A 232,239-nucleotide genomic window follows, 5' to 3' on the forward strand; every position below is an offset into this window, starting at 1 on the left:
AAGAGCGATAGCACGGGCAGTCTCAGGGTGGTCACCAGTGAGCATGTGAACGCTGATGCCGGCCTCATGGCACTGACGGACAGAAGGCGCAGACTCGGGGCGAGGGGGATCGTACAGGCCGATAAGGCCACGGAAGACAAGGTCAGTCTCGAAAAGACCTCGGTCCAGTTCAGCTTCGTTGTCGATAACGTGGCGAATATCAGTTCGGCTGGCGAGGGCGAGAACTCGGAGTCCAAGTCGGGCAAGAGCCTCCATGTTTCTGAGAATATCTTGCTCAACATCTGGCGTGAGGTGCTTGATCTCATCACCGACAGCATAGCGGGGGCAAGAGGAAAGGACTCGCTCAACAGCGCCCTTGGTGAAGACCCATTGCTTCTGCGACTGATCATGTTCGAAAATGACAGACATCTTCTTCACGTCAGAGTCGAACGGGAACTCGGCAACCTCGTGCCATTGAGGCTTCTCTCCTGTAGCGAGGCGGAGACGGTTCCAGTTAAATCGCGAGGCAAAGACTTGGATGGCAATCTCAGTGGGGTCGCCACGGCCATGCCATTCGCCTTGAACCTGATGGACAGTGGCGAGGTTAGCCAGAGAAGCAACGTTCAAGTATTCCTGGAGTGTGGGATCCCTGGCAACGACCTCCTCGGGATTGATGGGGGTGCCTTCGGCGTCACTAAGCTGGAAGTCGATGTCCTTGGGCTGAGCATCCTGGAGACCAAGTTGTCCCTGGGTGGGGTTGAAGGGCTCGCTAGTAGCGCCGACTGAATAGGTACCACGGCCAGGAATCCATGCCTTCTTGACGATCATGGTGCCCTGGGTAAGGGTACCGGTCTTGTCAGAGCAGATGTCTAATACGAGTGTTAGTAACAGGTTCGACTCGGGATGGAGGACCACGACGGGACATACTAGTGACTCCACCAAGGGCCTCGAGACTCTTGAGGTTGCGGACTATGACGTTCCTCTGGACCATGCGTTTCGTGCCAGCGGCCATGGTAATAGTAAGAACGACAATCAGAGAAGCCGGGATCATGGATAAGCCAGTGGCTACAGCGTAGATGATGACCTCCCGCTTAGTGTTGAACTCGTTGGAACCGAGGACAATAATGGCACAGGCAATAGCAGTTCCCAAAAGAAGAAGGGCCAGCTTGGACAGTTTGCGCTGGAGGGGGGTTCCAACGTTGACGCCGAGGAAACGGCCAACAGCATCAGAAAAGGTCAAGGTCCAAGCCTGCATCCAGCGACCAGTCGAGGCAGTTCCATCTTCGCGGCGCTTGGGCTCACGACGACGAGAGGACTTGCCACGGAGAGCAACAGCGATCTGGCCGATTTCGGTGTAGATACCAGTAGCGAAGACGATACCACGAGCACGACCCTTGGTGACAGTCGACGAGCTATAGGCGACGTTGAGGCGGTCACCAGGGCCGGTATCATCAGGGAAAATGGACGCCGTCTCCTTTCGGACAGGGAGAGACTCTCCAGTGAGGAGAGCTTCGTTGGTCTCGAAGTTGACAGCTTCAATAAGGCGGGTATCAGCAGGGATGGTATCGCCCGTCTTGAGCTCGACCAAGTCACCAGGGACAATCTCAGCAGTCACGATAACCTGATTATTCCCATCGCGCACGGCATGAGCTGTGGGGGAACTTAGCGAGCGGAGGGAGTCCATGGTCTTGGCAGCTTGGAACTCCTGGAAGAAACCCACGACGATGTTGAGCATGATGACTGCAGCAACAACGCCGCCTTCAATCCAAGACTGGATTCCAAAGGAAGCCGCCATGGCGAGGATGAGCACCTACAAATCAGCGAATCAGTAAATCTCCCTCCGAGGCTCACAATCAAGGACAACGTGGGCAAAGTCGCTGTGAGATTCCTTGGAAGGGCCATGGAATGGTGGACATCTCACTAGAGTCAAAGCGTTGGCAATCTGACCGATGAAGATCTTGATGGGCTGGACACCCTGCTGCTCGTCGAACTCGTTGCGGCCGCACTCCTTAAGACGTCTCTCGGCTTCGGCCGTCCTCAAGCCGTCGACGGTATGACACTGAAGCTGCTCGGCGACTTGTTCGAAGGTGAGGGCGTGGGCGGGCGCCGTCATGGGCGTGTTGGATTGCCCGGAGACATGAGGCGCCTCCTCGATCAACTGCTGGCTCATGGCGATTGGGAGTATTTCATCCGGCGCGGTAGGAGGACGATTAGATGGGACAAGAGGTTGTTTTTTCGAGGGCTCTAGTTCTGTGCTGTTCTTGCTTGGGAAGGTGGCAAGATAGCCGAGAGGAAATACGTGGACAGAAGGAATAGGCTAGAAAGTCACTGCACTGAGGGTCTTTGACTGGTGAAGAAATTTGAAGAGTAAGAGAAGAGAGAGAAACAAGAGCCAGAAGGACGACAGAAGATCATGTCCCTTTTATCATGGACCCAACACAAGGACACACAGCGGAGTTAGTCCCGTACACGTAACTTTCCCTTTCAACCTATCCTGAGGTGCGTGCCGTCTGCCTCCCGATCCAACCCCACTTCCCCCCCTCCGCCAAGAGGGAGAGCACATGAAAAAGCAGCGTCCAGGGAATCAGGATGGAGAATTGGCTGGACATAAGATGCTCGCGTGTCGACTAGCCGTCCCGCACCGTGGCTTTGGGCCTGGTAGGCCCTGGCGAGGACTTTGATAACTGTCTTAGCAGGTGTCCTGGGAAAGAGAAGAGAGGAGCAAAGAAACTAGTCCGGTATGGGCGGAGGCTGGCGTGGCGTTTGCTGAGAGTTCCGATATGCTCCCGAGTTTTCATATTCTATTTCCGTAAAAAGCACACATGATAGGTCACCTTATGGAACATTAGCTTGAGGAACCTTCATGACATTGCCCAAGAAACAGTCATGGAACATTACCTGGTAAGGCATCCCCCGCACATTGACACAGCTGGTGTTTGCAAGTCCATCTCGTCGGCGCCCTCGACCTCGGGCCAATACTGATGGGCTTGATCTGTAGCGAGCGGAAGAGTCCCACCACCCCCTCCCCCCCGCGGGGGATCGAGGAACGCTTTTTACTCACATCTATATTTAGGAGTTTTTGAGGCTCCTTGTGTGGAGCCCCGTCGATGGAAGAAAAAGCGCAGATCTCTCGGGATCTATCGTTTTCACGCAATTACTGTTTGACATGAGTTGCAGCCCCGATGTCAAAGCGCCGTGATATTCTGCTGACGTATCATGTTTCGGATCTGGGCGGGCCTGGGGGTATTCCCTCTCCAGGGTAGTAGCGCGGAGACAGTAAAAACAATGGCCGCAGGAGAAGCCAAGGGTTTTTTTTTTTAATCTTGTGGACATTTTTATGCTTAAAAATATTATAGATTCCGAATCTGAGACTTGGAGTGATCCGGTTGGTCCTCAAAGTCCCGGCCTCCACACAACCTGACCCTGGACAAGTCGACAAGGATCTGCGTTTCTCCTGTCCATTCAAGGTTCCCAATGCAGCTTCGACCCTACAACTCGAGACACGGACGGAACCTGTCTCGAGGCTATTCACAGCCGCGGCAACACGCGCTAAAACAGACGGTCCATAATTCGTTACCCCGTTCCTTCTGATATCCATGGCGAATAAGTGAAATGGTTGCGAGATTGAGAGACTGTGAAAGCACCATGTCCGACACGCCTTTTTATGCTTATTTTAAACGCCCGAAAACGGCCAGTTGTGTACTCCAGACGAGGCTCCCGTCGGATAGACACGCGACCGATTTCCATTTCCATAACCCTCCAGCAGAATTCCAAATAGCGTCTCCCTGACTCGAGTCTCCACCTCTAATTGTGATCGCCAAGATAACTCCTCATCAACCCCCGACGCCAAGACAACCGCCACCAGCGATGGCGCCGTTGTCAAGAGTTTCACCCACCTCGCCCAGACACCGACTCTGCTCTGCATCCTCCTTATCGAGGACCGAGAGACTCAAGAGGAGTGCTGGCGAGAGACGTGTTGTCATCGCTTGAATCGCCAGCGGAATCACCGAGCGTGTCATGGACGTGGATCTTTTTCTAGCCTCTCTCTTTTTGTTCTGTTTCCTTTTTTTTAGGCCCTATTTATGAAGACTGTTGTTCCTTGCCGTTTCGGAGCCATTAGCTCTCCCCTAGTTCGTCTGGCGCTGGCTAAAATATCCCTTATCTCGGTTGATGCAGATGCCTTTAAAGATGAACGGATAGCCCCCGGAGAATGACTTAGCTTCCTTTCCATCTCTTTTTGTTTTCATAGGCTGGACCTCTATTATATTTTTTTTTTTTCTCTTTTCTTTTCCTTTTCCCCTTTTCTATTTTTTTCTCTTTTCTCCCTTTTCCTCTGTCCATCTTATTATTTCGAGGCACACGGTGACATCGCCAAGATGCCTGTCCTGAACCTTAGCGAGCTGAACATCGTGCTCAGCGTCTTGGGTCCGTACCTTGGCGCCCATCCATCTCTTGGCTCTTGCCGCTAAGGCCTTTGCTTACATGTTTGTATCTAGGCGCCTTCACGATTCTCTATGGCATCATCTCGGTCAAGATCAAGCAGGCTTGGTATCTTGGTGAAGCCCGTCAGTACCCCACATCCCCATTCCAGTCCTTTCGTCCTCTGCCTTCACATCACTACAGTATCTAACACCTCCTAGTCCCCGCCGTCTTCATTGGCGTCATCCTTGGACCTTTAGCAGCCAAATTTATCGAGAGCGAGAAATGGGGCTCTGCCGAACCAGGCCAGACTAACGCCATCACTCTGGTTTGTCCCCAGCCATCCCACGCAGCTTATCTACAAGACGCTACGAGCAAATACTGATCCCAAAGAACTAGGGCGTCGCTCGGGTTATGATTGGCGTTCAGCTCGTCATCGCAGGCTACCAACTCCCAGCCAAATATGGTCTCGCACGGTGGAAAGAAATGGCACTTTGTCTTCTCCCCATCATGACCGTCATGTGGCTCTGTACAACAGCCTGTATCATGCTCACGATTCCCAAGTTAACACTCCTGGCCGCTCTCGTCATCGGCTCCTGCGTCACCTGCACCGATCCCATCCTCTCACAGGCCATCGCCAAAGGCCCTTTCGCCGATAAATATGTCGCTCGTCCACTACGCGAGATCATCTCTGCCGAAGCGGGTGCCAACGACGGTTTCGGTTTCCCGTTTTTGATGCTTGCTACATACTTGATTCAGCACGCAGAGATCCCTGGTGCTGGTGCCAAGGCTGGAGCTGCAGGTGAAGCTGGTCATTCCGTTGCTCATACTTTGATGGCTCGTGCTGGTGAGGTTGGACGTCTGGGTGGTGGAGTTGGAGTGGCTCTCACAGAATGGTTCGTTGAGACGTGGCTGTATACCATTGTCTTGTCCATTGCATATGGTGCCGTTGTTGGGTATGGATCTTGCAAGGCTGTTCGCCTTGCTCTGAGATGGTAAGTGATCTCTACAACGCCGCAACATCATATCAACACCTGCAGTATTCATTGTCTGCCATTTTCCACCTTGTTCTAATCCTATCTTATACAGGAAGTGGATCGATAACGAGTCTTACGTCCTCTTTCCCACAGCCCTGGGCCTGTTCATCGTCGGAACCTGCGGAGCTCTCGGCACTGACGACCTTTTGGCCTGCTTCGTCGCTGGCTGCGCCTTGAACTGGGACGGCCACTACCTCCGCGAGACTGAACTCCGTCACGACGAAGTTAATTCATGTGTTGACGTCCTTCTCAATTTCGGCGGATTCATGTACATCGGTGCTATTCTGCCTTGGTCAGACTTCAACGACCCTACTGGCACTGGCATCACATGGGGTCGTCTTCTAGGTCTTGGACTCCTCGTTCTCATCTTCCGCCGATTACCTGCCATTTTTGCCTTTTATAAGCTGATGCCTGGTGTTTGCACAAACTGGAAAGAGGCACTCTTCATGGGTTATTTCGGACCCATCGGCGCTGGCGCCGTTTTCTATGTTGAGCACGCCAGACATTTGTTTCCGCATGATGGTGAGGGTGATGAGGAGGAGACCAACCTTGTTCGAGCTATGGGGCCGACAGTTTACTGGCTCGTGCTGTTTTCCATCATTGTCCACGGTCTATCGATCCCTGCACTCAACGTCTTTTATCACTACACCGGCAAGGCGCCTATCAAGGAGGATGCTGTTGAGCTGAGGCGCATTTCGATGCAGGTTGCCACCCCTGCCAATGCGGTGGCTGGCGATAAGGATACTTTTATTGCGTACAACCGCTTTAGTCGCCATGTCGATGCCAATGCTGTTGGCTTGCCGGTTAGCAGGTCTGCTAATGAGGATCATGAGTTTTCTGATGATGAGGATCTTGGCAAGGGGCGCCAATCTCCGAAGAAGAAGGGTGGTTTGAGATTTGTCTAAGAATGGAGACTGGTATGTAGGTTAGTCAGTATGGGTCTTTGCCCTAACCTCTCCTCTCGTTTTAGTTCCACAAGGACACATGGCCTGTTACGTTATATATCATGTCACTCGTTTACACAGCTTGCCCTTTCGTGACTTTCTCGTGATGGAAACTGTAAGTTCGAAAAAAAAAAAAAAAAAAAAAAAAAAAACGATGACAGCAAGCTTTAAGGACAAGTCTGACTTCAAAAGAGGTATTCTCCGATACTTATTTACGTATAGAGATAAGAGAGCCCTATCACACTTTTGGGGCTCATGAGTTACCAGTAGAGAGCACCAGAGTAACGCGCAACCTTAATATTTCTCGAGGTAGATAAGCATGCCGAAGTTTGCTTTACATGCCTCAGTTCTAAGACACTTGTAATGATTGAACTTGGTAAGCAATTATGTCTAAAAGTTTGACAAGGCCGCATTAAACAAAGCACATGCGACGACTCGAAACTACCCGGCGGGTTGATAAAAGTGGTTTTGCCCCTCCCCCCCTTCTGTTTCTAAGAGGGGGTGCCGTAACCTCTAACCGCGTACAAACCATAACCACATAACGTAACCTTCGTATAAACTGCGATAGGCAATTTTGGTTGTATGAAGATAAAGGTTATATGATTCAATTGCTGTAATCTCATATACTTCTCAATAGCAAATTCGTTCAAATTGAACTGCAAACTATCGTGTTGTGTTGTTACTTTTTTGAACGGTCAGTCCGACCCCGCGACCTCGGCGCAGGCAAAATAACCCAATCCACCTCTACATAACCTTCATCTTCTTCATCAGAATAATGATTCGGCCCACGCTCGTAGCCCCATCCATTCTGAGGCATCACGGATATTTCAATCTCTTCCTCTACATCAATTGTCACGCCAAATGGCATCATTGAGTGATTAGAAGGGCCGCCTCTGGTAGCTACCACCTGGGGGCACGTACTGATCTCAATATCATCCTCATCGGAGCCCGAGGTCCCTGGCAAAGAAGGTAACTTTCGTGTTGAGTCTACCGAGATGAAATCATCGGCGATATCGGTTTGAACATATATAACTTCAGCCTCGTTAGCCTCGCCGGGGCGAGAGTTTTCTCCGACCCATTTCTCGAGGTTAGGAATAGCTTCAAGGTGTGATTTTGGTACCATTGTAATCATCAAGAATCGATTTTCCTTATTAGCTACCTCCCGTCGTCGTAGCTGGCGTTGTTGCTCCTCAATTGTATTTGGATCAGTGAAGGTTTTGTGGATTTCCTCCCACCGAGTTGCCTCTAGAGCTTCTCGTGACGCCTTCGCTTTGGCAGCTGCTCTTCCTCGTAATTTCGGTCTATTATCTTCTTTGAGGAGGGCTTCCTCGCGAAGCTGCTTGAACCATGCTTCCTGGTCTTTTGCCTGCCTTTTGTTAGTTATCTGCAATTCCTGTTGAGCTCGATCTGACACCATCTCACGCAACTGCCGGATTGTATAAGCACCTCCATCGGGGTTACGAATCTGGCGTGCCTCCAGTTCGAGCTTTTCCTTCTGTAATTTTACAATATCCTTCTGCGCCAATTTGGCGATAATTGCATAGTCTAAAAAAGACTCTGCATCTTCTAAGGTAGCTCTCGTTGGACTGCTGAGAATTTGAAGCTCATCTCGTATCGAATTGAACTGTTTTTTGGCTGTTATTGGAGTAACAGGATGAATAAGGTTGGGAATTAAAGATTCGGTTTGCTCATGAGCTGCTCGTCGTAGTGGTTCCAAAACAACTTCCCGGTCAATTAGCTAAAAACCTGACTTTTCCCAGCCAATATATATATATAACAAGCTCTCAAGGCAACTTTTTATAGACAATTCGACATACCGAGGAACTGAAATCTCGATAATTGAAGGCCGCCGCCTCCAGTGAAGTCGTATAAAGCACTTCTTTGTGCGCGCTTGAGATGCTGATAGACCCCCATATCAAGAGGCTAAAGGAGATGAGTTGTATGACTAAGGAGTTAATAAGGGATAATATCGAACATTATATAATACCAAATAAATTGGGGATCCTTATGAGCTGAGAAACTATCTACAAGAAGCATTCTCTTTATTGGGAGATTTCTTTGGATTTTTTTTGGAGGCCTGGAAGGCGATCTCTTGTGACCAAGTTTCCCTTGTGATCTCGGGGCCGTACCCAAACCACCCCTCAATCGTGAAGTCATCAAAATCGCTGCTTTTTGCGAAGGAGTGCATATTGAAGTGTTGTAGCCTGCTCTAGCTTGCATTGGCATGTATGTACTCAGCTGATGTAATACCCTGTCATCACCAACAAGCCAAGATCTTGGCAAAACCTTGGCAGCCAAAAATGCCTCAAGTATTCTGCTGCCTACCAGTCAATTCCTCGAACCCATGGCCAACAAAAAGAATTTCGCTATTACTTTGCCAGTTTTTTTTTTTTTTTCATTTTTTTTTTTTTAACATGATCTGAGGTGCCGGAAGCGGAACTCTTGCTAGCCATCTGGTATCACTATATCGGTGATTCGTCTTCCCACAGTCCCGTTATTGTGTAAGAATGGCATTAGCACTTTAGCTTGATTTCGCCAAGAGAAGCCTGGCATCATAAATGACTCTCAGCACATAAAGGCTACGCCCGCACTTTCGGCGCCAATCTTGGTGGAGATGCCACACGAACGACCGAAGTATCTACCTCAATAATATTGCCACAGGTCAGAACAGGAGAGTAACAAGACAGTAATTTCCACCTAAACCTATCCTTCTTGCAACCGGGGAATCTGGGGACTCGCTCGATATACTTTCGATTTAAACAGTCTACACTTGAGTTTGGCTTTCTCGAGACGACAATTCTTGCGTTCGTGGCCTGCAGACAAATGCGAATCTCACTACCGCCGCATCATATTCGCAGCCATCCCCAGGCTTGTTGTGGGCGGCTATCCTGAGAGCACTTACGGTCCACTCTGCTGTAACGAGAGGGGTAAGCCTTAATTATGGAATCGTTGAGAAACATCGCCAAGCTGAGGCGACTGCAGCACAATGCGACTGCTACTACTAATTTAGAGGTCGAAGGTAGCACTGTGCAGCCCTCGAACTCCTCTGCAGAGCCGGCACCTGATACTCGAAAAGCAGTATCAACTGACATGAACGCGGATGAAGCGCCTCTGATTCCAAATTTAACCAATTTCGATGGCAGCAACACTGCGCCGCTGCAGCGGTTCATCGCACTGCAAGAAGGGCATGGGCACCGTATTGAACAAAAACTGCGCAAAAGGTCGCTATTTGATCGATGGAGGAAAATACTGAGCAAGAAGCAGCCGCAGGAGGATAATAAGGGACCTATATTGTCGGCAAAGTACGGCAGGTGCCAGGAAGTGGTTGGATATGGCGCATCTGGCATCGTCCATGTTTCGCGCAAGAAAAAGGAGAATGGAATTGGCGAAGAACTATACGCGGTGAAGGAGCTCCAGCGTCGGTCGCGGGAGACGGAGGATGAGTACATCAGGCGCTTAACCGCTGAGTTCTGCGTCCTCAGCGAGCTACGCCATCCAAATGTGATCCGCACGCTCGAGCTACTGACAGATGAGAAGGGGAACTACTGCCAGGTGATAGAATACTGCGAAGGTGGCGACCTATTCACGCTAGTGTACTCGGCAGGGAAGTTAGAGGTAGAGGAGGCGGACTGCTTCTTTAAGCAGTTGATGCGCGGCATCGAGTACTTGCACGAGATGGGTGTAGCGCACCGCGATCTCAAGCCAGAAAATCTGCTGCTTACCAGGCACGGCAGCCTCAAGATCAGTGATTTCGGCAACAGCGACTGCTTTCGCATGGCTTGGGAGAATGACGTCCATCTTATGTCCGGGTTATGCGGTTCAGGACCATATATCGCTCCAGAAGTGTATACAGATCAGGAATACGATGGCCGAGCAGTCGATGTCTGGGCTTGCGGTGTCATTTATATTGTCATGCGCACGGGGAGTTACCTCTGGCATCAGGCCAGAAAGGATCAGGATGAGATATATGCACACTATCTCAAGGATCGTCGTCAAGAGGAAGGTTTCAGTCCAATTGAGTCGTTAAACCCAGTAAGTTCCGTTCCCGTGTGCTTGGCTTTTCACGATTAAACTATTGACTAACGAGGCAATTAGTCAAACTGCCGGGATATTATTTACTGCATGCTAGATCCGAATCCGCTTCGCCGTATCACGGCATCACAAGTCCTGCGGTCGCAATGGGGTCAAAACATACAACTTTGTCAGGCGGCCTTCTAGCGCTGGCATAATTGAAAAGTGGCGTCACCTACATCTAAGCCCGCAACAAGCTAGAAAGGTTAGAAAGAGACTCAGCTACACATCGTTGTCATATCATCATACGCTATGGCTATATGCATATCTCTTGTCTTAGGAGTAGATAGCTAGGATGCTCAAAATAATCAGGGTAGTTCGCGACTGTCTTGAAGCCAGGTTAACGGTGGTCGAAACGCAAGGGAACTGGTCTGTCCCTCGACAATGAACGTTGGGACATATCCGGCTTTCTAAGTGACAGCTTCTAAGCTCGACCCGCTCGACGTACAATTTAGCTGATAACCGATCATTGGGAGCGTACTCTCTAGTTATATACGGCTCAGCCCTCAAACTCCACTATCTCCTAAGATGTCGGAAACGGCCGAGGCGATGCGTCGTCATCAAGCGGTGTTATCTCCTTGCCATAAGGGTATAGTTTTTAGCGCTAACATGGTATATTTCACGGTCAAAAACACTCGCTAGCCTTGCAAAGTCTGATCTCCGGCCCCCATTCGGATCTCGATACATGCGATGCCGTAAGCCGGCTGGATGGATTGGGGTCCAAGAGGCAATATATGGTATTTCGACTGTGTAACTAGACAAGATGTAAATTTCAGCTCCTAGAATGCGACCGTAATATTGACGGACCAGAGAAGTTACTCGGGGCAACGATTCGATTGGGCCAAAGCCCTCCTGCTGCCGGCGTTCCATAAGGTATCGTGCGTAAGATCTTCCTCAGGAGCGATGTATGGACCCGAGCCTCGGATTCCGGAAACCGTATGAACCTCTTTGTCCCAACCAAGGCGGACACATTCACTATGGCCAAAGTCGCTGATTTTGAGAATGCCGTCGCCAGTAAAAAGAAGGTTCTCACACTTGAGTTCAAGATGCGCAACCCCTATCTCATGGATATTCAGCACCGCGCATCAATTGTTTGATATTGCAGTCCGCGTCCTGCCACTTCAACGTGCCCACCATGCGCATCAAGTTATGCAAGTCACCACCAGAGCAGCACTCCATCACCTCGCAGTAGTCACCCTTTGTGTCCATGAGCAATTCGAGTGTGCATATTACATTCGGAAGCGCGCTTAAAACACAAAACTCTGCGGTCGACCGTCTTATGCACATATGTTCTGTCTCCTTCGGCTGTCGCTGGACATTCTTGACTGCATATAGTTCTGCGCCCGCTCCATTATCCTTTTTCCTGCACGAGACGAACGCGATACTGAACTTCGTACGGCCCGCTACTTCCCAGCACTTGCCGCACCTCTCTACCAGTGTTGCCGCGCCAGCCTTGCTTCTCGGACGTAAGCTGTGCTGTGATATGTTTATTAGAGTTCCACTGACTCGATACCAGCAACGGCATGCGCGCCTACCGTCGCCGTATGCTCGAAGGTTGCTCTGAGTCCTTGATGTGAGTCTCTTCGTGTGGTTGGAGCCTAAATGGTACTCATGACCACCTTGTGGTTCTGGCAGGACAGTAAGTTCCTGTAGCGGCATCTTCCAACCACCCGCAGACGAAATCACAGGCCACCTGTTCGAGTCTTATCGACAGTAAAGCGGTCCGAATACGTTGTAACTGCTGGTGGCGAAAGTAGGTTGCTTTTCTTAATGCAGAATTGACTGCCAACCAGATTTTTTCTCCCAGGTAAATGAGTCTAAACAAGACAAGGAAGGGATTCAGGCGAACGGGCTGATACAGCACTACGTTGCTAGGAATTTCTGCCAAGAGCTTCGCCAAGATGACCCCGCTTCTAGTATGGCCTCAACTCTTGATTTCGCTGCCGAGGACTCCGATAACTTGGCCTTGGCTTCAAAACGGTGGGAGTCTTTGTTATTATGATACTGTATCCATATAGGTTACCCATGCTAAGCTCCCTTTTTACATATCTAACGCACATTGGTGCCTCCAAGCGATAACTAGTAACAAAGAGAAGTCAATGACAGTAGTCAATAGCTGCTTCGCACGGTCATTATTACGCCTTGTCCCCAAGGTGTGACAGATTAGCATTGCCTTGGGGCGCGGGTCGAGAGATCTTAACGAGTGGAAGATGACAGCGCCAAGTAACCCGCCAAGGCGTCCAGAACCAGCAGCCCCGCTTTTCAGAGGACAATGATTACATTGCACGCAAGGTGTCGCACTTAGCGTGCTTAAAGGGTTAGAGTGAATATGATGAGCAGCAGCAAATGTGTTGATTGATGTCTTAAGTTGTCTCTTGTGCGGGGTATTCCATCCCGCAGAGTTACTTAAAGCATATAGCTAGATTACTAATGCCTACCCTGCGACACAAGGTCTATCGGCGTGAAGGTAGCGAGTGACAACTCTCCCCTGTAAAAATTCTTTCTTGGCACGCACTGTTAGTGCACTGTTAGGAGCGGGATTTTCTACGGGCTACTCGGCCACACAATACTGCGGGGACGCCATCGGCTCCCTAACAGCAGTTTTCAGAGAAGGAATTTTGGAGAGTTCACCTTCTCTGACAACACCTTTGTCGGATCTAATGGCGGCACCTCAGAACCAGAACGCCTTAGATATCGGAGGACGGTGCCCGTGGCATCGGTAGCGACATCCTCCCGATCAACGACGCCGATTGCGATGGGTTTTTCCCCTTTGAAGGCAAGCCGCACCGCCGGCCTCTGATTCCTTCCCAAGGTTTTTCCCTGCCGCCACGACAGTCGACTACGAGCTACAACTTGGTTACTGGAGATTGTGGACTGCGTCAGCAGATGTAGTGATGCGTGAGAGAATTCTGGTCGGTGGAAAAAGCTCGACAGTAGATTGCCCCCGAACCCGCTGACGGGTGACGGGCTTGAGAAATACAGCACCTTTTGTGCCATTGGTATGCTGGATGGTGAAGGAAGCGGGGTTTCCCTGTACCTAGCTAGCTCAGCACGTCTTTTGCTCCAGTAGGAGATCTGGCTTCGTTACAGCCACCCAGACGAAAAATATACAAACAAACAAACAAACAAACAAACAAAGGTAGCGAGTGAGGGGTCGTTGTCGCGTGCTAGGAAGCGTATGTCATCTGATGTAGAGAGCTGTCACCTGTAGGTCCCCCGTCTAACATTGAAATGCTGCGAGGCGCCTGAAGTGGTTTATTACTTTTTCCCAGAGCTGGACTTATGTCGGGCGTTTTGATGGGTTCTATTACTTATGCGCCTAGCTCGTGGATTGCTGATGGACTGGTCCAAGGCGACTGCAATTGAGCGTCTTGCAAGGGTAGAATTGATTTTAACATAAAAAGATTTAACAACTACTAGTTTCGTCGTCTCATTCCCTTCCTGTCAAGATTGAGTATCACTCTATGCTATTTTTATACTAAATTTGTTTTATAGTTTTTTACCCTGTAGTTAGACTGTAAAACTTATGATGCCTTAATATGTTGGCATAGATCTGGATTCGGTGCATAATAAACAATATTTAGATGTCATAACTGGTTGATGCCCAAGTTGGTCTGAACATCAAAAGCCATAAAGCGACTTGCTAGCTCAGCGTCTGTAATGTTGGGGCTCGGTTTCGTAACTATAATCCTTTTTTAGCTATGATCTGACTTCCTTGTCCTCGCTTTTCTTTGTATTGTGATCGGCTAACCAGCATGTAAAACCTACAAAGATTACACCGTCGGCCTAACTGCCAGCTACCACCTGTGTTATAAACAGTGTGGGTGATCGGTTTCCTTTTTCACCCTTTAGATTTCCGGATGCATTATGGTTCGTATTACTCACTATTGCTGAGCTACGTAACTTTACCAAAATCTACATCTCATCAAAGGCACATCCCATACTTACCTATCCGCAAGGACTTTACCTATTCTATAAATCTTCAATTCTCCGTCCCAGGATGCCTCTATGGCAGGCCACAAGAAGGAGCTGGCATAATGCTCAGAATATGTTGGTCTGCTTGCATCTCATCGGCCGAACGCGACTTACTGAGCCACCTTCTCTCCCGCACTGGCTCCTGTCTCTTCATCCTGGCTGCCGGTACCCATGTTGTAGTAGCGTCCAAAAACACGAGTCTCCAAATCCGCAACGTTACCAGACACCTTACGAGCCTGGCGGCGGAAGTAGACTCGCTTAAGCCATTTCCAAAATTCGATCCCCATAAAGAAGACCACCGCCGCGATAAAAACAATGCCCCACTCCCATGAGATCGGCGCGTGCTTGAAAACGACAGTGTTCAGTCCGGGGATATAGATGATAGGAAACATTGTAACAAAGCCCGCGACAATAGCCCAGAATAGGAAGGAGTTGCGCCAGACGTCATGCATCCACTGAGTAAAGTATCGCTTGCTCTTGGGCTGCATACGGAAGAATGATCGCCGCATGTTGATCATTTCCCAAGCCAGGAATAGCGCAAACCACGTGAGGCAGGCAAAGGTGGTCGAACGGGCTCTGAAAATAACTTTACAGTCCTCACTATAACTGTTGTTACAGTTCTCACCGATATCATCGGCGCCACGACCAAAGCCGTAGAGGACCAGAACAAATGAGGCTAGGCATAGGGCTGCCATCCAGAGGCCATAGACTACCATATCAAGGAGTAGCTCTGGGGTAAAAACGCCTTGTTTCAACTATTGCGATGTTAGCAAAGTGCATACATAGAATATCAAGAACGAATACTCACATTCTGGGGTGGGCGCTGCATGATATCAGGTGCCGCAATCTCAAAGCCAAGGCCCATATCTGGCATACCGGAAGTGATCATGATAATCCACAGAATTTCGACTGGGGCCAAGGGAAAAACAGACAATCCATTGCGATCCTTGAAGGCTAGCCCAATAAGGAGAGTGCACGCCTGGGCGATATTCTCCGCAAGAACATGGAGAATAAACTTTTGGATATTATCAAACATGCGTCGACCTTCTTCCACAGCATTCAGAATCGATGCGAAGTTATCATCCATGAGGACGATGTCGGAAGCCTCTTTGGCTACATCTGATCCGGCCAAGCCCATCGCGATACCAACATCGGACCGCTTTAGACTTGGCGAGTCGTTGACGCCATCACCAGTCATAGCAACGAAAGCTTTACGGCGGTGCAGGGCCTCAATCATGCGTACCTTCGTTTGGGGAGCGCACCGTGCAACAACAAGCGGCAGTAGAGGAAGATTGTCGACCTCAGCATCAGTTAACTTGTCAAATTCAGATGCGGCCATGACCATGGATTTGGCAACGTCCTTGGGGATCTGCGAAATCTTCTCAGGCAGAATGCCAACCTCCAGGGCAATAGCTCGGGCAGTTTCGGGATGGTCACCAGTAAGCATATGAACACTGATTCCGGCCTGGTGGCACATCTTGACCGACGATGCGGACTCAGGACGAGGAGGGTCATAAAGACCAATCAATCCTCGAAAGATGAGATCATTCTCAAACTGGGATCGGTCCAGATCGGCTTCGTTATCGGTGACGTGGGGAATATCAGTGCGGCTAGCCAGGGCAAGAACTCTCAGACCTAAGCGAGCGAGTGATTCCATATTGCGAAGGACGTCCTCTTTGACATCATCTCCCAGTTCTCGGATCTCATCGCCAACAGCATAAACAGGGCATGAGGTCAAGACACGCTCAACAGCACCCTTAGTAAAGACCCATTGCTTCTGAGATTCACTATCCTCGAAGATCACGGACATCTTCTTAACATCAGAGTCAAATGGAAACTCGGCAACTTCGCGCCAGCGAGGCTTCTCACCACTTGCAAGTTGACATCGGTTCCAGTTGAATCGTGAGGCGAAAACCTGAATAGCAATTTCGGTAGGATCACCACGACCATGCCATTCACCCTCAACTTGGTGGACAGTGGCGAGATTGGCTAACGAGGCGATGTTGAGGTAGGCTTGAAGGGCACCGTCTTGGGCCGCGAGCTGCTCAGGATTGATGACGGCACCTTCAGAGTCCTCAGCTTGGAAGTCGATATCCTTAGGCTGAGTTTCTTGGAGGCCTAGGTCACCCATGGTAGGGTTGAAGGGCTCGTTGGTGGCACCGATGGAGTATGTGCCTCGTCCAGGAACCCACGCCTTCTTGACGATCATGGTGCCTTGGGTCAAGGTGCCTGTCTTGTCTGAACAAATGTCTTGGGCTGTTAGTAGAGTGGCAGGAAGGTCACCTTGGATGACTTACTGGTTACCGCGCCTAGGGCTTCGAGGCTCTTCAGATTGCGCACGATTACATGTCTCTGAACCATACGCTTAGTGCCGGCGGCCATGGTGATAGTGAGCACAACGATAAGAGAAGCAGGAATCATGGAGAGACCGGTTGCAACAGCATAGATGATGACCTCCTTCTTAGTGTTGAACTCGTTGGCTCCCAGAACAATAATAGCGCAGACGATAGCCACTCCCAACAGCAAGATGGCCAGCTTGGCGAGCTTGCGTTGAAGGGGCGTCCCAACGTTGACACCCAGAAAGCGCCCAACAGCATCGGAGAAGGTCAGAGTCCAGGCTTGCATCCAACGGCCCGCCGAGGCCTTTCCCTCAGCATCTCTCTTGGGCTCGCGGCGGCGGGAGGACTTGCCACGAAGGGCAACAGCGATTTGGCCGATCTCAGTGTAAGTTCCGGTAGCAAAAACAATTCCACGAGCTCGTCCTTTAGTAACTGTTGAGGAGCTATAAGCAACATTGAGACGGTCGCCAGGGCCGGTGTCATCAGGGAACGTAGTGTTGATTTCCTTTCGAACGGGCAGTGACTCTCCGGTGAGCAATGCTTCGTTGGTCTCAAAATTGACAGCCTCAACGAGGCGGATATCAGCAGGGATAGTGTCACCTGTTTTCAACTCCACCATATCACCAGGTACGATCTCTGCTGTAACCACAACCTCGTTGTTTCCATTGCGGACAGCATGGGCGGTAGGCGAACTAAGTGAGCGGAGAGAGTCCATGGTCTTTGCCGCTTTAAATTCTTGAAGAAATCCAACAACGATGTTCAGGAGGATAACGGCAGCAATTACGCCACCCTCAATCCACGACTGGATGCCGAGTGATGCTGCCATAGCGAGAATAAGCACCTAATTCACCCCATCACCAAATCAGCGACTCTACCATTGCCTAAAAAAACCTTCAACTCGACATGAATGGTGTCATGCGTTCAAGTCAAAGGGGGGGTAATGGGACATCTCACTAGAGTCAAAGCATTGGCAACCTGGCCTAGAAGAATCTTGAGAGGCTGGACGCCCTCTTGTTCGCCGAACTCATTCGAGCCATACTGGCTGAGGCGTCTCTTCGCTTCTTCGGTGGTCAATCCATCCTCGAGATTGGCATTGAGTTCCTCGGCGACTTGTCGAAACGAGAGGGCATGTGCCGGCGCCGACATGGGCGAATTGGCCTGACCCGAGACGTGGGCAGGTTCTTCACCTGGTTTTTGATTCATTGTGAAGGTCTCAATTTCTGTAAAGATGACAGAGCTGTTAGAGAGAAAAATGAGAACCGCAACCGGAGGAAGCAAGGGCTGTAAATAAACCCAGAGTATATGCGGGGGTTGTCAGGGGCTAACTCCTGCGTGACGTAAGTGGCGACAGTGACGGCGAGGGAGGAATTTGGACCAGGTGCTAGGCGAGTTTGGTTCGGTTCATGGTTAGGTGTTGAACTGGAAGTTGTTCTTGGCGGCTTGGCAGTAAATAGTCGGGTTTGAAGAGATGGTTGGTGAAATTACACATGACGACGCACAGGCCGCACGCTATTATTAAGAACTCGTCATTGGTCACAGTCTATCCAAAGCATCCACCAGCGGCCATGCCAAGCCCGCCCAGACGTACACCGCCGCCATATTGTCGCCAAGCAGTGGGGAATACAGTATAGAGTATCATCGCAGAGTTTTCCTTGCTCCGTGCGCATACACTACGCTTCGCCAAGAGCTCTGGTGGGTAAGTGGCTTAACAAATTTTTTGCAGGTGCAGAGCGAGGATCCTTGTCTAGATTGGATTACGTATGGCCAAGAGATGCCTTGCCATGCCAGCCAGACTGTAGCGGCCTCCTTATGCTTATTCTATAGTATTGGTTAGACTCAATTCTTTACAACGTAACGTTATTATTACGGCGATATAATCTGAACGAAGATACAAGCTCAACCTTGGCGTGCGAGAGAGAAGAGAAAGGGCTTTTAAAGTCGCAGCGGGGATGCTAAGCGAGAGTCCCTGGCTTGATGCCCTTTTACTCTTATCTTCTTTTTATCTTTTTCTTGTAGCAAGACCTAACTCGACCCTCCCATAACCCTTGCAAGGTCGGCTCCTTTCAATCTTTACCTAACCGAACAATCTAGCCTTTTGTGGTTGAGAATTACAGTAATGATAGAGTAACCAATCAGTAGCAGCGGGAGAATTATTAACAGATGACAGTGTTCAAAGTTAAAGACAAAAGTATGTTGAATTATTTTCCTTCCCTTATTTTTCTCTAGGCGAACTGCCTTACCTTGTCTAGTATCCACCATCCCATATGTTGTTCAGCGATGGCTAGACTATCAAACATCAACCCTGGGTCTGGCCCGTGACTTAACTCCTTCAAAGGTTTTCAAGCAGCTGGTCTTGCTCCCCATCGAAATGGGGCCGCTATATCCTGAGCGCAACCAAAGGATAGCAGCCTGGGCCCACGCGGCTGCTGTAGCAAGTGATCCTCCTGCGCCCACAAACCCCGAAGCACGCAACCTGCATGATCAGGAAAATGCCCAGCGCATCGAACTCCAAGATCTACATTGTGAGGGCAAGCAGGTATGTACACTTTGTCCTGAGTACATGGTGGCGTGTCCCATAAATCTCGTTCTGACTGGTAAATCACGTGGGGAAAAGACCTACAGCAGTCTTGTTTTGCTCTGGCTCGCCTGGCAGAGTACTGGCGTCGTGTATGGCTACATCGGCACGAGCCCCCTCTACGTCTTCAGCTCGACGTTTGCCCAGCAGCCAACATGGCATGATCTAGTTGGCGCCCTGTCCATCATCATTTGGTCACTCACAATTATCGTTACCATCAAGTACTGCTTCATCGTGCTCTCGGCCAATGATGGCGGCCAAGGCGGCACGTTTGCTGTCTATACCCTACTCGCTCGACATGCTAGCATTGTGCGGACGGATCCTAATGGCCCTAGAAGCCTCATTGACGGCCTTGACCGCAGAACAGATACCGAGTTGTCTCGTGCGGGGAGATGCTTGCGAAACTTCATCGAAACAAGTAGAGGTGCAAAGATAGGCTTGAAGCTCATTGGAATAATGGGGGTGTCGATGACCTTGGCCGATAGTGTCCTGGCCCCAGCTCAGTCCGTCCTCGGTGCAGTACAAGGTATCCAGGTGGTGAGTCCTGAGCTCGGCAGGCCTGCCATTGTCGGCGTCACTTGCAGTATACTTATTCTACTCTTCCTACTGCAGCCTCTCGGTACATCCAAGATTGGCACTTTCTTCGCGCCCATTGTCCTGATCTGGCTCCTCTTTAACCTTGGTGTCGGGATTTATAACCTTATAGAATACGACCACACCGTACTCAAAGCATTTAGCCCATATTTTGCCTTTGCTTACTTGTATGGCTCAAGTGGCTGGAAGTCCCTTAGCGGTCTCCTTCTCGCAATCACCGGCGTTGAGTCACTCTTTGCTGCTCTCGGAGCCTTCGGCAAGCGTGCCATTCAACTATCTTGGTTGCTTATCGCCTATCCAAGCTTGCTTCTAGCCTATGCTGGCCAGGCAGCCTATATCTCTTTCGACGAGACTGGGATAGCCTTTACGAATCCATTCTTCTATACTGTCCCAAGACCAACACTTTATTTTAGTGTTGTAATTGCTGTTTTGGCTGCAATTGTAGCCAGCCAGGCTATGATTACGAGTTCATTCCAGCTCATCTCGCAACTGATAAGACTAAGTTATTTTCCGCACATCAAGATTATATATACGAGCCGCCGCTTTCGTGGTCATGTTTATATGCCCTTTGCGAATTGGTTGTTAATGATTGGTACCGTGGTAGTCACAGCCATTTATAACAATGTAAGTATCTCATACCATTCTATCAAATAGTGCAATTCTAACATGCAGCAATGCAAGACAACTAGCCTTGGCTATGCATATGGCACTTGCGCCATAACCGTTTGTTTTCTCACAACATGCATGGTTTCGCTTGTTGCGCTTATCATATGGCGTGTTCATCTGCTGGTTGTATTGCTGATCTTCCTCGTTTTCATCTTGCTTGATGGTGTTTACCTAAGTGCAGCGTTAAGTAAGGTGCCACAAGGAGCTTGGTTGGCTCTAGTTTTATCTTTCTTACTCTCTGCTTTGTTATCGTTATGGAGATGGGGCAAAGAGCAACAATGGGCGGCAGAATGTCAGGATCGAATAACCCCCCCCGAACGCCCCATATCCCAGAACTCGTCCCATAATACCTCAAGGGCTAGTTCCAGAGATATCCGCGACAACAGCTCAGCATGCCAACTTGCCTACGACAACATCCTTTTCGCCCCAGGCCTAGGGATTTTCTTCGACAAAGTTGGTGGTCCCAGTGACCATATTCCGGAGGTTTTTACACACTTTGTCCACAAATTCCGTACTAGGCCTCAAGTCGTCATTTTCTTTCATATGCGATCACTTTCGCAGCCTACTATCCCGGCCGACCAACGATTCGTCATCGCCCGTGTTAATTCTAACATCCCGTCCTGCTACCATATTGTTCTGCGGCATGGTTATATGGACGATGTTCTTACATCCAACCTTACCCGTATAGTTATTGGAGAGCTTATGGTGTTTATCATGAGAGATTCCTTTGAACCTAGCGAAGACGAGTTACCCTCAGACATACGACAAGAGCTTGAATCACTTCGTGCTGCGGAAGATACTCAGACGGTATACCTAATCGGCAAACAAATTCTGCGAGTTCAAAAGAAGGATGGTAATTGCATTAAATGTCTTATGCGCCGTGGGGCTTTGGGAGTCTATTTATGGATTCGAGAAAATTTCAATGGAAGGTTGGCTAACCTGGATATCGATCCCGAGAGCCTCGTCGAGGTGGGATTCATAAAAGAGATCTGAAATCATAACGTTTCTTCCCCAAATAACATTAGATAGGAGGGACCGGGTGAGGATTACGTCATTGTCTATTGGAAATCAGCCGTCAAATGCTCTGCGTACTTTCACTCTACAACTGATGATCGGATGCCGGACTCATTTTAACACTTCATATCCAGTCCTCCTATCTCAAATCTGATCAAATAGGCCCGAAGGTTTTCCAGAGCATGTTTCAAAGCCCACTAACTTGGATTTGAAGCTATTCCTTCGTTGGCAAGACCCGAACGTTGGGGTGGATTCAGATGTTGAACAACCCGATTCATTCAGGCCCGAAGAGTAGTTTGTGGTCACAAATCCTGTAGCTCTTGGACTCTCTGTTCGACTGCGACTTTACATGATTGTTGTCGAAGGGGGTAGGAGATGTAACTGATATACCATATCTAACTCAGTATTTCGCCATGAATTGGTGCAGTGCACATGTTTCTTTATTGAAGAGCTAAGACAGTTTTCCTCTTTAAAAAAACTTCACAAGTATTAATCGACTTTCCGGAGGACCAAATCTATGATCTATGCTCAACTGAGCGGATCACTCTTCTAGATTGTTCTGTCTTATTGCACAGCACTTTGTAAAGTTACTCCCTTGATTATTCGCCTTGGCTTGTAGGTAGCCCCCAGTTTATGCAGAAATGCTAAGCCACGTGCCGAGAAACTAGTCAACAATACCCACTAACCACTTTCATGAGCCCTGCCGTGCGCCAAAATTAGGAGAAAAACGCTTATAAATATCACTCACAGCACTCCCAATGTGTTTCGTCGCAAATTTTGCCTGGTACTATTTACTCTCTCAGATATTTGCAGTCAACAGCAGCCCACCCCCGCTTTAAAATACTAGTTCTGCTACATAATTTGTTTTTTACAATGGGAAAACCTTTCATAAATTTTTTTACTCTGCATTGTGGGTTTTGACCAAACTCTGTAAAGCGCTGCATGCAAGCTCCTGCGAGCTAATTACGATTTTTAGATGTTTACATTCTTGCCGCCGGCCTAGTCGCTTTCACAGTGATAGCGCCCTATGGTAACATCGATGTTATAGATGCCTTGTTCTTCGGCATCAGTGCATGTACTGAGTCAGGCCTGAATCCGGTTGATGTCAAAGACTTGAAGACTTACCAACAACTTGTCATCTACATCATTCCCACCATCAGCCATATGGCTGTTATTAACATTGTGGTTGTCGTCGTCCGTCTCCACTGGTTTGAACGGCGTCTCGAGCAAGTTGGTACTGCTATCATCGCCCATGACATATGGTTGACGATGCTGATGCACGCATAGCACCGCACCTGATCCGCTCGAAAGCCCGTTCCGCACAAATAAAAAATCCCAGTGTACCAGCCACTCATGACTGTCTTCATATTGGTCAACTGGGTTCCACAACCGCAGATCCTTCTCTGCCCTCCCGATCTTCCACGACGGAGCCAAGAGAATCCTTGAGAGATGACCAATGCGATGACCTTGTGCCAGAACAACATGCAGATGTAGAGCAGGGTCGTCGTATCGCTTTTAGCCACACGCTTCCTGACCATCGGACGGACGCCACAACCATATACGCTCCGCCCCTCAGGGGCCGTCATCGCAGTAAGACACTTACTCACCCAACCGAACCCAAAGTAACATTGTTTAGAGCGCTCGTTTTCCAGAACCCGACAAAGCCGACCTGAATCTACCGGACATCTGGAAAATGATACGGCACTCATGTCAATACCTCATGATACCTTATCAGCCACTCGAGTTGGTACAAGAGAGGAAACAAACTCAAGGTCTGCCGCACGAATGACTACCAGAGCAAGTCCAGACTCTCGCCCGCGCGTTCGTGATCACTTTGGTCTAGAGCATACCGCGTCGATAGAGCGTGTCACATCGTCTGTCTTTGTTTTAGGCCAGACACGAAGCCGTAGTCGAGGTTTGAACAGAGGCCGCCGTGACGCCTCTCGACCTCGAGCACCCTACACTCATGTATCAGATCTACCTCAGCTGTCTTCCCGAGTCACTATTGGGAGGAACTCGCAATTTCATGGACTGACTGTGGAAGAACGAGAAACCCTGGGAGGCATGGAGTACCGCAGCCTAAAGCTGCTCTTTTGGATTTCTATGGGTAAGTCGTATAGCTCGCTAGTCGATGCTTCCTCATGACCCATGACCTTCGCAGTGAGGAACCGAACCTGACTCGTTGCAAGGATACTTCTTGGCTCTGCATATCCTAGGAGTTATCTGTCTCATACCATGGATTCAGCATGCCCCTGCCAAGTATACCGACTACCTCGACGAGGTCGGTCAGAATAAGATATGGTGGTGAGTTTCTACCCTATGGCCGTACTTGATTCTATGTTATCCTTCTGACTTCCTGATATAAGGGCCTTCTATTCCGCACAAACCATGGCGAACAATCTCGGTTTCACTTTAACACCGGATTCCATGGCCCACTTCCGCGATGCTACGTTCCCTATGATAATCATGACTTTCCTTGCTTACGCCGGATATAACTTCTATCCCATCTTTTTACGACTTATCATCTGGACGTTTTACAAGCTTGTGCCTAAGAACTCGGCCCTACGAGGACCACTAGCATTCCTTCTTGAACACCCACGCAGATGCTGTATGCTCCTGTTCCCAAGTCGCCCAACCTGGATCCTGCTTGGCATACTTCTATTCATCAACTTCTTTGATGTACTGCTACTCATCGTCTTGGATCTTGACAACCCGTCCGTCACGGAACTACCTCTCGCCCGGCGGATCTTAGCTGCTATTTTCCAAGCTGCTTCATCGCGCCATACAGGAACGTCTACTTTTGATCTTTCGAAACTCAACCCAGCAGCACAATTCAGCTTGTTGGTGATGATGTACATCTCTGTTTACCCCATTGCTTTGACCATTCGTGCCTCCAATACGTACGAAGAACGCTCTCTAGGGACCTATGCTCCTGAACAAGTGAATCCGGACGAGAGTACAGGGCGAAAGTACCTTGTTTCGCACATGCGAAATCAGCTAAGTTTCGACCTGTGGTATATCTTTTTGGGGATCTTTCTTATATGTATAGCTGAGTCGGAAAAGATCATGGATACCTCACAGCCTGTTAGTACCGAACCTATTTGTTTGTTGTACATCCTGTCTGAGAATTGCAAACTGATCAGTTCGATAGGAGTTTTCTGTTTTTCCTGTATTTTTCGAAGTTACCTCTGCATAGTAAGTACTTTGACTTGGCTCATCTTTTCAAGGTCTAAATTCATGTCTCAGCTGTAACGTCGGCTTAAGTCTTGGTCACCCGGCTGTTCAGACATCTTTCTCTGGCACATTCTCTGTTTACGGCAAGCTTGTCATATGCGCTATGATGATTCGAGGTCGTCATCGCGGCTTGCCGTATGAGATTGACCGCGCCATTGAGTTACCAAGCGAACGTCTGGTAGATGATGAAGACGAACGAGGTCCCTCACGCAGACCCTTACTGCTTAGTGACGCTGGCAGTCAAGCAGGGTAATGGAGATTTCTGTTCCTATCATATATGGAAACTGTTGAATACTGGTGAAGATAAGACCGGCTAACCGGAAGACCGAGCTACCGGTTGGAGAGCTGTCTCAGCACTGTAACAACCCCTCAGATAGGTCATTACTAAACAGATAGAAATGGGGTTCTAACCCAACCATAACAAAAGGGGGGGGGGGAATTGACAACATATTTTCATCCCAATATTTGACGCTTCCCTTCTTCAAGCTTTAGTACAATACAACCATTGAACTGTTAGACATTACGTGTATTCGGTTCATTGATGTGAATTGGTGTGTATTCATGTTGTGTTCTGTTGAAATCTACCCCTTAGAGGTTTTACCATTTCGGCTGTAATCTTAATGTATCCCTGCTTGCACGTGAGGCCCCAGCACCTGTTCAACACACCCCCCCAGACTGGCCATCGTGGTTCAGTCTGTGCAGTCCGTATTCCTATTGTCAGGTTGGCCATCCTTCCGATCCCTTATTCGGCTTTTCCTCCATCGAGATGTTCCTCTGTTCTGACAAAGTCATCCGCAGTGAGTTCCTTGGTCCTTCTCTCTTGAATCCTGTCCTTGATATCCACTAGGCCAACCTGTGTGACGAACTTCTGGAACTGCTGAGCGGGTAATGCCTTCGTGAGGCCGTCCGCAATCATCTCGGTGGTGGGAGTATGCCGGACCGAGATCCGGTTAGCGAGTGCTTCCTGGCGTAGCCAGTGGTTATGGATGTCGACGTGTCGAAGTTTGGTCTGCAGGAGCGCCACGTCGGCATTAATAAGCCGAATGGTCTGCGCGTTATCGCACTGAATAGTAATTCTTGAGTTATCGAGAGTTACGCCGAGCTCGGTGATTAATCTGGAGATGAACATGGACTCCTTCGCAGCCTGCGCAAGTGCCAGCAACTCCGCCTCTGTTGTAGAGGTAGTCACGGTGTCCTGCTTGTTGGCGCGCCATCCAATAATCCCTCCAAATAGCTTCATCACGTAGGCTTGCGAGCTCTTCCGATCGATTGTGTTGTCGGCAAAGGAAGCGTCACTGTACACATCAAACGTGTCTGTTCCGCCGAGTTGTAGCGCGAGTGCCCTGGTGTTTTGCAGATACCGGAATAGGTGGTCCAAGGCCTCATGGTGATCGTCGCTCGGGTTCATGTTGAATCGACAAAGTCGAGAAACAGCAAAGGCAATATCGGGTCGAGTGATTACTGCCAGGTAGAGCACTGATCCGGTCTTGCGTTGATACTGCTGTATTGACGCTGTTGATGCGCGCTCTTCGTTCGGAAGAAGTTCTTTCGTGGTCATTGGAGTGAGGGAAGGCTTTCCCCCTTGAATCCTAAAATGACTAGTGATCTTATCCACGAATGACGATTGCGACAGCCAAATCAGACGTTGGTTTCGTTCGCGAATAATCTCAATTCCAAGAAACCACTGTAGCGTATCTCCTCCAGAGAGTTGGTATTTTTCTCGAAGCTTGCCTATTGTCCATTCGACCGATTTTTGATTGGTCTTCTCGTAGGCAACAATGAGGTCGTCCACATAGAAGAATATCAATATTCCTCCTTTCGAGAGACAGCATGGCTCATGAGGTACAGACTTGAACCCAATGTTCGTAAGGGTGGTGGTTAGTTCTTTTTGCCAAAGTAGTGGTGACTGGCGCAAGCCGTATAGTGCTTTCTGAAGTTTGAGAACCAGGCCAGGCTTTCGGTAGCCTCCGGGCATCCGCATGTAGACGTCCTGCTTCAGTTCAGCATTGACAAAGGCGTTGACGACATCATACTGGAGAAGTTCTAAATCAAAGCGAGCAGCTATAGCCATGAGTGTTCGGAAAGATCTGCCGGCAAGTGTGGATGCATAGGTATCCTCGTGTGTCGACTTGACCTGTTGATCGCCTCGTACAACGAGCCGGGCCTTGCACTTGGTGAACCATCCGTGCTTGTCGAACTTGTACACATAAACCCACATGCAGTCCAGGAGTTCCTTGCCTGCGGCTTCTTCTCTCTGAACCTCACGCCAGGAGCGCATTTCTTTATGGCTTTCAAGATGAGTCTTTTCTGCCTCGCGGAATAGGTCACCTAGTGGATGGTTCTTGAGGTCTTTATGCCTTTTTGGCAATATTGGCATGTCTCGTCGGTGTATTCGGCGTTGGCCGTCACCTAAATCTGTCAGCTTTGCAGATTGTGTTTTGCGATTGGGAGAATCCATCAGCTTAGTAGATTCCCCTCGACTTCCCGTAAACTGAGGTTCTCCGCTATCAGGGTGGCAGCTGGCCGAGCTCGCCTGCTTCTCGAGCTTCCGCTTACTCACCACCTTGCCATTCCAGGTCCCTTTCACAGATGCGAGTCGACCGGCATTAAATGCGGCCTCCCAGTAACTGCTCGGAGTTGAAATGACACGAGGGGCTCCATTTGCGCCGTCTCGTCCCGGGGAAGTGCCAGCGCTAGGTGGGACATGCACCATCTTCGCAGCTCGTAACTGAGGGGGGTTTTCCCCCTCCTTCCTCACGGGAGGTTCTCTGATAGTAGCGACCAGAAGGGCAGCAGGCCGTAGAGGGCAAGTCTCCGGGGTCAGGTAGGGAGTGAATCGAGCGGTCGTGTAGGGGTGATCAGTCCCGTCAGGCTCTTCTCGATTGCGATCTCCTACGACTAGTGTCCTGCCAGTCTCACCCTGCGTAATCGTGGGATCACGTTCAAACCCTCTATGTGGATAACTTGCAGCCTCCCGCTCAAACGCTAGTCCTTCAGGCAAGGCGCTTAATTCCTCGTCTTCTTCTTGGGTAGAAGCATCCAGATTTATGCTAGATCCCTGTGGGACCTCAGCATCAGTGAGATGCTGAATAAGTTCTTCTTCGTTTAGTTCTTTTAAATCATCCTTGAGGTGTTGCACATCCCCAGAGAACGTCTCCTTCTCGTTGAAGATCACGTCTCTAGTGGAGATGACCTTGTTGGTCAACGGATTCCAGACCCTGTAGATGTTTGTCGAGTTATACCCGACCAGGTATCCTATCCACCCTCGGGGATTGAGTCGTTGTCGCCGATTCTTCTTTTTCAAAGCATCGGTCGTCATCGCAAAGGCTTTACAGCCATACACGCGTAGGTGTGTTTGATCGGGCTTACGCTCCGTGACAACCACGCCGTCCCTAAAGGCAAAGTAAGTGTAGAAACGCTCATATGGCGTCTTCCAATTGTAGATATACTTGGGTGTCCTATTGTATAGGTATACGGCAGCACGCCAGATCTCAACCCAAAGGAACGAAGGCAGCTTTGCTCCGATTCTCATCGCGCGAGCTTTCTCCTTGATCACACCCCCCGAGCGCTCTGCGCCGCCATTTTGACTTTGGGCATATGGCGCGGAGGGCTCTAGGCGCATCCCGTTTTTGATACTGAGGAAGTCACTTACCTGGTGACTATCCGGGATCTCGTTATCACACTCGATGACTTCGGGTCTACACTGGAGTTGTCGCTCTAGTGTTCTAAGTAGATGCTCAAGTGCACCGATAAGCGTTGGTGCAGTTCGATCGGGAAGATAATAGTCCCAGATATAGCCAGAGTAACGGTCGGTAACCAGCATAGCTGAAGTGTAGCCTGGATCCCCACTCATGTCGTGGAAATCAATAGTGAGTCGGATTCCAGCCTTCTCGGGTGGAACTCGTCTTTGTCGACGGACTTGGCGCTTCACCTTCGCCATTCCACAAGCATCACACTCAACCGTGGAGATCCCTCTGATCTTCACCCCCCGAGATTGGCCCACGAGGTGCTTGAGTGCTTCAGGCCCTGGGTGTCCAAGTCGAAGGTGCCAAAAGGTTTCGTCTCCACTGCGAGGAGGGCGTTTAGTCCACGAATCATACTGTTTCCGTTTGGCTAGGAATGCCGCTGCCGTTGTTGATTTGTCGATATACTCCAGTACGTACTGGTCGAAATGATCCGTCAATGTGCAGAGGATTGAATCATCTTTCCTGCGGATTTGGTTGCTGTTCCCTTTGGTATCCCAGTAGTAGCCCCTTTTCCGCAACTGGCGGTATGACACAATATTGCACGCAAAGTTTATGCAATGAGCTACATCTTGCAATCTGAGAAGAGAGGGTCCTTGAGGTCCTCGAACGCGAATATCCACGTTCCCGTACCCGTGAATGGCCACTGGTGACTCCCCTGCGTAGACGAAGTCTCCAGACGGCGCCGGTCGGTAGTTGAGGAACCTGCATACTTCATTGAAGATATGGATTGTCGATCCAGAGTCAAGGATGGCAGAATGTCTGAGAGGGTAGGGGGCACAGTTGAAGGCTGCGATAAAGTTGTGCATCACTAGGTAGCTTGCCTTGACGTGTGCCATACCCCGCCCAAGTCACTCGTCCTGAGTGGTTCTGTCTCTACTTTTGGACAATCGTTTGACTTCCTCCACCAAACCAGTATCGTTCTTGAGACGGTCGTTTATTAATCGTTGTATCGCTTGGTTGGGCTCCCATCCTTCGGCTTTCTGGGCTGGGAATAAGTACCAGCAGCCTCTCCAGTCATGGAAACCCAAACATCCTCGACAAGTAGGGCCGTCCGGGTTCGGATTGACGGTCGTCTCTGCTCGTTTTCGTTTTGTTGATACTCCTCTTCCGCCGCCTCGTGCTCTACGCCCACGGCCTTGGCCTCGCGTATCTCGATGTGCATAGGATGTTTCGTCCGTCGCCCAATCTGAGGCGTCTCCTTGGACTTCAATAGTGTCATTATCGCGGTCTGTGATTTCAGGTCTGTCGTTCCTGGATGCAGCGCCGTATGTGGCTGCGAATGCGCCTCTCTTGATTCCTGACGGCCTTCCGCTAGCGTTGGCCATTTTGGCTTCGTATCGAATGTCGGCAGCGACCTCTCGATAGTTGAGGGAATTGTTGAGGATTTGAGGGCGTCGGTGTTGTCGGAAAGTAGATGCCCAGCTGGGGAGGACGTGATACATTGCTCGGTTCAGGTCTTCCGCCCAGCATTGCGCGTCGAGGGCATCGGGGACTTTCTTGCTGATCGCTTCGGCCATGGTCGTCTCCCACTCCGTGACCCACTCGTTGAGTTTGTTGATCTTCGGGGCTGTATGTACGGCTTTGTGGTACTTGTCGCGCGCTTCGGGTCGAAGGCGTTCGTTGTATACCACTCCAGATCTTCGTAGCTCCTGATACCACTTGTCTAATCGGTCTCCCGTGACGCAGGATGTTTTCTGATACGTGGCCGAGACCGTCTTGAGGACAAACTCGACCAGCTTCTGCTCCTGTTTCTTCGTCTCTCTATACGCCGTTTCTTTCAGAGAGTAGATCCTGATATCATGCTCGTATTCCGCTCTTCCTTCAGACGTCAACTCTCCGATTCGCCGGGGCGGTACGTAATCTGAGCTGGGCGTCATTGTGCCACTATCGGGATCGTCCGGATCTGCTTGTCTGGGGTAGTCTCGGATTTCTGGAAGTTCTGGTCGCTGAGGCCATCGGATACGATCGGTTGGATCAATATACTGCCACAGGTCGTAGGCGTGCGCCAGTTTCTTGAATTCGTTGGACCAGGAGTCCCAATCCTCCGGAGACGCGTAGCTAATGGTCCTCTCGGCGTGTTTGGCCGACATGGTGATAGAATGAACCGAAAGTCGTATGCATTTGGGTGCGCGGGTCGCTGAGATGCAATTGAGACTCTTAATTGTTAGACATTACGTGTATTCGGTTCATTGATGTGAATTGGTGTGTATTCATGTTGTGTTCTGTTGAAATCTACCCCTTAGAGGTTTTACCATTTCGGCTGTAATCTTAATGTATCCCTGCTTGCACGTGAGGCCCCAGCACCTGTTCAACATGAACCTACCTAGCTTTCAAAATCCAGTTACCACTGTAACAAATTCCTTTTGCGTACTATTCTTTTTCTTGTTTTTATAATATTATAATCTAGATTTTTCTTTAAATCTTTAAAAAAAAAAACAATATTATAGACGATTTCAAGTTATAACGTGGTTGATAAGCGAGTGTCCCAGACAAGTGAGTGTCCCAGTCTTATTTCTACCTTAAATTCATATTTTAAAAAACTCTTTAAAAATCCAAACTAAGCCTAAAATAGCTATAATTTTAATAGCTTATATATAAGTCTTAAAATAAGCTATATTAAGTTTCTTATATATTAAGAAAATATCCTATATAGCTATAAATTTTAAAGTTTATTTACACTGTAAAATACACTGTATTTTAAGGTTTTCTATATAAAATAAAATAGACCGCCCGTTTTTGAAAAATATTATTTAATACAATTAGCTATACTATTATAAAAAATATTTTTACAGACTTTTAGCTATTTTATTTAAGCTTCAAAAGTACTATGGGGTAGGTTATTTCTAGGTGCACAGTATACTGGGACACTCACTTGTCTGGGACACTCGCTTATCAACCACGTTATAACTTATAGAAAACTACTTCTTATTAATATTTTAGACTTAACGTAGTTGATAAGCGATCTGTGACGAATGTGGTTTCAAACAGGGAAACTAGTCCGTACTAGGTTTATGTTTGCAGATGGCGTAGGGCGTTAATACTGAGCGAGTTGGTTGTCACGTCTCTTAATGATCAAATAATGCGTGTTAGGCTTATTGATGTAAAGAAGTCTTATTGATAGCTAGTGAGCTAAGTCTATGAAAGTGCTAATGAATGTGTTCTATATACTAATGTCCTGGGTGTTGGGACGCTGCCTCAGGGGGACGCGGTCGTCCTTGGGACGCATCGCTCCATGGGACGACGGCGTCCTTATAATGGTCGTCCCGCATGACTTGTTCCATGATTGGTGATTTGTTGGATGAAATTGTGGGGTACACGTGACGTAACCGCGGGGGTCGTAACACGATCCGACCAGACAAGTGATCCGACCAACTTAACCTACACCTTAAAAGCTGAATTTTAAAAGGTTATAAAAGCTTTAAATTTAGCTTAAAATGACTATAATCTTAATAGCCTATATATAAGTCCTAAATTAAACTATATTAATTTTTCTAGACTTTTAAAAAAATTCTATAGAGCTGTAAACTTTAAAGTCTATTTACACTGTAAAATACACTGTATTTTAAGGTTTTTTATATTAAATAAAATAGCTAAAAATCTTAAAAAATTACTTTTTAATAAAGCTAACTATACTATTATATAAGCTATTTTTACTAGATTTTTAGCTATTTTATTTAAGGTTGAAATTACTATAGGGTAAGCTATTTTTAGCTGTACAGTGTTTTGGTCGGATCACTTGTCTGGTCGGATCGCTTATCAACTACGTTACATAGCAGTTTCTAAAAAAATTTAAGGTTTAGCTTTTAACATGCACAGTATAACTGTGCCACTCGCTTATCACATACGTTACATACTAAACTAAGGCTTTCTTCCCTTATTGCCAATAGATACTACCACAACAAAGAAGCAAATGGCCCATCAGTCTGAGACGACACCATACCAAATCAGACCCATGACGGCTCCCGTACCAATTGCCACAGGCGGGCTCACCCGAAACCAATAGCCACCGACATAGCTTGTGGCCGTCACAACGACCCACCAAGGATCCACAGCCAGGCTGGTGCCCTGCTGGAAACCTTCATCGATATGGCCGATCTGCCAAAGACGATATACCGCAGTGTAGATGAGGCCAACGGCAGCCGCATTGACTCCTCTGAGAGACGACTTGACCCATCTCCACCCGCGTATCGCACTCCAGACACCCATAGTCCCGTGCACCGTGAGTAGTCCGGGAACAAAGATTCCTAGGAATCCGAGGATTGCACCGGCAGCGGAATTATATCCACCATTGATGGCAGTCAGGCTGCCAAGATAAACCGCGAAGTTAAAGTTGGGTCCTGGGAATGCTTGGATGAGGGCGAGTCCGATAAGGAAATCTCGAGGGCTAACCCAGTTCTCGGCGACAACATATTCCCGGAGAAGCGGGATCACGACGGGCCCACCGCCAAAAATGATAGTACCAGCGAGGTACATATTGGCGAAGAGACTGTATAGACGTGATTTATGGGGTAGCGTACCGCGTAGAACCATAACGACGATGAAAGAGAGCAGGAAGAGGACTATAAGCAGTACCCCGAACTTCCAGCTGATGTTGAGACGTCGCTCCTGAGGGACTATCCGAGACTGATCTTCGGCCGTCGATGCTTCCTGCTCAGTAAGCGGGAGGGTGCCATTTCCATCGATTCTCTGGCTCGACCGCTCGCCGTCTTTGCCGCGGCCGGACGGTCCAGCACCTGCGTTGTATTCCTCGTGACCATTGCTTGCGGTGGCTTGCTGTTGGGTTTGCATCTCGACACCTTCTTCTGATGTATTCTGAGAATGCTTGGCCTTTTTCTGGAAACTCACAGTGATGACTTTAATAGGGCCATGGAGCCAGCGGAAGTCATAGATAACCGTCGCGACGCCAGCCAGAAACATCAACAACGGAAAATACCAGAGCGCATTGTACATCATGCCGGCTGAGGCCCCGAGAAAAACTAGAATGCGGGTCATCTTGTCAGTGATGGCCTTCTCAGATAACTGGACGGCCGCGAGAACGATAATGCCGACGGTAGCAGCGTTGAGACCGGAAAGGAGAGCATAGACGGCTCGAGGAAGAGATTCGCCAATGTTAGAGACTCCGATGGAAAGTCCATACATCCCCAGAGCCCCTGGAAGACTAATTGCAACCAATTTATTAGCTTTGCACTGCAGGATCGGACGACTGAAACATACCTCCAGAGGAGGAAGCCAAAGAGAGCAGGGAGGAAGCCGTCGTGGAGAAGGTTGATGCAGTAATGCATCTTAGTGCTGCCAGGGCCTGAGAATGCTTGGCAGACACTGAACAGCTCTTGGTACTGGACAACGTCAGCAACAAAGCTTCTCTGTCAGCTGAAATAAATTCCTACCATTTGCTCATCGATCCATGAAAGCTTAGCGACAAATTTGTCATGAAACTACCGTAGAATATCGTTAGCCATCGGCTCTGTATTGCCTTCGATCCATCCAGTCTAGCCGATCTAGCATCGGGTTTGGCTCGTGAGAAGAGGAGAGAACGGTTCAGGGGCAGTAGGTGCCACTCACGATCTTGAAGTGGACCGGCGGGCCTCCAAAAGAAGTGAAACCCAGATACCAATTCTCCCGAATGATGTTCCAGAACCGTTCACCAAGGTTGGCTGTATTGAGTCTTGCCGATCGCTGGATCGCGATCTTTCTGTGGCCCATCACAGCTAGACGAAGTGTAAGAGCTTATCTCCTTACTGGCTCGCTTCCAATGCGGCGGACACCTCCAGTGCTTCGCAGTAAGGAGATAAAAATCGGTAGAGGGAAGCAGATGAACCGATGGAGAGAACGTGTGTTTGGTCAAGGAGTAATGGATGGCCTTTTTTGTAAACGTAGAGCTTACACAGTAATGGACCATTTGAAGGAAACTCATTTTAGAGGTTCTTGGCGCCAGCCAATGGCACATGGTCCTATGCAGCACGTGGGTGCTGGATGAGAATCATATTTTCTTGGCGATCACGGTCTGACTCACCTGCGCTACCAATCAACATATTACCTTAATTAAGAACATAGGGACGACCAGGAGCTCTGAGGGCCGAAGGCAATGGATACTCTCATATAGACATGGCCAGGACTGTCATACCCAGGCCATGATTGGCCAATGGTCAGAGTTTCATGGCTTTTTTGGGGCTCTGTCATCCCCGCGAGGTGATTGGTCACTCAGCCTTGCAGGGGACTGTCAGGGCAAGGCTGCGATTGGCTCAAGCGGGTTTTAAGAGTTCTACACTGAGTTCCATCCCCGCTCTTCTCACCAGGAAAGTGTTGAACAGGTGCTGGGTTGTCACATGCAAGCAGGGGTCATTTAAGATTGCACACGTAAACAGTAAAGCCTCCAAGGGGCAGAATTTGACACATGTCAGAAAGGCATCCTGCGCCAGAGGCTCGGAGATTAGCTTCTAAGACCTCCGAGAGAATCAAACGACTGGTCGTGATCACCTCAGTGAATGACCCATTCAGCCTTCGGCAGTGCGAGACCGTTTGCCGAAGAGTGGGACCTTGCTTCACTGGCTAGATGCAGTTTCTTGCATTAGCTTTACGCTTGGCAGAACATACCATATCGACTTGAAAGATTCGGATTCCCCTATCTCCTGAGTGCGTGAAGCCCTCCAAGGCGTACCCCGCCCCAGTGTTATGCCTTTAACAGCTAGCGCCCTTCATAGAGGACCTCAGGGGGCGTGACTGTTAAGGTCCTACCATACGTCTACTTAAACCTTGGGCGAAAGATAGGCGAGAGTGAGGTATCGCTTTTAACGAGAACTCTGATTGGCCTGATACCCTTGTCGTGACCGCATTGGAGGGCTTCACGCACTCAGGAGATGGGTCAGAGGAACCCATTACATACCTTTTGATTGGAAAGTTTTATGGGGTATCTAGGCCCACTAGGAAATCCGAATCAATTGGGTCGATACGGTTCCCAAATCCACGAACCAGCTGGTGACGTAACAGTGCAGATCATCGTTGGCCAAGTTTGGTCCTTATAACCGGGATCTTGTCATGGCTGTGATCAGATTGGGCGCTTTAGAGTCATACGGTGAGATTGAGAGTGCACTAGCGGCGATATCCTGGTGTGGCGAGCTCGCGGGAGATGTTGAGGCTCGCTTTCACACGTGCTGCCAGGGACAGATACGCCGCCAGACGCCAGCGAAGCGTTGCCAGGTCGACTCTTTTTGCACCGGGCATATAGCTTCGCCCAGGACCTGCCTACGACGTGTCGAAAGCGACATGCAGGGCTGCCACTACATGTGACCATGGCAGAGCCTCCAATTCCACGCTCCCGCGTGGATAACCTCAACGTGGATATAGACCTCTTGGGTAGAGACACTCTCAGCTGCGTGCGACCGGCCGACAAACTGGAAGGGCGAGTTCACGTAACGGCAAAACATCCTCTGCATTTCACCAGGGCTGAAGTTTATCTCCAAGGTTAGCCCAGTGCGTCCATTCAGCTGCGTTCTTCTACCGCCAACAACTTGATTGGGAGGATTCCGCAGTGCTTGTTCTTCTTCTTCTTCTTCTTCTTTTCTTTCTTGCCCTTGCCTGGTTCTCGGTAACCATTCTCACCATTTCCTTCTGTTAGTCCTACAGATGATGTAACTTCATGCAGTAGAACTGATATAGTGCAGTTCTTAGCCGTTGCATGTCGTCCTTCCATTCCGCAAGACCTCAGTTCTGAGGTATGGACCTCTGAGTATATATACAGCATTCCTTTCCTCTTTATCATGCCGGATGGGTCCGAGTTTGCTCAGCTTGCACGCTATACGTTTCCTCCATCCTTTAACTCTCGGAATGCTTACTTCTACTCCTGGAGCCCGATACCCATCCCGGACATATCGATATCATATTGTCTTCAAATTGTTCTGACATACATTTTGCATAAGCCCACAACAACGAACTCGCTGATGACCGTTGTAATGAGCAAGCCGATTGAGTTCCTGCCGTACCATGAAGTCCCGCCCCCAATCGATACCCAAAGTTTCCCTAGCGACTTCACACTTCGCGTACGCCGACCACTATGGAAGACCATTCTCTATGGCCGCCTGGGACTTGTCACTATATCCACGAAGGAGCCACCGCCACTCGCGTATTCATCAGATCAAGCCCCGGTTTCGACTAAATGCGAATTTGACATCACTATCGACTGCGACTTCGCGGCCATTCGCCGACTACGATACACTATTGTCGTAGTCCAACCCGTCATCTGCGCAAAGACCTACTATTCCTCCGAAGAGTTACCATGCATGCCTTCCCAGAATCTTTCCACGGATCATAGTTCCCTCCATATTTACAGGGACTTTCAAAGGCTAGATTGCCAAACATTCCGGAATTTTCAGTGGACTTTCTCGAACCTAAAATCGGCCGCAGATGAAACTGCAGATTATCTAGGTGAAAGTGCACCCCCCTCGTATGACGAAGACGCCTCAGTTCGCCGAGATTCAAATGTATCCTCGAGAAGCAGTGGAGTGTCGCGTCATTTGTTAGACACACCATCATCCGAGAGGAAGTACGCTTGTAGATTGCAGACTTCGATCTGTGTGCCGATAACTCCATCGCGAAGGCTACAGGCTACCTTCTCTAGCCATCTTGTGGCCCCCGCTTACTCAGTACTTTTCAACATCTCTTTCGGTGGCGCGTACGCGAGTAAGATGGGCACAGGCTGGCGGTCCATTCCATTTCCATCCACGCAGCCTCTTGTAGAATGGATGGACGTCGAAATGGAATTGCGTGGACGCTATAAAGGGACAGTACATGTGATCCTCCCACCCGTTGTCTCCCGGGCCTCTGCAAAGCTCATTTCAGCTAACAGATCAGTTCCTGGCACCTTGACATCTTCAAGGAGCTTCTCCGTGCTCTTAATATAGCCTCCGCAATGCCATGATCTCACCATCTGTGGCATCCCAATCGTACTAGCGCCCAGCCTGGCATGATCGTCTCGAACCATTCGACCGCATGTTAAGAAGAGCCTCTCAACATCAACAGACATAGGAAGGATAGAGAGCATATCGAGAGCCATTTATAATAGACGTGGATATTCTTCCCGTCTCTTATACCAATGGCTAATAGGATATGGGATATTCTGGTTAGACTTATGGATGTCATGGAACCAATCGCTGTATTCGTCGCCAACAGCATATATAGAACTGCTAGCCGCGTCCTCGGCTTGCAACAAGGTAGTCATCGATGAAGGTGGTTGTAATAGAGTCGGGGCCTGACGAGATTCTTTACGATACTCGTCAAAGGGATTCCGATATATGCGCCGCCAGTGATCTTGTTGGATTGGACTGGACTGGATTTCGATGTCGGATCCAGTCCAGTCCAATGCACAGGGCTGGGGGCTCCAGGACCGCCAATGCAAATCCAATTCTCCAAATGGATTAGGAGTATTTTGCGAAAAGAGTCGCCGCGAGATTTACTGCGGAATCGATCCCTGTTCAATGATGTTGCGGTACCTATGTATTTGGCATCAATTACACTGGTTACCGCAAGCCATCCTGAGTGGTATTGTCCTCATCCAGAAAACCCTCTTGCTCAACGGTCTGAAGGTCCTTATTACCCATTCTAATTTCAGATCCCTCCCCGCCGTGCCGAGTCCCCTGCAGATCAGGATCCCCTTCTAGTCTCTGTTGTTTATATTGCGCAGTAGTGCTGGGTGAAAATATATATTTTATGAAACTTAATTGTTCATTGTTGAGATGAGAGTTCTTCTCGGGTTTATATCTCTAATTGATTTCATCTAGGACTTTCAGACTAACAGTCTGAATCCTGAAGATAAGGGGGATTCCCGGATTTTCCAACAGTCTCCCGATGTTGATATCCTCAAAAGTATTCTGTGCAGGTGGGCCGAACCAGGATCAGAGGCACTCGCTGGCTTCAATGATATCTATATTAAGCCTCGATCGCCGGTCGGAAAGCAGTATCTTGGCGCTGCTGAATAGCCGCTCGCACTCATCTGACATTGATGGAACGGCCAGGACATCCAGAGCCATACGGGCTAGATCCGGCTGCGTATAGTAGCGATCGTTCCAGTAACGGATAGCGTCAAAGGTTTCGTCCTCACCAAGCCGGATAACATTTGTTTCAAGGAACTGATCGAGCAAGTCGACGGCTGGAGGGTCGGTTGCCAGGGCCTCGTGACGAAGCTTCAGTCGTTTATGGCTCTTGACCGCCACAAAAGCCTTCTCCTTTCTAACCAGAGCAGGCAAAGTTGGGCAGAACGAAGCGGAAACTGACGTATGCTTTGTACAATGTCTTCCCCGATACTCTTCTAGCCAGAGCCCCCTAACAAGCTTCGTAACGCTCGGGATCCATGACTTCTTTTCTTCATCTGTCCAAGTCTCGATGTACCACTGGTTTTTGAGAGTCGGATTCAGCGCAATAGCGGCATAATATGCTGGTGTCTCATCCGCTTTCTTGAAGTACTCCTCCGCCTTACGCCAGGAAGCTTCCGCTGAAGCGGCAAGAAATGCGAAGTCATCAGCTTCAGCAGCAACAGTTCCTCGACTGGTGTTCCTTCGAACAGCCTCCTTGTGGAGTTCTTCGAATTTAATCTTGGCCTGCTGGATCTCATTTAGTAGCCAGTCAAGTGTCTGAAAGTGATCCGCTAGTGTTGAAAGCCTGCCTTCCGTAGAGAGGGTTCCGTCATAGAACGTCTCCAGCTGATCATTAAGGTGTGCAAGCTCGTCCCACTGCTTCTCAGACAGGCGGTCTTCGGTGAGGCTTTTCTGGCTCTGGCCAGCCTCATACTGGTTACAGAAGACTTGAATTCGCTCCTTGACGTTAAGAGCTCTACCGATCAAGGTGAAGTATGAATTCCAGCGTGTCTGCTGGCTTTGGATAAGCTTGGCTAATTATTAGTTCTGACTATGGGTTTATGGAGGGCGTAAACTCACCTCTAAGCCATCAAACTCAGACAGTTCTCCCCCACAAACAATTGATCTGAAAAACTGGCGGCGCTGAGGACTGGCTCGGATGTATTTGATGATATTGTGAAGCCTTCCGATGGCGCCGCGCTTCCGCCAGAGCTCCCGGATTCGCTTCATATCACCTTCCCTGTACGCAGCGTCTAGATCTTTGCAGACTTCGGCGTCCTTTCCGATAAGGAAAGCCTACGCGCAGAGATTCACAATGTGCCCGAAGCACCGGAGGCGTCTGCGTTTTCGCTGCTTATCTAACATCCTTGGGTAGACAGCGCGCAGTACAAAGTCAACGCAAACATCGTTGGCCGATGCGTTATCGGACATGAAATAGCCAACTCGGTCAGTAATCTTATAATCTTTGATGACCTACAACAAGACATCGGCGATGTTCTCCCCTGAGTGTTCCCCTTCCACTTCGCGTAGCGCCAAGACAGCAGTTCGACGCAGCCCAGATTTGTCGATGAAATGTGCTGCTACTCCAAGCACTGCGAGGTAGTTCGGCGACGTCCACAGATCAAAGGACAGCGAAATGGAATTCCGACTGTCAAGCATATCCTGCCGCAGTCTCTCCTTCCTCACCTCGAACATATTCATCACCCACTGGCGAATGGTCGATGCTGCCTTTGGAAGGAGATCAGCTAAGGGTGGGAATAGATAGAAGAGGAGGTCGCGAAAGGAGTCATTCTCGATCTAGAAGAAGGCGATATGGCAACAGACTAGCCAGCGGACTAGGAGTTCCCTGAACCAATCTAAGCGGCGGGAGAAGATGATCGATTTCATGTCCTGGTAATCGGATATCGAGGGCTGGCTCGAGTCCACCGAGTCTCCTCGAAAGGACTTAAGTTCTCCAGTAGTCTTGTCGATATGATGTTTCAGGTGGAGATGATCAAGTGCCGTAGAATTGCCGTTTGAGACTGCTGGAAGTTCTTGTTGACGACGCTGTTTCTCGCAGAGGTAGCAGTACCATACCCGCTTCCGATCTCTCTTTGACTGTAGATCCTCACCGTATAGCCAGATCACCGACGTGCGTTTCTTTGTTGATCTAGGGCCTCTTGCGATCACAGAACAGCGAGTATATTGCTCGCCCTGAAGCTTGAACTCATCTGGCTCGATCATGGCATCCTGATCTCGACTACCGGTATTGTTGATCGATTCTGGAGCGAGAACAACATTGTCTGACTCTGAAGACCTATTAGAAGAACGAGAGAAGAAGTGGGTGATTGTTGGTACGGCCATTCTGGGACGTCAATTACCTTGTTGGTCAAATGGTAAAGGGCATGTTATCGGGTTCGTGCTGCTGCTTATTATATAGGCAAATGGACGTCTCACCTTTGCGCTGCATTACTGACTTGGTTTGCTGATAGGACTTGACAGGTTTAGCATCGTGGAGACTAATCAACACCACGCGGAACAATATGCCTGAAATAAAAAGTGGAGTTCAGGCTCGCTTCTTTCCTAATTAGGAATGATCTATTGGCGCTCCAGGAGGCTCCAGACCTCTCGATTACGGTGGGCGATAGGGGGGACTGTTGCAAAACTCCTGGTCATTTCCATTTGGGTTTAGGGGCTTTACTTCTTAGTCATCTGAGTACATTGGGGTCGTCGGGAAAATGTACTGCGGACTAGCTGCGGGCTCGCGCTGTAGCCTTTAGCTCTCCAGCTAGTTGAATTTGCCTACAGTATCAACACATCAGCTGAATGGTTGTCGCAGAGTAGGCATGATCTTCACGGCTTCACGAAACGACTATGTCAGTAATCTGGCACTACGGTTTAAGTAAATCTGCGGAATGGAAATACTCTACACAAGAAAGTCTCGATAATGATTAATCAACCTACGACTGCTACTCGTTATTAATGGCCTGATCTTCTGTCCCTCAAAGCACATACCTAATGCGACACTGGTAGACAAGCGCCACAGCGCAAACACCTACATATTATCATGAACACAATCTGAGTCGAATTTTTGTAAATACACTCGCCGCCTAAGCTTTGATTTGTACTCCATGATTACAGCTCATCCTGTTTCAGACATCGCGAAACTCCGACTGGCCATTCCTCTTCCACTCGCAATAAAAAGCAGCCTGGCGAGCCTATGGTGGAAACCCCGGGAATCCCCCTTCCCTTCAGGATTCAGACTTTAGTCTGAAAGTCCTAGAATTAAAGTTCAAAGTCCGAGATGAAATTATCTAGAGATATAAACCGAGAAAAGCTTTCATTTCAATAAGCAACAATCTAGTTTAACAAATATATATGTCTCACTCAGCACTACAGCGCAATATAAACAACAGCCCATGGTGGTTAACGCGGCAATTCCGTTTCTGGTCAGCAGTGGTTTAACGCAGTAACCGCCTACTCAAAAGAGCTTAGCGACTTCATACACCTCGGAGAAGGCGATAATGTTCTTGCACGTCGAGGGCAAGGATCACGACCGCCGTGAATAACTTCATGGTTGGAATGAACCCCAAAACACAGGCAGAATGCTGTCTAGAAGATCAGCAGACTGAGCATACGTAATTGTAAGAGACCGACTCTCGTCGCTCCTGTGGATAGAAAACCAGGCGCTCATTTAATCTTGAGCTGCCCATCCGTGCATGTCATACCTGCATGAGACCGCATCTTGCTTCAAATTAATTAAAATGCATTCTGCTGGTTTGGTGCGGCCAGACCTGCGTATTTGGATATGATATATCGATATCAACTGTGCTATCTGGATATATCGATACTGATATATATCGATATCGATATAACGTGGTTGATAAGCATGCCGACCGGACAAGTATGCCGACCAAAAATCCCTCATCCTACATCATTTCCATCTGATCAGATACTTCTCAACCACCCATTATGTCACAACCTTCAAATGAAGCTAGAATTCTTCTTGCCCTTCAGGCCCTTCAAAATAACCCAAAATTACGTCTCCGACGCGCTGCTACTATATATAAGGTTGGATATAGTACCCTCCGTGACCGAAGGAATGGCATTCAATCGCGAAGCGATTGGGTCCCAAAGTCACGGAAACTATCTGATCTAGAAGAACAGATAATAGTTCAATTCCTCCTTGACCTAGATTCCCGAGGATTTCCTGCGCGACTGCGTTTTGTGGAAGAAATAGCCAATTCTCTGCTCGCTGGCCGCGATGCATCACCTGTTGGCAAGCGCTGGGCTCATAACTTCGTCAAGCGGCAACCAGAGCTAAAGACGCGTTTATTTCGGAGATATGACTACCAGAGAGCCAAATGCGAAGATCCGACTATTATTCGTGGCTGGTTTAGGCTTGTACAGAATACAATTGCAAAGTACGGTATCCGATCAGATGATATCTGGAACTTTGATGAGACTGGCTTTATGATGGGCCTTATAATGGCCGGAATGGCAGTTACAGGCTCGGAAAGGCAAGGAAGACCAAAATCAGTGCAGCCTGGAAATCGTGAATGGATTGCAGTAATCCAGGCGATTAATGCAGAAGGTCAATCGATCGCGCCATTCATCATTGGTGCGGGCCAATACCACCTTGCCAACTGGTACCGAGAAAGCAACCTCCCGGCCGACTGGGTTATCGCAACGAGCCAAAATGGTTGGACAAATAATGAGCTGGGTCTTGAGTGGCTAAAGCACTTTGATCGATCTACAACTAAACGATCAAATGCTCGGTATCGTCTTCTGATCCTTGATGGTCACGAAAGCCACCACTCTACCGACTTTGAGAAATATTGCAAGGAGAACAAGATTATCACGCTCTGTATGCCTGCTCATGCATCCCATCTACTCCAGCCTCTCGATATTGGGTGCTTTGCAGTACTGAAAAAGGCTTATGGTCAAGAAATAGAGCATCTGATCAGATGCTCTATAACCCATATTTCCAAGACTGAGTTCTTCCCGGCCTTTTATGCCGCCTTTAAAGCTACTTTTACAGAAAGCAATATCCGGGGGGGTTTTAGAGGAGCTGGACTTGCTCCTCTTGACCCAGAAACCGTGATCTCAAAGCTTGATGTGCAGCTACGAACCCCAACGCCTCCCGGGGAGGTCAGCCAACCATCAACCCCATGGGTTTCAAAGACTCCTAAGACAGCAACAGAGGCTCAATCTCAGTCTGAATACCTGGAAAGACGAATCAGAAGACATAAAAGCAGCTCCCCAGAGTCAATTATAGAGGCTTTAAAGTCAAATACTAAAGCAACAAGGGCAATTATGCATGAGGTTGTCTTATTGAGAAATGAGGTGCGAAATCTTCGAGATGCAAATGAGATACTAAGCCGGCGCCGGAGGGCAAAAAGGACTAGACTACAGAAAGGAGGGGCAATGACTGTACAGGAAGCATCGCAAGTAATTGATCAGATGGATGTTGATGCGCAGGTAGTGGCCGAATCATCTAGAAATGGTGCTCGAGGAAGGTCGGATCGACCGGGTGGTCGGCGATGTGGTGTATGCGGCAAGGCCGGGCATAATGCAAGAACCTGTCAGGTAGTAATTGAGACATCTAGGGAAGAGTATAGTAAGTAGTTTTACTTGATTAGATGGTTTGTGGTGTTTTTAAATGGATTTAAAAGTTTAAGGCTGAAATTTTTGGTCGGCATACTTGTCTGGTCGGCATGCTTATCAACCACGTTAACTCTCTGCCTCTTAAATGGATATCCAGATTGATGTCCACCTAAATACCGCTCTCTGATTGGCTGAAAAGATCTTATCAACTGATTAGATGATGAAAAGGTTTCTCTCAATTTCATCAGCACCACCATCTCAGTACTCGTTCAAACGGCCCTAGGTATTCTAGCACAATTAGCTTATCCAGGTGATTTATCGACCATGACATCATCTCAGACCACCGCCGCCTCTACGCCCTCGATTTCGGACCAGCCCATTACTGGGACGTCTCTGGACTTTTTCCTCTTCTTCAACGCAACGTATCCTGATGAAGACACCCAGAACACCACCGGTGGGTCACGTACGCGCAAATCTAGGGGCATGGTGATGTATCGATGTCTCCATTACCCTGCCGATAAGCCCTGGACGAATCGGACGCGGGACAACGCATGGCATCATGCCCGGCGGTGCCATGCCGATATTATCTCTTCCCTCGATCGCACGCTCATTGGGGGCAGTTCTGATGTTCTAGATGATGAAAGGGAAGTCAAACGTCCTCGGATTGATGCTTTCTTTCCCTCTCGTTACTCGGATGGTGGCTACATCGAGATCAAAGGAAAACATATCCGCGGTTATCCTGCATGGCAATTGATATCCTCTCAATCCCTCCTGAATCATCTGACCTTGAGTCTCACTTCTCATCGGCGCGGCGTACGCTATCATGGGATAGAGAGAGCATGACCTGTGAGAACCTTCAAGGTTGAGTGTGTGGGCAACTGGATGCGCGAGGGTATTATTGTGCCCAGGTCTCACGGCGGCAGGGGCGTTATTTCGAGCGTTGCTGTTGAATTTAGCGTTGAAACAGAGGCAGAGGACTTTCTAGATTAGGGCAATTTCTTGTTCTTTCCTCTAGCCTGCAAGAATTATATGTGGTTTATCTGGATATCAACCTTGCTAAAGTGGCTATGTGGCTGTATGGATATCTACCTGGATATATCGATATCCAGATAATTTCTCCCACTTATCTGGATATCGATATGAGGGCCAGAATTTCGGTGGATATCGATATACGCAGGTCTGGGTGCGGCCTCGTGGTTATGACAGGATCTTGCCGCGACGCTAGAAATCGAGAAATTCAAGCTGGCTGAGGTACAGAGTGCAATGTACTGCGGGGCGAAGTGAATATGCCGCTAACCCAATTTAGCACACTTGCAGTGATTTCAGGGGTTTTGCAACAGTCACCTCTATAGCCTGCCATACTCGATCCAGTCCAGTCCAAATTTCTGAAACTGTGAATCCAGTCCATCCAAATCCACTCCAATGCTAGTCCAGTCCAACAAGATCACTGATATTATCGGCGGCTGGACGAGACGCCCATCTACTATACGGCTATGGCACTCCATCCAGCTTATCGTTGGGACTGGTTTGATGAAACGTGGGCTCATAAGCCTAGTTGGGTTGAAAAGGCAAGAGAGATGGTTGTCCGATTACGCTCATCTCGAGGTTAGAACCAGCAGCAGCAGAGGCGACGACGATCCACCGGCAAAAAGACTTCGGTTTTTCAACCCCTTCGAGAAGAACAGTCGTGTGCCGAACTCACTGCCAGCCCACGCAGCAGCTATTGTTGGTGACGAGTACCAAGCGTGGCAGACGGATCGTGACGCAGCGACGGCAACGTTCGTGATCCAATTGGTTACTGGATCACTAAGCAAAGCAGATATCCTCGGTTATCCAGGATGGCCTTGGACTTCCTGACGATTCAGCCGATATCAGCCGAGTGTGAGAGGTTATTTTCAGCTGCTGGCAAGATAGTCTCGGGGTTGCGTATGAACCTGGATGCTAAGATCATCGCCATATGTCAGGTTTACGCTCTTGGTACCGTGCTGGCCTTATCAAGGATCTGGATCCATTGCTTAAGTCACACCTTGAAAGTAAGCCTGATGCCGGTTATGGGACTCTAAGCGACGGCGAGCTGGCGCTTGCTGAGACAAAATGGCTATTGGAGGGTGAGGATAGCGCCAGCGAGGTTAACGATTCATCACAGGAGCAACAGGCTAAAGAGTTAGTGTCAACCTCTGAAAGTGAGGGTGAATAGGCACCCACGAGGTTGTGAATAGCCTCAAAATTCCACTTATAAATCCCCTATAAATCCACGTATGTATATCCATTCCACTCCGGTCGAATATGTGTTACATCCACTATGTAATTGCCTAAAAAATCGTACATCCACTCTATTTGGTCCAAAGTGGAGTGGATGTAGTGGTTCCGACCCTTGCTGTGCTCGAAGATGGTGAATGGCACATCGCTATCAATGACGAACCCAACGCTTAGTTCTTATATGGTTTTTATTTTCGCTTTTAATATGACGCTCTGTTCAAGCCGGCGCCTTTTAGGTTTTGCACTAGAATAAATATCAATGGCACTTTCATCACCAGGACTTGGCTCACTAGACTGGCTGGCTGGGGTGATCCGGTGAGCTCTATGTAGGTCGGTCAGCTGCTGGGTATCTTATGAACAATATTGAACGGGATAAGTACATGCTTTCGGAGATGATCTGCTGCGGAAGACGTGGCTTGCACCGAGAAGAACTCCGCTGCGCCTTTCATGTCACATCGATTGCAGCACCAGACATGACCTATCTGTTGATCCTGATAGTTCAGTTCCATAAGGAAGGTCCTGTGCGACCTAATCCAGCTCTTCCTGCCCTTTGCACCTTTTCGAGCCAGCGAATCCTCTTGAACGAAGCGACGGTTCTTCCAGGTAATCTTGGGCAGATCCTCAATAGTCGGGTTAGGAGGTAAAGCTGCAACGGCTACCTCTTCTAACTGCTTGGCAACCGTCTTAGGCTGAGATAATCGTAAGAAGACGGAAGAGGGAGGTATAAGGCAAGGCGTCAACGTTGCTGGCAGAAAGCCAGCTGGCGATGGGGAGAGCGGCGAATTCGACATTTTGCTAATGAAATAAAAAAAAAAAAAAAAAAAAAAAAAAAAAAAAAGCATATATAGAAGGGGCCGTTTTGGTGGCGCGACATGGTTAGGAAACGCGTTCCAGGTTGCATACGCGTAGTAAGGCTACGCGATAGAACACGATAGTAGATACTTGGTTTTGGGGCTGACCCACCGCTATTAGAAAGTAGACCTCCATCTATAACTATCTGGTGTAGGGTAGTGGTCCAGGAAGAGGTGAATTTTTGCCTCGATATTAGACGATCGCATGATGCATTTGTAATAGTTATATCAATTATTTCAACTTTCGAAATGCATGAATTGATTTGATTGAAAGGAAGAATTCGACAATTTGATTGATTTGATTGGGGTGATTGATTGATTGATTGAGTTGACATATGACGAGCGCTGCTGCTGGCAGGAGATGTTGTTCAGATTGGTGAACACATCGCCAGCCAAAATGAGGAACCCGATAAATGCCTCTTCCTAGGCCAGATCAGGGCAAGGTCCGAAAAGGAGGCGGCCTGGTGGGTGTGACGCCACTTTTCTATTGGCGGACGGTATATAATATGAGGAGGGCTATGCCGCCCTCATCTTCCCCCCCCCCCAAAAGCTTTTTCTTTTCCCTCATCCTACCTACTTACGCACAGGCTGGCTATCTGCCCCTCCTTTTTATTTTTATTTTTTTTATCAACAAACCGACGCGCTGCGCCTTTTTATCTGCTCGCAACATGTGGCGTCCGCCTATCAACTTTTTGACCCTGCATTGTGATGCTACCCACTGCCCCACACAGACATTGTGGATTGACAGGCTAATGGCATCTTTGGCTAGATGCATGGATCATATCGATGAGTTTACTGGCGCTGCCCATTCTCGCACCCTACGGCAACATCAGTGTGACTGATGCCTATTTTTTCGGCGCCAGTGCATCGACTGAGTCTGGTCTGAATACGTACGTGGACCTTTGCGTTCTTGGGTCGTCGCCCCTCCACTGACCCTCTACCATACAGCGTTGACGTGAAAGATCTCAAAACCTACCAGCAGCTCTACATATATTTTATCCCCATCATCACAAACCTGGGCTTCATCAACATCGGCGTCGTTATCGTCCGTCTATATTGGTTCAAGAAACATCTGAAGCGCCGCGGTAGGAATTCCGTTCATCCGGTGCTGTGGAGATGGCTGACAACACATGGCAATAGCTCCTCAGTTGTTCAGCCCCAGACGACGAGACGCATCCGGTGAGAATGTCGAAGATGGTAAAATTGTGGAAGAGAAGGCCCAGAATGATTTACCTGCCGTGACGGCTCCTAGCAACAACCTGGAGCAGCATGCGACCACAGACACTCCTGTCCCACGCACTACCACCATCACTTTTGACCCTTCCATAGATCAACGTAGAGACAGTGCGACGCTCTACATCCCCGGTCCGCAGGATCGGGACCGAGGTTTGTTGCTTGCCAGAGGTTATTTGCCCGCTGTCGATGCTGACCAAAAAAACAAGGACATCCCATCATTGCCAAAACGGGAAACGAGCACTATGACTCTGACAACAGCGACGATGGCATGCCCCCCAATCCTTTCCTGGAGACTTGGAGTACATACTAACGTTTGAAAGTAGACCGTATTACTCCTGTTCCTACTGCTGCCTCTGGCGAGCCTAGTTCATCCATGCGACGACGCCTGCCTCGCCGCATTAGTACCGGTGACGGCCTCCAGATGACAGCCACGCGATCCATGGATCGCGTCGCTGGTATTGCCTCATCGCTGCTCATGATGGGATCTGAGACGACGCGTCCCCGGCGTCAATCATCCTCCTCTGTCTCTCAGCAGCAACCCGCCCTCAACGACCGTCCGTTTTTGTCGCGTCAAGCCACCATTGGGCGAAACTCTGAGTTCCAAAACCTCACATCACATGATAGGGAATTGTTAGGTGGCATTGAGTACCGCAGCCTGAAGCTCTTGCTCAAGATTGTGACAGGTTGGTCCCCACCAGTTCTGACATGGGAGTTTGTTAACTGGCAGGGAAGCCTACTTCTTCGGTGTTCACTTATTCGGTGCTATTTGTCTTCTGGGCTGGATTCAGACTGCCAATCCCAAGTACAGAGAGTACCTGCAGTCAACTGGACAAGATAAGAACTGGTGGTGAGCAGGAAATCACGCACTGTGTCAGGTCTTGAATGTGTGTTGACCATTGCTTTTAGGGCATTCTATTCCGCGCAGACCATGGTTGACAACCTCGGCTTCACCTTGACACCCGACTCTATGATCTCTTTCCGGGATGCCAAGTGGCCCATGATTCTTATGAGCTTCCTTGCCTTTGCTGGAAACACCCTCTACCCGGTCTTCCTGCGCTTGATCATCTGGACTATGTCCAAGCTCCTGCCCAAGCATTCCTCAACACAAGAGCCCTTGGGTTTCCTTCTCAACTACCCGCGCAGATGCTACACCCTTCTCTTTCCTAGCAAGCCCACCTGGATCCTCTTTGGTATCATTTTCTCTCTCAACTTCATAGATGTGTTGCTTATCATCATCCTCGATCTCGACAATCCCGAAGTAGCATCTCTTCCCCTAGACTCCCGCATCCCAGCTGCCATATTCCAGGCCGCATCGGCTCGTCATACAGGCACTGCCACATTTAACCTAGCAAATGTCAATCCGGGAGTGCAATTGAGTTTACTAGTTATGATGTACATTGCTGTCTTCCCGATCGCTCTTAGCATCCGTCTCTCTAATACGTATGAGGAGAAATCGCTAGGAATTTGGGAGCCAGAAGGCTCTCTCAATGAGCGAAATGGCAAATCATATTTGATGCAGCACATAAAGAATCAGCTTGGTTTTGATTTGTGGTATATCTTTCTAGGGACGTTTTGCATTTGCGTCGCCGAAGCTACTCGAATTGCTGATGTGAAAGATCCGGTAGGCATCAGCAGCCCTTGGCAGGTTCTTTTCGACTCGATCTCCTAACTATTTGCAGGCCTTCACCATCTTTTCAATCCTTTTCGAAGTCACTTCAGCTTAGTAAGCACCTCCAATTTCCAGGCCTCTCGCTCCGTATGCTTATAACCTTCTAGTGGCAATGTCGGCCTCAGTCTTGGCTATCCGACAGTTAGCACCTCTCTGTGTGGCAAGTTTGGGACTTTTGGCAAAGTTGTTATCTGTTTGACTATGATTAGAGGACGCCACCGTGGACTGCCGTACGCCCTCGATCGCGCCGTCATGTTACCAGATGAACACCTTCTAGAGACTCCTGCAGACAGCACTGAGTGATTTTCGGTCAAAACGGGGATGTGGTTCTGATTTCGCGTTGTGTAGGGGAAGGATTTTATCACTGGAAATGTGCCTCGTTGGTTAGAATGAGCTGGGCACGATCCTGTTGTACTTCATTATTTAGACCCATTGATATGTCCTCTCCTACCCGCCACTTGTTGTCTTGATCAACATTCTTCACAAGTGTAGCTCTGACATAGCACTCAAGACTAGACAAGTTATTTCCTGTAGAACCCCTTACTAGAGTTATCTTTATGGGAGAATGACAAAAAGCTCATTGTACATGCGATGTCGGCGTTCGCATGATGCGCTTCCCGGCCCATGACATATTCCGATCCGCAGACGGTATAATATTGACCCGGTATCCTGTTCCAATCAAAGAGATTGGCACCGGAAACCCCTCAGCCAAAACCGTTTCATATCACCGCAACACGCCGTATTTTTCTACTCCCATACCTCCCAAAGACCAGCTCGTGCATATTTCTTTTCATTGCTCTTGGCTGGGCGTGCTTTTTTCTCTACTTTTTCCCCTTATCTAAGCATGTTCTTGCCTCCAGACATTTTCGTGAGGGCAGATGCTGAAGAGCACCGCTATGCGCCCCACAAGCCTCCCTTGGTGGCAATCATCCTAAGCATCCTTGCGGCTGTGATTATGATGCTCACGCCTTTCTTGTATAGCAAGATAGCCCTCAGGCGATGCTTCCCCACACGTACGACCCATCCGCCTCGTAGGACGATTTTGTGTCTCACTCCGGAGGCGCTCGAGCTGATGCCCATCACCAAATATCGGACGTCGCTTCAAGGCAATCACGAGCGGGCTTCGCAGAAAGGCACGAACAGCCTCATCACGTCATCTGACAGATGTCAGGAATGCTCCATCTGCGCAGAGGACTTCTTGGAAGATGTCGGTATCCGTTCGCTGCCTTGTGGCCACCGCTTCCATCCCGAATGTATCGATCCGTGGCTCCTGGAGCGCTCCGTCACATGCCCAATGTGGTGAGTCTGCCTCAAAACTGAGACTTTTTAACAACATCTAATTTCTTCTAGCCGAGTCAGTACTATTACCGGCCTTTTAATGGCCCCTAAAATGCCCGCCCGGCCTCGTCGGGTCCTATCCATCACTGAATTCTGGACACAGCGACGCACCAGATCAAGAGTTAAGTTAGCACTCGCGTCCATCTCTCGATACAGCCTAACGCAGTTGATAGGCTTCCGGGGATCTCCCTGCCTTTACTACCGTCTCAACCATTCAATCCGGCGGGCCGGGAACCGCGATCCAGCCACGCCCTTTTCGCCGCTATCAAACTCCGATGCCGACAGTTGCAGAAATCCTAGAGCAGGTGGGCCCTGCTCCGAGGTGATGGGTGGTGTTGTTAAAACAGAAAAATGGAGGGGAGAGGAACTAATGACAGAATTGGGATGGGGCAGTGGGTTAGGCTCTTGGAAATGTAGGGAGCAGATTTGTCAGTCGAACAAATTCAAGTTTCTGTTTCAATATTGTTAAGTAAATGATTTGAGTGAGGAAGTTATGGAGCTCGAAGGTTCTGAGGTCAGTGCTACGAGCGAATTTGTGGGATCGACAAGCGAATTCGAAGGCGAGTGGTAGCCAATCTTTTCACTGTTCAGTATGAGCATCAATCCGGAATGTTTCGGAGACTAAAGTTTTTGACAAGACAGAATGGGCGGAATGCCTGCTGTTGCTTCTGATGCTTATGGTTGATGTCGTCAATGAACATCTGTGCCTGCCATCTTGCCTGGTCGAGTGTAGAGAAAGTTATTTCTCCCCGTCAGCATCGCCGACGCGGCGGTCAGCGGAACGGTAACTCTACGCAGCAATAGCTACATTCGTCAGGTATTGCACATGCTACTCTCATCTCAAGGGACAATATGCACATGCGTTGCCTGAAGCTAGGTATGAAACCATGCTCAGACTTGTATCTTTCCATGATCTCAAAAATTTCGGAAAGGCCTCAGGTCAGTAAGGCATAGCAAAATAACAATTCCACTTTCACTCAAAACCACCATGATTCTCTACCTAACGGTCTTGACCCGGTTTGAGCCTTGACTCCGGGCGCATATTGCCCGATGTACATCAGCGATGTACCTGACAGCTATACTACCAAAGACACGAACATACAGACAAAACAACAAAGAAAAGGGGATAGGGGGTTCACTACCACAATTACCTGTTGCACATGATCTAGTAGGCGACGAAAGTGAATTTTCCTCTCATCAGTAAACTCCTAGAGTTCTTTGACAAACCCCACCTCAACCACTATGTCGGCGTCGATGTCAAGATCAGCAAGCTTGGTGCGGGAGATTTCTCAGATCCAAAGAAAAATCCAAAGAAGCCATGTTCGGGGATAGGTTTGAGGAGACGAGACTCGCATGTTTGACCGATCAATCTTCATCGTCCCCTTGCCAAAAACGTACACTGTACCCGAGTTGTGCGAGGATCGTAGAATGTCCAACTCCGCAGTCGTCACGTCATCGCATCGACCCCTTGCAATTGCTAGCTCAATTTGCTGAACAACGTCGTGAGCGAGACCTGGGTATAGAACGTTATCCTTGTAGCCATGGCGTAACGTGACGGCGTGGCATGAATTGATCTCGGTTACGCGTGTGATGATATAGCGATCAGCCAAGGAGACTATGGGCACCGAAAGCGGACGCATGCTGTGTTGGACAATCCGGGAATCCCCCTTCCCTTCAGGATTCAGACTAACAGTCTGAAAGTCCTAGATGACATCATTTAGAGATATAAACCCAAGAAGAAATCTCATCTCAAAATGAACAATCAAGTTTCATAAAATATATTTTCACCCAGCACTACTGCGCAATATAAACAACATGTTGAAGAGTACAACAACTGCCGGTCGTCCAGCAAATTTGATAACAAATTGGGCGAAGGAGGGGGGAAGTAACTCTGTATTTCCAGACTTATCGACTATACATGCGTATTGTAGTGTTGTTATATGAGTACAACTGTTGTATAGTTGTACAACACTGCTTTTGTTGAAGCTGTACAACACTACCGGACTTCCCAAACAACTGTTGTACAACAATAAGGCGCTACATCTAATTGGTCAAGTTGGTAGCGTTAGCTGATCCGATATTGATTTTATCGTATAGGTACACCAGAAACGTGACGTGTCACGATGACCTTGTTACGTCGTGAAGCTATCCGCCACCGGCTGAGTAGTAAGCGACCTCACTGATGGCTATGGCCCGTGGCACATTTATGGCTCTTAGACGCCCACCGTTAGCAGACAGACATATAAGTCCATCTTCTCTTTACTCCTCGGATAAGCTCTGTCACGGCCAAGGATAACTGTCGTGAATAGTTTCACGGACAGCACGAACGCCACATCACAACTAGCGCAAGCCGCAAGGCAGCATACGGCTGCCTAAAGACCGTCAATGCTGCTTATGACGAAACATAGTTACAAGAAGCCAGCTCCTAGTCCCTCATTAGATAGAAATTAAGGGGTTTCTTCGACTTGATATTTTCCACATGCGAGTGATGACTTTTTCAATCAATGCTATGACCGAGCTGCCCTGTCTCTATTGTTTTGATTCTGCGAATCTCACTGCAAATCTTAGACGCTTTAGGCACCATCAGGGTGCCATATGCTTAAGCACTTAGTCCTAGAATCTCGACTATGGCTAGCTCATCGCCTATCAATTCAACATCTGCTCAATTAACAGCCATCGAGCGGCTGGGCTGGGACTTCCACAGCTTCTTCCGTGTTGAGTATCCTGAGAAGAACAAGACTCAAATTGGAAGGGTTCGGAAGTCTTATGGTCGAAGGGAATACGTCTGTCTTCACTGCTCAACTCGCTGGAGCAACGGATACACGAGTAATGCCATAAACCATGCTCAAAATCGACACCGGCAACTTATCCAGGCTAATGAGGCATCTCAAAACTCACAGCAATCGACGCAGCCATCCATAGACTCATATATAACATTCCAACCATCCGACAGTGCTCTTCGGAATGTCTTCAATGCTCAACGGTATATTGAGGTAATCGTGGAACTCCTCACGCGGCGTCGGGTCCCATTCTCTTCAGTTACTTGGGATGAGATGAAGAGTCTTGCCCTGGCATGCAATCCTGCCATTGAAGACTGCCTGATTACGTCCCGTGATCAGGCTATGAAGATCATAAATGCCAACTATGGGCTATATGCTTCCCAGCTTAGAGATCTCATTCAGGGTTCTCAATCGATGATCCACATCTCAACTGACCTCTGGACATCACCGCATCGCCATGCCATGCTAGCAGTGTGTGCCCAATGGGTTAATTATAACTACGCACTTCGAAAGGCGCTCTTAGGACTGCCAGAATGTCCATTCAGCCATAGTGGTGAGGCCCAGGCAGCCTTGATTGTGGAAGTCCTACGCAACTTCGATATATTGAGAGTAGGCTACCACACAGGGGACAATGCAACTTCAAATAATAAGTGTTTGGAAGCACTATCAGAGAAATTGAAGGCAGAGCTCCAGGTATGCTTGTCCCCTAGCTAGTTGGATCCTATCTGGCATAGAGAGGATCGATTTCAACCCCAAGGGGTGTCGAATCCGGTGCATTGGTCATATCATTAACCTCTCCTTGCAATCCTTCCTTCTTGCTCCATCTAAGGAGGCTCTCACAGCAGCCCTCAATGCTACTATTAGTGATGAGAGTGTGGATATGGTCGACCACTTTGCCACCACACTAGCAGAAACCATATCACAAGAGGAAGAGCCTGTACTGCAAGGTAAAAGACCCAAATCGACAGCTAAGGCCAGTCAGAAGACTGGCATTGATGAGGACTATACTGGGTGGCAAGGCATTCAGGCTGGCGATCCATTCCACGTCCACCGTCCACGTATCCACGGCGTGGAAATGGATGGTCCGTGCATCCATTTCCATCCATTCCATGGAGCTGGCCGTTACATAATCCATCCATCCACGACAGGGTTCCGTGGAATGGATAGGTGGAAATGGAAGCAGGGGTATGGACTGGTAGGGGGTTCCCTAGCCTAGTCCCCAAAATACCCTGTAATTCAGGGTAGACCAACTTGGTCATGGTCGGTAGAGATCTCAAGTACCTATATACCAGGCATTTTCACATACAAATTAAGGTATCTTTAAACAGAACATAACAGCCATGGGGTCGTGGACATTTCGCGTCACGGTGCCGCGTTCAAGCGTCTCTATGCAACTGCATTCTTGCAACTGCATTTTGTACCGCGTAGAATGGCTGGGAGCCCAATTATCAGCTCTATGGTGCTCGAGCCGCCAGACCAAGAGGATAAGAAGAACTCGTGGGACCTCTTCCCTTGGAAAGACTTCCCTGGCTACACGCAATCCCAACGCTGTGCGTCTACATCGTCATGGATATGGCAATTCGGCTACGATATCGAGAAGAGCGATGACGATACAAAGCGGCGATGGGTTTGCAAGGTCTGTGTTGACAGTCGCAGGCCAAACCCTCATTCGGCGGCCTCGAGCGGTACGCAGAACGCGGAGATCCATCTTTGGAATGACCACAAGGTCTGTGACCCTTCCGGAAGACGGAAGCCGCCTAGCAAAGCAAAGGAGAAGACACCATCGAGGAATATCGCCGAGATGATGAAATTGAATACCCGTGACGCGCGAGAGCAGCAGATTGCAAACCAGATCATTGGCCGTTTTGATCGGCTAGACTTCCAGCGTTTGGTAGTCTCGTGGATCATCAACAGCAACTCTTCTTTCCGACAAAGTGAAGATCCATACCTCCGCGCCGCTTTCGAATATCTCAATCCACTCGTGAAGACAACCGAAGCGCATATTACCCACAATACCGTCCGCAGGCGTATTCTTCAGGTGTACGAGGAAAACAAGGCTGAGATCAAGCGAGTATTAGCGACAGCTCCAGGGTTACTTCATATTGCGTTCGATGGTTGGAGGTCCAATAATCGCCACGCTTTGTATGGAATCTGTTGCTACTTTCTCAACACCCTTGGCCAGCCAGGAAAGCTTGTGCTTGGCCTTCCTGAACTTGTCGACCGCCATTCTGGTGACAATATCGCCACCCACGTGGTCGAGGTCCTTCGAAGCTACGGCATAACCCACAAGGTAGGATATTTCACACTCGATAACGCCAGCAATAACGACACGGCGATGGAAGAAATTGGGAAGGCGCTCGGTTTCGAGGGTAAAACTCGGCGATTGCGCTGCTTTGGCCATATCCTCAATCTCGCCGTTAAAGCACTTCTTTTTGGCCATAATTCCGAGGCCTTCGAGGATGATATCCAAGGGAACGAGACCCTTGACGCGAAGGCCCACGAGCTATGGAGACGGAAAGGACCAGTTGGGAAACTTCATAACCTCATCTTCTGGATCCACCGCTCAGACTCGCTTACCAATCTCCTCCGGTCTCTTCAGCTTACGGCGTACAGCGAGTCTGACGATCCGGTGGTTCGAGCGAAGAAACCTCTAGATGTTATCATTGATGTGGTTACCCGTTGGCTTTCCACTCTTTATATGATTCGGCGTGCCCTTCTCCTGAAGGACTTCCTCGAGGACCTTTGGTATGAGCAGAAGAGCGAGTGGGAGGGGTTAGTATTGAGGGGAAAGAAGTCAAGCAGCGAGGTGCCGCTCTGCCTCAGGGACGAGAACAAACTCGAAGAGAAGGACTGGGCTATTATTTCCTTATTTAACGAGGTCCTTCAACACTTCGAGCACGTCTTGATTACTCTCGAAGGCGACGGTCAGCAGCGCAAGCGGAAGGAAGGATACATTGGGGCATATGGGTGTCCGTGGGATACCCTGCTTGGCTATGAATATCTCCTTGGCAAAATGGAGGTATATAAGGCTGCTGCCCATCGATATCCCGATCCCGAGCACTTCAAGGTTAACATTAACCTCTGTTGGAAAAAGCTTGACAAGTACTACTCGCGGCTTGACGAGACGCCGGTTTATTATGCCGCCATTGCACTTCACCCAGCGTATCGTTGGGGATATTTCGAGGACGTGTGGGCAGACCGCCTAGACTGGATCCAAACTGCAAAGTCCCTTGTAGAAGAACTATACCGGTCTCACTACGAGCCGCGAATTATCTCTCGAGATCGAGAACGCGGCGAGCCGGTCACGAAGAAGCGGCGCATATATCGGAATCCCTTTGACGAGTATCGTGAAGATTCTCGTCAGGCCCCGACTCTATTACAGCCACCTTCATCGATGACTACCTTGTTGCAAGCCGAGGACGCGGCGAGCAGTTCTACACATGCTGTTGGCGACGAATACAGCGATTGGTTCCGTGACGTCCACAAGTCCGACCAGAATATCCTAGATCCTATTAGCTATTGGTATGAGAGACGGGAAGAGTATCCACGTCTGTCACAAATGGCTCTCGATGTGCTCTCTGTCCTTCCTATGTCTGCTGATGTTGAGAGGCTCTTCTCAACATGCGGTCGAATGGTTCGAGACGATCGTGCCAGGCTGGATGCTAGTACGATCGGGATGACACAGACGGTGAGATCATGGCATTGCGGAGGCTATATTAAGAGCACGGAGAAGCTCCTTGAGGATGTAAAGGTGCCAGGGACTGATCTGTTAGCTGAAATGAGCTTTGCGGAGGCCCGGGGTGCAACGGGTGGGAGGATCACGTGTACTGTCCCTTTATAGCGTCCACGCATTTCCATTTCCACGTCCATCCATTCCACGGGCCCACTCTTAGCGTCCATTTCCATCCATTCCATCCAAGGTGGGCCTACATGGACGTCCATCCATTCTACAAGAGGCTGCGTGGATGGAAATGGAATGGACCGCCAGCCTGCGCATAATCGACCACCTGAGGAGTGTTCCAGGTCAAATTCATATTGCATTCGATGGCTGGCGTTCAAGGAATCGGCATGCTCTGTATGGGATTGTCTGCTTTTATGTTGACAAAAATGGAATCCCGTCGAAGTTGGTCCTTGGCCTACCAGAGTTGAAGAATTGCCATTCGGGGGGAAATATTGCAGCCCAGATCCTCGAGATCTTGGAGAGCTATGAGATACTCGATAGGGTGGGGTACATCACGCTTGACAACGCCGGGAATATGGATACAGCAATGGAGGACATTGCGGAGGCGCTGGGATTCGATCCGAAGAAACGGAGAGTGCGATGCTTCGGCCATGTGCTCAACTTGGTGGTGAAAGCCCTGTTGTTTGGGTATAAAGCTGAGGCTTTTGAAGCAGAAATTGATGGAGAATCTGTTTCTGGCGCTGCCCAGCATGAGATCTGGCGAAAGAAAGGTCCCATTGGGAAGCTCCATAACCTGGTCCATTGGATCCATCGGTCTGACAAGTTGATCTATCGTCTCCGTGCGCTGCAGGAAGAATTTTTTCAGCATTCTGACAACCCGAAGATTCGAGCAAGGAAGCCTGTCGACGTTGTTCGCGATAACCAGACGCGGTGGTTGTCGACCCTGTATATGATGCGACGCGGTCTCTTGTTGCGTCCTTTTCTGGAGGACCTAGTTGAGAAGGTCACGCTTGAATTCAACAAGGAATGCCGCAACGGGGCTAGACGGAGGGAAGAGATACCGCTCTGTCTCCGGGAGGAGAGTCTTCTTGGGGAGAAGGACTGGAAAGTAATTGAGTTGATGGACAAGGTGCTGCTTGATTTCGAGGAGGCACTCCGGATGCTTGAAGGAGATGCTCAGAGCCGGGTACGTAAAGGTGGCCGTATTGAGGCATATGGCAATATGTGGGATGTTGCTTCAACGTATGAATTTCTGATGGAACGTCTGGAGGAGTGGAAAGCAGCAGCAGAGAATTACCCGGATCCTGAGCACTTCAGGATAAACATCAACCTGGGGTGGGATAAGTTGAACGAGTACTATACGAAACTGGACGAGACGCCAGCTTACTATGCTTCCGCCATTCTAAATCCGGCCTCACGTTGGGGATATTTCGAGAATACGTGGACCGACAAAGCACAGCTGCCATGGCTTCAGGAGGCAAAAGAATGGTGAAGACTCTGTGGGAGGAAGAGTATAAATCACTACCGAATGTTTCGAATTCAGATGAGGAACCTCCATTCAAGCGTTTAAAGGCAATGAGTGCTCTCGAAAGACACCGAGCACACAGAACTTCGTCTCTAGCAGGCAGATGTCCTTTGGATAGGTCAGTGAACGCAGACCATGATGAATATGACCACTGGCTGTCGAGTCCGGACGTTAAGAGCGACCCTCTTGTCACGGATCCCATCCAATATTGGTGGGAGAGACGGAAAGATTACCCTCGACTGTCGCGAATGGCTCTTGACCTGCTTTCGGTACCGCCTATGTCGGCAGAGTGCGAGCGTTTGTTTAGTGTTGCTGGGCAAATGGTCTCACCGCTGCGGACTCGACTGGAGGCTAGCACGATAGGGATGACACAGACGCTAAGGTCATGGGTGCGGAATGGCCTAATCGACGCGGTGGATACGTTGGTTGACGTATCAGATGAGGTTGGGAGTAGCATTATATGGGAGACAGAGGAAGATGGCCGAGACGATGGCGAATAACGTGTTGGGCATCTCGGGGGGCGTATGAGGTTCAACATGTTCAATTCAACGCCACCAATTCAATTTGCAGATGCGGTGGTTCAACTCCACGGGCCAAATGCTGAGTAAGCTGTCAACGCAACGCCACGCGAGGGCGAAATTGATGGAATTGAATTGATCGCCAGCCTGCCCTGATCCATGATATCGAAGAGGCGTTTGCTCGAAAAAAGGTGGCCACCCTGGTCACAATGGACATCCAAGGCGCATTCGATACCGTCTCGCGCAACAGATTGGTGCTGCGATTGCGTGAACAAGGATGGCCTGACCATCTCGCTAGATGGGCTGGATCCTTCATCAGTGGCCGATCGGCCCGTGTCAGATATCAAGACACCCTCACACCCTCCTCTCCTCTCCAATATGGCCTCCCTCAGGCGTCGCCAGTATCGCCGATTCTTTTCCTACTCTACACAGAGCCCATCTACCGACTCGGCAACCCCCAAGGCCGCTTCGGCTATGCAGATGACATAGCTATCCTGTCCATAGGTGACACAGGAGACGAAACTACGGCTATGGCTTCCGGGGCCATCGATGAGATGGTGTGCTGGGGCGCGACAAACGGTGTCTCCTTCGACTCGAAGAAGACTGAAGTCATGAACTTCTCTCGTAGCAAACTCATGACCGCCCCGGCGGTACGTCACGGCGATATCGAGAAACATCCCGAGTTAGCCCTACGTTGGCTAGGAATCTGCTTGATAGCAGGCTATCGTTCCGAGTCCATGCTGAAAACTGGGCGACAAAAGCCCAAGCTGTGGTCTACCATCTACGAGGACTTACCAACACGAAACACGGCCCGCTGCCGGCCGCCGTACGAAGCGCCGTCAGGGCATGTGTCGAGCCCGTGCTACTCTATGGCGCCGAGGCCTGGTACCCGGGCACAACCAGGCCGCAATGGAGTCAGCCTACCAAAGACCTATCGTCAATCAACCAGCATCTCATACAGAGAATGACCAAGGCCATGAACCAGTCTATGAGAGCTATACTTCCCGTCTGGAAGACAACACCTATTGCTGCTCCCCACCGAGAAAGTGGGATACCGCCAGTCGCGCAACTCCTCGAAGCACGGCGACTGCGATTCTCTGCGCGGCTCAAATCGCTTGATGAGGCCCACCCTCTGGCGAGTCGAACGCGCCCGCCCAGCCAACCTGCTTACCACGACCTCATCAAGCGAAGATATCAAGCACAGGTAGAGTGCAGCTTCAGAACACGTCTTCGACGCACAGATGAGCTCCTTGCGCCGTGCGCGCGACCGAAACTCGTCCAGCGACGCTTCCATCAAGAGCCTTTGCCTCCGCTTCAGATGGCGTCAAAAGACAAATCGGCTGATGCCTTTTCCCATTGGGTCGAGTCACTCGACCCCCTCACCTTGGTTGTATACTCGGATGGCTCTCTGTCCTCGGAAGGGGCTGCCAGCTATGGCTTCACCATTCATCAGGACAAGGTCCCAATCTTTGACGGATCGGGTCGCCTTGGACCCGCTGAGGCTTTCGATGCTGAAGCTACCGGGGCGTTAGAGGGCCTGAAGGCTGCCCTAAACCTGCGAGAATTAGCAACACAGAACATTTACATATGCCTAGACAACCTGGCAGCTGCCACGTGCTTACGAGGCACACCCTCTGGCTCCTTTCAAGACGTCTTTCTCGAGTTCCAGGCTCTGGCGACATCGCATGGTGCCATCCAGGTTCGTTGGGTACCAGGACACTCCGACATCCCCTGGCAGCGAACAGGCCGACAAGCTGGCAAAAGCGGCATCATCGCTCCCTGAGCCCGAAGGTGCTAAGCCGACGCTAGCTTACGTACGGAGGATCGAAAGACAAAAACTGAAAGAAGTATTCGAAGCATGGTGGTCAGCCACCGCTCCTGAGCAGTACAAGAGACTAAATCTCATGGCGACCACAGGCTGCCCGTCAGAGCTCATAAGGCCACAATCCGTACCCCGCCCCACCCTATCCCTGTCATCATAGCAGTACGAGCAGGGTACCAGTAGCTTTAATTTCCAACTTTTCACAGCCAAACTATTGTTGAAAAAACTGGGAATCCCCCTTATCTTCAGGATTCAGACTATTAGTCTGAAAGTCCTAGATTTAAAGTTCAAAGTCCTAGATGAAATCAACTAGAGATATAAACCCGAGAAGAACTCTCGTCTCAACAATGAATAACCAAGTTTTACAAAAAAATTTCACCCAGCACTACTGTGCAATATAAACAACAGTTCGTCTGATTTTTGTCCCTCTGGTGTAATCATCGTTATGTCATGCAAGGTTGAACAAATTGATGAATAGTAATTATTTATAAATCCTTTGTCAATGAGCTAATTCTTATTAATGAAGTATGCGCCAGCATGTACCCATGCAGTACCCACCTGCCGTACGTACCCACCTACCGTACACCAAAAAAGATTTTCCCCATACAAAATGCCCAATTTCACTTATAGAGTATGTTATCAAAATGAAAGATATTTTAATAAGAAAATGTCTATTACATTAAGAATTGCATAGAATTTAATATTTCCACTTTGCTTCCACAGCGACGCTTGCGGTGTGGTCGCACGGAACTAATATAAAATGTCTCAAAATGCCTCCCTTATCAACCAGCCTCCTCGAAGCTTCATCCAACCTTTTCTCTTCCCCATCTTTCCTTGGTCACCTCAAACATGCCTCAATCATCTTATACGGAGGACGATGTTATCCAGGCCATACTAGATGTCACAGAAAATGGCCTCTCCCAGAACCAGGCCGCCCAGAAGAACGGCGTGCCTCCGACCACTCTCTCTGACCGATTAAGAGGCCTACCGTCAAAATCCGAGGTCACCCAGCCTGCTCAGCTGCTATCCAAGTCGGAGGAGTCCAGATTGGTTACCTGGATACTTCGACAAGAGGCCTTGGGCTATACTCCTTCTCACAGTCAAGTTCGCGCCACCGTTGCTGCCCTCTTGAGACAGCAAGGACGGGAAAGGCCTATCGGTGTACACTGGCTAGCTAGGTTCATTAAACGCCATGACGATATCAAGACGAAGGTGGGGAAACGCCAGGAAACTGCAAGGTCCAATTCCTTTACCCCAATGGCCGTCAATTGGTACTTTGATATCCGGGAGAGCGAATATGGCTGGATCAAACCGGAGAACACGGTTAATGTTGACGAGGGCGGTATCATGGCTGGATTTGGTGAGTATTGATCATTTTTGCTACCAAACTCACTAATCCACTGAAAAATATAGGCTTGGATTCCTTGGTCATTGGCAGTAGCGATCCTAGGAGGAAGGCCTTCCTCAAGGGCTCGCAGTCCCGCACTTGGACTACCTTTATCGAAGCCGTCACCGCAGATGGTCATCTTCTGAAGCCGGGGATTATTTTCAAAGGTAAAGAGCTTCAGCAACAGTGGTTTATCGACGAGCTCCGGGGGATCGCCGACTGGTATTATATCACGTCCGACAATGGCTGGACGGACAACCATATCGCAGTCGAGTGGCTCAAGGAGGTCTATCTGCCTCAAACGCAACCGGCGGATGAGTCTGATGCAAGGCTCATCATATTAGATGGCCATGGAAGCCATGTATCTGTGAGTATCTACCTGTTCTAGATCAGAAATGCCGCTGACGGCGCTGACTGAAAATCCAGGATGAGTAGATGGCTACGTGCTTTTTGAACAACGTATATTGCTGTTACCTGCCTGCACACTGCTCTCATGGGCTGCAGCCGCTGGATAATGGCGTCTTCAATGTATCCAAGGCTGCCTACCGAAAAGAACTGCAGAAACTCGCCAGCCTGACCGATTCTGCGCCGGTAGACAAGGTCAACTTCATCAAGGCCTATGCCAAGGCCAGGGAAGTGGGTATGACGAAGAAAAATATACTCTCAGGCTGGAGAGTGACTGGAAACTGGCCGATTTCACGGCGGAAAGCGCTCATACATCCTGAGATTCAGCCGGACAAGAAGGAAGCAACGCCCGGGTCGGACGGCCACCGAGACGGGCAAGTCGACTCTGATAATACGCCAAAGACCAGCCGCCACATCCGAGATATGGGGAAGAACAAGAGCCCATCAACAAGAAGGCGCTATTCTGTGATATCGAAAGGGTTTGAAGCTCAAGAGTCAAAGATCGCCTCTCTGAGCACCAGAATAGCCAGTCTGGAGGAGGAAGTTGGCCGGTTGAGCAGAGGCAAGAAGAGGAAGGCGATACCGAATCCCTATAAAAGATTCATGACATTGGCAGAAGCTCTGGTAACTGGTGAGACTATTTCCAAGGCAAACGAAGCAATTGAAGAGGCGGATGCTGTTGAGGAAGTGATCGAGGTAGGAGGGATGGAAGAAGTTGAGAGTTCAAATTCGGAGGAGGAAGAATTAGGTGAGGTACGCACACGCGCAGGGCGTGAAGTCAAAATACCGCGAAAATATTAAAATCTACTTTATTCTAAAACTAAATTCGAAAATCATTTGACGGGTTTTATTTTTGGTGAATTTTCAACATATGGTTGAAAAATAGTATTCTGTATGGGGGAATTTTTTTTTTGCTGTACGGTAGGTGGGTACGTACGGCAGGTGGGTACTGCATGGGTAAGCATGCCTACTGCGGAGGCAGTATGTCCTAGGACGTATCTCAGTAGCATCAGCCATCCAAGTATTGGGTACCTTGTTTAAACTCATCGTGCTGGTGGCAAATAAATGGCAGTTTTGAAATAGGCAAAGGACTCCTAGAATAAAAAGACTGCGAGAACAAAAAAGAAAACTACAACCGGATGGGCTACAGTACCGATGCATCCATTTGGTGACAACACGAACAACTTGAGACTGCATGTTGGATCCTTTCATCCCATAATCCATCCCGATGGATTGCCCATAATGGAAGGTCGAGGGAAACGTCCGAAACGGGCCACGTTTGGTCAGTCTTGGGCAATCCTGGTGAAATTACAGAGGTCGACTACTGATGCTTGGCCCGCTCTTCATCATACTGAGATCGCTATAGTATTATTTTGGACCTTTTCATACAACATAAATATCACCCACGCTCTCATGAGGTAGAACTCTCGTGACATAAGAAACGTCAGTCTGAGAATGGGTCGGTTGGGAGAGTTACCAGTCGAGACCCTACACAACATCACATCTGTTCTTCCATTTCGTGGTGGCAATTACTACACCGGCGTCACTCTTACACAGGCGTCGTTTTTATGGCCTCTGATTGGCCCATCCCTTTTTGTTAGTGCATTTAGATTCTGCCACCACCGCTCGTTGTACCTCTAGCTTAGCTCCCCACCGCGACGATCGACGCGCCCCATGAAGCTCTTCACCAGCTAGCTACTACATTAATTACCTCTTTGCTGCGTGTAGTGTTAGAGAAGTGGCATGCAAGATGGTGTTACACAGGCAGCCACCTCAAGGGACGATGTCTCACGATGATACCAGAATTGTCTGAACAGCATTACAGATCTGTTGCAGGATCGGCAGGTCTCATATCTTGGCCTTTCCTCTTCAGATATTGAGACGAGGAGGGAGAACGAAGAACAAGAAGGACACAACACATCTACAGATCAGTCAGAGACATGCTCATGATCCTAAATCAATCATTCACGGTTCTCCACACTCGATATGCACTTCTCCATCTTCTGATCATCCACTCCATCATTATATGAGCACGCGTGTCTGACATGTAGAGCCTACTTAGAATGGTTTTTCTCGAAAGATACGGTATTTGTTAAGGTCAAAGTGCTGGGGGTGTCCTGTGTTGGGCCCCTGCTGAGACCAACCCTCGAACACAGGCTGTATCAGATATCGCCAACGGCCTCATCTTTAAACCATCTGCATCGCAAAGCAGGACTTTCGTTTCTGCTGAAATGAGACCCTTCTTTCCTTCTTTCACCGTCAAAACAAGTACCCTTTTAATCATATTCTCACCGTGCATGCGACACACCCTATCGCGATCCAGACCGTCATGTCCCAGCCCGAGTATCCATCTAGCTCCCTAAGCAACCAACGACAACGAAGCTATCAATTCCGTCCTCGAAAACGACAGCGGCAGGACCAATCTGATAGTTCAAGACCACCTTCGTCTAATAGCACAGGGACGAGCATTGGCCGACACTATGGCGTCGGAGACGATGAGGCACTCTATAATCTCTTCGCCTCGTATCCAGAGACGTTCACGACTGCTCCACGGCCCCATGGGTCGCGCGCGCTGAACGAGCCACCATGGGGGCTACGATTCGATCAAGAGATTCACCTTTCGAACGATTTCCCAACCCAAGGAGGACGACAGCAGCGAGTAAGAATACCTATAACAGGCCCGGAAATCGACAACTGAGTTCCTGCTCTCCACTGCAACCAGCACAAGAGCAATCGTCTCCAACAAGGCCCCAGTTTCAGTCCGCCCTCAGGCTAGTGCGCGAGGTTATTGGGACAGACAGGCGACTGACCTTCGAGCTCGTCCGGTCATACGAACAAGTCCGCCAATGGCGTGAGAGATGGGGGTACTCGCCGCTCAGTTCAGATGCACTCGAATCACCCCCGCCCTACTCGCCTCCCCAAGACAGGCACTCTCCAGCTATAACCTCGCCACCCTTGCCTGACCGCTCGTCATCGCCTGTCCCTGACGCGATTCCGAACCCACCTATCCCAGGCGACCCAGCGCCGTCAGCCGAAGTCCTGTTCGAGTGGGTGAATACTTTCGCAAAGGCTAATGGCTTCGGTATTGTTCGACGAAATGCCCATTCATACAAGGGCCGGAGGATCCGGTACACTTTCCAATGCGATCGATTCGGAGAACCAGCGCCTAGTCAAGGCGCAGGTCTTCGACGACGGAAGTCTCGAAAGTGTGGATGTAAATGGATGGTTGTTGCCGAAGCGTTAGAGGAGGGGAAGTGGCTCTTACGACAACACTCGAACCTCGAACACAGCCAGCATAACCACAGCCGCAGCATCGGGCCATCTGCTCATCCCTCCCATCGGAGACTCACCGAGCCTATCAGGACAACGGTCGAATCGACAAGCCGCCGGGTCGGAATTCGGGCCCGTGACGTACGTGCTATCGTCCAGGAGCAGCATCTCGAGTCATCCTTTACACGAAAAGACATCTATAACGCCAGGTCTAGTATCAACCGAGACAAGCTGGACGGCCACACTCCTACTGCAGCCCTGATCAAGCTGCTTGACGAGATGAAGATTCCCTATCTCGTTAAGTGGGGGGGCGATGAGCCAAACCATCTTGTTGGCCTTGTCTGGGCCTTTCCTTACTGCCTCCAGATGTGGAAGCGGTTCCCCGAGGTCATCAGCTTCGACAACACATATAACACCAACCGCTTCAAGCTTCCCTTATTCCAAGCAACGGGGCAGACATGGCTTGGCTCTGTCTATAACGCTGCATTCGGTCTGATAGATAACGAGAGGAGAGAAGGGTTCCAATTTCTCTCCGGGAGCATTCGGCAGCTAGCAGAGCAGCACTCCATCCGGCAACCGGATGTGATCGTCACCGATTTCGACGGCCAGATGAAAGCCGCATTGAACGACCAGTTCCCTGATGTACAGCAGTAGCTGTGTATCCACCACATCAATTCGAACGTCCTGCTCAAGTCAAAGCAGAAGTGGGTTAGGGCCCGCAGCACCAGCAAAAGTAGCAGTCCTGATACCAGCGACAGAGAGGCAACTACCCCGCAGCCACAGGCTCAACTAAGCCCCCAAGGCCGAGAGTTGGTTCATACGCCAATAACCGAGGCTATCCCTCATAACTATCGAGGAGTTCTCATCATGTGGAAGCTCGTCTTATTTGCTGAGACCGAGGAGGCCCACGAGGAGGCATGGGCAAACCTCTGTAAGGAGTTTGACGACCAGCGAGCTATCTTGCGGTATCTCCATGGAACCTACATGCCCGTCAGGGCCCAATGGGCCCGCTGTTTCATCCGGAAGTATCGCAATTTCGGCGTCCGCGTCACATCTGGGACAGAAGCAAGCAATAACAACATCAAGAGCTATCTTCTGAATGGTATGAGCAATCTCTATCGCCTGTTTGAGGCTATGCAGGACATGATGAAGGACCAAGAGCGAGATTTCAACGATGCCTGCGCAGCGGATGAGGTACTTACCGCACGAGAGTATATGGGGTCCAGCTCGGAGTATCTTGGCGAACTCCGGATAGCGCTCTCTTCGAAGGGTCTCGGACTGACCACGAAACAATACCGGCTGGCAAAGAAAGCAATGCCGACAGGAAAGAATCCGTTTCCTGACCCTCTCGGGGATTGCGGCGAGGAATGCTCGGTTTCGACCGAGCTTGGTATCCCCTGTTGCCACAAGATATACTCAAAGCTGGTGAGTGGCATGCCTTTCACTAGGTGGGAGGTCCATCCGCGGTGGCGACTACGAGAGCCATCCTCTCAAGATCCATACCGACGAATCCTCGACCCTAGGATCGCAACTGCTCTCCGTGGCAGACCTAAGAACACCACACAGGCCGTTCCAGCGCGGCTAGCAATCGAGGCAAGCTGTCAAACTGATAGCCGGCCGGCCAGAAAACCAGCAAGCCAGGCAACAGGGCGCAGACGAGGTCGACCACCAGGACGTCTTAATAGGCCAACGCTAGCCAGGCTTCCACTGGAATCGAGCCAACAAGTTAGCAGCCAGGCTAGTTTTGTTTATATTGCGCAGTAGTGCTGGGTGAATATATATATATTTATGGAACTTAGTTATTTATTATTGAGATGAGAGCTCTTCTCAGGTTTATATCTCTAGATAGTTTCATCTAGGACTTTGAACTTTAAATCTAGGACTTTCAGACTAATAGTCTGAATCCTGAAGATAAGGGGGATTCCCAGATTTTCCAACAGCTAGTAGCCAGGCCAGTACCTCATCCCAGCGCCAAACGCGCAGCCGGTCAGCTGTTCTTGGAGGTGGACGAACTACAGGAGTGCGTGCCAGCGGACGGAAGACGCAACCTAGCATTCGTAGGCGAAGGAGTCAGTGGGAGCTGCTTGACAGCGACGAGGAGGTACTTCCTTCGATAGTAGTTAGAGGATAGCGAGATAGATAGCTGCCCTCCAGGGCATACTTGAATTGGTCTGGTTCTGCAGTGAAAATTAGACCTTGTTGTGATGTTCGCTTTAGAACTGGTTGACCCGATTGGTTTATCAAAAGCGAGGACTTGTTAAGGGAGCTGCCTTCACCGCCTTTGCGCGGATGTACCTGTGGGTCGATGGAAAAAAGAGCGAATCAGAGGCCATAAAAACGACGCCTGTGTAAGAGTGACGCCGGTGTAGCCATTCTGTCACGCCGGTGTAGTAATTGCCTTGAAAATTATACCAAGACTAGAAAGGTTTACCGCTACATGACTAAGTGATAACTTTGCAGCAAATATTGCTACTCAAATGAGATGGTACTCGTGCATCAACTGCCCAATCTGTGACCTTTCCAACTTGTTGACAAAGAATTTGCGAATACGCTCTGGCAACCACGTAGCCAACTCCTTGCCATCCCTCAAATGACACATGGCATCCAGTAAAACTCTCACATCATACGTTGAACCAAATACCTCCGGAACACCACGGTCGACTCCAGTAAGCTGGTATACAGACTCCATGCCTGTACGAACCGAATACTCGGTAGTAAAGATAGTGTCGCGCGTAGTCTCAGCGAATTGGCCAATGAAGGCAAAGTTCTCAGCCCCAGCTGGGACAATATCTGGACGGTCACCTGCTTGTCGCGGCATGAAAAGCGATGTGACGTAGGGCATCATGACTGGTACGCATTTAGCGCCCTGGACTGCAAGATCAGGGATATCGCTCTCTGGAACTCCTAGATGATATAGCCATTCCTGCGTGATCTCTTCACCAGTGCAGTCCTGCATCGGCTTCTTGACGTAGTCGCCGTCTTTCTCAACAAGAAGACCATAGACCCAAACAACAATCTGGTCCTCGGGCTGGTTCTTGAAGTGAGGCTGACGATTAACCGTCCAGTTCATGATCCAGCTGGAGTCACGAGCTGTAACGATGCCTCCAGTTACGACTTTGCCGCTGAAGGGATCTCGTTTGCAGATTTGCTGGATGTACTCGGGGATTCGCTTGTCCAAAGTGGTCACTGTTGCTGACATCCATTTTGTGGCAGAGATGTTATCGCAGAAAACTCCAGGGCGACCGAATAAGGGGTCTTTGGCTGCGATTCGACGCCACAAATCCCATGCGGGAGCTGGACCGTCGTCAAGTTTAGCTGGGGTTTGGTGATCACCAGAAGCAGAGTTTTCAGTCAACGAGCCAATCGTCATGAAAACAAGATCGTTTGATCCAAGACTTTGGTAACCCTTCTCTCCATCCTTAACCCAGTGAATGAAAGTCGCAGTCTTCTTGTCCTTTTCTATGTCAAAGTCAACGTCCTGGACCTTAGTATTGTACTGAAAAGTCACGCCCTGGTCCTCGAGCCACTTTTTCAGAGGCAGAATAAGAGACTCGTACTCGTTGTACTTGGTGAACTTGAGGGTTGAAAAGTCAGGCATGCCTTTAATGTGGTTGACAAAGCGGTGGAGATACAGCTTCATCTCTAGTGCCGAGTGCCAAGTCTGAAAGGCAAACATGGTCTGCCAGTACAGCCAAAAGTTACTCTTGAAGAAGGCTTGACTGAAAACTTGATCAATCCGCTTGTTCTCGACTTCGGCTCTCGTGGCGAGAAAGAGTTTCATAATCTCCAACTGGGCCTTCTCACTGAGTGTGAAGAGCTTCCCGGTCCCTGCGTCCTGGCCTTGCTTGATAGTAGCCCGCTGGAGTGAATTGTTCGGATCACGTTTATTAAGCCAGTAGAACTCATCAAGAACACTGGCTCCCTGTTCCTCGATCGAGGGAACAGAACGGAACAGATCCCAAAGACACTCGAAATGAGAGTCCATCTCGCGACCGCCTCGGATGACGAACCCTTTCTCGGGCTCCTTGATGCCATCCAAGGCGCCGCCTGGAATCTTGAGTTCTTCAAGGATAGTGATGTTCTTGCCTGGCATCTGAGCATCGCGCACGAGGAATGCGGCGGTGGAAAGACCGGCTAGGCCAGAGCCAACGATCCATGCCTTCTTGGCCTCGATGCTCTCGGGTTTGAGTGGTCGAGCAAAGGCTTCATAGTTGCCTTTGCTATAATACATGAAGGATAAAAGTATTTGAGAAAGTTTGGGTATTGAATTGAGGTGTGACTTGTATCTGAAGTATTCTACGAAAACCTGATTTATTGTCGGCGGCCATCTCAATGAATTTATGCTAACTGTCATGCCTCCTGACGCAAGCAAGCAATTTTGTTGGTGTGATCAGATCATTGTCAAGTTCGTAGGTAATCATTAGCGCCCAGGCTTTCGTACTGAAAATCGAAGATCACATGCAAATAGCTTCCGTCAGTGGGTCAACTTGAGGCTTTTCAAGATATCATGACTATGTCACAGCGCCTAAAGTGACAAGTTAAGCTAAGCTGATTGTCAAAATGGGGAGATTAATGATATTGCTCGTTTTTCCTGAAATTACCATGCCATCGTGATGTGTTACAAGACTTGTCGAAGTTTTAGACTTTGAACTAGTCTTATAGTAGCGTGATCCTGACAGCTAGTGTTTAACTCCAACACTTCGGCTTACTCCGCTTTCAGTTTGAACAGCCTGAACCACAAAACCACGTTGCGTGCTGCCAGCTTATCAAGTATAAACACAATTGCACGTCGTCTCATTTTCGACTCACTATGATCATAAATTAGCAGATACAGCTCCCTCTAGCATGATCATCCAATTACGGTATATGACGAAGGCTTGCTTACTAGCTGAGCGCCCTGCCCCTCTTCAAGATATTCGTCATCGATCATCAGCGGCGGTAGACAAATTTCATCATGCATAAGCACATTGTTCCCCCCAAAGAGGGAAGACATCCGCCTACGGCTAGTTAGTCAGCCGTATGAGATCAAGACAGAATGGAAACCTTTGCATAGCTAAGCATAGATGCCAGACTCGTCTCCTTATCTCTGTTTGTAGTCGATTTGTTTAGGCATGGTCAGCTTGATGCAAGCCTACTGTCTGTGCAACCTGCATAGCCACTGCCAAAATGTTGTAGTACCGGTGGGGGTGCTTGGTAAAACTAAGATAATTTTTTTTAAGACCAGCTACTGAACTGCCTCTTGTCAGACATTACGTGTATTCGGTCCATTGATCCAGATTGGTATATTCATTTTGTATTATGTTCAAGTTCTGCCCCTTAGAGGTTTTACCATTTCGGCTGTAATCTTAAAAGTATCCCTGCTTGCACGTGACACCCAGTGCCTGTTCAACACCTCTATGCTTGGAATGTCCAGTGAATCCAGTAGTATGATGACACGAGCGCATTCGTAAAACATTTTAGTGGTTTGTAGTACGAGATTTGGCTCGACTTCTGAACTAGTGACGCAACCTAAAGCGAATACAATATTGATAGTTGCTTCAAAAACTGCATCTAGTACTTGAGCTCTGGAGGACAGGTTCCAAAACTGAAGGTACCTCTTTCTAACGGTCAGCATATTAAGAACGGGAAACATGGGGTATATCGTTCTCCCATAGCAGCCGGTGAAGTCATCTGCAACTTCTTTGCAAGGGAGGGTAACTTGAGACAGATTTGTGTTGTCAGATGGTCTGATATGGTTATGCAGGTTGTATGAGTGAGGCTGGCGATTGCTCTGCTCTATCGGGGATGTTTGCGTGACAGATGAGATGAATCTTGTCGTTGGGTTATCCGCATAAGTTAATGACTTCGGAGGTTCATATTCGTTCATAGAGGGAGAAGTACTTGTCGGAACTTGTGATTGACCTTAGTGAGTAGAATAAGATTCAGTCCAGTCAAGACTGCGACACAAATACTAACGATGTTATACATGCAATTGTTTTGCCTTCCGGCCTTTCTACCCTCACCTCAAGCTGTGCAATCTTGAACACAACGTCAATGGAAATCGGCATATTGGGCTCATTGTACCAGCATGTCACATGTTTTGCTCGACAGGGCGAACATATTGGGGGCTGCAACTGTTAGGTAATGGAATTTTTAATGTCATCAAAGGTGCGTATAGGAAAGAACTCCAAAAACTGGCTAGTTTGACCGATTCTGCGCCGGTTGACAAAGTCAACTTTTTTCAGGCATACGCGAAAGCCAGGGAGGCGGGTATGAGGAAGGAGATTACCTTATCCAGTTAGAGACAACAAGAAATTGGCCTATTAACCATCACAAAAGCTCTAACACATCCGGAACTTCAACCGGACAAAGAAAAACTGCTGGTACAGTTCCAGACGTCAAGGCCTCCTCCACTGCACTCAGATGTTACGCCGAAAACAAGCCGGCAAGTGAGGGCTATGGCCAAACAACGAAGTCGTCCGACCAGGCAGAAGTACAGTAAGATCACAAAGGGGTTAGAAGCTTTAGAGATGAAGGTGGCCGTTCAGAATGCGCGGATTACTGGCCTCGAAGAGCAGATGGCCCAGGTGCGGCGAGGGAAGAAAAGAAAGGCAATACCAAACCAGAACCGACGATTCATGGCTCTAGCGGAGGCTCTAGTTGCCGGAGAAGCTCTTAATAAGTCAAAGGAGGCAGAAATAGAGGTGGATGTGGATGAGGAGGTCGAGTCGGTGATTGACGTGGGTGTTAGGTCAGAGGACGAATGTGAGGACTTTACGGTCGCAACAAAGAACTGTCAGCGCAAACGAAGCGGCCAGGAGGCCAAAAAACATGCAGAGAGTAAAATTCAAGCAATTATCTATATAAAATCCGAGTGGCTTCATTTTTAATGGAAAAAGTTGTTGGTTTCTGCCTGCATTAAATATTAGATGTTGTATGGGGCGATGAATTTTTGCGAGATGCATCAAGTGGTGGGGATGGTAATCGACTATGAGATTTTATCGACTATCGTATGAGATTCCATCAAAATGATTTTCAAATGATTACTTGCAAATGTGACAATTCCAGACACAATGTTTCATTACCACCAATACTCTTGGATCCACTCAATCCTGTTCTTTAAGTGCTTCGCTGATGCGGCTATAGCTCTATGCTCCTGATCGTCCAAAGACAGGGGCATGGTACTCAGAATTCCTTTCCTTCCAATGATAGCAGGCATGCTCAGACAGCAATCGAACTGAGGTTGGAAATGGCAGACAGGCATGATTTAACGCTTGTCCAAGAGAATAGAACAGCATAGGTTTGCAGCTATAGAAGCAATTCCGAATGGGGCCGAGCCTTTACCTCGGGTGATTACTTGTGATCGATGCTTGCAGATGCTGTCAATTCTTGTACGATCAAGAGTGCTAAACATCTGGACTTCAGAAATGGGGACTGTACCAACAGTTGCCGTCGACCATGCAGTAACCTGGTCTTCTCCGTGAACTCCAACCACAAAAACACCTATGGAAGAGGGGGATACCTGAAAGATAGGTAAGTAGCCACCACAGGCGGGAACAAAGAGTGCTGCAATAGTGAGTACTCACCGAACCTCGAGACCCAACCATTCCGCGTAGCCTGGCAGTATCCAGAGAGGTTCCTGAACCTATGACTTGAGACTTGGGAAGCCCAGACATTTCCTGAGCGATAGAAGTGAGCAGATCAACAGGGTTTGCAACGACGAGCAAAATAGTGTCAGATCGGAATGGCTTCGTTGCATCCATCACTTCCCGGATCATGGACGTGTTCCAAGACGTGCAGTCGATAGTGGTTTGGCCTATTGGAAGCAAAGTGAGCATAGGATCCAAGAGATTACAAATGATTATGGCGATATAAGTAATATAACTATATAAGATTAACGTAGTTGATAAGCGAGTTAGCCAGACAAGCGAGTTAGCCAGTATACTTTTCACCTTAAAACCTATTTTTTAAATAATTCTTAAAAATTCAAATCAAGCTTAAAATAGCTCATAATTAGGTAACCTATAAATAAGTCCTAAAGTAAGCTATATTAATTATCTTAGATTTTTAAATAAATCCTATATAGCTATAAACTTTAAAGTCTATTTATACTGTAAAATACACTGTATTTTAAAGTTTTCTATATAATTTAAAAATTTTAAAAATCTTTTAAAAATACCTCTTAATAAGATTAACTAACGTAGTTGATAAGCGAGTTAGCCAGACAAGCGAGTTAGCCAAAAATCCCTCACCATACATCAACACTATCAGATCAATTAAATCTCAACCACCAAATATGTCGCAGCCTTCAAAAGAAGCTCGAGTTATTCTTGCTCTTCAAGCCCTTCAAAACGACCCTAAATTAAGTTTCCGACGCGCTGCTCAGATATATGAAGTTGATCGTAATACCCTAAGGAATCGGAAGAACGGTAGACAATCACGACGCGATACTGTGGCAAACTCACGGAAGCTATCAAAGCTAGAAGAAGAGACTGTACTTCAATATGCTCTTGATCTAGATTCGCGAGGACTCCCTTGTCGCATCTCTGTTGTTGAAGATATGGCAAATCGACTGCTTGCTGCCCGCGATGCACCACCAGTTGGCAAGCGCTGGGCTATCAATTTTATTCAGCGGCAACCAGAGCTTAAATCGCGTTATCAGCGGAGATATGACTATCAGAGAGCCTTATGTGAAGATCCGACTATTATTCGCAATTGGTTCAGGCTTGTAGAGAATACAATTGCGAAATATGGTATCCGATTAGATGATATCTGGAACTTTGATGAGACCGGCTTTATGATGGGCATGATTTCAGCCGGCAAAGTAGTTACAAGTGCAGAGAGGCGTGGAAGGCCAAAATCAGTCCAGCCTGGAAGTCGAGAATGGGTTACTGTGATCGAGGCAGCCAATGCAGAAGGTCAATCAATCCCGCCGTTCATCATAGTTACAGGCAAGCATCACCTTCGTAACTGGTATGAAGGAAGCAGCCTCCCGGCCGATTGGGCTATTGCCACGACTCCAAATGGATGGATAAACAATGACACGGGTCTCGACTGGCTAAAGCACTTCGATAACCATACAATCAACCGATCAGTTGGTTCCTATCGCCTTCTGATCCTCGATGGTCACGAAAGTCACCACTCGACCGACTTTGAAGCATATTGCAAGGAAAAGAACATTATCCCGCTTTATATGCCTCCTCATTCCTCTCATCTACTCCAACCTCTTGATATTGGGTGCTTTGGGCCGCTGAAAAGGGCCTATGGTCGAGAAATTGAGCATCTCATAAGACGCTCTATAACCCACATCACCAAGACCCAGTTCTTTCCTGCCTTTTATGCCGCCCACCAAGCTGCTATTACCGAAAGTAATATACGAGGAGGTTTTAGAGGGGCCGGGCTTGTTCCCTTCGACCCAGAAAATGTCATCTCGAAGCTTAATATACGGCTACAGACCCCAACGCCTCCCAAAGAGGATACAAGCCGGGCTCAACCTTGGACCCCAAAGACACCAAGGACTGTCACCGAGGCCGATTCTCATTCAGAATACCTTCAGAGACGGATCAGAAGACATCATAGTAGCTCTCCAGAGTCGATCCTTGAAGCTCTTCAGTCTCTTACTAAGTCAGTGATGAGAAATATGCATAAGACTGCCCTGCTAGAGGCTGAAGTCGAAGACCTTCGAGAGGCAAATGCAACACAAAGCCGGAAGAAAAGAGCAAAAAAAACCCGGCTACAAGATAGCGGCAGGATGACTATAGGGACTGGTCAGAGTCAAATTGATCAGATAGATGTAGATACACAGATAGTAGCTGAATCGTCGAGAAGTGGTGGTCGGGGAAGGTCGGAGGGACCGAAGGTTCGGCATTGTAGGACTTGCGGCAAGGCCGGGCATAATGCAAGGACTTGCCAAGAGGCAATTGAAGTCACTAAGGATAAGGATAGTAATTAGTTTTAATTGATCAGATCGGTTGTGGTGTTTTTATTGGCAATTGAAATATGAAGGTTGAGATTTGTGGCTAACTCGCTTGTCTGGCTAACTCGCTTATCAACTACGTTATACTATTTTAGGAAAAAGGTTTATTTAATTTTTAGCTAATTTATTTAGGGATTAAAATACTATAGGGTACGCTATTTTTAGCTGCACAGTATACTGGCTAACTCGCTTGTCTGGCTAACTCGCTTATCAACTACGTTAATATAAAATTTATTAAAATACCTCCTTTATAAACTAGCCTTCTGTTGAACAGTAGGATGGTCGCACGGGGTATCGTGTGACCTAATAGTCAGCTGTCGGCAACCCTAGACCCATTCAGGAAAGCATGATAAGCAGACCCCTCTCCGAGGAAGGCGGGGGATGGAGTTCGGACAATACACATACAATTAAGGACATCAAGGCGCACGCGATCCGTTCAACACAAACAGACCACAAGCTAAAGAGTAGCCAAGTCCTCTAGAATGGCCTCGGCTAAGGGGTGTGTCACGTTGTGTACTTTACATAATGGGGCGTGCGATCGTTATAGCAGTGATACTCCAGTCAGACCCCAGTATAAAGATGTATATGGGACTTAGAGCAGGGAAGCAACTCAACAAAGAACATACACACATCCAATAAGACACATCAGAGAATCAGAGCTCGTGACACCGGACGGAGGGGGTGGCCCCATCCTAAAAAAAAAAATCAATTTGGGGTTTTAGTACTGCCCCTTATGGCCTTCCGTGGTTAGCTGGACTTGGCAGCGCCCAAACACCCGTAATAGTATGCCCGGGTTTGGCTGTTGGGAGCCGCTGACCTCGTGATGACGGCAAAATGTGCCTTGCTCAGTCTGGTTCCTCAAGCCTACTATAGCTAGCCTGCTGTTGCTCGGTGGCAACTGGAGTAGCATTTTAGCGGTGGCACTTGAGATTTATCTCCTCAGAGGTCATAAGGCTCCAATGCAGTCACTACGGGAGGGTATAGCCAATCAGGGTATCGTAATAGGTCAATACTAGCTAACTCGCATCTCACTAAAAGTCACGAAGTTATAGAAGGGCAATAACCAATAAACATCCACTAAAAAGACAATATACTAGTCGTAACAGTAGTCGAGGTTAATCCGTTACAGAGATGCGACTCCTTTACACACTCTTCGTTAGGCAAAACCTTTGTAGCTTTCTTGTACGTGGGGTCAAGTGGAGCCAGGTACGGAAAGGAGCCTTATGACCTCTCAGGAGATAAGGTATCTTGATAAATCAAGTTTCCACCCAGCTTGAGAACCCATCATCCACTCTATCGCCCGCTCTATTGCATCCTAGCTCGCCTTGGTCGTGCGGTGCGTCATTGCTTTGTGTGTCTTGCTCCTGCCCTATCCCAAGCAAGCTCTACGTAGTCGGACTTTCCCGCTTCCTTACTCGGTTCACTCTTCCCAACAGCTTCCATCGCATCTTCCCGTCCTCCTATCGAAGAGACGATTCCCTGCAGCGAGCGAATGCCGGTCGTCTGCGCCTCTAAGGGAATGATCGCATTGTTCTTATTTGTCCCCCGGTCGCAGACTTGGACAGCCGTGAGGCGTTAGCTGTTAACTCCCAGGATAATCGCAGTAAGCTCTCGATCCCTCGCGTGTTCGGGAAAAAAAAAAAAAAAAACCTCTTCTGACGCCCGGTGACTCTTCCGCAGCTGTTTGATTCGCACTTAGCAGGAAACCATGCCGGTTCGTGACGGAGAGAGACCGCTCACCGGCGATGTCGAGCGCAATCCATGCGCATCGACGACTCGATGGAATCGCCAGGAATCCTCAGCATTTGAGTGTCACCCGGCGCGAATTCACACCCATACGCGCGGCCCCGTCCAGACCGGTAGTACTCAGGGGGGTAGGTCTGAGGCTCTTGACAGCAAGGAGATCGTGTGCGGGCCTCTGCTGAATTATCGTCGCATGCACGAGGGGCGCTGGCACGGGAGCGTGCTGATTGTTGTCAAGGGCGGCGGGAGGCAACTTCTTCACCAACCTTTCTTGACCCTCCGACGAGTTGTACCGGGAAAGCATCCTGAACCCGCAGCCCAAAACCATGTCGACCATCAGTCAATCGAGGACACCCGATTCGAGTCGCATTGCCTCTACTCGGATCCGCGGAACACCTTCTGGGCCTTCGACGTCAGCGTCCCCATCGAAGCCACTGAGACCAACTACGAATATGCTATTCCTGACATGCGCTTCTCGACCGACTACAAGCCACGCATCAATAACTTTTTCGTCCCTGCTGCAGCCGAATCGATGCGAATCATGTTCCACTCGTGCAACGGCTTCAGTGTAGGAACCGACGAGGCGGCATGGAGCGGCCCGGCGCTGTGGAACGATGTGATGAGAAAGCACAAAGCGAGGCCCTGGCATGTCATGATCGGAGGTGGTGACCAGATCTACAACGACGGAATCAGAGTTGATGGCCCGTTGCGGCAATGGACGGACATTGGGAATCCGAAGAAGCGGAGGGACTACCCTTTCCCTGAAATGCTCCGAGTGAAATGCGACGAATACCATCTTAAGAATTATATCCGGTGGTACAACACTGAGCCCTTTGCGTTGGCCAATGGGCAGATTCCCCAGATCAACATCTGGGATGACCACGATGTGAGTTTGGATGCTTTCTTCAGAGTGACATCCACTAATCAGGGTCCAGATCATCGACGGGTTTGGATCCTATGTCGACTACTTTATGCGTTGCGATGTCTTCCGGGGCATCGGTGGCACTGCTCACAAGTACTACATGCTCTTCCAGCATCATTTGCCACCCCCAACGTCTACTTACACGAGTGGTGGGTATTTTTGACTCCTCTAGAGGTGAATGGAGGACTCATTTGGTATAGAGCATGCTCCGATCGCAGAACATACGCAGGAACCCGACCCGAATCAGCTCATCGACACCTATGTTGCACCTACGAAGAACGACCCCCTCTACATTGTTGGCCCTAAGCCGGGACCCTACGTGGCTGAGCACTCATACAACTTGTATGCAAGACTTGGTGCACGAATTGCGCTCGTTGGCATTGACGCGCGAACCGAGGTTGGCGTGACCCTTGGAACGTTCACGAAACAAGTGCTCACCAGATGCGCAGCGTACCAGACATCAGGTGAACTATCCAGAAACATACGAGGTCGTATTTAAAAAGCTGCGATTGGAATTGGCAGCTGCTGCCAACTCGGGAGCGCCCATTAAGCACCTGATCCTGCTCCTGGGCATTCCTATTGCTTACCCGGTACGTTATCCGAGAATTTGGCGGGAAACTGGTCAGAGGTTGATAAGGTTATTAGCGGTTGACATGGCTCGAGAATATCTTCCGAAGCCCAGTGATGGGCCCTGTGAAGTTCCTCAACCGGCGGTTTGGTCTCGGTGGCGCCCTGTTCAACCACTTTGATGGTAGCATCGATCTGCTGGATGATCTGGACGATCACTACACCTCGAGGACTCACAAGAAGGAACGCGCCGAGTTGATGGTGCGGCTTCAACAGGTAGCAGCAGACTTTTCAGTGCGAATCACTATTCTCGGAGGTGATGTGCACCTGGCAGCCCTGGGGCGATTCTACTCGAACCCAGACCTTCAAATTCCCGCCGAGGAAGATCACCGCTACATGGTCAATGTGATCTCGTCAGCCATCGTCAACGAACCTCCACCTCAAGCGGTTGCGAATTTGTTAGCTCGCAGGAACAAGATTCACCATATGAACCACGAGACCGACGACACCCTGCTCAATCTCTTCAACAAAGACCCCGGGGACTCGAATAAGACAGCGAAAAACAACCATTGCACGATGCCGAGCCGCAACTTTGCAACGATCACGGAGAATTCCCCCAACAGTGCCAGTGCCAATGGTGGTACCGAGGCTCCCTTGGACGGCGAGGCGCAGAAGTTTGTGGACAATGATGGGCACAGCTTTCTTCACAAGGGTGAGGTCGGAGCAGGTACGGCTCATAAAGCAGCAGCGTTTGAGACTCACGGGGCTGGCAATGACGGCACGCTGGATGTGTGCATTAATGTCGAGATCAACCAGCACGACCCGGAAGGGCGGACGGAGATGTATGGTTTGACGATCCCTCTGCTGAATTACGTAAAGCGCGAGGGGACTAAGCCTCCCCCGGCCACGGCGGATACAATTGGAGAACAGTAGTACTGGCCTTGGGGGGCCGGATTCTACTGGCGGTGATGGGAGCCGAGGAAGCGACGTATTAATATTATCTCTAGGTTCTGTGGAGAAACAATCAAGCAGGGTGGGCTTTTAAGGCTCTAGATTGGGACGTATTAATGTAATAGCAGATTCTCGCTTACTTTGCATCAGAATACCAACTTCTCAATGTATTTGCGTGCCTGTGATAATTGTTTAGCCTCAAATTATTTCTGACGAACATCGGGGGTTTCCATTTCGAGTAATCGCGAGACTAAAGTTGTCAAAGTGCATGCCAAAGCGTTGATATTCAGATAAATATCATCCAGGGTGCCATCTAGGCGCCTTGCAACGCCTCTATTATGAACTTGCATCATAGAAGACGACCTTAGCACCTTGCTCTTGTCAGGGTCACCTGATGATGATGATGCAGCTCGACATCAATTTCATCAAGTGGCTGAGAAGAAGGCGTAAAGTTTCCTCTAATGACGACACGCATTATTTGCAGGCATGTGATCATTAATTTTGGTTTCGACCTTTTCCTTATGTAATATAAGGTTCGCCGGGACATGTTGTGAGAACAAGCATTATGCTACATTAGACGAACTTTCCTTTGACAATAAACATGGTGATCAACCATCGCAAAAATTCGTCCCCCCGCTTATATTAACCACTGTTTATTTTCTAACCTGGATTATCGATACGGACAAGCCACTTGACAGATCTCTCACAATCAACGTCCAAATGGCCGTCAGGGAGCTCATAGTCATGGTCCTAAACCATACCAATGAGGAGCTCAACCTCGAGTCCGAGTCCCCACGCCTCGGTCACGGCGAATGGATGGACACTCCGGAGTCGCAGCCGCCGCAGGAGATCCGGGCGGGGGAGAGCGGCATGTGGCGCTGCAACTCGTGCCATATTGGCACGGGGATTGAGGGGTCTGTCACATACCGGATCGCTGGTTATGGGACGAACAATAGGGTGAATTTGACCTGGAATGTTCACTATGTCGGGCCAAACAAGTTCCATCACTCAGTGAAGTAAATAGTGTGGCCGTAAATAAGACGATATCATATTCAATATCGTATTGCCTGCGCGGTATTTTTATACCGTGCAGTGCAAGCAACAGCGGAAACCGTGTAGTACAGTGCATGGTCGTTCAAATATCGTATAAATATGATATCAAATTGTGGCACGCACAGCAGAGGGGCACATAAGAGAGGGTTAAAAGAGCCTTGATTCTATCATAGGAGGGGGCCAGCAGAGCTCCTTATATACAGATGGAGCATCAGATCCTTGTCAGGGAAGCTAAACAGATCAGGGCTACCCTACTTTTGACACAAATATAGTGCAAATACTATGTAATTAGATCAATATGAGGTCTCTCCCCATATATGAAGCATTATGAAGATCCCAATTTACAAAACCTTTTATTAATGAAGTGTAACCTGGTTGGGACGTTGATCTGCACTTGGCTGATGCCGATAGTAATAACACCACCAAATAACGGCCTCGCTACAAACTCCTAAGTATTTGAGTATGTAACAAGGTCGCCAGCTCTCCGAGAGCATTCAGTTCTTCTTGACTTTAATATAATCAATTTGTTGGTTTCCAAGAACGCTTCTGGACGAATAAGGCCTGTGCCCCTTACACGAAGCGTGTCAGCTCCTGAATTTTTCCCTACTTCATCAACAAGTCTTATTGTACGAAATAATGACTTCTCAGCGCCCAGACATTAGCGTTTCCTTCACGGCTACATCATCCCAGACTTCCCTAGCCCCTGATTCGTCGGTTATCAGCAACAACGGAGATTCTGATGTCGGAGAGACATCTATTTCGCCGTTGTTAGCCTCTCAATTTAAGAAGAAGAAGCGTACGTCGAAGATATGGGATCATACGCCCTTCGGAAAGAATCAGATCGTCCGTAATACGGAAGGTCAGATTATATGGCGTTGCAAGGACTGTAAAGGGAAGCCTGCCGAATATCTCGAAAATGGAGGCACGGCACACATCTACAAGCACCTTAAATCTCACACTACTCTCGATATATTAACGCCTAATGAAGAAAGGGCTGCTAAAACACGGAATCACCTTGAGGAAGCCTTCTCACGGATGTCTCAGAACACGAATCCCCTCAAACGCCGTCGACACGATGACGAAACGACAGATCTTGACGCTGATAAATTTGAGCAACTGTATGTAAAGTGGATTGCAGACTGCGGGATTGCACTTCGTATGCCAACAAGAGAAAGCTTTCGAGCGTAAGTGCTCTAACATACTTAATATTAATGGTTCATATACTACCATCCAGGACCACTTAATGGACACCCCCACTTAATGGACCACCAAAATTTCGATCCTCCCATACAAAATCTAAATTTTCGTGCACACAAAAACAGACCGCGTTATCAATCAAAATCGAAGTTAGTAAAGAGACTCTCCATAAAATTGATCAAATTTTACTCTCTGCGTGGTTTTTTGATCTTCCGACCGCTCCGTGTGCGCTGGCAGTGCTTTGTTACGACCCTAAAGTCGTCACTTTCGTCCTCTGACCTGACACCCACCTCAATCACCGACTCGACCTCCTCGTCCACATCCACCTCAATTTCTGCCTCCTTTGAGTTAGAAAGAGATTCTCCAGCCGCTAGAGCCTCCGCTAGAGCCATGAATCGTCGGTCCGGGTTCGGTACCGCCTTTCTTTTCTTCCCTCGCCGCAGCTGGGACACCTGCTCCTCCAGCCCAGTAATCCGCGCATTCTGAACGGCCACCTTCATCTCTAAAGCTTCCAGCCCCTTTGCGATCTTACTGTACTTCCTCCTGGTCGGACGACTTCGATGTTTGGCCAAATCCCTCACCTGGCGGCTCGTTTCCGGCGTATCATCTGAGTCCAGATGAGGGGGGCTGGGCGTCTTGAAGCCTTCCAGCACTTTTTCTTTATCCGGTTGAATTTCCGGATGCGCTAGAGCTTTGTACCGATTCATTGGCCAATTTCCAGTAAACCTCCAGCCGGATAAGATAATCTTCTTCCTCATGCCCGCCTCTCTGGCTTTCGCGTATGACCGAATAAAATTGACTTTATCAACCGGCGCAGAATCGGTCAAACTAGCCAGCTTTTGGAGTTCTTTCCGATACACACCTTTGATGACATTAGAAATTCCATTGTCTAACGGTTGTAGGCCATGAGAGCAATGCGCTGGTAGATAGCAGCAGTAGACGTTGTTCAGAAAGCACGTAGCCATCCACTCATCCTGGGTGCTCGTTAGCGACCTTATAGCGGGAGACTCTGCGGTGAAAACACCAAAAGACTCACTTGTGCATGGGTTCCATGACCGTCAAGGATAATAAGTCTCGCATCTGATGCATCGCGAGGCTCTGTTTGAGGTAGATAGACATCTTTCAACCACTCGAGAGCTATATGGTTGTCTGTCAAGCCGTTTGGTGATGTGATATAGTGCCAGTCCGCTATCGATTCGAATTCGTTAAGAAACCACTGCTTCTGCAGCTCTTTTCCTTTAAAGATAATTCCCGGTTTTAAAGCGCGGCCAGTTGCGGTGACAGCCTCAATAAACGAGGTCCAAGTGCGCGACTGAACGCCCTTCAACAACGCCTTCTTCTTCGGGTCAGAGCTCCCGATTACGAGGCTGTCCTGGCCTCATGGACAACCAATTAGTTATGCCCTATAAAAGCCCGTAGAGAACTTGTGGAGGAGTTACCGAAACCCGCCATTATGCCACCCTCGTCCACGTTAACCGTGTTCTCAGGCTTGATCCAGCCGTACTCGTTCTCCCGGATATCGAAGTACCAATTGACCGCCTTCGGAGTAAAGCCGTCAAATCTGGCGGCTTCTTGACGTTTTCCAAGCTTGGTAGATAGTTTTGGGTGACGTTTGACGAACCTGGTGGTCCAGTGCTTGCCTAGAGGCTTGTTATCCCCCTGTTGACGGAGGAGGGCTTCGACGCAGCTTCGAAGTTGGCTATGCGTGAGAGTGTAGCCCAGGGACTCCTGCCGCAGAAGCCAACGAACGAGACGGACCTCCTGGCTCGTAGAAATACGTTGGTGGGGGTGGGTAGACTCTTTTCTGCTCGCTTGACCGGAAAGTCGTCTATAAATGGTCGATCGAGGCACTCCACGTCTCTGGGCCGCCTCAGTCGGCGATAGGCCTCTATCAGTAATATCGAGTATAGCCTCAGCTACGTCGTCTTCGGTATAAACACGCCGAACCATTGTGGCAGGAGTTCCATGAGTAAATTAGGTGATATGCCTACTGGAGTGAATGAAGTCGGATGGGCCGGATGAGGTGAAACTGAAAAGATTTCAAAGGGCTAGAGGACAAGGCCACGAGGCGGAACGGGGAAAAATTGAGTCGATATTGAAATTTCATGAAATAAACTATACAGCACAGGTTTTGGCTTGTGAGTATCTTCATTCCTGGCCAAATGCGGTGTAATTGAAAATTCGGATTTTGTATGGGAATATTGAAATTTTGGTGGTCCATTAAGTGGTCCTAGATGGTAATCTTATGCCCTTTTAGCTTGCTCAAATTCCTCAATCCTGGAGTCCTCTCGATTTTACCTACATCACATCAAACGATTCGCGAGTGGATGGTGCGAACATTTGGGACGCAAAAACGACGTATACGACAAGTTCTCCAATCAGCTATCTCGAGAATACACTTCACCATCGATATATGGTCCTCTCCAAATAAGTTTGGTATCCTTGGTATTGTTGCACACTTCATTGATAGTAATGGCGAGCTGGTTTCATATTGTGTTGCTTTACGAGAGGTACATGGCAGGCATTCAGGAGAGAATCAGGCCCATATTGTGATGAATGTCGTCGAGGACTACGGAATTGTCACCCAGATTGGATACTTTGTTTCAGACAATGCAGACTCGAATGATACGTTGATGAACTCTCTACAGAAATGTACGTCTATCCATTTATTGAGAGAACAATGCTAATGATTAATAGTGTTGAATGAGAGGCACAATATCATATACGACGCGAAACATCACCGCCTTCGTTGTAACGGTCATACCATTAATCTAGCAGCGCATGCGTTTATGTTCCCAAAAACCGCACCCGGCGAAGCCCCTACGAAAAGCCAGGTTAAAAAGGATACTATGAGCGAATATATCAAGCCTTCAGGCGCTGATATATTGAAGTGGAGGAAGGCTGGTCCTCTTGGCAAGCTCCACAACATCGTTGTCTTTATCCGATGTAGTCCACAACGGATACAGAGGTTTAAAGAGATCAGTGAGAAAAAGGGTCTTCTTCATGACAACGATACAAGATGGAACTCAAAGTACTACATGATTGAGAGAGCCATTGAGCTCGCAGATCAAATTGATTACTACTGCTCAAAGGAGAAGGACCTTAAGCTTGATTTGCGTATGCTATATACCCAATTGAGAGGATAACACTGATAGTCTCTAGTTTCCGAACAAGACTGGGCTGAGCTGAAAAAAATTTGCAACTTACTCAAATCATTCACCGATGCCACCAAGGCTGCAGAAGGTCACGCGCATGCAATCGATCGAACGCTACCTATAATGGACTTCCTGCTTAGCAAATTTGAGGCTGCACGAATCGAGTACGCAGATGACGCTTTTATGGCGCCTTGTATTGATGCTGGATGGGCGAAACTCGACGCATATTACACTCTTACAGAGCGGTCATCTGCTTATGTTGAAGCTATTGTCCTCAGCCCTCATCGAAAGTGGCACTACTTCGACACCGCCTGGGAGGAACATCCTGAGTGGATTGAGAGCAATAAGACTGCCGTAGAAGATCTCTGGAAGTCTCGTTACGCACCAGTCGCCAAGTCAGCGGAGTCGTCAGCCCAGTCCTTGGTTGAAAAGCCACTAGCGAAGAACTCGTTTCTGGCATGGGAAGACGAACATGAGGATCCCGAGCTTCCTACCCTATTCGACGAGTATCAGAACTATATATCAGCCCCAAGAATCAAAGTCAAGGATGTACGAAGGTGGTGGCTTGAGGATACACAACAAACGCTCTATCCAAACCTTTCCAAAATGGCGCTCGATCTTTTGTCAATTCCTGCGATGTCTGCTGAGCCAGAACGTCTCTTCTCCGATACAAAAATCACCCTCCAAGATCGCAGGAACAGGTTAGGGATTGATATAATTGAGGCAATTGAATGCATAAAGTCCTGGTCGAAGACTCACAACTTGGCTTGGGTTGACGATGTTGAGCTTGTCTTAGATACAGCTATCATTGGAGAAGGTGAGCAGCAGGGGTCTTCTAACATTATACCTGATATTACGAGCAATAGATAGTATGCAAGCAATTCAAACTCACAATGCTTGGATCTGTGGAGTTTTCTTTTGACCTCTAGATCTACTTCATTCTCACACCTAAGCAATAGGAGTGACGTTAAATTGGTCAACTATGTAGATTAAGTAAACCCTTAATATACGCGAGCGAGATCTAGGAAAACGTTTTCCCGATCGTTCTCGTTATCTGGCAATAGTATAATCTTATATGTTGGCTCTGAATAGCTTCATCTTGTTACGGTCCGCGGGACGATCTTGAAGCTCAGCCTTACTCGATTTGGTTAGTTTCATGCTGAGGCCATGCGGCTCTTCGCATGCCGTGCGATATGATATTACGATACGATATTACTTAAATATAGTGGAATACCGTATGCCGTGCAGAGCACCGAATTCCTAAACAATCCAGTGCAGTGTGGCGCTGAAAAATATCGTATACGGTATTTTGCACTATTTACTTCACTGCATATATCCCCTAAATTTTGCTGCGTTAGAGCTTTCGAGTCGTTTTAAAACAGGAACGAATACGCGAAAACGACCCACAAGAATGCCACTCAGAAGATGGAGGAACCATGCGATAAATGAGAAGGCCAGGACCGTCTTCCACGACCCGCAACCCGCCCTGTTGATAGTAACTGTCCCAATGGGCCCGACTCGCCAGAAACGACCCCAATAGTAGCCCCAGTAGTCGTAATACCAACGTGCAGAGCAAGTGTAACTACCCGTTCTCTATGAAAAGTGATTGTTGCGGATGATTAGTAGATGATCTTTAATAGGGATGATATAAGAATGGGACGGAGCACCATACCGTTTGAAGCAAGCAGTACGTCACGAGCCACATCACAAACAATACAAAGTCAAAGGGAAAGCCCAAGAACATGTTCTTAAATGGCGGATAAAAAAAGAAGGAGTAGATAATACTGAGACACGCGACGACGATGGCATAGATGATCCGTCCATCGATATCCGCCTCCGCGACGCCGATAAGGTAACAGAAATGCGAGAGAATTCCTAGAACAATTATAGCGGAGGCAAGTTTACTAAGACGGAGAATAACAGAAATAACTTTATGCGCAACACCGGTTTCTGCCATTTTGGGAGTGTAGAAGAAGTGATCGATTGAAAGGATGATGTTGTAGGTTACTTCAGTTTCCAACTGTTTGTAGGTAGGCACAGCTAAATGATCTTGCCGTTCAAATTGAGACGGAAATGCAAGGCGAACTGTGGTGTATATATTTCTGAAGCGACTGGTTGATTTCGGTATGTAATGTCATCATTACCCAAGCAGTCTTATTCGATCGGTATTTTCATTGCGTCCAGTCCATGTGTTGTACGAGTTGTCATATTATATGGTAGACGGCAATAGCCGCTGCCGAATTGTACTGGATAGGCTAGCGACAGGGGTGGAATTAAGATTTAGGACAGAAGCGAGCATGTTCTGATACTAGGTCTAGACTAGTCCTCACTTAAAACTCTAAAGCGCCAGTGTTATAATATTGAGTCTTTGATGACCGTCAGCCGCAATTTAGGGGCGTTTGAACTATTCCTCTTCAGGTGCGGAGAGTCAGTTGTCGTGGAAGGTGAAGCCACATGATGTAACATGACACAACCGATAAATCAGTCCTGTATCATGACACTTGGCAACCATTGAAACATAGTGCAACTGTATCTCCTGTATCGCCAGCGCTGACCTTAATTCAAGTATCAATTCAAGTATTTCAAGTAAGTCAAGTAAGTCGATGACCCAGTTTATTTCAAGTAAGCAAGTTCATAATGCTTCAAACTTGATTTACTTGAGGTACTAGATTTTATGGATTTTCCTATGCGACAGCCCTGTGAGTGTCGAGGCTGTTCAGAGTCCCACGCATAGGGTAATCAATTGAGTGTGGTACCCCAGTTGATTACACCAATGGAACCCAGGAACGCGGCAGGGGTGGCGCGACTACTTGGGTAGGGCCTAGAGACCGGCCACCCCTTAGCTTTTAGTCAGTCACACCAGTGACGGTGCCTATAGCACGGGGGTTGCGTTGACCGGGGAAAGGGTCGGTTGACTAGGGGAAAAAAGCTACCTTGAATTCATATTTGTGCCCCACCAAATTACAAAGTACCTCTTTTTTCACTGTTAACTACATGATTGTGACCGGACCAACCCCTCCATTTGCAACCATCACCAAAAATGCATATCGCAACAACACCAAGCAACTATCACAACTATTCGGTATTTTCTTCATCCCTTGGGACAACGAATTCGCCCTGATCGACTTCAATACTTCCCCCAACGACTATTACATCATTTTCGGAGTCATCATCTTCTTCATCAATTAATTCCTCGTCATCTTCAACGATTTCCAAGCCGTCACCTTCTAACGACATCTTCTTCCGATTGGAGCGGCGTTTTTCCTCATCTGCAACGAGGAATTCCAGTGCCTCCTTCACGATATTGAAGTTATAGTCAAATGGAAGAAGGAATGGGGGATTCCAGTGAAATCTGAAGACCTTAATGACTTCCTGACTTCCTGATTCCACTGCCTGCTTTGCTCTCTCTTTGGATTGCTTCATTTTATCGTCAAGCTCACGGTGAAGCCGGTATCTTAAGCCTAGCAACGCGGTTGACTTCAGAAACTCTTGGTGTTGTGACTTTATATAGAAATCACCCGCTGTAAATAGCTTCTTCTTCTGAGAATAGCTCGGCTGGCTTCTATGAAGGTCAGCAACCCGTAATAGCTTTAGACTTATTCTCAATCGCTTCCTGACTGCTGCAATCCATCGTCGTAGATAGATGACTTCGTCTTTTACTTCCTTATTGTGGAGGCGCGATTCCTCTGCTGCCTGACCGGCCAGTCGGTTATGCTGATCCTTTGCGACGCGAAGTCTGGCATCATAGACAGTAATTGGCCCGTAATTTGCTATAATCGTTGTCCCCTGATCCCGGGCAGAGCGTCTAAGGTTCTTCTCCTTAAGCAGGCGCATCTCCTAAGTCGCTGTAATGCCATTTAAAGCGAGAGTTGAGTGTGTCTTTCGCACCTTCTCTTTAGTATGTGACACTGAGGGAGTCAGGGGCGTGCCTGAGGCCACTGAGCATTCGATCCTGAGGGCCACATATTCCTCGTACTGACGGATCTTCCGCAAATTCAGCTGTGGCGTGTTCATTTCGATCCAGTTGACGTGTGGAGGCGGCGTTGACATCAATCGAATCTCCTGATCGAAAGGAATCGAATGGTATAGCCCTCGAGACGATTGGACTTCAGAAACCTCATCGGATTCGGAGTTATTATCGCTGCTGTGGGTAGAAGATGACCCTTGTGATACGTAGCCGGGTAACGACGTCCGATTCGTCAGGGCTTCCCCGCAACGGAGAGAGTTGATGAAATCTCTGGCTTGTGACCAGAACGACGAAGACGGCTATCAACTCTTTGAAGAGGAGCGAGCTGCCATCGACCTCGAGCTGATGCAAAATAATGAAACCAGATGGAATTCAACCTTTCTGATGATCCAGCGTGCCATTTGAAAGCAAGAGCGCATTGACAATTTCATTGCATATCTCGAAAGGAAGACGTCAGAGCCCCGACAACGGGTGCCTGTCCAAGATCAGCTTTCACCCAGGACTGGCTTCTGTTAGCGGAGATACAGAGTCTACTCAAACCGCTCCATGGGATCACCATGAGGTGCCAGGGTTGGGCCAAAGAAGGACGCCACGGCGCCTTGTGGGAAGTAATGATTGGAATGGAGTGCTTGCTCAGTTTCTTCGAAGAACAAAACCTGGTATTCTCGTCCCCTGATAGTTGCATCAGTGAGCTGAGAAATTTCAGGGTTTCGGCAACTAGAAGTATGACTCCCTAATTCGTCTTTGTTCTCTTCAAGCTTCTTTGACTAACGGTTTCTCAGGATTTAGCACCCAACGAATTTAGCAGGGCCGCGGACGAGAGAAACACTTGCCACAGCACGCCCGAAAGGAATACACTGATGTAGTTTTGCAAGATGAGAATCTTGATGATGATCACCGACGATGCGTTCAGATCTCTATCAAGAACTTTTGGTCAAAGCTCGATGAGTATTACAGCCTACTAGGCCAATCGCCACTTTATCCGGCAGCCGTTATTCTTCACCCACGCTGGAACGTGTCTTGGCTTGAGGCGAACTGGACCAGCGACGAGCAACTAGTGTGGCTACAAGACGCTAAAAACAGTGTCCGGGAATTCTTTGAACAGCGCTATCCACGTGAGGAGCAGCCCGAGACATCGAGGACGGTGACAGGAAAAACGATGCGGCAAGACGAGCCCAGTCAATTTGACCAGTGGATGCAGAGCTGCGATCGGTGCATGATGGAGGAAGAAGGCGAGCTTGGCGTTTACATGAGGCAAGGGCCAGTGCGGCGAGAGTACTTGAACCCCGTCCTGTGGTGGAAGGATCGTCAAGAAGAATACCCACGTCTGAGCAAGTTTGCCCTCGACATCCTGGCAATTCCTGCCATGTCTGTTGACCCTGAGCGGACGTTCAGTGTCACCAAGTTAACGGTAAGCTCGCAAAGGCACAGCATAAGCCCCGAGATAATAGAGGAGATGCAGTGTCTACGAAACTGGCTACGCCATCAAGCTATCACTGTGGGCGAGGTGGTTAGCTTTGGTGGGGACTTGGTGGGTTGGGAGGGAGGGGAGGCGTAAGAGGACTAATAGCTTCATTGGAGCCTCAGGTCAGAACTTTCATTTCAAGTATATCAATTCAATTCAAGTTAAGTAAGTCCATGGACGATTTTATTTCAAGTAATCAAGTTGGACCCCCAAACTTGACTTACTTGAATTGAAGTCAGCACTGGTACAGTGGTCCCGGTTGGACAGCCGTAAGTGGCAGGGAACTGTTGTAGAAGGATGCTCGTGTGCAATTTGCATCTCTTGTATGTAGTTGTTAAAATACCGGCGTCCAGTTCATAAAGGCTTATCTAAAAATAGGCTGCGGCGGTCAGCGCCCTACTGTCCTACCAAGTGTGCCTTGACCGCAGTCTGAGGCAGCAACAACCCTTTCACTCCTTCGAAGGATTACAGAGCCTGTTGTGATACAGCCTGTCGTTCTCGGCGAACAGCCCATCCCTTGATGGCAAGAACAATGACCTCCCAGGCCGTCAGAAATCCCACAAGTCCCATGGTGACGGTGTACATGAACATGGCATCCAGTTCGTAGTGGATCATCCCTTGAACAATGTCATCAGCCTGGACCAAGTCAGTCTCGTACCGCAACGATCGTGCTGAGAAAACGGATGACTTACACTTGCCATGAAGATAATACCTCCGGCAATCAAACCAAATGATGCCAGGAGTTCGGTTGGGGGGCGACACGGGACAACCGAATTCGGAGGTTTGAGGAACATGAGCACGTAAGTGAAGCCTCTCGCAAGAGATGCCCCAAGTAGGAGGCTACCCCATTGTTTGTGGACTATGCTTGATGTCGTGCTCGACTGAGCATGCGAACTCATTATGATTCCTAGCAGCAATATCACCAACGCCGGGATGGGATTCAAGGAGAACCCGCATGTCGGCGAAGGTTGCAATTGCTCTCCTTCCTCGTCTGAGTACTGGTGCTCAGACTTATCAGCGTCTACGGTCGTGTTGAGCAAATCCCGAATTCGACTCGATTCAACGAGCATGCCGCACTGTTCAGACATCGTGTATGAGCTCTCAGCACCGCCAGCGTCTAGGCCAAGCAGAAACGTACCAGCCCCCCACCAATGAACAAGACCGTGATGGAGATATGCTCCATGTCCTGGGTAGTCCAACGGCCTCCCCAGCCGCTGAGATGCTCGAGGAAGATATTCGTGGAGCCATAGAAGAAGATGAGGGCGCTCTCGACAAATTCGGCGGATGGGCACCATGTCTGCAAGGATCGCTTGGGACGCACATTCCAAGCCCATCCAAGCTCACCGAAGCTGCCAGACCAACGGCCCAATGTAAATAGGCCAAGCCAAAAGAAAGTACCTCCTTTGATCCAATGCGCTAGGCCTCCGAAGATGGCGTTGCCTTCCTGCTTCGATATTAGTTCCAAACATAATCCTATTGAGACATGGTATGACTGACGAAGAATCGACTGAAGGTGGCGATGCCAGTAGCGAGCGCAATGAATCCGAACGGAAGAATGATGCGATCGACCACGTGGTAGCCAATGTAGAGGTACCGCCAAATTCGAGAAGTATCGATATTCGCAGTCTGGATTGCAATAATACTTTTCCCGCTATTAGGGGACAAGGCCATGGCCTCTAGGTCAGCGTCATCGTCGCCGTCTTCAGCTTCTTGGTGTCGATTGCAGATTGGGGCGTCATCTACTCCGTCATTGGTCAATACAGTGTTGCTTCGCAGCGACTCTGTGTTGGGATCAGTAACTTGGCCGCTGTCGTCCCACAACCGGTGAGAACAGGAGAGTCGTTCATGGCTGTTATGGTCACCACGCGTGCAACATTGGTACTCGTCCATCGCCTCGGTCGACACTGGAATAAAACCTTGGCAGTTGCCGTGAGTTCGGCTTACGGTACCTTGAAATCTTCCAGTGCTCCATCCTACTGCGCTCACGAGCACCTGTGCTGAAACTACCCATGTCACGATCCAGCCAACCTTGTGGTGGGCATTGTTCGGATACAGATCTGGGGTTTGAGCGTTGTATATGATGCCCAGGAGGAGACCGAGGGCATTGGTGACCATGAAGGCGAGGTGGAGCGCAATTGCGTATCCGGATCGCGCCAAAGATAGCATCACGGCTGCAAGAGATACCCGCACACATTAGCCATAAGCCAGATAGTTGCCTATGCGCAACGATTCGAAACTTACCGACTGGCAGCACGAAGACCCAGGCGATAACCATGAACGCGATGTGACTATAGATGACGTCTACATAGTCGGGATGGACGAAATAGTTAAGGGAATACTCAGGATTGTCCTTGGGCTTATCGATCCCATGAATCTCGTCGTTCTCGCAGCCACCACCACCATGCGCGAGGGCGACTGGGAGACGCCAGAGCATGATGATGGTTGCCGTTTGTGAAAGAAAAGCAGTCAGGACCATAGCGAAGACTCTTGCGCGAGCTGTCTAATCTACGTCCTATGGACGATTTAGCACCACTGGAGCGATGATGAGTTGGGCGATTTAGACGGTGGAGAGACCCTTAAAACCGGAAATTGAAACCATCGAGGCGGAGGATCTGGCCTGAAACCAGAGAAAGAAACGGCAAGAACCGAGACTGCCGAATCACTTTAAAATGCGGAGACAGTTAAGGTTTAACGCGGACAAAACCAACGGAAGGTTGTGGACGTCCGATGAAAATAGTGAAGTCTTGCCAGGACGACTGAGAGGGCAGGGTACCGCGACTGCCGACGGGCCCTGGGTGCCGATCCCAGGTAGCTTTATTGCCTTTGGTGGCTGACCAACCTCCACCCAACTTATAACCATTTATCGTATTGAACCTTTCTGAAACGACACACCATACTTACGTCATATTGACTACAACCAAAACTAGAATATTCTGACGAGTAAGACTTACGAGGGCCGTGAAAATATGTATCTAGCGGAAAGAGGTGTTCTTAGCAATCCAAACTTTCATTCAGAGGAGATTTATTTGTATGTACCCGGATACTCCGCCTTAGCGGCACCCGACAGTACGGTAAGGGGTTGTCTTGTGGAGGCGGGAAGTGTGAGACGCCGACTCATGTTGCGTAAATTTGGCTACTCTACGGCAATGGAGGGCTAATAACTCTACTTGAGGGGGCCGTGAATTTAGTACAACCTCGTCCTCGTGCAATGGATGTCGGTGTCGAACTGTCCGTTATTTGACGCGCCACGACCACGAAATGCCGTCTCCGATGCTCCCCCGATTCCCGGCCTGGCCTGTGCGAGGTTGGAGCTTCTGCCATTTTGATCAACAGGCGGTTTTTGAAATTGTATTAAATATATTTTAGGATGGGCTCTTTGATATATTATAAAACTGGGGAAACCGCGACGTGTTCTCGAAATGTCGGTATTGATATTTTAGCGTATTTGATAAGCGAGTGGACAATACTGGTAACATACATGATAAGCTGCATTATCGTCATACCAGCATGTAGTAATTAACACCAAGCTATTAGCACGAAGAGTTCTAAACCACGAATAAGGCATCCTAAAAGCATTGCACCCGTAAGAGGAGATAATTCAATAACTAAAGATACTTTCATCTTGGCTTTTATAAGTTTCACAGAGACAGTAGAGCCTAAATGTGCTTTTTTTGGCACTGAACCTTCTATGCTCCCTAATAACACAGACTCAACATTCACTAAAACCCAAGCCCGATTTCCATGATATATAATGTTTTACTAAGAAGCCTGTGGCTTGAGTTGTGTTGAGCCTGTGGGTGGCTGAGGTTCAATCTTAGGTGGTTGGGAGAGCCATCAATATAAGCGGGCCTTGCTTTCTCTTCTGAGGCCGTAATAAATTAGTCCTTAGTAGAAAGGCTATACCTATAGCTATAGGACACCGATACTTTAAGTCTAAGCTGTGACAGTTGGTTTCCAACTGTGGATAAACTAAGCCGTGCTAGGTTTATTGTTGGCAGATTGCGTAGGGCGTGTAACTGAGCTTGTCGAAGTGTCACGTCTCTTAATGGTAGATTCAATGGGTGTTAGGCTTGATCAATGTAAAGAAGTTTTATTGATAGCTGGTGGGCTAGAATCTATGAAAGTGCAAATGAACGTGTTCTATATACTAGAGGTCTCTGTGAGGACCGACAGTGTAATGAGGTCGGTCCCATCTGGACCGATATGTTTTATGCATCGGTCTGGAGGACCGTTGAATGAAAGTCGTCGGTCCTTATCGTTGGACCGAAGGCCTTGGAAGGTCGGTCCAATGTAGGATAGTGGGTCTATCCCTGTGATTGGAGAAAAAATAGTGGGGTTCACGTGACGTAACCGCTAGGGTCGTAACATAAGCCTGTATGTCCGGTAAAAGGTATTTCTGGGATTGAATGAATGATTCATCTTGATTGAATAGTGTAATGAGTGACAAAGCCAGAAGAATAAATACAAGATTAAATACAAGGTTATTAGCCTAATGAGCGTCTCCCTACTAGTCTTCCCCTTTCTGCCGCCACTGTCTCCTCCAGAGTCAATCTTATACTCTTCATCTTTGCCGTTTAGTCCTTGCACTCGCACTTCCAGCTCCTCCAGTGCTGCTTCTTTTTGCCCATGGCCTTGAATGCTCTATTGCCTCCAATCGTTATGCTGTCACCAGGCTGACAATCGGATTTCTCGTATACCGTGCACTCAAAGCACGGCACAAGCGATTTAGTGCCTCGGGAATCGACATCAAAGTCATTGACATTCTTTGGGAGGTTTTTGCAGTCGCCTGGTTTGCCAAACCCAGTGAATGATTTACCGTGCCTGAGATCGAGTCTGATCAGGTTGATGCCTGCCTCACACTTAGGTGCACGGGTATCGAGCATGTCGCTATCGTCAATAGCGGCGGAATTGGCTACTCTAGGGCCCAAAGCGACAAAGGGAGAATATAAGGGAAGTGCATTGTTGACTGTCTTGAGGTTTTTAGAAGTTGGGTTTGTGGCTCTTCTTCTCTGTGATGTATTTCTTGAGATGCTGTAGTTTGCGATGAAGATTGGTTTAAGATTGTGGAGTAATGGCTAGGTATTTATAATAGTCTGTCTCTGCACTCCCCTTCCACATGCATTTTCTCTGTCTTTTACATTCGCTCACCAGCTAGTTTTCAGCTCGCTATGCCACCCTTTTCACTGCGAGCTATTAATAGAGATACTTCTCCGTTCGTAAACGCTGAGGACTGGTTTGGGCTCAGCCTCTCCGTCCAAGAGCCGATGCGAGAGAGGTGCAACCACCACTAGGCAGCTGCGACGCTTTCATGCTGTTCCATTATGGCTTTACTGTCGTCCAACAGAGGTCTAGAACAGGTGAGTTATTTTTAGTCTTACCTTGTTATGTATTAATTTTGTCATTTTTGTTAATCATTCCACAAATTAAGATAGAGAATGAGGCATGGCTGACGGGAGTTTCGCCTACCGGTAGAGCCCCGATCAGTAAAAGGTGGCTATAAAAAATACTGTAGTCAAGGTCAGATAGTATGACAGCTGACGCTACAGCATCCCCTCCACCCCATATCTATTTCTGAATGCTTTCCCTACCCGTGTAAGAGTCATGCCCGTGTAGCAATTCCCTCCTCAAGTAGTTGCAACCTCTTCACTAATACGAACAATTTTCCACACATTGGGAATGTAAGCATCACTCCTGGAAGCTCACCTCTTAGTGTGTTATTTATAATACCATCCAGGACCACCTAACGCATAACCCCACCTAATGCATAACCAAAATTTCGCTTCTCCCATACAAAATCCAAATTTTCAATTGCATTGTATTCGGCCAGGCATGAAGATACTCGCGAACGAAGACCTGCACTATATTGCTTTTTCCATCAAATTTTCATATCGGCTTGAATTTTTCCCGTTCCGCCCTGTAGCCTGGTTCTCTAGCCCTTTGAATTTTGTCGCATTTCACCTCATGTACCCTAGGCGACTCCATCCACTCAAGCCGAACTTTTACCTAATTTACTCGCCGCAACTCCTTCCGTAATGGTTCGCCGTAACTATGCCGAAGATGACGTAGCTGAGGCTATATTCGACACCACCGATAGAGGCCTCTCACAGAATGAGGCGGCCCAGAAACGTGGAGTACCTTAGTGGACCATTTCGAGACGACTTTCCGGTCAAGCAAGCAGGAATGAACGTATCCAGGCCCACCAGCGTATTCCAAAGAGCCAGGAGGAGACGCTTATTCGTTGGGTGCTGCGACAAGAGTCCCTGGGCTATGCTCCCTCGCACAGCCAACTCCGCGCCTGTGTCGAGGCCATCCTTCAACAACAAGGCGATAACAAACCTTTGGGCAAGCACTGGACCACCAGGTTCGTCAAACGTCACCCAAAACTATCTACCAAAATTGGAAAACGTCAAGAAGCCGCCAGATTTGACGGCTTTACTCCGAAGGCGGTCAATTGGTACTTCGATATCAGGGAGAACGAGTACGGCTGGATCAAGCCTGAGAACACAGTTAACGTGGACGAGGGCGGTATAATGGCGGGTTTCGGTAAGTCTTCTATAAGTACTCTATAGGCTTTTATAGGGCATAGCTAATTGGTTGTCCATGAGGCCTGGACAGCCTCGTGATCGGGAGCTCTGGCCCGAAGAAGAAGGCGATGTTGAAAGGCGTTCAGTCGCGCACCTGGACTTCGTTTATTGAGGCTGTCACCGCAACTGGCCGTGCTTTGAAACCGGGAATTATCTTTAAAGGAAAAGAGCTGCAGAAACAGTGGTTCCTTAACGAATTCGAATTAATAGCGGACTGGCACTACATCACATCACCGAACGGCTGGACAGACAACCATATAGCTCTCGAGTGGTTGAAAGATGTCTATCTACCTCAAACAGAGCCTCGCGATGCATCAGATGCGAGACTTATTATCCTTGACGGTCATGGAACCCATACACAAGTGAGTCTTTTGGTGTTTTCACCGCAGAGTCTCCCGCTATAAGGTCGCTAACGAGTAGTCAGGACGAGTGGATGGCTACGTGCTTTCTGAACAACGTCTACTGCTGTTACTTACCAGCACATTGTTCCCATGGTCTGCAGCCATTAGATAATGGGATTTTTAATGTCATCAAAGGTGCGTACCGGAAAGAACTCTAAATGCTGGCTAGTTTGACCGATTCTGCGCCGGTTGACAAAGTCAACTTTATCCGGGCATACGCGAAAGCCAGGGAGGCGGGTATCAGGAAGGAGATTATCTTATCCGGCTGTAGGTTTACTGGAAATTGGCCAATGAATCGGTACAAAGCTCTAACACATCCTGAAATTCAACCGGACAAAGAAAAACTGCTGGAAGAGTTCAAGACGCCGAGCCCTCCTCAACTGCACTCAGATGATACGCCGAAAACGAGTCGGCAAGTGAGGGATTTGGCCAAACACCGAAGCCGTCCGACCAGGCAGAAGTACAATAAGATCGCAAAGGGATTGGAAGCTTTAGAGATGAAGGTGGCCGTTCAGAATGCGCGGATTACTGGTCTCGAGGAGCAGGTGTCCCAGCTGCGGCGAGGGAAGAAAAGAAAGGCGGTACCAAACCAGAACCGACGATTCATGGCTCTGTCGGAGAATATAGCGGCTGGAGAAGCTCTTCCTGACTCAAAGGAGGCAGAAATTGAGGTGGACGTGGATGAGGAGGTCGAGTCGGTGATTGAGGTGGGTGTCAGGTCAGAGGACGAAAGTGATGACTTTATGGTCGTAACAAAGCACTGCCAGCGCACACGCAGCGGTCGGGAGGTCAAAAAACCACGCGGACAGTAAAGTTTGAGCAATTTTCTAGAAACTTTCTCCAAAGCCTCATTTATTAATTGAGAATCGGGCCTATTTTTGTGGACATCAAAATTTGGATTTTGTATGGGAGGAACGAAATTTTGGTTATGCATTAGGTGGGGTTATGCATTAGGTGGTCCTGGATGGTAGTTGAAGCCCACCTCCGGAAGGTAGCAACCTCAGACGGATGGCAAGTCCCTGCAGTTGGCACATCTATAAGGGGTGATATACGCTGGTTTGTATTGATAAACGCGAGAGTTAGGAGTTTATCAATTGGTATACCTAAGATAACTGTCGAGATGCTACTTAAGGGTAACAGCCTAGCCATCTTTACTTCAAGCGGAGCTCTTATGATTATCCTTGGCGTAGGGTTGAGTGGTGTGAATAACGTCTTCTAGGGCCCAAGAATAAATACTGTGAGAGGGTGGTACTGTAGGCTTGGTATGGTGTAGTGGTGCTAGTATATTTGCACTATATCTCCTTGAGTTTTCGGATGCTTACGCTCCGACCCTTCCGTACGGCTGTCTTGCGGAATACAGTGTTTATCACCCGCGGTTGGTTCATCGTCATGAGGGTGTCATGTAAAGCACTCGGCTAGTGGCTGTAAAAACCATGAGAATCGAATGTGGGAGATCTACAGTACGGAATTTGGTGTAAGCCATTCTTATATTTCTCCACATGTCGAGGGCCCGAGGCATCAAGGAGATGTGTCGCACTGAGCGTGCTTAAAGGGTTAAAGTAAAATGTGTTAAGCAGCAGCAAATGTGTGTTGATTGTTGTCTTAAGTTATTTCTTGTGCGGGGTATTCCATCCCGCAGAGTTACTTAAAGCATATAGCTAGATTACTAATGCCTACCCTGCGACACTGTGCCTCTCATCGAGAAAGCTCTTGTCATCATAGTGACTGATGACTGGGATCTCATCAAGAATTGGAGGGGACTCCATTGTTCTCATCAAAATGAATTCGTGGTGTTTTGAGGGGAATTGACACGAAATCTTTCACGGATTAAACTTTCCGTACCCCTCACGTACTTCCGGGGTTCCCAAGGTCATGTGGGGCGAGGTACGGACTGGAGGGCTTCACGCACTCAGGAGATGAAGAATTCCAGGCCCCAAATCAACATTGCGTGAATGCTTTATTTAAAACCCATATACCATCACCGCTTATCAACCAGACCATCTCTGTCCAAGTCCTGCACGTGCCGTGCCTCCGGAAGCGAAATTCTTGAACCATTCCCAAACCGCCATCTCCTCTGGACTAGTAAAGACTCTTCAAGTTTATCCATCAGCCTGCCCAGAATCCATTTGCTCTCTTCCTCGGCACCTAACAAAGGGCTACCATTCCCTACCCATGACCATTTAAATACCCTATCCGAATCGTCCTCGTTTGGATAGTGGCGAGTTTTCTCCAGGTTTACCTTGCAATGTGTCTGTGGGCTGTGTTCATCCTCGCCGATGAGTTTGAGGTACCAGACCCACTGGTCGAAGGTGTAGTGGTGTGGCTTAGGCTCTTTGAGATGGCCAATGACGACTTGGAGCTCGGAGATGAGAAGAAGTTGGAAATCGGTGCTGGTGGCAAGCTCGTGAAGGCCGTTATGGCGCACGTCGGAGGTGAAAAGTGATTGAGCCCGAGTGTTCTGTGGGCCAGTGATTTGTGAAACCGTTTGGCCGCCAAAAGAAACATCGAGCAAGCCTCTGTCATCATTCCGGAGAGAAAGTCCATGAAACTCTGCCGTGGTCCCAGCTGATCGTTGGTCAATGTCCTTCGAGGATGCCACCGGTTTCGGAGATCCAGAGTCAAGATTGCCCGGGAAGACTTTGCCAAATGTTATCTTGCTAATAAAGCTCTTCAAATTTCCGGCAAAGCCTCGATCATTCGGGAGGATCGTGAAGTTTCCAACTAAAATGGTTCCATCTCGGATGATCCTAACCACAGTATCACTCGCATTTGAGATAAGCACTGTCATAGTGGGCAGGGCTAAAAGAGACCAAAAGACATAGAACGACCTACCTGCATTGGATATTGGAGTTAGATCACCATATCCAATAGTCGTCCAGGCCTCGAAGCAAAAGTAGAGTGCATCAAAGTATGACCAGTCTTGATAGGCCTTCTCAGCCCTCTGAAAGACAAAAGCGCCCACTAGCCACAGAACGAGCCATGTGAACGTGGAAAAAGCCATAGCTACCCATCTTCTGCGAATTGAGGATTTCGCCTGAATTTTGCGCATTAGGGCAAATTCAGCTCTGCGGCGCTCGAACTCGGTCTCTCGTGCTTCGTTTGATCTTGTGGGAGGGGTCTTGAGTTCTTCGTGAATGGGTTCAAGACTCTTGCTGTCACTGCTGTGTAGCAACTTCCGGATGATCTTTCCTCGTATTCTGTCATCGACTCGAGCCCCAACGCAGCGCCTTCCATGTTCAAGGACTAGGTTTCTAACTGAGCTAATAACTAGGCCCAGGGATATGATGCCAGCAAGGGCGAGTGGGATCAAGAGTGCTCTTCCAAGGTCGGTCACGGGATAATAGTCCCCAAAGCCAACAGTGAAGAAAGTGACGATAGTCCAATATACAGCATCAAGGTAGGGCCAGGATTCTATCTCGGAGAATATATAGGCGCCAAGGAGGAGATATATGAGCAGCAAGATGGTTTGCAACATTAAGGTGCGTTGACTTGAGGTCAGTAGTAAGTCCTTACGGTAGTGACCAGTACAAGCACCCCAGAAAGTGATGGTCAGAAGTGAAGCGTCGACAAAATAGAGGATGGCTGCCCATATGCCATAGTAAAATGATTGAGACCATATAAGCTCGTCTTTAGAGAACGCAATAGCTTTGAGAGGTCTGGAGGCAGTGGCGGTTAGAACGGTGCGGCAAAGAGAAGAGGCATACCTGTTTGTCCTATATCAGTAACCAGATCGATAGTGAGTTGTTTATAGTACCATCCAATTATTGTGATAGGCAGGGCCAGGTTAAAGCGGACGCGTCTCGCCATGTTGAGTAGAAGGAAGAGATTTGAGATGATACCAGCAAGAAGCTGGATGGCCTCGACGATGGATAGCCTATATAGAGAGCATCAGAGAAGATCTTCACTGATCGAAATACTTCCAGGGCATACCATGGCGGATCAGGGACTGAAGGAGCGTCCTGGATATCTCCCCCAGGAACCAGTTGCTGTCGCCACGGCTCAGCCAGGGAACAGATACTAAACGCCGAAGCAACAGGGCCTAGAGTGCCCGCAATCATGGGAAATGCTGTTGAGAGAAACCACCAACGGCTGCGATCCGAAAAAAGTGGCACATGTTAGTGGCAGTCCAAGTTTGAGCTATTGACCCCTGGCTGTTGGCTCTTGAGGCTTACCTGGGTTGAAGAGAAACATCACCAGTGTGCATATGCTTCGCACGAGGGGTATCATTTCTGACGACCCGAGCATGTTGATCGAAGCTTTCGCTGAGAATTTCCTCCTCGTTGGGGGCCATAGCGTCTTATCACCTCACCGACCTCAATGGAGCTCAGTAAAGATAATTTCAAGCCCGAAAGATTGAAGGAGGTGAGACGGGTGAAATAGGTAATGGCTTTTTATGCCGAAATATTCCACTTTGATGATTGATGAGGCACTGACGATAAAACTTGAGAAAGAGCACTCGCAAATGATGACGTTAGTAAGTTGATTGCCTTAACTTCAACAGTGGGCAGACGTTCATGGGTTTTGTCACTTTGGGGTTTTGGGGACTGCACGTGTCAACGCTCACTAAGCTCATCGCTTCGTAACTGAAATAGTCGACTGGTTTTAAAATTGATACTATCTGTCACGAACAGACTGTTGTTTTTGTTAGTCTGTTGAACCGCGAATGTTAGCATCACCTGATATCTAAGCTACTGGACGCCGACTTTGGTTATTATCTCCCGGTTTGTCACGAGGCTCCTTTCCGTACTTTGTTCCACTCGACCCCATGTACAAGAAAGTTACAAGACTTTTGCGTTATCAAGACTCAATAAAGGAGTCATCTCTCTCTAATAGGACGACCTCCAGTACTGCTACGATAACCTTTTTTCCCCCCCGCCGGATAATTCATTGGGGTTAACCCTTCTGTAATTCCTGGGACTTTGAGCGCGATACGGGTCAGTTAGTACGGTCTGATTATTACACCCTGATTGATTGCATCACCCTCTCGTCACCGCCACAGAACCTTATGACAACCGAAGAGATACACAAACAAAATATGATCATGAGTCTCTCAACCATGGTACCTCAATATTACTGTCAGTGGCGATACTACAAACGGCATAAACTGACATGGGTGAGTCATTCATACGCTTTATACGTCATTGATAATGACATCTGTAACAGCTTCTTGAGCCCCCAAAATGTGAATATGTGCTAGGCGATGTTTCTTTGGATCAAATTTCCAAGGCGTCGATACTTCCTGAGGCTATATTCACACTGGCAACTCTGATCGCCTTTTCGCCGACCTGGAACATCGACCTTTTCGAGTTCAAAATGCCACTTCCGCTTCCGTACGGACACACTGTGTCAACGTGTGATCGGTCTTGCTGCGCTTCTTGTCAGAAGGCACAGCCCTGTAGGATTTTGTTTGATTCGAACTAGCCGATGGGATAATGGGTAGGCCTTGGTGATGAGGCGATTGAGTTTGCTAATGCCACCCACTAATTGTGCTTTCCAAACTCAGTCGGCCACGCGCTCCCACCCTCTTGACCGTGGGTGTCTACGTATAACAAGGTTATGAAGTGGTTTAAAACAAGCATGATCATGATCTGACTCCGCTTTCTTATCCGGGGGTCATGATATCACCGCCCTGGGTTGGGGCGTCGATTCCAGTCTCGTTGATCATTGTACAATCTATGCCGATAGCTGTGGTTCGAGGCATATGAAGAATCAAGAGAGTAAAAGGAGAAAGCGCTTAGAATAAGCAAAACCCATATCGTGTGTCTTGGCCGCAACCCTTGTTGGCTAAGAGCGTTCACTAATGCTAAGCGCAGCAGTTTGCCTCACACCTGATGTAGCCGGTGGTGAGATGTCAAACTAGCGGGTTTCTTCAGAGATCTGAGATCTGTTATTATGTAGAAATTTGCCACCCCAGGGATCTATACGATTAGGAACGTGTAACTTGTAGTGCCCGCGTCAATGTTACAAGCTCCTGATGCCAGCCTAGACATCCTCGAGCGCAGCACTATAAACTATAAACTATATTAGGCCCAAGTTTCCTTCGACGTTTCTACTAAACCAGATCATCCTCATGTTTGGTTTCATCTCTTGTGTCCACTGTTGAACACTCGCCTACCTAATTCCAGCATAGACTAACACTTCCCAAATCAACAGCGCCATGGCCACGAGGGAGCTGTTAGTCGTCATTCTGAATCATACGAATGAGGAACTCAACCTCGAACCCCAATCCCCGAGCCTTGACCATGGTCATTGGATAGACGCGCCAGATTCACGGCCACCGCAGATGATATTGGCAGGTGAGAGTGGTATGCTGCGCTGCAAGTCGAGCCACATAGGCGGGGGGGTTCAGGGCTCTGTTACATACCGAGTTGTTGGATTTGAGGCGAACAACAGGGTGACGTTTCTGTGGAACGTAACTTATGTCGGGCCAAACAAATTTGACTACTCCTGCGCAATCGACGCTTTTACCGTCAAAGTCTTGGGCGGGCGGGGAAGTCAGGCTGTCGTCGTCTTCGTATTTGGTAAGTTGACCACTAATAGTAATAGCAGTCTATCTGAAAGCCTGACAGCTCAAATAGAACCAGCTTGAGGGCAGATCCAAGATGGGATGATGGTGTGTTCGCAGCAGTGACCAAGTATCCCCTAGAGGGTGCTAAGGCTTCAGTAGGTGGCTTACCCCACAGTTTGATAAATCCATCATTCAGCCACATATGCATCAGCTGAAAATTTACATGTGATATGACCTTCCTTCCGTGAACCTACTGGAGTATTAGCGCACTAAAGTGGGATAATTTAAACAGCTTGTGCTGACCGCCATCATTTCATTGGATAGTAAGACCTCTCATCCATCGAAGGTTACATGGCTCTGCAATGTTCGCGAAGTAGTGTGTGTAGTTATCAAACCGAAAAAGTGCGGAAGACAAGTCCACGAAGGTGGTTACGTAGCCGTGACATACTTATCTCTGAGGGACGATAAACCTTGGCCCTGGGGAGCATGCCTTGGATATAAATATCGTATCAACAGAGAGAACGTCAGGGCCGCTCTCACCCTCAAAAGCTATCAACTTTCATCTTATCAAGTCTCTCGTCGTCGTCGTCGACTCGGGTAACTGATTATACAACCTCATTGGATTGGACATCACCAAAATTCTGCAAAAGCATACAATGTTGGCGTGCAATCGGTTGATCCAATTGGCAGCGTTTCTGGTCTCGCCCGCCGGTATGTTAATGTCTCAGCTGTAACAGTGAGCCTCGACTGAATTTGTGATTTAGTGGCACAATATGGAACCACGAATGGGGAAGTCTTGTCATTTCTTGCGCCGAGAGCCGTTACAGATGCCCCCAATGGATACGCCCCAGGCCGAGTCTCATGCCCGCAGAGACGGCCGATCATTCGCAAGGCAACGACCCTATCAACTGAGGAAACGTCATGGCTAAAGCTTCGTGGCAATAACACCATTTCAGCGTTAAAAGACGTTCTCACTCGAGCCAACATTGGCGACATAGACACTGACGCGTATGTGAATGGCATCGTGAGTGATGGCGGCGAGTTACCGCGGATTGGCATTGCCATCTCTGGCGGGGGTTATCGGGCCATGATGAATGGTGCTGGTGCCATCGCCGCATTCGACAATCGAACCACGAATTCTACAGATAAAGGCCATCTAGGCGGCATTCTTCAGGCTGCAACGTACCTCAGTGGCCTGTCTGGGGGTAGTTGGGCTGTAGGAAGTCTCTATGTCCAGAACTTCACGACGGTAGAGTCCATCATCTATGCATCCAGTGGCTTACTAGATAGCCTTTGGCAATTTGATAATTCAATCATTGAAGGTGTGTGATGACAGAATTCCTGATCAAGATATCTTGGGTGGCGCTTACTCCGACAAATTCTAGGGCCAGCAGACTTGTCTGTAGCACAGTATTACCGCGAGCTATACCAAGATGTGAAGGATAAAGCCGATGCGGGCTACAACAAGACCATAACCGACTATTGGGGAAGAGCCTTGTCATATCAGCTTGTCAATGCAAGCGATGGAGGGCCAGGTATGAACTTTTCAGCTAACATTGGAATAGAAAGCTAACAACCGCCCTAGCATATACCTTCTCATCGATTGCAAATGACATCGAGTTTGTTGCCGCGACGGCACCTATGCCTATCATTGTTGCGGTGGAGCGGACGTCAGGACAGCTTCAGATAGCGGGCAATTCTACCATCATAGAGTTCAACCCCTGGGAAATGGGATCCTACGATCCGGGACTTGCCGCCTTTGCACCTCTAAAATATATCGGCTCTGACTTCAGCAACGGTACCATCAAGCGAGATGGGAACTGCATCGCTGGGGTTGATAACGCCGGGTTTGTCATGGGGACGTCTTCATCTCTGTTTAACCAGGCATTCCTGCAGATTGAGAAGGCTGAGAATGTCCCAGACTTCTTGCTTAAAGCCATCAATAACACCCTGGCGGACATTGGCGAAGAGAACAAGGATATCGCCAACTGGCCCAACCCATTCTATAAATACAACCCCAGGAACAACTTAAACGCTAATAGCACGGTTTTAACGCTCGTCGATGGTGGTGAGGACTTGCAAAACATTCCCTTGCATCCACTGCTCTTATCCGAACGCCAAGTGGATGTCATCTTTGCTGTTGACGGCTCCGCTGACACCACGACTCACTGGCCGAACGGCACAGCCCTTGTGGCAACGTATCAGAGTTCCAAGGAGGGCGCCTCCACCCAGAATAGCGAGTTCCCAAAGGTTCCAGATCAAAACACGTTTATCAATCTGGGCCTAAACAAGCGTCCGACCTTCTTCGGTTGCAATACACACTCCAACAACTCAGGACCAGTGATTGTTTACCTACCCAATACGCCGTATACATATCAGTCCAACTTCACAACCTTTGACCTCGAATACAGTGACACCGAGCGGGATGAGATCATTCGTAACGGCTACAACGTCGCAACCATGGGCAATGCCACGGTGGACTCAGACTGGCCCGCCTGCGTAGGCTGCGCGGTGTTGGCACGCAGCTTGGTCCGCACAGGTACGAAGACACCATCCAAATGTGTAGACTGCTTCTCGAGGTACTGTTGGAATGGTACGACAAACTCAACGATTCCGGGTACATACGAGCCGGAGCAGATCATTACCAGTGGTGTAGGGCACCCAGCACCGTTTGTGATGGCGGTGGGAGTTACCCTGTTAGTCAATTTCATTTTGCTGTACATTTGACTTAAGTCATAGTCATCAAACATTGAAAAAATAATATATGCGATCACTATAGCTCCCGTGTTCTATGGTGTTCCCACGTAGGACAAAATCCGGCACGGCAGATACATGTCATAGCCACCCCAGTATGCTAGGTTATTGATTCAATCTGCTGCATTCTCCATTTATTTAAAATTAGCTGAATATGCTCTAGATATGGCATACCCCTCCCAACACAAAACAAACTTGAGTGTTGCCAGTTGCGGCTAGACCGTAGTTGTCAAATATTGGGATGAATTGTGTATTTTCCGTCGTCTTGTGTTTTTTTTCTTTTCTTTTCTTTTTTTTTTTTTTTTTTTTTTCTCCCGCTTCCTATTTAAGGTTTAAAGCAAGCTCTATATCTTTTCTGTGCTATGTGGAATCAACTGGAAGCTGCTTGCTAAGCCTGTGGTAATAGGTGACAACTGTCATCTTTGATGACATATCTATCAGCCTTTCAATCTACTTCCATGAGCTTCCTTTTGAAAGTATTCAGCGGTAGTAACCGAAGTAGTAGGCATTATCCCCTCAGTTGTCGAAAGACTCCCGCCAGGTCACTCCGGGGATGTCTGCCCAATTAAAATGCGAGAATGAAAGGTACATTATTCCCTACCTAAATTAGCCCATGATAAATGTCCCAACGATATTTTGAGTTACAAATCGCGACATCACACTGCTCACACTCCCAAACTGATTGAGGCCTCTTCTTATTGTTGCTGACCGGCGCCAAAGGCTTTCTTGAGGCTCTTGGACGTGGCTGCCCAACCCAGTGGCCCTAACAAGCAACGCAATTAGCTCTTTTTCCCTTCAGGACAAGATTACCCTGTGCCATAGACGTAAATTCGTCTCCGGTCCAAAACTTCTGCCTTGATTAACTTTCCTTATGGCACGCTTTAAACAATACAATACAATTTATTACGCCCGGCGGCCTTTTCTGACCGAAAGGGCACTAGTCGCTAATGCTTACATACAACGCCTACTTTTCGTCCTCGTTTCCCCAAGGCCATGCTGTGCCACACATTGTTCAAATTGTGTCCGCATTTTCCTAAGGATGCTTTAAACAGCTCGTTATAAATACGCCGGCGCCAATCCTTTTGGCTCGTGAAGGCCACGCACAGTATTCATTGAGAACTCATAGATGAGTTTGAAATGATTTGTATGACGATTTTGACGAGAATGGTTAGTGATGCGTCTGTAGGTTCCCCTCATGTCTCTGTCATGTGACTGGGGTCATATGGAGCAAGGTACTGTTAGATTGGCGGCTGGGAATTGTTGGATACGCAAGTGGGGTTGATGTCCAATTAAAATGGGGTTATTTTTCGCGCTTGAGGATCAATCTCGTCCCTAGGAGCTCGTCTTTCTTCTGTCTCTGTTCTGTCCTTTTTAGGTGTTTCCCCGCTACTCGGTATTGATATATCCGGGGACCTACCAAATACACGATTCCTTTATCGAGGCGCTATCACTAATCTAACAGGAATGGGCTCCACTTTCCTTTATCACCAATATTACTCTTGTATCCAGAAAAGGAGGGCTCCCTGACAGACTGATCAGAGAATCAAGTCGACAATCAATAACATCATCACATTCTGGTCCGCATCTTAATACACTCACCCCATCGTATAGTTGCGTATCCAACACAACTGAACCAAGAATATACACACATCCAATGAGACACATCAGAGAATCAGGGCTCGTGACACCTGTTCAACAGGTGCCAGTGGGAGCCAATCTCACCCAGCACATAACTTTAGATATTGTTACGCAAAAATGACCTCACCAGTTAGTTGCCGGAAAATTGCGCTTTGGTATAGTAAACGTAGCCATTGGGCACTAGATGATTGTGAATTCTTGTTTGCACTCTGAGAAAGTCTGAAGGAGACGTGGCTATGCATTTAACCCGCACTGGCTCCTGTGTCCAGCATGCCGGAAGCAACTGGCGTCATGGATTTAATGACAAGAGCTATTAACGGAACAACACAGTGGGCTTTGACATACTTTCCGAGCATGAGCTGATGTCAATGAGATGAAACCCCCGCCAAATCCGCCATGAGGATTACCCCCAACGGCCGGCCGTCTTTATCCTTGCTCGACCCGGCGGGGAGGGGGACGCCATGAGCACCAATAGGCCTAGAAACAAACCGTTTCCTCGCTTACCTTGTCATTAGGCCTCATAGCCCTTTATGCTTTCCGAGGCTTCCAGGCCAAGGGCTCGGGGGTACAGTTCAGGGCTCGCATCCGACCAAATGAATACGAATTAGAAATTGAAGGATTGAGGCGGGAGAAGGTCTAGACCAAACCTCGCGAGCCCCCTCTTCTGCAGTGAATGCACCGCTACCCAAATTATGTGGATACCCCCCGGAGCCATAACAAGGTACGACAGATGGCTCGAGTATGGTACGACCCCCATGTCAGGCGCCAACCCTTAACTGGCCTTTGAGTCACGGTGACGTTGCTGAAAGTTAAACATCGCCCTTTGGATGGGCTAAGCGGGAGCACCGGATCATACCTGGTACTGGCCTTCTTATACCAGGCATTGGTGGTTGAGATAGCAGTCCGCTGTTTCGTCTCGAGTGGAAAGAATCCTTGATTTCAACCATCAAACAATTTCTTGGCTACTCACTACTTATTACTAAGGAGATTTTACTACCGAGAATGACGAGTAGTGGCAGTGGACACAAGGTCGCTTCCGTAATCCTGCGATTTCTTGAGCTCGCCTGCGGTGCGATCGTACTGGGTCTCCTTGGCCATTTCTGCGATCTTGTCAATGAGGCTAGTAATATCAGTGTCGATGGACGAATTATCTACGCTATGGTCGTCGCAGGCATTACTATCGTCTATTCGATAGTGTTCTTCGCACCGTTTGATATTCTTTTCATGGCTTTTCCATTCGACTTTATCCTCTTCATCATGTGGCTTGTCGCGTTTTGCTTGCTCGAAACGGTGAGGACTCCCTGCTGCTCTATTGTGGACGATAGCTCAATATTCTTGGGTTATGATAGAGAACGAGGAGCCACATCTGCAGTGCAGAGTGGTACTACAACTATTGGGGCTATTATTGGGGACGTTTCTGGAGGGTTGGGCCGGTGGGCAGGGTCAGCATCAATGGAGCCGGATGTTCGGAATGGCGGACTGTTCTCGCCTTTTCGATCATCGTCTGGGTGCTTTACCTCATCAGTGGTATTCTAGTAAGGAACCGCCTCCCATGAACTGGTGGCCAAACGTTAATCAGAAAACAGGGCATATATGTCTTTACCGAATACATCCACTTCAAAGAGACAGTAAGCTCGGCCAAGCAGCAGATGAGAAAATTGTCGCAGTGAGTGGAATAGACGCCTAAACCGCAGTAGCACTTGCTAAAACTCGCATCTTATCAATATCTAGCAGCAATTATCCTGCCAATGGCCAGAATAGGGAATCTACTGCAACGGGAGCCGCTTAGGAGGAAGTCAGTTCTACACAGCATCGGTCGGAGGTGTAATTGAAGTATACTCGTTTTATCAATCTGTTTATCGATGTCTAGTGCTTAAAGCGCTATGTTAGGTCCAGGTCGGCCAGGTTTAAGATTGATATAATGTAGGTTAGTCTCTTCGGGTTTACAGTGCATGGGAAGTCTAAAATGTCAATCATGGTTTGGGGAGCAATCTAGAGAGGCGGAAAATCCGATATTATAATTATGACTCGAGATTCTTCATCCAGGAAGAATGGTTGTACTTCGAAGAGCTATCCATTGGCATTAACATTTATATTGGTAGGAGAAAATTCCAGCAAGATAAAGCAGAGATTCACATCTCGGAGTAATCGAAAGAGTGGTTGGTTAATAGAGCACGGAATTGAGACTAAAGGCAATCTCCTACATGCTATTCATGCTACGCTGAGAGGGGCCAGACATCGCAAAAAGACTAAACTTCTAGAACTCTCGCTGTCGGGGTATAAGCAGGAAATGGAAACCGAGATAATGTCGCATTTATGGTGAGTCTCTCTATCAGTGATAGCCATCCCGAATTTGTTGGAAAATCCGGGGATCCCCCTTCCCTTCAGGATTCAGACTAACAGTCTGAAAGTCCTAGATTTAAAGTTTAAAGTCCTAGATACAATTATCTAGAGATATAAACCCGAGAATAACTCTCAGCTCAATAAAAATAAAAAAAATAAAAAAAAAAACAACCAAGTTTTACTTACGGCAATTACTACACCGGCGTGACAAAATGGCTACACCGGCGTCACTCTTACACAGGCGTCGCTTTTATGGCTTCTAATTCGCTCCTTTTTCCTTCGACCCATAGGCAGGGTTCAAATCCATACCACGAAATCCACATATGGATCCATAATGTGGATCCATATCCATTCCATTCCATTCCACGTGGGCTTCAGCATTTCCATATCCACGCCACGAAGCCCCTTCCACATGTTCCACATGTGGAAATCGTGGAATATTTTAGGTGGGGTTCGAAAATACCTTGATTTCCTTGTGAAATCCCGCATATCCTAAGTACTTTCTATCACCCACAACAACACAACATCGATTTGCCACCCCATTTTCCTCCGTACACAATGAGTCCATTCTGGGGGCTTCACTGTTACTCGCGTTACTACCCCAAATCGAAATGGCCACTCCCCATCCTACCAAGTCAACCACATCCGTTCCAGAACGAACAGAAGAGGACAATCAACGGCTCTTTCAGCTCTACAAAAGCTGGATCTTGACGGAGAGAGACGGCAAGGCGCGTCTATAGGTATATCGGTTCGGCTACGAATATCCAGCATAACAAGAAACAGGAACGTCGGTGGGTGTGTTGCCTTTGCGTCAAGCAACGGCGGATTTTAATGGACCAATGACAAAAACATTGACGTCACCGAGGGCGGGCGGGACCCATTAATTACCATTGTTGGACGAAGTAGGTTTCCATTCCACGAATTCCACAATATGGATCCATTTCCATAATGGATCCATTTCCACCCATTCCACATCGAAATTATTAGTCAGCATCCATATCCACGCCATATTCACAAATGTGTCGTGGAGTGTCGTGGATTTGAACCCTGCCCATAGGTACATCCACGCAAAGGCGGTGAAGACAGCTCCCTTAACAAGTCCTCGCTTTTGGTAAAGAACCAATCGGGTAAACCAGTTCTAAAGCGAACATCACAACGAGGTCTAGTTTTCACTGCAGAACCAGGCCAATTCAACTATGCCCTAGAGGGCAGCTATCTATCTCGCTATCCTCTAACTACCCTCGAAGGAAGCACCTCCTCGTCTCAATATCTGAAGAGGAGAGGCCAAGATACGAGACCTGCTGATCCTGCAACAGATCTGTAATGCTGTTCAGACAATTCTGGTATCCATCATGAGACATCGTCCCTCGAGGTGGCTGCCTGTGTAACACCATCTTGCATGCCACTTCTCCAACACTACACGCGGCAAAGAGGTAATTAGTGTAGTAGCTAGCTGGTGAAGAGCTTCATGGGGCCCGTCAATCGTCGCGGTGAGGAGCTAAACTAGAGGTACAACGAGCAGTGTTGGCAGATTCTAAATGCACTAACAAAAAGGGATGGACCAATCAGAAGCCGTAAAAATGACGCCTGTGTAAGAGTGACGCCGGTGTAGCCATTTTGTCACGCCGGTGTAGTATTTGCCAAAAAAAAAACACAACATGAATATATCGATCTGGATCAATGGACCGAATACACGTAATGTCTGACAACATTCTGCTCCACATCTTAATACACTCACCCCATCGTATAGCTGCGTATCCAACAACACCTGAAAGGACAGAACAGACAGAAGAACGAGCTCTTGGGGACTAGATTGAACCTCAAGTGTGAAAATTACCCTCATTTTAATTGAAATTCCCAACCACCAATCTAACATTTCATTGCCCCACCAATTGCCAAAGGTGCCATGGGCTACAGGTCAAAGCTTGAAAAATCAATGGCCTCAAGCCCATCGTAACTATATAAGATTGACAGTCATGACCTCTAGCGTAATTCAATACTTAGCCGGCCACATGGCCTAGACTTCTCGTTGTATCAGGATATTGTGGATATGTATACGGCAGTCAACACTCCGAGGGGCTAGCAATGGTAGATGAAATGGGAAAGATGAGTAAAGCAGATGAGCTCAAAACCAAGAGAAACAAGCTTCAAGGTTCCTCGAAGTCGGCGATGGAGGGTATCACAGATATTATCGCCAAGTGGCCATTGAATGAGCCAACCTCGTGAACACTTTAGCCTGATCTTTATTCTTATTCTTGGCTTCAGAGAACCGAGTCAGTATGCGCTGCTGGTGATTCACATCGGGATCTGTTACGTGCACCGGGGTCGGTGCACGTAACAGATCCCATTCACATCCACAAATTTATGTCAGCAATAGCTGGGGCGAAGGTGACGTTGTCGATGCATCATTCACACTGTCATCAATTTAGATTCCATTCACGTATTGTTAACACGAGCCGCAATGAATGGGGCGGACGTCTTCAGGTGCTTGAGCCATGCAGATTCTTGATAGGATTATCCATTGGTTGATGCGTTTCTGGTCAAGTATTTGGGTGGCTGAATTCAAACATCTTTGCGTCAGGCAAAAAACGGGGATAGAACCATTGGGTGGGACCCCACCAAGCTTTCTTGTCGATAAGACAGAGCCAATCAAGCCACCACATGGTCCATGCTGGCATGGAGACTGGAGGACCTGGTGCGCTAAAACTTCCCTAGATAAGCAAATGACGGAGTACTGTAGGAGGATGCAACTTCACCTTGAGGATTGAATAGCAAGAAACAACCAAGTGTTTCGTTTCTTAGCCGATGCGCTCAACTATCATCATATCTCACAATGAGATCACCGAAAATTGAGAAATGCACGATGATGGTCAGAAGAATAACGAGAGAACGCCACTGTCCAAGTCAACACAATTCATAATACGACAGAGTCCGTATATCCCTAATGTATGGGCTCCGTCTAGACTCAGTGCCAGGCGTCCAGGAACTCGAAAAAATCAAGCCGAACCAACGTTTCCGACTTCATTGGTAAAATGAATTCCGTGGAAGGTAAGTCGACCCCATCAAGCTTGTCCTTGAGTTTGTACTTGCGTCAATGATAGCGCAATGTACAATTGTACAAGGTAAGCACTGGTGTAAATAACCTTGCGACGAGAGATCCAGAAGTCTGGATAGCTTCAACAAAATTGCGTCATATCTTGCCCTCCCGACGTTGATTAGCCCGGACAACAGGCTCGGCTCTCAGTCGCGCATCACATGCAGAATGTGTGCAGCATAAGTCTCGGGTGCGACATTCTCAAGGTTATTCTACCAAACTTAATTTCTTATGTACCAAACGATACTACGTAGAAGCTAAGACTTTCTGCACCTAAAATTTATAGTTTAGTCACTAACTAGAGTAATTCTTCTAGGCTATCTCTGGGAGCAGTCTCGATCCCAACTTTTTTGATGTCTCTTTATCTCTACTCCTCGCTGGTTCTTCCAGACCTACGCATCTCGTTGGTCTGTCAAGCCAAGGTTTAATTGCTTCCCTGTAAATATATTGATAAAATGTCCGGAATCTCGCAACTTATGCGCGCTCCGTCCGGTCAAGCATTAGATCTCGACTATTCCACTACGACGCCGAAATGACTAACATCTGGAGGGGACCCTTTGATCTTCATGGCTCCTCTACCTCCCTCTCTCCCGAAGCCGGGTGGCGCTGCTCTTGGTTGCTACAGTACGTACTGTGATGTACATAGCACCGCTGCAGAACTGAATGCGGTGTCAAGTCCAGGATCTTGTTCGGGTGGGTGTTACCGATGCATACAAAGCACGAGGTGAGTGGATGGACTCCACAAGAGTGGTAAGAGGCGGTTCAATGGTGAATGACCCAGTGGCTAAATAATAAGATATAAATTTGCAAAGTTTTCCACGCGTCGTCCGCGATGTTCTAGCTTCCCTCACTCGAGCTCCCATAATTATTCATTGCACTCTTTCAACAACGCATCAACTGCCAACTCACCTTGTCTTCCAGCGAGATCGTATCAAGAAAGAAGTCGTCCTCTAACTGACGCAGGCGTCGAGCTTGACGAGGACGTTTTCAATTGTTCGCTCCTTTTCTCTATTTCATACCAAGTTCAATTGGTTATCCTTATCACATCCTATTAACATGAAGTTTGGCGAGCAACTTGAGCGCGAGTCCGTTCCAGAATGGAATCTTCGTATGATACATCCCTCCTCATTGGCTCAATTACATTATATTAACCAATTGTCTCTCCAAGCAGATAATCTTGACTACAACTTTCTCAAACATGAGATCAAGATGTACACTGCGCGCGATCAGGCCACAGCCATGGCTATCCCCGGACGTAAAGACGAAGCCTTGTCTCGATTCGAAGACGGCTTTTACATGGAACTTAGTCGCCAGCATGAAAGACTTCATCTGTTTGCCTTAAGTAAAGCAGATGAAATTTCGCGCCGGTTAGGTATGGTTTTCGCTTGCAGCTCTGTGCCATGTCTTGGATGGCATGCGACTATATGCCTAAACTGACATCTAAACTAGAGTGCCTCGCCAAGAACATTGACCGATGGGCGTCGAAGAACCAAGATCAACTTGCCGATGACTTTGCCATAAAACACCAAAGGAGATTCACTAAGTATGAGCGGGAGCTGGTTCGTTGCGGCAGTGATATACAAGCCCTTGAGCGCTTCATCAAGGCGCAAACTATTGCCTTCCGAAAGATCACCAAAAGGTTTGAGGTGCATCATGGCTTCATGGTGTAGATTTAAGATAACATATTTACTGATTGGTTCCTCATCTATAGAAATGGACTGGGTCTATAACCTTTGGTACCCGTCTCTACAAGAATATTCTCTCCGATCCCAAAAGCTTTACTCGCTACGATTTCTCCTCCTTACAACAACGATATCACGACATCATTTGCACTTTCAACGCCGTCGCTCCCGCATTGAGCGAACCTAGCTCGCCAGAATCTCCAGTACAGTCTTACCCACGTCAATCTCTCTCGGGTTCCCTTAACTCGGCGAACCGTCACCGCTCCAACCGCCCTCAACCTACTTTCGAATTCTTACCTCCGCCCCAAATGGAGGGACCGACAAAATACTGGAATGAATATGACAATGGAAGTGAATGCGCAGGCGATGATGATGAATATGCTATATATTTAAATCCAGATAAAAGTGCCAGCTTCCCGGGACTCGACTCTCTGCTAGGTGTCTTCAAAGGACCTTTAAAGAAGACGGAGGGTTTGTCTAAGCATGACAAACCTGGGGAACGACAGGCTTTACTTGGCGCCAACCGTTCACCTTACCAATACTCCAGCACAACCTTGAACAGCAGCGAGTCTAACGTGGTAGCGGGATATGCCAGTTCAGACGGATTCCCCACGACCAGATATACGACCCATTATGCCCTCCCTAGCCTCAACCAACAGCAGGGGCACTTGCACCGTGAGAAGACCTTGTTCTGGGGCACTGTTAGCTCTTTCGCCGTGTCTTTCCTGCTCTTCCTTGTCGCCGGCACGCTCATCTACACCGGCCGACACAAGCTCCGAGCCGAAGTTGACGCGGGCGTTACTATTGGTGTAGTTGCGAGTCTATTCACCGCGTGCAGTGCTCTCGGTATGACGATATACCGGCACGACCAACTGTCATTACCATACCTACTAGCAGTTTGGACTACTTTTGTCACTTCTTGTGTCCTCAACGGCATGCTACTAATTCTTGTCGTGAGAAACTCCCCATAAGGTTCCTGCCATTCTTATTTTGTCGATTGTTTATGGCCTCAAAAGATTGAACCACGCTGGCCAGAGGGCAAAGTCAGGCAAAGAAAGTTCTGCACAAGCTGCCCTCAACACTACCTGGCCCGTCTTGGTTGCATGGTATGTAGAGTCGAGGCAGAGATCTCAAGCCGGAGAGACTCGAGGAATCGAGGTTTGGGTGTGGCGTATACTGCCTTTCGCTGGCTGATGACGACCGTGATCACTGATCAGTCGCTGCATGCTGGTTCTTCGGTTGAGATAGACGTGCAGGCGGCGTGTGCCCAGTCACATCATGTATCCCGACCAAGTTATCGTCACGCCAACTCTACACAATGGTCAAAGTGTGAGCCGCTCTGCGTGGTCCACCTGTGACTCTTCTCGCCCAACCCTTCACAACCAATTAACGGGAAAAATGAGAGTGAAGCGGAACAGGTTCGAACAGAGCTCTTTTGTGGTCATTCAGGATCGTTCGGGATTAATGAGATCGTTAGTTGTCCTTTGCATCATAGCTGCGAGATCCACCATAGTTCCGTCGGCTGGATTGGACGATGTGCATCTGAAGTGATTTCCCCCGGCATTTCAAAGCCGTCGCATGCGTGCGCTGTTGTTTGAGTGATTGTCAGATATTTTTGGGTTGCAACACTGGTAACAGTGGACAAGCATTTCGTGAAATTAATAGAGATAGCGAGATATATCTGAGCCAAACAAGTGATGGGATTGTAGCCTTGGTCGCAAGAGAATTCGATGGCTGAGAGAGTCGTGGGATGAGGAGTCCTTCAAGTTGAGGAAGGATAGGATGTTTTTTTCAGTGATGCAAGTGACGCGTTAAACCACGCATTCACCGTGACGTGAAGGAAAAGCCAATCAACAGCGGCAAGACGCGGCAGCATAAATTAATTACGTGTCAGCCACAAGCCAGGATCTGCGTGGGTGCCGGAGCTGTTAGATTGGCGGCTGGGAATTGTTAGATACGCGAGTAGGGTTAATATCCAATTAAAATAGGGTTAATTTTCACACTTGAGGATCAATCTCGTCCCCAGGAGCTTCTGTCTCTGTTCTATCCTTTTTTTGGTGTTTTCCCCGCTACCCGGTATTGATATATCCGGGGACCCACAAAATACATGTTTCTTTTATCGAGGCGCTATCACTAATCCAACAGGAATGGGCTCCACTTCCCTTATTGCAATATTATTCTTGTATCCAAAAGAGGGGTTTCACCCCTCTTTGACAGACTGATCAAGACAATCTTTACAATCTTTACAATCTTTACAATCTTTACAATCTTTACAATCTTTACAATCTTTACAATCTTTACAATCTTTACAATCTTTACAATCTTTACAATCTTTACAATCTTTACAATCTTTACAATCTTTACAATCTTTGTTAACGTTGTGGAGGCAGCCGTCTGGAAAGTCAAGCGGGGCGCGACGCGACGCGAAACGGCGCGATGGACGCGGTTGCGGACAGCATCGTTGTGACCTCTGAGGACGCCTGCCCTCGGGATTCCAGCATGCGCAAATCAGACCGGCCACGAAAGCTAACAGCGAAAGGAATGGAGAACTTGTCCGGTAATGTTGGGATAGTAATGCAAGCCCTGATCCGCGAAGTACGCGACGAAACAATGAAACAGATGGCGAAGGCGCAGCAGGAAACCGTGAAGGAAATCACGACTTCTCACGAGAGAATCATTGAGACTCTGTGGAATGCCTGGAAAAAGGAGCAGCAGGCGCTCAAGCAAATGATCGAAGGCCAGGAGAAAGCGATTAGGCAGCTGCAACAGGATATTCAAGGCATTCAGGCGCAAGCCGCACAGGAACGAAAGCTGATGCAGGAACAGATTGACGAGCTCAAACGAATGCAGCAGCACGCCCCACGCGATATCGAGCCCCTGCAAGTGCAGGCCGCCGAAGAGATCAAACGCATCCATGAGAAATTAGACATCATGGCGCGGCACGCCGTAGCCGGCTCCGCCCGGACGAACCCCAGGCAGTCATTTGCAGACATAGCCCGTATGTCGCCAACAGAGGGGCAGAATGGCGGTGTTAGAGGCCCCGAGGTGGTGTCATCACCTACGCCGCCGCTTTCACCCCCTGGAGAGGACCTGTTCTGCACGATAGACATCTCCGGAGTGGGCGACGATGACAGTAACAAGGCGCAGATCGGAGAGGTCCGACAGGCTATTGAAGCCGCTGTGAGGACAAGAAAGAAGGACGAGAGATGGAGATGCGCAGCGGTGGTGAGAGGGGCCAGGAACGCTAACATCATCAAGGTGATCTGTAGAGACGTGGCGGAACTTCACATGGTTCGACAAGCAGTGTTGGAAACAGATATACCGGGGGCAAAGCTCCTGAGAGAGCGGCTGTACCCGGTCAAGATCAATGGGGCTAACCGGTCGGCGGTCCTGGACTCGAACCATAACCTTCTTTCCGGCGTTGCTGAAGTACTCGGCCAAGAGAACGAAGTGACGATTGCTAGGATGAACTGGCTTAGCGATAAGGGAAACGGCAAGGCATACGGGTCGATGGTGATTTACGTGACGAAAGAAAGCGATGCAAGACGGCTCTTGGAAGACAAATACTTTCACCTCGCAGGCGAATCGGCGAGAACTAGCATGTTCGAGCCTAGAGCCGAGGTGGTGCAATGCTACAATTGCTGGGGGCTAGGCCACAAGGCATTCGTCTGCAAAGAAGCGCAGAGATGCGGCAGATGTGCGGAGCGAGGACATCACCATGGACAATGCGAATCAGCAGAGCCAGTGTGCGTGTCATGCGGAGGACGGCACGAATCATTCCGTCGAGCATGTCGATTGCGTCAAATGCGAGGAGATGAGCACTAGGCTACAAGTGTACCAACTGAACGTGCGTAAGAACAATAAGGTGCACCTGAGCATGATGAATGACAAAGGACTTGAGGACTATGTAGCGCTGGCGGTGGCAGAGCCATGGGCATGCACAATCGAGGGACAGGTGATGACGGTGCCTAATCACCACAGCAACTGGACGAAGATGATCCCCACCAAGACGCGTGAGCCGCGTGTGTCGCGATGGCCGATCCGCAGCATGCTCTGGATACGGAGGGACTTGGAGGCAGAGCAGGTCCCGATACCGTCACCAGACCTGACGGCAGCGATCGTCAGGTTCCCTGAGCGTGACGTGCTGGTTGTGTCGGTATATATAGAGGGGAGAAACGAGCAGGCACTCGAAGCGGCGATGGGACAGCTGCACACGACGATTGCAAAATTCCGCAATGGGTCCGGCAGAAGAACTGACGTGATCTTGGTAGGGGATTTCAATCGTCACGACACACTATGGGGAGGTGATGCAGTGACGGGAAGGAGGCAAGGCGAAGCTGGACCGATCATAGAGCTGATGGGAGAACATGGCCTTCACAGCCTGCTGCCCCGAGGCACGAAAACGTGGGAAGGCCCAGGGGGTATAGCGAGCACGATTGACCTGGTGCTGGCATCAACGGAGCTGGCAGACGAGATGACGAGCTGTGGGATACATCCAACAGAGCATGGATCGGACCATCGGGCGATCCGAACGGAGTTTGACACAACACCGCCGGAACGAACGCCCAGCGACAGACTGCTATTCAAAAATGCACCTTGGTTAGAGATCAAGGAGAGGGTGAGGACGAAACTGGAAGCGTTGCCGTGTGGTGGCACAGTGCAGGCTCAGACGGACAGGCTGATGTCGGTGGTGCTGGACGCGATCAATGACCTGGTCCCACGAGCCAAGCCGTCGCCTTATGCCAAGAGGTGGTGGACGACGGACCTGACCCGACTGCGGCGGATGTACACATACTGGCGCAACCAGGCAAGGGCATGCCGGCGACGAGGACGAGAGGCAGCAGACCTAGAACAAAAGGCCAGAGAAGCGGCAAAGGAGTACCACGACGCGATCAGGAGGCAGAAAAAGGCACACTGGGACAGCTTTCTCGAAGATGGAGCCAACATCTGGCAATCAGCCAAGTACCTCTCGCCTGGAGGCGAAGCAATGGGTGATAAAATACCTCCTCTAAAGAGAGGAGATGGAACGACGACGAGCGACAAGGCAGAACAGGCAGAGGAGCTTCTCAGCGTCTTCTTCCCCCCTCTGCCGGCTGTGATCGAGGATGAAGAGCGCCGACCGGCGCAGCGAGAAATAGCAATGCCAGAGTTGACGCTAGAAGAGGTGGAAGAGAAGGTGATGGCGGCCAAGGCATGGAAAGCCCCAGGCGAAGATGGACTGCCGGCGATGGTGTGGAAGCAGCTCTGGCCAGTAGTAGGAGACCGGGTGTTGCATCTGTTTCGGACATCCCTGAGAGACGGAGAGCTGCCGGTCCAGTGGAGGAGCGCGAAAATCATCCCGCTCAAGAAGCCGGGCAAGGACGACTACAAGGTGGCCAAGGCCTGGAGACCGATCTCACTTCTATCGACGCTGGGAAAGATATTGGAAGCGGTCATGGCGGACCGGATTTCGTACGCGGTAGAGACATTCGGACTGCTACCTACCAACCATTTCGGCGGAAGGAAGCAACGATCGGCCGAGCAGGCACTCCTGCTCCTCCAAGAGCACATCTACAAAGCGTGGCGCAACCGGAAGGTGCTCAGCCTGATAAGCTTTGACGTAAAGGGAGCGTACAACGGGGTGTTCAAAGATCGATTACTGCAGAGACTAGAAGCCAGAGGCATCCCCAAGGGATTGGTGAAGTGGATCGACGCTTTTTGCTCCAATCGGTCCGCGACGATCGTGGTAAACGGCTACACCTCTGAGCGACGGGACCTGCCACAGGCTGGACTTCCGCAAGGATCGCCCTTGTCACCAGTGCTGTTCCTGTTCTTCAACGCAGACCTCGTGCAACGCAAGATCGATGCAAAGGGTGGATCAATCGCTTCTATCGACGACTACTCGGCCTGGGTGACGGGCCCGACAGCAGAAGCAAACCGGGCAGGCATCCAGGCCGTCATCGACAGAGCATTGGAATGGGAGAAACGAAGCGGGGCGACATTTGAGGAGGACAAGACGGTCATCATACACTTCACGCGCCATCCCGAACGCACCAATGAAAGCCCGTATACGATCAAAGGCCAGACGATCATCCCAAAGAAAAATGGCAAGATACTGGGGCTGGTGATGGACTCGGAGTTGCGGTACGAGGAACACATAAAGGAAGCAGCTGCACGGGGCCTTCGGGCGGCCATGTGTCTACGGAGACTGAAGATGCTAATGGCCCGAACGGCAAGGCAGCTGTTTGTGGCAACGGTGGCCCCGACGATGGACTACGCTTCGAACGTGTGGTCCCACCGACGCGGGGTGAGAGAGACAAAATGGCTGAACGAGGCACAGAAGATGGGTGCGCAAGCAATCACGGGAGCCTTCAAGACGGTTTCGATAGCAGTAGCGGAAGCGGAAGCGGGCATTCTACCCATCGGTGAACGCCACGCACAGGCCGGCACAAGGCTCTACGTCAATATGCAAGCGCTGCCAAAGACGCACCCGCTAGCGACACTCAGAGTGAGGGAGACACGGAGATATTTGTCGCCGTTGACGAAGTTAGCACTCGCCCACGAAGGCGTAATAGCACGGATGGAAACGATCGAGCCATATGCGCTACCACCGTGGCATAGGCACATGGTGGTGAAGTACGACTCAGACAAGGAGGCAGCGGCGGATGTAGACACAGGCGACAACGTGACCGAGACCAGCAGCATGAGACAAGTGCTTATCGCAACGAGCGCCTCTGCGAGAAACGGACTAGTCGGCATGGGTGGCGTCGTACGCAACACCGCCGGCGGAGGAGTGAATGATGATGTTATAGCAAAGTACTCCGTCACTCTTGGCCTGAGAGACGAGCAAAACGCATACATGGCCGAGCTGGAAGCGATAGCAATGGTCCTGAGGTGCATGCCTGATGGGCTCCGACACCGAGAAGTGATTATTGCAACAAGAAACCGATCGGCGCTACAAGCAATTGCGAAACCTCGACAGCAGTCAGGGCAAGGCACCATCCGGGAGATCTATAAACATGTCGAACGACTTGAAAAGGGTGGTAACACCATTGAGATGCGCTGGGTATCGTCCACAGACGAATCTTTCACACTGGGAGCAAAAGCAAAAGCGGAAGCACGAAAAGCCAGAATCGTGGCATGCTATCGGGCAAAACTACATAATATAACAACGTTAACCGTTCCACAGAACTGAGTGCATGATGCCTGATGGGTTCAATTGTTTCAACTTGAAAGCAGATGACTGTTCGCGAGTCTCCGACTGGGGGAAGAGATTGGAATGGTCTCAATGACAACAGCACGTTGGAGCACATTGAGTTTTGCGTCGGTTAACTTACTCTAGTGCCACTTACGATCCCCACATTTGAAGTTGGAAAGTTTACTGTATTTGGTGGAACGAACTTTATTCATCATTCTTGCTCAGCCAACAGCTTTGGCATCCGTTCAGGAGCGGAGGCGGTACGCAGCTAGTGGCTATTTTCGTTTCGTCAAATTTACCAGACCAGACCTAGCCACTTCTAGACGCCTACCAGACCTAAATAGAAACCTGCGAATAACTGGGACTGAGAAGAGTATGTGCCTAAATGAGCGACTAATTTCCGCGTACCGTCGATAAGTCGACGACTTGGCTTAGGATGTTATGGAGGGGCATGGAGGGGCACCAGTTGGGGGGTTGAGATGACGTAAATATTAACAGTTTTCGCATACGCATAGGCACTGAATAAGCATAAGATGGGCGTCCTCCGCTGCGTCTCATCTCTGCTCTCATCCTTCTGCCATATATCGCTGTCATCAAATTCTATCCAGACTTCCAAATTCATGTTCCCTGCCTCCAGCTGAATTCTTATGCACTGGTAATACTCACTATGAAGTTCTCTGCTGTTACTTTAACCATCTTCCTTGCGGTCTTTTCTCAGGTAAGCTCATCACAGAGCATTCTCATTACTGTCAGGCCACTAAGATGTTATCCTACGGGCGCAACGAAGCGAGGTCTCCTCCATCAAAGACGCAGCGTCCTCTGCCCTTGAAAGTGCCAGCGGCATTGTCTCCTCCGCCAAAGGCGCAGCGTCCTCTGCCGCGGGTCGAGCCTCCAGTGCCGTCGAGAGCGTCCGTGGTTCCATCTCCAGTGCTGTTGAGAGCAAGACCGGAAACGCTGCCTCGACCGCTACCAGCACCGAGGCTTCTACCTCTGAGCATATCAATACTGCCGCGGCCGCCAGCATCAGCAGCGATATTGCCAGAATCAGCTCTGATATCCAAACTGCAAAGGGCGCCGTTTCCGCCTCTCTCCATTCAGCTCTGGAGTCGGCTAGCAGCGCTCTTGCGAGTGCCAAAGCAAGCGCGACTGCTTCCGCTACCACGTCCACAAGCACGTCTCAAGCCGCCGGTGCCATGCCCACTGCTGCCGTTGCCATAGGAGCCCTCATGGGCGGCGCTGCCGTTCTCGTTAATATGTAAACAGGCATGACGTTGACGATATACTACGGCGGTATGCTCCAATCAGGAAGACAACTAACGTCGGGCTGACTGACTATGAGGCAAATAGTCATGTGCACAGGACTGTGTGGGGCTCAAGACTCAGGATTAGTAGGTGCCAAAAAGGATATGCGGTATTGGATTGGTCTCCAATTCCGGCATCTGCTGTTATTGAAATGTTAATTGGTTAGGGAAGGTATTTTTAATAGTATTTATGAAAGGCCTCTCGGTTATTAAAGCCTCTTATAATAGCATAACGTACATGACAAGAAAATGCACCAGACAAGCGAGCGGCGTCAGCCAAAGGGTGTAGGTTTATCAAGTGTAACCAATGAAACCGGATAGTTGGAGTTTCGAGCTGCCCGGTTAGAGGACTGTTTCAGTATGTGGGATAACCCCTAAAGCTAAGCATTTAAGAACAGTTAGAAAGAGGGTTCCAGGCTACTCAAGGAGTAGAGGAGCAAGCAGCTCAATTCAATCATCGCTTCAGACCACATCTGTTGTTGCACCCCATGATCCACTTCTCCTCTGAGAAGTTGTTAGCAACAGTCCCCCACCACTGGCCTACCACCCTCTTTACTATGTAGTAGTAATATAGCTAGATCCAGCTGGAAGGCTGCTAGAGAAGCCTCTAAAAGTCAGAAGGCCTTGAAAAGGGCTCAAGATAGCCTCTTTTTCCTTCTATACCTCTCCTTTTCTCCATATTTCTCTTGAAACAAATTGGGTTGTTGTGTTGTAGTTATTTCTAAGTTACATATATCCGAGAGGAGCACAGCTCCTTACATTGTATCCACATCCCAGCCACCAGCAGATCGGACCACCTCAGTCACATGGTTTCAACAGATCGTTATGTTACTCTTGCGGGAATGCGACGTCGGCCAAGGCAATCCCAGACTTTTTTGCAGATGATTGTACTACTACTACTGCTCTCTTACCGCGTCGGGTATTGATGAGCCCAATCACCAGCTAAATTTAAGTTCAGGTTCGCAACTTTCTTGTACGAGTGAATAACAGAGCCTAGGTAATGTTGACGATGAGGCTTACGCGTTAGTAGACAATTCATAGGAGATTAATGATCAAGCCGTGCGAACCTAGGGCTATTGGCATTTTTTCTTGAGTAGACTTTGCACTACCGACCTTAGTCCCCGAGATGACGAGTTCTCGGGCCGCGAGTCCCCCACATTTCGGTGTCGAAATGGATCGGTTCATCGCCTAATACGAGGACAGTAATGGTGATGGTGGGCTTTGGGAGATGGACAGTAGACAGATCAACGGGTCAATTGGCTTCGGGATGAGCTAAAGTAAAAGTATGGATATCAAGAAAACCCGGACAAGTTCAAAATAATGCATCCAAGGTTTTAGATAAACCCACTAACATATAATAAACAAGTGGCCCACTATACTGTACAGCTAAAAACAGCCTACCCTATATGGCCTAAACTCTGTTATAAAACCTTTGAATACAACTCTCCCCTGTAAAAATTCTTTCTTGGCACGCACTGTTAGTGCCGTGTTAGGAGCGGGATTTTCTGCAGGCCACGCGACCACACAAAACTGCGGGGATGCTATCGGCTCCCTAACAGCAGTTTTCAGAGAAGGAATTTTGGAGAGTTCGCCTTCTCTGACAACACCTTTGTCGGATCTAATGGCGGCACCTCAGAACCAGAACGCCTTAGATATCGGAGGACGATGCCCATGGCATCGGTAGCGACATCCTCCCGATCAACGACGCCGATTGCGATGGGTTTTTCTCCTTTGAAGGCAAGCCGCACCGTCGGCCTCTGATTCCTTCCCGAGGTTTTTCCCTGCCGCCGCGACAGTCGACTACGAGCTACAACTTGGTTACTGGAGATTGTGGACTGCGTCGGCAGATGTAGTGATGCGCGAGAGAATTCTGGTCGGTGGAAAAAGTTCGACAATAGATTGCCCCCGAACCCGCTGACGGGTGACGGGCTTGAGAAATACAGCACCTTTTGTGCCATTGGTATGCTGGATGGTGAAGGAAGCGGGGTTTCCCTGTACCTAGCTAGCTCAGCACGTCTTTTGCTCCAGTAGGAGATCTGGCTTCGTTACAGCCACCCAGACGAAAAATATACAAACAAACAAACAAACAAACAAACAAAACCTTTGAATAAGAACTCTTAATATTTAGTTTTAGTATATTAAACTATTTACAACATACTTTTTGAAATGTTCTGAATATACTATCAAGCTAGATGTAAAAACAATAATTCCATCACCATTAGACTTCAAAATACATCAAAATTCCCGTTGTTTTCGGATCTTGTTTCTCAATCAATGTGACATCTTAGACCTATTTGCTGTAGATTAAAAAAAGCGCCACCCGCTTCCTATGGCCTTGCTCATGACCACGTATTGGTCTACGCGCCTGACCACGAAACCTGATACGATGTCGCGTGCATCCCCTTTGTAACTCCCCTGCTCCCCAAGACTAACTCGTCTTGGTATCGTCGAACACTGTTTTTCGTCAAACTATTTCACGAGGTGACGCACCGATGCGTCACTCAGCGCAACGTTAAAATGGCCGACCGCCGGGATGTCGAGCAAGTGCTTGGTCAGGATAACCATCACGACTTTACATCTTTACATATTGTCGCCTTTGACATCATTGAATGAGCAATGATACGGCACAATATTGCGATAGCTTTCCTTGTCGCTCTTGGCTATGGAGCTGAGGTCAACAACACCAACCTTGAGCCATTGCAGTTCAAGAAGAATGGCACTTTTCAGATTGCCATCTTTTCAGACATGCATTTTGGACAATGTTAGTCACGCAACCATCCCTCGTCGCAAATTGTGCGATTGACTCTTTATTATAGATGAATCAACCATAGGCCCTGAACAAGATCGCAACTCTGTCGAAGTAATTCGCAAGGTGCTCGACTATGATACACCAGATCTTGTAGTTCTCAACGGGGATCTCATCAATGGTGACTCCACCTACGCCCATAACAGCACACATTATATTGACCAGATTGTCAAACCTATGGTTAATCGCAGTCTCACCTGGGCGTCCACCTACGGCAACCATGACCACAACTATAACATTGCCGGTGATGATATTCTAGACCGCGAGCAGATGTGGCCTGGGTCGCGCACTCAAAAAATGGTCAACGAAACAATGTCCGGCACAACCAACTACTGTCTCGCTGTCTACCCGGCCAACTGTATCGACACCACCGATTGCAGCCCTCGACTTCTCCTGTGGTTCTTCGACGGCCGCGGCGGTAACTATTATCAAGGTAGTTCGCAGCAGAACTGGGTTGACCAGAGTGTCGTAGATTGGTTCAATAAGACCAGCACGGAATTAACCAACAAGCACAACAAGACCATCCCTTCGCTCACCTTTGTCCACGTACCCATCAACGCGAGTATCGCATTCCAGGAACAGGTTGGAGTTCGCAAAAACTACCAGCCAGGTATCAACGACGACCCTCCGGTCCCGCAGCAAGGTTACGGCTGGTGTGCGAATGGAACTCCTACCTACGATTGCTCGTACGGCGGCCAGGATGTACCTTTCATGGAGGCTTTGGTCACGATACCAAGAATCATCGGTTTGTTCTACGGCCACGACCATGGTAACACTTGGTGCTACCGCTGGAATAGGAAATTGGATGGAATGACGATCGAAGGCAACGGCATCCACCTCTGCTATGGACAGCATTCGGGTTACGGAGGTTATGGTGACTGGATTCGCGGTGCACGAGAGATTATTGTGACAGAAGACAAGCTGGACAACAATGAGGTCGATACCTATATTCGCCTCGAATCTGGCGACGTCGTGGGAGCTGTGACGCTGAACTCATCCTTCAACGAAGACTACTACGCTGCAACACCGAATACAATGACCTACATGTCGGAGGGAGAGAGCAGTGAATTCTTGAGCATTTTATTAGGCTCCGAACTTATTGTGGCAGCGGCGATTGCTTGGCTAAGTCTCTGAGGATGTTGTTTAAATGATTCATGATAATCTATGTTTTTGAGAGTGCGAATACACGATTTAATTTACGCGTTGGCTCGAGCCGTGGGGGGCAACTAAGCAAGCTTAGTTGGGCACAAAAAGGCGGGACAGTCACAAAACGGTGGGACACCCACTGGGCCCGATTTTTGGTGTGTTTTGCGGCATTGTCAATGTATCTTCATTCTGAAGGCGTCAAAAGAGGTTAAATTGCTGAATCAATTGAAATGAAGCTTCCTGTGATGATATATATGCTATTGACTGTAACTGTAAGAGGGAAATAGCTGCAGCGGCGGCAAGCTTGCCTGCCGATTGATGACGCTTTCTCTAGTAAATTGGGTGCTTTCCTGTCCTTCTCGAGGCCTGTGACTTGCTCCTATAGCAGATCTTTCTTCTTCAATGAGGGAAATGAGGGCATCGCGAAATTGGGCTTGGTGTTGAGCCGGGCATGGTGTTGAGGGCACCGTTGGAAGGGGGGACTCGTAGTCAGGCAGGCAAGGCGGCGATGTGGGCATCGCGACTTCCTCTTCTTCCGATAAATCGATGAGGCTATCTTCTTCGTTAAAATCGGCATCAGCCGGCGGTTGCGTAAGTTGAAAATCGACAGAGTCATCGCTGTTGAGAAGGCCGGATAAATCTGCTGCTGAGAGGGGCTTTGCTGCGAAGCCGGCGTTGCGAATAGCCTCACGAGCTTCCGGGGCAAGCTGGGTATCAATCATGAAGCAATCTTCCTTCTTCTTCAGCTGTAAGGATATCTCGGCTCGTGATGCATCGAGAGAAGCATATTCTACATCTCTTTTGGTGTGTTCAAGCCACTGTTTAAAGCGCATCTTCTTTTCAACGCCGTCGACGATAACCTCTTTCTTTTGCTGCCACTCAGCTTTTATCTCTTCCATCTGCCGTATTGCAAAAGATCGTATATTTCGAAGCTGTGATCTTTGCTCAGCCTTTGCACCTACTTCAATAAATTCAGCCTGTTGTTCACGAAGCTCTTCTAAGCTTATATTATGAAAATAATCTCCTACCGGTCTTCCTCGCTTTCCGCGCTTTCTCTGATGATATCTCTTCTCAATACGCTGTTGACGATCTGCAACGTGTTTTTTCACGATATCTTCAAGCACCACAGCTTCGCTGACGATCTTCTGTATAGCTTCAAGTCCCCGGCGCGTTGGGGAGCTCAGAATATCGTGATAGCGGTTGCCGACATCTCTTGCTGTATCAGAGGCCATAGGGAAGCGATTTTCCGCCGGTAAGAGTGAAGATAACGCCGGATCAATAGCCTGACGAGTCTTCAACTTCTTCTTCAGCAGATAACTAACCGCCGGCGCCTCGGTCGGCGGGAAAATGCCTGACTTTTCGAAGCCGGCGATGATGTGGGCAGCTGTGAAGCCTTCTTCAAAGATCTCCTGATATTGTAAGAATTAGTATGTGAAAAGACCCCTTTTTAGAGAAGATGTGAGTTGCTAACACATACCTTGAAGGAGCCTGCAAAGTCACGGCGGTTGAACGTCAGATTTCCCTTCCGCAAAGCTTCTCGCAGCCTTTTTTTGGTGTGCATTCTTTAACCACTGAAAAACGCCTAGGTCCATCGGTTGAAGCATATGTGTTGAATGAGGAAGAAGGAAAGCAACGAGGATATTGAATTTTATACAATATTCTCTGAAGGCGAAGGAGCCGTGACCGGAGAAGCCGTGACCGGAGAAGCCGTCGATTATGAGCAACCGCCACACGAGCTCTTCTTCCTCCTTTCCTTCCGTGCCCGGAGGCGTGTCATATGGGGTAATAGGGTCAAATTCGCTTTTTAGGTGCTCGTTACACCCGAACCACTGCTCAAAATCCAGCTGACGATGTTGTACAGTAGCAGATTTCTCCCAAGACCACCGGTTGAAGTGCTTCGCCCACTCAAGCGTTATCTCGGCGTTGGAAAAAGCGGTTTCTGACTGTGCAAATCGCATATTAGGATCACCATCGATATCTGACCACTCTATCGTTGGAAAAGCTTTGAAGATAAGCCAAGGAGGAGTAGTTGCTCCTGCGGCATTACCTGTACCAATCACCGTACAAGTCTCCCTATCTTCCGCCGAGAATACCTCTGTTGGAGTCTTCTTCTTGGTACGTACGACGAGGCATTGCACGCGCTCTCGCAGTATTCCGACTCTAATTCCGGCTTGATCAGCATTCCAACACTCTGAGGCGCCGATCCTGTATCTGGTGATGACTTCAGAAAGTCGTTTAAACCACTGCTTCGTCTCCTCCACGCCGGCTTCTTCATACTCCTAGCGAGCGGCTTCTTTCGACTTCAAAATCGATGTATCAAGCTCGGGATGATCGTCACAGAAGCGACTATACCACATCTTTGAGACCGGCTGCGCAGCAGCATCACGGCGGCTTCTTATTGTATTTGCTGCATCTTCAATCTCGCCTTTAGAGGCCGGAAGACCAGACTTCTGCATCCAAACGATAAAGCATATGATAGCTTCTTCTTCGCCATCCGAAAGGAGTCGCGGCCGGCCCTTATTTGGCTCAGGAACCAGGCTAAAATCCGCTGTTTTGGCTTCTTCAAGCTGCTTGACGATACGCGCAATGGACGACTTGTGGGAGCCCTTGTACTGCCGCTCAGCATCGCGTATTGAAAGAGGCTTCCTTATCATATTAGAAGCATCACGAGAGAGTCCCATTTGGAGTCGTTGGCGTGAAGAAACCACCGCTTGAGCTGCTCTGATATTTGCATTTAAAGGCATAATGCACTTGGACAAGAGTACTCCTTTTTTTGGCTAACTGGTGTCTAGATTTGGGTCGATTTCACATATAAAATCGAGGAAATTCGCGACAGCCGGCGGAGCGGGGTTGTCCCACCGTTTTGTAGCCAACTAAGCTTGCTTAGTTGGCCCCCCCCGGCTCGAGCCAACGGGTAGTATTTCTTGGTAGCTCATTGCATACGTCTGCAATGCGTCTAAGAGGAGATATAAAGCGCCAAAAAGCTTTGATCCCTCATAAGAGGTTTCTGACTGGGTTAGTCCGCGGCAGCGTATAAATATCTACCTAAAGCTTGCTTGCTCTTCTCCAGAACCGTTCATAAATAGTCACTATATAAGCTTTTGCTTTGGCTACCCCTATAGCCATGCTTATAAATGATCCTATATCTGCCCTATGCTCCAACTCTTTATACTCAATGAATAGCATATGCCGACGCCGTTTTGCACGCATGCATCCAGACGTTAGAGGCATAGTCTACCAAGGGAGCTACCATGGCTATATAGAGCTGTCTCGTTGTCGAGGGAGCCATCCCCTTCAGGCGTTTCAGTTTCATTGCAGCTTCTAGCCCCCTAGTCGCTGCCCTGGCCATGTGCTGTTTGTAGTGAAGGCGCGAGTCCATGACGACCCCAAAGACCTTGCCTTTGTCTTTGGGAGAGACTTTCTCGCCCTTGATGGTAAACGGATCCGAGTCTACCCTGCCTATGTATCTAGTAAAATGTATGATCACCGTCTTTTCCGCTTCAAAAGTTGCGCCGCTGCGCTTCTCCCAGTCCAGAGCCTTGTCGATTATTGCTTATATTCCTCTCCGGTTGCTCTGGGCTGTGGGCCCAGACACCCACGCATTATAGTCGTCAACAAATGCAATGGCTCCGCCATTCCTGTCGATTTGGGTTTACACTAGATCCGCATTAAAGAATAGGAACAGCATCGGTAATAACGGCGATGCTTGCGGAAGTCCTGCTTGCGGCAGAGGTCAGCTTTCGGAGCCCTGGCCATTGATTGCGATGGTTGCAGTTCGCTCTGAAAAAAAGGCATCGATCCAGCGCAATAGACCCTCGGGGATCCCTCTCGCCTTCATCCGCTGCAGTAGCCTCTCTTTGCACACGCCATTGTATGCCCCTTTAACGTCGAAACTAACAAGGCTCACCACATCACGTGAGCGCCATGCTGAGAAGATGTGTTCTTGCAGAAGTACGAGGGCTTGCTCTGCTGATCGTTGCTTGTACGCGCCAAAATGGTTGGTCGGAAGAAGTCCGTGGGTCTCTACCGCGTAGGAGATTCTCTCGGCAACTACCGACTCCAGCACCTTACCCAGCGTAGCGAGAAGCGAGATCGGTCTCCACGCTTTCGCGATCGTGTAATCATCTTTACCTGGCTTCTTGAGTGGGATGATTCGAGCATGTCTCCATTGGTCTGGTATCACGCCTTCGTCCAGTGATGCTTGGAAGATGGCGAGGACATCGTGTTTCACCGACGGCCAGACTTGCTTCCAGACGATCGCTGGTAGTCCATCTTCTCCTGGTGCCTTCCATGACTTTGTCGCCCACAGTTGACGTTCTACTTCCTCTAGAGTTAGGTTCGGCATCGTTACTGGATTTCTCTGTTGCCGCGGTCCTTCGTCTTCGATGTTATCTGGCAATGGCGGGAAGAACTTAGCTAAAAATTCTTCGGCTTGCTCTCGATGACTGGCCGTTGTTGTTCCGTCTGTCCTAACAAGCTGGGGTACTTTTCCAAAAGCTGCATCACCCCCAGACTTCATATACTTGGCTGCTTTCCAGATGTTATCATTATCCACCAGAAACTCCTTCCAATGAGTATTCTTCCGATGCCGTATGGCATCGTGGTATTGCTTCGCCGCAGCCTTCGCCGTAGTTTCTAGAACTTTAGCATTCTGTCCCGCACGCCTTGCGGCTCGGGCTCGATTTCTCCAGTGTGTGTATATACGCCGCAGCTGTGTGAGGTCATGGGTCCACCACCGCTTTGCATATGGCGATGGTGTGGCTCTGGGTATCAGTGCTTGGACCGCATCCAAGACGGCCGACATCAACCTGTCCGTTTTCTGCTGCACCGTGCTTCCCACTGGCCTAACTCTCAGCGTCTCCACAATCCTACTATAGATCTCCTTCCAGGGTGCATTCTTGAACAGAAGTCTTTCTTCCTGTTTCGGTGCCGGGACTGAAATGTCGAACGCCGTCTCTATCATGCGATGGTCCGACCCGTGCTCCGTACCATGTATCGCGCATTTGATATTTGCGTCTGCAAGCTCCTCGGAAGCCAGAACCAAGTCAATGGTTGTCTCGTAGTCTCCGCTTTGCCATGTCTTTGTGCCCCAGCAAAGCAGACTCCAGAGCATGAAGTCGTTCATCAAGTCGATGATAGAAACCGCCTCGCCCTGTCTTTCCACTGATACATTGTCTCCGTCCCACGTCTGGTCGTGGTGGTTAAAGTCGCCAGCAATTACTATATCTACCGCTCTCCCCGATCTCCGTCTCACCTCTCTAATAGCTTTACGAAGCTTGGTGCATATGTCCTGTAGAGCTTGGGCGTCTCCTCCGGGTACGTAGACAGACGCCGTGAAGACCAGACGATCTGGCAGCCGAACAACTGCTGCCGTTACGTCTGGGGACTCTACTGCCACCTGCTCCGCTTCCACTTCCTTGTTCACACAGAGCATGCTCCGAATCACCCATCTACCTTCCCTCCCTGTCGTAGGTATCATCTTGATCCACTTTTTGGTGCCCCATAGGTGTCGTCAATAGCCTGCCCTGGATCCTCCGTGCTTGGGGCTCTTGGATGGCTAATACGGTTGCATCCTGAATGTCCTTGCCGTTCATTAAACTATCATGTACCGGTCCCTGCTTTCTGACATTCAGTTGAAATAGTCGGAATATGCTATTCATGCTGTGATGGATAGAGCTTCCGACAGTTTCTGCTGTATGACTTATGGGGGCCGCCGCATGGGATACATTTCGGAATCGTTCCTGTGCATGCACTGTGGTGATGGCCTTCTTGCGCGCACCTTCCGCAAACTTGTGGTCTATCACAGTGATAGGCCTTATGGCTCGTGATCTGTTGGCAGTTGTAACATTGCTTGGGGCGGTCACGACGTTCTGTTGAAAAAAATTGGGAATCCCCCTTATCTTCAGGATTCAGACTATTAGTCTGAAAGTCCTAGATTTAAAGTTCAAAGTCCTAGATGAAACTATCTAGAGATATAAACCCGAGAAGAGCTCTCATCTCAATAAGAAACAACAAAGTTTCATAAAATATAATTTTCACCCAGCACTACTGCGCAATATAAACAACACGTTCAAACGCCTTTGTAGTACCGGATTCTCCTCCAGCCACAAAGAATCTTTCGTTGATGAACCGCCTAGCTTCTGACCGTTTTTTTGAGATATACGACCATCGAGCCATACGCCTTGGGGGTGTCTCTCTTGCTGAGCCATGCTACCTTGGCAACTTCGGTGTCATTTTCTCGGCCGAGCATCTCGGTGAACTCAGCTCGAACTTCGTTCCTCTCGTCTAGTACCGCAATACGGCTGACATTATCCATTTCATTTACAGTAAAGATCGAAATCGGTTGTCCCTTTTTGACACCCCTTGATTTATACCGCACGGACGTTTTTGACGGGGGCGTATTGCTTACACAATAATTCATCACTATTGGCACAGTATCTATATACCCCTTGCTGACAGCTTACATGCATGTTAAAACAGCGTGATGCGACTTCACAGCAGATTGTCGTCAACCTTTATTAGCTCCGAATCGTGACCTTCCTGAGACCTTGCTATAAGAAGCATATCTATCAATACATATATCTCATAGGGTTATATATATAAATCATCTAAGCCTAGCTTATCTCCCATTGACTTCTTTCCCGACGTATACTAGAACGTAGCCTCTGCCCACTTGAATGTACTCCCGAACTCCTCCCTGCACCGAGCCTCGCGGACCGTCTTTGTGTTTGTCGTTGAGATTGATTAGTTTCCTGAGAAGAAGCTTGGTCTTGTGAAGGCGTTAGTCTGACAGTTATTGATCGATTTAAACTCCCTCGAGGTCGGCACCGTTTTCGCTTTGGCAAACCTTGAATTGACTGCTCTGATCTCTGTTGTATCGGCGTGTCGATTGCCAGCTGCGATGGAACACTTTGCGCTGTATTCTTAGGCCTTCCACGAAGAGAGGTGGTTATCCTTGGGTCTATTATCCTTCTATAGGGGTCTTGAGACGATGAGTCTCGTATACGCCAATGCGGGTGCACCTCCTGTTTTGTAAAAGAGGTCCCTGAGGCTAGCTTATTGTATATCGTGTGATAGCATGGTATACCGAGCTCGGTTGGGACAGAGCAAACGCAGTTATCAAGAGGAGGCGGGAATGGTCTATTCCCTGTTGGCATTGCCTTCTTTGCCAGTCGATATTGTGCTGTAATTAGTGCTAGGCACTTTGATGAGACCAGAGCCCGAAGCTCCCCTAGGTAGTCTGCACTCGGTCGGTGATACTCAGGCGCAGTAAGTACCTCATCGTTTGCGCAGGCATCAATAAAGTCTTGCCTTTGATCTCTGATCATGTCCTGCATAGCTTCGACCAGCCGATAGAGGTGGCTCATTCCATTTAATAGATAGCCCTTGATGTTATTATTGCTTGCCTCAGTACCGGATGTAACGCGGATACCGAAGTTACGATAATGACGAATAAAGCAGCGTGCCCATTGTGCCCGAACAGGCATATATGTGCCATGGAGGTACCGTAGAATAGGGCGCTGGTCATTAAACTCTTTACAGAGATTGATCCACGCCTTCTCATGTGCCTCCTCAGTCTCGGCAAAGAGGACCAACTTCCACATAGCAAGAACACCATTGTAGGTATGAGAGATATCATTACCTACTGGCGCAGAGATAGACTCTTGGTCGGTAGGGTTCAGTTGAATCTGATCTGGCGGTTCTGCCTCTATATCTGAGCCACCACTGATATCGCTACTAGAGCTAGGCCTCTTAAGCCATCTCTGTTTAGCTCGAAGTAGGACATTTGAGTTAATGTGGTGGATACAGAGTTGCTGCTGTACCTCCGGAAACTGGTCATTAAGTGCTGCTTTCATCGAATCGTCAAAGTCGGTAATGATAACATCTGGCTGACATATAGAGTGTTGCGCCATAAGCTGTTTTATACTCTCTGAGAGGAACTGGAACCCTTCTCGTCTCTCGTTATCGATAAGGCCGAAAGCAGCATTAAAAACAGACCCTAGGCATGTCTGCCCTGTTGCTTGGAAGAGGGGAAGCTTGAACCGATTGGTATTATAGGTATTGTCAAAGCTAATAACTTCAGGAAATCGTTTCCACATCTGTAGGCAATATGGAAATGTCCATACGAGACCAAGTAGACGGTTCGGGTCATCATCTGCCCATTTGATAAGATAAGGTATCTCATTATCGTCAAAGAGCTTGATAAGTGCTGCCGTAGGTGTGAGACCCCCTAGCTTCTCGCGGTTGATGAGAGATCGGGCGTTATAAATATCTTTCCGTGTAAATACAGAGTCAGGATACTGCTCCTGAACAATAGCTCGTACATCACGGGCCCGAACACCAACTCGACGGCTTGTAGATATAATCGTTGCCTTTGTAGCTTCGGTCAGTCTCCGATGAGAGGGATGTGCAGATGGTCCAATGCTTGGTCCATGATTATGCTGGTGGTGTTCAGGGTTATCATGTAATCGTAAGAGCCACTTTCCCTCCTCTAGTGCCTCGGCTATAAGCTTCCACTTACAGCCGCACTTACGAGACTTGCGAGGCCTTATTTGAGCACCTCTAGGAGCTCGTGATTCTCCATATCGATCACACTGGAATGAATATCGTATCTTACGTCCTTTATAGGAATACCCATTATACTTAACGATCCCAAAGCCGTGGTCCTTTGCAAAGTTATTAACTTCATGGAAGAGAATATCAACTGAGGGAGCTGCAGTACCAGGTATCGGCGGGTTTGGGATTTGACCAGGTTCTGGAGAGGAATCCAAGCTTAGATGCTGCGGCTCTCTATTATCAAGTAGGGATAGAGGATAGGGATCGGTCGGTTGTGTTTCTCGTGGGGGCGAATATGGAGGAGGTGATATAGATTGTCCTGGACTTAGGGATGAGTAGCCCCATTGTTCACGCCATCGCCGAACGCGTTCTGCTGCTTCGAGAGACTCGCGAGTAAGCCTCCGCTCGGTTCCGATGACATCTGTGACTAATTGTAAGGCAGACTTAAATTTGGCGCGTGGTGATTGAGCAGTATTATTACAGTCTTCTTCGGTGGATCGGTTTGACTGTGGAGGCAAGGGAATTGGCTCGGGGCCTGGGATCGGTCCTCGTACGCGGGTTGGTCGGCCATTTGGGACTGGATAGTCATTACTTAGGTGAATGTCATGATCGAATTGTAATACCCATGAAGGCTCGTTTAGTCCACGCAAGCCTTCAGGTTGTGGGACAGTCGACAACATCTGAGGATATGACGCGAAGATGTTCTCGAGCGCGCCAGTATCTTCGAGTGGATAGTCAGATGGCGACGGTTGACGTAGGTCGGAATTAGCGCGCCGCTTTCGCTTTCGCTGCTGAGGCTGTTGGAACGGGTCGGGGCTCTTAGGTTGATCCATAATGAATAGATCTTGCGGGTCAGTGGGGAATGAAGGTAAATAGCACGATCTAAATCCGGCGTAATTCAAAGGAGGTTGAAGGCAAGGGGGCTAAAGTCTTATGATTCTATTGGTTAAGATTAAGATCCGTTAAGCGAGAAAGCTTCACCGCCTTTGGAATTTTATATCGGTTGCTTAGAAATATTTTAAACCAATAAGAGAGGATAAAAGTCATGCGTCCGAAAGGTTCATGCGTCCCTAGCCAAAGTGTCATGCGTCCCTAGTCATTGCCAAATTTTTTCCCTCTCCAGTAAACGTTACCCGAGACGACGAGAACTAACGAGAAATAATTAACGGACAGGTAAATGTCCTGCGAATGTAATCACTCTTGTCAATGATTAAGCCATAGGGGCGCCTACGTAGCGAACAACAAACTATCAAAGAGTAAAAGCGACTGAAAAAGCCAGTATTTGCGAATCCCCGCCAAATTGCCGTTGTTGTGGCTCGTGTCTTGCGGACCGAAGTCTGAATATGCCAACCTCTGACGCTACAGGAGGATCTGTCGCGTCCAAGTCCACAATAGTGGAGATTGGAAATCAGATCACTGGCTCATCGATTCGTAAATCCACATGGTTGTATTGATGTTTTGGAGATTTTAGTGGGCTTTGAGACTGAAATGGCCCACGATGCATGGTATACCTACCATAAGCCTAACCATTAGGGATCGACATGGAGGGCGTCAGTGGAGTTGTTTCCCGCTAAGCCCCATGCATGTCTGGTTATCTTAGCATGTTAACCTAAGCGGGGCTCCGGACCCCACCATCGCCCCAGCCCATCATGGAACCGCCGTGCTTTATTATTCTCCCTTCTACTCATGCCTTCACCACTCGTTACGCGTTTTTAAATCTCTCTGGCATATTGGATTACTACCGTTTGTCCTAGGACCCTTCGCTTCGATCGCAACCTTCTCAGATTGCTACATGATCGTCCTAACGACGTGACCGAACTTGAACTACCTAGGTTAACCAGCTCGATGCGAGGCGCTCATAGGGACCTATACACTCTGAATTTCGATTGCAGCACCAGAACAGACGTTTACTATATGATACGAGCGAAAGCAATGGACCGTGATGCGGTGGAAAGCTCAAGGTTTCACCAGCTCGAGGCTTCTGTATCAGATACGGCTCGGTTACTAAGCACCGATGCACTTGGTACACAGGACAAGTGCAGAGAAGCCATGAATGGCGATCGTTGGGAGATATATGAAGATTCGAAAGTGTTGTCGTGGTGGCAGAGGCCCTCAGTATGCTCCAACTTCTCGGACGTCTGTTACAACCAAGAGCTAACAGCATATCCAGGTCTACTGGCTGCTTTTCCCTTTCACGGTTTTCACCCTAGCTTTCGGAGGTGTCATGGTGCCTAAATTGAATCTGTGAGCGCTTCCGTTATTATATCTTAACCTAGGACATTGACTGTGAGGCGTAAAGGATCCTCGACCTCGTTTGCAAGCAATACTTGGCGGATCAGAAGTTCCTTGACCCGAACATCACCTTCAATGCTATCCTTCTCGGTAGCGACAACCCACAATGCAAGATACCCGGGGTCCAGAAGAATGCTGCAACCTTCATGCTGGTCATGAATCTCATCACAGGCTTACTGAGTGCCATCGTGACTCCAAAGTTGGGGCATCTATCAGACCGATATGGTAGGACGCGATTGATGGCCCTGGCTTCCTGTGGTGGTTTAGTTGCTGAATTCATAACCATCTTGGTGGCCAGATTTCCTCAAGTTATTGACCACCGGTGGCTAGTACTGGGAAGCGTGTTTGATGGGTTGACCGGCTCTTTTACAGCTGGAAGCATCCTCCACCAGTCATACATTAGCGATTGCACGCCGCCCTCAAAACGTGCAGCGTCTATAGGCTACATGCATGCCTGCCTGTTCACCGGCCTGGCATTCGGCCCTCTTTTGGCCGGATACTTTGCCAAAGGGACTGGCAGCCTCCTGTCCATCTTCTATGTGGTTCTGGGTTGCCACAGTATGTTTGTGATCGTAATTAGGTTCATCGTTCCTGAATCTCTACCCAAGGAGAAGCAGCTGCTTGCTCGGGAGAAGTGGGACAAGGAACAAGAGTTGAGGGCCCAGACCAGGAGGTCTCTGTTATCCACTATCCAGACGACTAACCCATTCGAGCCTCTCAAGGTCCTCAGCCCCACGGGCCCTGGAACTTCGCCTGCCCTCCGCCGAAACCTGGTTGCTCTGGCTCTCAACGATATCATCATTTTTGGAATCTCTCAAGCTGCTGGTGCGGTTATTATTTTGTACAGCGAGTACATGTATGGATGGGGCACCTTTGAGAGTTCTCGATTCGTGTCTGTTTTGTCGCTAGTTCGGGTAGCGGCTCTGATGGGCGTCTTCCCAATCATCAACTATTTTGGGCGTGTTCGTCCAGCTGCTCGGAGACGACGAGATTGTCTCACCCTGCCAGCAGAGAAGCATTATGGAGCAGACAACCTCGACATATGGGTCCTTAGGGCTGCCCTGACGTCAGATATCCTAGGCAGCATTGGATACAGTCTGGCACACTCTGAAAAGGTTTTTTTCCTTAGCGGCATGGTCACAGCAATGGGAGGACTTGGCAGTGCCACTACCCAAGCTACTATAACCAAGCACGTTCCCTCGAATCGCGTAGGGCAGCTTTTGGGTGCGGTTGGCATGCTGCTTGCCCTTTCTAGGATTCTTGGGCCGCTCTTGTTCAACGGTATCTACGCTGCTACAGTCGGAACGTTTCCACAGGCCATCTTTGTCCTACTGGCAAGCTTGTATGGCATTAGCTTCCTCGCGAGTTTTGCAATCCGGCCCCACGGTGAGTTGCTCCTTTTGCCCCTTTTGCCCCGAGGATTCGAATATGCTAACGAGATGTGTAAGTTCATTGGGAGGATGAACAGGAGGAGACAAGGCCACTTAGCCCTGGACAACAGACATACAATGCCAGAACGAACACGCTCCCTATTGATGAGGAGAGAGTCCATGTCCAATAGGTCTACGATAGGGTTTTCAGCCCATAGTCAAAGCCAGCCATTCAAGAACGCTCATGTGCAACGGGCGTAACTTCGTACCCAGCTCGATAACTGCACCGCGATTGACCGTCTCGAAACCTTGAAATACTCGTTAGGAAGCAGTCAGCTACACCCCTCTTGGTTCTTATATCGCTTCTAACTGGACATATGGAGTTTAAGAAGATGAATATTCATGAAAAACACATCCAACAGGAAGGTGCAAGTGAAAACCTGCCAAGTGCCGTGGCATATGCGGTGATCATAGCCCCGAGATACCCTCGTTTGTTCATCTCGATCCACGTAATTCATTTCGTTGTTACTGGTAGCAGCTGCTCTAGGGAGGATATCAGCTTAACAACCTCGTCATAAAAGAAGCGCTGTATCAGCCGTGCCGTGGCCGTGTTCGTTGGCGGCTCCTTTCTCCGGCGGTCACCTTTCTTATCGTCTTTTCTCAGATAATACATGTATCTGGTCGATTAGTGCAAGTTTAATGTATTCGTGCTATGAGTCTTCAAGAAGTGTCACCGCCCCCGAAAGATTTACTGTATCCATAAGCAATCTTAAGATCCTTGAACCGTATATGCCTGTTCAACACCATTAAACAAAGTTGATAGGAACAAGAGGGCACTATCCTTCCACGCCATTTCGTCCACCAATACCAAAAGACGCCATACTTGGGTAGGGCCTAGAGAGCGGCCCACCTTAGCTTGTGGTATCACTCCGCAAGCTTCGTGCCCAAGCACGGGGGGTTCATTGACTGGGAAAAGGGTCTGCTGACAGGGAAAATTGGGGTACCTCAATTTGGCTGCAAAAGCCGCCAAATGAAGGTACCGACTTTCCCTCGGTTAGTAACATAATTCAGACCGGACTAACCCCTCCATCTGCATCTACGGGACAAATGCATCACAACCACAACACCATAATATATCATCAAAATCAGGTATGTTATTCATTCTTTTTCGCAACAACTAAGACATCCTACCTAACTTCAATAGTATCTTTAACTGATATATCATCATCATCTTCTTCTCCTTCTTCTGCTTCTTCTTCTTCTTCAATCTCTTCATCATCTTCACTTTCATCGATATCCAATTCATCATCATCAACAGACAACGCTTTCTGCTTTCCACGCTGTTTTCTCGAAGGTGAGGCTATCAAATCGACTGCATCTTTGACTATATTAATATTATAGTCAAAAGGAAGAAGGAATGGAGGATTCCAGTAAAAAGGGAAGATCTTAGGTATATGTTCTTGCTGTGCATCTCTTGCTTGCTTGGCCAATAGCTTGGATTCTTTCATCTTTCCGTGCATCTCACGGTGAGCACAATATCTTGTAGCTAGAAGCTCTGTAGACTTGATACAAAGCTCGGATTGAGTCTTGATGAAGAATTCACTGACTGTGAATGGCCTCACTTCCTGTGAGGAGGAAGGTTGGGCATTATGTTGTTCAATAGGATGATATTCCTTCAAAGATGACCGTAGTAGCTTCCTTACAGAGAAAAGCCACCGCCGTAGATATACAGCCTCGTCTCTGACCTCCTTGGCATAATAACGACGAAGCTCTGCATCCTGATTTGCCCGTCTATTATGTTGATCCTTTGCGACACGGAGTCTGGCATCATAAACTGTAATTGGCCCGTAATTTGCTATGATAATAGTTCCTTCGTCCCGTTCTGAACGTCGTAGGCTCTTCTCCTTCAAACGGCGCATCTCCTGAGTAGCTGTGATACCGTTCAAGGCAAGGGTTGTGTGTGCTTTTCGCACTTTTTCGTTAACATGTAACACACTTGGGGTCAGAGGCACGCCTGAGGATATTGAACATTCAATACGAAGGGCCACATAATCTTCGTATTGCTTGATTTGCCGTAGATTAAGCTGAGGTGTATTGGTATTGTTCCAGATAACCGTTGGAGGCGTGGAGGGCATCATTGGAATCCCCTCGTTGCGATGAGTATTTTGATGTATATCTCGTGATGATTCGCCAACTTCTTCTTCATTTGAATCATCGCGAAAGTCACTGCTATGGTTGGAAGATAACCCAGGTGTGATATAGCCGGGAAGATCACGTTCAGCAACCTCCAAAGATAGGGATGAAAGAGGGTTGACCATTTTGTTGATAACAACGGAGGGATCAAGAGGATAGATGCCGGATTTTGCCCACGATGAGATGATAGTACTTTTCTTAGTAGCTTTGCGGCGAATCTCCTGTAAATGAAACATAAAGTCAGCTTTATTGAAGTCCGTAGCACCGTCAGCGATTTCCCTAAGTAAGGCTTCCTGATGCCAATGCTTATATGTACTGAATAATCCAACATCTAATGGCTGAAGTATATGTGTCAGATGAGGAGGGAAGGGATATAAGATAATATTTGCATCTAGAGCTTTCTGATAAAGCTCTTTGGTGAAATGACTTTCACATCCATCATAAAGAATAACTCGAAGATCTGATGTATTTTGAGGCCGGGTAAGTCTCTCAAAGTGGTCAAAGAAGTCCTGTGCCGTGATATCGTCGATATAGCCTTTTGGTGTTGTGACTATCGTAGCCTGCTCGTCTAGGTCATTATCCACCCAACGGGAGGGAATCTGTACGCCGGGCATGATGACAAACGGGGCTATGATTCCTCCTGTTGCAGATATTGACTCCACGATAGTCATACTAATAGTCGTATGTGCATCTGTTAACAGAGGGGAGTCGATATCGAGGAAAGTCCATATCATAATACCGTTCATTAGATATCCTATTATAAAGCCGGTCTCGTCGAAATTCCAGACATTATCGAAGTTGATGTCGTTTCCCTTGACAAATTCTGTCCATTTTGCAAACCACTCTTCGACATTGGCTCGGTCTGCCATAGCTTTGCGATTTGCAGCGAGAGTACGGCTCTTTCTCCTATGAAAGACTTCACGATACCGCCTGAGGAAGCGGCGAGCCCAGAACCTTGAGGCATGAGGCTCACGATGTGTAGCCTTAAGCAGGGAATTCGCATACTGACGAAGTGTGCGTTGTTGTATGTGATGCCCCTGTGTTACTCTCCTCCAACACCAAGCGAGTATAGCTTTCTCTTCTTCCTTGCTGAATAACGTCCTGTTGCCGCCGTTATCTCTCACAGGATGATGGCCGTTGATCCTACTGCGAAGTCTCTTATAGTTGACTTTCCATGCTTGTGCAGCGGCTCTCATAGAGGGATAAACGCCCTCTAGATATAATGCCTTTGCTGCGATAGTGCGTTCTTCAATATTATAGTCCGTGAAGCGGGAAATTCGTGGTAAACCAGTCTCAGGATTGATATATATTTGTTGTGCTGACGGAGCAAGCTCTGGGCTTTCAGATGTCATATTCTTTTTATTAATTGAAGTACTATTGCAATAGTTGTAATTGATTTAATATTTGTTGTTGAGGTGGTGATATTAATAGAGGCTGTGGTGTTGCGGTAGATAAATAATTGTAGGCATCATAGGTGTAGGAAACGGGGACATGCATATAAAGAAGCTACAAAAATTTGGCGGGTTTTGCAGCCAAATTGAGGTACCTAAATTTTTTCCCTGTCAGCAGCCCCTTTTCCCTGTCAGTGCACCCCCCGTGCTTTCGTTACTACCTTCGGTATCCGTGCCTCAAGCACGGGGGGCCGATCTCTAGGCCCTACCCAAGTAATTGTAGTTTACCATGTCCTGGAACTGAAGTCTATCCCTTCAATTGTGGAAAGCCTCCAGGAGGGTCACTATGGGGTGACTTCCCACCTAACGTATCTTGCAATGGAAGTCCTCACGGCCTCACAAGCTACGGAGTAAAGACTTTACGTTACTTTTATTCTCTCGCTAATTGCCACACCGAATAGTTACTCACGTATAATTGAAGTATGTGGGGTAATGTCGAGCGCTATACCTAATAAAGGCTCGCCACAATGAAAGGGATAGGGCATCATTTGTTGGTTACATGATTCCTCCGTATACTTCCGTCGTGATCTCCTTCAAACCCTTACAAAGATATCGTCCCAGGTTTTGTATTTTACCCCGTGCCCTATGACTGTCCTGCGAGGCTCATGCGGTTTGCAGCAAGCCAACTTGGTGGTCAATTTCTCCAATTGTTCAGTATCCTAGCTTCAACAGCAGAGGCAAACTCTAGCTGTCAGTGGCGGACGAGGGTTGGTCTTGTGAGTAGTCAAGGGCTATTGGATTGATAACTGGAACCATGATATCTGTCTCCTCGTTATCTTGCTTCGGCTCAAAGGCGTCCTGTTGCGGGCGAACGTCACTGTCGCTTCGAGCGCGTCCATGTTAGTATCCAATTTTAGGGGTCAGATATACAGGCCTACTTCGTCAGCGGTCATATCCTCTGGAAGTTTCACAAAGCCGAGCCATGCGGTTTGTGGCTACGTAAATACCTGGAGGATGGAAACTGCTTAAATATTAGAGGTTTTATGGGAAAATAACCTCTTCATCGTGTAGTGGTGACGGACTACAACAGAGATTATAAGGTGAGTGCGTTAGTAGAAGCGGGAGCAGATGTAGCCATAAAAGATTTCATGGGGCGTCCGCCCGTCGATCTTGCAAGAGACACGAATGAACACATATTCATATTTCTGTTAAAGACTTGGCAAAAATCGGTTGTGGCAGAGCAGTAGAATCAGGATAGGAAATAGAGTTGATGGTCCTCGTAAATCCCAAGAGGAGGAAATTAGAGAGAAAGAATACATGAGCTGGCCCAGCCGTCTTGGCACTGGTTTGCCAGTATCTATATGCTGGTAAAGGGAGCGCGCTTAAATAGGTGCTCGAGCACTTGTTCAGTGCTAGCACGCACGTCTTAGCATGAATAGCGAATCGAGTCTGGTATCAACGTGTTGTTGCCCAAGACAAGATAGAACGAACAAGCTAAAAGACGGCCAGTTCGGGAAAGAAAAATTACGTCCAGGGGAGAAACATAGTATACAGGTGAAGCCGCAAAAATATATCATGGATAACTATCAAAGCTGATCTTCTCTGTGCTGGGCTTTTCCATCGTGCTTCTGGGGCGGGTGCTGATTCAGCTAAAGGCCTTTCCGCCCAGGCCCTTTATCCTGCTACCATCTAGGGCGCGGCAGGGTGCGTCGATCATCATCTTCTCAATCGAATCAACCTTGATCTTGCAGAAGAGCTTTGAGAAAAGATACTGGTCACCAGCATCGTTGAGAAGAGGTAAGGTGCGGTAGCCTTGCTTGAGGTTGCTAAGCTTAGCAGTGTAGGTGGCCACTGCCGGTCTGTCATCGTAGTTCTCGCCATCGTTAGAGAGTTTGACAGACCATCGGACAATGACCAGATCGGGTTGTTTCTTCGTGACTTTGAACTTGAAGTGGCCATCAAACATTGGGTTGAAGCCGTTCTCTCGTACGATATTTGTCCGGAACTTTTGCGGGGGGTCAAGATCTCGAGGCAATGTTGACTCATTCCTCTTCTCCCGTTTATCACTGGCGTGGAAGACCTCGACCTCGACGTACGGGTTCATCGCCTTGTTGGCGGGGAGGCTGGCCGGGCGCATAAGCCGTTGTGCCGAGATGACAGCGCTGGTGAATGAAACAACACTGCGCTCCTTCTTGCCCCCAGGAAGTTCGGGGTTGTATGGGAGCACTTGGATGTCCCGTAGCTCCGCAGGTTTAAGCACGTAGCCCAAGAAGTCCTGGCCACCGTCAAACATGGCGCGGTTGATCTGCATACCCAAGTCGAAGGTCTGCCAGTTGAGCGCAACCATCTGGATTCCGCGGCGCCAGTACAGGAGGGGATCAAAGTTGTTGGAGGTGATTCGGGTGCGATCAGGGTAAACTCGCATCATGTAGCGCAGGTTGTGGAGGTCGACTGCTATCTTCTGTTCCTTGGCGCGAAAGTTCTTGGCAAAGCTCGACTCCATGGAGAAGATGTGGTTATATTGCTTCGCCTCGGCAGTGTCAAAGCCAACATAATTGACACCAAAACAGTAGACGCCAAGATCACCAAGCTCTTTAACAATCTTGGTAGACGTCTTTCGTGAGTTTCGCTCCCCGCCGCTGTCATTGTCGCTGGCGCTTCTACTCGCTCTATCTTGCACCCCGCCTTGAGTAATTGTGTTGACACGAGTCTTTCTCACCGGTCGACGACAAGAAGGGCTAGGGCTACGCATGAGGCTCTGAGGAAGCGACTGCGAAGGCATCAACATGGCGGCATCAGTCACGGAACGAGTCAGTGGTGAGTTGAGGCTGTTGCCTCGTCGGCGGCCGTGAAAATTGCTGGCAGGAGGCTCCTGCTTGATCTGCGGCTTCTTGACCTTGATGAGGACGCGTTCCATGAGCTCAGAGGGTGAAGGCAGCTTGTCATAGGAGTCTTCCAACGTCTCGGTGACCAGTCGAGAGCCGAAGGCCTCCTTCATAATGTTGACCATGATGGCTTGCTGATTAGGGTTGCAATGAACCTCGAGGGAGATCCAAAGAGGGAACCTCGACTTAACAAAGGCGTACTTATTGATCGTGGCTATGACCTCCCGGAAACTAATCGAGGTCGTAAGGCTGCGACCGTGGTTGACCTCGGGCTGCCCAGAGTTGCCATCCCAGCAGTCAATCTCGACACAGCGGCAGCCTCGTATAAGAACCTAGATGTAGCCCTCGACGCTGGACTGACCGGCTACCTGTCGACAAGGAGGTAGGTGTTGTGGGAGCTAGAGATGATATATTCGTTCATGGGGCGGTCAAGAGTGTAGTTTTGAGGCTCCGGTATAATCGCTGAGTTTGTCTCAGATGTCAGGTACCTCACAAAGGCGGCTTCGGACATGACCAGCATGTCATAAGCCGCATCGGAGGTCTCGACTGCATCAGGTCGGCATCGGCGGCTGAGGTAGGCAAATTGCTTCCCCCACATAGAAAGGTTAGAATCAACGTCCTCGCCTTGGATATCGCGGAGGAAAGCTAGAAACTCTGGAAAGGTCATACCAATCTCAGGTTTAGCGGCAATGCTGCGAATGATTCGCTGAACATCGTGCCTCTCCTTCATCAGGCGGATGAAACCCCTGAACTCGGTAAAGTTGAGCTTCTCACGTCGTCGGACATCGGATAGGCGGAAGTTGGTCGGCAGGGTCCACTGGGAGGTGTAAATATGAAGGCAGTGTTGCGAATAATATAAACAATACGTATATTGGCAATATGGAAGCCTCGCAATATTATTGTATTGCCAAGTGGTGCATATTGTATTAGGCCATATAACATTGGCCTATATTGTATTGTATTGCCAAGAACCCAATATATTGCCAGTATGACAATACATCCCATATATTGCACGTGATCTGGGTTATTCTACTGCGGCAGCTAAAGTACATCACCTTGAAGCTCTCGTATCCCAAACCATGACTTCAGGCACTCCAGAGCTTCAACTACATCACTACCAAGCCGATTTCGACGATCTGTAATGGTTATCTTGGCCCCGGAGAAGAGTCGTTCGGGCTCAGCAGACATTGCGGGAATTGACAGTATGTCCACCGCCATTTTACTCAAGTTTGGGTAGTTTTTCTGCTGTGTCTCCTCTAGCCACCATGCAAGGGCGCTTGTGAACCCGTAAACCCGTTCAGAGTTGCAATATCGTTCATATTCATCCGTGACGAGCGACGGCTGCAGGTGCTTGTTCCTCCAGTTCAAGAACACGTTCGTGGTCGTCGATGGGACCTCGCAGAGAGGAAGAGGTGATTCCACGGGTTTATAGTCATTCCACAGCGTCTCCATCAACTTCTTTGACGACTCAACCCACTCCTTTTTCCAGTTCTCCTGTATGTAGTGCCATTTATGCGAAGGGTGGAGCACGATAGCGGCAACGTAGGCAGGCGATTCATCAGTGAGCCGGTAGTACTTGTCCAACTTGGCCCAGCCAGAGTTATACATGGGCGCCATTATCGGATCGTCAATATATGCCTCCTTCCCTGCTTCGAATTGTGCCAAAACGAAATCCATAGCCAAGAGGACGTTATCGAGTGTTGCAAACGATGACTCGAGAGCCTTGGTCGTCATCTTCAGCTTCTCTAAGAAGGACTTGATTTTCTCCAAGATGATCCAGTCCTCTGAAGAGAGCTCGTCTCCAGCGCAATCTAATTCCATCTATTTGTTGAAATAGCCGTCAATCGCATCTCTGAGGTTCAGGGCCACTCGCAGCATGTTATACCACGAACTCCATCTTGTGTCGTTGTCCCGTGCGAGCTTACGGTTATGGCTAATAGTAAGAAACTTTTGGCTGCGCTGGACACTTCGTTGGATGAAAACGACGAAGTTGTGAATCTTGCCAAGAGGCCCCTTTTCCCGCCACGCTTCAATATGTTTTAGTGTCACATTATGCACACCAGGATCGTCGAGTTCGAGCTTCTCATTATCGGTGACGAAGAGGAAGGCTTTGGCGGCGAGGTTGATAATATGGCCTTGGCAGCGGAGTCGGTGCACTTTGGGATCGTATTGGATGTCATATCGGCGTAGGAGGCCTGTGGGATGTTAGGGCCGCCAGTCAGGAGAAATAGTGAGTTGTACTGACCAAGCGAAAGGGATCTCATCATGGTGTCGTTATTGCCAGCGTTGTCCATCACGAAATATCCAAGCTTGGAAGCAAAGCCCCATTCGTCAACCACCTTCAAAATGGCCACAGCGAGATGAGAACCGTCGTGCTCACTATCGATGTCTTTCAACGCCAAAACATGGTGTTCCAGCTGACCGTCTTCCGTGACATAGTGTGCGACTACGCCTAAGATGGCCAAAGAATTGGGAGAAGTCCAAAGGTCGCAGCTGATGTGAATTCTTGACTTTGCCGACTGTATGCGCTGCTTGACCCTCTCTTTCTGGCATTCATACTGGCGCATAATCCATGTCTTGACGGTATCATGCGTATCCGGAAGCCAAGTCTCGATATCGTTATTAATGTAGGCCAAGAGTGCTCGGAACTCTGGGCATTCCACGAGCCGAAATGGGAGAGAGCAGGCCGTGATAAACCTCACGTATAACGCCTCGAGCTGGTCGGGTTCGATCGAGTCTCCGGGTTGATCGTTGAGCCGACGACGTTTGTGGGGATTTTCCTCTGCCACAGCACGAGCTCGTTCGAGAATCGTTCGTATCGTTGTAACTTTCGTTGTTCGCGGGGCTCCTTTTGGCAGGCCGTGACCGCCAGGAGGAGGGTCCATGAGATGTTTTGCAGGAGCTGCAGAACCCCCTGAAGAGGCATAGGTTTTGTCGCAATGTTTGCAGCGCCACTCTTCCTTTCCAGTCCGCTGATTGTAGTATCTCGTCTCTACCTCCTCGTCTGGCATATGAGAGAAGACCCATGATTTTCGCAAAAAAAAAAAAAAAAAAAAAAAAAAAAAAAAAAAAAAAAAAAAAAAAAAAGAAAAAAAGAAAAAAAGAAATGGGGGTAGCAGAGGCGAAGATGGCCCAACCCAACATGGTCTGCACTCCCTCACGCGTTTCTTTCATGCGTGATCGCGTGTTAGGTCTAATTGTCAACAAAGAAGTGCGTGGAAGTGAACGATGGCCAATAAAATGCCAGCTATCCCCGCATCTTATATAGGGTAAGGCCGAGTTCTGCAGCTTTCACGGGGCTAATTCACCCAAGAATTGACAGCCCAATATAGATAATATATTGCCAATATGGACATCCTCATATTATATTGTCACAATATCGTAGACTTCATATCATATTATCACAATATCAGAAAAGGCATATTATATGGTATGTATTGCAATATACTACTTTATTGCCATATTATTCGCAACACTGCTGTGAAACACGATAGTCAGTCAGAGGATCATGATCAAAGACAACCAAACTCACAGGTACAGAACATGTTGAGCTCAAATGCGGGGCAGCGCTGGGCCTTTTACTTGAACAAATTCGATGGAACAAAGGTGAAGGTTAAGCTACCAGCCCAGACGTGAGGAGATGGCAAATATCAGTCGTGGAGTGGCAAGATTGCATGTCCTACCAGCGTGGTCCAATCTCATTACACACACGTGGTACAAATGCGGAGCACAGTTGCTCCGTACCTGGGATGATTCTGAAAATCTGGGGAAACAACTGCACTCCAACATCGACTGAGTTTAAGGGGGGACAGCTGCTAGCCTGAACAGGAGCGGCATAAGAGCATCCGTGGCTGGATTGGGACTAGGCAGCTGCTTATAGCCTCGGTTACGATCTGCATCATGGGCTCTCTCCACTTACCCGAGAGCAGTAAGTTGTACATGCAGTGCAAATTCCGATCTTTTCGACAATGAGTTTTCCTGGTCAGATCATATATCAAGATTGAAAGCGCGCTACACTATTGAAACAAAAAGGCCGGTTACCAGAATCCCCAGAAATTCTTACGTCCAAGACATCTCATCAATCCTCAAGCTACAGACACGATTGGCCAAATGAAGCAAAAAGTGATAGTATGGATGACTTTCAGCTCGGCCTTTGGTCTCAGAAATAAAGACAAAGATCAGAGCAACTTGGATGCGATCCCATATAGTAGAAAATACTATATGTCTTCCAACCAATTTCCTTCCTGGCAACAGGCCAAGAAAATTGGTTCAGTAGGCCGACAGCGTTGACAGCAAGGTTGGAAAAGGCCATTCCCTTGGCGCGCATCTCGAAAGAAAGAACTTCAACAGGGTGAAGAGTCTGGAGGGGCATAATATCAAACGAGAAGATGGCTCCAAAGATGAAAACCATTGATAAAGCGGCTTTGGATACTGTAGCGTTGGAGTAGACTGCCTTTCCATCCCCATCAGTACCCACATAGGACTTGGCGAATTCGGACGAGGCAATGGTCATTCCCGGCCAGACAACGGTACGTGCAGAGAAGGAGAACAAGAGAAGAGGACTATGTCCGATCTTGTCGACGAGGCAAGCGTCGAGAATGGCCCAGATGAATTGTTGGTAACAGTTGAGCAGTGTGATGTTGGCCTGCTCGATCGTTCCAGTGTAACCAGCCGTCTCGAGGTCTGCATCGAGAAAGTAGGAAAGCACGGCATTGCCTACCAATTGACTGAGAATTGAGATGGCCAAGTTGCACGAAAGACGGTAGACAGCAGGCCTATCGCGAAAGAGAGCGTGGTACAAGAGATATAAAGAGAATTTCTTTTATATCACTTATATTTTTCTTTGAAAAACTATAAATCTTCTTTTTAATATCTTTATATCGTTGACATATATATTTACCGCAGTAGTATTTCCTCAACAGGTTTATCTAAGTCCATAGCCTCGCCAAACATTAACCCATCGACATAACACCAGCTAACAAGAGTCCATGTCTGCACTAAAGGAGATCTCATCTCTTCATCAGCTGTTAATGGGTCAGGCCGCAGTAAAAGCGGTATTCGACAGCCCGGAACTATGAACACAACATCTCCTTCCATGCTAGGTTCTGGTCCAATACCAAAGAAACCTCGGCTGGTGGCGAATGCCTTCATTGTGTCTATACGGGGCCTGATTATGCGGTGGTACATATTGGACTCAATTTTCTGAAGATCTTTTTGTCGCGAGCTCGACTGTACCTACTGGAGCCACTCATCAAAATGCCGACGGTGTTCATCCCATCCTGGCATACCGACTCTCAGTGGGTTGTCGTCGATATCGAGACCCATAATCAGAGACTCAGCTAATCCGTCCATCCACGCTTCCCTGGAAAGGTCGCCTGTTAATCGTGATCTAAGGGCCAACACAGAGTTAATTGCTGCTCGCTGCTGCTCTACAATGCAAGAAGCGAACGGAGGGCAGATAACGTCTATTTTGTCGATGAGCTTGACTTGAAGTCGAAGCCGACGTGGAGATTCAGTATCGATCTTTGGTGATGTGTTCAAGCGTCCGCCTGCATCCCAGCCTGCGCTATTACAAAGAACAAGTGGCTCATCGTAGGCATGGCATCGAAGATCTGGGGCCCAAGTCGGTATGCTGGAATGTTGCCGCATATATCCCATCCAGGAAAGGGTTAGAAGATCAAGGGAGTCTCCATTACAAAGGAGTGCTTCGGCTGTTTCCACGAAGACTTGCTCTTCAGTGATTCTGTAATTCGCTTTCGGTACTGGTCGGCTATCTGCAATACCGTGAAAAGCAAAGACTTTGTCACAGGTCCTTGTGGCCTGGCAATGATATGCCGCCTGAAGAAGAGTCTCGTAGCATACTCCACTTTCACCCTCATGAACCTTCTTCTGGTATTCTTCTCGTATACTAAGCATCCTGGTCACACACCAGAACCCAAGGATGGCTGGATGATCGTACGAATAGCGGCCCAAGCCAATAAATGAGTTCCAAATAGCAGAAACACCATCTGAAAAGCGGCCTAGACTTACGCAGTCCTCACCACAAACCACCTGGATGTTCCTCCCGGAAGCAATTTCCTGAATAACCCACACCCTTTGGAACCACGGGCGTTGGAGGAGAAGAAGCATGTTCTCCAGGCCAAACTGATCACTTTCCTGCCGATAGGTTCCTGAGACCTTGCGGTATAAGCTCTGGAATTTATCATAATAAGAGCTTAATCTGACCAAAGGTTCTGGTCTAGTCTCGAAGTCCTTTTCTTCTCGTTTCATGAAACGGAATGCATTTTTAGCAATATTATCACTGTTGCCCAGCCAAACCAAGACTTCCGTAGAGCGAGAGTAAATCTTTCCCATGAGGGGAACCTGGAATTCCTTCTCTGTTGTGTCTTCCTGGTTGATGCAAATGGCATCGATCCATACAGTGAACTTTGAGGATTTCTTCTTTAAAGAGTTGAAAAGATCGAGCAGCGTCTGGCTAAGAGGGAGGGAGTCGCCATTTTGGAACTTAATCCTCGCTATGTCTGTTGAATTGTCCCAGCAGTAGGAAATAGCGGTGTATTCTGGGGGGTTTTCTAGAGGCACGACCCTGAAGTTGCAGATAGGTTCAGAATGCTCTCCGTTTAGGCTGACGTCCAAAATCCGGAAAGAATTCCTTAAGAGAGGGGGGTACGTAATATTCATATTGATTTAGATTATAAAGGCAGAGCCATAAGGATATAGCCAGAAATTGAAAGAGCGGGAAAGGGTTTGTGGGGCAAAAGCGAAGGTAGTCTTAGCCTATTTTGGAACTCTGAGAGTGGAGTGTCTAAATATGATAGTGCTAACTGTTGGCGTAAGTTGTTCTGTGGGGCATGGCGTGAGTAGGCCTGAAACGGCGACGGACGAGCTTGTTCCGCGGCTCACAAATGCCCACGTCCCGGATCGAAATTCGGAAACTACAATCACGTGCCAAAAGTCTGGAATCACCCTGATCCTACCCCGCTTTCAACACAGCGTAATAGAACAAACATCAACACCAGCGAGAACGAAATTTTTGAAAACAACAGCTATTTACAGCGCCGCAACACCGTCCGGACAGGTTAATTGGATAGCCCAGTGTCGGCCGCATTGCCCAGTGCGACTCAGACATCATGGCGACCCCGTGGCCCCAGGACGAAATTTGGCCCACTGATTACCGAGAGCACGCCACAAATTTGAGCAAATATCTTCAAAAGGCACTGTCAGCCATCGACAATGGAGATGGTCTGCCTGTCGCATCCCGTGGAGTTCGAGTTGCACTTATTGGAGCTCTCACCCTCATCGTCAAAATGCAGAGCACACCCGATCTTGGTCATGTTTACGAAGCCGTGAAAAACGGCCAAGCCGAAATAAAAACCGCAGCCGAAAATTTAGCGCAACACATCAACAGCCTCAAAAATGATCTCAACGAAACAAACACCCAAGCTCAACAAACCATGGAAGAAGTCCAGCGCAGTTCGGAGATTACGACAGACGCAAAAGCGGCTGCAAAGGAGGCCACAGAGATCGGTAAAGCAACGATGAAAATGATCAGAGACATGAAGCTCGTAAGCCAGCAGAACCAAGCCAACGCCATGCCTACCTACGCCAACGTGCTGGCGAGGGGAGGGCTAGCGGCAAGCATGCATAACCCACAGAACCAGAAAGCGTCACCTGTTCAGACCCTGCGTGAGATTATTATCAACATCAGAGACCCTGTCACTATAGCCAACATCAGAATGATGAGCCCACGCAGCCTGAAGTCACATGTAGACCTCGCAATTGAGCAGAGCAGCAACGAACACATAGAGAACATCAAGGTAGTATCCTCCAATCAGCTTAAGAGCGGTGACCTGAGCATCAAGACGGCCACTACAGCGGACATGGTGGCGCTTAGACAGTTTGCAGAAGACTGGGAACAAAGGATCGGAAACGGCGCCACAGTACGCATTCCGACGTACGGTGTCTTAGTGCATGGCGTACGCACTAGTTCGATGAACATGGACAATTTTGAACTCATCAGAGATGGGATACTTCAGGATAACAACCCCTTTATACCAAATGCAGAGATCAAGTACATAGGCTGGCTGACGAGATCTTCGTCTACCAAATCAGCATCTTCGGTCGTGGTTGAGTTCACGAGACCAGAAGACGCAAATAAAGTCATCGATGAGGGCCTCATCTGGCAAGGCGAGGTGTTCCAATGCGAGCTCTATGACAGACAGTGCCGTGTGAGACAATGCTCCAGTGTCACAAATACGGCCACATAGGAACCCAGTGCAAAGCAACAATAACATGCGGCTACTGCGCGCAAGATCATGCCACCAAGGATTGCCCAACCAAGAGCGACAGGGACGCCCCGCGAAAATGCGCGGCCTGCAACGGCCCACACGAAGCCTGGAACAACCGATGCCCTACCAGGAAACAGGAGGAGAACAAGGCCAAAGCAGCCTCTAAATCGAGACCCAGGTACCACTTAGAACTAGAAAGCTTTGTCGCTAGGACCACGACCGGAATTAGAACAAGGGATCGGCAAAATGAATCAAGCCCGATCGCCAGGACAGGACGACCCACCTTGGAACCAGGCCGGCCACGGGACGCCAACTCGTCCCGGAGTAGATCGCCGACGAAGAAACAACAGAAGAGAGCGAATTGCAGCAACAACCAGGTAACACCCGATGATCCCAGAAACGAGATCGTCGTGAACATAGGGAGCCAGCGACCTAGACGAACATTAGCTCCTTCCAGGAGAGTATTGGAAACACTAGACGCCAACAGACAGATCACACATCACAGCCAACATATGGAGGTTGACGATCAAGAATGCTAATAGGAAACACTCTTACAATACTACAGTACAACGTTAGAAAATCAAAGGACACAGTCATGGCCACGCTCTTGCGAGATCCCAATATAGGGCGATACGACATCCTCGCCATCCAGGAGCCATGGAAGAACCCATTTGACACGACAACTCACCATCCAGCCAAAGACCAGTTTCACCTATGCTACCCAGACAAGGATCAAAACTTCCCAGCTAGGGTCTGCTTTTTTATCAATAAGAGGCTCGATCACTCCAGGTGGCACTTTAGAGAGGTAAGCAGAGATCTCTGCTCGTTGAACCTAGTACTCGGAACAGAAGAAGAGCAACAGAGTGTGATACACAACGTCTATAACCCAACAAAAACTGTAACCGAGAGAGGAAGCACGCTTTCACTCCTGGAGCTGGTCATAGAACGATCGTCCCATCATGAACAAATCATTGTTGGCGGCTTCAACCTCCACCACGAGCTACCGGTATGGGGAGGTGATCGGGTCCAGCGAGCAGACCCTGATGCCGCTGAGCTCACCACAATCATGGAAGGCTACTGTCTCACGAGCAACCTTGCTCCAGGAACTATCACATATGAAGAGCGTGACGGAAGAACGACCATAGACTTTTGCCTCACGACGGTAGGCCTTGTGGATAGACTGATTTAGTGCGAAATTGAAACAGACATGGACCATGACTCTGACCACCTACCTATCACCACCTCATTAGACCTAAACACTGTCAAAATGATAGCTAAGCCCCAGCGAAATTGGAAAGCGTTAGACGAAAAGACATTCACTCGCGTGCTGCAACGGGAGCTTCCGCCGCAACGAAGATCAAGAAAGACAGGTTTGGACAGACATGTGGAAGAAGTAATGGCAGCCATAACGGCAGCTGTCGATGAAGCAGTACCGAAGACGGCTCCGTCACCGACATCGAAGCCAGGGTGGAACGAAGAATGCGCTGCAGCCTTGGCAGAATCAAAACGGCTCCGTCGGCGACACAGCCTGTATCGTACCGAAGAGACATGGGAAGCATACTGTGCGGCGCGAAATGGCAAAGGTAGAGTTATCAAGAAAGCACTTAAACAGAAGCACCAGGAGAAGGTAGAAGAAGCTGCCCAATCCCCGGCAACCCTCTGGCGGTTAGCAAAATGGGCCCGAAACAGACACAGTCAAACACCGAACGTGACACCCGCGCTAGTCGACCCAGCTACAAAGCAGCAAGCAATAACCCCTAGCGAAAAAGCAGACCTTCTCAGAAAGACCTTCTTTCCGGTGCCACCTGACACTGATATCGAAGACATAGAGAATGCCAACTACCCTGCTCCCACAGCCATGCCACCGATAACAACGAGGGAAATAGAGGAGGCCATTGAGGAGGCAGCCCCGCTCAAGGCTCCAGGACCGGACGGCATCACGAACAAAGCACTCCAAATCGCCTCTCCCTGGATCAAGCACTATCTCACCAAGATCTTCAATCAGTCCCTCACCCTTGGCTACTATGCGGAACACTTTCGACAATCGACAACGGTGGTCCTCAGGAAGCCAGGGAAAGACAATTATACGGTACCAAAGGCCTACAGTCCGATCGCTCTATTAAATACTACAGGAAAGATCATGGAAGCGGTCATAGCAAAGAGGCTGAGTTATCTCGCCGAGGCTCATAACCTGCTGCCTGATACCCACATGGGTGGAAGAAAGCTGCGATCCGCTGAGCACGCCCTCCACCTTATCATCGACAAGATATATGACGCCTGGAACACCGGGTCAGGCAAAGTGGCAAGTCTACTGCTTCTGGATGTATCAGGGGCGTTTGACAACATTTCACATGCACGCCTACTACACAATCTGCGGAAGAGAAAGATAGATGAAAGAACAGTGAAGTGGATCGGAAGCTTCCTGTGCCCAAGATCCACAACGCTATCAATCGATGGCTTCACATCTGAACCCTACAAATTAGAGACAGGAGAGCCACAAGGATCGAATCTGTCACCGATCCTCTACCTCTTCTACAACGCAGATCTAATCGAAAAGTGCGGAGAATTAGACGACACGGCCACAACCGGCTTTATAGATGATGTGGCTATACTTACCTGGGCAGACTCCACGAAAGAGACATGCAAGAAACTCCAAGAGGCACTCCATATCGCAGAGCAGTGGGCGGCCACTCATGCGTCTATCTTCGCGCCAGACAAATTCCAGCTTACTCACTTCACACGGACGAGAACAAGAATAGACGTCGAGGAGCCTCTGCAAACAAGATGGGGCACGATCGAACCAAAGAAAACATGCAAATACCTGGGTCTCATCATGGACTCCACCCTCACCTGGAAACAGCACATAGATGAAATACAACGCAAGGTCACCAAGACAGTCAACGCCCTTAGCAGCCTCGGTGGTTCGACTTGGGGAGTGACAATGAAAGAGATGAGGAAGATATACAAAGGAGTGGCTGTGCCGCAGATGATGTACGCCTGTTCTGCCTGGTCGAATGCAAACTGGAGAACCAGGGACAAGCCATACACAGAGCGAACATTGAGCAAGCTTCAAAGCCTACAGGCCAGAGCTTCTAGGGTGATTAGTGGAGCGTACAAAGCAGCATCGATACCTGCCCTTGACGTGGAAACATACCTTCTACCAGTCGAACAGCAGATCTTCAAGCATAACGTCGACACTCTGGGAAGAGTCGGCCCAGCTGAACGCCAACATACAGAAGAGGAGGCGAGAAGAAACAAGAAGAAAAGCCCGAGACGAGCTATTGAACAAGCCATAAGAGACCGCCAAGGGCCGGATATCCGGAGACAAGAGCACATCGTGCCTTACATTGTACCTCCATGGTGGCAGGGGCCACAGATGTTCATCGAAACAAACACAGAGGAGGCGCAAATCAAACACGAACAGATCATACAAGACGAGCCGGACGCCATACACATCTACACAGACGGTAGCGGCATCGGTGGTCATATCGGTGCTGCCGCAGTCTGCACCACCACCCAAGAAACAAAGAGTGCTTACATGGGAGACGACACGACTTCCACCGTCTACGCCGGTGAACTCCAAGGCATCAGCCTGGCCCTCCAGATCGCACAGGAAGACAGGTCCAGAGGCAACAGTAGAAGCAAGGTCTTGATTTACACCAACAACCAGGCCGCCATCCGATCGACCGCAAAGCCCAAGGGTAAGTCGGGGGCATACCTGCTCAGAAGCATCGCAAAACAGATCGACGAACTCCAATTACAAGGTCTAAACACCGAGATCAGATGGGTCCCAGCGCACATTGGGATCCAAGGTAACGAAGAAGCGGATCGAGCGGCAAAGGAAGCAACAGGTTGGAGAGAAGGCGACCTCACGGGACCAAAAGCAGCAGAACCGCAGCAGCTATACCCACTCCGATCGACCATGAAGACATGGTCTCACAAAGAGACTACCACGTCGTGGGAAAGAGGCTGGATATCCGAAACACGCGGCCGAGCATCTTTCAGGCACACGCCCAAACCCTCACGCAAGGTCTTGGACTTGCATGACGGGCTCAGCAAGAAGCACAGCGCGCTGCTCACGCAGCTGCGGACGGAGAAGATAGGACTTAAGGATTTCCTCTATAATCGAAAGGTACCAGGCATCTCCAGCAACAGATGCCCCTATAGATCGGATCGACAAACGGTAGCGCACGTCCTCCTGCGCTGTCGCCAGCACCGCCAACTCCGGGACCAGGAACTAGGACGACTCCGAGGACGCAACAATCTCCGGAAGTTACTGAGCGAGCGCAAAGCAGCCGCCAAGGCAATCAAGTTCATCGAACTGACTCAGATCCTTGGGCAATTTCAGGATCGAGACCTTAACAGACAAAGCTGAGCACTGGGGGGGAGACTGTAGGTACATAGCCGCGAAAGAGAGGGCCTCACAGCCCGACAGAGCCTAGAATCACGGACGCGTTGGTAGAAAACCACTATGTACATGGGCCGGCAAGCAAATGTAAATAGTAGTTAGAGAGCGAAAAGCGGGAATTTTGGGAACAGCTGGTCATCGTTGTTCACGATGGCGAAGTGGGGCACCACGGATCAACACTGATCCGCGATGCTTCGGCTGTTCGCCGGACCCCGTTATCCGGGCATAGTCGTTTAGACGACTACAACCGCGTAGGATAATCAAATCTAAATCAAATCATATCCCCCACCTGCTTTGAGAGCGTCTCATCACCAAAACAAAACTATGGACCTCAGACGAGATTTCCAGTTTGACCCCTTCTCAGAGGAGGGCCAAAATTTCGACAGTCAAGATGGTTCTCTGCCTGATATTGACTGGTCTAATCCCGTTGAATTCCTTACCGCCATGGGAGGTCCAATGCCCGAACTTCCCTCTCCGGCCAAGGTTCGGCGACAGGCTGGAGAATACTCGGCCAAGGTCTTTGCAAGCCACCATCTCCTAAAGCAAATTCTGGAGAGGCATGAGGCCACGATTCAGAAAAGGTGGACCAAGAAGACTCGGCAGCAGAGACTTCAAATTCTCCTCAAAGCTTGGCCGGCAATGCCTGCCTCTCATCGTCCTGATTTCGAGGCCTTTCGCAGAGAATCAAAGGAAGAACGAGAGAGAGGCTCGAAGTATAAAGGCCACTACATGTGGCCCTACATCAACCAGGAGGACTTATCACAGCCTAAGCTTATGCTCTTGCTGCTGAATGCCAGAGGCCGTTGTCCGCCTCCGGCCTTTGCGGCGGCCGATAACGACGCAATGCATCTAGGCAAAGTGACAAAGGCACTGGTTCCTATCTTTCTTAACCTTCACACGATGGTATTGCATGGCGCCACCACGGCTGAGGGATATGGAAAGCTTCTTGATTGGGATTCGCACCCAGATGCTTTTGACTGGATGCACACACGCAAACAATTTCTCCCTGGGGAGGGCCTCCTTATTCTCGAGGCACAGGCTCGCTTGATGCCCTTTCTCGTTGATTTTTGTCACGAAGTCCTCCACGAGATCTCCGCCGATGCCATCGCCAGTAGCGCGTATAGCATCCAGCCCGAGCCATTTCTGAAGACGGACAGCGACGCTTCCGGCTTCACATCATTGGCAGCAATGGCTGCGGAAGCGCCTTACAGACTACCGGCAAGACTTGATCTCGAACGACTCACGTCTCTTCTCGAAGCCGAGATGTCAGCAGCAGAAGATCACGTGTGGGCACTTCGTGAGGATCCTGCCTACTTTGCTGACCAGTTCCGCGAGATCAAAGATCACCGACAAGAAATGCTGCCTGATACCAAGGGACTTCCGCATCCTGCAACTCACAGGCTGCGGGAGAATACTCTCTGGGCCCGGGTAACCTTTGGTATGCTTTTAGATGCTTATGCGAATCTCGAGTCCCTCACCGAGCTTCATCGGCAAGTCCAAAACCTGAGCATGCTACAGCAGAAGTTTCACAAGGAAATACTGCCCACCAAGGACTTGCCGAAGGAGTACTTTGTTTCTCTGCTCCGCTTCAAGTACTTCTTGGAGCAAACGGCAAAGGGGCCCTTGGACAAGCTCAAAGTAGCTGCCACAGCCTCTCCACCGATGCGGAAATTCTTCGTCCGTGAGCCGCCTGTTGATCCTGACTCGACAAAGATATTCGTAAGGAGTTGCCCGGGGTTCAAGATGGAAAAGGTAGAACAACAGTTGATTTGGTTGTTGCAAACACTATGGGAAGATGATTACGCCCTCTTTCTCGTTCGCGTGCCTAACGTCGTCGATGAGTTGGAGCGACTGCTACAGGCGGAACCTAAGGCGGACGCCCTCATATCGGCCCACGTGGCCAAGATGATCGGTGACCTAGCCATTGTCACACAGAGTCTCAAGCAACTCGAGCTCTATCAGCCATGGGCCCAACAGTTCGAGATGGCTTCGGCTGACCATGTGGAAGATTTCAAAGAGGAGTACACCGCGCTACAGAAACCTATGGCACAGCTTCACGCTGCATTTTTACAAAAGGGCCTGGACTACGCCGCTAGACTTGCGGAGCCGTCAGGTGGCAAATTTACCTACCCATATAGCAAACGTCGGACAAAGGAGACGGTAGACGCTTTGCGACAGGCCGAGTCGAATTTGGATATGTTCTGGGCCAAGGTTGACGACGTAACAAAAGCTAGAGTCACGGATTTTGAAGATACAGCTCTTTATCGCCTTCTTTCTCAACCGCGCATCTTGAGAAGGACCGCAGAATGGGTTGAACCTACCAAAACAAACGAAAAAGCTGAGCCCGCCCTGGACCAAGATCTTTGGGCCCTCAACCGCCCACTTTCAAATCTGTTCCTGGACCAACCTGCACAAACACCTCAGAGATTCAATGCTCATGGCGTTCAGTCGAAGATCAAGATCAAGACCAAGGGTGACCCCTCTGAGACGTCCAACAACAACGATAACGTGGCACCATCTGATGCCACAAAACCCAAGGTTCTCGACTCTCAGCCAACATTCTCCGTCGATGCTCGAGCATTGAAGGTGTTCCGCACTTTGTTCTTCAATCCCGAGGTAACATCGACGCCTGGCTCCATTCCATGGAACGACTTTCTCCATGCAATGGCCTCTACAGGTTTCCAGATTGAGAAGCTCTATGGCTCTGTCTGGCAGTTTTCCCCTACTATTTTGGACATTGAGCGAGGGATTCACTTCCATGAGCCCCATCCAAAAGGCAAGATTCCTTTCGAAGTCGCTCGACGGCATGGACGAAGATTGACACGGGCTTATGGCTGGTTCGGGGGCATGTTTATGCTCAAGGAGAAGCAATAAAGGCCACTCATCGTATATGTGGCCCTGGCAAGGAGTGTTAATCTCAGCTGGTCCTTCCTACAGATCTGACTGGAGATTTTCATACATGGATGAGTTTCGGTTCAGCCAAGTTCTGTACCATTGGATCCAGTACCTTTTACATTGTTACGTTGTGGCGCCTGTCCGTAGCACAATGAATCTACTCTTTGTGAATTTCTTGCTCTCCATTATTTGTTGGAAAAACTGGGCCCTTCTCTTCAGGGTTCAGACTGTTAGTCTGAAAGTCCTAGATTTAGAGTTCAAAGTCATAGATGGAATCATCTAGACTAACTCACCGCCACCCCACACACCCCCCGTCCCCGCACACTTCAACACCATCAACGCGTCATCAACACAGGATACTTCATTTTATTCTATATCATCAAATAAAATCCGTTTTTTCTTAATTTCAATGGCAATAGAATCGCAGCTATCAGATTATGAAAAGAAGATATTATTGGCCATTGAGGACGTAGAAATCATTGGTTTGCGGCCCTCGGCAGTAAAACACTCAGTCAAGCTCTCGACATTGCATGATCGATGCGCCGGAGGCCAGGATATCCGCACAGCACATCAGAAAGATCAGTCGCTTACTGTAGAGCAGGAAGATGACCTAGTCAACTATATTATCGACCGAGAGCGCGCTATTCAGCCTCTCATGAAGAAGGATATCCATGACTTCGCACAGGCGTTATCATCAGTCAACGGGCAAGTCTCTTATGTCGGCAAGAACTGGGTTGACAGATTCTTTACCCGCCATTCAAGTATAGAATTAAAGCCATCGAGAGTCATAGAATCCGTAAGGAAGCGTTGTGTGACGAAGGAGTCACTTTCCGAGTACTACGATGGCCTCAACTGGGTAGTCAACACGAAGAAAATAACTAGGCCTTATATGTATAACGTTGACGAGACCGGCGTTCAAATCGGTGAGACCAACAGTGGCATAGTAGCCGGAACAGCGATGACTTCTTCCTCAGAGACGATAAACTCTGACAATCCGACTTGGAGCTCAATAATCGAGTCTGTATCAGCGGACGGTCGGCGTCTCACGCCTTGTGTCGTTTTTACCGGCGAGAACCTCCAAGGACAGTGGTTTCCAGCCGTTTTTCCTGATTGGAAGTATACTTGCAGTCCAACCGGTTGGTCTAACAGCGACATCTTCATCCGTTGGTTCATGGGGGTATTCATACCGCAGACTAAGCCGAAGGATCCTAAGCAATGGAGACTATTGGTCCTAGACCAGCATAAGTCACATATTACAGCAGAATTGATGAAAAAGGCGTGGCTGCATCAGATTTGGCTCTCTTGGTTACCCTTACACTCATCACATATCACTCAGCCGCTCGATGTTGCCGTATTTGGGCCGTTAAAAACATACTATCGCCAGTTTACCCGCTCTTGGGCCTCATACGAAGCAACCTCACCACACCAACAACAGCTCTTCCTAAAAGCTTATGAGAGGGCTCCATTAAAAGCCCTGAGCCGTAGGAACATAATAGGTGGTTTCTCGGCCTCTGGGCTTTTCCCGATCAAGCTACAGAAGGCATTGGCGGCATTGAAGCCAAGGGAGAAGAAACGCAAGCGCTTCAACGGGCCTATAACACCAAGGAAGGCCCAAGTAATCGCTGATACGATCTGAAGTACGCCCCAAGGAAGAGCCGATACTCAAAAACAACTGGAATCTGTACAAAGTCAAGGAAATACCTTTATTCGCGACTTCAATTGTATCATAAAGAAGGCGATGAAATGTATTGACCAGAAGAACAGTCAAATTCAACGCCTAGAGGAGGAAAAGGCAGTACTGAAGGCATCAGTAGCAGCAAGAGAGCCCACTGGCCGAGTCGCCGTTCAATTTGACCCCAACAAGGCTTTCCCTGAAATTGAACAGATTATCTCGGCTCGTGATCAGGCTGAAAAGAACGTACTACATCAGATCGAGGGAAATAAGAGAAAACAACATAAAAAGAATCCGCCAAAAACACAGACTGCAGATACAATATTGGTGAATTAGTTTCCAAATTCTCAGTTAAATTGAATAAATACTCATTATTGTAGAATTAATTGAAGTCATCTATGGATTCAGTTGTGATGCTATCACGGGTGTGTGGGGTGGCGGTGAGTTAGTCTAGAGATATAAACCTGAGAAGAACTCTTATCTCAAGAATTAACAATAAAGTTTCATAAAATATTGTTTTTTCCACCAGCATTACTGCACAATATAAACAACATTATCAGCATCCCCGTCTTCAAAGGAAGATTCCGCAAACCCATCGACGACGGCTCATACTTAATCGAGACGAGCTGGCAGTCTGCTCTCAGCAATGGCTCCAATGCTGCCGCTATCGTCGGTGCCTGGGCATCATCCTACTTTGCTGATCTCATGGGCATCAAGCCGCCGCGATAACCATTACCATGCAGTACCCCTCTACCGATAAGACCCCTCTACCGATAAGAAAAAAAAAAGTTTCCCCATACAAACTGCTATTTTTCAGCCACCTTGCAAAGAGTCACCAGAAATACGAAAAACAAATTGATTGCTGTTTATCGGTACAGAATTACATGCAATTTAATATCCTCTTAGCCTCTTGACTGCGCGGCCTGCGCGAGTTCGTGTGACAGATAATTCCTCTGCCTCCGAATTTGTGCTTACATCCTCTTCTGCTCCTCCTACCTCGATTACATCCTCAACAACCTCTGTCTCTGCAGTTGCCTGGCTTGTCTTAGGAATTGTTTCACCAGCCACTAAAGCTTCGGCTAATGTCACAAACTTCGTGTTGAGATTCGGCACTGCCTTTCTCTTCTTGCCTCTGCTTAACCGCCCAACTTCCTCCTCTAAACTGGCTACTCTTGTACTTAAGGAGGCAATCTTTGATTCTTGAGCTTCAAACCCTTTGGATATCACTGAATAGCGTCTTCTTGTCGATGGGGTCTTATTCTTGCCTAGATCTCTGATATGGCGGCTGGTCTTTGGAGTGTTATCAGAGTCGACTTGCCTGTCCTTGTGGCCATCTGATGCAGGCGTCACTTCCTTCTTCTCTGGTTGAATTTCTGGGTCTACGAGTGCTTTACGTCGTAAAATCGGCCAGTTTCCAGTCACTCTCCAGCCTGAGAGGATGTTTTTCTTCGTCATGCCCACTTCCCTGGCCTTGGCATATGCCTTAATGAAGTTGACCTTATCCACCGGCGCAGAATCAGTCAGGCTCGTCAGCTTTTGGAGTTCTTTGCGATAGGCAGCTTTAGAAGCATTGACTATGCCGTTGTCAAGTTTTAGAGTCAACAACAACTTTGATTAACTTGATTCAAAACAGCTAGACACGTACAGATACATGGCTTCTATGTCCATCCAATATAATGAGTCTCGCGTCAGACTCGTCTTCTGGTTGAGTCTGGGGAAGGTAGACCTCCTTGAGCCACTCGACTGCGATATGGTTGTCCGTCCAGCCGTTCTCGGACGTGATATAATGCCAGTCAGCTACTTGCTTGAGCTCATCGACAAACCACTGTTGCTGAAGCTCTTTGCCCTTGAAGATAATTCCGGGCTTCAGAAGATGGCCAGTTGCTGTGACGGCCTCGATAAAGCTAGTCCAAGCGCGGGACTGGGAGCCTTTGAGGAAGGCCTTCCTCTTGGGATCGCTGCTGCCGATAACCAAAGAATCCAAGCCTATATTCGCAATGGATCAGCTAAATTGATGGCCAAATCAACAGAAACTCGCCAAACCCTGCCATGATACCGCCCTCATTACAGTTGATTGTGTTTTTAGGTTTGATCCAGCCATATTCGCTCTCCCGGATATCAAAGTACCAATTGACAGCGGTCGGGGTAAAGCAATTGAACCTAGACACCTCCTTGCGTTTGCCTATCTGTCTTTATTGATGGATGCCGTTTCATGAACCTGGCTAGCCAATGTACACCGATAGGCTTTTCCCTCCCTTGTTGTCGTAGGAGGACAATGACGGTGGCGCGAACTTGATTATGAGAAGGGGCATAGCCTAAGGCCTCTTGTCGAAGTATCCAGGCAACCTATCTGGACTCCTGAGACTTGGATAACAACTGGGCAGGATGGGTGACCTCAGACTTTGGTAGTACTCCTCTTAATCTGTCTGAGAGAGTCGGCTGAGGGATGCCATGCTTTTGCCTGGCTTGGTTCTGGGAGAGGCCGTTTTCGGTGACATCTAATATGGCTTCAATAACGTCATCCTCTGCGTAACACGCTCGAGTCATTCTTCAAGGCAATTATGGAAGATTGGTGTAGATAGAGAACCTAAAAGTCATGGGGAGGACTATTCGAAGATAAGGCATTAATGGGGGTTTTACATTGGTGCCACACTACCATACCGCTTATATGACGCAAAAAAGAGTAGCATAATGCGAAACAACATGAAACTCCCGTTGAGACACAGCTTGTTTTATGTAAATAGCTTCAATCTTTGGCCAAGCACCGTTCAAGTGAAATTGGGCATTTTGTATGAGGAAACTTTTTTTTTGCTTATCGGTGGAGGGGTCTTATCGGTAGAGGGGTACTGTATGGTAGATGCAGATCACCTGCAAGGAAGAGATAAGCCACAGTAGAACGATCATTAAAGCAGTTTAGTCAATCGTCGGTGTTTCTACGACTCGCGATAAAGGAATAGGCTCTAACGCTCGAGAGATGTAACATGACGAGAAGGCCGCTACCGCCTCCAACAAGATCAGTCAGACCGGGATGGTCACCCCCTTCACGTCTGAGAGAAATAACACTGGGTTCGTAGCGGTACGCTTCGCAAACATATGTAAGACCATCACCGGCGCGATTATTTCCTGGATCACGCACAGCCACTACTCAAACTACCTCTCTATTGTCTGGAGATCTACATATTCAGCGACAAGAGCAACAGCTACTTCAAGAAACAACACCACATGCTGAGCACATAGCTAATTGTATTAGTAACGGTACTTGGCAGGATTCTCTTAATATAACGTGGAATGAGCTTATCAATTGGATTGAGACTGAACTGAGGTGCTATTATGCAATTTCATCTCGGTCAAGATGCTGATTTAGTGAATCTTGACGATACTCCTCCTCGCTTGAGGCACGCGAGCTTGGCCACCAAGTCCCTGATTTTTTAACCAAAGGATTTGAGAGCGTCCTCAATGCCCAAATTAACCTATCAGAACTTTTTAAAAGCATGAATAGTAAAACATTTTACTCAAATGTGGCTTTAGTGATTATTGAGGGTTTTTGCATTAAATGAGGTTGGCGCATAAACTATTTGGTAAGGTCTAGAGACCGACCTCCCGTGCTTAAGGCACGGTCACTGGTTAAAGATACCTCTTTTTCTTAGGCCTAATCTTACTATTAAAAGTATCTGTAATTGCAAAAGTCATGTGACTTTTTATCTAAATTTCTCCATAAAATTGGAGAAATAATATACTTCTAATTTCATACCATAACCTATAGAAATATAGGTACCTTTATTTCCCTTGTCAACCGACCCTTTGCCTGGTCACCGTACCCCCCGTGCTTGAGGCACGGAGCTTGCGGGTGAATCAAGTTAGGGGGGCCGGTCTCTACGCCCTACCCGAGTATGGGCACGCTTAATGTCATGGGCGACAATAAGCTTATCATGATTAACTCTTTGATCCAAGGTGGCGGCCACACTGATTTCCAGAGAACAGTTTTGTATACGTCATACCCCAAGCTATACGCATCATAACAGGAGAATTATCTCCGGGACGCTTTATACATATAAAGACTTAGTTGACAGTACTACGTATCTAACTCGATAGATATAAACCCATCTTAACCCTTCCCTTTTTGTTGACGTTAGAAACTAAGTCAAGCACCCATGTAACCGACCCCCCCTGGTAACCGACCCCCACCTCAGACACGTCTTCAGACGCGTCCACACCAGTATTTAAATCCACGATAAATCGAGTTCTTCTTCAATTCAATTTTTTCTTTCTTCATCCTCTTCTTTTACTTCTACAATGCCGGTATACTCTGCGGACGACCTAGAAAATGCCATTGCAGACGTCAAGAATGGGGTCTCTTTGAAGACCGCCGCGAAAAAAAACGGTCTACCACCCAGCACCCTACGAGGTCGCCTCACTGGTGCGCAAAGTCGTCAGGTCGCTCGCCAAGAACAACTACGCCTTACTACCGATCAAGAAGATGACCTTGAGCGCTGGATTCTGCGACAGGAAAAGCTCGGCCACGCTCCAACTCACGCGCAAGTGCGAACTATCGTCCGCAGCGTTCTCGCGCGTCACGAGGATCACGCGCCATTAGGAAGGAAGTGGACTACGCGATTCGTGGAGCGCCACCCTGCCTTGAAGACAAAGTTGGGTCGCCGTACAGACTGGGAGCGTGTAAATGCTGCGACCCCGGCGAATATCAAGCGCTTGTTCAACGTGTATGAGACCGTGGATTGGATCCCCCCCGAACGACGGTATAACGCCGACGAGGGCGGCATTATGGAAGGCCAGGGCGTTAACGGCCTCGTGATCGGCTCGTCACAGGAGAGCCCTAACGCGGTACCAGTCAAAACAGCGACCGTACGTACGTGGACTTCCATTATTGAGTGTATATCAGCGGTCGGGGTTGTCCTCCATCCGCTCGTTATATTCAAAGCGAAAAGCATTCAAGAGCAATGGTTCCGACGCGAATTTTTAGAGAAGCACCTTGGTTGGCAAGTTACCTTCTCAAAAAATGGCTGGACGAGCAACTCTATTGCGTTAGAGTGGCTTGAGAAGGTATTCCTTCCCCACACGGCTCCTGCAGATCCAGCTGATGACCGTTTATTAATCGTTGACGGCCACGGCTCGCATGCAACCGAGGAATTCATGGCCAAGTGTTACCTGAACAATGTTTATCTTCTCTTTTTACCGGCACATTGTTCTCATGTACTCCAGCCTTTAGATCTCGGTTGCTTTTCTAGTCTGAAGGCGGCGTACCGTACTTTGGTTGGCGAGCATACCGCTCTGACGGATTCTACCCGGGTTGGGAAGCAAAGGTTTCTCGATTTTTATGCGAGAGCCCGCGAAATCGGTTTCCGGAAGGAAAACATTCGATCTGGATGGCGGGCAGCTGGCTTATGGCCTGTGAATATTAACAAACCGCTCGCTTCGCGTTGGGTGATGGTGCTCACGAAGTCGGCACTACCTCCCTCAGAAACTCACGATATCGTAACGCCAAAGCGTGGCGGCGACGTTGTAAAGCTTTTCTCTGCCAAAAGCAGCTCTCCTTCTTCACGGCTCTCAATTCGAAAAGCGGCTGCGGCGTTAGACAAGGTTGCAATCGAGCTCGCGATGAAAGACCGCGAAATTGAGCGGTTACGCGCCCAGCTTGAAGCGGCGCAACCGAAGAAAAAACGGAAAATCAGGCAGGATCCGAACGAATGCTTTATAAGCCTCGCACAGATACTTGCAGAGGCCAATCGCGAGCCTGATCAACGTGTTATTCAGTCACAGAAAGGCGATCTTGATTGTATTGTGGTGGATGGGAAAAGTAGCTCTGAGTCGGAGGAAGATCCAGCCCCTGTGCGCCGATCAACCCGCGTCAGGCGGCCTACAAAAAGGTATATTAGACAGGATTTGAGTAGCGAAGAGAGCGATTGAGAGACTTTTAAATACCATTTTCTCTGCATTTTTAGCTATTTATTTGACAAAGTTGTGTTAAAATATTGTAAATAGATCGATGGACTTTCTGAGTCTTGCAGATGGGTCGGTTACCAGGGGGGGGTCGGTTACATGGGTGCTTGACTTAATTCCTGCCCCGGCATCAAACACTAAAAAACCTTTTTAACTAAGGAGCATCGATTATAGAGTCAAATGGGGCCTACCGCTGAGAAAAATGGGCATGATGATCTAGGCCATCCACGAGGTCATCTAAGCACATTCAATGCTCACTTGGTCGCCGCATCAGGAGAGTTCGTTGGGACATTCTTTTTCCTCTACTTTGGCTATGCTGGAAACATGATGGCTGTTCTCCAATCACCATATCCTGCTATCAATGGTGGGTTGGCAAGTACTACGGACACTTGGATCGCAATATCGTACGGATTTTCTCTACTGGTCAACGTCTGGGCTTTCTACCGGATCAGCGGAGGATTATTCAACCCAGCAGTAAACAACACTTCTTCCTTGTTATAACGAAGACTCAAGTCTGACTATAGTACCATAGGTCACGCTCGGTTTATGCATCGCAGGACAGCTCCCTTGGCTGCGCGCTGCGTTCCTTGTCCCCGCACAGCTACTCGGATCCATGTGCGCGGGTGGCCTTGTCGATGCGATGTTCCCAGGGTCAGTGGCGCAGGCCAACACAGTACTCGGACCTTATACTTCTATTGCGAAAGGCGTGTTCTTGGAGATGTTCTTCACAGCTCAGCTGATTTTTGTTGTCTTGATGCTGGCTGCTGAAAAGTCTCGAGATACCTTCATTGCGCCCATCGGCATTGGGCTCGCCTTATTTGTAGCTCTGATCCCTGGTAAGTATACTCAGGCTGGCGAATCTATCTACCGATGTAGATGAAATGTAGATGTAGATAGATGTAGATCTACATCTATCTATCTACCAGGGGATATGTGGGTCTTCTATCTATCTACCTGGAGGTCCGGTAGATAGACGAAATGTAGATAGATGCCAAGACCCGTCCCTCATTTCCCGATTTCCCCACGCCATCCCCCTTTTTCGCTTGGGTCTTGGTTTGACATATTCTCATTGCCCTTCATGCCACCCAAAACCATTGCCCAAATGGCACCTCAAAGCGATTTATTCAGTTACGCAACCGATACTACCATATCGGAAATATCCTGTCCCGAAGACCCAACCTTGCCTATGCACAATTCCTCGTCTCGCGGCAGCCATTCAATCATCAAAGACTGGGATGCAGTATCGCAAGCTGTCCGCAGCCATTGGATCCTCTCAGCTCGAACCAGGGTTGCAAACAAATAAATCAGAGCCAAATCTATTCAAATCAAATCAAATTTATCCAAATCAAATCAAATCCGGACGTCCGATTTATTTGGATATTTGAATTCATTTGGATAACGTATTGTCCAATCAGCGCTCGTGCCAGACGGGCCAGTAGCCCCACTTTTGCGCTGAGACCCTGCCTATTTTGGTAACTGGGCCCCTACCTCCCAATTTAACTGCCATAGTTTTTTGGCTTTGATGCCGCCCATTGCAAGGTGAAGACTCCAGGAAATGGTCAAATATCCACGTCTGTCACGAGTAGCGATTGATCTCTTTTCAATTCATTGCGACATCTTCCGAGGCAAAGCGAATATTCAGTCTCGCAGGGCAGATGGTTAGAGCTCAGTGACCGACTCCAGGCCATAGAAGCAGATCAATGCATCTCATCGTGGGAGAAAGGTGGGGCTATCCAAATAATCAAATCGATCCAAATCGATCCAAATCAAATCAAATCAAATCAAATCGATCATTTTTATATCCAAATCAAATCAAATTGAATGCCCGATTTGATTTGATTTATTTGTTTGCAACCCTGGCTCGAACTGGTCAAGCTACTGGCTGGTTTTGGGCTCACGGCTATGACGTTCAAGCTAGGTCTAAAGGCAATGAGTCTGGCCCCCATACATGGCTCTGTTGCCACTGTGTCCAGCATGGCGTTCCCCGGCCAAAGGCTTATGTCTCGTCCAACACTCGGAACATTGAAGGTCATCTCAGCAAGGCCCACAATATTTTTCATCCAGATCCATCAAAAGCAACACGATATATGCAGGAGCGGCCCCCGAATCAACTGACCCTTCATGATTTGGCAGCCAAGAAACGGAAGAGGGACGACTTTCACGACGAGTTGGTTACTCGATTTGACAAGACCACGTTCCAGCGCCACGTTGTCCAGTGGATCACCGATGCAAATCTGTTATTTCGCGTACCGGAGCATAAAGGCCTCCAAAAGGTCTTTCAGTACCTGAACCCCTTGGTTCACGAGACTTCCGCCAATCTGACCCATGAAACGGTTCGGGCTAGGATCATCGACGAGTTCAACACATACAAATCGCGCGTCATCCACACGCTATCACGAAGCCCAAGCCAGGTTCATATTGCATTTGATGGCTGGGCGTCCCGGAACAGACATTCGTTCTTCTCCATAAATGCCTTCTTTCTCGATGAAGATACATTCCAGCCACGGAAGATCGTCCTTGGCCTCCCAAACATCGCCATAGCGCATACGGGAGAAAATATCTCAGCCGCTGTTATGGAGGTGTTAGATGACTTCGAGTTGATTGCAAACAACAAGGTTGGATACATTATTCTCGATAACGCCGCAAGCAATGAAGGAGCAGTCGAAGCAATAGGCCACAAGCTCCAGTGGCAGAATCCGGCCAGCAGAAGGATTCGGTGTTTCGGGCATATTCTTCATCTTGTCGCCAAAGCGCTCCTCTTCATTAAAGACAGCAATACACTCGAGGACCTTGATGCGGACGATTTTGCAGAGTGGACAAAAAGAGGTCCAGTAGGTAAACTCCACAACCTTGTCGTCTGGGTCAATCGGTCGAATAAGGCGACAGCAATTCTGCGGAAATTACAAGATGAGGACCCTGACAAGTCCTATCGAGGCACTCTTGATGTCGTCCTTGACAACAGCACACGCTGGCTATCTCAATATTATATGATCGAGCGAGCAATTAAGCTCCTACGCTATCTGGAGGAGCTGATTGACATTACGATTCAATCAAGCAGGAAATTTCAACGACCCCGATCTACCCGTACCCAGCCGCCAAGCCAACTTCCTCGATGTCTTGAGGAAGCAAATCTACTGAGTGACGCAGACTGGGATGCCCTCAGTTGGTTCAGAGATATTCTTAGAATGTTCGATTCCTGTCTTCTGCGGCTTGAAGGGACTGTCAGCTCCGAGTTCGTAAGGGAGGCGTTGAAGCTCAATATGGAATTATTTGGCAGGTTGCCGTCGCATTCGAATTCCTCCTTTCTACGCTGGAGAAAGCAAAGACTGAGGCAACACACCGGGCGGAACCTAGTTACTATTCCTCGTGCGTCAATTCGGCCTGGACCAAGCTCAACAAGTACTACACCAAGCTTGATGAGACGCCAATATACTATGCAGCCACGGTTCTCCACCCCGGTATACAATGGTCGTTCTTGACAAAAGCCTACGGTGAGAAGGAGGAATGGCTTTTCGCGGCACGCCAGCTCATCCAAAAGCTCTGGGAAGAGGACTATCGCGACCTTCCCGCTCAGTGGGAAATCTCGAGCAGTAACCTTCCTGCCGCGGTGAGGGCGCGCGAGTACAATCCATTTGATTCCTTCCAAGACGAATTAATATCATCCACCCGCCATGGCCATGACGAAGCCACAGACGAACTGGAGAGGTGGTTGTCTACAAAGCAAGACATATACACAACATACGACAATCCTCTTGAATACTGGTCTGCGAAGCGATTTGAGTATCCGCGAGTGGCGAAAATTGTTGAAATGAGCATATTGTATTGATTAAAAAAGAAGAAAGACTAGCGCTAACCAGCGGAAGCTATCCCTTTGAGCGGTACAGCCCTTCGGCGGGGTCGCGACAGGGGTATAGGACCAATAAAAATGAATAAAACTAACGGTACTTCTCTCTATATACTAATTTGTATGGTGATAAAAGTCCCAGCAGTTTTAATTGTTACAAAGAGCTACCTAACAGACTTGGCAAATATCTTACAAACTTCCTGTACCCTGCACGTACTAGCCTTGTGACTAAGCAAAGTGGGGCGAGTGACTTCCTGAAGGGCTGTGCCGCTCAAAGGGATAGACAAGACATCCACATCCCAGCCACCAATGGATCGGAATAGCCATTGATCCGTCAAAAACAACGGATCTCAACAAAAATGGCGATTGACATCCTCTCTGTCCCAGCAATGGCTTCTGAGTGTGAGAGGACCTTTTCTTCTGCTGGTAGTATGGTTTCGCCCAAGAGGTCACGCTTAGGTGCAAGCACAATTGCCGTTACTCAGACGGTAAGGTCGTGGTTACGGGCTGGGCTGCTAGAAGGGTATGAAGGTTTGCTGAAGGAGGTGGGCGACGACACGGCCGAGGATTAGCCGACCGTCTATCTACCGAATCTATCTACATCTACATGTAGTCTACATCTATCTATCTACATTGCAAATCATGACTAAGCATCTACATCTATCTACATAAGATGCCGGTAGATAGATGTAGATAGATTCGCCAGCCTGGTAGCTTCTTTAGCAGCTTTGACCTCTGATACGCCATTTCGAACAAGGTTAATTGCAATAAGCATATCTTCTTCCACATAAGAAGGCATCTTGGGCGAAGACCGGATGAAAATCGTGATATTATATCGACTTTTTAAGTAATTCAATTGATGAAGGTTATGGTGTTGCGGCTGAAAGCGGGGTGACGGGATCGCGGGGTGACGAGATCCCGGTCCCGTGACTTAAAGACTACGTGGCTGGAACGCCGGAGGTTACCCTCCGGTTTTGATGTCAATCCTCGTTTCCTGTTGCTGTTTGTCTCGCAGATGGGCGTTTATTGACTGGGAGGACAAGTCCGTCGATTAATAGCTTTCATCCAGTCTGTTCAGACTTTCCATCCGGCGTGATGACCGTACTACTTTCACCCTCATTCGCCTCGAGTGCCAACTGATCATACTTCTTGGCCAGATTCTCCACTGTCTCCATCTGCCAATCCTCTTCCAGCATCACAATTGTCACCGGAAACGTCGATCTAACATATTGTGGGACCAGCGGTTGGTCATCCTTCCACGTCGTGTGTCGCCTCAGCGCGTCCATGTCTTCCTTCGTCATGCGGTCCCTTATCAGCCGGCACATGGCGGACGAGACGTATACGTGCTGGCCTTGGTCGTAGAGGCCTTTAACAGCGAGGAGAAGCGTTGCACGTAGGATTTTAAGAGTTTCCATATCATCCGGGGATACTGAGTCCCTATTCATGTTCTCGATGGTCGTATTTGCTAGGATGGAGAGGAAATAGGTCAGGTATGTGTCGCCGTGCTCGAAGCTGTGGCGTAGGTAGTAGAGACGAAGTACAGTTTCGAGGCATCTTAAAGCGTATGCAACAGCTTTAGAATGTTGAGTGTTATTATTAAGTGCTTTAACACCTGTCGATAGGCGTGGCGGCTTCATCCCTTCTTGCACCATTTGAGCGACTTTAAAGAGCAGAACGCAGTACTCCATGCTGCCTATATGTTAACCTCGAGGCTCGCGCAATATAGTCTTATTGCTGTTTTGGAACTTACTGCATTATGAGCTGGCACGGTAGCACTGCCTTGTGCGACTTGATGGGTTCTGGGAGAGCAATGTACCAGTCGTCGAGTACCTTTTGTAAACGATCAAGTTCGCTTGATGGCAAACTCCGCGCTGTTTTTTGGCCCGTAAACATAATACAGGTAATGCCATTTGAAATACGGCGTAGTTCCGTTTGAGCTCGATAGACATATCCAAAGTGCATTGGTACCAGTGTCGAATTGGGCGGGTATCTTAACCAGAGTTCCCCATACCACGAGGGTTCCTCGTCTAGGTCTGGCATAGGCGTCGCTGGAGGTCCTCTGATCAGGGAAGCCCTCATATTGTGGAAGGCCTGCAATCTATCGCCTATTCATCAGCCTTTCCCAGATTGTGTAGAACGTAGAGTAAGAAGACCCACGATTGCCAGCGATACAGGGCCCAAGCAGTAAATACACGGGCAGTCTTCGTTCTCCCTTCCGTTTGCTCCGGTGCAAAAAGCTTCAGGTTCTGCGCCAATTGAACCGACTGAAGCAGATAAGATATGCCGACCTGATCCATCCCATTCATGGTATAGATGGCATGCAACACCATTGCGGCGTGTAGAGTAGTGAGCTTGCACTTACCGCTCTCTAGCGCCCAGAGTCGTTTCGCCTCTGCGAGGAACCTGTAGCCCAGAGTTTCTGGTCTCCAGTACTGGGCACGGTGAGTGGCTTTACGATAACTATGCTGAGTGACGGATTAGCAAATCTACGTGTTATTGCGTTCTCGTGACCTACGCATGCCTCAGCTAGGACAGCGTTGACAAGTAAGGGAGAACAAAATCGAGTATCGCTGTCTCTCATGGCCTGGAGGAAGATGTCTTTCTGAAAACAAGTGTAATTCGCATAGTCATGGAGAAAGTATGCTCGCAAGAGTGCTCGCAGCAACTCATCGTCTGTCTCAACTGATGTCCACCTGGAAATTTGAATGTGCGGTATGTAAGGGTCCATCAGTTCTGCTATGTTATACGGCGTCATGTAGATGGTCTCAGGCTGGCTTGCCCAAGCCTCCGTTTGCTCTGCTGACTGCGGCAGAGCGTGAGACGTAATTTCGAATACTGTGGAGCCGAGATACGGGTTGTCCGGTGATAACAGAGCAGCAGGCATGGAAGTGGAATAAGGGAAATCATAATGAAGTCGTGTCCCTGGTGCCCATGCTGGTTGTAGCGGAAGGTCGCCGTCTTTCACCTGCCGCATGGTTGTGGCAACATCGGCGCCCTCGCGAAGTCTGCGAAGGATGCCCTGGACCTCTCGCTCCGGCAGATACGTCAAGAGGTAGCAGAGTTGTTCATAGATATTGGATTTTTCTCGTATCTCATCGTACTTCCGCTTTAGGTCCCAGTTTGCAGCCTGGTAATGGCATTGGACACCCCTGTTGATGCAACCCCTGCATCTCGGACGTTCGCCACAGCACTGCGTGGGAGAGATGGCGAGTTAGCGGGGCCGAACTTGTCAGATTTCTATCTAGAAGAAACATGAAAATGTGAAACTCTGCACGTGCCTTGACCTTTCGTTTCCGACACGATTCACAGGCGATCTTTGTCAGGTTGGCTCGAGGACGGAGATGGGATAGTAGAGATGGTCCCTGGTCGGAGCCAGAGCTGGTGCTCTCAGAAGTCGAAACTGGAGCTGGTACAAGTCTACGAAATCCGGGGACACTCGAAGGTATTCCGTTGTTGGCGAGAGATTGTAGTGGAGGGGAGGAGGACATTTGAGAGTGCGTAACACCATTGAGAGCAGTAGGGGACTAGGTAAAAATGCAACAATTTTATAGAAGTGAATCAACTCAATACTGTAATAACGAGCAGCGATTCGCCATCTTTATTTGCGTGATTGGCGAATATCATACCCCACATCAACAACACCGACAGCCTCTCAGCGTAATGGAGCGGGGCGGTGTTGCAGGAAGTGACGTCAATATGCGCTCACGCCGCAGCGCTGTCGACCAACAGCAGAGGAAGAGAGCTCAACAATCAAGCCGAGGGGCTTCGACAAGATCCTTATCAAGGATACTCGAGGTAATGGTCCATTCGAGGACCTCGAATACATACAGCTCCCCCTCCTGCTGACGAAACACGTAAATCCAGGTTTATACTGCAATGCGGTCAATTCGCATGCTATAATTAATATGAAAATACCTGTATATATCTGAGCATCTAAATAGATAACATCCTGGCTTTCTGCGATTTTTATTCACTTCTGGATATATTATCCCTTTGAGTGCCACAGCCCTTCAGTAGGTATCTCGACCCACTTTACCCCACGTACAAGAAGGTGACAAAAGCTCCGCCCCAAGCGCAGTTGAAAGGGCTGTCTTCGCCTGTAACTGGGCTACCTCTTTGGCGGTATAGCCATCTAATTCAGCAATTTCAATTGGCTGACAACCCTCTATCGCGGCTTGAGTACAAGTTGGCCTGTAGCGGCTTATTTACTTACTTTGATTGGTTATATATCCCTGTTGTGACGCTCCTGAAGGGCTGTGGCACTCAAAGGGATAACAGGAGAGGCAAGCCGGTCTTGGCTTGCGCATAGAGCCTTGAGGAACGAAAGTTTTGAGGTCGGAGGCAGAGGGGTTTCACGTCTCTAGAGTTAAAGTGGCATTTTCCATTTTATAGCTAGGTAATAGGCTAATTTGGTTTTGGTTTATTTTCCACCTGAGAGTATTGCAGCTGATTATTGTTCATGTTGTTATATTCCTTTTCTAGAATTCTTTTGGTAGGTTGGCGGCTTCGATGTGGCCGGTTTGGCGAGTCTGATGGTGAAGCGACGATTGAATCAAGGGCAGGCGTCGAAAGGTTCACCGAGGCAGGACCCTGCCTAGTAGTGTTTGGCTCGCTAGAGGAAGACGTTGAGGCTGAGGCAGGGAAAGGTTGAGTGACAGTGCTGCAACTGTCAGGCGTAGAGGAAAGGGCTGGGGCCGGCTGCAGCACACGCTGCCTCTTTGTTGGCGTCTGGGCATGGTCAGGATAGTGCCGCTTTAGCGGTGGTGTATCGGGCTGGCCTGAGGATGAAGTTGGAGGACTTGGTGGAAGAGGGCTAGGTGTAGCCAGTGAATAGCAGGCAGCGCGTATATCCTGGAAAGAAGAGGTAGCTGAGGATGCTTGTCGTTTTGGTGGCGCTGAGAGAGGCAAGACCGGTTGAGTTGTGGGGGTGGTGGTCTTGTCGAGAAAAGTCCAGGAATCGGGAACGACAATAAAGACATAGTCTCTTTGGAACCCTGGCGGATGGACCATAACGCGATGATCAAGCAGGCCAGCGACTTTCCCTGTGCAGGTGAATTGGGCGTTAGGCTGGAACTGGGAATCTCGCCTCTCGGTCATTTTCTTGCACAGGATGGCCCAGGGATTCGTGTGAATGGGAAAGATGACGAAGACCTGGAAAGGGTGGAAGCCTCTGAATGGAGGCTTGTCGGGGTTCCCAGGACCAAGATAAGTGGAAAGCTGGATGAAGCCGCAGCACTTCAGTTGGGTGGCGTCCAGACCTGGGAGGAGGTCCTGTCGCAGCAAGGAGTGACCAGGGCCGGTGACAGGGCCAGCGAAGGAAACGATGGGCGGGACACAGGGGAAGCTGTCCATGGAGGCGAAGAGCCTGGGAAGCACGCTTTGGGCATATATCAGACGAGTTCATTCGAGGATGTGCATGGTTTTTTTTTTTTTTGGGGGGGGGGGGGGTGCGTTATGACCTACGGCTGATAGCCTTGATCACGGACGATGAGGGCAGGCATCGTGTAGAGAAGGGTGCAGTCTGCATCCGATTCTAAACCGTCATGCTGCTCAACCTCCCACGCAAATGCGTACGGGTGGACGCGGCCATTCATGAAGAACCACTCTTCGATCCATTCTGAGGCAACAATAGGTTGATTGTAAATCGAGAGATTGAGACTGAAGAAGATGGATGTTGACGAGCCGTCAACGTCGGACCGCAAGGGCGCATATTCCGCAGCCAACAACCACGAGGGGGGAGGCAAGAAGATGCGGGCGAGCGTTTCGGCATTGAGGCCCTTGATGCGATGCTGATCCTGGTGAGCAAATCTAGAGGGGCAGTCTGGTTGGGCGAAGAACATCATAGACATATCGCCGCCAGTTCCCCTTTGGGTGTCGAGCGGCTTTCGAAGGTGGGGCGAAGCATGGGCGACGGGCGAAGAGGAAGACATGATATGTTCCACATAGATTGAATGACTGTTGTGGCTATAAGTGGGGGATTAAACGGCAGCTGTCGCGCGGCACGTCTATATGGTTAACTAACGACTGGGCAGAAGATCCCTCAGTGATTCGGGTAAGGAATGACTCTTCGATTCCGCCAGAAAGAGTGGTAAACCAGGCTGTTCTATATCCTAAAGGATATCCGTTCGATACCGCACTATCTCCGTGTTGAGACGGACATATATATATAGATAGTAAACTAGGCTGTTCTACATCCTAGACGATATCCGTTCGATACCGGACTGTTCCCGTGTTGAGACGGTGAGTGACGCAACGGCTCCCGAGCTCAACGGGGCCGTTATATATAGTAGATGATATCTGTTTACGGGACTGCTCCGTGTTGAGACGGTGAGTGATGTAATGGCTCCCGAGCTCCGTGATCTTGACAGGAGCTATGTATTGCGCGAAACGGTAACACACAGCTCCTGCGGCCATCCTCCCCAAAATCACGGAGGGACGCGGAGGAGAGTATAGTATTGAAATGGCCGCTTTTGACGAAGTTGCAGTGACGAAATGCTTGCGTGGACGGGCCGAGACTGGGACAATGGACGCATAGAGGCAGGGCAATGGGGTTGTAAAGGATTACTAGTGGCTATTTGGGTACTGCAGGAAAATAGGATGTAGAAACGACGACCGCGGCTACGGGGGCAGTCGTCGGTGGGAAGTGGCCCGTATCCAAGGAGCAGCGTTGTCAACAAGCGGGATTGTTCAATTGAAGTAGCGTGGAGTTCCCGACGTTGAGGCAGCAGCAGCAGCATGGTGGAGAATCCTGGCCCGTAAGGTGCGCATGTTGGGCGGAGAGGGCGAAGTAGCCACGGCAGGAGCGGGCCTTGATGTGGTAGGAGGTGGTACCGAGGGGAACTATAATACGCGGGACGATAAGCCAAGATCGCCGTCGAGATATGACAGTCTGGCAAAAGCGGATCCCGTGTTTAGACCTATCCAACCCAAACAGTCATCCGTCGAAGAGATCTCTCGAAGGGAGCAAGCGGAAGCCGTTGCGCGGTTACTGCCCAAGAGGCGCCGGCGAGGCGGTCGGCTGCCAAAGAGAAGACCAGACACAAGCGGTGCCTCCAATACAGGAGGTTCGGGACAGTATCCAGTGTTGACCCGCGTACAACATGATGCTGCGGCCGGGTCAGCGGACGCTTCGCTGAGCGGACAGAGTCTGCAGCCAAGGGTGGTGGGTGGTTCATCTCGGGTGGCGGTTGCCGAGCCTGTGCTGTTTCATCGGCACGTTTTGCCCAAGGAGAGTCGACGAGGAGATGAAGATGGAGATGGTATGGCTGCGGTTGTTCAACGAAAGCGCCGAGGGGGAAGACCGGTAACCAGGATAATGCTTCGGACTGAAGATGTTCACCAGCGCCCCACACGGCCTATCCAGCCTAGAGAGAAAGAGGGTATAGCAGGAGATGCGCATTTAGTCGGATGGTCGTCGCCAAGGCTACCACATCAGACTGCTTGTGAAGAAGCAGATCAGCCACGGAGAGACGATGCCACGGATCCGAGGCAGCTCGGGTGGCAGGGAAAGAGGACCGGTCACCCTGGCGGAGACCAGCCTCTGAGAAAACAGATTCGAGCCGGAATGCGGGGACAGGGAAGACGAGATCTTCAAGCTGAAGACCTCGCCAGTGTGTTGACCTTCTTAGAGGAAGAGTTTGCTGTAAAAGAAAGATTGTCCAACGAGCAGACGTGGTGTGCGCCAATACCGCACGAGAGAAAGGTGTCGACCGTGCAAGGCTTCTATAAAGCGTTCCACGATGCGAACGCGTTACCAATATGGACTTGCACGTTGTGCTACCGTAAGCGCACGAAAAGTGAGTTAAGAGAGATAACATGGAACGAATGGGTGTCGAGCTGCGTCGAAAAGGGCTCTCGCTCGCCATTTTCATGTCATAGATGCTTTCCCGTAGGTGAGGCGATCTCGGGCTGTGTGGAGTGTGTACGTGGTTTGAGGCGGGGTGCCCTGTCGCCCGCGGCTCAGCTTCACAGACGTATTGGGTGCGAACACATGTTTCCCGATGAGCTCAAGGACCTCACGCCGGTTGAGGAGAAGCTCATCGCGATGAATTCGTGTTATGGGTTTGTCACCAGGTACAGCATCCCGAGCAGCCAGAAGCAGACCGCAAAGTACCCGAAGCATATCAAGGGCCACATTACGGTGTTTCCGAATAACGTGCAGGAGCTGGCCACGAAAGTGCTTCCTCATCCGCTCGTGCAAGTCATGGAAGAGATCCATGTCTCGTGGCAGGGTGCGGAGAAGCCAGCACCAAGCGACTTGTCAGGCCTATTGTCAGTGAGGCGACGAGCCGTTGAGAGGGCTCTTGTGTGGCTTAGGAAGAACAATCCGCATTACGCCGAGATCGAGATTGATGTGGCTGAGATGGAGAGCTGGGGCGCGCCGCCGCATGGGGGTGCCGTCGGCGGTGTATGATTTGCATGGAGCGGAACGAGCCAACGGCATGGGAGAAGACACGAACGGCACAAGTCGTTCCCCCCACGGAGCGCGGCATAGATGAGGAGGGTTTGGTGGAGATTGAGGAGATCTTGGCGTCGCTCAACCAAGGACAAGACATTCCGAATGGCGGGATAGAATTGCTGGGGCCGAACGAAGACGAAGGACGCGATCAGGGCGAGAGCGAGTCCGAGAAGTTAGGGAAGCCGATCAACGAAGTCACTTCGTCGGGCATGTTTGCTCTGGATGCAGCGCCGGATGTAGCGGATGTGGAGAAGCTCTTGTTCGCCTGCAACGTCGTGAACGGAGATGCGGCCGGTAACGCCAACACGGGGCCGAGAACAGAGTTGGGATCGGTGGAAAGGCGGCGACGACATGTTGACGCCTGTGAACCGTACATTCATGTTTCTCGCGGGGATGATTTCGCCGACTCATTCGATGCCTCGTTCTTCGCGAAGACCTTCCCTACACTGCTACCGTTCGGCGTCGGAGGGCCACGGCTGGTCGAAGAAGCCATCCTAGGCGCGGAAGGAGATGCCGATAAGCACGGGGTAGAAACGGCGGCCCAAGACCTCATTTCATCCCGGAACATGAGTCTGCGAGCGTGGGCCGATGTAGTGTTGCGGCGCCACGGTGGTCGGTTTGCGACGCACCACATATTTGCATTCCTTGTGTTCAACATGAGCGTGCGGTCGAAGAACCGGCGCGTGAGCATGCTAAGCGTGACGAGAAAAAATTTCCGAAAGGCAGAGGGCATTATACAGTCGCTGTCTGCAGAGAGGTTAGCAGCGGCGAGGGTCGACTTGGAGAGCTCAGGCAAAACGACCGATGAGGCTGTGAAGGAGCTTCTGAGAAGCCTCTCCCTGTACGGCTTCCGGTAGCCTATGTCTAGGGAAAGCCGCTTGAGTATGCGGCGGAAGATACAGTCGCTAATCCTCCGCTATGGTGTACCGGTGATATGGTTCACGCTCAACCCGAACGATATTACAAACCCGGTGAAGCTGCGGCTTGCAGCATACCGCACCCGTGAACCTGATGCGGCCGAGGCTTTCTTGAAGAGCCTCGACATGTCGTACAAACGTGTGCGGCTGGCCATTTCGGACCCCATGAGCTCTGCCATCTTTTTCCACCGAGAGATGACGTTATTCTTCGAGCATTATGTAAAAGTGGGAGGGGAGTCAGTATTTGGGCGCATCAGCCATTATTATGGTGCCGTGGAGACCAACGAACGAGGAGCGCTTCACATCCACGGGTTGCTTTGGTTGCATGGGAACTCGCATTTGAGCTCGACGGTTCCCGATACCGAGGGCGAGGACCAAGCCACGTGCCGTGACCGTATCATCCAATACATAGATAGTGCCTTCTCCGAGGTATGGCCCAAGATGAGTTGCTGACAATATAATAGTCGAGCGAGGCCAAACTAATATTGCAATCTAGGACCTGGACCAGGAAGCGTTTTGCGCCGTCCAAGCGGAGCGATCGGTAACATCGGACATCTCGTCCCTGCTGGGCAATAGGGAGCAGTTTTCGGCTGCATTTGATGAGGAAGCCAACTTTTGTGCCGGCGCAACACAGATCCATACTCACAGCCCAACTTGTGTCAAGTATTCCTTGAGCAAGGACAAAAGAGCAAAGAAGCGTGGCCTTTGTCGGTTTCAGGCGCCGTGGAGACTAGTCGAGAAGACTGCTTTTACGGCAGATGGCGTGTTGCATATCCGCAGGAGGCATAGCATGGTAAATCGGTGGAACAAGGCCATCGCCGTGGGGCTCCGCCATAATCACGATATCTCCTTCATAGCGACGCAGCGGAAGACCATGGCCCTCGTCTATTACATCACGAACTATGCGACCAAAGTAGAGGACCCGGTGTGGAAACGCGTGGTTGCCGCAGCAGAACTGCTGCCCCTCGTCTCAGCGGCCGGTGGAACGGAGGATCGTGGGGAGGATCGTGGAAGCAATGCCGCGGGTGACGACGGTGCTGGGAATAGGACGCGACAGTTCTTGATGAGGGTGGCGAACCGCGTGTTCACGGAGCGTTCTTTATCGCAGGTCGAGGTCGTTGCACATCTTGTGGGATACCCGACCGAGTTCAGTAATAGCAACGCCTGGACGTTCCTGAACGTCTCTCTGCTCTACTGGCATGTCTTCCGGCGATGGCGACACCTCCGGCAAGAGAGCGGGACCGAGGTTGCAAACGATTCCGTGGACGAGTCGATAGTTGTGGAAGAAGCAGGTGAAAGGATTAGCTATGCTGAGGCATACCAGCACCGGGGAGACGTTTTGCGAAGCCTATGCCTCTATGACTATGTTTCGCTCGTCAGACTCAAACGAGTCAGTAAAGATGAGATCCCTGCCGCTTGGGGAGAGGTGTCATTCGAGAACGAGTGGGGTCCTGGAAGAGGCTGGTTGCAGGTGCTGAGGCGGCCGGGAAAGCACGCCAGCGTCTGCCTTGATGGCTACCTGAGCAAGGATTTCGATCAGGATGACGAAGAGCCGTGCTATCGAAGGTGGGTCTGCCGCCGCCGACAGAGTGTAAAGGTCGTGTTGAAGAGGCTAACCTCCATGTGCTGGAAGAGCAGCGGTGCAGCACCTTGCGCTATTTGTGCCATGGGAGTCTTTTCTGTGCCGAGAAACGGACGACATCAACAGCATATGGGCGCGGGCACGAGAGGCGCTGCCTCCTAGAATATCATGCCTCGTTGATAATGTGCAACTGCTCCGACGATCGGCTGAAGACGCAAAACGCGACGCCCGGCAATGGGCAGCGTCATCTGGCGACGGTGAACTCACGGCCACACATGCCCACCAGGACAGGGCAGGCGAGGCGAGTGAAGAAGCCACATCGGCGTACCAGTCTGACAGCGTCGGAAATGCAACTCGTCTGATTGATGTTGTGAGGGGTGCAGTTGGTGCGGCCCAGATCACGGCGGGCTCGCCAGAGCTCATGGGAATGATGCAGCAGCTTTGTCACTTTCAGCAATCAGCATTATGCTCGACTGTTGAGCTCCAGGCCACCATAACACCCGAACCGGGGGAAAGACGGGTAAGCATACGAGGGAACCGATTTTCCGGGGTCGTAGTACCACCACAGGGCCAGGTCAAGGCCATCAAGTCGCAGCAGATCTGTGCGTCCAGAGAGAAGGAGAAAATGATCCAGGGTATACAAAGTACCGTCGCGGCCCACGGGACCGATCGCAGCGCAGTGGTGCAGAGTTTGCTCACCGGTTTTGGAGAGGAGGATATCCAAATGACGGCGGCGGATTTGGAAGGGACGGCAGTCCATGCAAGTCCGAGCATGGAAGTCCACTTTGGTGCATCGACGTCTTTCCTCGAGGCGGGAAAGGCTCTGGTAGCGCGGTTTACACTGAATAAGAGGCAGGCGATCGCTTTCCTTATATTATGCCGCCAACTCGACCTGATCCATGGTGGGGAGAAAAGGGAGAAAAGTGATATCAGTCAGCTCTGCCAGTTCGTCGGCGGAGAGGGCGGAACCGGCAAGTCGAGAGTCATTGAGGCGCTAGTCGAGCTCTTTGCATCAAAGGGCATTTCGAACCGCCTGTTGATCACGGCGACGTCAGGGACTGCCGCAGCGCGGATCAACGGCATCACAATTCACTCAGCCTGCGGGTTCTCCAAGGACCAAGCGGTGGGCGCGAACTTGGCCAAAGATCTCGACGGCGTGCGATTGCCGAAACAGGCGGAGCGATTCGTCCATGGACAGTCGCGAATGGACTGGCAGGACAAGGCAATGTTGGTCATCGATGAGGTGAGCATGCTCGGAGCTCGGACGCTGTACGCCGTGAATGAGCAGCTCTGCAGGCTGCGCGGATCGCAGCAGGATTTTGGGGGCATACCCATCGTTCTCTTCTGCGGAGACTTCCATCAGTTTCGTCCTGTACAGGAAAGGTCGATCCTTCTTCCCAGTATGGTCGTCTCATGGGACGAAGACAACTCGTTCAAGGCCGAGCAACGGCACCAGCATGACAAGGCGCACGCGCTGTGGAAGAAGTTCACGACGGTTGTCATGCTGGATGAACAAGTGCGTGCGGCAGGAGATCCGGTTTTGCAGAGACTGCTGAAGCGGATCCGACTGGGTGTGCAGGATCGCACGGATTTAGAACTGCGCAACTCAAGGTGCTACCGGGAGGATAGGCGGATCCCATGGGAGACGGGCATCACCGTGGTGACACCACTGAATAGGAACCGGTGGAACCTAAATATGGAGGCAACCTTGGCGTTCCAGATCCTGCAGCGGTCAATAATGCGAATCTTCATCTCCGAGCACAAATGGAAGGATGGCCTGCCGACGGAGGAAGAAGCCATCATGATGCTAAACCAGGGCGACGATAGCGTGATACCGGTACCAGCCATCTTCATGTTCGTGCCGGGGATTCCTGTCGTTGTGAACCACAACACCCACCAAGGGCTGAAGTTGGTCAACGGTGCCAGCTACACTGCTCTGGAGGTCATCCTCGACGAGACCCACCCGGGCCATCGGATCTCGGCCGACATGATGATCCACTTCGGGCCGCCAGCGGGGATAATCCTAGAGTCAGAGACAACAAAGGATATCCACTTCGCCGGGATGCCGTCCGGCACGGTTCTCTTGACGCCCATGAGCGTTAGAATCCAATGCCAGCGAAAGAGGCCGTGGCAGCGCAACGACGTCAGCCGGAAGGGTTTGCCGTGCGCGGCGGCTTTTGCGTGCACAGACTACAAGGTGCAGGGCAGGACGCTCGAGCGCGTAGCACTGGAGTTGCGCGGGACGAGGACGACGAATGTCGACGGACGCATCGTCCCCTCGCAGTGCGACCCGTACAGCCTGTATGTGCAGCTGTCGCGATGCTCGTCGCTGGATGGCATTATGCTCGTGTCTAAGGTACGGGAGAGAGACTTGGTGGGCAACTGCGTCCCCCCGGAGATGACTGCCGCGCAGGCGAGACTGGAGCAACTGAGCAATAGGACCATTCGGGAGGCTATGCGCTGGTTGGACGACGATTCCTAAGGCTAGGGGGCCTGCGTTCGGCGACGTTGTCGAGACGAAATGGGAGAGGGGAAAGGGCGGGGAAGCGTTACAGGAAGCGTTATAGGATAGGAAAAGCGGGAGGGCTCTTCTGGAAGACACAAACGGTCTCCTCTCCTCGTCACGCGTTCGAGCCAGAGCCAGACGGGTCGAACAGGCACGCACAAAGGAAGAGCTAGACGGACGCAAACCACCAATCACAAAGGCTGTTCAAAGTTTTAAAGGTCGCGGGGCGAAGCTGGCACGCGGCGTTTTAATTAGTTCCCAGCGGTTTTAGTTTTGACCAATGGAAAGCGAGCATTCCGACCCTGAGCGGCGGGTGGGGCATAAGGGCCTTTCGTTCCTCAAGGCACTAACCTACGCCGGTATGCTTCTCTACAGCAGTTCATATGAAGCTCTGATTGGGGATTTTGTGCAGGCCATCCCTGTCAACTAAAGAACATCAAAAGCAGAGCCTCCAGTCAAATACCAGCTATCATCGCGTTTACTATACTTTATTAAGAAACAAAATCTATAACGATAATCTGGGGTTGGTTTTACATATTTACGAGTTTTTAGATGTATCGTACCACTTGTCGCGGGTGACCTGGAGTTCGTCAGTTGCTCAATCTCATGCTAGCGCCCTTTTATTTCCCACCTAAAGGAGTTGGTCGGTTGCGAAACAAGGTGGGGCATAACTGCTAGACCTAATTCCGTCAGCAGTTAGCCAATGGGAGCCCATAGTCTTGTACCTCCCCTCATGCAAGTTTATCCCCGCTCTGAGTCAGCATCTCCGTCTTTCCTATCTAGCCTCTCTCTGATTCTCCCACGCTTTCGATGTTTTGGGCCCCAGTCGTTGAATAGCTGGAGGCCGTAGCCTTGCATATATTTCAATGCCGCAACCCGTCACTAAGAACGTCAAATATGATGGCAAACAGAACTTCCAATTTCTCAGATTCCTCGAACTTGTCAACACACGAATCAAGTCAGGGAACTGATCTCCGACCTTTGCTCCCAGCTCCGCGCTCTCATCCGGCAGTGGCCCATGCCGGGCATCGAACAGCTCCCTTAGCACGAAGAAGAGTTTCTACATCTTTAGCTTGCGAGTCCTGTCGACGACGGAAAAGCAAGGTATGCCACTACCAAACTCTGTCCCTTAGCCCTCGGGAAGTAGCCCTTCTCTTGGAGGTTCATATAAACGTGGGTTGAATGGTTTGCATAGTGCAACGGTGCTCGGCCGACATGTTCTCAGTGTCGAGCAAAGCACATCGATTGTGTTTATTGGCAAACATCTGAGGGTAATTTTAGGGAAAGGTTAGAAGCGCTTGAAGTGTCGCATCCTGCTGCCGTTGTCTATCGTGCTATACAGACTCGGCCAGAGGCCGAAGTCCACGAGATTGTCCGTCGCATTCGAGCCGGTGCTGATGCCGAGGCTATCGCGCGTCAACTCAGCACAGCCGATCTCCTTCTTCAAGTTCACCTGGACCCGAAACCAGATGTCGCTATCAGTTTCTTTACTCACCCCTGAAGCCCTTATACTTGCAAACTCCGACGAACCTTTTATACACTCCTTGATTCACGAATGGAATGAAAACGATCACGCCGGCAATGTCAGTGTCCCCCGGCTGTCGGAATCCGAAGAAAGTTATAAAGCCCAGTACTTGAGGCCGGTTCACGCAGCCTCTATTGCCGACCCTAGAATAGATGAAGTTGTTCCTTCAAAGTGGACTACTTGGGTATGGCCTAGAGACCGGCCCCCCTTTGCCTTACCCTATCCACCCGTGGTGCCAGAGGGTCAGGCACGGGGGGTAGCCTGACCAGGCAAAGGGTCGGTTGACTGAGGAAAAGAAAGATACCTTATTTAATAAGAGATAGCTTAATAAAAGAAAGTATCTAGATTTTAAAAAGCTCTGTGATATTCGCGGAGAAATTTGGAGACAGAGATACCTTCTATGTCATACTAATTGCTATGGAAATATATGTTATTTTATTCCCCAGTCAGCCGACCCTTTTCCCTATCACCGTACCCCCCGTGCTATAGGCACGATCACTGGTGACTTGATGAATAGTACGGGGTCGGCCGATCTCTAGGCCCTACCCAAGTACGTGTTTTGCGTTCGCTCGCGGAAACACCTGGTTCAGAATTAACGTCGCTCCCTGACGAGAAGCATCTGCAATCCGCGATTCGCCGGTAACCCGCTATGGCAGCACAACAACAGTCGTTAGAATCGCTTCTGGGAATTAGTGGCCAGCACAAATCAATCAAGCAGCAGCTTGACGCTGCGTCCATCAAGACTGAAGCTGGAAGAACGACCCTCGCCAACTGTCCAGATCGGCTGCAAGAAATATATACCAGAAGAACACATTGCCAATAAGAATCGCAAAGGTCGAAGGAGCTGGATCCAAGCCCATGGCTTCTTTCTTACAGAAGTCAGTCCTGATTTACGGACATTGCAGACCTACTGGGTATGCTCGAAATGTGATGAACGAGGCAAGAGCTCATTATTCGTCGCCACAAATACAACATCGCCAATTGAGCGCCTCCGAAGGTAAATGGTATCTATACGAGCCTGATCTTTAATGCTTCTTCATTTTCTTACGGGATGTAGGTCTCATATGATCACCGAGGCGGATGACAATGCGGATGAAGATTCGTATTCGTCTCGCGCTGACATTCACCCACCTTCGAAACGGCGTTGCTTGGAGTCTCCTACTGCAAGATCGAATCTCACTAAAGCGAAGGAGTTGACGGTCGGCTGGATCGTTACTGCCAATCTTCCATTCACGGCGCCATCGAATCCGTACTTGCGCCGAATGCTCGATTTACACGATGCATTATTAGCAAAAGAGGTACCGTGGAGTCGGCTGTCAGTGCGTGATACTATGCGGAAATTATTCGAGGTAAAGAAGGGAGTAATATCAAGTCAATTGCAGAAGGCGGTCACAAGGATTAGCTTTAGCTTTGACCTATGGACTTCTTCAAACCGGTATGCTTTCCTTGGCCTCCACGCTCACTATCTCGACGCCTCCTATCAAGTCCAATTGCGACTCCTTGCTCTGCGCCGTATATGGGGATCTCATTCCGGAGACAACCAAGCAGCGACAATATATGATATCTTGGGCGAGTATGGGATACGAGATAGGACTGGCGCGGGTGTCTGCGATAACGCCTCGTCCAATGATACATGCTTAGAGAGCCTCTATCGTCAACTTTATCCTGCAATGGCGGAAGAAGATATTAGAAATCATCGAACAAGATGCTTTGGGCACATTCTTAACCTTGCAGCTCGAGCCTTTCTCTGGGGAGAAGATCCTGACTCGTTTGAGCGAGAAGCCTTCACCGAGGTGGCTTTCCAAGTTGAAGAGCGTGAGCTTCGGCTCTGGCGGAAACGGGGAGCGGTGGGCAAGCTGCATAACATCGTCCGGTTCGTCAGGGCTTCCCCGCAACGAAGAGAGCTGATGAAATCTCTGGCTTGTGACCAGAACGACGAAGACGGCTATCAACTCTTTGAAGAGGAGCGAGCTGCCATCGACCTCGAGCTGATCCAAAATAATGAAACCAGATGGAATTCGACCTTCCTGATGATCCCGCGTGCCATTCAAAAGCGAGAGCACATTGACCATTTCATTGCATATCTCGAAACGAAGACGTCAGAGCCCCGACAACGGGTGCCTGTCCAAGGTCAGAGCGGGAACTTGAGGCTGGGCGCTCGTAAGAGAGGAGGGAAATTAAGTTTTACGGAGAGCGGCAGGAGGAGGTGATGCGAAAAGAGGTGTATATTACCAGCGGAGGTGGGCATCGCCTCGACGGCCTGGCGAGTTTATTTGTGTCTTGATGATGATCACCGACGATGCGTCCAGATCTCTATTAAGAACTGTTGGTCAAAGCTCGATGAGTATTACAGCCTACTAGGCCAATCGCCACTTTATCCGGCTGCCGTTATTCTTCACCCACGCTGGAACGTGTCTTGGCTTGAGGCGAACTGGACCAGCGACGAGCAACCAGTGTGGCTACGAGACGCTAAAAACAGTGTCTGGGAATTCTTTGAACAGCACTATCCACGTGAGGAGCAGCCCGAGACATCGAGGACGATGACAGGAAAAACGATGCGGCAAGACAAGCCCAGTCAATTTGACTAGTGGATGCAGAGCTGCGATCGGTGCATGATGGAGGAAAAAGACGAGCTTGGCGTTTACATGAGGCAAGGGCCAGTTGGGCGAGAGAACTTGAGCAAAGGCACAGCATAAGCCCCGAGATAATAGAGGAGATGCAGTGTCTACGAAACTGGCTACGCCATCAAGCGATCACTATGGGTGAGGTGGTTAGCTTTGGCGGGGACTTGGTGGGTTGGGAGGGAGGGGAGGCTTAATAGCTTTATTGGAGCCTCAGGTCAGCACCTTCATTTCAAGTATATCAATTCAATTCAAGTTAAGTAAGTCCATGGACGATTTTATTTCAAGTAATCAAGTTGGACCCCCAAACTTGACTTACTTGAATTGAAGTCAGCGCTGGGTTGAACAGGGTTGCAATGCGCATGGCACCGCACGTCGGTATGCCTCGGATCCACATGTGGGGCGGGCCATCCTGAATAGTTGATTTAGTCCAGTCACCAGCGTTCGAGACGATGAGCGAGTAGCCTTTCGGCCGGCCGTTGACGGCCTCGGGAGCGGGAATAGTGGCGAACGAGTGCCACTCCACGAGGGGATTGTATGATAGGCGAGCGAATGAGCCGTTGACGGGGACTGTGTAGCCAAAGTGCAGTCTGATCGCGTGGTCTGACAACTTTTCCGCTTGGACGAGTACCTTACGGAGAAAGAACCACGAAGAAGCGACACTTACAGTCGCTACGGCCAGGAGCCAGAATGGTGGTGACCGGGCGCAGGCTTGTCCCAATGAAGTGCCGGTGGCTGCATTGTCCTTGCTTGTGATAATTACTTGAACCCAGAAGAATACGAGCATGGTCCAGTCGATAAATCGATGCGTTCTCTCAAACAAGTCGTGGTGGCGCTTACGCATCGACGGCCAGGCAAGACCGATCATGACGGCGAAAAAGGCCGAGAGAGCCCACGAGATAACTTTGGATATGATCGACTGTTTGCCCCAGTTTGAAAAACTTCCGCTCACCATGCAGACAATGTCGGCGATATTCGCCACCAAGAGCCAAGCTCCTGCACCAACGGCTGCACCGGAATGGACACCACCGAGATGATATATCTTTGCGCAACGAGCCCGAATGAAGAGAGGCCAGGACTTTGGTACGCTGCAAGCGATTGTGTATAGGACGTTGATGACGAAGTCCTGGCGGACGAGAACGGCCGTGACCAAATTGATTGCCGTGATGTTGCTTAGCCACTCCCGGCTGATCCCGGTCATTACCAGAGCAATGGCAGCCGAGATGTTGAACAAGCCAACGAGCGAGAAAAGCCGCCGGTAGATGATGAATACCCGGTAACGGAGTCCGCGCGAATATTTACGGTGTTTCTTGTCGGGGAGGGCGGCTTCGAGATCGACTTGTTCCTCGACTAGAGTGGCATCCGACAGGTGTTGTTTATATTGCGCAGTAGTGCTGGGTGAAAATGTATTTTTGGAAAACTTGGTTGTTTCTTATTGAGCTGAGAGTTATTCTCAGGTTTATATCTCTAGATAATTGTATCTAGGACTTTCAAACTAACAGTCTGAATCCTGAAGGGAAGGGGGATTCCCGGATTTTCCAACAAGTTTTGCGACTGATTTGCAGCGCGTTACCACCGCGTCTGTTAGTAACTTAATACTGGGTCGATTAACTAGCTGGAGCCTTATCACCACCGGGGAAATGATCCGTCGACTTGCCACTAGGGCGACGATTAGTGCTGACGGAGGTATTGAGAAGAGTAGCCGTAATTGGGTTAGATCCTTGCGAGTGACCGCATTGAAGGTTTTGCACTGTGCGAAGAGCACAGGTACAGAACGTAGACTTAATAATATCACCTGTATCAGAAGGAAGGGCACACAACGGGGGATGCAAAACAAGGGCCAGGGCAAAGAGATCATTGCTAAGCTACCGAACAAGGTACTGCGTCTCCCCTTAATTTGCACAGGAATTTGGCTGTAATTAGCAAACCGGCCAGGAATGCCATATGGCATTTAATCTCACCTCGGAACCCTCCGCGCGCCCCTCATTTCCACCCCTTCCAATAACCTACAACCTTTTTTTGATATATCACTTCGATCTGCGTCATACGTTTAAAATGGGCATTCTGCCTAGCCAGACCGCCTCTAGCGACTATCTTGTAATACTTAGCCATACCCCAACCAACGCAAGGAGCCGCAATTGGGTCGTCCAGTTTTCTACATTTATTACCTTGCTCGTTATTTGGGAGTTGTTGAGTGTCTATCCTCCTCCTGTCACATTCGACGTCTTAGAAATGACTTCTACTACATTTTGGTGCCGGGGGGATTCCGTGGCCCTCGTGCCACCTCCTCCTGGCATAACACCGAACTTCGTCGACCCGCCGACCCGAACTCCTTTTGTCATCAGCTCTTCCATTGGGTGTTTGGCTGTCTCATCCTGTTTCATGTTAATCCGTATCTATACCTTCGTCGCAATTATAAAGACACGGGACTCGGCTGACTGTAATACTCTATCATCGAAGCCTGACGACTAGATGCTAACATGACATTGCAGATATGTTGGTTATTGCATGGGTAGGTCGCCACCACCGTGGCTAATGTAAGCGAACAGGTCCTAACACTAAGGCTCAGGCCTTTGCAGCAATATACTCGTCGATGACGTGTACTAGTAAGTAAATATGCCTAAATATGAGCGCAGTATCTTACTCTCCCAGTGGTAAAGTATGGCTTCGGACGCCACGCATGGGATATCCCGTTCTCAACTTTCAACAACAACTTTATGAAAGTATGGCCACCTTCCCTTCTCATTCCACCAAGCCTCTTAAAGCTGACATAATTCTGCCTGAGGTTGGAGCCATTACCGGTACATTCTACGGAATGTCCATCATGTTAACGAAGCTTTCCATCTTGGCCTTCTATCTCAGATTCGTCATAGCATCAGCAAAGCTCAGGGGCGTCATTTATGCCACAATAGTGCTTACCATACTATACAGTCTTATCGCCTCATTTGTATGGGTTTATGCATGTCAACCTCTTGAGAAATACTGGGACCTCACTATCACGGACGGATCCTGTATCAACTTCTTGAAGGTTACCATTTTCAGTGGAGTGATGAATACAGCCACCGATGCGATCATTCTGTTGCTCCCGATTGCGATTCTACGGGGCTTGCGCCTACAAAAAAGACAAAAGCTTGGCGTGATGATGATTATGATGACGGGTGGTTTGTGGGTGTTCAACCTCCTTGCTGCGAGGCTTAATGCTGACGCACAGCACAGTGTCTTGGGTATCAGCGTTGTGAGACTGAAAGTGACAGTAGACTCACTTTCATACCAGGATTTGACATGGGATAGTGTCCCAGGAACAGCATGGTGGTCAGCATTCCCTATTGCTATATGCTTGTGATGCGTTGACATATCCAACTTCGTATTGACAGGACGGTTGAGGTACACTTGGCTTTGGTATGCGCATGCCTTGCATCCCTCAAGCCTTTTCTCGGAAGATTTCTACCAAAAGTAATTGGAAGCAGCTATGGTACCTCTGACAGCAACAGCGGAGGAATACAGCCGACACTTTACCTGACTTCGAACCCTGGTCTGCCTTGGTCACGGGATGGGGACGAGATACCGCTTTGACCTAGTGCCGCAACTGCCTCAAAGTAAGCAGACTGCCGTCCTTGAAGTTAGTACAAGTTTACCAAACTGTGATATGAAAACCAGGAAGTGCCGAGCGCCTAAGCAACAACTGGTTGTCCGCTTCTCGAATGGCCGTGTGACCACCCCGAGAATATAGCCGCAAAGTTCCTAAAAAGCGCCAGTAAACAAAGAAGATCGTTCACCGAGTTCCGCGCCGGCCAATCCACTCTCCATTGGTTAGTGCTACACAGGAATTTGCGCAGCCATATATTTTATTACCCAACTAAGTGCCAACTATATACATAGACCTAGAAAATGATCAGTCCATGGCGCTTTCCAGATCGTGTGGTTGGCCAATAACATCCTGCGAGCCACCTGTAGGGTTGGAGAGCGACGCATCGGTGGTGACGCTATGACAATCCTGTGGCCTATGGAAGATGCGCTCCTGGCTCTCACTCCGCAAGTCGGCGCCTTGGCCGCCGGTTGAAAGATTCTCAGTGCAGGATTTCGTCTTTGTGATTTTGCGATCGAGCTCCATGACCTGCCCGTGCAAAGTGACGGCTCTGCTCTGGCCATTTGACGACTGCCGGTGGCTTGAGCCAAGACTACTGCCGAAAACGCGAGGAAAGACCTGTTTCAGAAACGGCTTCATGAATGGGAGACACGAGCAAATAATGCCGGTGTTCATCTCGATGGCCCTGGGACATTTAGACTCGGAAGAAATAGGAAGAAAGGCACCACCTACACCCAGACGTATCCATCTACGAGATGCCACGTCAAATCGTTGAGGCCCATCAAACCCAAAAGAGATTTAATTCGGAGAAAACCGACGACACAGACACTAGTCACTGTCAGTAACATGGCATGGAAGAATGGAAAGGCGGCGATTTACAAGGAACCAGTCATGAAGATGCCGATTAGGCCGAGTTTCTGCCTTCTGGGCATTTTTACATTCCAAAGCATCGGTATTGGCAAGGCCAACATGAAGAGATCAGTGGTGACATTAAGTGCCAATGTGGCGATGAAGTAAGCCATTCGGTCGATGCAGGACCCATCTGAGACGGTGATATCCCAAGCCATCTCAATGGGATGGCACTGAAATATCGCGACCAGCACTGCTGAGAAAGAATAGCCAGCAACGATTGCCATGAGCAGGCACACAACCGCTCTGAATCTCCGACTTGGGGAGATTCGAAGGTAGACGGCTAGAAGAGATAGCTTCGTGAACATCATGGAGACGCAGTAAAGCGCCTGAGTCGTTATTTGCAGCTTCAGTTGCCAAGACATAGCATTAGTATCTGAAGACTATTAAGCCTCAAACGAGGTCCTCTTTGGATTCAAGTATACCTGTAGGAAAGTTGGACTGAACTTGACGATTGGGACGTTCCAGATATGGACGCCCAGGCCATAGCTGCATTCTTGGCGCACGTAAGTTGACAGAGCCAAAATACGGGGTCCGAACTTGGACTTACGAATGATATTTATGCTCGCAAAGGCAACGGCAGATATCTGTCGTTGAGTCAACATTGAAATGCAAGTCACGTCGGGCGCATGACTATACCCAGGCGGGGATGATCAGATCTAATCACTGTTAACGGATCTCCTGGAAAAGGTACAAGCCGGACTTGTGGGCGTACTCACAATCGCTGTAGTCCACAGTCCGGACGATCTTTAACTTTGTGAACAGCCGCAAAGCACAAACCGACGTCGCGAGAGCAAGACAAGCAATGTTTACCACGACAACGGGCTGTCCACTGTACTCGGGATGGTCGAAAGAGGGGGATATCCCTGGTGGAGGGGGAGCGGCGCCCTCGATAGCGGCATTGTCACTTGGCTGGTCACTCATTGCCAAGGAAGTCTCTTGTATTCCGGGCGTATACCGTCGGCCAAATTCACACAATACAGTGGAGATCCACTTGCTTAGCAATATCTGAGGACGATGAGACTTATTTATGTTCTTTTTATTCTAGGTGGTGCCGCAAAATTCGACGAAGGCTAGGGAATTTAGGTTACCGCGAATTACAAAGCCACGTTTTCTCGAAAGTTTTATCCCTGGCAGGCGGGAATGGCGCTCAGATACTGCATTACGCCACCTTGGAAGTAGTTGACATGGGTGATCGACTATAATATGCCGGCTGCTCTCCCGTGGTGGGCCTAGCGGCAGCTAGTAAGGGGAAAGCCAGCATGTGCCTCGAACACACGAGTCATTCCCGGTGTGTGAAGCCTTAAGGCATCCTTTAGTCTATCCCTTTGAATGTGTTAAACGTTCCGCCAGGTCACTCTAGAGACACCAGCCTAATTAAAAAGCCAGGAAGAAAGGCGGATTATTCACTACCTAATTTAGCCTCTGCCACTTGTCTCACCATTGCTCACGTCCCCAAATGAAGTGATGCATCTTTTTCTTTGCTAGAGGCTTCTCAGCGTTGTTACTGACCAGCCCCAAAAGCTTCCTTGAGCCCTTTGGCGTTGGCTTCCTAAGCCGATTACCTTGACAAGCAAGGCAATTAGAACTTCACCTTGCAGTCATCATATGCATTGAGGGCCTCGGCAAGCATCAATGGATGACTCATTAATAACTTCTCCATGACTTTGAATGGTGTTTTGGCGATGCATCTCAAGGTTCCCCGCACGTAACGAGGGTGTAGGACAAGGTACTTATGGGAAAGCCTGAACAAATTGAAAGGTGATAGGCTTAACTTCTCAGAAAATTTAAAGCCTACTGTACTGGGCATGTGATATCGAATGGATTGCCTAGATATCTAGGATCCGTCCGTGCATCATTTAAGGCGTCGGATCATCCGCGAGGCCAGGCGAACGGTCCACAGGATTAGTTTGTCTTGGCGTAACCAGTGGCTATTACTGTCATATAAAATATAGGTCGGTCTCGGTAGACTGGTAGACTGGGTCAGGGAAACCTCTTGTTGCACTGATAAGTATGCGAAAAAAGAATTAAGGTCAGATAAAACCAATAATGAGCAGTAAGAGTGTTTTTTTGTTTTTTTTTTTCATTATTATCTGAAATGTGGGGTCCTCCATCCCACAGATTATACTTAAAGCACACAGCTCGATTAATAAGTGTTGTTGTTTCCTGAGGCTCGTTAAGATCATGCCTGACATGCGACACCACGCTCTAGAAAAACTCAAAAAGAATCGTCTCTTCTCAATACCTATCATTACCTGCGTCTCGCAGCAGGGGGCAGTCGTGTGTGACCATCATGTTGCAATCAAATGGAACACGAATCCAGCCACATCATATCTCTTCTCTACGTTAGGGACAAGGCAGAACACATGACCCAATCCCAGCTTCTTGTTCGTTGGGCAGTCGCCAGAGTTGTCGACATCCGGCGCCACGCTGACAATGTAATCGCGCAAATCTGGGAAGTTCCGGGTCTCATGCCCGGGTTAAATAACTTATCTTTATAGAGTTATAAAGTTCGATGAGGGCGGAGAGCGCCCGCATATAAGCGATCAGGCTGGGGTAACAGTAAGGCTAGGAGGCATCCACCTCCCTTACTTCTGCCAGGCGTATTAGCCACAAGCCATTCTTTTGTACAACGGCCAATGGTGCCCCTTGTGGTGACGTTACTGACTAGTGGCGATTAGCTCAAGAGCTAATGCGCTATGATCAAAGAAGCCGGCACTTGAACTACCGCACCAACTCATGAAATTCGGTAGCGCCTGTGGATACACGCTAGTTTGAGCCATTTCCTTCATTTGACCAATAAGGCTATTTAACAAGATGTCAGATCTTTATTTACATCCTGACCAATTAGAGGGCTAGTATCAGGCTAGTCTGTACCCACAGGCGCTACCGAATTTCATGAGTTGGTGCGGTAGTAGATCTGCATTTGCGGGCGCCGTGCGTCTTATGAAAGTGACAAGTGCTTAATTATACCGCCCTTCTCGTATATAAATCTCACGGAGGATGATCTTGAGCCTTGTCCTTGTTGGGATTTATTAAAAGTATCTGGATTTATAATAATGGCTTTGCTAATATTAGGTCTCCTATGAAGCAACTAGGCCTTGAAATCGTCCCTGTACTTTAGTTTAGGGCGTGAGTTCTATAGAGGTCTAAGGCGCGGCATAGTGGAATTTGCCGTTAGCTTGAACAATGTTCACCTTGGCACCTCAAACCGTTTCGGTGGCTGTCCTAGTGTAATTTAATCTCTTCCAAGCCATGACTTGTGAAATTCTGAGTAATGGCTGGAATTAAAGAAAGAAGAGAGCTTACTGCAGGGGACCCTATTTTTTGTCTGTTTCTAATAGTCGTTGGCGCTCCCACAAGAACAGATATTAAATAGGTGCTAGGTTGTCACATGCAAGCAGGGTTTACGGTTGTAGTGATAACCCAATCACCCGGGAAGTTGCTTTCTTGATACCAGTTGCTAAGGTGATTTTGGCCTGCAAATACGATAAAGGGCTGGACCGCCCAGCCTTCCGCATCAATTGCTTGGATCACTGTAACCCATTCCCGATCTCCAGGCTGTACTTTTTTAGGGTGTTATTGAGACGTATGGGGAAAAGTATAACGACTGAATTCAATTGATCAGATGCTTTTATATGTTTTTATCTGGAATCCTGTATTTAAAGTTTGAGATTTTTGGGACACTCGCTTGTGTGGAGACATTCGCTTGATAGACGTTGCCAAATCCGAGAAGCGTGCACGGGCCGGAAAAAAAGGTATTGGGTGCCAATACCAGTGGTAATTGGTACAAGTAGGATATGGGTCCTGGCACCTTACATTGCGTATCTAAAGCTCAGGAGAAAAGAGAACAAATTGAGGGCGGCGCCATCTTAGAGCCTAGCGACTATAGTCGGCTCGAGAGTGACTTCTGCCAAGCGTAACACCTCCTGAGCTAAGGACCGTTTCCCGAATGGGAGACACACCGACGGCGCGGTGATGATAGCGGCGGCACGATTCTTTGTGCGCAAGTCACTGTATACAACAGACTTCTAGGCTGCTTGCCCGGACCAAAGTCACACTACCAGCCGCCCTGCTCCGCGGGCAACTGCCTGCTACCAACCTGGTCACCAATGCTCGAATTCAAAGAGCGATATGAGGCTGCCCCCTTCAATCCGGCCATCTCCACATCTTCGACAATTGGGTTCTGACTTCCAATTTCATCAGCTTCGTTGGAATCCCCCCTTGTGGCAATGTTCGCGCGCGACTCATTGTGGCCGACAGACTGGAGCACGTAATCTCCATCGTGCTTGGCACCGCGTGGCCAGCCTCGAGAGACGATGTTCTTTGTTGACCGAGAAGCTCTCTCAAGAACACCTGGAAGGAATCTCTGAATCAGTGTCTTAAATGCCACGGTGCAAGATAAGACGAGGGCGAGATGGATTTCTACAGATGACCAGTTCAATGATTCGACCTAATATCTCAGTTAAAACCGGGCAATGGAGTAAAGATGTGTCAATGGGGGCGCACAGTCGTCCCTAGGTAACTATCAGCAGGTATTCAAAGGCAGATTGAAGTTTCCATACAGGTATTATCTCCGCGGTCTACATCCACGATCAGCTTTAAGTTTGGCAAGTTTAGGGAAGAGACTTACAATCTGGGGAATATAATAAACGCACAAGAGTTACCAGGCGGAAAACACTTGCAACTAGAACACTTCTTGCCGTTAAGACCCATGGCAACTCACTTATTGACTTGGCCGAGAAGACACTTACAGGAAACCCAGCGCAAACACCAATACCAATCCCATCCGCTGCCTTTTGGGTACTATCAAAATGGTCAATATTGCGTTCGCCACCAATATCTGTCTACTTACGATTTAGATGCCAGAGGATCTGTATTGGCATGGCATAGATGGCAATGTCAAAGATCATGTTTGCGGTCGTATTAAACATGTAAAATGTGTTTATGTCGATGCAATGGCCTGGGATATCTGGTTTCCAGAGTTTCTCGAAAGGCAAACATAATAACATGGATACCAGCGAAGTGGAAATGCCAAAGGCAAAGACCAGGACCATCGAGACGTATAAAGCCAGTCGGTAGGTCTTATGAGGGGCGATGCGCAGGTAAAGGCTAAGGTAGGATAGCTTAATAAACATCTGACAGAGTCCGTAAATTAGCTGCTTACTTGTTAGTGCCAATCCTGGAAGTACAGATTGAGTGTGGTTGACTCACGCCTGACAACAACATGACCCGAGTGTATGTTGGCACATTCTCGGGTTGCAGGTATTCAATATGGAGCCCCTCTCCATATCTTGTTGCTGGTTTTACGTTAGTAAAGACTGAGGTGAATTTATCAAAGCTGAAACGACCTACAGAGCATATAGAGTGTCGAGAGTGCCAGGCCAAAAAGAAATGCAATCGCAATGAGAACTGTATGATTATCAATACGCCATTTGAAAGCAATGGTACAGGAAGAGCGCCAACCGTCATCGGGACCAATTTTCTTAACAACGAATGCCCGGGTGGAAAGTCTCGCCGCGATAGCGAGGATTGAAAGAAGCATTAATGCGATATTTAGCCCGAGGATTGGAGTTCGTCGGTCCTCCATAGTTGCGAATGCTTTACGTAAAATGTAGGGAAATAATAGACAGAGAGTTTGAGATAATTTGAGAGCTATAACCACTTGTATATATCTTGTCCAAGATGCTTTGGGCGATCGTTCGGAGCCTGAGCCTGGAATCAAAGTCCATCAATCCTCCTTGACTGACTCGACGTGGCGTCTGCTTACACGGCCACTGTATCAAAGCGTTAGATTGAACTGTGAAATCTAGTCATTCTCTTCGAACATTGGGACGAGTCCAGGGAGCACCGTTCGACTACGTGCTGGCGCTATACGCCCTGGTAGAACCTTACAGCCACAGAAAGATAAGCTGTTTGGACGGGGTTACCCTAACCAATACCTGACCAATCCACCTCACTCAGTTGATGTCTTGTCTTCCAATCACATCAATTGGGGCGGTCCACGAATAGCAGGCTTTGGATGCCGGTCCGTCAGTGTATAGCCAATAGCAGCTCTCGACTTTGAGACGATCCCCTCATGCACCCGCCCCTCTCAAAGTTAGCTTCTCCGTCTCCCTCTTTAGCTTCTCCCACGCCCAGCAACGCGTCTCCCTGGCTCGCTCAGAGAACGCCCAGCCTGGGAAATGCCTCCAGAGCGTACGTTCATACTGTTCATCGCTTACGGAAGAGGTTCTCACAGTCGAGACAGGGGTCGAGGTTGAACGGGTAGGATACGGCGTCGGGCAGGGTGTTGATTCGGCAGCGGACCCGAAGCCGCTGTCGGAAATGTCGAAGCAGGAATCAGGCAAGGTCATGGTAAAATAATCTCTTTGTCATGTCGAAAACGCAAAACATGGTGCAGGTGATGGGTCAACAACAGGTCGTCAGGTCAGCGCGAATGACGCGTCCAACGCGACCAGTTGGCACAATATGCCCTTATCCTGCAGATGTTTCAGATACTTGCCTTTCGAGCCAATTTGATGTGGACGAGCACGTAGCGAGTGCCATATTGGGGTCGGGTATTAGATAAGTCCCTAACATCCTTCACATCACGAGCTTGACGCGATTAGTATCGCTTGCAATTTTTCGCGCAGTATTGAGATATTGAGGGATCTGGACGCGTTTTTTGAATCAGCTTGCGGGCAGTTATTTAATGGTATAATTGTTGTATTATAAATTCAAAGTATGGACAGTCGAACTTGATATTTGCCGGATATGTTGTTGAGGAAAATGTACACTTATTGATGGCCCTCATAACGATATGCACTCACGGAGCAAATCCTAAGTATATCCATCGAGACTTACGTCATCCCAATAAGAAAGCGTAGGACATTCGAATAGTGTTTCCTATATTGTATGTATTCTAAAATTGCGCTGTTCAGAAGCTTCATGGTGTTTTTGACATAGGGTAGCAACATTGCAAAGATTATGGGGCACATCAGCCTCTGTTAAAGGCATTCTGCCAAAATATATGGGCGCCCTTAACTACCCCACTTATAATCCACCCAAATCCACCCTATCCATCCACGACATTGCCGAGTGGATTCGGTGGATTAGCCAATCCACTGGGATTTTGCCAGTGGAGTGGACAGTGGAATCCACGAGTGGATCCACTACGTGGATTGGGTGGAGTGGCTTTCAACCTTGCGCGTAATCGACCATCTGAGGAGCACCCCGGGCCAGATTCATATCGCTTTCGATGGCTGGCGCTCCAGGAACCGGCACGCGCTCTATGGGATAGTGTATTCTTTTGTTGACAATAATGGAGCCCCATCGAAACTGGTCCTTGGCCTGCCGGAACTGAGGATTTCGCACACTGGTGAGAATATTGCAGCGCAGATCCTGGAGATACTGGAGAGTTATGAGATTCTCGACAAGGTGGGATACATGACGTTGGATAACGCTGGCAACATGGACACTGCTACGGAGGAGCTTGCAAGGGCGCTGGGCGTCGATTCGAAGCAACGGAGAATACGATGCTTCGGCCACGTGCTTAATCTTGTTGTCAACGCCCTATTGTTTGGGCAAAACCCTGAGGCTTTCGAAACCGAGGTCGATGGGGAACCTGGTTTTGATGTTACTCAGCACGAAATCTGGCGGAAGAAAGGCCCCGTTGGCAAACTCCACAACCTGGTGCACTGGATCCACCGGTCGGACAAGCTGACATATAAACTCCGTGCTCTTCAGGAAGAGTTCTTTCAAAACTCTGACATCCCAGTCATTCAAGCGAGGAAACCTTTGGACGTCGTACGTGATAATCAGACTCGCTAGTTGTCGACTCTCTATATGATGAGGCGGGGCCTGAAGCTACGACCCTTTCTCGAGGACCTCATTGAGAAAACCACGATAGAATTCAATAGAGAACGCCGGAATGGTGTGAGAAGGACAGAGGAAATGCCTCTGTGCCTTTGTGAGGAGAGCCTGCTCAGCGAGAATGACTGGATGGTTGTTGAGTTAATGGAGGAGGTGCTTGTTGACTTTGAGGAGGCACTCCGTATGCTTGAGGGTGATGCCCAAAGACGACCACGCAAAGGAGGACATGTCGAGGCATACGGCAATATGTGGGACGTCGCCTCAACATATGAATTTCTGATGGAAAGGCTTGAGGAGTGGAAAGCAGTTGCGGGAAACTACCCGGATTCCGAACACTTCAGGGTTAACATTAATTTAGGATGGTGCAAGCTGAATGACTATTACACGAAGCTTGATGAAACGCCAGCATACTATGCCTCAGCGATTCTGAATCCTGTTTCGCGCTGGGCATATTTCGAGAACACATGGACTGATGAGACACCGCTGGTGTGGCTTGAAGAGGCAAAAGATATGGTGAAGAAATTGTGGGAGGAAAAGTACAAATCATCGCCGACACTGTCAACGCCCAATGGAGAGCCTCCACTGAAGCGTTTGAAGGTAATGAGTGCGCTTGAGAGGCATCGGGCTTGTAGAACGTCGTCGCTGCCAGACGAAACTGCTTGCTTGAAAGGTTCGTGGGATGGGGACTATGATGAGTATGATCATTGGCTACGCAATCCCGATGCGAAGCACGATCCACTGGTGACAGATCCACTGCGGTATTGGTGGGAGAAACGGAAAGACTATCCACGACTGTCACGGATGGCTCTCGATGTGCTCTCGATCCCACCTATGTCTGCAGAGTGCGAGCGACTATTTAGCGTTGCTGGGCAAATGGTGTCACCACTTGGGACTCGGCTGGAAGCCAGTACGATAAGGATGACGCAAACATTAAGATCGTGGGTGAGAAGTGGGCTAATTGAGGCCGGAGATGCACTGATAGATGTGTCTGAAGAAACTGCAAATAGCATTAAATGGCAAAGCAGAGAAGGATGATTAATACGTACCGGAGGGGGGAGGTGGTCCAGAGGGTGGGGCTCGATGTGTATAATTGAGCTCAACCGTTTCAATTCAACGCCATCAATCCAAATTCAAGGCGTGATGGTTCAACTCCATGGACTACACGATGAGTAAGCTGTCCACTCAACTCAACATGGACGCCGGATTGATGGAATTGAATTGTTGACCACCCTGATCAAAAATGCTGCTATCAAAATTCTCTGGGATATTTCCCCAGTAAAGAGCCCTATCACTAACTTTTATTGAAGCAGTGATGATTCCGTTTTCGGATCCATGGGTAGACGCACCAGTGTTGTTGGATTACGCAGGGATGCTGAGTGCAGTTGATAATTGATTGTTATTATTAACTCCTTGCAGTCGAAGGACCTTTGTGGCCTTATATCTTCGACTGTTTCTTTCTTGGACTTGAGTCCTAGAGTCCTAGAGTCCTAGATGGAAGTCCTACGATTTGAGTTTTAGGACATTAAACTTTAACTTTAATCTTGAAACTTAATCCTGAAGTTGAGGGGGAACCATCAATTCTTCCAACAATCGATTGTATATTCCAAACCATCCTAACTTGTTCCACAGACTTGAGAAAAACAAGGGCCTAAGCTCATTAAACTGTGCTTGTCTCGCTCTACCATATGCCTGGGTTTTGACCCATTTTGAGGAGTTTTTGTTTCTGAACTCACGCATCAACCCTAACCTCCAAATCCCCATATGAGAGAGTCCAAGCCCGTCTGATTCGTTAACTGCTGTTGCGGTCCCGTACTCATATATGGCCCTGGAACACATCCAGCGAGAGGCACATCCGAAATCATCCGGATAGAAGCCATCGAATCATGCGGCTCGTAAAGGTTTGGGAGCCGTTGCAAATTTACGCTGAGCATGCCATCCCTGACCTCTGAAGCCTTCGGCCTTTGATAAAAGGCGGTCGTTGGGGTCGGCGAGTTGCTAATCGCTCTGAGGCTTTGAGAATCCAAAGAGCCAGTAGTTTTGGTGCCGCTCGAGCCTACATATTCAGGATCAATTGAGCAGCCATAGGCCGCCAAATCTGAAGAACAAGCAAGCAAGGCGTCCACGGACTTCCTTGCCTCGTTGGCAATATATGTTTGAATGAGATCGCAGTTGCAGCAGGTGTGCCGTAACAATTCCGTCTTTAGATAGTATATTTCGGTGGTCAGGGAATCAAAACACGAAGACAGGTAGCGGTTCCGGTCTTCCATGGCTCGTTCTCGGGAAGAAAGGGCAGAGGCTTCGTCGCGTTTGCGTAACCGACATCTGGCGGCAGTGGCTCGGTTACGTTCGAGGACGCGTCTTTGGCGGGGATTCTTGACAAGGTCATCATCATCGAGCTCCTCCTGCTGTCCTGTTGGACCCGATCCTTTGGACTGTTTCTTTAGTTTCCGACCGCTTTTTCTCGGTTCAAGCGACTTTACGATCACCGCAGTGGCGCTGGCTTTCGAAGGCGCCGATCCTGGCCGCGCTTGGATCCGGTTGCGAAACGGGTTGACTGGTGTATCGCCGCGCTCAGCATTCAATAATATCTCTTGCAAGGTTTCGCCGTCCCAGCGTCGATTGGGCCCTGTGGGTTGGGCCGGTGCGGCGCTATATTGGGGCTGCTGTTCTGGAATATCGACCCCCCCCACTGTTGGGACTGGGAACATATCAATTGGTTCCTCGAAGAACGAACTATCCGTTAATTAATTTGCGTGGCATGGTATAGCATTATATTTCCAGACATCGGGGAAGCACAGGACTCAATCGACTTGATGAAGGAGTCGACTGGTAGGGTGTGATAAGTTAAATCTAGAGGGCACGAACCTAACATCTCCCATCGAGGGAGAGCATGGCAGCTGTAGGAATGTTGCCATCTGGGATCCGAGTCCACGGGTACCAATGGACAGTGTGGAGGGATGTCTTGGCCTTGGGGTCTGTACAGCCCGCACAATGGGTGGCTTTGAAACCACAAAATGCAGGCTTTCAGAAGCTCCCATGCCTGGTCTAGAGCTTCTCGGACGACGACAGAAATAGATGGAATAGTCAGGCAGGGGAAGGCTAAACGGTGGCTCAATAGTTGAGATGGTATTACTAGGCCATGTGTCTAGTAACCCTAAGCATGTAAGAAGAATGTGGTGATAGAATCCTTTAACGATGAGAACCAAGAGCCCTAAAGATGGAAGCAGAGCACGAACTGATGAAAGGAGTCGGAGGTTTAAATATGGGAGCAAATAGCAGCACTTCTCTCTTAAGTGCCACAAGTCTCCACTAGGGCCAAGCGAGGTATCGGCCAGAAACTGAACCAATGGACGTATACCTTCTTCACTGGAGTAATATTTGATTTGCCCAGATTCTGGCCGATACCTCGCTTGACCCTAGTGGAGGCTTGTGGCACTCAAAGAGATATCTCCATTAACTATTATCACCGGAATGCGATACTGGACCACCACTAGCGCGACCAGCTTGTGAAGTTGGTGCCGTGGGGGAAGTATACTTGTAGCGTAGGAGCGGGAGGTACAACAGCAAGGATGGGAGTATAACTCAGTTCAAGTCAACGTAAGTTAGCTCACCCCCCTGGCCTAATTCATATATCCCATTGGCTCCTTGATAAAATGTTGATGTGGGTTGACTTACGTTGACTTGAATTGAGTTGCTCCCATCCTTGTACAACAGAACCTCTTAAACAAACCCACCACCTTAATTCCTCAATTCAACTGGATTCGGAGCATGTTCAAGCCCAGCTCGCAATACAGAAGACTTGGGGCCTTGTGATCAGCAGTCACACACCGGGGGACCAGGGCCATTACCATCCAAATATCTAGTGTAAGGGCGGCCAATATTTGGGCACCTAGGTGCCCAAATAACCGTGGGCATCCCCCTAGGACACGCAATATTATTGGCTCAAAACTCCCCACATTTTGACAAAGCACTAAAGCCTCAGCCGGCCTTCATGACTCGTACGGCTGGTACAAATGCACTAACACCTGAGACTGCGCTAGACATTTGCTGCGTCGACTCAACTACAAAACCATCATTGATACCTGGAGATGGTGTTGCATTGAAATGAAACGTATATGGGCCAAAGAATATAGTCACTTTCTACTTAATAATCGAGACGTTTTGAGCGCTGAATTGGCGTGTATCCTGTGCTCTTACTCCTCACAGGGCGGCGTTTGGATCAGTTTTCATGCTGTCGACTCTGCAGCGCTCCGTGGACCTATAGAATCGTGTTCACCGAAAAATCATGTGTTCAAAACTTTAACCATCCATTAACCCCACAGTTAGGCTACAGCAGTATCTTTGAGCCCATTCCCCCGCCCATCTGTCCTGCAACAGCTCTCCAAAGTAGCCCTAACCGTCCTGTTGTAAGCTATGTATTGGTGCCACGCTTAGTCGGGCGGCGCACCTGGGTGGGCAACTTTATTTGGGCACCTAGGTGTCTATGTATTGGCCGCCGCACGTCCACGATTATTAATGCTCAGTCAGCTGGAGTCTCTGGGGCTATTTTGAGTCGTGGATATCAGAATCAGCATACCAGACCACAGACACAACTGGCCAATGTGTTATTCTTTAGGTTAGCAAACATAGAATGGAATCATGGATCACCTCCTACTGTTCCCAGTCATTGGGACAGCTGAAACAGCGCCTGGATAGGTAATGCGGGCGTACATCCCGTAAAACCCCTGTCAAGTGAGAGCGGAGGTGATGTGAGTGATCGGTGTGTAGCGCCAGGGTCAGATTACTCGAGTTTCTACTGTTCGCAGGGAAGACATTCTGAAGAAAAGTTTGGTTAATGTAGTCGTCTCGCTATTAATCACCCCCTCGTCCGAGTTTTGCTCATCATATGCCCATATTACGCGTCCCGTTATCTCCATGCCGCTCGATGTGAAGTGTCTGTGCAGTACAGCCAAATCGTTCGTACTCGAACAGATAGGATCGGCTGTTACCGGTTTTGACCAAATTGCTGATTTATATTGAGCATACGATCTTTTGGCAACTATACTATAACGACCTGGCAGCAGCGCCACTTTAACCGTTAACTAAGGTGGCGTATGGCAGTTATCGGGTCATATTCTGCCTGCTTCTTTTCCGTTCTTATTCTGCTTACGACCAACGTGGACTCGGCCTAAATAGTTTACATCGGCATTTGCCCTAGGGTGCGAGCTGATGTCCCGATCGGGACTCTAATGCAAGCCCTTAGCGAGCTTGGTCGTTAGCTTTAGCCAAGTGAGCCTCGAACAGAGTAATTGAAGTCCGATGCCAAAATCCAAGGTGTTGGAACACTTTGATCATGCCTCTGCTTCGGAGTTGGTGCATCCATAGGGACAAGGCGGTCAGAAGAGACACGTTTTGGCGATCAAGCCATCTCCTAGCTGCTTTAGTGTATTCTAGGACGTTTGCCTCTGTATGGGCCTAGATTTAGGATACCTGCATTATTTCATCCTTTATAATTCGCGACCTAGAGCTTAATCGAACAGTAAGGTCGCTGTCTAGGTATTAGTGACCAGCCGGCGTAGACGAGATAGATTTGAGCAGCGTTAGTAACTCTGTTGGAGAACAGACCTTTTTGGCGATGGCCCGCGAACTCAGGATAAGTCGCTGTGTGACAGTGCACGGTCGAGAACCTCATTTCACGGCCGTCAGGGGCCTCCCTCGCCAATTACGCCACGACTAATCGCACTGATTAATGTCCAGTTAAAAAGCGCCCGGCAAGCTAGATGTGCTGAGCGAGCATTCTACGATCATACCACTAGCATATCAACATTTCGGTGCCTTATTACTGCCGGTAATTAAAGTTCGGGTTGTTTGAGCTTCTAGCGCTTACAGACTTATCATCGGCAAGAGAAGGACACTGATAGAGGGCCTATAATTAGCGCTACTTGTACATGCAGGGGCATGGTTTAGGAAATGAAACGGCATAATTTTGTCTTGTCTTCATCGGTTTGCTGCTGAATCAATTTATTGCCACCGGCAGCCCCTGGTTCCTACCTTTAAGCAAAAACCTGGCCACAGGACGATTGTTGAGTGGGAGGGGCAGAAGAGGAATATTTTGTGACGATTGGGTTTCCCAAGGGATAAACTAGTTCGTACTAGGTTTATGTTGGTAGGATTGTAGGGCGCAATACTGAGCGTAGCGAGGTATTATCACGTCTCTCAATAGACGAGTAATACTTATAAGGCTTATTGTCATAAAGAAGTTTTATTAATAGCTAGTAAGCTCAAGTCTATGAAAGTGCTAATAAACGTGATCTATATACTTATGTGTGCTTACGGGGATTAGTGAGGTTATCGTGGGATCAGTGCTGATCGCTGAGTCTCGGCACTAATCATTCTGGGATTCTTCGTGGTGTGATTGGTAAAAGTTGTGGGGACCTTGGAGGTACATAACCGCTGTGTCGTAACATATTGAGACCTTAGCTAATGCTAATGATGTCTGGTGGATTAAAGAGCTCGGGATCTATCTTCACGGACTTGGGAGCGATTAAAGGTCATGATCATGTCAGTGGCGCCGGACTGTCCAAGGTTTTGAGCTCCCGAGTCTTTTTGTCCCCCGAAACCAGTCAGCCGTACGTGCCGAAGTCACGGCGCCTGAGCTAGTAAATGATCGGTACCCGCAAGTCCTAGGCATATTGGATGATATGAAACGGAAAGCAGTAAGCCACTGGGCTGACCCAAACCGCCACCTACTCCCAAACACAGGTGCACGTACATGCTGCGGGAGCAGCCGACTCGGCAGTGAAAGTCGATGATTACTTTCTTCTATTCTTGACCAGGAAATTAAACATTTCAAGCAGCCAATAAACTTGTTTGAAAATTATTAACTGTGCATTTCCTGGACGTAGAAGTCGCCATCTTGGCCTTGCTTGCCTCTGGTACGTCTGCTCAAGATGAGATCGGCATGGGGTTGCAGATGACTTAGGGTTAACCTAAACCTTTGAAACTCTATTTGCTCTGCACCATCGGAGGGTAACAGGCTCGACAGGACGCGCTTTTGAGTTGATTATATGCTGGATAGTGGTCTGTTCTGTAATTTGCGAAAGCTTTACGTAGATTTTAGCACTAGAGACTCTAGTTCGGCACGTCCTATACCCCAATAGGGGACTTTACGGGCCTCACGGCCCCCGGACGAAAAATATACATATCTGTACCATCGGAATAGTTGAGCTAACCCTTTTTGATAAAACTAAATGAATGGTTCCACTTTCATCCTGTTGCCGAAACCCCGCATTTAGTCCTTTAAGGATATAGTGGGGGGAGGGGGCAAAAAGTATTTGACCTCCCCTTGTTAGCTTGAACCATGTGACTAGCCCAGTTAGTCACGTTGTGATTGTGCCATAAGAGATATCATTTTATTTACCTTGGTCAAGTCCTCTACATGAAACGTACTTACACGAGTGCCCTAGCTTGATTTTATGCCGAATAGACTTTATTAATTCAGTTCCGGCCAGCTCGCCTGTGATGTGGAATTATGGCACTGTAAGCCGATATATCAGGAAATAGAAGGCTAGTATTTACGACGTGCTGGGGCTCTGCGATACCTTTGATAGTTTCAAATGTGTTTCAGAATGTTCTATCATGAGGCGATTGCTGAACTGCCGGAAGATTGTCCACTTTGCCGACGCCAAAGACGTAGAACCTCAATATTATTGAGCACAACTGTGGGATGAGGGCTTTCGATCTTCCTTGTTATTTAAAGTCTTGAACATCATCTACATTCCCAACCATACCCAAAAGATCAGCCATATCCCAACACCATTCATTAGACAAGCGCTACAGCGTCTTTCGGCGAGTGAAGCGGGACTTCAACGCACTCTGATTACACAGACACTTTCCGAACCTTTGGCAAATGCCCTAGCCAAACGCTTTCATCAACTATCAATCAAGCCATGAATGACGCCATTGTCGCCCTTGACGACATAATCGTCGATCTAAAGCCGCTTGCACCACAGGATTCTGCAGAGGAAATGCCTAGAACTTTCGATGTTGGGAAGTTTTCATTAGACTCCCTATTTGTAAATGAGACTGTCTTTAGTTACTCAAAGCCCAGCGATGCCACGTGGAAAGAGTACCCATGCTCCCTTTCATTTGTGCCAGAGCCCAAGGAGAGGCAGGTGACTGCCGCTACAGGAAATGACGATCATATTTTCGTATTTAAGCATGACAGGCTGCAGCAAAAAGTCAATAGCTGGCTATCCAAACTTCCAGATCAACTGGGAGCTGATTTAAGGTGTGTTGACGTAAGATTTGAGGTAGGATCATCAACTAAGAAGAACGCATCTAATAGGCAATATAGACCTTGCAACACAATACTCCAAAACTTGAGTCGACCGGAACGGCCGCCCGAACATCACGAGATATGGGACAACAAAGAGAGTCCATTACTGGAAAGCCTGGAATGCAAAGACTCTTGTATCACATGGATCTCTTCAACAACTGCAATTGTGGTAATCATGCTGCAAGAACGCTAATTGAAGAGTGCCATGTCGCTGGAGAAGATAGTCCGCCAACCGGGGAATTTAAACCTCATGCTCAGATGAATCTTCGAGAGATCCTCGACGACTATTACGTGGCCCTGTTGCACATGCAGACATGTTTCAGGCTTACGGGTTTTTGTACCTTGCGTTATCGCCCATTGATACGACGCCAGTATCCTAGAGGTTAGGAAGAAGCCTGTGAGAGCATTGAACTGATAACCATACGTAATATATCGCGAAGGTAGATAAAACTTTACCGGCTGGAGATGTAAAGCATCGAGAGCATGATTTGTTGTATATGACAAGGACAACCGTATTTGCTTCAGGGTTTGAATTCAGTGTTTTCAATAATTCGGCCACTGTCCGTGTGTTTTTATTAATGCAATTAGCTGGACTCCATATTCTCTCCAGAGCTACCCTTCCTTGATTCTATAAGGATGATCTTTTGGCCGCCGACTAATTATGTCGTTCGCCTTCGAGGAGGTCAGACCTTGGCGCTCAACAAAACATTTATATATATTACCAGTATTATCCTCTTCAGAAAGGACTTTGAAGCCTTTAGATATAATTTTCAGGGGCCATTATAGCATCTCCTTATTTGCGTTTCAAAGTTTTTAGACTACGGGTACAGTCTTTAGTGTCATTAATACCCAAGTAGTCTTAGTGGTAAGCCATCCCCTAGGGAGGCATTAGAGTATGGAGCTTTATGCTGTGCTCCAAGACTTTCCTCTTTGGGCTGGCAGGAGCGCATCAGAATCTCTTGGTATTGTTCCTGCTCTTAATACCTTGATCCTTCAATATAGTATCACCGGATCACCACGTTGCCCTTGTCGATTATCTCGGTTCACCCACAATCCCTCATGACCGAACCCATGGAACGTCACTCAATTACTCTCTGAAGGTAACCAAATTACATATGGCAGAGTTACCTTCATTTTCTGCTCGAAGCTTATCATATCCATAGGTTTTTCTGTTGATCCCGACGACCTTGAATTCTTGTCTACTGTATCAGCGTGTACGTTAGCCCCTGACCTGCACCCGACCTGCTTACCCTGAAGGGGCCCAATGGATGGACTGGTCCATACACTCATCGGCTCAACCTTCCTTTGTCATCACACTTTCTTGGCATACAAGTGTTAAGAAAGTGGCCCTGTCTGCACCAAGATCCTTAACAAGCGCACAACAAACGACCCAACCTGCGCTTCGCGCAGCCGCAAGCCGCGGCGATGGCCTCGTCCATGACGAGCCCGCCCGCTGTCTCGGATCGCTTTGATCTTGGGATCCACACTCCCGCCAATCTAAACCGAGAAGCCCGTGCAGCTCTCCTGCAAAACAGCCCTGCAATCGTCAACGGTCCCGTTGGTGTTTCACCCGGACTCGGGCGGACGGCGCAGACACCGTCCTCACCACTCAACGCCGCCACCACTGCTGCAGCTGTGGAAGGAGCTGAGCGTGCCAACCCCACATCGATCTATGATCAGCCAATCTCTATTATCAAATCGGCCAATGACCTCGCCCGCGAGCGCGTGGAAGAGTACAACGCCAAGCTGATGGTTTTCCAGGCCTTCTGCGCCAAGTTTGAAGAAGCCGCTCAGCAATTCACCGCTGGACCGCAGCGACGTTTCGCTCGGCAATTCGCCGACAGCTTCCTCGGCATTTGGAAACAAGAGCTTTCTGGCGATGCACCAGCTTCTAAGCCTACCTACAGCAGCGTCGCCGCCTCGCTCCCCACTGACCGCGCCCGCCCAACTCCCCAACATCAACAACAACAACAACACCGACAATCTGACCCACTTCATCGCCAAGGGCAACAATCGACCATCGCTCCACCCCGACAAGACCTCCGTGTCTTCATCCGTCTAGAAGCCGGAGCTCCGGCCAGGGCCCACAGTAGCTATGCCATCCGGACCCTGATCCGGGAAAAGCTCGGCGCCGTCTCAGACAAGATCCGACAGGTGTTTGAAGTCAGATCAGGATGGGCCATCCTGGCTGCCGACCTCGAAACGCGCGACTTTCTCGTAGAGAAGCGGGCCGAGTGGGCGGCTGAGCTGGGAGCTATGGCAGTAGAAACGAACAAGGAATGGCACACTTATGTGGTCTCAGACTTTCCCAGAAGACTGACCGACTTTCGCGGCAATGAGGTGGATAGTGACAGCGTTGTCAGCGATGAGATAGAAATCCAGACAGGGCTCAAGCCCGTTGATATACGTACTGGGAGACAATTCTCGGATAATCCCTTGACCAAGACTCTACTTGTGTCCTTTCTCAAGCCCACCAAGAGATTCTGGTCCCTCTTTGGCAGCCGTGCAGCCAGACTCATAGACAAAACCGTCCAACCTAAACAGTGCAAAACGTGCTGGGACTACCACTTTGCCCGCAACTGCCGTAGACAGCCAGTCTGCCGACGCTGTGGCAAGACTGACCATATCGCAGACGGCTGTGCTGCATCAGAACAGTGCGTCAACTGCTTAGGGCCCCACGAGGCCAACCTTCGTAAGTGCCCAGCTCGGCCGAAGAAAGTACGCGGCGTCCTTCGCCGGCTTACCAAAGAACAACGAGAACACGTCCGAATGGTGGGCGCGGAAACATACCGACAACGATATTCAGAAACACAACTAGAGACGCATATGGAAACCCAACAAGGAGCGGCTGAGCTGCGAAGGGGCGACATCGGACTAGATGAACAGCCAGACGCTCACGCTCCGAGTCCAGCTGCGTCGGGAGCACCCTCGTGCATCATGGTGGCCACAGCTCCCCGGGCTACCTACGAAGCAGAGGAGGAGCCTGAGCATCATGGACTAAGCTCACCGAAGAAGAAGCGTCGTATAATCCTGACAAGCCGTACTCATGACTATGACCAGGAATAGGTACTCGCAGACACGAAAGAACGATAAGAAGCCACTCAAGGTCTTCCAGGCCAACGTCGGCAAGATCCCTCCGGCCCACGACTGCGCCCTGGCGCTAGCCGACTCGGAACGATATGACATTGTACTCCTGCAGGAGCCGTGGACAGCTCATACTAAAGCCCGCTGCCTAACCAAGACACATCCTGCGTACGACACGTTCACGCCAGTCGACATGTGGAACAGCAACGACACTCGGCCTAGAGTGATGACATATGTCCGACGAGACCCAAGACTTCTGGCTGACCAGATTCGCCCCTTTGAGACACGTGACATCCTTTGGATCACAGTCAACGGCATGACGATAGTCAACTTTTATCGCCAGAACGACGAGAGGGATGCCCTAAACACGCTGCTTCGCTGGCCTGTTCCGGAGCGCTGCCTCGTTGCTGGCGATTTCAATGCCAGGCATCGTAGTTGGCAGACGGGCCAAGCGACGAACCGCGGCCACGAGGTAGCGGGATGGGCGTCAGAGAATGACCTCAATCTTCTTAACACTCTAGATATCCCGACAAATCCACACGGCAACACGATTGACCTGGCCTTCACCAATATGCCACTGGCCGAAGCTACCGTCGAGGACCATCTCGCCACTAGCTCCGACCACTTCACGCTCAGCTTGACCTTCCTTGACATCAGATCGACTCCGGTACAACCGGCCAAGATCCGAGTCAAGACGGAAGACGAGCTTAAACGATTCGTCGAGATCGTAGAGCTTGGCGCTACAGGAATACCCCTGACAGATTCGACCCCCGAGGAGCTGGACGAGCTTGCCTCTTCACTTGTGAGTCTACTAACATCAGCAGCAAAAGCGTCTGGGAGGCCCGCACGGAAAGGCGGACGTCCGGCTCCCTGGTGGACGGAGGAGTGCGCCGACGCCGCGGCTGCTTTTCGAGCCATCAGAAGAAGCTACCTGCTCGGCTTCAACCAGGATGTTCAGATCGCCAAAAGAGGCTTTCATCGTGTAGTCCGTCAGGCCAAGAGGCGCTATTGGCGTAACCTCATCGATGGCTTCTCCAGCAGTAGCGATGTTTTCAAAGCTGTCCGGTGGCTAAAGTCCCCAGGAGCCTTCCAGCCGCCACCTCTACAGGTCGATAACGTCGTGTATGAAAGCCAGATAGATAAAGCCAACGCACTCCGACAGGCCACGCTTGAACGAAGAACTGCGGAGGACGACATCGCAAACGCATGGACGCCAGTATTCCCACCTAGATCGATCCCATTCTCTCCCGAAATCTCTCTAGAGGAGGCGCAATATGCGACTTGTTACACAGGCAATACATCCCCAGGGTCAGACAACATCACAGTCAAACTTCTTGAAGCAGTATGGCATATTATCGGTACACACGTCCGTCGTCTCTTCGAAAGATGCCTTACCACAGGCCATCATCCAAAACCATTCAAGGAGGCGGAGGTGGTCATGATCGCGAAACCGGGACGCAGAGACCTCACAGAGCCACGAGCGTGGCGACCTATCTCACTACTCTCCTGTCTTGGCAAGGGACTGGAACGACTGATCGCACGCCGCCTAGCCTGGGCAGCGGTGCATTACAACGTCTTGCACCCACAGCAAGCTGGAGCGCTCCCCAAAAGGTCTGCGACAGACCTGGTGACAGCTCTGATCCACGATATCGAAGAAGCGTTTGCACGCAAGAAGGTGGCGACTCTAGTCACAATGGACGTCCAAGGTGCTTTCGACACCGTCATGTGCAACAGGCTAGTTCTGCGTCTACGCGAACAAGGCTGGCCTGACTATCTGGCTCGTTGGGCTGGCTCCTTCATGGGCGGCCGGTCTGCGCGTGTCAGGTACCAAGACACCGTCACGGCCTCTTCTCCCCTTCAGTGCGGCCTCCCTCAGGGGTCGCCGGTATCGCCAATTCTCTTTCTACTCTATACTGAGCCAATCTACCGACTAGGAAACCCTCAGGGTCGCTTCGGTTATGCTGATGACACGGCCATCCTGTCCATAGGCGACACAGTAGACGAAACTACGGCTATGACTTCCGGGGCCATCGACGAGATGGTGCGCTGGGGAGCGACGAACGGTGTCTCCTTCGACTCGAAGAAGACTGAAGTCATGCACTTCTCTCGCAGCAAACTCAGGACCGCCCCGGCAGTACGTCACGGCGACATCGAGAAACATCCCGAGTCAGCCCTACGCTGGCTGGGCATCTGGCTTGACAGCAGGCTATCGTTCCGAATCCATGTAGAGAAGTGGGCGGCGAAAGCGCAAGCCGTGGCCTACCATCTGCGAGGACTCACCAACACGAAACACGGCCCGCTGCCGGCTGCCGGCTGCCGTACGAAGTGCCGTTAGGGCATGTATCGAGCCCGTGCTGCTCCACGGCTCCGAGGCCTGGTACCCGGGCACATCCAGGCCGCGATGGAATCAACCCAGTAAAGACTTACCTTCAAGCAACCAACATCTCATACAGAGAATGACCAAAGCCATGAACCAGGCCATGAGAGCTATACTTCCCGTCTGGAAGACAACACCTATTGCTGCTCTCCACCGAGAAAGTGGGATACCGCCAGTCGCGCAACTCCTTGAATCACGACGACTCCGATTCTCTGCACGGCTCAAATCGCTTGATGAGGCTCACCCTCTGGCGAGGCGAACGCGTCCGCCCAGCCAACCTGCTTACCACGACCTCATAAAACGAAGATATCAAGCACAGACGGAAAGTAGCTTCCGAACACGTCTTCGACGCACAGATGAGCTCCTTGCGCCGTGCGCGCGACCGAAGCTCATCCAGCGATGCTTCAACCAAGAACAAATGCCACCGCTGCAGACAGCGTCGAAGAAGGAAACGGCCGACGCTTTCCTCCGTTGGGTGCAGTCACTCGATCCGCTAACCCTAGTAATATACTCAGATGGCTCTCTCTCCTCTCAGGGAGCTGCCAGCTACGGCTTTACTATTCACCAGGGCAACTTCCCCGTCCTCGACGGGTCAGGTCGCCTTGGACCTGCCGAAGCTACAGGGGCGCTCCAGGGCTTGAAGGCCGCTCTAAACCTACAAGAATCAGTTTCACGAAACATCATAATCTGCCTAGACAATCTTGCAGCTGCTACATGCCTGCGAGGCACACCTTCCGACTCCTCACAGGACGTCTTTCTCGAGTTTCAGGCACTAGCGGCTTTGCATGGAGCCACACAGGTACGCTGGGTGCCAGGACACACCGACATCCCCGGCAACGAACAGGCCGATAAACTGGCCAAAGCAGCATCATCAGCCCCCGAGCCTGGGCAGGCTCAGCCAACACTAGCATACTTGCGAAGGATCGCAAGACAGAAACCGAAAGAAGCATTCGAGACGTGGTGGTCGACCTCTGCCCCTGAGCAGTATAAGAGGCTCAATCTCAAGGCGACTACAGGCTGCCCGCCGGAGCTTTCGCTCCCGCGCGCAGCCTTGCACCATCTGTTGGCAGCGAGATCCCTTCACGGGGACTTCGCTGCGTATCACGAGAGATTCGACCATGTCGACGCACGCCTAGTCTGCTCATGTGGCCGACGCAAAGCACCGGATCACATCTTCTACTGCAGAAAGATACCGCCGCGTCACCGGATGAGGCTTGCACCCTCACCGAATGCAGCGGTCAATCTAGCAATAGGAAAAGACTTTACCAAATATATCGACCTATCCAAGGCCAGCGCGTTCTTTGGAAATATCTGCCCTCGCTACTAGGCGAACACGACTCGAGAAGCACTCGCGTCTCTCTTTCTCTCTTTCTCTCTTTTTATTTTCAATACGTTTCTTTTGTTACCTTTCCTCTTTCTTATATGCTTGCAGCTAAATGGAAGGCGCTGATACGCCCTCCATCCGACTGCGATCACTCGGAGGCAGCCCCGCGACAACCGCGTTGAGAGGCTCACGATCGCCTAAAAACAGGCTTACCTTGCGGCTGTCATTCATCAGCCGCGCTTGATCATCCCGCTGACGGGTAGCAAGCTTGATAAGATGCGCCATTTGTGCTGTTGATATGCTGGATAGAGCGCAGTTTGTTGACGCGTTCGCAGAAATTGGACTCTGAGGGGAAGACTAATTTTCGCGTAGCGGATGACTAATCCTCGTTAGGGCCAAATATCTCTGTAATTAGCGTATAGATAGACTGTAATTCCTCTAGCTCAGCACGTCCTGTGCTCCAGTAGGAGACTTTTTGGGGCCTACGGCCCCCGGACGAAAAATATACATAACATAACATAACATAGCTGGTATTTTACAACGGCAGGAATGGCCTGTCAAAAGCTCAAGCCCTGGGCCACTAGATCAGCGATTAAAAGTCCGTTTTAACCGTTGCAGTCCCCCACGTGATGTGGATTCAATGCAGAATATGTCGATCCTAACTACCGATGTAACATCAGCTCTGAGCGACTGCATCTAAGGTGAGGGCAAGTGATATTGTATACGGAAGAAGGGGAAGGTGGAAATAGGAAGTTGAAGAACAAAATTGACAGAGGACATGTAAAATGGAACCCACACTCAGGGTTTGAAAAAGATGTTGGCTCTAGCAGACACTTGATCCACCTCTACCATGGATTTGCGCCTCATATTCCTCGTCCATCCCCTCGCTCCAGCCGTTTTGACCTATGTCGACGTCGAATTCGTCCCGACAGTCTGGCACCGTGATGGAGAGGTGGAAATTAACCCTGGATTACCTGAGGACTTTTTGCAACGACCATAGAGTAACACCGACATGACCCGTTCCGCTGCACGACGACCGACCAACAGTCCTTGGCAAGGCAAGTCTGGAAAATTCGGCAATGGCTCGACAACGAAAGAAGGCCGAAAATGAAATCGAATCAAGACATTGGCCTGGCAAGAAGGCATAGCGGGAGAAATGGGTCGTTCTTTGCTGCAAGAGAGTCGCGAGTCCGGTTTGGGACAGGACGATTCATCCACTTAATTCCGCCGTTCGTTCAAAAGATGGCCTACATTCGATACATGCACAGCTTCCATATCTTGGAACAGCATCGAGACCCAGACGATACTGTTTCGTCTCTGCTTCCATTCCGGCTGAAGAGGTAGACATGGCGCCTCGGAAGACTCGTTCCAGGTCCCCCCACCCAGAAGATCGAGCATGGGGTGAGCCAGACCATGCGCAAGAGAGGCATGACGGCGATCAAGAAGAACTATCAGTTCGGCAAGGACTGCGGTACGATCGCCGTGCTTGCGTTCTACAACAAGATCCATGGATTCTGGGACGGCTCAGTGTACGTCCCAGAGGGGGAATCGCTGCCGGAAGACACGAACGACGTGGTAGGTTTAGAAGTGTAGAAGTGCGGAAGGCTGAAGAAGCCGATTGAGCAAGTCGCTGACCGGGACGGTGGTTACAGATTCACGATATTTGGCGAAGGCAGGTTGTGTCTAATGGCGAGCTTGTTCTGAAGCCAGCGAGACAACGGAAGCAGCCGGCCAATACGAAGCCGTGCCGGGTCACCAAACCAGCGCCGAAGCCATCACCCCGTGTGCTCAGTCTTCGCAGCAGAGGTCGTCAGGGCGATGGCTCATCAGGGTCTGGCGCCTCACCGACGCAGCCGCAAATCATCGTCGCCGGCGACGGCGAATCCGAAGCCGAAGACGATGGTGAGAGTACCTGGGACGTTCCAGCCAGTCCAGCGCCGAGGATGACCCGACGCCGGGGTCGTGACAATGCCGGCCCCGGAGAGACCGAGACAAGAATCCGAAGGGAAGCTCGCCTCGACGCTTGCCCGGATCATGCTGTTCGTGACCTTGGTAGTACCGACAACCATATCAGCGACAATGACACCGATAACGCCAACGGCGAAGGTGATGATCATCATCACGTTTATAGAGGCGATTGCCGTCGTTCACGGGTTCGCGACCGGAGCGAGCCGGCGGAACCAAACAATGCAGCCTCGAGCCATCTTCACGATCATGCACCAGATGATCAGGACGCCGTGATGCCGTACACTTCGATTGAAGATGAGGATGCGGAAGGCGAGCCGTGGTGTGAGCCGACCGCACCATTTGCTTCCATGGCTATGAATGGCCCGTCGGATGATGCAATGCAGCCTAGTCACGGAGATGAGCCAGGATCTGTCGATCTGACAACGATGATGGCAGAGGATGATTGGATGCAGTCGGCTATGCTGGACTTTGGCCAAGTGACAGATTTCCCTGGCGCACATCACTGGGGTAACATGCTGCAATTTGATCTCGACAACATGGGTATGGACATGAACGTGGACTTGGGCATGGAGATGATGGATCAACTTGACAACGGTCACCTGCCCATCGATATGATGCATCTTCCCTCAGCCGACCCACATGTCGTCCGTCAGGCTCCCATCGAAGCCGAGGGAGGTCTGGGCGACGGTGGACTGGCGAACCGCGACACCGATGCTATTGCTGATGCTGGCAATGGTGCCGCAAAAGTTACACAGTCCACGGCTGCGGCAGCCAGCGACAGCCACATGCCGTCCGCCCAGTCGAAGAGTGACATTGAGATGCAAGCGCGGACTCCATCAGACGAGACTCGTCCTAGCCCGCGGTCGACCGCTGCGACAGGTTGGCCAGACAGTTCGAAACATACCACGACGACGGCAGAGGACGGACCGCAGTCGGGTCACTTTGCTGGAAACCCGCTGTTATCGATCATCACTAGAGCATTGTCTCAAATGAATTGTTACGAGGATGCTGGACCAGATATGAACAATAATACAAGTTGGCCAATGGGAAGTCATGGCATGATCGGTATGCCGCCCGCGATGCCGGCCTGTTGAGTATGAACATCAAGCGTACATGGGTCTTCTTGATCGGTCTTTTCTGATGTGCTCGTAGTTGTACTTTCTTTCTCCTCTCTTTTATTCATTCAAGAACGAAAATGAAGAGGGCAGAAAAGGAACAGCACGATAAGTTTCGATGGATGTCTTGATGGATGTCTTGAGAGAAAAAGATGACAAGATGTGTAGAAGAAGAAAGAAAGGAACGATAGATCAAATAGATTTATTTATTGGCCTAGGTACTGTAAAACTAATGCGCCTGAGGTTGTTCCATAATCGCTCCCGCTACCTGGGATGCTTCTTACCGTTTAAGGAACAGCATGATTCTGCATCTGGTTTGGTGAGAAGTGCACGTGCACAGACGGTCGTCGTAAATGTCCCAATACATATGAGACAATTAGCAAAATCTAATTCATAATGTCGGAAACACCCTTATGTCTTTATGCCAAGCATTCATACTGAGCGCTGACAGGATATAGACCATGGATTGCTTCAGTGGGAGGAAGAAGCCAGAACCAGACGAGCATGACTACATGCACAGGATGAACAGTATCAAGCTCATAGCGCTAGAAAGCAAGAAAGGCCGTCAGCTCCGTCTCGTTCCATGTGGCCAAAACAAAGTCACTCGTTTGCTATTTAAGCCCTGCTCGCCGTGCCGATGTGAAACTTGTCACCTCCGCATCCTGTCTGCTCTCCACCTGGCATGCATATAATTGGCTTGATGCGAAAACAGAACGTAAGGTCACCACCTGCCCTACAGCCGCTATTTCTGCGGAGAGAAAATCTTTGGACGCTTCGTCAGCAAGAGAAGACCGAGAAATTGGAAGCTAATCTAAGTCATGATACACAAGTGGCCGGACAAGCGATGGACACTGGCGCTCAGTTCGAGCCGATGGATATAGACAATGAGGAGGCATCAAGGGATAACGAAATGTGTATTCCGACGATCGTGTTATGGCCGCCGTCGGATGATGATTTTGAGATGAAGGAGGACGCAGATGTAGAGATGACTTGCGCCGAGAGGAGCACCATTACAAACAACAACTAAGCGCTACAATATATGGATATTACCAACTTACTCTTATCGTAGGCCTCCTGAAGTTCCTGCCTCTCACGAAAAATTTGCATTTCAAACCATCATAGTGAATCTGGACCGTCAGTATTCGTACGTGACAGATTAAAGTCACCCTTGACTTGGGGGATGCATATTCCGCAGCTCTGTGTATAAGCCCACTGCCGACTTGTATTGTGATCCCAGCCCGCAAAAGCATTATCGTCTCGAAGGCTCTACACTGGATAGATTGCTCAGATCAGACGGAAAGCGCAAGATGCTGGACCAGGTTCTGCTATATCTGCCGCAGAAGCAAAGGAAGAGAGATTTGCGAAGAACAGAAACTATCCAGAGGCTAAAATAGGATGAGACCCGGCTCAATCGAAAGAACGAATCTTCAAAGTGTCGCGTATCAAAAAGGGAAGGACTTACTGTACGACCAGCTAGGTTCTGAAATTGGAAAAAGGCCTCTTGGATCCCCTTGGAATGCTTAAATATGCACTATTGCCATGTTTGGCGATGTTCGTATCAATCACTCTCTAGGAATCGATGATCCGTAGTGAACACACTAGAATTGACAAGAAAAGAACGCTGCGACGCCGCATTGTGGATGAGACGTATGGCCCTATGAAAGAAGTCAAAGCATGGGAGAGGATCAAGAAGCTAGTGAAGGCACCAGATAAATCGCCAAATCTTTACGTTCAAGTACCCAGTAGTGAATCCATTCACAGGATCGATGACTCCGTGACAAGCCATACCCTCGACTCGCTATCGCATACCGTTGAGAGCAGGGTCGAGCCGAGAACTACGAATGATCGCAAAGAGGATAATCACATATCCACATCCATCGAGTTTACCCATAATCATCCATGTCGAGAAGATGGGGAGGATGAGGACCTCCGCTGCCTGTGGATCCCCTCAAGTGACGATGAGGAAAATGAAGAAGCGGCGCATGCCGACGCGGTGTCCGTGACGACGTGGCCTAGGCGGACTTGAACTGTATGTACTTGGCCTAGTTATGGAGAGTCTTCTTTTCGCACACAACTAGATGGTTATGTCTATATGTTAGCTTGGTGAAGTTCGTCTTTTTAGGGACTGGTTCGATCGATTATCGCTTAGGGAGCATACGTGCTTCAGTTTTCCATGCCGGGAGAGAGGGCTGGTAGCCAGAACTGCTCAATTTAGAAATCTAGGATTGGCCTTTCCTTTCTATGGGAGAATTGATCCTGGTTTGTCGCAAAACATGCTGTTCCCTTTCATAAGAAATAAACCCTCCCTTCCTTATGTCTTTGGCAGTAACATTATCTCTTTCCACTTTTCATTCTCCAAAGCACTACCCGAGGACTCTGAACTCTGAAGAGATAACACGAGGGCATGCCACGGATTTCTCTGGACCTGCCGACGCATCTTATTGATGTCCCGGCTGGTCGTAGTAGTGAACGCTACTACATTCCCATATATAATGTAATAGATTTCTGAGCGATTTCTATAACTAGCCTCAGTCATAATGACTCCCATCACTTACAACCTACCAGATTCCCTTTGGCGGTGCACGAGAGCTCATAAGTTACTGGTTACAAGACTGCGGTGTTACGGATTGGCAGTTTCACAACGACGCCAGCTCAGGATGGGTTTGTTTCGAGTACGAGGGGGACTTTAACATTGCACTTGGTTTGTATTCACTTTGGACCTGTCGCTTCTCTTCTATGATGTCTAATTAGGTCATGATAGAGATTCTACAAGAAGTGAAGCAACTTCACCCAAAGCTGGAATACTCAGACGTCAACAAGCTGAGGAGCATCAAGCTCGAGGTTATAGATTGCACGTTGATCCAGCCCAGGTTTGCCAGGATATACTCTAGCCACGTCAAAGGATCACTGCGACGCTGGGACGATCTGATCGACTGGATCAGGTTGGACCTGCCCAAAGCTAAGGTCGAGAGGACGCAGAAAATAATGTTGACAGGACTATCGTCCCGTCCAAACATCCATGAACTCAATCACTGGATGCGTTCGAGACTCGGGTCAGACTGCCTGCTGATTGTTGCATCACGCATCGCCCGCATAGGCATGTGCCGCGCGCTGGTCTTCGTCTGTACCCTCGCTATGGGAAAGGGCTTGTCCGAGGATAGAATACATGACCGGCTCGAAGGAGCGATGTTTGGCAATGAGACCGTGAGAATTCTGGTTGAGCGGTCTGATGGTCAGGCTAGTGCAACGAAGTACCAACAAGAGGCGGCACCTCTGGTCGTGCTGGGATCGTCGAGACTGCCGCCTCACTGGCCTAGTATAGTGTCCAAATGGAATCACAGCATGGAGAAGATAGACGAGGATACTACTTAGGAACACACGATGAATAGTGTGCCGCACCTTGATGTCCGGTGTTAGGGCGAAGCCTATCCTATCCTAGCTGCGAGGCGGATACAGGTCTGAATCCAATGGAAAACACATATAAAATAAAACCACGCTAATGAAGACAGGGACCTGAATCCATTGCCCCCAACGGATACAGGTCGCCATCATCAAAAGTTGGAAAAAATGACTTTTAAGGTAACGTGTATCACTAGTATGTGAGCCAGACAAGTATGTGAGCCAAAAATCCCTCATCCTACATCATCACTACCTAATCAAATAATTCTCAACCACCCAGTATGTCACAACCCAATAAAGAAGGTAGAATCCTTCTTGCACTTCAGGCCCTTCAAAATAACCCAAAATTAAGCATCCGACGCGCTGCAAGTATATATAACGTCAATCGCAGTACATTACGTCGCCGCCAGAATGGCGCTCAATCCCGACGCGACTGGACACCAGGATCACGAAAGCTATCTAATCTAGAAGAAAAGACTTTAGTTCGCTTTATTCTAAAGCTAGATTCCCAAGGGTTTCCCCCAAAACTGTCTTTTGTTGAAGCAATGGCTAATTGTCTCCTCGCTGACCGCAACGCGTCACCTGTCGGCATGCACTGGGCTAACAATTTTATCAAGCGACAACCAGAGCTCAAGATGCGTTTCTTTCGGAGATATGATTACCAGAGAGCCAAATGTGAAGATCCGACTATTATTCGAAATTGGTTTAGGCTTGTAGAGAACACAATCGCGAAATACGGTATCCAATCACATGATATTTGGAATTTTGATGAGACTGGCTTTATGATGGGCATGATTTCAAGCGGAATGGTCGTCACAGGTTCAGAAAGGCTTGGAAGACCGAGATCAGTGCAGCCTGGAAACCGTGAATGGATTACAGTCATTCAGGCGATTAATGCGGAAGGCCAGGCGATTGAGCCGTTTATCATTGGCGCGGGCCAAAATCACCTCGCTAACTGGCATGAAGAACCTACCCTCCCGTGCGATTGGGTTATTGCAATGAGCCAAAATGGCTGGACAAATAACGAACTGGGTCTTGAGTGGCTAAAGCACTTTGACCGACGCACAGCTGATCGATCAGTTGGTTCCTATCGTCTTCTGATCCTTGATGGCCACGAAAGCCACCACTCTGTCGAATTTGAGAGATATTGCGAGGCAAATAAGATTATTACGCTCTGTATGCCGGCTCATTCGTCTCATCTACTCCAGCCTCTCGATATTGGGTGCTTTGGGCCGCTTAAAAAGGCATATGGTCGAGAAATTGAGGATCTGATCAGAAGGTCTGTACATCACATTTCGAAGACCGAGTTCTTTCCTGCCTTTGCCGCCGCCTTTCAAGCCACTATGACCGAAAAGAATATCAGAGGGGCTTTTAGAGGGGCTGGCCTTGTTCCTTTTGACCCTGAAAGTGTGATCTCAAAGCTTGATGTTCAGCTACGGACTCCAACACCTCCCGTGGAGGAGGCCAGCCAGGCTCAGCCTTGGACTTCAAAGACGCCAAAGACAGTTCTCGAGGCCGAATCTCAGTCTGAATACCTCTATAGGCGAATCAGAAGGCATCAAAGTAGCTCCCCAGAGTCAATACTAGGAGCTCTGAAGTCGCTTGCAAAGGGAACAAAGGCAATAATGCATGAGAATGCCTATCCTAGCTGCGAGGCGGATACAGGTCTGAATCCAATGGAAAACACATATAAAATAAAACCACGCTAATGAAGACAGGGACCTGAATCCATTGCCCCCAACGGATACAGGTCGCCATCATCAAAAGTTGGAAAAAATGACTTTTAAGGTAATGCATCAATTTGTAATTACGAGGACATATGGCATTTTAATTTTAATCCACAGAAACCAAGTATTGCGATGTTGCGATCAGTTTGAAACTCAGTTAATTGCATTCAGCGTCGTTGAAAGTGGAGAGCAATTGGCGAATCATTTACCCTACTCAAGAATTACTAGCAGAAACGCATTGCGTTTCCTGTTTTTGACCAATCATCGTCCAACATTCTCGCCCCATATTTCTCCGTTGGAAACGCACTGCGTTTCTTGTACCGCACTCGTGAAATTAGAAAACCTAAAACACGAAACGCGTCGCGTTTCCGTCGGCTGACCCTTGTCAAGTTGTTGAACTTAATCACTCCAGACCCAAATAACGGCATAATTTTGCTATTGCTTGCTGAATATGACATACCTATCGTCTTCGTACAACATCTACTCGATATTCTCCGTTTCATCCTATGTTACGTACTTTTCTAAGCTTAGTCATAATGGACCCCTTACCTATTCAGGAGCAAAGTACTTATCCTATTTTATCCCCAGCAAAGGTGCAGAAGCTCGAGACGCTCGGCCTTTATTATAATTCGCCAGAACAAGCTATCATATGTATCAAATGCGGTTTTGCTTTGAGTCCCAGACTTAGGGTTAGGATAGGGTTAGTATTAACTATCTATGCTATATCTGCCTACATCATTATTCCAGCTCCAAATTCAAGTGAAAAAGGACTTTGACGCGTCTAGATTGGGCCGTTATCCCTATTTTCCTCTTTCATATGAAAGGGGCTACTTGGAGAGACTGCCGCGACTCCACTTTTAGCGATGGCAGGGGCGCTTTATCATCTCATTAGTGCTCTAGTCTTAACCCTAGACGGTTCTTATAAAGTTTAAGGTAATAGCTTAAAGCTTTATAATATATATTATATATATAATATAATTAAAGTTTAATTATAGAATTCCACATAAATAGCGCGTCTTTAATATGCGCTTCTAGGATAGGTCCAAACTCTACAGAAAGAATAGCCCTTAATATTCTTTAAAGGCAACTTACAGTAAATAAAGACTAAGTCTTGAGTTATAAAATAGGATAAAAATGCCAGAATTACATATAGGGAGCAGTCCCTATAGCCGTGCCGGAGTTATCAACTCTAACGTGTTACGATTAAATTAATCTTTTATATGTCCCCACAAATTTCCTTATATTATCACCAATTACCACGCTTATTAAGCCAGCCTAAGCCGCCAGGCTTATATGCATAGTGGAGTAACTTATGCCCTACTAAAGATATATACCGTAAGCCGCCTAATAGTATAGTATATTAAACTTACGATTGCGACTTATAACTTATAATAAGTCGACTTATAATTGTAAGCCGACTATATTATATATATTTATTTATTTAGTACTAGATAGAACTTAGCTTACTAGCTATTAATAAAGCCTTTTTACCTAAATATACCTAACCCGCTCTATTTACTATTAAGTGTTACGGTCGTAATTCAGGAATCAGGTAGACAGGGAACGCTTCAGGCAGGATCAGGTCTATAGCTACGGGTAGGCACTGCAGGCAGGTCAGGCTCTATTAATAAGACGTAGCTCAAGGAGCTACGTTCAGGATCTAACTGGCGGTCTAACTAAAGTTACGGCGATAACGTATCGCCACGTGATCTAACCCGCTCCGCGGTCTAGGGTAGGCAGGTCTGGTCTTAGGCTGTAATATTAAGAAATATAATACTTTACCTTACTTAATATCTATACCTTATGCCTTTATAAATATAAATCAGTATGGATTAATTTACCTATTTAGAACCCTAACCGTTATATATTAATAGCTCTTATTTAGAATATACTATATTAACGACTAAGTAATAATATACTATTAAGATAGCTACTAATAATAGACTTACCCCCCTTTATATTAGAACTGCACCCAGCATTATAAAACTTATGGCTAAGATCTAGCAGTTATATAATATTATTAATAATTTATAAACCTAGGTTAATAAATAACCTACTGTAACTACTTAAGTATATAGTAATAAATAGGACTTAAGAGAAACACTAAAACCTCTTAAGCTAGAAGCCTTTATAGGTAAGGCAGTAGATATTATTGTTATATCGTAACCGCACTACCGGGTAGCCACAACGCCACACTGGCACGTGACGGGCCCGAGTCAGCCACAACCTATAACTATACTAGCAAATAGCCCGTCAGAGGGATCTTCCCTCTAACAAGCTTTAGTAAAATAATACTATTGAACCTACCTAGCCTTCCCCCACGACCGTAACAATTATATTATTCCTAATATAAATAAAAGGGCATTTCTATATATATAAGAATAAATTAGATATTAATATAAAGAAAGTCTTATATACCTTATCCTTAATCTAAAGAGATACTAAAGATTGGTTTAAATTAATCCTTTAAGACTACCTTAAGAATAAAGATAATAAAAATCTTTAGGATTAAGAAATATAAAATATCTTTACTAGCTAGGATAATTTTAAATAAGCCCTTAAAGATAACTTTAAAGTAATTAATAAAGAACGATAAGTAGCAGCCGAACTATTGGCCTTAAAATAGCATAAGTCTTATACTGCCTACTCTACTAAACTTTAATAGCTTATATCTAAGATAAAATAGGATAATAAAGCCCTTATAGAAATCTACTACTAAAGCTTAAAAGAAGATATAAAAGAATAAACTCTATTTAGCCAACTGACTTAATAACTTAACTATATATATTACTATAGTAGTTAAGATCGATAAATAATAGTATAAATGCTAATAAGAGAAAGCCGCCTATATTAAAAAAAGAAGCGACTTTAACCCTTACTACCTTAATGAATAGAAATAGAATAATAATAACTAAGGTAACTCTTATAACTAAAGATAATAATAAAATTAATAATAAGGCAATACTTATTATAGCACCTATATAGGACTAATAATATTAAGAGCTATATAGCCTAATTGGAATGATTAATAAAAATAAGATATATCTAAATATAAATACTATAACTATAACTAAATAAGTTATATAGTAAGAAACTGCCTATAACTATAAAAACTATAAAACCTAAACTAAGGTAAATAAACTTTAGGACTTACTAATAATTTTAATCCCTAAATGGTTTAATAAACCTAAATATTAAGAATATATTATATAGGATATAATACTACCGCTATAAAAGAAGAATAAAATCTAAACTAGGCTTAGACTTAATATACCGAAAGCTTAGTATAAGAGCTAAAAGACCTATTTCCTATAAAATAAGAAGTAGAAAAAGAAAGACTATTACCTTTAAATAATAAAGAAATTAATTGCACCTATAGGGAAAGATATACTAAATAGATCTAAGACTTAGAATATTAAGAAAAGCAATAATAATACTATAAGGATTAATAAGACTAAATTTAAAATAGCCTTAAATTATAGGCAAAAGAAAGAGAATACTAATAAAAGAAGTATTATATAAGAAAACTAAGAAAGCTATAAGCACTTAGGATATATAGAGATAGCTATAATATATTAAATAAAATAGCTCTTAAAGATAGAAATAGAATAACTAAAGAATAAAGATAATACTATAAAAGTTCTATATAGTAACTAAAAGACTTTGTCACGGGCTGGGCTCGGTAGGGCAGGTGAACGGGGAACGCTTCAGGCAGAATACGGTCTATTGCTACGGATAGGCACTGCAGGCAGGTCAGGCTCTATTAACAAGACGTAGCTCGAGGAGCTACAGTTCAGGAACTATCTGGTCGGTAAACAAAGTCTCTGCGATAACGTATCGCCACGTGATCCGGATCTACCTTGTTAGTGGTCTAGGGTAGGCCAGTCTGGTCGAGCTGTGACAGACTTATTCTATTACGACCCTCGCGGTTACATCACGTGTACCCCACATTTCCGTCCAATCAAACCCAGGCTCACCCACACCAGCATGAGCTTCCCAAAAGCTCACCTATGCACGCGTGAGACTTACCCTATAGCTCACCCAAC

The 232,239-nt window shown here is 48.9% G+C and overlaps 48 protein-coding genes across 74 annotated transcripts; 29 read left to right on the plus strand and 19 right to left on the minus strand.

The window, feature by feature from the left end:
• Nucleotides 1–64: 64 nt before the first annotated feature.
• Nucleotides 65–3,626, minus strand: FOXG_06571 (Na+-exporting ATPase; the record flags this gene model as incomplete). 2 transcript variants are annotated; one of them, XM_018385248.1, is made up of 5 exons in its annotated part: nt 2,878–3,626; nt 1,901–2,813; nt 907–1,789; nt 132–848; nt 65–72 (listed from the first exon to the last, which is right to left on the minus strand). In XM_018385248.1, the coding sequence occupies exons 2-5, from the start codon at nt 2,147–2,149 to the stop codon at nt 65–67; spliced, it is 1,857 nt and encodes a 618-aa protein (XP_018242522.1). In that variant the 5' UTR covers nt 2,150–2,813; nt 2,878–3,626. The 2 variants fall into 2 exon arrangements, with proteins under 2 accessions (XP_018242522.1, XP_018242523.1); XM_018385249.1 differs by having other exon boundaries at nt 907–2,813.
• Nucleotides 3,627–3,763: 137 nt separating this feature from the next.
• Nucleotides 3,764–4,044, minus strand: FOXG_19314 (uncharacterized protein). Its single transcript, XM_018399521.1, has one exon. The coding sequence runs from the start codon at nt 3,996–3,998 to the stop codon at nt 3,813–3,815; it is 186 nt and encodes a 61-aa protein (XP_018242524.1). The 5' UTR covers nt 3,999–4,044; the 3' UTR covers nt 3,764–3,812.
• A 109-nt stretch (nt 4,045–4,153) lies between these two features.
• FOXG_06572 (uncharacterized protein) lies at nt 4,154–6,521 on the plus strand. 4 transcript variants are annotated; one of them, XM_018385250.1, is made up of 5 exons: nt 4,154–4,404; nt 4,476–4,544; nt 4,620–4,726; nt 4,798–5,393; nt 5,488–6,521. In XM_018385250.1, the coding sequence occupies exons 1-5, from the start codon at nt 4,356–4,358 to the stop codon at nt 6,338–6,340; spliced, it is 1,674 nt and encodes a 557-aa protein (XP_018242525.1). In that variant the 5' UTR covers nt 4,154–4,355; the 3' UTR covers nt 6,341–6,521. The 4 variants fall into 4 exon arrangements, with proteins under 4 accessions (XP_018242525.1, XP_018242527.1, XP_018242528.1 ...); XM_018385252.1 differs by having other exon boundaries at nt 4,154–4,544; XM_018385253.1 differs by having other exon boundaries at nt 4,620–5,393.
• Nucleotides 6,522–6,960: 439 nt separating this feature from the next.
• FOXG_19315 (uncharacterized protein) lies at nt 6,961–8,786 on the minus strand. Of its 2 annotated transcripts, XM_018399523.1 has the most exons (3): nt 8,197–8,786; nt 7,802–8,101; nt 6,961–7,738 (listed from the first exon to the last, which is right to left on the minus strand). In XM_018399523.1, exons 1-3 carry the CDS (start codon nt 8,291–8,293, stop codon nt 7,059–7,061), a joined length of 1,077 nt encoding a protein of 358 aa, XP_018242530.1. In that variant the 5' UTR covers nt 8,294–8,786; the 3' UTR covers nt 6,961–7,058. The 2 variants fall into 2 exon arrangements, with proteins under 2 accessions (XP_018242530.1, XP_018242529.1); XM_018399522.1 differs by having other exon boundaries at nt 6,961–8,101.
• On the plus strand, nt 8,761–11,360 carry FOXG_06573 (HAL protein kinase). 4 transcript variants are annotated; one of them, XM_018385257.1, is made up of 4 exons: nt 8,761–9,013; nt 9,067–9,306; nt 9,362–10,411; nt 10,475–11,307. In XM_018385257.1, exons 3-4 carry the CDS (start codon nt 9,470–9,472, stop codon nt 10,595–10,597), a joined length of 1,065 nt encoding a protein of 354 aa, XP_018242534.1. In that variant the 5' UTR covers nt 8,761–9,013; nt 9,067–9,306; nt 9,362–9,469; the 3' UTR covers nt 10,598–11,307. The 4 variants fall into 4 exon arrangements, with proteins under 4 accessions (XP_018242534.1, XP_018242533.1, XP_018242532.1 ...); XM_018385256.1 differs by having other exon boundaries at nt 8,761–9,306; nt 10,475–11,360; XM_018385255.1 differs by having other exon boundaries at nt 9,067–10,411.
• A 26-nt stretch (nt 11,361–11,386) lies between these two features.
• Nucleotides 11,387–12,950, plus strand: FOXG_06574 (uncharacterized protein). Of its 2 annotated transcripts, XM_018385259.1 has the most exons (3): nt 11,387–11,916; nt 11,967–12,203; nt 12,258–12,950. In XM_018385259.1, the coding sequence occupies exons 1-2, from the start codon at nt 11,658–11,660 to the stop codon at nt 12,020–12,022; spliced, it is 315 nt and encodes a 104-aa protein (XP_018242536.1). In that variant the 5' UTR covers nt 11,387–11,657; the 3' UTR covers nt 12,023–12,203; nt 12,258–12,950. The 2 variants fall into 2 exon arrangements, with proteins under 2 accessions (XP_018242536.1, XP_018242535.1); XM_018385258.1 differs by having other exon boundaries at nt 11,967–12,950.
• Nucleotides 12,951–13,888: 938 nt separating this feature from the next.
• On the minus strand, nt 13,889–18,273 carry FOXG_06575 (potassium/sodium efflux P-type ATPase, fungal-type). 2 transcript variants are annotated; one of them, XM_018385260.1, is made up of 4 exons: nt 17,719–18,273; nt 16,723–17,605; nt 15,234–16,675; nt 13,889–15,180 (listed from the first exon to the last, which is right to left on the minus strand). In XM_018385260.1, exons 1-4 carry the CDS (start codon nt 17,965–17,967, stop codon nt 14,536–14,538), a joined length of 3,219 nt encoding a protein of 1,072 aa, XP_018242537.1. In that variant the 5' UTR covers nt 17,968–18,273; the 3' UTR covers nt 13,889–14,535. The 2 variants fall into 2 exon arrangements, with proteins under 2 accessions (XP_018242537.1, XP_018242538.1); XM_018385261.1 differs by having other exon boundaries at nt 16,723–18,273.
• Nucleotides 18,274–18,589: 316 nt separating this feature from the next.
• Nucleotides 18,590–22,131, plus strand: FOXG_06576 (uncharacterized protein). Of its 10 annotated transcripts, none has more exons than XM_018385264.1 (6): nt 18,590–18,877; nt 18,932–18,952; nt 19,014–19,300; nt 19,379–19,876; nt 19,952–20,557; nt 20,615–22,045. In XM_018385264.1, coding segments are annotated over exons 1-6 (2,391 nt in total). In that variant the 5' UTR covers nt 18,590–18,876; the 3' UTR covers nt 21,593–22,045. The 10 variants fall into 10 exon arrangements, with proteins under 10 accessions (XP_018242541.1, XP_018242548.1, XP_018242545.1 ...); XM_018385271.1 differs by having other exon boundaries at nt 19,100–19,300; nt 20,615–21,957; XM_018385268.1 differs by having other exon boundaries at nt 19,100–19,300; nt 19,379–20,557; nt 20,615–22,131.
• A 263-nt stretch (nt 22,132–22,394) lies between these two features.
• On the plus strand, nt 22,395–25,372 carry FOXG_06577 (uncharacterized protein). 3 transcript variants are annotated; one of them, XM_018385272.1, is made up of 8 exons: nt 22,395–22,523; nt 22,590–22,847; nt 22,901–23,203; nt 23,250–23,720; nt 23,803–23,917; nt 23,980–24,697; nt 24,765–24,808; nt 24,860–25,372. In XM_018385272.1, exons 1-8 carry the CDS (start codon nt 22,487–22,489, stop codon nt 25,098–25,100), a joined length of 2,187 nt encoding a protein of 728 aa, XP_018242549.1. In that variant the 5' UTR covers nt 22,395–22,486; the 3' UTR covers nt 25,101–25,372. The 3 variants fall into 3 exon arrangements, with proteins under 3 accessions (XP_018242549.1, XP_018242550.1, XP_018242551.1); XM_018385273.1 differs by having other exon boundaries at nt 22,590–23,203; XM_018385274.1 differs by lacking the exon at nt 22,395–22,523 and having other exon boundaries at nt 22,534–23,203.
• Nucleotides 25,373–32,363: 6,991 nt separating this feature from the next.
• Nucleotides 32,364–34,640, minus strand: FOXG_06578 (uncharacterized protein). 2 transcript variants are annotated; one of them, XM_018385275.1, is made up of 4 exons: nt 34,156–34,640; nt 33,981–34,028; nt 33,808–33,929; nt 32,364–33,751 (listed from the first exon to the last, which is right to left on the minus strand). In XM_018385275.1, the coding sequence occupies exons 1-4, from the start codon at nt 34,294–34,296 to the stop codon at nt 32,512–32,514; spliced, it is 1,551 nt and encodes a 516-aa protein (XP_018242552.1). In that variant the 5' UTR covers nt 34,297–34,640; the 3' UTR covers nt 32,364–32,511. The 2 variants fall into 2 exon arrangements, with proteins under 2 accessions (XP_018242552.1, XP_018242553.1); XM_018385276.1 differs by lacking the exon at nt 34,156–34,640 and having other exon boundaries at nt 33,981–34,073.
• Nucleotides 34,641–36,350: 1,710 nt separating this feature from the next.
• FOXG_19316 (uncharacterized protein) lies at nt 36,351–37,634 on the plus strand (the record flags this gene model as incomplete). The annotated part of the gene is made up of 1 exon (XM_018399524.1): nt 36,351–37,634. The coding sequence occupies one exon, from the start codon at nt 36,351–36,353 to the stop codon at nt 37,488–37,490; it is 1,140 nt and encodes a 379-aa protein (XP_018242554.1). The 3' UTR covers nt 37,491–37,634.
• Nucleotides 37,635–45,382: 7,748 nt separating this feature from the next.
• On the plus strand, nt 45,383–46,306 carry FOXG_19317 (uncharacterized protein). The gene has a single exon (XM_018399525.1). It carries the CDS (start codon nt 45,447–45,449, stop codon nt 45,879–45,881), a length of 435 nt encoding a protein of 144 aa, XP_018242555.1. The 5' UTR covers nt 45,383–45,446; the 3' UTR covers nt 45,882–46,306.
• Nucleotides 46,307–47,802: 1,496 nt separating this feature from the next.
• On the plus strand, nt 47,803–50,342 carry FOXG_06579 (uncharacterized protein; the record flags this gene model as incomplete). Its single annotated transcript, XM_018385277.1, has 10 exons — nt 47,803–47,839; nt 47,904–48,024; nt 48,083–48,219; nt 48,275–48,520; nt 48,577–48,636; nt 48,694–49,053; nt 49,103–49,217; nt 49,277–49,991; nt 50,050–50,093; nt 50,147–50,342. 10 exons carry the CDS (start codon nt 47,803–47,805, stop codon nt 50,340–50,342), a joined length of 2,031 nt encoding a protein of 676 aa, XP_018242556.1.
• A 541-nt stretch (nt 50,343–50,883) lies between these two features.
• On the plus strand, nt 50,884–51,703 carry FOXG_06580 (uncharacterized protein; the record flags this gene model as incomplete). The annotated part of the gene is made up of 3 exons (XM_018385278.1): nt 50,884–51,338; nt 51,390–51,450; nt 51,551–51,703. The coding sequence occupies 3 exons, from the start codon at nt 50,884–50,886 to the stop codon at nt 51,701–51,703; spliced, it is 669 nt and encodes a 222-aa protein (XP_018242557.1).
• Nucleotides 51,704–67,633: 15,930 nt separating this feature from the next.
• On the plus strand, nt 67,634–68,530 carry FOXG_06581 (uncharacterized protein; the record flags this gene model as incomplete). Its single annotated transcript, XM_018385279.1, has 1 exon — nt 67,634–68,530. One exon carries the CDS (start codon nt 67,634–67,636, stop codon nt 68,528–68,530), a length of 897 nt encoding a protein of 298 aa, XP_018242558.1.
• A 549-nt stretch (nt 68,531–69,079) lies between these two features.
• Nucleotides 69,080–71,077, minus strand: FOXG_06582 (myosin-crossreactive antigen). The gene has a single exon (XM_018385280.1). The coding sequence runs from the start codon at nt 70,995–70,997 to the stop codon at nt 69,240–69,242; it is 1,758 nt and encodes a 585-aa protein (XP_018242559.1). The 5' UTR covers nt 70,998–71,077; the 3' UTR covers nt 69,080–69,239.
• A 6,944-nt stretch (nt 71,078–78,021) lies between these two features.
• FOXG_06583 (uncharacterized protein) lies at nt 78,022–80,962 on the plus strand. The gene is made up of 6 exons (XM_018385281.1): nt 78,022–78,324; nt 78,402–79,350; nt 79,400–79,535; nt 79,587–79,783; nt 79,836–79,976; nt 80,032–80,962. The coding sequence occupies exons 2-6, from the start codon at nt 78,430–78,432 to the stop codon at nt 80,884–80,886; spliced, it is 2,250 nt and encodes a 749-aa protein (XP_018242560.1). The 5' UTR covers nt 78,022–78,324; nt 78,402–78,429; the 3' UTR covers nt 80,887–80,962.
• A 662-nt stretch (nt 80,963–81,624) lies between these two features.
• Nucleotides 81,625–81,924, plus strand: FOXG_06584 (uncharacterized protein; the record flags this gene model as incomplete). The annotated part of the gene is made up of 1 exon (XM_018385282.1): nt 81,625–81,924. One exon carries the CDS (start codon nt 81,625–81,627, stop codon nt 81,922–81,924), a length of 300 nt encoding a protein of 99 aa, XP_018242561.1.
• Nucleotides 81,925–82,593: 669 nt separating this feature from the next.
• FOXG_06585 (uncharacterized protein) lies at nt 82,594–83,145 on the plus strand (the record flags this gene model as incomplete). The annotated part of the gene is made up of 1 exon (XM_018385283.1): nt 82,594–83,145. The coding sequence occupies one exon, from the start codon at nt 82,594–82,596 to the stop codon at nt 83,143–83,145; it is 552 nt and encodes a 183-aa protein (XP_018242562.1).
• Nucleotides 83,146–92,206: 9,061 nt separating this feature from the next.
• Nucleotides 92,207–94,175, minus strand: FOXG_06588 (uncharacterized protein; the record flags this gene model as incomplete). Its single annotated transcript, XM_018385284.1, has 5 exons — nt 92,207–92,377; nt 92,434–92,817; nt 92,880–93,185; nt 93,239–93,912; nt 93,983–94,175. The coding sequence occupies 5 exons, from the start codon at nt 94,173–94,175 to the stop codon at nt 92,207–92,209; spliced, it is 1,728 nt and encodes a 575-aa protein (XP_018242563.1).
• Nucleotides 94,176–96,243: 2,068 nt separating this feature from the next.
• On the minus strand, nt 96,244–96,837 carry FOXG_06589 (uncharacterized protein). The gene has a single exon (XM_018385285.1). The coding sequence runs from the start codon at nt 96,622–96,624 to the stop codon at nt 96,316–96,318; it is 309 nt and encodes a 102-aa protein (XP_018242564.1). The 5' UTR covers nt 96,625–96,837; the 3' UTR covers nt 96,244–96,315.
• Nucleotides 96,838–100,704: 3,867 nt separating this feature from the next.
• On the minus strand, nt 100,705–103,017 carry FOXG_06590 (uncharacterized protein; the record flags this gene model as incomplete). Its single annotated transcript, XM_018385286.1, has 4 exons — nt 100,705–102,430; nt 102,481–102,600; nt 102,657–102,815; nt 102,899–103,017. 4 exons carry the CDS (start codon nt 103,015–103,017, stop codon nt 100,705–100,707), a joined length of 2,124 nt encoding a protein of 707 aa, XP_018242565.1.
• Nucleotides 103,018–104,883: 1,866 nt separating this feature from the next.
• Nucleotides 104,884–105,315, plus strand: FOXG_06591 (uncharacterized protein; the record flags this gene model as incomplete). Its single annotated transcript, XM_018385287.1, has 2 exons — nt 104,884–105,247; nt 105,305–105,315. 2 exons carry the CDS (start codon nt 104,884–104,886, stop codon nt 105,313–105,315), a joined length of 375 nt encoding a protein of 124 aa, XP_018242566.1.
• A 575-nt stretch (nt 105,316–105,890) lies between these two features.
• FOXG_06592 (lysophospholipase) lies at nt 105,891–107,961 on the plus strand (the record flags this gene model as incomplete). Its single annotated transcript, XM_018385288.1, has 4 exons — nt 105,891–105,945; nt 105,999–106,556; nt 106,620–106,769; nt 106,820–107,961. 4 exons carry the CDS (start codon nt 105,891–105,893, stop codon nt 107,959–107,961), a joined length of 1,905 nt encoding a protein of 634 aa, XP_018242567.1.
• A 2,914-nt stretch (nt 107,962–110,875) lies between these two features.
• Nucleotides 110,876–111,570, plus strand: FOXG_19318 (uncharacterized protein). The gene is made up of 3 exons (XM_018399526.1): nt 110,876–111,161; nt 111,213–111,292; nt 111,358–111,570. The coding sequence occupies exons 1-3, from the start codon at nt 110,969–110,971 to the stop codon at nt 111,385–111,387; spliced, it is 303 nt and encodes a 100-aa protein (XP_018242568.1). The 5' UTR covers nt 110,876–110,968; the 3' UTR covers nt 111,388–111,570.
• A 4,549-nt stretch (nt 111,571–116,119) lies between these two features.
• Nucleotides 116,120–117,716, plus strand: FOXG_06593 (uncharacterized protein; the record flags this gene model as incomplete). Its single annotated transcript, XM_018385289.1, has 4 exons — nt 116,120–116,171; nt 116,235–116,435; nt 116,513–116,709; nt 116,775–117,716. 4 exons carry the CDS (start codon nt 116,120–116,122, stop codon nt 117,714–117,716), a joined length of 1,392 nt encoding a protein of 463 aa, XP_018242569.1.
• Nucleotides 117,717–124,589: 6,873 nt separating this feature from the next.
• On the plus strand, nt 124,590–125,181 carry FOXG_19319 (uncharacterized protein; the record flags this gene model as incomplete). Its single annotated transcript, XM_018399527.1, has 2 exons — nt 124,590–124,640; nt 124,714–125,181. The coding sequence occupies 2 exons, from the start codon at nt 124,590–124,592 to the stop codon at nt 125,179–125,181; spliced, it is 519 nt and encodes a 172-aa protein (XP_018242570.1).
• A 2,559-nt stretch (nt 125,182–127,740) lies between these two features.
• Nucleotides 127,741–129,163, plus strand: FOXG_06595 (uncharacterized protein; the record flags this gene model as incomplete). Its single annotated transcript, XM_018385290.1, has 3 exons — nt 127,741–127,774; nt 127,865–127,984; nt 128,040–129,163. The coding sequence occupies 3 exons, from the start codon at nt 127,741–127,743 to the stop codon at nt 129,161–129,163; spliced, it is 1,278 nt and encodes a 425-aa protein (XP_018242571.1).
• Nucleotides 129,164–138,056: 8,893 nt separating this feature from the next.
• Nucleotides 138,057–138,564, minus strand: FOXG_06596 (uncharacterized protein; the record flags this gene model as incomplete). Its single annotated transcript, XM_018385291.1, has 2 exons — nt 138,057–138,152; nt 138,286–138,564. 2 exons carry the CDS (start codon nt 138,562–138,564, stop codon nt 138,057–138,059), a joined length of 375 nt encoding a protein of 124 aa, XP_018242572.1.
• An 863-nt stretch (nt 138,565–139,427) lies between these two features.
• On the plus strand, nt 139,428–141,808 carry FOXG_06597 (uncharacterized protein). The gene is made up of 4 exons (XM_018385292.1): nt 139,428–139,846; nt 139,902–139,975; nt 140,031–141,409; nt 141,472–141,808. The coding sequence occupies exons 1-4, from the start codon at nt 139,577–139,579 to the stop codon at nt 141,582–141,584; spliced, it is 1,836 nt and encodes a 611-aa protein (XP_018242573.1). The 5' UTR covers nt 139,428–139,576; the 3' UTR covers nt 141,585–141,808.
• A 4,814-nt stretch (nt 141,809–146,622) lies between these two features.
• FOXG_06598 (phosphatidylinositol phospholipase C, gamma-1) lies at nt 146,623–147,987 on the minus strand (the record flags this gene model as incomplete). Its single annotated transcript, XM_018385293.1, has 1 exon — nt 146,623–147,987. The coding sequence occupies one exon, from the start codon at nt 147,985–147,987 to the stop codon at nt 146,623–146,625; it is 1,365 nt and encodes a 454-aa protein (XP_018242574.1).
• Nucleotides 147,988–151,808: 3,821 nt separating this feature from the next.
• On the minus strand, nt 151,809–153,013 carry FOXG_06599 (uncharacterized protein; the record flags this gene model as incomplete). The annotated part of the gene is made up of 2 exons (XM_018385294.1): nt 151,809–152,637; nt 152,763–153,013. 2 exons carry the CDS (start codon nt 153,011–153,013, stop codon nt 152,022–152,024), a joined length of 867 nt encoding a protein of 288 aa, XP_018242575.1. The 3' UTR covers nt 151,809–152,021.
• An 84-nt stretch (nt 153,014–153,097) lies between these two features.
• On the minus strand, nt 153,098–154,543 carry FOXG_06600 (uncharacterized protein; the record flags this gene model as incomplete). Its single annotated transcript, XM_018385295.1, has 1 exon — nt 153,098–154,543. The coding sequence occupies one exon, from the start codon at nt 154,541–154,543 to the stop codon at nt 153,098–153,100; it is 1,446 nt and encodes a 481-aa protein (XP_018242576.1).
• A 449-nt stretch (nt 154,544–154,992) lies between these two features.
• On the plus strand, nt 154,993–157,339 carry FOXG_06601 (uncharacterized protein; the record flags this gene model as incomplete). The annotated part of the gene is made up of 3 exons (XM_018385296.1): nt 154,993–156,054; nt 156,108–156,668; nt 156,716–157,339. The coding sequence occupies 3 exons, from the start codon at nt 154,993–154,995 to the stop codon at nt 157,337–157,339; spliced, it is 2,247 nt and encodes a 748-aa protein (XP_018242577.1).
• A 3,391-nt stretch (nt 157,340–160,730) lies between these two features.
• Nucleotides 160,731–163,698, plus strand: FOXG_06602 (uncharacterized protein). Its single transcript, XM_018385297.1, has one exon. It carries the CDS (start codon nt 160,883–160,885, stop codon nt 163,430–163,432), a length of 2,550 nt encoding a protein of 849 aa, XP_018242578.1. The 5' UTR covers nt 160,731–160,882; the 3' UTR covers nt 163,433–163,698.
• A 5,335-nt stretch (nt 163,699–169,033) lies between these two features.
• On the plus strand, nt 169,034–169,144 carry FOXG_19320 (uncharacterized protein; the record flags this gene model as incomplete). Its single annotated transcript, XM_018399528.1, has 1 exon — nt 169,034–169,144. The coding sequence occupies one exon, from the start codon at nt 169,034–169,036 to the stop codon at nt 169,142–169,144; it is 111 nt and encodes a 36-aa protein (XP_018242579.1).
• Nucleotides 169,145–171,260: 2,116 nt separating this feature from the next.
• Nucleotides 171,261–171,960, plus strand: FOXG_06603 (aquaporin rerated protein, other eukaryote; the record flags this gene model as incomplete). Its single annotated transcript, XM_018385298.1, has 2 exons — nt 171,261–171,554; nt 171,613–171,960. The coding sequence occupies 2 exons, from the start codon at nt 171,261–171,263 to the stop codon at nt 171,958–171,960; spliced, it is 642 nt and encodes a 213-aa protein (XP_018242580.1).
• A 7,227-nt stretch (nt 171,961–179,187) lies between these two features.
• Nucleotides 179,188–181,657, minus strand: FOXG_06605 (uncharacterized protein). The gene is made up of 2 exons (XM_018385299.1): nt 180,388–181,657; nt 179,188–180,301 (listed from the first exon to the last, which is right to left on the minus strand). Exons 1-2 carry the CDS (start codon nt 180,852–180,854, stop codon nt 179,329–179,331), a joined length of 1,440 nt encoding a protein of 479 aa, XP_018242581.1. The 5' UTR covers nt 180,855–181,657; the 3' UTR covers nt 179,188–179,328.
• A 1,257-nt stretch (nt 181,658–182,914) lies between these two features.
• On the plus strand, nt 182,915–183,337 carry FOXG_06606 (uncharacterized protein; the record flags this gene model as incomplete). The annotated part of the gene is made up of 1 exon (XM_018385300.1): nt 182,915–183,337. The coding sequence occupies one exon, from the start codon at nt 182,915–182,917 to the stop codon at nt 183,335–183,337; it is 423 nt and encodes a 140-aa protein (XP_018242582.1).
• A 5-nt stretch (nt 183,338–183,342) lies between these two features.
• FOXG_19321 (uncharacterized protein) lies at nt 183,343–184,239 on the plus strand (the record flags this gene model as incomplete). The annotated part of the gene is made up of 1 exon (XM_018399529.1): nt 183,343–184,239. One exon carries the CDS (start codon nt 183,343–183,345, stop codon nt 184,237–184,239), a length of 897 nt encoding a protein of 298 aa, XP_018242583.1.
• Nucleotides 184,240–184,242: 3 nt separating this feature from the next.
• Nucleotides 184,243–188,963, plus strand: FOXG_19322 (uncharacterized protein; the record flags this gene model as incomplete). The annotated part of the gene is made up of 3 exons (XM_018399530.1): nt 184,243–184,728; nt 184,796–185,865; nt 185,933–188,963. The coding sequence occupies 3 exons, from the start codon at nt 184,243–184,245 to the stop codon at nt 188,361–188,363; spliced, it is 3,987 nt and encodes a 1,328-aa protein (XP_018242584.1). The 3' UTR covers nt 188,364–188,963.
• A 2,586-nt stretch (nt 188,964–191,549) lies between these two features.
• Nucleotides 191,550–191,984, minus strand: FOXG_06609 (uncharacterized protein; the record flags this gene model as incomplete). Its single annotated transcript, XM_018385301.1, has 1 exon — nt 191,550–191,984. The coding sequence occupies one exon, from the start codon at nt 191,982–191,984 to the stop codon at nt 191,550–191,552; it is 435 nt and encodes a 144-aa protein (XP_018242585.1).
• Nucleotides 191,985–192,816: 832 nt separating this feature from the next.
• Nucleotides 192,817–193,734, minus strand: FOXG_06610 (uncharacterized protein; the record flags this gene model as incomplete). Its single annotated transcript, XM_018385302.1, has 1 exon — nt 192,817–193,734. One exon carries the CDS (start codon nt 193,732–193,734, stop codon nt 192,817–192,819), a length of 918 nt encoding a protein of 305 aa, XP_018242586.1.
• An 854-nt stretch (nt 193,735–194,588) lies between these two features.
• FOXG_19323 (uncharacterized protein) lies at nt 194,589–197,567 on the plus strand (the record flags this gene model as incomplete). Of its 5 annotated transcripts, XM_018399533.1 has the most annotated exons (9): nt 194,589–194,973; nt 195,026–195,045; nt 195,103–195,139; nt 195,186–195,256; nt 195,319–195,698; nt 195,750–195,845; nt 195,908–196,129; nt 196,191–196,342; nt 196,413–197,534. In XM_018399533.1, 7 exons carry the CDS (start codon nt 194,589–194,591, stop codon nt 196,104–196,106), a joined length of 1,188 nt encoding a protein of 395 aa, XP_018242589.1. In that variant the 3' UTR covers nt 196,107–196,129; nt 196,191–196,342; nt 196,413–197,534. The 5 variants fall into 5 exon arrangements, with proteins under 5 accessions (XP_018242589.1, XP_018242588.1, XP_018242591.1 ...); XM_018399532.1 differs by having other exon boundaries at nt 196,191–197,567; XM_018399535.1 differs by having other exon boundaries at nt 195,750–196,129; nt 196,191–197,567.
• On the minus strand, nt 196,361–197,952 carry FOXG_06611 (uncharacterized protein; the record flags this gene model as incomplete). The annotated part of the gene is made up of 7 exons (XM_018385303.1): nt 196,361–196,804; nt 196,852–196,947; nt 196,999–197,375; nt 197,454–197,524; nt 197,579–197,615; nt 197,668–197,687; nt 197,748–197,952. 7 exons carry the CDS (start codon nt 197,950–197,952, stop codon nt 196,426–196,428), a joined length of 1,185 nt encoding a protein of 394 aa, XP_018242592.1. The 3' UTR covers nt 196,361–196,425.
• A 3,136-nt stretch (nt 197,953–201,088) lies between these two features.
• Nucleotides 201,089–202,573, minus strand: FOXG_19324 (uncharacterized protein; the record flags this gene model as incomplete). The annotated part of the gene is made up of 8 exons (XM_018399536.1): nt 201,089–201,481; nt 201,538–201,545; nt 201,594–201,611; nt 201,662–201,723; nt 201,783–201,834; nt 201,884–202,187; nt 202,243–202,328; nt 202,384–202,573. The coding sequence occupies 8 exons, from the start codon at nt 202,571–202,573 to the stop codon at nt 201,089–201,091; spliced, it is 1,113 nt and encodes a 370-aa protein (XP_018242593.1).
• Nucleotides 202,574–206,447: 3,874 nt separating this feature from the next.
• Nucleotides 206,448–208,141, minus strand: FOXG_06612 (uncharacterized protein). Its single transcript, XM_018385304.1, has one exon. It carries the CDS (start codon nt 207,588–207,590, stop codon nt 206,625–206,627), a length of 966 nt encoding a protein of 321 aa, XP_018242594.1. The 5' UTR covers nt 207,591–208,141; the 3' UTR covers nt 206,448–206,624.
• Nucleotides 208,142–221,635: 13,494 nt separating this feature from the next.
• Nucleotides 221,636–222,272, plus strand: FOXG_06613 (uncharacterized protein). The gene has a single exon (XM_018385305.1). The coding sequence runs from the start codon at nt 221,953–221,955 to the stop codon at nt 222,223–222,225; it is 273 nt and encodes a 90-aa protein (XP_018242595.1). The 5' UTR covers nt 221,636–221,952; the 3' UTR covers nt 222,226–222,272.
• The last annotated feature ends 9,967 nt before the right edge of the window (nt 222,273–232,239 follow it).

The sequence above is a fragment of the Fusarium oxysporum genome, chromosome 3 (genome assembly GCF_000149955.1).
Source record: "Fusarium oxysporum f. sp. lycopersici 4287 chromosome 3, whole genome shotgun sequence".
Taxonomy (NCBI): Eukaryota; Fungi; Ascomycota; class Sordariomycetes; order Hypocreales; family Nectriaceae; genus Fusarium; species Fusarium oxysporum.

What these genes read in the sequence shown, in the direction of transcription:
- FOXG_19314 (XM_018399521.1), bottom strand. Translation starts at nt 3,998, where the DNA reads ATGACACGCTCGGTGATTCCGCTGGCGATTCAAGCGATGACAACACGT.
- FOXG_06572 (XM_018385250.1), top strand. Translation starts at nt 4,356, where the DNA reads ATGCCTGTCCTGAACCTTAGCGAGCTGAACATCGTGCTCAGCGTCTTG. An exon ending in CATCGTGCTCAGCGTCTTGG is followed by an intron (nt 4,405 to 4,475) that starts GTCCGTACCTTG and finishes GTTTGTATCTAG; the next exon opens with GCGCCTTCACGATTCTCTAT. An exon ending in AGACTAACGCCATCACTCTG is followed by an intron (nt 4,727 to 4,797) that starts GTTTGTCCCCAG and finishes CCAAAGAACTAG; the next exon opens with GGCGTCGCTCGGGTTATGAT.
- FOXG_19315 (XM_018399522.1), bottom strand. Translation starts at nt 8,293, where the DNA reads ATGGGGGTCTATCAGCATCTCAAGCGCGCACAAAGAAGTGCTTTATAC. An exon ending in ATCGAGATTTCAGTTCCTCG is followed by an intron (nt 8,102 to 8,196) that starts GTATGTCGAATT and finishes TTGACCGGGAAG; the next exon opens with TTGTTTTGGAACCACTACGA.
- FOXG_06573 (XM_018385254.1), top strand. Translation starts at nt 9,320, where the DNA reads ATGGAATCGTTGAGAAACATCGCCAAGCTGAGGCGACTGCAGCACAAT. An exon ending in CAATTGAGTCGTTAAACCCA is followed by an intron (nt 10,412 to 10,474) that starts GTAAGTTCCGTT and finishes CGAGGCAATTAG; the next exon opens with TCAAACTGCCGGGATATTAT.
- FOXG_06574 (XM_018385258.1), top strand. Translation starts at nt 11,658, where the DNA reads ATGAGCAATTCGAGTGTGCATATTACATTCGGAAGCGCGCTTAAAACA. An exon ending in GCCAGCCTTGCTTCTCGGAC is followed by an intron (nt 11,917 to 11,966) that starts GTAAGCTGTGCT and finishes ACTCGATACCAG; the next exon opens with CAACGGCATGCGCGCCTACC.
- FOXG_06575 (XM_018385260.1), bottom strand. Translation starts at nt 17,967, where the DNA reads ATGAATCAAAAACCAGGTGAAGAACCTGCCCACGTCTCGGGTCAGGCC. An exon ending in TTGCCAATGCTTTGACTCTA is followed by an intron (nt 17,606 to 17,718) that starts GTGAGATGTCCC and finishes GGGGTGAATTAG; the next exon opens with GTGCTTATTCTCGCTATGGC. An exon ending in TGCAGCGCCCACCCCAGAAT is followed by an intron (nt 15,181 to 15,233) that starts GTGAGTATTCGT and finishes ACATCGCAATAG; the next exon opens with TTGAAACAAGGCGTTTTTAC.
- FOXG_06576 (XM_018385262.1), top strand. Translation starts at nt 18,925, where the DNA reads ATGACAGTGTTCAAAGTTAAAGACAAAA. An exon ending in TACATTGTGAGGGCAAGCAG is followed by an intron (nt 19,301 to 19,378) that starts GTATGTACACTT and finishes CGTGGGGAAAAG; the next exon opens with ACCTACAGCAGTCTTGTTTT. An exon ending in TCACAGCCATTTATAACAAT is followed by an intron (nt 20,558 to 20,614) that starts GTAAGTATCTCA and finishes CAGCAATGCAAG; the next exon opens with ACAACTAGCCTTGGCTATGC.
- FOXG_06577 (XM_018385272.1), top strand. Translation starts at nt 22,487, where the DNA reads ATGGGAAAACCTTTCATAAATTTTTTTACTCTGCATT. An exon ending in GCTCTTTTGGATTTCTATGG is followed by an intron (nt 23,721 to 23,802) that starts GTAAGTCGTATA and finishes ACTCGTTGCAAG; the next exon opens with GATACTTCTTGGCTCTGCAT. An exon ending in TCATGGATACCTCACAGCCT is followed by an intron (nt 24,698 to 24,764) that starts GTTAGTACCGAA and finishes TCAGTTCGATAG; the next exon opens with GAGTTTTCTGTTTTTCCTGT.
- FOXG_06578 (XM_018385275.1), bottom strand. Translation starts at nt 34,296, where the DNA reads ATGGGCCACAGAAAGATCGCGATCCAGCGATCGGCAAGACTCAATACA. An exon ending in CATGGATCGATGAGCAAATG is followed by an intron (nt 33,930 to 33,980) that starts GTAGGAATTTAT and finishes GACGTTGTCCAG; the next exon opens with TACCAAGAGCTGTTCAGTGT. An exon ending in TTTGGCTTCCTCCTCTGGAG is followed by an intron (nt 33,752 to 33,807) that starts GTATGTTTCAGT and finishes GGTTGCAATTAG; the next exon opens with TCTTCCAGGGGCTCTGGGGA.
- FOXG_19317 (XM_018399525.1), top strand. Translation starts at nt 45,447, where the DNA reads ATGCTAGTCCAGTCCAACAAGATCACTGATATTATCGGCGGCTGGACG.
- FOXG_06582 (XM_018385280.1), bottom strand. Translation starts at nt 70,997, where the DNA reads ATGTATTATAGCAAAGGCAACTATGAAGCCTTTGCTCGACCACTCAAA.
- FOXG_06583 (XM_018385281.1), top strand. Translation starts at nt 78,430, where the DNA reads ATGCCGGTTCGTGACGGAGAGAGACCGCTCACCGGCGATGTCGAGCGC. An exon ending in ACATCTGGGATGACCACGAT is followed by an intron (nt 79,351 to 79,399) that starts GTGAGTTTGGAT and finishes ATCAGGGTCCAG; the next exon opens with ATCATCGACGGGTTTGGATC. An exon ending in GCATTGACGCGCGAACCGAG is followed by an intron (nt 79,784 to 79,835) that starts GTTGGCGTGACC and finishes CCAGATGCGCAG; the next exon opens with CGTACCAGACATCAGGTGAA.
- FOXG_06589 (XM_018385285.1), bottom strand. Translation starts at nt 96,624, where the DNA reads ATGCTCGATACCCGTGCACCTAAGTGTGAGGCAGGCATCAACCTGATC.
- FOXG_19318 (XM_018399526.1), top strand. Translation starts at nt 110,969, where the DNA reads ATGATAGAGAACGAGGAGCCACATCTGCAGTGCAGAGTGGTACTACAA. An exon ending in ACCTCATCAGTGGTATTCTA is followed by an intron (nt 111,162 to 111,212) that starts GTAAGGAACCGC and finishes ATCAGAAAACAG; the next exon opens with GGCATATATGTCTTTACCGA. An exon ending in CAGATGAGAAAATTGTCGCA is followed by an intron (nt 111,293 to 111,357) that starts GTGAGTGGAATA and finishes ATCAATATCTAG; the next exon opens with CAGCAATTATCCTGCCAATG.
- FOXG_06597 (XM_018385292.1), top strand. Translation starts at nt 139,577, where the DNA reads ATGCGAGGCGCTCATAGGGACCTATACACTCTGAATTTCGATTGCAGC. An exon ending in CGTGGTGGCAGAGGCCCTCA is followed by an intron (nt 139,847 to 139,901) that starts GTATGCTCCAAC and finishes CAGCATATCCAG; the next exon opens with GTCTACTGGCTGCTTTTCCC. An exon ending in ATGGTGCCTAAATTGAATCT is followed by an intron (nt 139,976 to 140,030) that starts GTGAGCGCTTCC and finishes TGAGGCGTAAAG; the next exon opens with GATCCTCGACCTCGTTTGCA.
- FOXG_06602 (XM_018385297.1), top strand. Translation starts at nt 160,883, where the DNA reads ATGGACCTCAGACGAGATTTCCAGTTTGACCCCTTCTCAGAGGAGGGC.
- FOXG_06605 (XM_018385299.1), bottom strand. Translation starts at nt 180,854, where the DNA reads ATGTCTTCCTCTTCGCCCGTCGCCCATGCTTCGCCCCACCTTCGAAAG. An exon ending in CGTGATCAAGGCTATCAGCC is followed by an intron (nt 180,302 to 180,387) that starts GTAGGTCATAAC and finishes ATATGCCCAAAG; the next exon opens with CGTGCTTCCCAGGCTCTTCG.
- FOXG_06612 (XM_018385304.1), bottom strand. Translation starts at nt 207,590, where the DNA reads ATGTTCCCAGTCCCAACAGTGGGGGGGGTCGATATTCCAGAACAGCAG.
- FOXG_06613 (XM_018385305.1), top strand. Translation starts at nt 221,953, where the DNA reads ATGCCGGCCCCGGAGAGACCGAGACAAGAATCCGAAGGGAAGCTCGCC.